Source organism: Lagenorhynchus albirostris, chromosome 13 (assembly GCF_949774975.1).
Source record: "Lagenorhynchus albirostris chromosome 13, mLagAlb1.1, whole genome shotgun sequence".
Lineage (NCBI taxonomy): Eukaryota > Metazoa > Chordata > Mammalia > Artiodactyla > Delphinidae > Lagenorhynchus > Lagenorhynchus albirostris.
This window is the reverse complement of record NC_083107.1, coordinates 4,318,723-4,556,501: the sequence shown is the minus strand read 5'-3', so window position 1 is coordinate 4,556,501 and position 237,779 is coordinate 4,318,723. Positions and strand designations below refer to the sequence as shown.

The following is a 237,779-nucleotide window of genomic DNA, read 5'->3' as shown; positions in this document are numbered from 1 at the left end:
ACATTCTTAGCTGTGCTTAGCTGTGCTTTGTAGACGAATTCCCTGTGAGAGACAGACGTCAGTCACCCCAGGGGTTATTCACTAAATGTGTCATTCATGTAATTTATTGAGATACAAACATGATTGGTCAATAATTCCCCTTGAGGGCTTCCCTGGTGGCGCAGTGGTTGAGAGTCCGCCTGCCGATGCAGGGGACACGGGTTCGTGCCCCGGTCCAGGAAGATCCCACATGCTGCGGAGCGGCTGGGCCCGTGAGCCATGGCCGCTGAGCCTGCGCGTCTGGAGCCTGTGCTCCGCAACGGGAGAGGCCACAACAGTGAGAGGCCCGCGTACCGAAAAAAAAAAAAAAATCGGACACACATAACAAACTTATGGTTACCAAAGAGGAACGTGGTGGGAGGGGATAAATTAGGAGTTTGGGATTAACATATACACACGACTATATATAAAATAGATAACCAGCAAGGACCTACAGTATAGCACAGGGAACTCTACTCAATACTCTGTAATAACCTATATGGAAAAGAATCTGAAAAAGAATAGATACATGTATATGAATAACTGAATCACTGAGCTGTACACCTGAAACTAACACAACATTGTAAATCAAATATACTCTAACGTAAAATTAAATTAAATTTCAAAAAGAGGAAAATGTTAAAAAAAAATCCTACAGCTCAAAAAAAAAAATCAGACAAACCTATTTCTATTGCTTGCCTGAATGGTCTTGGATTTCAGTGAATTCTGAAGTTGGGTAAAGAGGCATTTCCTTGTATTCATCCTATGCAGAGGCTTTCCACCTTAAAAGGGATTCCACATGTTTTCTGGTGTTTGGGATGTGGTAAATGTCCTTATTTATCCTCCCCAAACCTGATGTGATGCCATGGGAGCTCTTCTGTCTTTATTCAACCTGGTAAAAGAGAAACATAGGCTGTAGAAGGGAGTCCGCCACGACAAAGTGCAGATGAGATTCTAGGTACTTTACTGTTCTCCCTTCATGCTTTTCTCTCTCTCATAACAGCCATATACTTCTGTGCTTCTCTTCTTGGAAGAAAATACAGGGTCACAGGCGTTAGAGCTGTAACGACCACCTGAGTTCAGTGATTAGAATGACCCTTCCTACCTAGGGGGTGAGTGCTGTGACAGGTGTGTGGCAAAGCTCAGGTCTTCAGCCTGCAGGGAGGCTTGCAGAATACTCTTCACCTACTCGGGTGCCTGCCACTCAAATGATTTGGCTTTTTAAATCAATACAGTTAGTTCAGAGCTCTGGCTCTGAAGCCAGACCACTTTTAGCTGTGGGACCCTGGGCAACTTAATTATCTTCCCTAAGCTGAAATTTGCCAATTGATAAAATAAGGTAATAATGTTATCTACCTCCCAGAATGATCATGAGGATTAAATAAGATAATATCTGTAAAATGCTTAGCTCAGTGCTTGATCATTAAGGGCTATAATTATTTAGGCTAAAATATATGTGTTCATGAGAGAGGACATACATTGGTTTAATCACATGAAGAGTGATAACAGACATCTGAGACCTTTCTGAGAGGCAGTTTGATGGGCATAACAAAGGATGCTTCGGGGCACTGGGAAGAAGATGTGACAGAATTAGAGAGCATTGAAAACCATCATCACAACTCGACCCGGTCGAGTCTCCAGCCATCCGTCAACCAACAGCACAACCAGAAATAAGGTCTGGGTATGGATTCATGTTTTTCAAGCAAAGCTCATTTATGTTTGTGTCATTACCTCAAAATGACTGCATTTCCTTGCTTTGGAGTTACCCTGGTGTCCAATTCTAATCATCGTTGATTCTCAGAAGTCAGTGAGTTGAGAAGCCCTGTCTCTGCCTATTACGATAGGCACCCAGTGAGAAAGGGAAAACTCCTCTTTTTTGGGGAAACATCAATGGGCTTTCATTCTTCAACTTGGAATCTTTCCTATACGGGGATCTGTCCTCCAGAAAAGGATTCCCTTAACTTATAAATATTAACTAGAGAGATAGGTGTTTAAGAATTTTAAGCACGGGGAAAAAAATACCATCTAGTCATAACTTTCTAAAATTAGGAAAAGTTCATTTTTAATAAATAAAATCAGTGAACGTATTGATGTTGTCTAAAGTTTTTGCAAGTATATTTTATCCATGAATAATGTGGGTGGTTTCTTGTAGTTTTTAATTGTTCTTTCCTGACTAAACTCTGTCAAGTATCTTATTTCTAACTCTTCTTGAGAAAACCCAGCCATGCAGACAGAAAGCTCCCCTGTTAGAACATCAGTCACTGTTAATTGTTAATTGGGCCATAAGCCAAGGGGAATAAAAGAGATGCCTGCCTCAGTACTAGCTACTCCTCTAATTAGCAAGGGATATGTTGTTTCATCTGGCCACAGTATTTGATTTAATAAATTCTTTTTCTTTCTGAGACTCTAACCAGCTTCCAAGCCAGGGATGCTCAAGAAGTATGACAGGTGAGAGGTCACAATTTCCACCCCCCAGGCTTCTTACTCAACAAGGTAACTGCAACCATGTTGTAAAATGAACCAAGGGGGTCACTACTCTGTTTCCAGGCAGAGTAATACAGATCGCGAATCAAAATGGTTGGTCCTAAAATCAAGGTACATACTTCGTGTGCTAAGAAATCAGGCTTGACTAGAACAGTCATAATAGGCAGCATTTACAGAGTGCTTACTACATGTCGGGCACTATTCCAAATGCTTTTTATATGTAAATGCAGCATCGCCCCATCTTTGCTGTGTTGCTGTTGTTTGTTTGTTTTTTGGGCACACCCCGTGGCTGGCGGGATCTGAACCTGTGCCCCCTGCAGTGGAAGCTTGGAATCCTAACCACTGGACCCCCAGGGAATTCCCAGCATCAGCCCATCTTAAGTGAAAGGATACAGGTTTAGAGAGATGCAGTAATTTGTCCAAGGTTTCCCTGCTTCCAAGGAAGACCTTGGAAACCAGGTCCGTCTGGTTTATAGTCATTGACGTAAACTTTTTCCCTGAGAAGAATTGATAAGTGTCTCAAATCCACACATCATGATATTTCTCACTTGGGAAGGATCCAATGGGAAGAAACAGAAACTCCACCCTGCCAGAAAAGAACTTTGCTTTAAAATGGTAATAAATACAGTGGAAGATGATGTGATTTTGAAAATCTGTCTTTACAAACTTAATAGATGATCTAAAAATCAGATGACAAGCAAGATTGATCATTTGTGTCGTTAAGATTATTTTCTGAAGACAAATAAAATGTTTTTGAGTGATTTTAAACGGAGTCTCTTTTGAATATCAATTGTATGTTGTTTCCAAAGACCTTTGTTCTTGGTTCCCAAATGAGGTCCCCAACCAGACAATCTCCACAGCCCTGGGCGGCTCTGAACCACTGCACTATGCTATTCACTTACGATGGAAATATAATCCGACAACCCACTGAAAGGATGGAAGACGGCAGGGAGAATGACTTTGACTGTATAATATTTAAAGAGGAACATATTCTTGGTAACTGTACCATTTATGGAAAGCGTACTTTGTGCCCTGCTTTTCACTAAGAACAGTACATACACATTGTTAAACATTGAATTCTTAAAACAATCTTTAGAAGTAGTTATTATGATTGTTATCCCCACTTTGCAGAGAAGACACTCAGTCTCAGCTTTCACCGAGACACAGAGCTGGTCCAAGTTTTCATGGAAGACACACAAATGGCGGTATATCTATGTTGAGAGCTGTCTGCCTCCAGAGCCCCTCCCTCCATCCACTAAGCTGTAGTAACGGCCTCCTAGCTGTTGCAAAGGATACATTGAGTAACCTGAAAAGATGAATATGCCTTCTGCCACCACCATATGAATTCTTAAGATCACTTCACGAAATCAAGTAATAGTTTTGGTCTTGTTTATGGACTGGACTACTGCCACTTCCCCAAGGTTCCTTTCTGTCTTACATGATGCTGAGGTGTTAACTGAAACTGACAGTGGCTATAGCCAAATTATTGATTCGGGAGTCTGCGTCTTGGATTCAGCACAGTGAAGTGGAAACGTGAAATATCCTTTAAGCAATTTTTTATTTCAATATTTTTATTCCTATTGGCATATTATCTTTGAACTAATGGAAACACTAGAAATAGAGCTAGTTAGAAACTTTAAAAATAAGGGGTCACCTAGCACCATGGCCCTGGACCAGTTTAAAAGGAAGGAAGGCCTCACAGGGTTTCATTTATTTTGTTTCCTCACAGGAATTTTTCTGGGTAACTAAGAGCAAGTGAAACTCGGATTCTGGGTTTCGCTGGTATACTGTTTCACGGGTGAAGGCTGCCCTTGTTCTGAGTTTGTGCTTGTCCTGGACCTGGTTCAGGAAGCAGCCCTGTTATCTTACTATGCTATCTTCAAAAGGGGCTGTGTGTATGGGGAGGGGGGCGTCGCCAGAGTTATAAATGCAGAAGTTAAAAAAACCCACAACGAATCAGAAAGAGGAAAGGAGGGGAAAATTCTGTCCTCCAAAAAGGGGATATTCTTAAAACAAGAGGACAAAAGGACAGGTCCTCAGCCAGGGACCCACCCAAGGGAAAGTCACACAGAGCAGGGCAGTACAAGCCAGCAGTCTTAAGAGCATGGGGTTTAGCAAACAATGCTTGCTGTTCTCCACCCACACCCCCGGAGCTGAATTTCAAGTTCTGAATGTAGACAATACCGCTGGAATTCCTGCAGTCTCACTGCACCACACACACGGGGCTTCAGGCAGCTCTCTGTTAGAAATATCTGGAAAGATTAGGGAGTTTGGGATTGACATGTACACACTGCTATATTTAAAATGGATAACCAACAAGGACCTACCATATAGCACAGGAAACTCTGCTCAATATTATGTAACAACCTAAGGGGAAAAGAATTTTAAAAAAAGACTGATTAGGTTGGTGAATAACAACATGTCAAACTTGAAAACACTGGAAATAAAGTCTAGAAAGAATATTCATTACATTTCATTCATTACAAGAATGAAAATGAATATTTTCAAAGTAAAATACATCTATGGTGAATTGAGGTAATTCTTCCAGGTAGAGTGAGAGAAAATAAGCTCTTTGAAGAGGACCTCACAGACAGGGGTTAGGCATCTCATAATGACTTGAGGAAGGAGGATGAATTTGTTGGAGGAGAAAATGTGTCATTGGGATTACATCTCATTAGAGTCTTCCTAGTGCTTAGGGTAGACTCAGGAAAACTTCATACCCAGAAAGAGAGTTTTACATTTGATAAATTATTTTCAAGGCCAGGGATGCTGCCCACTGTCTGCTTTTAGGTTATAAACTCTTTGAATGCCAGATATAAAGAAAGCCCTGGGGAAATGTTCCTGCATTAATGTCCTAATAAGTCCTAAGATCTTTATCCATTCCTCTGTTGATGGACACTTAGGTTGCTTCCATGTCCTGACTATTGTAAATAGTGCTGCAATGAACATTGTGGTACATGACTCTTTTTGAATTATGGTTTTCTCAGGGTATATATATGCCCAGGAGTAGGATTGTAGGATGATATGGTAGTTCTAGTTTTAGTTTTTTAAGGAATCTCCATACTGTTCTCCATAGTGGCTGCACCAATTTACATTCCCACCAACAGTGTACGAAGGTCCCTTTTTCTCCACACTCTCTCCAGCATTTATTATTTTGTAGACTTTCTGATGATGGCCATTCTGATCCATGTGAGGTGGTACCTCATTGTAGTTTTGATTTGCATTTGCATTTCTCTGATAATTAATGATATTGAGCATCTTTTCATGGCCAAGACATGGAAGCAATCTAAATGTCCATCAAGAGAGGAATGGATAAAGATGTGGTATATACATACAACGGGCTATTACTCTGTCATAAAAAAGACTGAAATAATGCAATTTGCAGCAACATGGATGGACCTAGAGATTATCATATTAAGTGAAGTAAGTCAGACAGAGAAAGACAAATACCATATGATATCACTTATATGTGAAATCTAAAAAATGATACAAATGAACTTATTTACAGAATAGGAATAGACTCACAGACATTGAAAACAAACTTCTGGTTACCAAAGGAGATAAGGGGGGAGATAAATTAGGAGTTTGGGATTAACATATACACACTACTATATATAAAATAGATAACCAACAAGGACCTACTGTATAGCACAGGGAACTGTACTCAATATCTTATAATAACCTATAATGGAAAAGAACCTGAATATATATATATGTGTGTGTGTACATACATATCTGAATCACTTTGCTGTACACTTGAAACTAATACAACATTGTAAATCAGTTATACTTTAAAATTATACTTTAATTTACAAAAAGGAAAAAAAATAGTCCTAAGATCTAAGTGTCTTAGAGAAGTGGTCCAAGCTTGGCATAGCACTCCATGGTCAGTTTTTGCAGAGCTTCGGAACTCTGTCCAGGATGTCATTGAGTGTGGGCACCCGGCGGTAAACCCCTCCTCCCTGGCCTGTCTGGGGATGACCCCACAGCCTTCTTTTCCAATGGAGCAGCATGGAAGAATTCGGAATCAGAAGGTCCGGGTTGGAGAAGTACCTCCATCACTTGGAGTTTGTGAGATGTTGACCGAGGGCTTGACCCTCACGAGTTACTCCATGTAAGTAAATTGAGGGTGATGACATCTACTCTCCCTACGCTCCGAAGGGCTTGTGACTTTGGAATGAGGCCAAGAGATTAGCAAACTCTGAAGTATAGAGCCTGCATCAGTCTCGAGCTAGCAGAAAATTTCTGTGCTTAGGAAAGTACTTCAGGAATAAATATAACACAGCGGTTAACAGCTGGGGCCCAGGAGTAAAGCAAACCTGAATTTGAATCCTTTTTTGTGGCTTTGTAAAACTTTACTTAGGCAACTTGTTTTAACGTCTTCAAGCTTTTAGCAGAGCTATTGTGATCTACTCAGTGCACAGTAGACTTTGCCTATTACCACAGTGAAGGTGTTAGTATATTTTTGCAATTAGGGGTGGGCAAATTGAGTCAAACTGCTAGACCCTGTGAAAGGGTAAGGTTTTTTTTTTTTAAGGTAAAATCATGACTCTCAGAAAAAAAGGAGAATTTGTTAAAGATTATATCTAACTTGTTAATTAATGAGGGAACCAATACGGTGTATCAAAAGAAAATTCAAAACCCTCCTCATTTATAGGCAATCAGAAATGCTGAAAAGAAATGACTGATAGATGCAAAATAAGCTTTTAGCACAGAGGAAGAGAAATCAATTGTCTCTCCCCCTGACGGAATCCACTTGCCTGTCTATGGGCAAAGAATACTTGCAATGCTATTAGTTTTCTACAATGTAGCGTTGTAATTAGCTGAAAGACTAAAACAACAGCACTTATTAGCTGATTAAAGTTAATCTAGAAATAAGAGAAAGTGACCTTTCTGTACTCTAATGTTGTGAATTTAAATTCCCATTTGCTGAAAACCGATGGGAAATACTATAACCCAGAAAGTTCCTGTTTCTCTGGCAAAGGGGATAAACATCATTTAGATTACAACTATCTCTTGCTTTTAGAAAGTTTAAGCCATTTTGCTTTTATGAAAGACCTGTTTTATTAGGTCCTGTTTTAAACAGTCCTGTTTTATTAGGACCTGTTTTCGCTAACCGGAAGAAATCTGAAGAGGATTTTTGCTTTTATGAAAAAGCCATTAAGTGAAAACAGCTTTCAGCGTTGGTTTTGCAGCGATCCCATTACAAAGGCAGCGTGCACCCAGAGCCCCTCGGAAACACCAAGTTCCTTCCCCAAGAACCACATTCGGCGTCTCAGCATCAAGCCCCCATGGCTTTGAACTGTATCTGATCATCTGTGCTTTATCTCACTTTATTTTAAGCATCCATTAGCAAGAAGTGTCCTAAGGTAATTGCTTCTTTGCTTTACACCATTTCGGCTTAGGAAAATTTCGTACTGAAGGCTCTATTTTCAGATACCAGGGGAAACCGGTATTGCCTACTCTTCAAATTTGCAACTAATTCAAATTTGACTCCTTTGTCTTTTCAGCAGACTTAACACTGTGATTTCAATAGATTTGATACTTAAAGAATCGATGTAGGACTTCCCTGCTAACGCAGTGGTTAAGAATCCTCCTGCCAATGCAGGGGACACGGATTCAATCCCTGGTCGGGGAAGATCCCACATGCTGCGGAGCAGCTAAGCCCGTGCACCACAGCTACTGAGCCCTCGCCGGACAACTACTGAAGCCCGTGCGCCTAGAGCCTGTGCTCCGCAACAAGAGAAGCCACTGCAATGAAAAGCCCGTGCACTGCAAAGAAGAGTAGCCCCCACTTGACACAACTAGAGAAAGCTCGCACGCAGCAACGAAGACCCAATGCAGCCAAAAATAAATAAGTAAATAAATAAATAAATTTATAAAATAAAAAAAAAGAATCCATGTAGTGCACTGATCCAGCTGACCCTCAGATTAGCAGTGCCTTCGTTTGATTGTTGCTGACTTTGTCAGCAAACACCCTAGGATGCACTTCATTTTAGTTGTCTGTTTAAAACTCTTCCTTATCCCAGGAATTGTGTTTACGTTTGTTTTTAAGCTACTCCCAACTTTCACAAAGCTGTCCTAAAAATGCAAAGTTTTCTCTTATTCCATTATTCAGATCGTTCATTTCATTTGATGTATTGGGTGCAGCAGTGGTTTGGGGTGTAATTGACGTGGTATCAAATTACAGCTGTGTAACCTTCAAACTGTGGGAACTTAGACCAGTTACCATAACACTTTGAACCTTGTTTATTGATATATAAAATGAGAACAATACTATTACCACTAATGTGAGAAATAAATGAATTCATGTATGTAAAACCCCAGGTAAGGTATCTATCAGGCCCTAATTGAAAACAAACAAACAAACAAAAGTTACACTTATCCTCTATCCAGGAAGAATATGTGTGTGTGTTTGTGTGTTTGAGAGAGAAAGGGAGAGAGACAGAGAAGAAGAGAGAGAAACTAAGGTACTAACGATATTTTCTTTGTGTAACTGGTTTTGGGCACTCTGAGCTCTTCCTTGGACAAGATTTCTGTGCACGCCCATTTGCCCTATATGGACAATTTTCCCCACACTTCCTAAAGAGAGAGAGCTATTTAATTATTGACAGCACTGATAAAACCGAATCAGTATTTTTCAATTTGTTTTTGTTAACTTTCAAAAATAAAAAAAAAATAAAATATTTTGGTATAAGGCACCATATGACAACACTTAGATGGAACCACTGGCCTGGCGATGTTTGCCTGTGTATACTTTTCTTCTTGTGGTCACACGAGCTCCCAGCTCTGCGTCATTTACTTAGATGACTTTTTTTTCTTTATGATTGGTTATAATTTCTTGTGTGGGTGCTGGGATTAAAAGAAAAAAGTCAAATATCATAAATTGTAATGTATATAAGAGTAGCTAGAAGATTCTGATTATCCCTCATGTGCCCATCACCAGCTTCAACAAATACTAATTCATGGCCAAGCTTATTTCACTCTACCCGTACATTGACACCACATCCACATCCATCTGATGGAAATTCTCACACATCAACTTATCTGTAAATATTTCAATATTTATCGCTAAAAAATAGTAACGGTAGTACTATGAAAACAAAACTCTGTTAGCATTTTCTACAAAGATTAACTAGGATTTTATCAGAGTTAAGAAAATGTTAAAGATTAAAATAATAATTCTTATTTTTACTGTATAATAATGGATACATTAAAAATATCTGTAGCTCAATGTAAATTATTAAGCAAAACAGTAAAATAAATATAGATGAACCAACAACTCACTTGAAGAGCTAGAACAATCCTGATGTCATTGCATGTGTTCTTTCTTTATCCCAATCCCTGCCTCTCCACTCTGTCCTGTGGTGACCAATGTTCTAAATTTTACATTTATTTTTCTGTTTGTGGTTTTACCCCAGACGTTTGCCCTGCTGACACCTTGGTTTTAGCCTCATAAGACGTATTTCAGACATATCACCTCAAGTGTTATAAGAGAATAAATTTGTGTTCTCCATTGCTGCCTTGATGATGAAGGGGCCGTGGGATGAAGAAAACGTTGAGGTCCAGAAGCTGAGAGTGGCCCCTGGCTGACAGCTAGCAGGGGAACATGAACCTCTATCCTAAAATGGCAAGGAGCTGGATTCTGAAAAATAATAAAAAATGATAATAGTGGGCTTGAATGCAAATTTTTCGCCACAGTCTCTAGATGAGAATTCAACTTAGCATGTGTATATATATATATATATATATATATATATATATATATATATATATTTCCATCTGCAAACTGGACACCCAGGAAAGCCAATGGTACAGTTCCAGTCTGAGTCCAAAGGCCTAAGAACCAGGAATGCTGATGATGTAAGTCTCAGTCCAAGGGCAAAAGAAAATCAATATCTCAGCTCAAGCTGTCAGACAAAGAAAGAGAATTCAACTTTTCTCTGCCTTTCAGTTCTGTTCAAGCCATCAATGGATTGGATGATGTCCATCCACAGTGGGGAGGGCCATCTGTTTTACTCAGTCCACCAATTCAAATGAGAATGTCTTCCAGAAACAACACCACAAACACACCCAGAAATAATGTTTAGCCAGATATCTGGACATCCTATGGTCCAGTCAAGATGATACATAAAATTAACTATCATACTTCTGACCTCAAAAACTGTGAGATAATAAACTTGTGTTGTTTTAAGTTGCTATAATTGTGGTAATTTGTTACACAGAAGTTGAAAACTGATACATTCTATGTTCCAGTTCTATTTGATGGTTGAGTGCTGTTTGGCTTGGTGGTTCAGGTAAAACCCCATTTATGATGGGCAACTCAGACAGCATGGCCACCTGGTGTCCCATAAACAGGCACTCTCAAAAGAAATGCAGTTACTTGCTTAAAAGTTATTTGCATGGCTTAACTCCAAACTCTTAGGGGATTCTCCTATGATTTTTCTACTAGGACTTGCCACAGGCTCTAAAGGGCTCTGATCTTTCATAATATTTTAAGCATCATTGAATCTGTGATAGCATAAGAGTCAAGAAGAAGAGCTGCTTGTTTTATAACCTTAATTATCTGAAGAGCCTTCTGTTTCTCTGTGCCTCACTCAAATTTGGCAGTTTTGTGACTCACCAGGTAAATATATCAGAGAAGCACTTAAAAATGCAGCATATGTTACCTCCACCTCCCAGGGTAAATATTATGATGAAGCCCTGGGCCAGCCTGATTGTAGTGTTGCAGAGCTGAAAATCCAGTTAAATGCTCAACCCTATCAGGTCACTTATGCTAAGAACAGGACAAGTGTAGAAACCTGAGGCCTGAGATGGCAAACTCTGGGTAGGCAAAAATGAATCTGAGAACTTGAAGCTGCAGAGCATCTTCTGCACCCATTAATAACAGAAGCAGTCTCTGTATTCTCACTACAAAGAGCCAGCTTTCCCCTGTATAAAAATATGTCAATAACTTTACCAATGTTTATGGTAAACAGAAAAGTGAGGCAGCCACAGCCTTAGAAGGGCATGGTGAGTAGTAACTCAAAGCCATCAGGGATGTGGTATGAGCCATCCCACCAGAAAAGCCACCTAGATGAGCAGAAATGATAGATGACAGTGAGGGGAATCCAGAATGAATAAGGCAGGAGGAAGGTGAGGGTATTAATTACAGCCCCAAGACCAGCTAGAGGGTTGGGGGCCACAGTTCATCCTACTAACTTTCCTCTTTTAAGATTCCCTTGGAATCCTGAATTTGCTGTCCCCAGATAGGGGCAACTTATTTTACAAGGCAAGTGGATTCAAGTGGCGCTAAGGGTGGACTATATTGGATCCTGTAGTAAACTGCCCAGATCCCCCTTCAAAATTTTGTACTCATACTGCCAGCTTTCAGGGGTGTTGCTCATTGATGGCTGAGTCATTCCCCAGAAACCATCCTCAGGTGAAGAGAGCTGCCTTGTGAAAATTTTCTCCCCCTCCATAGGGGCTGACTGCATCCAATGACTCATCTGTATGGAGATAAAAATGCCATCCCTCCTACATAATTCAGGACATTTCTGAATTTTTCAGCATCTGAACACGCTGTGACATCAGCTGAAACTTTGTTGCAACTACATTGAATTTAACTTCTCTCTGTGCCCCAAATGGCCTCCACCTGTTTCTCCAGACACCGCTCTCCAAAAAATTTTCTGCACACAAATCTCCGTCTCAGAGATTGTTTCCTGAGGAACCTGACATAAGAAAATGGATCTGGGAAAGTAACAGTGGATTATTACAGGCTTAATCGTGTTGTGCCTTAAATTGCAGCTGTTGTTCCGGATCTGGTAGATTTACCGGAAGAAATTAACAGAAGACCTGATATTTAGTGTGCAGTTATTTAATTCAAAAATGCCTTTCTTCTCTATTCCAATAAATAGGGAACACCAGCCGCAGCTTTCTTTTACTTGGAAGGGGTAGTAGTATACTTTCACCATTTTGTTTTAGGTTATAACAACTTCAGTTCTATTCCATAAATTAGATTGTAAGGACTTTGGTTATTTTACCATCCCAGAGGACATGCTTGTCCACCACATTGATGACATTCTGATAAGGTTTGGTGACCAGGAAATAGCAAGGAGTAGTAATGTCTTGCTAAGACATATATGTGTAAGAAAATGGGTACTTCACTCAGTAAAAAAGCCAAAGGTCATCCAAGTAAGTCACAAGACAGTGATAGTTATAAAAAAGCAGGGTAGGTACACCAAAATAAATAGTCTTAATTTATTTGCTTATTTATGTAATTATTGTTTGTTTCTTCTGTCTATAGTGTAAGTTTCATGAGTCCTAGGAGTATCATGTTCATGAATGTATCTTCTAGCCCTGGCTAGGACAGAGTCTAAACCATAATAAATACTCAGGAAATAGTTATTAAATGATTTAAGAAATAAATGAATAAATACCATCTAGCTGGGCTTCTTGATATATGGCCTGCTATGATGCACACCAATGAGTTCAAGGTTTACTATTGTTTTTTCTAGAGTCTAAAATTAGTGTTTGAAATATAGCAGGTACTCAATTAATGGTAATTATTCTTTTGAAGTAGAACAAATACTATCATTTTACTTTTAGGAAAATAACTTATCTGAGACTATCCAGTTAGTGAAAACATGTGATATTGGTGATAAAAATACAGATTCTGTAGTCAGAATATTTTTAATTGAAAATATGTTTTCATCTCCTCCAGCAGGGTGACCCTGAGCAAGTTACTCTACTTTTCTGTGGCTCATTTTCCTTATCTATAAAATAGGGGTAATAATAGTTAATATCTACTTTCTAGGATTGTGGAGAGTTTTTCAAATTCCACTTAAAGATCCTAAAACAATGTCTGCCACACGGTAGGCATTCAACTGCTTTCTTTTTCTTTTTCTTTTTTTTTACAAATGACCAATTCATTTGATCATATATGGAGAAGTGGTTCCTGCAGTCATAGGGTCTCAGTCTGGAAGTCAGACTGGGGTTTCGTCTCTAGCCTTTCACCCCACACAGGAGTCTACTAACCAGTCTGCCACTGAATCATTCATTAGCTGCTTGAGGGCAATTACCAGGTTTTCTTTATCTTTATTTCTTCAAAGCCTAGTATGGTACCTAACACATTTAGCAAAATGATTTTCACCTCTACATTACACAAACTCAGATAAAGGAGTCACACGTACCAAGTTCTTACTTCAGCAGTGTTGTTTAAATATAACACTTTTGTAAGTTTTCTGAAAGAGTGTTTGGTTTGGTATGAGATAAGGAAATGAGCATGAGTTTCCCTGAAACCCTGAAATCTCATACAAAGGACAATATGGAAACCAAGAAATAAAAATGGTAAATATGACTCAGAAAGAGAGGTAAGGAATCATACTCAGAAAATGTAGCAATTCAATCCTGCACATACTGGTAACAAGGAAAACAGGTTGAGCACAGGGTGAGGAAATATTTGTCAAAGGAGGTTGGAAAAAAACGAGACTGTTGCTTTTGATATGAACGTGATATTTAGAGCACTTGTGCCTCGGTATTTTGCCAATAATCCAATCACACACAACCTTTGTAGAATACAAATGGAGAGGACATTTGGTAGAATTTTATGAAAGCTTCCTCAAATACATATACCTCATGGCTGCTAAGGCTTATTTTAAAGTAGTATGCCGAGTGGGGAATGAAACAAGAATTGCAAAGATCAAATGTGGGGGAAAATACCAAGGAAAGGAGGCGTCAAAATGTTCATTTTGGGGGAGTTGATACCAGTGGTTAATTAAGAGTGTAGCTCTGGAGCTTGAATACCTGGTTTTTTATATAAGCTTTTATATTGATTGGTTTTATGATGTTGGGCAAGTAATCTTTGTTTTTCTCATCTCAAAAATGATGATAGTGGTCATGTGAGTTGGGAAATGAATACACTTCTTGGAAAGCATTCAAGATATTCATCAATAGTAACTGCTCAATCCATGTTAATTGTTATGATTATTTTCAAACAAAATATGAACCTCTTTCAAACTTCCTTTGGCCTGTCAATAATACTGATAAACTAGCACATTGTCATTTTTTAAAGTACACTTTAATCTAAACTAGAATGCAATTGACCCCTTTTCTCCAGGAGAATTATAGAACCACTTCCAGTGAAAGTTGTGGTATACTGAGCTAGGGAAGGCGTCCTCTGTTGAACAAACTCAGAAAACCTTGGCTTTTCTTGCCTCCCTATCTTCCATCCATTACATGTAAAGACACAGTTGCTTGTCACTAAAACATTTTCACACCTACAAATCTCCAGTGCTTGCAGTTTGGGTGCAGCTACCGAAAGTCTGTAGCTTTAAATTTGTAAGTCCAGCCATACAGATTCCACATTGACCTACCTGAACTTGAATAGATAAATCAAAAATCACTATGTATGTATGTGTGGGTCTGTACCTGGACCCTATAATGGAAGAGAATCTGAAAAAGAATGCACACACACACACACACACACACACACACATACAGTAAGTCCCTTACATACTAACATGTTCCATTCCGAGAGCGCGTCCGTAAGTCCAATTTATTCGTAAGTCCAGCAAAGTTAGCCTAGGTACCCAACTAACACAATTGGCTATATAGTACTGTACTATATAGGTTTATAATACTTTTCACACAAATAATACACAAAAAAACAAACACAAAAAATAAAGAAAACATTTTTAATCTCACAGTACAGTGCCTTGAAAAAGTACAATAGTACAGTACAGCAGCTAGCATCCAGGGGCTGACATCGAGGGAACAGGCAAGAAGAGCTACTGACGGAAGAAGGGAGAGGAGGGGGGAGATGGTAGAGCTGAAGGATTGTCAGCAACAGGAGATGGAGGGCGAGCTGCCATTTCACTCACGCCCGACGCTGATGGCACAGATTCTGGTTCCTTGCTGGATTCAAGTCTATCTACCCTCTTGAAAAAACAATCCAATGATGTCTGAGTAGTAGGTCATTCACATCTTTGAAAGTTCACAATTTGAAGTTTCGTATGTGGGGGACTTACTGTTTATGTAGAACTGAATCACTTTGCTGTACACCTGAAACTAACACAACATTGTAAATCAACTATACTTCAAAAAAAATGGCATGGAAAATTTGTTCATCTCTTAGCAAAGGAGCCCTCTAGTCTGTTGTCCACATATGTTCCAGTGAATGAGCCTGAAATAGCTCTCCAGCCAGGCTCTCAACGCTGCTCTTAACTTGATCTCAATGTTAACAGAACAACTGTGAAAACTGTGATCAAATATTCAAACGAGTCATGAGAGGAGAGTCAAAATTCAAGCAGGTATTATTTGATATCAGTAAGAGAGAGGAAGTATTTGAAAAAAAAATGGAGATTCCATCAGGTCTAAAGAGCTTCAGGGTTAAATGAAAAAATATTATGTATCTTCAGATCCAATTAAAACTTTGCATTATGGTGCAACTTCTGAGGCTCTTTCCCAAATAGTTAGTCCTTACATAATTAATTGTAAGTCTGGGACTATCTGATTACTTCCTTTGAATATTGGATTCATGGACCCAGCCACCACATGTAGGGTCAGGTATAATCCATTAGCATCAGGGACAAGGATTTGTCATGTCCTGAATGAAATCTCTGGTCATTAAAAAACTCGCCAAGCTGAGAAGGCACCCCCTAAAATTGTATAAGAAAGTGACCCCCAAATTGTGTGAAATGCCATAATTTTTTCCTTAATGGATAAATACCTTTCAATGGTGGGAAAGCTTGACACTAAACATAGAAAATATTTGTGAGATCTAATCTGTGATATTGATATCTTGAATTAAGGAAACTGTGCATGTTTGCGACTATATATTTGCATGGTTTGAGATTTTGAATTGATAGAGACAACAGATTGGCCTTAAATTCCAATATAAAATGAATACTTGAGCACTTGAAACAGTCCCATGATTTTTAAATAGGCATCTTAGCAAGACTACAAATAGCAATGGAAAGTTTAAAAGGATTGAAGTTTCTCGGACTTCCCTGGTGGCTCAGTGGTTAAGAATCCGCCTGCCAATGCTAGGGGACACGGGTTCGAGCCCCGGTCCGGAAAGATCCCACATGCCACGGAGCAACTAAGCCCATGCACCACAACTACTGAGACTGCGCTCTAGAGCCCGCAAGCCACAACTACTGAGCCCACGTGCCGCATCTACTGAAGCCCGTGCACCTAGAGCCGGTGCTCTACAACAAGAGAAGACACTGCAGTGAGAAGCCCGCGCACCGCAATGAAGAGTAGCCATCGCTCGCCGCAACTAGAGAAAGCCCGCGCGCAGCAACGAAGACCCAACGCAGCCAAAAATAAATAAAATTTAAAAAAAAATCTAATGGGTTTAAAAAAAAACAAGAGGATTGAAGTTTCTCAATAATTATGTTTGATTCGTCAGATGAAGGGCAACCTTAAATGTTTAGAGAAATAACTGTTTGAATTTGAAATGTGTAACTTTAGTAAATTTATTATCAACTTTTGAAAAGCAAAGTAAACCTCCAAATAGCTTTTGCATGTACAGTACTGCCCTGCAGGGCACCAAAGCCCACATATTTAATATGAACTAATCTCTTGCAATGCTTTCTGCCTGTTTGGCTTTCCATTCGGCTGCTCTGCAGATCCTCCTAGAAAATGCCTTCAGGCTTAAGGACAGCTGTGTGGAGCTGAGGACAGAACCCGGTGACACATCCCAAGACCGCGAAGACTTACCAGGGGTCACCTAACCTGTACCCTAACCCTAACCCTAACCCCTACCCTAACCCCTACCCTAAACCCTACTCCTTACCAATAATTATTGTTGTGTGTGTGTATTTTAAAAAATATTTTTCTGGGGTTAAAAGAAATTAGCAGAACAACAAAATAAAACAGAAAGTAACCTGAGTGTCCCTCAAAAAGATAAGTCTGAAATACTTGGTACTTCTGTTCTATGGACTGTTATGTAGCCTATAAAAAGTGTGAGAGCGAAATCTGTTTTTCTGCAGTGAGAAACATGATGTTCCAGATGTAAGGAACACCTGGATAAAATGAGAAAGCTACCCATTATGCTGGTCGTTTCAAGGAGTGGGAAAGGATGGCAAGGGGTAAAATATTTTCTTTTCCTTTAATTTGTTTAAATTTCACTTGTTACAAAGAACTTGAATTATAATTGTGCTCAGCACTGCCAGGCTCTAAGCTGAAGAGAACCAGAGGAGGCTTTAGGAAACACTGGAAAGTTTTCAAGAGACTCCAGATGACCTCTGATTTTTAGTTTGGAGAACACCAACGCGTATGCCTAAGTACGTGCTGTACTCTTCCACCAGAGGGACCCAGTGTTTGGTCTCGGTATCTTCCATGATAAGGGATTAAGGTTTCGAGTGTGTTTCTGAGATTACCTTTTGTTATTCCGTGCTTGTCGGGGTTTCGTCTTTCCCTGAGGGTGAATTCCCTGCATAATGGCCCACTCCCTTCTCTACGTGGATGCTTTCGCTGGCAAAAGAACTGAGGTTGAAACTTGAGATTGGCTTTATGGGTGAGGTTCCTGTTTGTTCAAAGCCACCTCCTATCTTTCCCCTCTGAAGCCACCAAAGAAAACTCAGAAGATCCTGAAGTGACCCTTAATTAGCTCAGCTTGGGGAGAAGGCCCAGAGGAGCTCAAAGAGAATGCCTTTCTTTTTCTGTATGGCAAATATAGTCTGGCTGAAAGGCTTTCAAGGATTAATCAGTTCTCCCCAGTTTGATCTATTATCTGGGTAAAGGGAAACAATCTTTCCTCTGTTCCTTTCAGACCAGGGGCCAGACTTGGAGTTAGTGGTTCCTTTAGCTCCGGTAGCTGTGCTTCTGGTAGTCCCAGACATCACCTTCAAATGGCTGGTCCCTCCCCTTTGGGGGAAAGAAGTGGAAACCAGCAGGGCTGGCCCCCGGGAAAATAAAGGGGGCGATTTTGTCTAAAGCGGTCCAGCCCGTTGTTTCTGTGCAGGTCCTTCCCTCCTCTGGGCTTCACCCTGCCCCCTTCACTTTATCTAAATATTCCCTTCTCAGGAAGGCTCTGAATGTGCACCTTCCATTTTGGTGTGTTAGATGTCTCAGAGCCCTAGCATTTGAGCCTCGCTTGACAAAAATGAATTTCAGGCATCGAAGTGGTTGAGAACAGGTACATCCCTGGCAGTCCAGTGGTTAAGACTCCACGTTCCCAATTCAGGGGGCACAGGTCCGATCCCTGGTCAGGGAACTAAGATCCTGTGTGCCACGTGGTGTGGCTAAAAAAAAAAAAAAAAAAAATGGTTGAAAGGGGTTTTCGAGGGAAAGAGGGACTTCCTTCTCACTCTAAAAACAGCTTCTTAAAAAGAAACGTGATATGCTCAGATCTGTGTACAAATGCAAACCAAAGCAGTGATCTGAATCAGATCATTTGAACTGAACTGACTTGAAGTAACCACTTTAAACCCAATTTATTGCAATAAAAACTAGAAAGCACTTATGAGTCTCTTTAAGCTTAGTTGAAAAGAATATGAAAAGAAAAGAAAATGAAATTGTTTTGCCACACAATTTAAACTGCCTTTTTTTGTGGGGAGGTCTTTCAATAGAGCCAATTGGACAAGTTGAAAGTTTAAAGGTTATTTTCTGGACTTTGGACACAGGAAATATTTTCTTAAGAACAAGGGTAATTACATGTAAAAATAACGCTTGTCATACCAACATTTTATCTTAATGATTCTCAGACTTTATTGTGCATGAGAGTCACCTGGGGAATGTGTTCAAAGCACAGGTATCTGCACACTCTCCCTCCCATCTCCCCTGAAATGACTCATTAGCTCTGTGCTGGGACCCAGGCATCTGCATTTTGAGAAATACACACAGTGTCGTCTCTTGGGCAAATCAGAGGGTGTCATTAACCTGCAGGGCCACGGAGCCCACCCTTTTTCCTGGCCTTCGCTGTGTGTGGGAGTCCCACAGCCCTTCCTTCTCCACTTGCCTGCTCTGCCCATCGCCCTCGGTGACCAAGCTCCGTGCACCATGTATCGAATCCCTGGGCCTGGACCTTATAAGACTAAAATGGTACAGAAGTTTTCATATGAAGCAGAATAAATAGGTTAGCACCTGTTCATCTGGAAAGTCGAAAATTCCCCAGTAAGACCCCCGACTCAGAAGGGCAGAACCAGTTGGTACCATGGGGACGGCGGAGTGCTAGCCTCTTCCTTCAGAATCACTGAAAAAACATATGGGTAAAAGCAATACCACCTGGTCTTGACTCCTAAAGAAAACGTCCTATCGCAGTTTGAGAAAGATAGTTTTAGGAGGATAAATGTATTACCCGACAAATGATGGATTAAATATAGACAACTTATTATCAGCAAATAAATCACGTACACGATTTTAAGAATGTCTGGAGACATTTATGCATGTTGCAAACATGACGAAATACTTAAGGAAAATTAAGTATGTTCAGACTCTTCGCTAACATTCGAGAGAGACCTGTATCATCTTTCCCAAGAGGATTTCTTTTTTCTTTACTTAAAAAAAAAAAATCCCTGGTTTGCTGAAAACAGACATTTCTTCTTCAACGAACAGGTGGAATGAAGCCTCAGCTCTCCTGTAAAGTACATGTCAATCTTATAACAGGAAGCACGGTGTGCAGCTCTCTGGAACATCCAGCATAGATGGGAGATCAAACACATCCATGAACAGAAAATAACCAGGCATGGCACAGCTAATAGCATGCGTTGTAGCTGGGGAGAAGGACCCAGCACTGTGAGAGGTAGAATCATCTACTTAGTCTCTAGTGATAAAAATCAGGATCTAGAGGCCCACTTCTTCATAGCTTTGTGCCTCAGTATCTTCGTCTATAACATAGAAATGATGTTGACAGTAGTAATACCTACTTCATAAGGTTATTCTAACATTTGATGAATGCACATAAAATGTATGACATCCAGTATAAGAGCTTCATAAATAATAAGATCTTTATTGTCACCGTATCCTTCCTTATTTAATATCTGCTACCATTCCACACCTTCTCTTAACTTGACTAACTCTTACTAACTCTTCAAAACCCTGCTTAAATCACACCTCCCTCAGGAATCTGGCCCTGATTCCCCCATTTGATTTTGGAGTGCACTCCCATCTGCACTGATCACCCCATCCTTGGTCTCCTCCACGAGACCCCATGTTCTTCGTGGACAGAGAGCAAGACTTTCTTGACTATGTCCCCAGGGCCTAAGAGGATGTCCAACATAGAATAAGTATCAAGCAACTATTTCTTCACTCAACGAAATGGCTTTTCTTAAATAAGGAAGAGGTGGGATTTTATCCTAGATCTCAAAATCCAGGTAGAATCCTAAAGGACAGAAATGGGAGGGGGAGAAAGTCTCACGAGTGAAAGACTACTGGCTTACACGCACATTCAAAAATGTTGTAAGGGCTTCCCTGGTGGCGCAGTGGTGGAGAGTCCGCCTGCCGATGCAGGGGACACGGGTTCGTGCCCCGGTCCGGGAAGATCCCACATGCCACGGAGCGGCTGGGCCCGTGAGCCATGGCCGCTGAGCCTGCGCGTCCGGAGCCTGTGCTCCGCAACGGGAGAGGCCACAACAGTGAGAGGCCCGCGTACCGCAAAAAATAAAAAATAAAAAAATAAAAAATGTTGTAATCCCCTCTTCCTGCTGGTCCTTACCCTCTGGTTGGAAATTTACTTACAAGAGTGCAATTTTAGTTTGAGTGTTGATTTCTACATTGTTACCCTTTTGCCAAACTACAGAGGCCTGACACAGAATTTCCAATTCATAAGTTTATTATTGTCAGTAAATCTAATAATAACTCTTCGGAAGCATAGCCACCCAATACCAGTGTGTTGCACTTCTATTAATCTAACACTTCTTTTCTGTCTTATGCTTTGGAATACGTGCCCCCGGAATGCAGGGATGGTGTCTTCCTCACCACTATAACGTACACCAGGAAGTGTCTGGTCTAAGTAGCTTCTCAATAGACGTTGGCTGATTGAATGAATGAGTGAATGACTGGGTAAGAAGGTATGAATGTTTTTCTCAACAAAATGATTTATTTTCCCTTCCCCACCATGCCTTCTGCATTCGTGTATTTCTCCCTCTGCTTGATCGGCAGTCTATAGATGGGTAACCTACTTTACCCAAATATCTGCTTGCTGGTACTGTCCTTTTCAGTTTTATTTCAGATGCTCCCTCTTCATTCTAAAGCCTTACTAAGGCTTTAGATTGTCAGTGTAAATGACTGATTTAGATTGTTGATTGTAAATGATTTAGATTGACAATTTAGATTGTCAATTGTAAATGACTGGTAAGGCTTTAGATTGTCAATGTAAATGATTGTCTCTCCATCTCAAGTCCTGTAATAATGATCCCCTCTGTTATAGCAAAGAGCACAGGCCACTTGATTTTTCTCATCCTTATCCAGATCTTAAGCAACGCATCTTTGTACCTTGAGCTTGGAGTGGACTCATTCATGATCGTATATGTGAATGGCATGACCCTTTTTTATGTTGCTTCACAGGTAATTTTTAAATTATGAAACTAATGGCTTTAACATATTCAGCATATCAATAATACCTTGCATGCAGATTTATAATTACTTACATAATGTATTGTTAGATATTTATATTGATTTATTTTCCAAATATTTTTATTTGTGAATATTTAAATAAATGTATACTCTTGTTCTATTTTCTGATTTTAATTTTAAGAAAAGGTACTGTTTTTGTGGGTTTCCTCTGCATTTACATTTGGTTCTGTAATTTTTAAACATTTAGTTTTCTTTCATAGTGTTTAAACATAATATTACATATATCATGTATTATATTAATATTACTTGGTTGTTATTACTTAGGATATGAATGTTTAAAGCTCTTAAAAAAGTATTTTCAAATTATTTTTCAAATGTTTTCTACCACTTTATGTGGTCTCCAGCAATGGACAGATACACCAGTTCCATTTACATCTTTACCAGTACTACACACTATAATTGTTTAAATAATTTCATACTGTAACTTCATTGTTGCTTTCATTTGAGGTCTTCTACTATAAATGAAGTTGAACAATTTTCAATCGACTTACACTCTTTTCTTTACTTTCCCATACTTTGTCCATAATGTAGTGGAAAATATTTTAGCAATTTTTATGCATTAAGAATAATCTCCACAGATATCAATAAACTACATTTTCACACAACCTTTTTAACTAAAACCAATTCTCTTCATGCACTTTGCGTTCACATAGCTTAGAGCTCACGTTAATGAAAAGAGTAGTCATTTCACTTAAGGAAGAAGTAAAAATAAAGTTGTGTACCTTTCCCTGTTGGGATGAGAACCAGTGAATATGCTGGGTAGAAAGGTCTCTGTAATCAATTACAGAGCAGGGGCAGAGGCAGGAGGGCCAGTTTCCGTTTGAGACCAAACGAAGGGAAAGGGAACCCTCTTGTCTAGTGACGCAAAGCCAGTCAAAATCGCTCCTTTCCCTCTTTTCCCTACCCCACATTTGTTTGCTTATTTAACCAGGCGAAAGTACTTAACCACACAGAAAACACAGCTTCTACTCTACTGACATAAATCTCATTTCACGTAACCCAGAGAGCGGTTGGCAGCCTTCGAAAGGGTACTGGCTCACAACCCCACCATTTCCTCCATTTTTGTGAAGTGGGCTTTTTCTTAAATCATTTATAAAATCTCATTTTCAGTGTTGGATGACAACACAATTTGATGACCACAGCTGAAGCCATCCTTGGGCAGAAGCTGTCCACCCTGGCTGCGCACTGGACTCTCCCGGGGACTGTAAAAGATAATAATGCCCCCAACCTCACCCTCATGGTTCTGATGTAACTGGCCTGGGGATTTCTAAAGGACCCTCAACCAAGGTTGAGAACCCCTCAGCACTCTGGGGCGGGGGGGACGTGGGGCATGGATAACGGATATGGGTTGACTGTTCCCCGATGTAGGGACCTCCATTCATAAAAGATGGATAATAACATATGAGTTTATTTCTCAAAGGAAGAGATTCATGAGGATTATTTGGTCTGTTTACTTGCTTGTTTTGAAGAAATGCCTCCAAGGTATTTTGAAATATAGACAGGATTAAAATGATGCGACTTAATCAAGTCTTTTAAAAAGTAGTCCTTCCTGTTTGAGATGTTACATAAAGCTGTTAAACACAATGCCTACCAAAGGCAAAGAGGTTATTTGTGCTTTTGCCAGTGATCTGGTCCAAATTCACAGGTTTAGCCTGTTTAACTGTATCCTCTTTTCCTCCTTCTCGACATACCCATGCGATCCAGACCACATCTTTTACCCACCTCTTTATCCCTACTGCCTGGCCATAGTGCCTGATTCCATCCAATACCTGGTTGTTGACTGACTGAGTGACTGCACTTTTCTATTGTTTTGGGAGCTGAAGAGACTGTTATTAGTAGTAGTGCCACAGTGACCTCTCTTGATGAAACCAGAAAGTGCAGTGAGAGAAACTCCAGAAAGGAGTCAAACTGAGGTTGAAATGTGAGCTATTTCCAATCTCAGACGGAAATGCTATCAGAGTTGAACGAGCTTAAGGCAAAAGGGGAGACTGTCACTGTGCTCTGCAGCCCAGCCCAGCATTTTTCTTAACAGCTTGTCTGATCCTGTCTCTCCCTGGCCACGTTCCAGAGGCACGAGCTTAACTTCACTCTTTTAAATGATTTTGCTAGTTTTTCATCATTTAAAGAATTAAATATTTCATACCATGTGTTGGTTTTTGATGAGCTACCCAAGGTATTCTAGTTAAGGAAGATTAAAAACTCCATGCCACATTTTTTTAAAAGTCACGGTGCTTTAGAGTAGTTTTAAAAAACTATTCTTTTAATTTTTATTTGTTCTCGTTGTGTACTGGTGCGTGGAACCATGCATCCAATTCCACATCTCCAACTCCCCCTAACTTCCCACATATTCCTATTACTTGATGTCAACCAAGAGAAAATGGAAATGGAAGAGACAGCCTCCCATGACAGGGTCAAGGTGATAGCTTTTATAAGCCATTTAAGAAATTCAATACAAACCAAGACATGGAAACAACCTAAATGTCCATTGACAGATGAATGGATAAAGATGATGTGGTACATATATACACTGGAAAATTACTCAGCCATAAAAAGAAATGAAATAATGCCATTTGCAGCAACATAGATGGACCTAGAGATTACCATACTAACTGAAGGAAGTCAGAAAGAGAAGGACAAACATGATATCACTTATATGTGGAATCTGAAATACGACACAAATGAACTTATCTATGAAACAGAAACAGACTCACAGACATAGAGAACAGACTTGTGGTTGCCAAGGCGGGGAGGGGTGAGGCAGGAATGGATTGGGAGTTTGGGATTAACAGATACAGACTATTATATATAGAATGGATAAACCACAAGGTCCTACTGCATAGCACAGGGATCTATATTCACTATCCTGTGATAAACCATAGTGGAAAAGAATATGAAAAAGAATGTATATATATATGTATAACTGAATCACTTTGCTGTACAGCAGAAATTAGCACATTATAAATTAACTATACTTCAATAAAACAAATAAATATTATTTATTTATTTATTTTTTTTTTTGCGGTACGCAGGCCTCTCACTGTTGCGGCCTCTCCCGTTGCGGAGCACAGGCTCTGGACGCGCAGGCTCAGCGGCCCTGGCGCACGGGCCCAGCCGCTCCGATGCATGTGGGATCTTCCCGGACTGGGGCACGAACCCGTGTCCCCTGAATCGGCAGGCGGACTCTCAACCACTGCGCCACCAGGGAAGCCCTATTTATTTATTTTTAATACATTTTTATGGGCGTATATAGTTGCTTCACAATACTGTGTTAGTTTCTGTTGTACAAACAAAGTGAATCAGCCATATGCATACATATATCCCCATATCCCCTCCCTCTTGCGTCTCCCTCCCACCCTCCCTATCCCACCCCTCTAGGTGGTCACAAAGCACCGAGCTGATCTCCCTGTGTTATGCAGCTGCTTCCCACTAGCTATTTTACATTCGGCAGTGTATATATGTTGGTGCTACTCTCACTTTGCCCCAGCTTCCCCTCCCCCTGCCGCCGTGTCCTCAAGTCCATTCTCTGTGTCTATGTCTTTATTCCTGCCCCGCCACTAGGTTCATCAGCACCTTTTTTTTTTTTTACATTCCATATATATAAATATTTTAAAAGAAATTAAATGTAAGACTTTTACTTTTACTTTAAGCCAGTGAAAGAAGTAAAAACGGGAATGCAAATTATAAACACTTTGCTGGGGGAGATCAGTCAGCCAAGGGTTAACTTGGACTCTGGCTCTAAACTAAGTGCTCCAATTTTAACCTTTGCACTGACTGAATCCCTTAATTTTCTGCCCAATTAACTCGACTTTCAGATGGGACTACACACAAAGCATCCCATATGGACAGCCATCCTGTTTCCCCATCAACAAGGAGGTATAAAATGGCTTATCTGCATACTGATAACTTAGAGGTTAAAGAAAGAAACAGGAGGTAAGGTATTTATTTGGCTGGAAACGTGATATTAATACAAATGTTATTTGAACAAAATGATGATTTTAGAGGTGGTAATGAAGGAAAGAGTCTACAAAACACTGGGTGAAAAATTCAAACATTTTATTTCCTGAATGGAGAATGGAAACGCACTGGATCTTTACTCCATGGCCAACTTTGGGGCTTCAGCTGTGGGACCACCTTCAAAATGGACCAAGGTTGTCAACCTCCTCATAGCTATTCAGTAAATCTTTAGTCACAAAACCATTTTAGATGCAATTCAAAATAAAGAATTCCATGTCAAATTGTCAAACTATTTTTGTAATAAGACTGCAGGTTTAGTTTATTTTTCTTCACACACCCTGTCCCCACGACTTTTGAAGAGCGCTAAAAATGATACAAAAACTGAGAAAATAACAATAACAAAGTAGAAGCAACAGAAGAAAGGAAACTCAAGATGGGGTCAGAAAATGGAGCCAGAAAAGAAGCTAAAAGTATGCATAAACATGGTACCCACGTGCTCTCTTACACTTGTATGGGCCACAAACGTGGCTCTAAGACTTCCAGCAGCCAGGGTGAAAACAGTAGACTGATCAAGGGCTTCTGTGCAGACCTTCTAAAATAAAAACAAATAGTTTCACAGAAGACAACCAAGGCTTCCTGGCATTAAGACCAGGAGAAAAAAGAAAACACAAACAAACAAACAAACAAAAACCTTATGTTTGGTCTCTGTGAAAAAGAAGCTACACAATAGAATAAACAATGTCCTCAACAATATATTAATACAAAGTTTCATAGGACTTTTCCTTAAATTACTCCTCAGGGCCCAGTTTAACTTGAATTCCAGATAAACAATAGAGACATACTCTCACAAAACAATATTCATTGTTTAACTGTGATACAAATTTAGTTGGCACCCAGTATATTATTTGTGAAATCTGGCAACCTGGATAAAGGCCTCATATAGAAATGCAAATCCCTAGGTCTGTGCACGTTTACAGTATTGATCAAAATATAAAACAGCTTGCAGGAACTGGCAGCAGGAAGGTCAGTGCTATAGCTTAGTGATCTTGAGTATCCAGGGAAACAATATTCACACAAATTCAGAAATTAAAACACCTGATAGGAAAGCACTTTTTGGGGTAGTTGAGAATTAGAAGAGGTTTTATTTTAAAATGCACGTAAATCTACTATATAGGCAGGTCATGACTGCTAGCCTACAGTTTGTGGAATACCAGTGTTTTCGCTTGTTTATTTTTTCTGTTTCTGGTACCATATAAAATGATTGGACACCAATGTAGATTAATTTCTTAAAATAGAGCTTCCGATCAATCTAGTGGAGCATGGGAACTTACATAATGGAGCGCGAGAACCTAGTGCGATGTTCCAGATGTATTTTAAAGCATGAATTGCTAACAAAAAGGCATTTGACAAAAATGACATTGCACAAGTTTTTAAAGTATTTTTAACTTTGAATGCATTAGAACTGGCTACATGTAAAATAAAGCTCAAAAATATTTCTAAACACTATTAAACTATTTAGTACCACATTTTAACACTAAATGTAGATGCTTAGGAAGAATATGCTGTCATCAAAGCCATTTGAGCTCCTCCCCTTTTTTTTCTAGATAGATTGCCCCTATCATGGTCAGTTGTTGTTATCAAGAAGGATCAATGTAGCTCCTTGATTCATTCGATAACTTATTCTATTAATTTTAGTCTGAAAAAATTCAAGCATTGCTTGTTCTCAATGTAACTACTTAAACACATAATCAAGATGGGGGATTGAATTTTCTCTTTCTTCACATTCAACTCACTAAATATGCTTAAATATAGTTTTCAAAATCTGCCTTCTAAAACTTTGTATATGTAATAATAAAATGTACTCTCAGTACTTTAGAATTCAAAATGAATCACTGATTTGATAATCCAGAATTTTATTGAATTCACAAAACAAAATTTTGAGTATCAAATTTCTTGACGTTTATTAATCTGTTGAGACACTGGTCCATGAAGGGGTCAGTTCTTTCAGGTGGATTACTGGCAGGTTTCTTTACGAAGCTATGTGAACATCAGTTCATCAATATCGAGGGAAACAACACAATTTATCCTAGTTAAGTTTGTATTGAATCTTTGGGAGAAAATAAATTTGCTCTCTCAGATCAGTCCTGTCTTGGGACAAAAAGGGGATTAGCAGTCTGATTAGGAATCTGCAAAGCCCATGAAAATTCTTGACCCACTTTCGCTGGTTCTGATGTTCCAATCACTTAACTTCTCTGATTCCCAGTTTTGGACAGGAAACTCCAACGTGGAGTTTCCTGTCAATAAACATTATATAGGTTATAAATTTTAATTTATATACGTAATACGAAGTACTTATGGTTATTATGGATTTTGCAACAATCTAGCTTTGCTTAAAGAATTTGACTATTCTTCTTTTACCAATTACTGCAGGTATTTCCTTCAGTAAAAGATAAATGTTGGGTATTCAGCTTACAAACATATGCAATGTAAAATCCCTTTTATTTTTTAAAGTTAATTGAAAAAGTATTACAATATGTGTTTTAAAAACACTAAATAGCATTTACAATGAAAGGTTTCTTTCCTGCTCCAGACCTATTGTTCACTATCCAGAAGCAAAAGCGACTGAGAGTTTCTCGTGGATCCTTTAAGAAAATGTCCACGTATGTATATAAGCATCGATGTTGTATATGCCTTTCTTTTATCCACTCTTTTGTCTTTAACATATTTACTCTAACACATGTGTCCATAGTATACGTGATGTTTTACAACTTGCTTTTTTTAACACAAGAGGTTCTTCGGAGATCTTTCCATATCTACCAAGTTTTTAAAAGCTGTATATTGTTTCATTGTTTGGAGGTCCCATCTTTTGCCTGACAATGTTTCTCTTGATGAACACAATTTAAATTGCTTCCTCTGTCTTCTGCTGTATCAACAATGTTGCCAAGATCACCCTTGTAAGTCCATTTTGCAGGTATGTGTTAGGAGAGCTGTAGGTGAAGCCTTAGAAAGTCAACTGTGATTCAAAGAGATGACACAGTTTTAAATGTGTTAGACATTGTCAAGCATCCTCTAAATAGATTAAATCCATTTACATGCCAACTCACAGAATAAAAGACTACTTTCCAGCGCTCTTAGTAACTCACTATAGGTGTTGTGGCCTCTCCCGTTGCGGAGCACAGGCTCCGGATGCACAGGCTCAGCTGCCATGGCTCACGAGCCCAGCCGCTCCGCGGCACTCCGGATCTTCCCGGACCGGGGCACGAACCCGCGTCCCCTGCATCGGCAGGCGGACTCTCAACCACTGCGCCACCAGGGAAGCCCTCTATGGATATTTTAATCTTACGTGTCTTTTAGTCTTAATAGGTAAAAGAAATTACACCTCCATATTGAGTGGACTTGAAGTTCATCAGCTGTGGATGAAGTTGTAGTTGACGTTTGTCCATTTGGGGCCCGCTCAGCACCCCGCCCTCTTCGCCAGTCCTTTTTCACACGTCGCAGTCACTAAAGTATCACTCTCCGGAGGACTGTGACTTCCTGTACCTTTGGCTTAGGGGGTGGAGTCCAAATCTCTGGAACGTGTGGGGTCCAAATCATCCCTACTCCCCATTCATCAAAGCAGGGGGTCCCAGGTAGGGGACAGTCCCTTGGACAGTCGGACCTTCTGGTGGCCTCCGATGCCGGAGAGAATGACCCAAGGGCGAGGGCGCTGGATGAAGCCACAGTCACTCCAGTGGCCGCTGCTGTCTGTGTGCGTGTCCTGTGCATGCACATGACTTTGGTTGTTGTTCTTGCCACACAGTGCTCTGTGGACGTTATCTGGTTTGGAACATATGCTGTTACTGCTCTGAGCCCCAGATACCTTCCCAATGCATTCACTTCCTCTGTGAGAAACTGAACATATTCCTTCTTTTGTAACCAGGGACACTGCCACAATTCTATAGAGGTTCTGTATAATATTTCTCTAAATAGCAAGTCCTTTAAATAGAGTCTTTCCAGTGCATGAAAATGATTTGACGAATGATTTATACACAATTTCCTCAGAAATTCATCTATGGTATTAAGCAAAGAAAGTGTAAATAATAAAAGAAGAATGATCAGGGTGAACCCATCTAGAGGGCAGTGATATCAACTCTCATTAAGGATTGGGGCATTTTAAACAAAACTATCACACCATAGTATAAACTGGGGCAGATGTGCGTGCACACACACGCGTGCATACACACGCGTGCATACACACACACACAAGGGTTCAGGATTTAGAACATGGAACAGAGTGATGAGAACTGAAGTTTGTGGATCTCTGGGTTCAAAGATTAGTAAACATAAGGACTTGGCCCTAAATAGACGTAGTTTCATTTCATTTCATTGGCTAGCGGAGAGGATCAGAAGGTACCATCCCCAGATATGCCACTTTGGCACATGGATTATTTTGAGCTGGAGGCAAAAGAGAATCAACAGATACAGAAAGAAGCTGTCCCAGAGCTTCTGTTACCTGAATAAAAGCAGCAACTTCTGAGAATGAGGACTGCCATCAGTCCCTCTCCCGGGGAAGCTTTGTGGCCGTAAAGAAGATAGCAAGCAGGCACCGGAATGGACCTTACCAGCCAACCTCGCTCAGATGCCTTATCGCCCATTAGTTTCTCCTACATATTTACCTTCCTACAGTTTGCAGCCCCTAGAAACCTGAAAACCATTTTCTTTTGTCTTATTCCTTCCCTACACCTTTATTTCTCTTTGTTAAGATCCTGCTTGGGTCCAAGTTCTAAACACCTCTGAGTTACTCATCACTGAGTTTCTTCCACAGGTATGTGTGCTGCGCGTGTTAATAAGCTCTGTTGTTCTCTGGTTAATCTGTCTTCTGTCAGTCTAATTTTCAGGCCCCAGCTGGAGAACTAGAAGGGCAGGGGGAAAAGGCTTTTTTTCCTTCCTTACACTAACAAGCAGAGCCAAGGTTGCACCAGATAAAAATGCCCAGTAAGAAGATGCAGCGGCTCAGGGTCTGGTGTCTGGTCAGGTGCAGAGCCCTGGAGAAGCCATTCAATTCGAGGAAACTTGAAGTCCTGAGAGTTCTACCTGTGCTCTGCCAGGCAGAGAAGAGTCTGTCGACCTCAAGCCTCTCCCTGCCTCGTGCTACCTTGTACAGTTACGTCTTGTTGAGACAAAATTGTGTGCTACGTGTTGTTGTTTTTCTTCTTGAGGCAATAGGTCTTTGGAAGATCACGCCGTGGCTCCCTCAGGACCATTTGAAGCATTCGCTCATTTCACAAATACCACGTGTACTCTGTAAAAAGTACTATTTCTTTTCGTTATGAAATTTTGTGCAGGGAGAGCACCTTCCCTTATCTTATGGTTCAACTTATGGTAACTATCATCTTGAAGTGTAGTTTTGAATTTCGATGATTTCTTTCTTTCTCCCTGTGTGACTGTGTGCGTTTCTCTGTCTCTGTCTCTCTCTCTTTCCCATCTATCTGTATATTTTCCCTACCCTCTTTGGCCAGGACAAGCTTTATTGATGTAGGTATATAATTTAAATACAATAAATCATAGAATTTAAATATCGAGTCTAAAGAGTTTTGTCAATTGTATACACCCATTTAACCACCACCCACCAAAGATAGAAAACATTTCCAAAACCCCAGAAAATCCTCTCAAGCCCTTTTCTAGTCAGTTCTGTGCCCCTCCCCACCAAGAGAAAAACCACTACTTTAATTTCTGTCACATAAATTCATTTTGCCTATATTGAACTTTACATAAATTGAATCGTACTATTTATGGGTTTGTTTGGGTTTTTTTTGCTTCATATAGTGTTTTTGAAATTGATCCAAATTGTTATGTGTGTCAGGGGTTCATTTCTTTTTACTGAGAAGCATTCCACTAGGAGTATACAATTTGCTTATCCATTCATCTGTTAATGGACGTGTGGGCTGTTTCCAGATTAAGGTAATTATGAATAAGGCTGCAATAAGCATTCTTCTCTAAGTCTTTTTGTGGACAGATAGTCTTTACTTCTGTTGAGTAATACCTAGGAGTGAAAGTTTTGGGTCATGGGGTAAGTTTATCTTTATGAGAAATGGCAAAGGAGCTCTCCAGTGTGGTCAGGCATTTCTATACTCCTACCAGCAATAAATGAGTGTTCCAGTTTTTCACAGACTCCCCAACACTTGTTTTGTCAGGTTGTCCGGTTTTGGGGTAATAGCTGCACTAGTGTGTGTGAAATAGTATCTCATTGTGGTTTTGATTTGCATTTCCCTGGTGGCTAATGGCGTGAGCACCTTTTCATGTGCTGATTGGCCATTTGTATTCCTTCTTTTGTGAAATGTTCCTCCCAGCATGAGGTGGGTTTTGTTTTTTGTGTGTTTTGTTTTGTTTTTGCCATTTTAAATTGTTTGTCTTTTTATTTTTGCTTGCTATGAGTTCTTTTTCTCTTCTCTCTCTCTCTCTTTTTTTTTTTTTAAATTTTGGCCATGCCTCACAGCTTGTGGGATCTTAGTTCCCCGACCAGGGATCGAACCTGTGCCCCCTGCAGTGGAAGCGTGGAGTCCTAACCAGGAAATTCTTGATATATTCTGGATTTAACTCTTTAGCGGACATATGTATTGTAAATAATTTTTCTACAACTTCATTATTTTTTAATGAACAATGGCAAGTATATATCATAACCATTCTCTGGAATAGCTGTACCCAAACATTCAAGTGACAGACATATCAGGAAGTTACTGCTGCAAGAATTGGGTGTTAAAAAAACTACCCCAAACCTCAGTGGCTTAAATCCATAAGCCTTTATAGAGCAACAATGGGTCCAAGTCAGCTGAGGTCAGCTGAGCTAGGCTGGGGTTAGCTGAAGCATCCTGGCTGGGGGACCTCTGCTCCATGGGTCTCTTATTCTCTTCTGGAATCAGTGGGTCTGCACAGCCGTATTCTCTTGGCTGAGGCTGAGGCACAAAAGGACACAGCATCATCTTCACATCAATCTATTGACCAAAGCTCATGTTATTGTTGAAACCAAAGTCCAGAGGTAGGGAAATGTGCCCTGCCCACAGTTAGAGACCTGTGCAAAATTATGTGACAAATGACACCGATACTGGGAGGAATGGAGAATGAGAATAAATGGAATCTATCATAAACAAGTAAAAGTCATATGTTTATAATGCATTTTAAGAATTTATGGTAGAACGTAGACATTAAAAATAATTTATAGACTATTTTGTCCTCATGCATCACTTTACTGAGTGAATGATTTTCTTCCCTCACCCCAACTTATTTCCATTTAGTCTTCAGCTAGTCCTAAAACGATTTGCTTATCTATGAATTCATGAATTTATTTAAGAATTATTTGGAACATTCCCTCCATGCCAGGCGCTGTATGCCAGGTTCTAGAACCACAACAGTGAACAAGACAGGCAAGTTTTCTGAAATTCAGAAGTGGATACAGACAACTAAGTGGGAAGTTTCAATTCAGTAGGATGCTACAGGAGCCCACTGGAAGGGCGGTTTACCCAGACTCACAGTGTGAAGGAATTTTTTACAAAGAAAATGACATCTTAGCTAAAGCCTAGCCAATAAGTGTGAGTTAAAAAGGCAAAGGTAGAGGGGAATGTGTTAGCATGTGCAAAGGTGATGGAGGACAGGATGACTTACAAGTTAAATTAGTTGGATGTAGCATAGTCGTTGAGTGGAAAGATCTCCATGGCCACAGAAGGGAGAGTAGATCTCAGACGTGGAAAAACAGGAGGCCGGGAGGCTATTGCAATATGTAGGCTAGAGGTAATGGTGGAACAAGCAGGTGGATGCAACAGGGATGCAGGGATATGAAAGGATTGCAGTGATACTTGGAGTCACAGTGAGAAGTGGTGGAGTTTGATTCTATGCAGGATTAAGGGGGAGTGAGAAATCAAGTAGAATGCCAAAATCTCTTGAGCCATCAACACATGGTTTTGTGTTTAATGAAACAAAGATTAGGGTCACATTGGACGGCTGGGAAGAAATGATAATAAATTTTATTCTAAAAATATTGTTACCTGTGTTAAAAGATAAACTGAGGCATAGTAAATATTTTAAGGGTTCATTTGAGCAAAAATTGATTCGAATTAGGCAGCATCCCATCCAACAGAGAGAAAGGAGCTCTGAGGAGCTGTACAAAATGAAAGACTTGCATCCGCAGAAGGGAGCAGGAACAAGGACGTTACACTGTTGAAGGCAAAACAAAAACAAAAACGGATTGGTTATGGCAAGACTACTTTCCTTTAAGGGATAGCAAGGGTCTATCAGGCAGATGACCTCCCTCGTGCTGGTGAGGTGATTCCTGATTGACTGGTTTAAGATTCCATTTCTGGGAGAGCTGAAACTGTCATTAAGTTAAGTCTGGTTTTGGTGACTTGGGACTTAGATAAGTGACTCCATTTGAGGCTGTTTTCTTATCTTTAACAACTGTGAGATACCCTGGAGGCATTGTCCCACAGTAAATGTGAATTTGAGTTCTGTGGAGAATTTAGGGCTGGTGGTCGATTTACATATCACAAGTACTGGCAGATTTGAACACCAGGGGAGAAGGGGAAAACGTTTGTGGAAAATACAAGAATAAGAGGACGGAAGGATGAAGGATGTTGATCAACAGCTCAATAAATAAGGGGCGGGTAGATGAGGGGATCTTGCCAGTGGGGGGCTAGGAATGTGCCTCCAAAGCCACAGAAGGAAAGCTGTGGAGGAAGAGGGGACCCTGCTTGTACAGAGGGAGGGACTAACTAGCCAAATGTCAGGGAAACACCAGGATAATAACTTCTCGACAAGACCCAAGAGAATGAGATTTGAAGAACAAAATTTAGGTAGGCATTGAGGCCCCCATCAGTAGGGAAAGAGAAGAATACGGGTATGAAAGCAAATAGATGGTTAATCTGGTGTAGGTGAGAGAGTTCTTGCTTATGCTTTCTCTATCTTCTTTTTAAAGGAGGGCAGAGTGGTGAGGGGAGGAGGTGAATTACTATTCTTGAGAAAAGTAGAGCAGGTTTGAAAAGAATAAACACTACAAATTGGGTAAGAAAACCTAGCTGTTGTCCTGGCAGCATGAAGGGTCCAGGAGTGGTGGGAGATTGTGAACTGATCATGTTCCAGACCTTAATACCTGTGATGTTTTCCACTGGTGTTTGCGTGTACATACAGAGAAGCCAGACGTCTGGCTTAATCCAGGTAGGAGTTTGCCAAGTGCAGTGCCTGCCGGTAGGACAGTGCAGCACAGGATTTGAGGATGTTGGATTTGCTCAAAACTAACTTCTTATTTTTGTAAAGATTTTCTTAGAATTGATTGAAAAATTCAGAAGTTTAGTTACTTTTGATGCTTCTCAAAAATAATCAACTGTTTAGTCAATGGTAAAGAAATAAAAATGGGTTTTCCCACAATAATGCACGCTTACTTGTTCAATCTCTTGTTGATATTCTTATATTTCTTTTCAGATGACTTCAGTGGACACGATGAATTTGTTAGTTTTTCTTATTCTCTATGTCCAAATACCTCGGGACGAAGCCTATATAGTAATATGCTAATTTACCACGATACTTTCAAAATTTTTGAAAAACTTTACATGGATCAACATTTTACATGTTAATACATCTAACTAGGAAATATACCTTTAAATAGGCATCATTTCAACCACAGGCTTTCAGACCAAAGTACAACCATGCCTGATGAAGTATTTTCCCATTTCCAGGAGATGTTGGTGGAAAACATGAGGATGCCATTACATTCAGAAATTGTGGTGAAGCGTCTTGTGATTAAGTCATGGGTTGCTTAAATGGGAACAATATATACAATTACAAAAGGTAGACTGCAGGTACTAGTAGGAGAATATAGGTCTATTTACAGAGACAAATACATAATCTAATAAAAAGATTGATAGAAATAGGTTGTTGTCTTCTTGTTACAGCCTAATAGAGGAACTGGTTTTACAGCTTTGTTTGTGAATTAAACAACTTGTCTTAAGAACAGGTTTATAACTGGTTCTTGAATACTAAGAACTGGATTGCACGGTAGGCATATTTTTCAAAAGTAAACTAACTCTTACCATGAGTTGAATATACACAAAGTGGGTGAGCCAAATATCCCATGTATTTTGGTTGTGTTCATAATCTATGACTCAGGCCGCGAGCCACACCGTTTGTTAAAAAGAACTCAAACGTAAGCCAAATAATTTGTTCTTGTGAATACGGCCTAACCACTATTTTTAGGTTAATGGACATATTCTTTTCTTTTTTTTCTTGAAGTTTAATGTCCAGGTTTTCCTGGTCATTTTATAAGCCTGAATTCTAGACACCTTCTCTCTGAGACCATAGCAAATGATATTAATGAAATGAAGAAGCTGAGAGTAATCATAGATCACTCTCTGACCAGCTGAAATATAGTAAAACCCTGGAAAAGGTTAGATTTAGACTGGATTATGAAGAAAAGGAAGCATGCTTCCTTGTTTAGATGTGGAAAAGTTATGGGGGTGGACATAGATAGATACATAGTTACATAGATGGATCGATAGATAGGTAGATGATAGATAGATGGATGGATACATAGGTAGATAGATAGATAAATAGATAGATAGAGCAAGCTGGATATTAACATATTGTCATCAGAGGAAATCATTTAATTCTCTATACATGGCTTCAAACTGAAGTATGTAAGTATGTATATATAGTGCATGTGTATGTGTGAAAGGAAAGAGAGGTAGAAGGAAGAGGAAAAGGAGAAGGGGGAGGATGGGGGAGCAATGTACAGACAAACCATGAGTAAAACGTGTGAAAAGGGCTTCCCTGGTGGCGCAGTGGTTGAGAGTCCGCCTGCTGATGCACGGGACACGGGTTCGTGCCCCGGTCCGGGAAGATCCCACATGCCGCGGAGCGGCTGGGCCTGTGAGCCATGGCCACTGAGCCTGCGCGTCTGGAGCCTGTGCTCCGCAACGGGAGAGGCCACAGCAGTGAGAGGCCCATGTACCGCAAAAAAAAAAAAAAAGTGTGAAAAGCACAGGGCACAGTCCCTGCCCACCCTAAGGGATAATTTTAGTTTCCCTACCCTATTTTGTGAAAATACAAAGGGAAAGACAAAACGCATAAACATACAGAAGTGATTTAAAAAATAAATAAATTTAAGAGTGTGTGATATGCATTTAAATGCAATTCATAATATGGATCATACACAGAATGAGAGAGTCATAGAGGAATGGAGAGTGACTGCCTTTGTTGGGGTTATATTGGAGATCAGTTCTTCATCAGAAAAACTACATGGAAAAGAGAACTAATTATACTAATTTTTTTGGGGGGGGAAGTGTGTTAATTGGCATAACCATTTCTTTTCTTTTACTTCATTCATCCAGATAATTAAAATTTTTTCCACTTGTCAATAGACTGGAAGTTTGAAAAATAGTAAGGACATCATTAAGTGGGTAAGTACAGAGTGCGGGGAAAACTGGGTTGAGATTTCTTTTCTAATTTTGTTTCTTCCTCATCCACAGCTATGGAGATTCTTATCACAGCTGACCTTTGTCCCAAGCTTTACCACATGGGAACTGTTCTGCTTAGTCACCAAAGGCTCCTCTCTGCAGCTGTTTCCCTAAGAGAGGCAGGCAAAGTTGTGGGCGTCTAGAAAATAGGGCACGAAAGGCAGCAGGTGCTGGTGTCAGTAAAGGCCCTGCTTGACTTTCCTGCTGAGAATCCAGGCCACCACCGAGCCAGGGGTGTGTGTGTGTGTGTGTGTGTGTGTGTGTGTGTGTGTGTGTGTGTGTGTTGCAGTATAAAGTTTCTTGAGTTTAGCTTGATTTGGTTTCAACTCCTGAGTGAGCTGTATTTTCATGGAAAATTAACAAGAACTTTCTACAATTCTTTCTTTTCTATAGGTCAGGAGGATGGACTAGGCTATTCTGCATACTTGGGGATCAGAAAATCATTTGCGTTTCTCTTCTCCTAAATCTCATTTACTTTGATAAACTCTTAGCTAATTCTTTCTTCCTAAATCTCATTTTCCTTGATAAACATATAATATTTCAAAATGATAATCTAGTAGTGTGGAATCTCATTGTTTGTACAACTTCCATGATTATGCTCTATTCATATTCAAGTGGAAAATTTTCCAGCCAATTCCAGATATATTCCTGGAAATGTTTAAGGTTCATTAACCTTCTTGGACCATCAACTATAAGGATTATTAAACTGAATGGCAAGAGACCAAGCTACCGAGTCAGGAGGTCAGAATTTCCTACTGGGATGAGGCGCTGATCTTGGATTAAGTCAGTGCATCTTTTAGGACCTTATTCATTCTCTTTGCCTGTAAATGCAAGTGTTGGAATGGAAAAGATTGTTCGTTTGTGTGTGTGCACGTGTGTAAGTGCTCCCCCGTAAGAGGAAGACCCAGCTCTTATTTTTTTTCAGCTTCTTCTTTTTCAGTTGCTTGGAGATTAATTTATGAGAGGAGAGGCGTTGAACACGCTATTCCTTAGAACTGGTTTATGGACATTTTGCTTCCTTGTTTCTTCTACTGTTTCGTATTGTGGAGACTGTCACACCCCTCTGTAAGTGCTGATGAAAAGGATTCTGAGCCCTTTCGGCTTCAGTGATTCATTGGGTGCTAGTTTATAAGCCTGGATTATCTGGTCCCTGCCTGTGATGTAATCAACAAAGCATGAACATCTGGGAAAACAGGGTTCCAGGCCCAGTGTAACTCTTCACTGGCGGCCCCCCTGATGGCTATAGCTCATATATTCTTAACAAATAGTTGTTGGAAGTCCTTTCTGATAGCCTTTAACGTCAGGGACTACACAGGGTTCCCGGATAATTGAACCATTAACTCCTTAGATTAGTAACTAGGTCAGAGTTTTCAAGTAGTTGGACATGAATCCAAATAAACATGAATTTAATCTAGAACTCAAAGCCTGAATTTAAACCTAAATAGACCTGAAATGAAGTCTAGTAGAACTAAAGTTAATTTTTTATTTGTATAGCCAATAGGGTTTAGCCATTCTTGATGTACAGTGTACCTACAGACTCAAAGGCAAATGGTGGGTTGAGTACATGATAAAGACTGGCGCTTTGGCCAATTATACCCTCCACCTTCATTATTTTTATTTCCATCTGATTGTTTCCATAGTGCCTACATAATTTAAAAAAATAGAAATAAATTACAAGTTAATTTTGAACCATTGACAATCTAAGTCCCTTGGATCCATAAAGGCAAAGAATTGCATTTCCTAGTCACACTTGTGAAGGAGGTATATTTCTACCAGTGCAGACCGGCATCCCCTGAGTAAGTGAAATGAGACCTAGTCTGAAAATATATTCTTATGATTTTCTGGGATTCATAGAGGACCCAAGTGTTATTGACCAGTATGGATGGTCACTAGGCATTGCATCATGTGACACAGAGAATCTTGGGGCTGGCAGGGACCTCCAGGGGCCATGTAGGATAGACAGCCATATTCATTTAGTGTGTACTCTTTGCAGATCTGGGCCAGGTGCTTGTACATACATTTTCACAGTCAATCCTGACAGCAGCTCTCTACAGTAGACATTATTACTTCAATTTCATAAATGAAGAAATACAGAAATTGAGACCTGGGAAGCTGCAGAAATGTGCCCACCTAAGGATGCACGTAAGTATCGTGCACCTTCATGATAACTACCATGTCTTCCTTACCATTCATTCATCTGTACCTGTGTATCATTTTTTTCTCAACTAATTCTAGGATAAGAAAGATATTCACACTTATAAAGAACAATTCAAGATAAAAATATAATAAGTATAAGTATAAAATTTAAGTTGAATCATCAAAGGGACCGTAACAATAATATGCACTAATAAGTCTAATATTTGCTCGATTATTCCAGAAAAGGGAATATTCACAGAAGGGTCACTTTACTTCCTCAATAGAATTCTCAGAGAGCCTCACTGTATGATGTGAAATTTCATTCCTAGGGCCAGTTGTTGGGCATATTTGAGTGATTTACATTGAAGATGCCATATTGCCTCTTATAAAGGAACCCTCTTTGGATGTTTATAGCCTGTTTATTTTATTGGACATATAATTTTAAAATACAATAAGAGGGTAATATTATCATTCATATCATATTATCATCATTATTTCTAATACAGCAGACTAAATTATACTTATCAAAGCTACTGTAGTATTTTTCATAAAATTAAATCTGTATTCTAACCTAGAAGAACTTGAATATATTAAATGCATATCATAAAACATGCATTTATAAGTAGTTTTAGGGAGTAAAACTTACTTGATATTTGCTTTTACAGCCAGAAGTTTCTTTGAGCTTGAGTTACCATGTAAGATTTATACCCACCCATGAGAAAATGAGTTCCATTAATGAAAACACTTTCTGCTGTGCAATTATAAGCAGCTATTGCAAAGTCTTAAAAAATTCAGTTGAATAATCATGTGTTGAATGAATATGAATGAACAAATTTCAAAAATTATTTACATTAACCTTTTGTAGCCCTTCTCTCATAAACCAAAGTATATATTAAAATAAACAAATGCAGAAATAAATAAATTCAAACTGTAAACATTCCACTCTCTACTCCTCCTGTTTTTTTTTTTTTTTTTTTTTTTTTTTTGCGGTATGCGAGCCTCTCACTGTTGTGGCCTCTCCCGTTGCGGAGCACAGGCTCCGGACGCGCAGGCTCAACGGCCCTGGCTCAGGGGCCCAGCCGCTCCGCGGCACGTGGGATCCTCCCAGACTGGGGCACGAACCCGTGTCTCCTGCATCGGCAGACGGACTTTCAACCACTGCGCCACCAGGGAAGCTCTCACACGAGTGCTTTTTAACAGTGACCTTTGGACAGATAAATGGAAACTCGGAAAGCTTTAAGGAATTACTCATGATTCAAGGGAGTGGGAAGTGGACAGAGATGCTTAGATGAAGATCAGTGTTTTAAACTCTGCTCCTTTTTATCCAGGTTTGGGTTTGGTCATATCTCTGTCTGTTTCCACTATGGTAGACATTGATTAAATTCTAGAACACTAATCAAAATATACATTTGCAAAGATATTCCTCATCTCCAACTCCTGTTTCTAGAAACATCTTTGCCATGATCCCGAAGGGTAGCAGAATATGCCGCCCCCAAATCTGCCACCTTGGTATATTGATGATTTTGAGCTGCAGTCACTTGAAAAACATCCAGTGCAGGGGGAGGCTTTCTCTGAACTTCCCTTCGCTGCCCAAGGACAGAGCCTCTGAAAGGAACTCAACTGTCATAAATCTTCTCCCTGGACATTTCCTCAACCAGGAAAGATTGGTCACAGGAGAGGAGACTAGAAGTTGACATCAGACAAACTGTGTCACCAACTGTCATATCTCCCATCTCTTCTTCTAAGGGCCCATTCATTTTTCCTAAAAATAATTTATTCTCCTCTAAAAGGCTGCATCCCCACTTCCCTTTCCCTACAAAGATGGTGTTTCATCCTGAATCTCACCCTGGAGAGAGATCATTTCTCCCTGGATATCTCTCATGTATACATGAGATACACATGTTAATAAACTTCTGTTTGTTTTTCCCTTGCTAACCTTTAGGGGTCTCAGCTAAACACTCAGAAGGGTAGAGGGAAAATTACGTTTCCTCCCCCATAATCCCCTGAAGCGCTCTTACTGGGCTTCCAAAGGTACCAAGAGACTTTTAGTTGCAGGTGTGCAGCAACTGTAGGGACTCTACAAATATATGTTGAATTGATGAATGAGTGTGCCTTAGGTGGAACAGTGGGATACTACTTAGACGGTCCTATGGGTTGTCTTTTTGCTTTCTGGCTGCATCGCACATCAGAGTTCAGACACAACGTGGCAAAGCTTAAAGGATAGGGCATCTCTCCTCCCACAGGTGACATCAAGGTGCTTGAGGAGGGTGAGGAAGGATTTAGGTGTGTGTCCTCTTCACACAGATGTGTTGGATTCGGATTTTAGATCTGTAAAGTCTTTTATAAGGAAAGGAAGTTCCCTATTCCAAGTCTCTCATTTTGTGGAGGAAAACTGAGCCTCTGAAAAACTTCCTGGTTGAATATCTGAAAACAGAATTTCATCTTAAATAGACTAGGAGATTTTGATGTCAAAAGTACCACTCATTTATAACCTTGAATTTGCAGAAAGTAGCTTTTCAGATAGTAAAACATTTCTCTGCTGAAATGAAACAAATACCTCTGGCTAAAACGAAAGAGAGAAAAGCATTTAATTCCACGAACAGCAATAAAAACCACCAATAAAAACCAATAAAATACCACTGCATGCTCCTCGATGGGGCTGCTCTCTAAGAAGAGGACTCCAGCTTTTTGCTGAGGACTAAGTCTTAAAAAAAAAAAAAAAGGAAGCTAGTTCAGACTTTAAGACCCCAAATATAACCCCCAAAAATCAACAGTACTACAAGCGTCAACTTTTTACAGGCAAAGATTTTTGAATTGAAATATTATTATGAAACCAAGCGTTCGTGGTTGTGCAATGCAGATTTCAAAGAAGGGGGAGTTAAGGTGTGAATATTATAAAAATCTGTAAAGAATAAATAGTGTGGAATACCAGTTCTCACTATCACTAGGTACTCTCCTGACTATTATACTAGTACCCGACAATGGAGGCTTTCCCTGTCTCCTGGTCTCCCGATCAAGCTCACACACAGGGCTGGACGCTCTGGGGGCCGCTGACCCGCGGAGAGGGTGCTGGCGCCACGCAGTGGTGCAGGGGGGTCACTGCCACTTAGGAAGCCACTAACGATTTTAACTTAGTAGAGACGGGATCTTTCAGTCATGGGGCCCTTTGAAGAAATGGCTCAGCCAAGTCCTTGTCAGCAAGCGGGTGCAATTTAACTCTTTCTTATTTGCTTTAGGGGAGAAATGAAAAAAGTGTTTTTTAAACCAAGTTGTTCATCTTCCACGGATAAGAATAAATAAAAGAGCATTTTTCCAAGTGTAAGAAAAGGTTGATAACCTTTAACTGCACTAGCCTAGATTCATAAAGTTAAAGTGATACTGGAGTCTGTAGTCACTACAGCTACCATGGGCAGGAAGGTCCCAGAAACGTCGATTTGTCATTCATCTTCCTGGTTCTGAGGCACAATTATTCTTAAAAGTATTATGTGACCCAAACTTCTAGAAATTATTGTCTGAATGTGCCCTTGTCCTACCATTATTTCACTCGATGTGTAGAACTGGCCTGAGTCACTTACTGGAAATAAGGCTTTATTCTGCTATGGCTTTTGTGGATAATTCCTAAAATTTTCTCCACTATTCTATTTGAAAGCACCTGAGAAACTGACCTGCTCTTTTGGGGTAAATAGTCACAGGGTGGAGGGTGGGATGGAAGGAGTGTTACATGGACAGGCCTGGGCTTGAATTCCTTTTGGACCATTATTTGATCTGTAAACTTGGGTAAGTCTGTTTGCTTTTCTGATGGTTTTCAAACCTTTCTGCATCTATAATTCTTCACTTATAAAATGGGTACAAGAATGTCTATCTCTTTGGCTTTTATGATTAACAACAACAAGAAAAATACAAGCAAAACACCTTGCATAGAGCTTCCCATGTAGAGATGCACATTTTTTTTTAAAGCAGTTGTCATTTGCTGCTCCTTCCTTATGAGGAATGTGACTCTCACCTTTAATACAAATTTCCAGCAGAAAGTTTCCAATAGAGAAGAGGAGGCAGATTTTTGCATGGCTCCATGTTTTTTTGTTTTTAAGAGGATAGAACATCCTTACATTCTGTTCTGTTGCACTTTTGAAACAGTTATGCTTTATAAAGTATTACGTGAAGTGTCTGTGGCAGCTCCTAGAATCCTCCCATTTTTATTCTGGACTTGTCTCTGCATTACTTTCAAGGTCCGAAGATGGCTGTTCCTTATATGGTTCTGTTTAGGTGGAGGATTATTAATTATTATTATTTTTTTTCCTTGTACCTTCTGCTGACATTTCACAAATTCCCTGTGTTAGAACTTTGAAAAGAAAATCTGCTTTGAATGTTGAACTGCAGGGTGTGTAATAGCAGGACCCATGTTTGGACACATTTTAAAAAATGAGAAAAGAGAAGGATTTTATTTCCTAAATATCGAAGGGAAAATGGTTTCAGTTAATTGAGTGACAACTGGTCAGCTTTTAGGGTCCCTTCAGTTCCTGGTGATAAAGATGCTGGGACAGCAGATTGCAGGCAGGTCTAAGACGCCTTGTGCGAACCAGGAGGACGGGCTGCGCTGGCGGATGAGGCTCTTTCGGGGGCAGAAGAAGAACCACGTTTCCTCCCCTCCCCTGCCCTGCCCTCAGACCGTCCTGTAATTAGCGGAGCCGGTCAATCTGAGCTCGGCAAATCACGGGCTTTCCACGAAATAATGGTGGTTCTGCTGCTCGCGGACATGGACACCTCGAAGCCTGAAAACAGAGAGGATGTTTTTCTTTGTCGTGACGGGGGCGGGGAGGAGAAAAGTGGAAGCGACAGGGGCCCGATGAGTGACACCCGTACACGGTGGAAAAGAAAGGGCTTCGATGGGAGCGTGGGAACCGGAGTTCTGCACGGGGAGCTTCAGCGCCCCGAGAGCGTGCCCTGTGCGCGACCTGATTAAGCCCAGGAAGGGGAACGACAGGAGGCTTTTCTGAACCTTCCCTACGGGGCACGGAGCTCTGCGGGGCGCGGGCTGGGCCGGCGTCTCCTCCCGGCCCAGCGCCCCGGGTCCCCTGCGCGCGCCGCCTGGGTCGCGACGGCCCCTTCCCTGGATGGACTCCCGCCGCGGCCTCCGGGGCGGGGACAGCTCCGGCCACCGCGCGGCCCCTCCGCCCAGAGCTCGCAGGCTCCGAGGCTGGCGGGTTTCGGCGCGCGTCGTGGGGCCCCTGCGAGCGCGGCCGCCGCCCCCGCGGCTCCGGGCCCCGCGTCGCCCAAGGGCTCGGCCGGTGCGTCGCGCGCCCGCCCCGGGCCCGTCCTCCCGCCCCGCGGCCCCGGCGCCGCGCCCGCCCCGCCCCGCCCCCGCCCGCGGGCCGCGGCGGGCGGCGGACGGGACATGGGCCGGCGGCTGGCGGCGGAGGGCGGCTGAGGGCGCCGAGGCTCCGCGCCGTGGCCTCGCGTCCCGTGCGCCCCCACCAGGCGCCGCGCCCGCTCGCGGCGGGGACCCGGTCGGTGCGCTGCAGACCTCCGGCCCCGCGGCGGCGGCTCTCGCTGCCCGCTCCGTGCCGGGCCCGGCGGGCGGCCCTGCCCGCTCCGGGGCGATGCGCTGAGCGCGCCGAGGGCCGAGCTCGGGGACGACGGCAGCGGGGGGAGCCGAGCCCATGGAGCCGGCGGGTACCCGGCGGAGCCGGCGGACGCCGCCGCCGCCGCCGCCTCAGCCGCTGCTGCTGCTGCTGCTGCTGTTGCTCCTGCAGGTGGCGGGGCCGGCGGGCGCCCTGGCCGAGACCCTGCTGGACGCGCCGCGGGTCATGGGCACCAGCTCCAGCCCGCCCAGCCCCGCGAGCGTGGTGGCTCCGGGCACGACGCCGTTCGAGGAGAGCCGACTGCCCGTGTTCACCCTGGATTACCCCCACGTGCAGATCCCCTTCGAGATCACCCTGTGGATCCTGCTGGCCTCCCTGGCCAAGATCGGTGAGCGAGCTGGACCCGCGGGGTGCGGCGGGGACCAAGGCCGGGAGGGTGCCCGGATCGGCGAGTTGACCTCTGGGTCGTGGCCGCCTCCCTGTGGACCAGGGCAGGGATGACAGAGCAGCTTCAATGAAAGGGACCCTGGGAGGGGCAGTTTCATGCTTTGGCTCTTGAGTGGACCTTGGCCTGGAAATAGCCCCGGAGTTTTAACCCGTACAAATTTAGCGATTTGCGGCTTGCTCTGCCTGGAACGCCGAGTGTGAGAGCCCTCTGCTGAGGCTGAGACCTCTTTACTGAGGAAGGAGGGCAGTGGGCTGAAGTTCATGGGTCTCACCTACTGGGAGAGGGGCGGCAGCAGCACCCAGGCTAGAACGGTGGAAGCCCTGGATGCTTGGGAGAGAGACGTGCCTTGGCAGGGACGCAGACGCTGCCGTGCACCTGACTAGTGAGGTGCCTGGAAGGGGACCAGGGACACCTGAGTGCCTGCAGCACGACGGGGACGCCCTGTCTCCTCCCTTCCTCTGGGCTGAGGCTGTCACTCTCCAGGAAGCATTTTCGTGGTGACTGAGGCCAGTGAAGCCAGATGCATGTTTGAACGTAATTAACCCACGTTTCCAAACTACATTTTAGTCTCCTTTGGAAAGCAGGAGCCTCCGAACGGATCTTCTCATCTTCATTTATTTTCACCCCACATAAACTTGTGTTAGGATCGTGGAGCTTGTCCTTTATATTTTAAATACTTTTTAATTTAAAATACGGCAACTACTGTTGTTGTAATGATTTCAAAAAGTGATCAGGTCGACAGAATTTATGCATTATTGCGTCTGTTTTATACGTCTGCTCCTTGAGAGGTCCCATGCTCTAAGGTCTCCATAAAGGATGAAAAGAAACATTGCTGCACCCCCAAGCCTAGAGATTGGTGGGAGAGATGGCATACGCCACAGCACTCGTAATCCAGGGAAGTGCTGGGTGGGATAAGACATTCAGAAAAGGTGATACATAGTGTAGGGAGAAGGGAAGCACTTCCTCATGCCGAGGATGCGTTTAAACTAGGTTTTCAAGGATGAGCAGAAGATGGTCAATTGGAGATGAAATGGAACAACATTCCAGAGAGGAATAAGCAAAGGCCTAAATTGAGAGGGAAGCGCAAAGCAGGGATGGTTTATAGAAAGTGCAGGGTGCAGGAGGTAAGCCCGAAACAAACCTTCGATGTCAGATTAAGTTAACTAGCTTCTGTTCATGGTGACCAAAGGAGACATGTGCTATTTAAAGGCTTTGCAGCCGGTAATTGCCTGGTTTTGACATGGCTCTACTAGTTGAGTGTTTTAATTTCACCTGGGAAATGGAATAAGGGGGAAAGGATGTCCCTGTCTATTATGCACATTTGCATAAACTCATTGCCTGTCATAGTAAACGCAGGTGCTATCTCATGCGGTCCTCACAGCAGCCCTGCCAAGTAGGAAGGGCAGATATTAATACCCACTCGGTAGAGGTGGAAACTGAAACTCAGAGAGTTTGCCCGAGTTGCCCACGGACGCACAAAGCGCGGAGCCAAGCGCAGGCGCTGTCTACTCTTTCTCTCTCTGAGCCTCTGTCACCAAAGGGGTGCTTTCATGCCCTGTTTCCATGACTACTTCTCTGCTGCCATTTCTATTCAATTATAGCTCTTTCTTCTGTTCCTCACTCCTGATTATATTAATCTGATCAATCACACTAATAACAGCCGCTAGTAGCCACTTAAGTTCATTATCTCTAATTTTCACAACCACCCGGGACAGGTATGATGACCGCGTTTCAGATAGGAGGAAACTGAGAGCTGGGGAAGTTACCTTGCTGCCTGATGGTGAGCCAGAATTCCAGCCAGCTCTGCCCGATGTCTTATCTTCCTGTCTACCCTGGAGGCTTGTTTGGTGTCAGGGTTAAATGAGAAGAGATCTGTATACCCTTCTTAGGACAGTGCCGGGCCTGCAGTGAGCGCTGAATATTGTCACCGTCAGGAGTGGTGGAAGAGTAGCAGGGTTTACTCCACCAGTTTTCTGGCACTGCGGTTCCTTTCCCCCTGGACTGGGCTGCCTCTTGCATTTTCCTGCTTCTGTTTTAGGCTCTGCCTTTTCCAAGCGTTCCTATTCTGAGCATTGCCTTTTTACACTTGCTTTTTCCCATCACAATCTATTCGTCTTACGTGACGTCATCGTGTTAATTGTATGGTATTTTATTAGAAGGCGTTCTTGCTTGTGTGAGCTCCTAGGTGTATTCATCTGCCTGTGGGCAGTTTTCTCATCCAGATGTGTTTCTGTTCCCTGGCATTTGCTGTCCTGCCTGTCTCTTTGCCTGTACCAAAAGTGGAGCTTCTCTGACTACTGTTTCCTCTTTCCTCCCTGCACCTGAGGTGGTGCCAAGGTGGAAACAGACAGACGTTCGTATCTCCCAGCCAGAACGGTCTGAGTGGAGTGGAGACCGCCGTGGTGGGGTGAAGGCTACGGTTCTCAGAGAAATAAGTGTAGGCTTCTAGTACCAAAAGCTAGTGCTTGAGGGTCTTTTCTAGGTGCTGCCTTGATACAATCCAGCCCTGTCCTCCTGCTGCTGCGCTGTTCCTAGAGGAGCTGGGAAATGCCCAGGGATCCCCCCTCTACCTCCCCTAGGCCCTCAACTTTCTCTTTGGCTTTGGAGAAGACTGTGCTGGTACCAAGGGCACTTTTACAGCCCATTAAACTGTGGTCTGGCCATTAAATTCCATTTTAACTCTTGCACTGGAAAAACTGTTGCTTTGGCAGGACTCATATGACTTAATTGGCTCACGTTTGGGTAGGGTGATGAATTGAGCAGTGCAGGGGGATGTGAGGCTATGGGGTAACAGGAGTGTTAACACATGCAAAATGCCATGGTTTCTATTTGGGGTACTTTGATGCTGTGTACCTAATGGACCTGAGCTTACCTGCCCCAGAGAACATGGAGAAACGTTGCTAGTGATTAAGCTGAACGGGGATCACTGATTGCCCGCAACGGAGGCTCCTGATAGCATTTGTAGGAGGTTGAAATCATGCCCGAGGGTGAATTCAGAATCGTTTTCGAGATTGCTGCACAATATAAACTTAGAAATAACTACAGTCAGAAGTGAGAATATGCATTTTTGGCAGTGTATTGAATGATTCAGCTTTTCATTGTTTTACTTGATTATCAGGGGTAATCGACTTTCTAATTTGTTTGGTCAAAAAGAAATTTCTGTAGAGAAGAAAGTTTCCTAAAATGATGAGGATGGTGATGTTGTGTACGTGTGTGTGAAGTAGGTTAAATAAATAGAAGAACATAGCAAATTCAGCCCTCCTTTGAAAAGTTTTTAAAAAAAATTTTGGCAAGAAACGTCTCCCAATTTGTTTTTCACTTAGATCCTCATGCATGTGAACTCTTATTGTTCTTTCATTTTGAATGTTTATATTTCGAATGAACTGTTGGTTTTTTTTTTTTTTTTTTTTTTGCGGTACGCGGGCCTCTCACTGTTGTGGCCTCTCCCGTTGCGGAGCACAGGCTCCGGACGCGCAGGCTCAGCGGCCATGGCTCACGGGCCCAGCCGCTCCGCGGCACGTGGGATCTTCCCGGACCGGGGTACGAACCCGTGTCACCTGCATCGGCAGGCGGACTCTCAACCACTGCGCCACCACGGAAGCCCTGAACTATTGATTTTTTTAAGTTATAAATGCTCACTTTGCTTGGTAAATCCTGTGTACAGGGATGGAGTTCTACAGCTTGGAATAATAGGTAGCCAAAGAATGAAGAAGAGAAAATTTTCCTAGAGTGTTCTAAGATTGTGTCCTCTGATTTCCTTGCCCATGACGTGGGTCAGTGGGATTTGTCCTAAACTGGGTAAACTTGGGCATGCATTCTACCTCTGTTCAGGGTGCTGGGACAAAGCAGTGGGTCCCCCTGCTGTTTAAAGTAACAAAGCCCCCTTCTGTGTCCTCAGTGGTTCCCCCAGACACTCCCTCATTTATCTTGCAGTCTTGGGAAGCTGGCCTGTTTGCCTCTTCCGGGTGTCAGCTCTCACCTGCCCTTTTCACTTCCTTTACCCTTGAACTTGGGCTTAGGATGCAGCATTTTCCACTTCTCTTCGTCCTGTTGTCTTGAAATTAAATAACTTGTATTATTATTTTAAGGGAAAGACAAAGCAATTTGGTCCTCTGGGCTCCAGACTCTGCTGAATTTAAAATAGAAACCAGACTTTCTTTGGTTAATATCCACCTGGTTACTGAGATCCTGAGCTCTGGAAAAACCTCTCCTTGCCTTTGATCTGTTTCTTTTTGTCATATTTTGTTTTCCTGAAGCATATTTACTGGCTGGTTGGTCAGTGGATGAAGCTCATGGTCTTCACGTATTATTTGCACCACATCTCGCTTTGAACATACGTCTAAAGCCAGGTCCTCCTGCTGGCCTGTTTGTTCCTAATGAAGCTCAAAGAAGACTTCTAATTTCTTACTGCCTCAAAACCTCCAACTCTTCCTATTGGGCCAACCATACATTTCCTGTTTTCTGTCCAAAGGATGACTTCAGTGGGTCTCTTTCTAAAGACTGTTTCAGGTGCCTTCTAGAATTATCACTGCACTCTACCAAAGACATATTTTGGTACTTTTTAAAATAATAGCAGGTGATTTTCTACCCAAAATATTAGTTTTTGTATCAACTTTAAGAATGAGAATAATATTTATCATTGATAAGATGCTTTATTTTTTACAGAATTCTTTCATATAGCTTGAAGCCCTAAAGAGGTGTACAAAGAAACTTTTGTGTAAACTTATTTGTTCCTTGTAGGGTTTTAAAAACTCACTATAAAACCAAGTGAATTGGATGGTCTGTATATGGGTAGATTTTCACCAATGATTTAATTGCTTTAACGTTTATAGTTCTGTTTGGCTTATCTATGTCCTCTTAGTTCAGTTTTGGAATCTGTATTTTTATTTTTCTAGAAAGACTTTATTTCATTTGTGTTTTTAAATTTATGGGAAGAAATTTATTTTTTATGATTTAAAAAATCTCCACTTTGTTTGTACTTAAGTTCTACTTTATTATTCCTAATATTGTTATTTTTATCTTTCTTTACTTTGATCAAAATTCATAGAAGTTTATGAATTTTTCTGGTTGGCTTCTTTTTCAAAGAATTAGATTCTGGTTGGCTTCTAATTTATCAATTTCTGAACTTTATTATTTAGTTACTCCTACTTTATTTGGGTGTATTTTAAAATTTTTTTATTTTTTGTGGTACGTGGGCCTTTCACTGTTGTGGCCTCTCCCGTTGTGGGCACAGGCTCCGGACGCGCGGGCTCAACGGCCATGGCTCACGGGCGCAGCCGCTCCGCGGCATGTGGGATCTTCCTGGACCGGGGCACGAACCCGTGTCCCCTGCATCGGCAGGCGGACTCTCAACCACTGCGCCACCAGGGAAGCCTGTATTTTGTTATTTTTTTAAAAAATTGTCGAATTGCAAGCTTAGCTCATTAATTATTGAATTTACTTGCTTTCCAATATGTTGACCCCCACCTTACAAAGGTAATTAATCCCTGAAAAAACACTTACAGTTGAAAACATATTTAACATTGCTTTCAGTATTTTCAATGATAAATATTTTTATGAACTCATAAGCTCCACAGTTGGCATGGCTAAATGACATTAGTCTTATTAAAATGGACAAAGTTATTTCAGTAGTTTACTTTAGTTGTTATAACTTCTAATAAGCCATTTTCCCTTAATACATTTTTTCAAAATATGACTACTTGTTCTCATTAAATTCAAAGCAATGAAAAACTGACACTTGACTATGTTACAAACAAAACGTATTCATGATACTCTAAGTTATGTAAATTTATCTTTATTGCAAATTATAATAATAACAATAAACAACATGGCAAAGACTAAAGAATTCAGGGAGATGATGCAACCGTCTGTATTCTGAGGAGAACTTAACACAACATATTAGTGATAAAACTGAAAAGATGACTGCGTGATGTATCAGCCAGCAATTTAAAGTCTATAAAATCCAATTTGGTCTTTATGAAGTCAAATAAATGCTTTATGAGATGAAATGAAACTCTTCTTAAATATGAATTCTCATGACCCAAATGGGTGTAACTTAGAGGAATGGCAATATATGTATTTAAGGCTAGAAGTATATCCTTCTGATCCTATTTTAGTTGCATTGCATAGATTTGATATAAAGAGTTTTCACTGTTCAGTTTTCAGTATTTTTAAATTTTCTTGAGATTTTTTTTATTGTAGCCCGGTAATTATTTAGAATTGTAGTAGTTCATTAATAAACACATAGAGATGTGTGGTTATTTTTCATTTTATTCATATTTTAGTCCATTTTGGTTATATAGACCTGATTGATTTTTGATACTGATAGAGATATCCTCTGTGACTTAATAGGTGGCCATTTAAAAATACATGTCAAGGCTTGCTTGAAAAAGATTGTGTATTCTCTATTTATCGTCTGCAGGGTTTTATACAGGCACGTGTGTACATATACAGACACACATATATTCATACCCACAGAGGACTAGATGAAATTTCAAATTACGGTGTTCAAATTTTTAATAGCGTTACTAATTTTGGGGCTACTTTATATCTTAGGTTCTGGGGTACATCAAAATCAACCTCTAAGACTGTGATGTCAGTTGCTGTTGTAATTTTCTCATTTTTTGCTTTCTATAGCAGTATTTTGACGCTATGTTATTAGGTAAATACTAGTTCAATATTGTTATATCTTCTGAGTGAATTCTTCCTTTACTTTTTAAGTTACGTATTAACTTCTCTATTTTAAATAATTTTCTTGTGGCTCAGAGTCTATTTTTTGTTATATTCCTACTGTTGTTCAAAATAAACTTCATTCTGCAAATGTATTTTTTTCTGTATCTATGTTTTTCACATCTATATTTTCCAGACATATCTTTTCCCTTACCATAACTATCAAATCAACTGGATAATTTTCCTTTAACTGTAGCTTATTAAACCACTTGTAGCTGATTTTGTATCTTTAATTTAAATTTGCAAATATCTGTAGTTTAAGGAGACATATAATTACATATATCGTGCGTAATGATATATTTGGACTTTGCTCTCTGTTTACTGTGCTTTTCCTTGGTGTCTTCAGTTTTCTTTTCTTGCCATGTTTTGGCTCAGTCAAATTTTTCCTTCATTCTTTTATACATTATCATACATTCTGTTTCTATTCCTTTTGTGGTTACACTTCAGTTTTAATATGATTACCTGCTTTAGCAGGAGCCAGGCCAGACTGCCTTGGCTCACATCCCGGGTACGTTTTCCTACATATTCTGCAGGTGTATGATTTTTGGTGCATAACTTAAATTCTGAGATGTTTTCTGGGATGTTTACTTGGTAGTGGTCTGTTTTCCTCGTGTTGCGAAAGGTTCTTACAAATTGGTTTTGAGTGTTCTTGCTGGGACCCAGGGTTTCAGTGACTGATTTTTAGTGTTAGCTTGATTTTAGCTTGGTTCTCAGTTTGGCTTTCCTATATGATTCAAGAATTTGGTTTTCCTGAATGACTCTAGGTAAATAGATCTTATATATATCTTATAAGGTGGGGTAGACCTTGAATTTTATACCTCACAGCTGAATTTTCCCTCTGCCCAAGGCCATAAAAAGTTGACATGTTTCCTACCATTTTTCCTAACTATAGGCCACTTTCACTATTTTTTTATTTCGGACAAAGTAGCTCTTGGAACTCAGGAATTTATGCGTGAGTTCTTCCCTTACTGGTGTGAAGTCACATTTCTTGTCCTCATGTAGGTATTCAAACGCCAGACCCTAGCACACAGGGCAGGTGTTTTGTCTGGAATCCCCCTGGTTCACTGTGGCTTGAAATCCTACTGACATCTCTCGTTTTGATTTCTGTCCTTATTCCTGGCTTCCTACACATTTTCCTTTATTTTGAGTGTGGCTAGATATCAATATTATATGTTTGTAGTGAGAGGAGGCTCTGTGTCCACATTGTTGGATTACTCAGTGACATTTTACATGGTACTTTTAAAAAAAGTGCTTTCTATGTAATATTTAAAGTCCATGGATATGTCCTGCTTATGGACTATCATAATGGGTTCTCTTTAATGTAAGGTGAAAATAGTATGCACTTTCCTAGTTTTTCAGTATGAAGGATTTGATTATTCTGCCTTTGTTTTATCTGCTATATTTCCATACTTGGATAGAAGAGCAATAGCTCAGCAGTTGAAGAAGTGTTGGACCTACATTTTGGAAAAGATATCTCCAGATTAGAAGTAGGAAGACCCTGTTCAGCTCCACTTCTGCCATCAGCTTTGTGTTGTGATCCTGGCAAGTCTTCCCTTCTTGGTTCTTACATTTAATTAGTAGAAGTAGGGATCTGTATCTGTGTCATCTGTTTAATATTTCCATGGGAGTAATATGAGATACTCTGTAGGGAAGGAAAACATTTACAACTAAGATTTTACTTCTATAGCAAAAGAAACTTAGGCCAAGAGAAACACGTGTTCGTTACATTAAAGTGTTGTGTGAACAATGGTGTCTTGTCATGCTAAATGAGACACGCACAGTTATAGTTTACTCTCTTGCAGTTACATCTCTTAAATGTAATGAATCATAATTGATGTACTTCCTGCAACAATCCTGCACATTGTTCATACTGTCCAAGGGCTTTCTTCATCTTGACTTTTATAGTTTACTCCTGTTTGAAGATGTGTGTATTCCTCTCCCTCTTCAGTAGTTCCAGGGGAGGGCACAGGAATCTCTCTTAAGGCCTTCTTTGTGGTTGTGACAAAATCATATGTTTTAATTTCTTTTAATTTAATTTTTCGATTGGAGTCGAATTGATTTCCAGTGTTGCGTTAGTTCCAGGTGTACAGCAAAGTGACTCAGTTATTCACAAACATATATATGTGTGTGTGTGTATATATATATATATATATGTATATATCCTTCTTCAGATTCTTTTCCCTTATAGCTTATTATAAAATATTGAGTATAATTCTCTGTGCTATACAGTTGGTGTAGCCACTGTGGAGGTTCCTTAAAAAACTAAATATAGAGCTACCATATCATCCTGCAATCCCACTCCTGGGCATACATCCGGAGAAAACTGTAATTCAAAAATATACACGTACCCCAGTGTTCATTGCAGCACTATTTACGATAACCAAGACATGGAAGCAACCTAAATGTCCATCAACAGAGGGATGGATAAAGAATATGTGATATATATATATATATATATATATATATATATACCACTCCCCCTCCCCTCTTCTTTCATATATATACATATATATGCGTGTATACGTATATGTATGCGTATATATGTGTATATATGTGTGTACACACACACACACACACGCACACACACACACACACACAGGAATATTACTCAGCCATGAAAAAGAATGAAATAATGCCATTTGGAGCAACATGGATGGACCTAGAGATGATCATACTAAGTGAAGTAAACTGGACAAAGGCAAATACCATATGATATTGCTTATATGTGGACTCTAAAAACAAATGATACAAATGAACTTATATACGAAACATAAGCAGACTCACAGACATAGAAAACAAACTTATGGTTACCAAAGGGGAAATCGGGGGAGGGATAAATTAGGAGTTTGGGGTTAACAGATACACACTACTATATATGAAATGGATAACCAGCAAGGACAAAGTCGTATTTTAAAGGTGAATTTCACGTCATTACGCAGTGTTGGCATACAAAGGCTCACGTGTTGAAAGACAGAAAAATCAAATTCACCATTACGTTTAGCAATCTCAACTGAAAATGAAACAGAGTACACACGCCCACCCTGCATTGGAGGAACTCCTCTAAGGCAGCCTAGAGGTTTTGTTCACCATTGGATGCCCCTTATGGAGGCACAGGGCCGTGAAACACCCCGTTGCCATATTTCTGTGACTCTGCCACGGCCGTTTCTGCTGCTCCCGATTCCTGAGCTTGTTTCCTGTGATGCAAGGGCTGGGAAACCTGAGCGGTGCAATGCGCCCCAGCACAGTCTTCTACTGTGGCATGGAGGGTGGAGATGGGTGAGGCTGGGTGATCCCTCTATGGTGGCTTCTTTCGTAGAATAACAATAGCAGACAAGGGTGGAGCCTTACTCCACGCCAGGTATTTGGGTCAGGTGCGTTACACCCATTATCTTATTTAATCCTCACAGCAACTCCGGGAGGCAGGCACCATTAGGACCTCCAGTTTTAAAAATTAGGTGAGGAAACAGGTTCAGAGAGCCTAGGTGTCACAGCTGTTAAGTGGAAGGGGTGGGTCCGCGGCAGGTGTACTCGGTCACTCCGCTGTGCCTCACCCTGTCACCCCGCCTTCCGTGGAGACGAATATGACGTTCTAGACCTCCGTCCGTGGTCTCCAGAGCGCCTTGATGTGCCTTGTCTCGCTCGCCCTTAACCTGGACCCGGGGGCCTGCGCTCGAGTTTCCTGCTGAAGCCGTATTACGTCGTTTGGACCGTCTCAGGTTTTCATTGTAAAGTTGGACAAAAATAACGTCCTGCCTGCTTCGTAGGGTCATTGTGTGGAGCAACTGAAATAACATGTGAAAGCAAGCTGCAAAGTTAAGGTGAGTGTGATCTCACGGTGACTGTGCACCGCGTAGGACAGAAAACGCTACAAGAAGGCAGAGTAACCTAAGTAGTATCAGAGCTAGAACGTGCATCTAGAATGCCTGAATCTTGGTCTGGCCTCTCCACCTCCCTAACTTAGGGAAAGTAGAATTCTAACGCTTTTGAAATATATTTTTAGCATATTAAGGATTCATAGGTTAGAGGTTCAACCCGTTATAACTTGAGCTACCATGTACATTTTAATAGGGCAAAGTTCTATTTCAACAGATTTACAGGAGAAAAGATGTTAAATCTGTTTCACTGTTGCACATGCATACACACTTAAGGAACTGTGCACACACACACTCACGTGCACATAGACACATATGCACACTTTAGGACGTAAGCTCCATGAAGGAAGGGAATTTATCTGTTTGACCCACTGTCTAGAACAGTGCCTGGCACGTAGTAGGTACTCAATAAACAATCATTGTGTAAATAAATAACTAGATAATGTTTAAAGATACTTTTTGTTTCATCTCACTTAAATCAGGTGGTAGCGAAGGTTACCATCCATCCTGGTTTGTCCATGGTGTTCATGGTTTACATTTCTTGTCCTAGCACATATCTTAATACTGTGCCCTTTCCCTCTGAAATATACTAACTTGTATGGTAATTCACTCTGTCCCTTATCATGCATCTGCGTTTATTGCACATGCTTGGAGTGGTGACTTAGGCTCTGTTGCCCAAAAATCTGAGCTCACCCACTTACTAGCTGTGGATCCGGGGGTGAGATAATAAACCTCTATGACCTCAGTTATTTCATCTGTAGGATAATGACAGTCGCTTCCTGATAGGGTTGTTGGGAGGATACAGTTAATCCACCTGCCTTACAGGCCTTGGAGATTTGGTTAGCCCTTGCATGAGAACAGATGTCCTGCTTCCTCCTCCAAAGCCTCAGAGCATTATGCCCCCCAAAGTCTCTCCTGTCCAGTGGTTCTGTAGCAAGTCGTCAGATTGTCTAGGTGCTCCTGTCTCCTGCTGTTATGCAAAGGTTTCTCTCTAAATCATGCATATTTCGGTTTCTGATGTTGCACACATTTAAAAATCATCATTCTGCTTTTGTAAGCTAATTTGCAATGGAAAAGAAAATGCTTCATTTTATCCCAGGTTCCTGTCTTGAAACAGAAGACTCAGAGTCAGGTGAGCCCTTCTCTGCAGGGGCAGCCTCTCTTCCAGACCCTCATCCTGACACCCCCGAGCTGCTGAGTCTACTCAGTGTCATTGGGGTCCCCAGACATGTCCACTCACACACAGGCAGGGGAAATGCGCTTTTCAGTAGATTTCCAAGTCCCTTTGTGTACAAACGGGGCTCCTTTAGGAATCTGGATGGGAAAGAGTTTTAAAACAAATGCTACCCAAAGTCATTATTGCTCTTTTAAAACTGTCCACCGACCCTCTCTATCACCAGTATCCTAAAGCAGAATTACATGTCGGCTGACTGTACATTTTCTTTAACAAAACACTGGAATGGTGAAGAGGAGGGATGATGAGAAATCGCAGCCCCCCTTTCCTATCTGATGGAAGTTTCCCTTCTGCAGGGTTGGGAGTGATACACTGTTGGTGTCAGCTGGTTTCCTTAGGAGAATGTGCATCATTCTTTGTGCTTTCTCTGGTGAACTGTCTGGAAGGCCAGGAAGATGCCGCCTCTAGCTTGAGCTCACATTTTTAGGGGAATTAGAAAATACATATGCCAGCCTGCAACAGCTCCAGCCCCAGTCTCTCTGTGCCCTGTAGTCCCGGCCGGGTTTCTGTAGAGCTTTTATCACTATCTGACATGTGGTTGTTTGTTTATTATCCACTCTGTCCCTCCCTCCTCCTGTAGAGGTTTCCGGGATTGATACGTTGTATCTTTTGTGTTTGTCTTTCTCTGTGGAGCTTGGAACGCTGGGTGGTAAAACTACCACGTCTACATTCTCAATACTGTTTTATATTTTCAGTTGTCTGACATCTAGCATCAGTGTTACTTCTCACAGGAGTCTTTATTTTACTTTACCTCATCCTTAACCCGGCTTTTAAGTGCTAATGGTTTTGCCAAAGGTATTGGTTGATTCGATAGCTGATGTATGTATTTAACGACTTTACTCTCTGCAGTGATTTTTGTTTGTTTTGTATGTTTTTTTCTTTTCATTTGGTCTTGCTGTTTTCAACTTTGTGTTTTGAAGTCACGTGACATCAGGGGAGTTGTTACTTACTGATCCTAAATCTTTGGACAAATGTGCATCATTGGCAGGACTCCGGTCCTCCGTGTTTCCACTAAGTGCGTTAGTAAGTTTGACTATTATCTTGATGAAGCAATACTAAGTCTGATGAAGGTGGAGCCGTTAAGAATCTACATAACGATCCTTAAGATTCATACATTCTGATGTTCCTTGAAACCCTGGTGGTCTTTGCAGTGAAAGGCAAATGGTACGACACGTGGGTGTATGAAGACCACGGAGCTGGTGATCAGAAGCCAGAGAGGAAGCAAAGTGGACAAAAATGTTATGATTCTAGGACGTTTGGAAAGAGTGTCAATTTGCCAAATAGGGCGCATTCTTAGTTTAGCCCATAGGTCCCCACCATGTAAATCACTGCTGACTAGAGTTGAGTGCAAGCAACCACTTGATTGAAAAATAAAATCAGGTAGCAATTACCGGCAATTGTGGGTTCTTTTCCTATACTTTGATCTGCTTATTTTAAGCAAGTGGTCAATTTGTTTGGAAGGCAGGCTCTTCAAGGACTGGAAACCAAACAGAAAATAAAACTTTGGCACAAGGTGGTTGGGTGGATGGGGTAGGCTCCCTGGATAGCCTCGTACAACTTCACGATGACAGAGGGCAAACAGCAAAACCCAAACTGCCGTAACTCATTTACCAACGCATGGGCTGAACGACAAATCCCAGGATTTAACATCTAACCCGGGGCAATAAAAGAAAAATTGCTTTCAACTGTTGCCCTGCATGGAGAATTTTGAATCTAGGTTACAGTTTTATCACCACTCCCCAGCTCAGAGCTTCCTCCCTCCCTCCCTCCCCGCCCCCATCTGCCAGCAGGCTCTGCAAAGGGTCTGTTCTGAAACAGTCACCAGAACTTGACTACTCCCTGGATTCTGTAATTCCCCCTAAACAATGCCCATACGCTGGAAAGTTTTTACCCTCTGAACGATCTCTTCCAAACCTAATCCTTTCTTGGTCAAACCCCTTCTGTCACTAAAATGGAAAATGAAGGAAAAAAAAGGAGGGGCTGTCTAGAGCCACAAGGAGATGAAACCCAGTAAAATTAAGGATGCTGAGGGCTGCAGGATTCGCTTCATAGTCGTACAATCTAAACCTGCAGTCCGGACGGATGCAGAACAAGTTCTGCGACAGTTCTGAGCTGCAACTTACGTGAAACACAAGCTGGAGACTTTTCTAAATAAGAATACTCAGCGTGGCCGGGCCGGCGCTCAGCATTTTTCCAGCAAGGATCTTGTTTCCCACCTGGCTGTGTGAGAAACTCCCCCAGATCACTTTACTCCTCCAGATGAGATATGTGTTGGGAGGCACGTCTTTCACGCCCAGGTGTCATATATGCAGAAATACTTTGACAGCTGTCCAGGGTCATTGTTATTTCCTGAGGCAGAGCTGCTGCCTTGGTGAGCTTCGGGGCTGAGTTTTGCCAGGCTGTCTGTCTGGATGGTGTGGGATGTGTATCCCACCTCGGCTGCACTGTGCTCACGGAACATTTTGCAAAATTGATACGATACAAACCTCACGTCGTTCCTCTGTTGGCTGCTCTAGAATCTGAGTGTGCTGATAGCAAGAACTGAACATCCTGGGAACCCATCCCCCTGTCCCCTTGCTCCTGTGGCTTCAGGAAGGAGAGTATGACCCGTTACCCAAGTCATCCAAGATGGTCTGTTTGGCAGGAAGTAGCCAAGGCGGTAAAGTACATAACTGGTTTTGGTTTTTTGAAAGCCAGCTAGTGGTAAACAACTGAATAGAAAATTCAAAACCATGAATACCTCTAAGGAAGACGTGAGAAATACGATTACAGAAGAGTACAGTGTGTTTGTTTACTTATTTACTGTTTCTTCACTGGTGTCCCTCAGACTTCAAGCACAGTTTCTTATCTTGGAAAGGAAGAGATTGATTTGCTTTTTACAAGATCGTTATGCAAAATAATTATCATACGTATACTTACATTGATGCTGACTAGCCAGCCCATCTCTTGCATGTCAGTCTCTTGGAAAATCCCTGGACAAATAGTGACCTTGTGGACCACGGACATAGCCCTCTAGTGAATGGGGCCTGTCCTTGTCCTTCCACTGGGATAGATTTTAAAGTGATATCGGAGGGTTCTAGACATTCCGTGAGGCACAAGGTGGGGGGCTGTATCAATGGGTTGTTTATCTTGCCACGTGTTCACTGGGCTCACCGCCCTGGTTCAGCCTCTTTAACAGCCAGGAGAACTTTGCTCGTGACTGGCCTGCCCCGGATTGATCGGGGCAGCAGAAGCCTGGGAGGCCCCTGGGCCTGTCTGCTGGGCCCCAGGACCCCGTGGACCGAGGGATCCAGTGCCAGGAGCATCTTCCCAGCCACCCTAGTCCTACTCAGAGCCTGGTTCCTCCCAAACACCTCCATGGGTGGGACCAAAGAACTCTGTCATTTGAAGGGAGAGCTTGTTATTTTTTCGATTTGTGACTTTTCTTGAAATCCAGAGAGATATAGTCTCCCTGCTCCATATGTATGTATATGTGTGTGTGTGTGTCTGTGTGTGTGTGTGTGTGTGTGTGTGTATATATATATAAAGCAGCATCTCCAGCTGCCTCTGCCTTTTGCCCCAGCAGATGTGTCCTTTTGTGACAGGAAACTCTCCGTCAGCTTTGGATACAGTATCTTACATGAAGCACCGTGAACCTGAAGGGCTTCATGGATGACTCTGTGTGTGTGTGTGTGTGTGTGTGTGTGTCCTTGTCTGTGTGTGTTATGCACACTGCCACACAGGCACACGCACACACACAACTTTTAAGTCTGTCATGAGGCTGCCAGTTAAAAACTAAATATGAAATTTCTAGCTATGGATGTTTGCAGAGTCTACTCAGCAAAAATACTTTTCCTACTCATTAGATACAGGCTAATTCTTTGCGCCCAACTTCTTATACAGAGGAATATATAATACTGGGAATTGATCTCATCTGACTGATGGCCCAGGAATAGAAATGACGAGTCTGAGATTGAAGGATGGGTTTAGTGCAGGTGGTGATGAGACCAGGCGTGAGTCAAATCCGTGCCCAGCCCTGGCTCCAGGATTGGATCAGGATCTGACCTGCCTCCGGTGGACAGGAAACTCCCAGGCCAGTGGCAGTGTACCCTCAGATGTTATGTCCGCCTGCAGAAGTGAACGTCACCACCTCCATGCGCTGGCCGGCACGTGTCAGAGAACTCAGCCCATTGGCAGAAACCAGCCCAGCAGGGACAGGGAGGCCTCTGGCCCCTCACTCACTTGCTTAAGAGATGGGAAGCCACATGTTTAATTCAGGGAATCTCAGTTCCTGAGCTGGGATCTCATTGGCACAGCTGAGACTTGAAGTCAGGAGTCTAAAAAGACTAGTGAGGAGAAATAGAATGGAAGGTTCCCCAGTCTCCACTACAGTCTTAGTAGCACCTGAAGATTGGCTTTTGGACTTGAGGTCTAGACAGGTAGCACACGGAGTGGGCCTAGTGGTGCGTGAGCAGGTCCCATGAGATGCTTGTAGCGGGGCCAGGGTCGGGGAAGCAGGCAGGAGAGCTGGAGGACCAACCCTTGTCCTGGCTAAAGCTGGTTGCCCCCCTACACACATTGATATGGAGCGGGGGACAGAGGGCCCAATCTGCTGATTTTTTCAAGATAAACCAGACAAGAGAATTTGTATGTGCAAACTCTGTTTCCATATATTAGCTCAATATTTAAAAACACCAGATGAACACAACAAAACAGGCCTGCTGGCCATGACGGCCTGTGACCTGCCAGTTTGCTAACTCTGGTCCAGACTTTTTTTTTTTTTTTTTGCGGTACGCGGGCCTCTCACTGTTGTGGCCTCTCCCGTTGCGGAGCACAGGCTCCGGATGCACAGGCTCAGTGGCCATGGCTCATGGGCCCAGATGCTCCGTGGCATGTGGGATCCTCCCGGACCGGGGCACGAACCCGTGTCCCCTGCATCGGCAGGCGGACTCCCAACCACTGCGCCACCAGGGAAGCCCTCTGGTCCGGACATTTTCATGTTATTTGAAATTTTGCTTCTCGGATTTATACCTGGTTATACTGAAGGCAGCAGAGTCTGTTGTTTGGGACACTTACGCACTCAGGATCACTTGGAATTTGTTACATAGTCCACTTAATAATAATCAAAATAAGTGCCATTCTCAGAGTGGGATCATGTTACGAAAAGAGAAATAAGTACATACAAATGGTGACATACTCTTACCGTTGATAAAAATGCGAAGGCTGTTATGGAATATCTAAGTGAGAGGCTTTCACGTTTTACACCTTGTATAAGGATCCCAGGTGTGGAAACAGCGCTGGGATGGCTGTTAGGAGGCTGGCGGGTCCTTCTCACGTTGCCTCTGATGTTCAGTTGAATCACACAGCAGCTTCATCATCTGTGAAAGGTAAATTCTGTGGGTAAATCAAATGTCACCCTGATAGTTATTCGTACCCTAAGTGAAAGTGTCACTTACCCTTGAGAAAACTTCCTTGTTTTGTCAGTTTAAATAAGAATATCTGTTACTTACATGTGGAATCTAAAATACGACACAAACGAACATAACTGTGAAAACAGAAACAGACTCACGGACATAGAGGACAGACTTGTGGTTGCTGAGGGGGAGGGGGAGGGGGAGGGGGAGGGATGGAGTGGGAGTTTGGGGTTAGCAGATGCAAACTATTATATATGGGATGGGTAAACAAGATCCCTGTAGCACAGGGAACTATATTCAATATCCTGTGATAAACCGTAAAGGAAAAGCATATGAAAAAGAATGTGTATATGTATAACTGAATCACTTTGCTATACAGCAGTAATTAACACAACATTGTAAATCAACTATACAGCAATAAAATTAAAAAAAAAAAAGAATATCTGGTCTTAGAGTCTCAGTAGATTCTCAGGTCCCATGTAAGCACTTTCCTTTAAAATATTTTGATGAATAAAATAAGTGAATTTAACAGTTTTCAAATATAATTAAAACAATATTGTAACTCTTCTTGTGCCCTTGTTCACTGATGATTATTTTGAATAAACCCATGGAAATATTGATATGATAAACATACGTGCAGCAGTAGATTGTTATATCATGTTAATATGTTATAATTTCCTCACCCATTTCCCTTTTTCTGATGTCTTACTGTGATCATTTTTGTAAAAATTACTTTTTTTACCCTTTGAATTGCAGAAAAATTCTTTTTTGCTTCTTATTTTTGAACAGCTCAGACTTTGCACATTTTATATCACTGCTCCTAGAGTTGCCTTTCAAAGGCCGAGTTCAGAGGCTGGGGATCAGCTGACCAGTTAATATTTGGGGTGATATGCATGGCGACAGTGCCTATCAGCAGACATCAATTTTAGCAACATCATCTCTTCAAGCTTATTTGTTTAGCAGTGCTTATGCAGTTCTGTCAATATTTCATTTTACTTTGCCATAATTATTTAATAAAAATGAGTAGGAAAGTGAAAAATGAAAGTGAAGATTTTTTTCCATGGCAGTAAAATATATATAACATAAAACTGACCATTTTAAGTGTACAGTTCAGCAATATTAAGTACATTCACAGTGTTGTGCAACCATCACCACTATCAATTTCCAGAACTTTTGCATCTGCTCAAGCAGAAACTCTGCCCATTAAACAGTAAGTCCCCACGCCCCTCCTGCCAATCCCAGGTAACCTCTACTCTGCTTTCTATCTCCGTGAATTTGACTGCTTTAGGTATTTGACAGAAGTAGAATCATGCAATATTTGTTCTTTTGTGTTTGGTTAAAGTGAATATTTTACTTTTATAGTGTAGTTCTTACAACCTTATCAAAATTGAGACAAAGGTGCAAATGGCGAGCAGTGATAAAAGCATAAACCTTTAGTGTAATCAGATATAAACCAGTTGGCTATGCATTCCATTGGGAAACAAAAGAACAAACTTAGAGATTAAAGAAGACAGCTAGAAAAGTTGGAAGTAGGAAAGCGAGGGACTATGATAAAAGGTGAGGCACACAGTTTTTAGCTTTCAGGAATCGGAACCTCCACAGAGAACACATGCAGCTCATCCCTTTTCCCTGTGTGTCTCTCTGTAGATGTGGAGTAAGATCCCCGGAAAAGAGCCAGATCAAAGGCAGGGTCAAGTGCTCTAGTGCAAGAAACCGCTTCTCAAGACTGGCATGGTGTTACTGAGGGCAGAGAGCCCCGTGGGCCAACACTGTCCTCTCGAAACACTTCGTCAATGTCTTGATTGAAAAGTGTACCTGTTTCTTCATATCCTTGACCATGTCGGGTGTTACTCCTTCCCACTAGTTCGGGGGTAAATCCAGGCTGTGGACGACAAGGCCAGGACTGGTCGTTCTCACCCTCTCTCTTGGATTTTTCTGGCAGTACCTCCTATGGACCACAGTCATGTCCACTCCAGAGAGTTTTGCATGTGCTGTTCCCGCTGCCGTGGGAGACCCTTCCACCCCTCTTGTCTTGGACAATTCCTGTTCCTCTTCATTTCTCAGGCGAAACTTTGTTTCCTTAAGGAGCCCCTCCCCCATGGGGCAGACAAGATAAGGGGCCCCAGGGACTTTCCCAAAGTGACCTCATTAACATAACAAAAGACACAGGAAATACCAAGGGTTTTAGGAGCTCTGTGCCAGGAACTGAGGGTCAAAGACCAAAAACGTATTTCTTATTTTAAAATACAGTGTTTGCGGGGCTTCCGTGCTGGCGCAGTGGTTGAGAGTCCGCCTGCCGATGCAGGGGACGCGGGTTCGTGCCCCGGTCCGGGAAAGTCCCACATGCCGCGGAGCGGCTGGGCCCGTGAGCCGTGGCCGCTGAGCCTGCGCGTCCGGAGCCTGTGCTCCGCAACGGGAGAGGCCACAACAGTGAGAGGCCCGTGTACCGCAAATAAATAAATAAATAAAATACAGTATTTGCAATACTCATAAAGGATATTGGTCTTTGGCTTTCCTTTTTGTCCTGTCTTTGGTTTTGATATTAGGGTAGTACTGACTTCATAAGATGAATTGGGAAATCTTTCCTCCTCTGTTTATTGGAAGAGATCGTATAGAATTGGTGTTGTTTTGTAGAATTCACTAGTGAAACCATCTGAGCCAGGAGATTTTTTTCTTTTGATAGTTTTAAATTACAAATTCAATTTATTTTACAGGGCTGTTCAACTGATCTCCTTCATTTTGGGTGAGTTGTGGTTGTTTGTGTTTTTTAGGGAATTGGTCCATTTCATCTAAGGTGTCATATGTGTGTGTAGAGTTGTCCATAGTATTCCTTTGCCATCCTTTTGATGTCCGCCCGCTCTGTAGTGGTACCCTTTTAAATTCCCAATGTTGACAATTTTTGTCTTCTCTTATCTTGGTAGTCTTTCTGGAGGTTTGTCGATTTCATCACCCTTTGAGAAGATCCAGCTTTTTATGCCACTGATTTCTTTTTTTTCTATTTTTCTGTTTTCGATTTCACTGATATCTGCTCTTATCTTTAGTTTCCTTCTTTCGGATTCTTTTGGGTTTGTTTTGCTCTTCTTTTTCTAGGTTCCTGAAGTGGAAGATTAGATTATTGATGTGAGACTTTTCCTCTTGTCTAATGAATGCATTAGTGCTATCCATTTCTCTCTCAGTGCTATTTTAGCTGTGTCCCACCTTTTGCTATGTTGCGTTTTCATTTTCATCCGGTTCAATTTTTTGATTTCCCTTGAGACTTCCTCTTTGACCCATGGATTTTTTTGAATAGTATGATTGAGATGTAATTTACATAGCATGTATTTCACCCATTTAAAACGTACAACCTGATGGTCTTCAGTATATTCACAGACGTGCAACCATCACTACAATCAAATTTAGAATATTTTCACCACTCCCAAAAGAAATTCCGTATATTTTAGCTATGCCTGGGCCATTTCCCCATCCTGCCCCAGCCCTAGGAAGTCCCTAACCTACCTTGTCTCTGTAGATTTGCCTGTTCTGGACATGTCCTATAAATGGAATCATACAGTATGTGGTTTTTTTGTGACTCTGTCTTTCACTTAGCACATTTTCAGGTTCATCCTTGAGGTAGCATGTGACAGTATGCCATCCTTTTTATGGCCAAATCAGCTTCCATTGTACGGTTTTACCACATTTTGTTTATCCATTTGTCAGTTGATGGGCGTTTGGGTTGTTTTCGCCTTTTGGCTATTAGGAATAATGCTGCTATGGATGTCTGTGTACAGGTTTTTATGTGGCCAGGTTTTCATTTCTTCGGGATATATACCTAATAGTGAATTTCCTAGGTCAAGTGATAAGTCTTTAACTTTTTGAGGAGCTGCCAGACTGTTCTCCAAAATGGCTGCACGCTTCATATTCTCACCAGCCCATGAGGGTTCTGATTTCTCCAAATCCACAAAAACATTTGTGATTATCTGTCTTTTTGATTACAGCCATCCTAGTGGGTGTGAAGACCCATAGATTATCTAGAAGTTGAGAGATTTTCCTGTTTTCTGTATGTGAACTGATTTCCAGTTTGACTCTGTGAGATCAGAGAATGTACTCTGTATGATTTCAGTTCTTTGAACTTTGTTGAGATTTGTTTTTATGGCCGAGGAAATGTTCTATCTTGGTATATAATCTGTGGATTCTTGGAAAGAATGTGTATTCTGCTGTTGTTGGTTGGAGTCTTCTATAGAATTAGATCCTGTTCGTTGCTGATCTACTTATTTATTTTACCAATTATTGAAAGAGGAGGTGTTGAAGTTTTTAACTGTAATTATGTATTTGCCTATTTCTCCTTTCAATTCTATCAGTTTTTTTTCATATATTTTATAGTTCTGTTATTTGGTGCATACACATTTGGGCTTGCCATATTTTCGTGGTGGATTGGCCCTTTTATAATTATTTAAGGTCCCTCCCTGTCTCTGGTAATTTTCTTTGCTCTGAAGCTTACTTTATTGGATATTAATATAGCCAATCACACTTTCTTTTGATTAATATTTTAATGATGTAACTTTTTCCATTCTTTAATTTTCAACCTGCTTATATCATTGTATAGAGGTGACATGTTTTTAGACAACATATAGTTGGATCATGCTTTGTAATCCATTCTACTAACAGCTGTCTTTTAATTGATGCATTTAGACACTTTACATTTTTTTGTAACTATTGGTGTGTTTGTGGTGTTCGGGTTTAAATCTGCCACTTTTTCTTTTGTTTTCTGTTTTCTCCCTGTTTTTCATTTCTCTGTTTCCTTTGCCTGTGGGTTACTTGAACACTTTTCAGAACTCCATTTTCATTTATCAGTAGTGTTTTTGAGGGTATCTCTTTGTATAGCAGTTTTAGTGTTTCTTCCAAGTATTACATCATCAGTATGTGTATATGTATGTGTGTGTGTGTATATATATATATACCCTCATGTGCTAGTTACATACATATATATATGTAACTTATGGCAGTTTACTCATGTGGTCATTTACCAGTGTGAGTGAAATAAAGAAACCTTTCCTCCCTTTATGTTTTTTTACCTTCTCCCACTTATAATATGGTCGTCTTAAAAACATTTTCTCTATGTACATTGAGAACCACATCAAACAGCGTTGTAATTTTGGCTTCAGTGGCCAAGCTTAATTTAGAAAATTCAAGGGAAGAAAGAAAATGTATTGAATTTCTTGTATTTTTACTTTTTTTCTTAATTCCTCATGTTCCAAGATTCCATTGCTTTCCATACTGAGAATTTCCTTTAGCCATTATTTTGGGGCAGGTCTGCTGGCAACAAATTTTCTTAGTTTTCCTTCAAATGAGAATGTTTTGATTTCTTCTTCATTACTGAAGGCTGTTTTTGCTGGGTATAGAATTCTGGGTTGGCAGTTCTTTTTTTTCCTGCATGTGAACAATGTTGTGTCACTTATAGCCCCCATGATTTTCGAAGAGAAATCTGCTAAAATTCTATTTTCTCATCTGTAGATAAGGTGTCCTTTCTCTATCTGCTATCAAGATTTTTTTCTTTTTCTGTATTTTCAAAAGTTTGAGTATAGCTCGTCTGGATGTGGATTTCTTTGTGCTTATCCTTCTTGGGGCTCATTCATATTCTTCATTCTGTAGGTTTATATTTTTTGCAAAATTTTGGAAGTTTTTAGCCATTATTTCTTGAGTACTTTTCCAGCCCCACCCTCTTTCTTTTCTCTTTCTGGGACTCTGATGACATGAATGTTAGATCTTTCACTATAATTTTACAGGTCCCTCACGTTCTAAGCCTGTTTTGTCTCTGTCATTCAGATTGGTTAATTTCTACCATTCTGTCTTCTAATTTAGTAATTCTTTCCTGTTTACTAATTCATACTTCCAGTTTACTAATATTCTGCTGTTGAGCCAATACAATTGAATTTTTTAAAAAATAAATTTATTTATTTATTTTTGGCTGTGTTGGATCTTCATTGCTGTGCACAGGCTTTCTCTAGTTGCAGTGAGCAGGGGCTACTCTTCATTGTGGTGCATGGGCTTCTCATTGTGGTGGCTTCTCTTGTCACAGAGCACAGGCTCTAGGCACACGGGCTTCAGTAGTTGTGATGTGCGGGCTCAGTAGTTGTGACTTGCAGGCTCTAGAGAACCAGCTCAGTAGTTGTGGTGCATGGGCTTAGTTGCTCCATGGCACGTGGGATCTTTCCGGACCAGGGCTCGAACCCGTGTCCCCTGCATTGGCCGGTGGATTCTTAACCACCGCGCCACCAGGGAAGTCCTACAATTGAATTTTTAATTTCAGTTGTATTCTTCAGTCCTAAAACTTCCATAGGGTTTTTCTTTGTAGCTTCTGTTTCTTTACTCAGGTTTTAAATTTCTTTGCTCAGGCTTCCTATTTTTTTATTTGTTTCAAGTATGCTGGTAATTGCTCATGAAACATTTTTATCATGGCAGTGTTAAAATTTCTGTTAGATAAATCTAACATCTCTGTCATCATGATGGTGATATCTATTGTGTTTTTATCATTCAGTTTGACATCTTCTTGATTCCTGGTAGGATGAGTGGTTTTCTATTAGAACATGGACATTTGGGGTATTATGTTATGAGACCATGGGTCTTATTTATACCTTCTGTTTTAGGTGACTTCTTATGATACCACTCTGGGGGGGTGGTGGGAAGAGCTGCCATATCATTACTTACAGTGGGATAGATTTTCAAGTTCTCCACTTTGTCTCCCTTGCCCACCGAGGGTCTGCTCGTTACTGCTATATGGTGATGGCCGTCCCTGGTCCTTACTAGGTCTGCACTGACACCTTGGCTGAGATGGGGTAGGAGTGCCTCCTTGCTGCTCTCCTGGTGGCCTCCACTGACAGCCAGGGGAGTGGTGTCCTCATTACCATCCGGTGGAAGAGGATGTCCTGACTTGCCACCAGGCCACCTCTGGTCCACCTCAGTGAGGAGGATGTGGGGTACCTCATCAATGCAAATTCCAGGTCCCCCACGTAGTGTTCACAGGCACTGTGGGGGAGGGGGTGCTCATTTCTACCCGGTGGTGGAAAAAGTCCCACCGCCCTACTTTTTCCTTTCTGACACACCCTAGTAGGGAGGCTGGGGTGTTCCTTACAGTCTAGGAAGGGCGGGATCTAGAATCTCTGCTCGGTCTTTGCTCTGTGGGTTTGGCTGGAATAGAGCAGTTATTATCGAGAAGTATTACGTGTTGTGAGGCTGCCTCTTTCCTGGTCCGTTGTCTGGATGGAGTGGGCTTTGTTGGGGCTCTTGTTCTCAGCACCCATGGGCATTTCCAGGTCGCTGGCTTCTTCAGCTCCAAGTCTGGGATATTGGAGGCAAAAAGGAAGCACAGGGAACTCCCTGCTGTATTGTTCTTCAGATCGCGAGGTGCCTAGCCGTCCTCCTTCGTCTCTCCATCTTTCAGAGTCTCCTTGTGCTTGTTTTGTACATGATACCTAGGCTTTTTAAGTGTCCTAAGTGGGAGGAATAGAGAAGAATACATACTCCATCTTCCCAGAAGCAACAGTTGGATTTTTGTTTTTTTAATCTTCATTTTCTTACTTTTTTTTTTGCAGACTTTACAAAGGTGAATTCAGGCATACCTGGCTTTTATCTTAAAATTCTTTACTTTTTGGCCACTGATTATAATATATCACTTCTTTGTAAGTGAGATGATTGCAGCATAGGATTTTTCTTGTTTTCATAGATTTTTAAAATTTTAAAGTCTTTGATCTATATGGAATTTTCTACAGTTGTAGAAGCAAAAAAGAAACGTGTGTGTACGGGTGTGTGTATTTATGTGTGTGTGTGATTTCTCTTAGTTATGACCTCTGATACCTCTGATTAAATTATGCTTTCTTTCCCCATTGTTGTACCACTGTTTGACATTATTTGGACTTGCTGTTTCACCCCGTTGTCCATTATGGGCTTAATAAGAACACAGGGCAGTATTTTTGACAGTGGGGTGTTATTCAATTAATATAACATTGAGTATTGTTTTTTATTGTTTTTAATGAAAGTAGTATATGTATGGTATTAAAAAATTTTTTAAGTTATCCTAAAGAGCTTATAACAAATAACAGTTCCGCCAGTTCCTTAAGCCTAGACCTGCTTTTCAGAGGTAAGTGCTTTTAATTTCCTGACGAGTTTTTTGTTGCTGTATCAGTTTTAGCCGATATCTCTCAGTTCCCATTTTCAAAAATGAGTATATTAAGAACTTTCTCTCTTCCATCCAGTTTTGACCAGATATACCTTTATTTTTATATTTTCAAGGTTGGTAAGATTTACATTCTGGCCTGTAACCATAGTTAACGTCTTTCATCTCTAAGCTGATACTGAAAGTTGAAAACTAATAAAGAGCATTTACAACGTTTTTTTTTTAAAAAAAAAGAAGTAGCAGCTCATTGCTCATCTATGATATTCTATAGAAATCGTCTGCCATTTCTTCTAGCTAGATCTTGCTGTCAACTTGTTAAGCTCCCTTGGGTGTCTTCCAAGGAGATTCTGATTGGCATTTGCAATCTCAATTTTTCTCCCCTGAAATCTCCTCTCTCCCTGTTCTCATCTCAGTAAATAACCCCACTCTGTACCCAGATGTTTGAGCCGAAAGCCTTGGATTCACCTTTGATGCAGCTGTCTCAACGAAAGAAAACACACTCCCTGTTTTTCTCTCTTCACTCACAGAAGGCTTCTGGGCACCAAAACGTGCGTGGGTTTTCCACACCACGTAGTTCTCATCCTCTGTGGACTGTAGCTGGGTGTCCTGAAGTTCAGTTCAGTTCTGATATTATCCCCCTGGACTTGGCATCAGATCCCACTCATCCTGGGCTCAGTCTCACAACACCGCCCCCATTGCTGCTGCCATCTGTGAGTCCCAGGTGGTCACCTGTGCTTCTTACTGGCTGACTATAAACTGGGGTTCTCACGATGCCTTCCATGGGCTCAATAAGTTGCTAGCACAGCTCACAGAACTCAGGGAAACAGTTATGTTGACTGGGTTATTGTATAAGAAAGGATACGGATGAACAGCTAGATAGAGAGATACATGGAGTAAGGTCTGGAAGGGTCTTGAGTTCAGGAGCTTCTGTCCCTGTGCAGTTGGCATGTACCACCTTCCCAGTGGGTAGATTTGTTCATCAACCCAGGAGCTCTCTGAACCCCATAGTTGAGGGGCTTTTATTGAGGTTCCATCACGTGGGCCAGATCGATTAGTAAGGCCACCGCCAGTGGTGGGGGAGGGGTGGAGCTGAACATTCCAAGCTTCTACTCATAGTTGGTCTTTCTGGTAACGTATCCAGGAGCCTACCAAGATTAGAGCAAAAGATGCTCCTATCACCCAGAAAATTCCAAGGAAGTTAAGAACTCTGTGTTGAGACTTGAAGGCAAAGACCAAATAGTAGAACAAAAGAGGCTCTTAGCACCTTTATCACTTAGGGAGTTAGCAAGGTTTTAGGAGCTCTGTCCAGGAGCTGGGGATGAAGAACAAAATAGCTTTTTTTTTTTTTTAATTATATCACAGTATCATACTCACATCCCTCATCCAGGCCAGCAACACATTCTGTTGGAGCAACTCTCAAAATATATCCAGCATCCAACCTCTCCTCACTCTCCCCACCACGTTCATGAAAGCCACCATCGTCTCTTTCCCATGTTGCTGGAAGATTCTTGACTAGTCTTCCTGCTTCTCTTCTTCCGCAGCAGCCAGAATGACCCTGTAAAACCGTGAATCTGATCGTGACACTCGTCTGTTCAGAAACCTGTGGTGGCCCCCTGTTGGTCTCAGAGAATGTCCAGAGTCTTTCCCGTGGTGACAGGCTTGGCACGCTCTGGCATTTTGCTGCCTCTCTTTCATCATTTCCTACCACGTTCTCCTTACTTCCCGTGCTCCAGCTGCAGTAGTCACCTCGCTCAGGGTGCTCCCAACTCAGGGCCCTTGTTCCTCTCTGTTTTAGAAAGTTCCTCCACCATGTCCCACACCCTCACTTCATGTAGGGTTTTGTTCAGATGTCATCCATCAAAGAGGCTTTCCCTGCCCACACTGATGTCAGATTCTACCCCGTCCTGCCCTCCTGGATACTCTCACCCTTCTCTGCCTTTCTTTGTAGTGTTCATCAGCACCTGTCAACTGTGTATTTATTGTTTGATTTATATATTTTATTGCCCATCACTGAAGCCTTCCAGTGAAAAAAACTTCCTTTTATTCACCACTACATCCCTAGTGCTTTGATATGGTACCCAGCGCATAGTGGGGTCTCCATAAATGTCTATTGTATTAAAAAAAAGATGGAATGAGATGCATACTTTTTATTGCTTGCTTTTTCCCTGTCATATATAATGCTGCAATGTAGTTTTTTCTTTTGTTATATGTAACTGGTATTTTCTGTTTTTCATTGCTAGATAGTAGGATTCTGTCATTAACCCCTCCTTGTGCTGAGTGGCTCTCCTTACAGACAGGACTTTATGAGATCATGTATAGATCCCTTTGGAGTTTGGGCTGTTCTTACACTTTTCAGTCGCATGTTTGCATCAACTTTTTATTTATTTCTACCGATGGTTAATCACATACATCTGGTTTAAAACTCTAACTGGACGGCCTTGACCCTCTCATTTCCAAAGTCTGGTCTCTGGTTTCTTGGGAAGAGCTTGTCCGCTCCATGTGTGGAAGACAAGGATGGTTTGAGACACCCTCACTGGCTCCCCCTCCCCTTGCCCACAGAACAAAGGCAGGTTTTGAAGGATCAGCTCTCCAGGCCTTCTACAGTGGCTGCTGCCTGTTTGATGGCCCCTCTCCGTTGACCTGCCCTATACGCTTCATGTTCAGGCCAGCCCTGCCACCCTGTGCTCAGGATGCCCAGCCTTTCCTGCTGTCTTCCTTGTGCTTCATCCCCTCCGAATGGAAATATCCACATCCAGCTATCTCAATGCCACCTGTTCCAGTTCCTTCTTGAATTTCCTCATCTGAATTAATTTCCCTCCTCTCCTTACTTCCCTGGTACTTATTATACCTCTTCTTTTATAGCATGTATCACTTTCTATCTTGTACTATAATTACTTACAGTCTTATCTTATGTGCCAATATAAGCTCACTGAAGACATGGCCCATTTGTGATCCATCTTTGGGCCCCTCAGAGTCTTATACAGGGAAGGTACTCAACAAATACCCTCTTAAGGGTTTAACTCTGCTTGTTCCTTCTCAGGTTCTTCATGGAAAGACTAAACACGTATTGGTTTTCTCTTTTTTGTAAGTGGTCAAGTCATTTGGAAAAATTAAATACCATCTAAGTTCTGCTTTGGGATAATCCCAACAAAATTTTCATGTTTCCTTTATAATTTCATATTTTTCAATTAATCTATTATTATAAGTCCTTTGCAGATCTAATAAGTGGAGCATTTTTAAGACCTCTATCTTCACAGTTGTGCTACTTTTTGATGGAGAGAAATTAGATGTATGTTTCAATCCCAGCATGTGACTAAGTGTTGTGAGAAATCCATATTCACAGGTTAATGTTACTGACATAGAGCAGTTAATTCTGCTCTATTTACTGACTTCTATTCTTTTTATGTATTTATTTGCTTAGCTTTTTATTAGTTGCTTGTATTATTTATTTACTCAATTTGATTCTACTTATTTTTAGAGTTAAATTTTCTTACTTGGTCTTTGTTGACTAGAGTTATCATGCAGTGATAGTTTGTTTTTATGTATCTGATCAGAGTGGTATTTCTTACTATTTTCTCTCTGCCTCCGTCAATTGCATGTTGCAATTCAATTTTTTTTTTTTTTTTTTTTGCAGTACGTGGGCCTCTCACTGTTGTGGCCTCTGTATATTTGATTACTATGTGAATTGGGATACATAAAGTCAGCATTTTTAGACTTGAACACACTTGTTTATTTCTCTTAAAAACAAGTTTAATGTATTCCATAAATATTTACCTTTTGTTCCCCAACCAAATAGGCATAACTTTCTGAATATTCTTTAATTTAAATCCACAGTTTCCCAGAGTTGCTTCAAGAAGCACCAGCCGGGGAAGCTAGTTCTGGGTCTCACAGCCACAATGGCTGCCCTCACTGACCTTGTCCCCAGGGGTACTTGTCCCCTACTTAACACGGGCTTGGCAAACATTTGTGGATCTAATAAATACCATTATTTTTTTAGGCTCTCTTAAAACATGGAGCATGAGTTAGAACATGTGTGTCTGTATTCACCTCCAGTGAGGAGTTTCTCAACTGAAGGTGTTTCTCTCTTCTTACCTCTGCAGGTTTCCATTGCCCTTGCTGTCGTGCTGCTGGTTAATCAGAACTGTATTTTTTGGGAGACATTTTGTATTTTGTTGTTGGTGGTGGTGGTGGTGGAGGGGTGGTTTTCTCTGATGCAGATTTTTACATTGTTGCTCTTTTATAGATCCTACTGTCTGGAAGCTTCCTGTGTTATTGTTCACTTTGCTTTCTTTCCAGAATTTAACACATGGATTATTTTATGTGTAATGAGAAACTATAGTGAATTAATTGCATTGCACTCAGTTATACCTAGATCTTTAGTTTTTAAGTTCAGTTCATTCCAACACTTAATATGCAAAGAGAAATGAAGATAGAGCCACTCGACTATGTATTTGGTATGAGATCCTAATTCTGTTCCCTTTCCCACGAAGTGAATTTCTGTTGCAATTAAAATAAAATAAATTTTAAAGCATCCATCCTCACAGACTTTTATGTTCCAGAAATAAAAAGTGAATGACACAAGTACAATGCCCCAGACAGTCTAAATAGAAGTTAGCAGGAAATATAAGGTACAAACTGAACCAGGGTAAGTAAACCACAGCCCAGGGGCCAGAGAGGGCCCCCAGCATGGTTCTATATGGTCTGTGGGTCAAGAATGGCTTTGACATTTTTAAACGGTTAAACAAAATCAAAACAAGAATGATATTTGGTGACATATAAAATTGTACTCTAGTTTCAATGCCCATAAATAAACTTTGATCGGAATACACCCACACCGTTGCATTTAGATATTAACTCTGGCTACTTTTGTACTATAATAGCAAAGTATGGCCTGCAAGCTGAAAGCGTTTACTATCAGGCCCTTTACAGAAAAGAAGTTAACTGACCCCTGGACTAAATAGTAGATAATCATCAAAAAGTTTTCTCCCGATAACTGATGTATTTGTCAATACTATTAGGTAGGATAATGACCCTGGTCTATTCAAGTTCGTTTTCTCTTCAAGAAATACTTGGTTGTGGCCAGGGGAGCCATAAATATATGCACATGTGTAAATGCTGATTTATTTGTTTTATTCTGTGAACAGTGAAATTTAAGAAGCCTTTATTTTGTTTGGTTTTGCCTAACTGCTTTGCTAGGAGGTTTGACTCCTGTGGTTGGTGCAAGAATAGACACTTCCGCACGGAACCGTTTTTGCCAGGAGGGAGGGTTATAAAATTCAGCGTCTCTGATTATGTTCCCCAAAAAGCACTGGACTCAGATCTCTTGTGACTACGCTTCATCTCATCCCTTCTTGCCTGTGGAACAACTGGGCAGATTCAGTAACTGCTGTCCTATTTCAAGCAAGGGTCACACAGAGCGGTGCTGAATGGCCTAAGCATTCGGAAAAGAAAGGCGAACAGCCTTTTCTAAATATAAACACCTGTTTTCTTAAACAAGTGCGCTTGGCCTGTTGCCGCTCTCCTCTGATTTTGGCGACCACGGGATTTTCCCCTGCTCCCTCCCCTTCCTCCAGGCCTCCGTTAGCCCTCCATCCTGGTGGCCCTTCTGTCTGACTGCATCCTGGTTTCCCGCTCACCTGGGATCCTGGTCAGGATCAGTCACGTGGCAAGCACGGCGGCTGTGGTCCCTCCCCGTGATGCATTTAAGCAGGCAGGGTTTCTTCCTTTCTCCCACCTACCTGGTCTCCCACGCTCCGTTCTTAGGAGTAAGGATCTCCTTTCAACACAGTGAAGGACGGCACCCCCGTGTGAGAGCACAGGGTACCAAGGCTGGGTGGCAGAACAGGAAAGAAAAAGGCAGAAGAGGAAGCAGGAGCCCGCCAAAGCAGGCTTTGTCCAGTTTCCAGTTGGTCTGCAGAGATCCTGTTCCTTGCTTCTGGGCATTTCTTGAGAACCGTTTTCTCTTGCTTTTTCAAGTAGAAGAGAGACAGAAAACAAAATGTCCGGGCATACGTGACATTGCAGGCCAGTGGTTAGTTACTGTTACCACTCTTTATGGGAAAGGTGTGTGTGTCCCCATTTCACAGCTGAGCACACCTGGCCTGGGCCTGGTGGGAATGCCTCCGAGGCCACACGCAGGGAGGCGGGGAGCTGGATTCCAAGCCAGGGGGCAGCTGTTATGGCCCAGGGCACACAGGGCGCCCTCAGATTGGCCCTTTGTGCTCTGCATTCCACCAAGGAACAGATTGCACTGGACCCCAGGGGGCCGGGGAGGCTGTACCAGGACATCCTTATCTTACAGGGTAAGTTGCTATAGAAGCAGGAGTCAGTGTGCGGACGGGTTGCAAAGATGTGGTTTTCAGTGGACATATTTTTTTTTTGCGGTACGCGGGCCTCTCACTGCTGTGGCCTCTCCCGTTGCGGAGCACAGGCTCCGGGCGTGCAGGCTCAGCGGCCATGGCTCACGGGCCCAGCCGCTCCGCGGCATGAGGGATCTTCCCGGACCGGGGTACGAACCCGCGTCCCCTGCATCGGCAGGCGGACTCTCAACCACTGCGCCACCAGGGAAGCCCTGTGGACATATTTTTTTAACTTCTTTGTTTAACACAGAGAGGTCAACAGGCCAGAGGGTCAGGGGTCCGGCGTGGCTGCATCAGCTGAATGCATTTATTCCCCAATGATGATTGGAGTCTGCTGTAACATGAGTAAGAAAATAATCCAAGCTAGAGGGATGAGTTGAATACCCAATATAAAGATGTTCGCTTTATTACTTAGAAATTAATTCTTAAAGAAATTTAAAATTTCTTCAAATTATGTTACATTTTGGGGGGCCACACATATTTCATGCTGTGACTTCAGTATGGTTTGTAGGCTTCTAAGGGTTTACTTGTTAAACCTGCGGTGATTGTAAGTTTCTAAGGACTTCCTCTGTCATTTTAATACCGTCTTCCTATAATTCAGATAATTTCCATTTGCTGCTTTAATTCTAAAAGGTATGAAATGCCTTCAGGATGGCCCGCTGTTGCCTTGCCAATAAGGGCTGGCCTCACGTAAGCCCTGCCAAGTGACCTCCGTGTGTGAAGTTGCTTCCTGTGTTGCCCACATGCTGGTACCACCCGCATTTCCCTCCCGTTTCCCTGCTACGGGCCGTCCCCTAACATGGTGTCTGCATTGAAGCCACACTGGGCTCCACCATGAATTAGGAAAAGGTGTTTTCTTCCATTCCTTCACTTCTTAGAAGACTCTTCCTGCCTTCTCTATGTGATTAATGCAAGATGCTGCCTCATGCATGCCATTCTCAGCAGATTTCCTCTTCTCTGTTCCCTTAGTGATTGACTGGGGCTTTACCATATGATGCCTTATACTAGAGTAAGTCGTAAACACATCTGTTCCTGCCTTGATTAGAAACTCTATGACATTGGAGATCATGGCGTGTTTATATGCTTCACTTTTCGGTAGTTATCTGATGGACCTTTGATGTTGATTTGGTTGTCTCCGAAGGAGCAGACATCTGAAAATTAAACGTATTCAGCGTTCCAAATGAAGGAATCTGAAATTAGAAATGTTGATATCCAGCAAGTTACAAACTCTTCTCAATACCAGAGGAGACAGCGGTGATCCAAAACCTGGCCTGTGATCTGGCCACGTTGGCATGACCCCGTATCTTTTTGGACCTCAGTTTCCACTTAAATTAAAAAAGGGTGAAAATGCCTCCTTGCCTTACTCCTTCGGGTTTTTATGAGGATGAAATGGTTTGGGACATCTGAAAATGTGTTGGGAATCACAAGATTGCTTCAAATGTAAAATTGCGTTGTCTTCTTTAAGAAAACAGGCATTTAGATAAAAGCTGTGCTGTTTAGGTATCGTGTTCCTATAGTATTCCACTTCTGATTTAAATTGAAATGTGTACCTGAATGTGCTTTGTGAATAGTTTTAAGGGGATCATCTGGCTTTTGCATCGTAATATCTAAAGCCCGTGTATAGCCAATTACGTTGACCTTGGGAGATTTTGAAACAGGACCTATTGGTTCTGTCAGAGAGAACCAGTTTGCCTTTTCCACAATTCTCACGTAACCCAAATTTCGTCTTTATTTATTTTTTCTTTCACAGGCTTCCATCTGTATCACAAATTACCCACCATAGTGCCTGAGAGCTGCCTTCTCATCATGGTTGGACTTCTGCTGGGTGGGATTATTTTCGGAGTGGATGAGAAATCCCCCCCGGCCATGAAGACGGATGTGTTTTTCCTGTACCTCCTCCCCCCCATCGTGCTGGACGCGGGCTATTTCATGCCCACCCGCCCGTTCTTTGAGAACATCGGCACCATCTTCTGGTACGCCGTGGTCGGGACGCTTTGGAATTCCATTGGCATCGGGGTGTCTCTGTTTGGGATCTGCCAGATCGAAGCCTTCGGCCTGAGTGACATCACTTTGCTCCAGAATCTGCTCTTCGGCAGCCTAATCTCGGCTGTGGACCCCGTGGCCGTGCTCGCTGTCTTCGAGAATATCCACGTCAACGAGCAGCTCTACATCCTGGTCTTTGGGGAGTCCCTGCTGAACGACGCCGTGACAGTGGTGAGTGACGGTTCACACGACATCGCTCCGCCGGGCCGGGGCCGCCACCCACCGGCCGCCGAGGGGAGACCCTGTCTGCAGATGAGGCAGCTGAGCGGTCCCCAGCCCTGTGCTGGGAAGGGCCCCTCACTTGGTTCAAGGCTCTGTTCTCGCTGTCTTAAAGTTCTCAGTCAATTTATTATTTGTTATTTATCTGTGATTCTGCAAAGGGCCCCTCACTTCATTTTGCCTGGATCCTGCCAGCTACGTGGCTGGTCCCTGCTTGTACGGCTTTGCTGCTGCCAGAGAAGCGTCACAGTGACTGTGACCTGTGTATCCCTGGGGGTTTCTCACTGTGACGGCTTCAACAGTGATGGTTTTTGATCCGAATTCAAAGGACTCAAGGTCCCAGCGTTCTTTGTGGGAAGTGCTGCCCTCAGGATGTGGCGTGTATAGTACGGGTGAAAGGATCACGCCCACTGAGTGCTGTTCTCCCTCTGGGGAGGGTGTATTTTTAATTTCCAGATCGGAGGCAGATTTTTCGTCACACAACTCACTTCTTCTTGCTCAGCCAGCAGACTCTGGGTCCTCACCATTTCCCCATAAATGGGTATTTATTCAGAAAATGCAAATTATTTTTAATTCTCACTAATTGCCGCATAATTAGAGTCAGAGGCTGTCATGAGCTTAACATTAGGAGGATTGAACTGCTTCCTGAGCTCAGGGGAGAAGCCTCTCCCCGCACCCACACGGCTGTCCAGACCTTCTCCACCAGCCAAGGACACTCAGGTGACCTTGGGCTGGTTAACCAGTCGGTGGGCACTGGTGATGCTGTTTTAGGTTAGCCAGGATTCTGTAGTAGTGATGGTGATAGGAATGGTAGCGAATGCGTACCTTGTGCTCCGAGTTTCATAACAGCCTATGAAATAGGTATTCTTCCCATTCTGCAAATAAGAAAATTGAAGGAAATGTGAAGTAAAGTGTATTTAAGTAACTTAAGTAATTTATATTATCCCCTCTGTTAGTTAGTTCCTATTACTAAAATGGTATTCCTGATTCATTTAAAAGTTAACATAGATTTCAAGAAAAAAAAGAGTCAATTCACTTCAGTTTCAGTGTGTATGTGTTACTTAAGGAACGCCTGATGAGGGTCCTTCCTTCGAAGTTGGAGAGAGGATTCTTTTTGTAATTTGTCACTTTTTTTAATTTTCATTTTTGAAAAATTTATTTATTTGGCTGTGCCGTGTCTTAGTTGCGGCACACAGGATCTTCGTTGCAGCCTGCGGGCTTCTCTCTGTTGTGGCTCGCAGGCTTCAGAGCGTGCGGGCTCAGTAGTTGTGGCACGCGGGCTTAGTTGCCCCACAGCATGTGGGATCTTAATTCCCCCACCAGGGATCGAACATATGTCCCCTGCACTGGAAGGCGGATTCTTAACCACTGGACCACCAGGGCAAGTCCCCGAGAAGCTTCTTTGAATGATGTCTTTTCCAGTATGTGTAATGTCCTGTGTGTAGGTCATGGGGCATCTCATCCTCATCCAAAGATAGATTACTGTGATCAGCTTCAGAAACAAGCTTAGAATATCCTTTTAATAATTCAGTTAAACGTTACAATAATGTGACACACAAAAAACGAGTTAACATAGAAACCAACATTATTCTCTGTTAGCCTGTATTCAGACCCCTGACCTGAATAAAATATCACCTTTAAGGATGTTCGTTAACTCCATGTGGATATTATTACATAAAAATAATTTACTGATAAGGAAATGCCATTTTTTAGTATAGCTAAGAGCTATTTTGAGACTGCAGTTACCTCACTCAAGTAACAAAATCCACTTCATTTATTCCATTATTCATTAACGGTACTTAGTCATTAACTCACCAGTATTAAATTTTAACTGGGAAACTGCCATAACAATGAAGATGTTTTATAACTCGTTCTCTTTTCCGGAGGCATGAAGTTTTCCATTGTGACTAATGTTTGATATGTACATTTTTACCTTGGTTCTAGGGAGACTGTGGGAATTTCAGTGTGGGAATCTTGGGTCTATTTAGGGTATAGGAAACATTACAAAGAAATAATAGCACCCTGCTGCATTCCTCCTAGGGCAAGGTAGCAACATCAGGTCAGTTTCAGAAGGACCTGCTGTGTCTTTGCACTGCTTTCCCTTCTCTTCTGAGATTTCTCATTCAGTCGCCTCGGTGGTCCATTCTTTGAGCGTATCAAGAATCAGATCTCAGCAAACGATCTGGCTAAACTACCCTTTAAAGCGTGCCTTCCAGAGGCACATCCTGTGCTTCCTGTCCAGAGGCTCGAAGCCATCAGATGTGGTTTTACGGTCGAGATGGAGGGCTGACCCAGAGAGGGCAGTGAGCCAGGTTGAGGGCCAGCCATTCCACGGCAGGAAATGGGCCAAGGACGGAGAAAGGGCATGGCTGCTCTTCAGATGTGGAGCCCTTGTTTCCAGGCCAAAGCCTGTGAGTCAGAAGGACTCTAGTGGTTTCAAATGAAAGAGGCTTCGTTGGTAGGTTCTTTACCCTGGGCCAAAAGCCATGTGGACCCTTAAAGCCACCTCCCACAGATATCAGGGCATGCTTGGGGGGTTTGCCCACCTAACACTGAAGAATAACCCACCAGGTATTTCCTTCACCAGACTGGCTGAACAGTGGGCTGAATTGCCCAGGTGTTAGGAACAATTAGAAAATGGTATAAAAAATTATAATTTTTGTCTCCTAGTCAGGTGTTCTCAAAGAATAGAGGTAGAGATGTTTTATAGAAGATTCTTTGATTCATTCATCTAGTCTTATCTCTAGGGGGGTTTAAGGAACTCATGGGTTAGGGAAAGGTATGAAAAACATAGACCCTGCTGCATACATGGAGAAGGCTGAGTTACTAAATGCTGCAACTAGAAGGGTAGAGATTAAACAGAGAGAAGTCAGGTTAAAAACATAGGCTGGGGCTTCCCTGGTGGCGCAGTGGTTGGGAGTCCGCCTGCCGATGCAGGGGACACGGGTTCGTGCCCCGGTCCGGGAAGATCCCACATGCCGCGGAGCGGCTGGGCCTGTGAGCCATGGCCGCTGAGCCTGCGCGTCCAGAGCCTGTGCTCCGCAACGGGAGAGGCCACAACAGTGAGAAGCCTGTGTACTGCAAACAAACAAACAAACAAACAAACAAAAAACATAGGCTGGAGGATGAGCAGAATTGTAGGTCAGGCAATTAACTGGGAAGTTCAATAGTGAGCTTAGAAGATTTGAAAGGGAGAAAATCTACCATAAAAATGTCTCAAAGCAAAGGGAAATTGATAATATATAATATAAATTGAAGTCAGACTCTTTGTTCTGTGGTCTGGGGCTAGATTGGAATTAACTGGAGAAATGACAGTCAAAAAAGAAAAAGCTAAGATTTTTAAATAGGATTTTTGTGCTTTCCCTTATAGGAAATATTTTAAGAAAACCTTTCAAACTTTCCCCTGTTGGGTAAAGATTGTTCAGGTTCTCAGCTATCTGAGAAGTACTGCTGTTTCCATTGTGGTCCATGATCGAATGAGTTAGGCTTACATGGTAATTTCTAGAAGGTGTGAAGGCAACCACTGAATATTCTGACACATTTTCCAAGAACACTTAAAGAGTTTCCTCAGTCTACCCTAACTAGAGTTGGTTAAGGAGAGCTGGCTCTTAAGTCAGAAGCTAGGGATACACACTAATGGCCCAGACATTATGTGCCGTGCAGTGGAATTTAACTCAGGAAGCTGGAGAGTAAAGAGTGACCACTTGGTGCTTAATTTGGCTTTTGCAAATAGCCGAACAGATTTAAAATTACTTATGCAGAAATGATTATCCTTTGTGTTTCATATCAGGAAAAGTGACCTGAAAACTTTTTCTGGAACAGAGCTATGCTGAACAAAAACCCTGTATTGTTTGCATCCTTGCAGTACATGATTTCACTGCACTGTTGCACATTTTAAATCAAAGTTCAAAACAGATCATATCTAATTTTAATATACACAAGTATTTTTTTAAAAAAATAATAATGAATAGAAACACTTGAAAGTACTCAGCTGTCACATTAGCCTGTTATATTGATGGAATCCAGCAAACAGTCACCCCTGGCTTTTCGGTTTTCTGAAGATACAGTTGTCAAGTTGAGGTCAACTTTGCACAGACCAACTAGAGACATAATTGTAGCCACATACATAATACATATACATATACTACATATAAATTATAACTTCAAAAGCACCTTTCTATATAGATTCCCTTGTGGTAAAATTAAAGGACGTAACTGGCATGAACTAACTGTGGGGTTATGGCTGGTTGTAACTAAAAGAATTTTATCTTGTGCCCATCCCTAGGTATCAGGTTCAGTGTACAACGGGTGGGAGGTTATGGAAAGCTTTCTGGTTGTCAAGGTAACGTCTCTACCTAAGCTAGTTTCTCGTAAGGCGGCCCCAGCATCCGAGGAAGTGGAATGATGAAACTGGAGCTTCTGACAATGCACTGAAAGTGAAAAGCCTGTGACTCAGCTTTACTCTTTGCAAAACCTAAAGGGATGTTAAACACAGAATGTACGTTTGAGAGATGCCATGGCTGGGGCTGCCTGGAAAGCAGCTTGGGAAAGATGACGGTGTATTCCCGTTGTTCCTTTGGAATGAGTGCCTGCGCCTCCTTTGGAGACCTCATCAGTGTCTAGAGGGGGTAGGGAGGGGAGCTGAGACAGAAAGAGGAGAAGACGTGGGTTCTGTGCACAGGGAATTTCTAATTTCTCGGAGGAAATGAGGTTGGCATTCAAGAGGCGACACCAGCGACACAGGGTGGCGCATCCCCAAATGCCGGCTGGTTTGGGGCATCATCTGTGTTGCAGGAGGGGCAGAGGGAAGGACAGCTCGCAGGCGCCGTAGGGATCCAGGAAGGCCGGAGAGGAACAGCGACTTGAGCGGCGCCGTGGAAGACAGAGTTTCCCTCGGTTTAGGGGCTGGGTTTCTATCAAGAGAAGCCGGGGACAGGGCTGAATAATACGGTGTGCTTTGTAGAGCCATGGTGAGACCCTGTCCTAGACCGCAGGGTGTCACAAAGCATTAAAAAAATGCATCAGGTGTACTGAGCCTTCTTCCCTAAGTCAGGCAGCCAACGATTTTCAACTTGGGAGTGAGGAATGGAATAAAGGAAAGTGAGTCTTGTAGTAGCTGCAGGGGGCACTCAACTGGTGCGGGCGGGAGGCAGGCAAGTGGAAACCGGGTGTTGGAACCCAGAGCCCGAGTGGCCTGGGGAGGCTATCTGTGCAGGGCTGGAGGCTGGAAAATCTGTCCCTCTCCCTGGGCAGCAGGTGACGGGTGACCGTCACCTTTTGGCCTGGGCTCTTTAGAGGCAAGGGGTAAATATAGAACATGTCCGATCCGCTCTCAGGAAGTGATCATGGCGTGTTGATGTGGATGAAATCTGACGTGTGCAGCAGTCTCTGGATGCGAGGAAGCAGCATGACCTGAAGCCAGTTCTTTTCTGGCAAATGATGACCCTTCAAGATATTTAAGTCCTCGGGCTTGTGAGTTGCTTTTTTTCTTCTCTTAAACTCAAGTCATTTCTTGGAGGTCCAATACCAAATGCTCTCAACTGTTACACCAACAATCAAGGGAAGGGAAAAGCCCACTGCTTTCTAAGTAATAATCCACTGGGTTTTTTTGTTTTTTGTCAAAACCAACAGACATTTCTTGTCATCTACTAGGCAACATGGAAGAAGTAAATCACAGTAAGGCGAAATCCTTAATTACAAGGAGTTTATGATCCAGTAGAAAAGAGGAAAAAGTTCCCCGAAACCTGTAATGTGTAGGCTATAAAGGACTGTTAGTGAAGTAGAAAAGGGTGAAATGGCTTTTGCCAGGACACACTCTGGTTAGCAGAGTGTCTGATTCATTCTCATGGTTAAAATTGAAGAACTGACCCAGAGGTAGGAGACCTGGATCCTGGTATCGCCTCTGACGTTTTCTGTGCCCGTGGACGGATGGGTTTAATTTTGAGTTTCTCAGAATCCCAAGGAGGGTGTAGCACGGCCTGTACTCCCAAGGTGTTCATCACAGTGTCCCATTAGCCGGCTTCCCTGGAGATTCGCTCTGCAAATATCACAAGAAGCAGGGCATGTGCCTGACTGTATTTCACTTGCTGGCTTCATGAAAAGATTACTCCGGAGGAAGGCATCACTTCCCATGCCATTTGCTCAGTGGTCCTTGGAAACATGTTTGAAAGCATCCTGCCCGGCAGGTGTGAATGCCTGACATTTTTGAAGGCTTAATTAAACTATGTAAAAGACTGTGTAAATTTTTCAGAAACCAAGCAACAGTGTAGTCTCGTCACTTTAGAAGGACACATGTGCATGAAGTTACAGTAGATACACACACACACACACACACACACACACTGGTTGCTGTCTCTTGGCTTGAAGAAAACCCCATCAGGTCTTGTGTTTCACCAGAGGTGCATGTGTGGGCGGGGCAAGGACCTCAGTGACCTGGGAGGAGGATGTCTTCAGGGAGGGGACCTGTATGGATGGGTGGGTCCCTTCCATGGTGCAACCCCACAACAGGGGCCTTGAAGTGTCCCTAAATTCACAGCCAGCACTGACAAGCTTTCTCTGTGACATACTCCTTCCCAAGCATCGGCAACGCAAGCAGGGTATGTTGAAGGGCAACCAAGCCGTTTAAAATAATCCTTTAGGATCCGAAAAGTGATGTTTTAGCAGTAGGTCACGTAAATAACTTTGAAGTTTCCTCTCTCTCACGTCTAGAAATAGTTTTCTTGATGACACACTTTCATCAATGCTTTTTGTTTGCAGCTATTAAATGCACTGCTAAAATGTGAGATAAAGACGGGCTTCCCTGGTGGCACAGTGGTTGAGTCCGCCTGCCGATGCAGGGGATGCAGGTTCGTGCCCCGGTCCGGGAAGATCCCACATGCCGCGGAGCGGCTGGGCCCGTGAGCCATGGCCGCTGAGCCTGTGCGTCCGGAGCCTGTGTTCCGCAATGGGAGAGGCCACAGCAGTGAGAGGCCCGCGTACCACCAAAAAAAAAAAAAAAAAAAAAGAGATGCCCAGTCACTTCCACTGATCGTCCACGTTGGGGCACAGAAGACACGCCCTTGTTAGGAGGCAGGAAGATTTCTGGGGCCGTGAGGATGTCGGGGAAGTTGGGGGGTCCTGACGTGCCCTCTGCCTCTCCCACAGGTCTTGTACAACCTGTTCAAGTCTTTCTGTCAGATGAAGACCATCGAGACCATCGACGTGTTTGCCGGAATCGCCAACTTCTTCGTCGTGGGGATCGGCGGCGTGCTGATCGGCGTCTTCCTGGGCTTCATCGCGGCGTTTACCACTCGCTTCACACACAACATCCGCGTGATCGAACCGCTCTTCGTCTTCCTGTACAGCTACTTGTCCTACATCACAGCCGAGATGTTCCACCTGTCGGGCATCATGGCGTAAGTATTGAACTCCTTGTTAAAAGCACTTGGTGGCATTTCGTGGAATTCATGTATCCTAAGCTGCGATGTGAAAGTTGAATACGTTATGTAAAAGAGGAGATGTTCTTGAATTCTTTTAAGAAAAATTAAAAGTAGATTTTCGTTACTCTTTGTTTCAAAAAAATGAAAGTATGGATCAGCCAGATGTATCCTAAAGCGGAACTTCCCTGGCGGTCCAGTGGTTGAGACTCCGCGCTTCCACTGCAGGGGGCCCGGGTTCGATCCCTGGTCCGGGAACTAAGATCCCGCATGCGGCCAAAAAAACAAACAAACAAAAAAGTGTAGGCAAGTGATCTGGTGCTAAAATGGAAGCCTTAAAAGTGACCTCTTGGATCTCATGAAATAAGACAATAAAGTGTTGGGGTGGATGGCCAGGCACCAAGAATTCTCTGAGTCTGATGCCCATTCAGTGTTGCTCAGGTCCACTAACTCCACCCAGGCTGTATCCCCCAAACTTCGTCTGGAATTCTGGAATTGCTTATGTCAGTTCCTTTGAACAATGTTAGTAGTAGAGGACCTTCGCTCTGTATGATAGATTTGCTTTGAGATCATAGCTTTACATCATTCAAAGCAAAATTCAGTGAGTAAGGCACGCCGTCGTGTACTTTGAGTTCAGCTTCTTAAAGAAAGAGGTATGGTTATAAGGCAAGAAGTGGATAAAGCAAGAAATTATTTATTAACGACGCAGTTGTGTATCGTTCACTAACTGATTTGGAAGGATGTTCTCAAAAGGTTCTACGAGGGGCCGGTAGCGTTTGGATCCAGTTTTAGCCGTTGGAGGGTCACTTTGAAGGAGGGTACTTGTTGGGTGTGGATGTTTCTACAGCTTCCAAGAATAAGCCTGTCATATTATGGTCACACCTTGTATAGGGCCAGTGAGAAATGCTTACTAATGGAATGCCTTTCAAAGTTTTAATTTGGGGGAATTCCCTGGCAGTCCGGTGGCTAGGACTCCACACTTCCACTGTTGGGGGTCTGGGTTCGATCCCTGGTCAGGGAACTAAGATCCCTCAAGCCTGGTGGCCAAAAAAAAAAAAAAGTTTTAATTTTGACACATATTTATTTACAGCTTAATACATGTTAAGCTCTCCTGCTGGGGCCTGCTACGCTATTTAGAGTTTTGTGTTGTAAATGTAGGTCTAGTTCTTCCTGAAGTTTTCTCTTGCACCCTGATTTAGGTGACGCTTTGATTAAGGATTGCTTTGCTTTTGCCCCGCACCACCACTTTCATAGCAGAAGCAGATGAGGTTTGTCTCCCTCCACAAGGAGAGTGGAACCCACTGTAGTGAAAGCCATGTGTTAGAAGGCTGTGTGGTTTTCTGTATCCCAGGGAACCTAAATAAAGCACTGTATTAATCCAGTCTGACCCAGTAATGAAATGTGCAGTGCCTTCCTGGTGGCTATTCATATCATTTTTGTATGACCTCCAGTTTCCTCACTGTTCTTTGACTGGTGTCATTGAAAGTGTCCGATCAGCTGGTGACAAGGTCTCTGCAAAGATTACAGGGCAGGGACTTTGTGTCTAGTTTCCCAGCAGTATTGTAGCAATGGTTGGTGTAAGAACCTTGAATATATTTCAACCAAGTGCATATGTAAAAGTTCTAGAACCCTCACAGAGTTATCTAAATATGCTTGTCCAGAGTGTGGGGAGGACAGGTGAAGTGTTGGATGGGGTTGGCGTGCTGGGGCGTCTCTGCTTAGAAATGTCTGCGGGGGCCCAGAGTCCACAGAGCTCGTGATGCCTCACGTCCCCGACCTCCTGCAAAGACGGGATCAGGGCTTTCCTTGCTCTAGGAATTAGGACGTCAGGGACAAATGGGGCCACGTATTCCTGGGAAACTGCACGGGTAGTTCTCTACTGTGGTTTGTTGGCAGATGAAAAACCTCACTTTTGTCCACAACTTCAAAGTAAACATTTACCGTACAGCTTAGTGCACAGAAAAGTCCCTTATTGCATTGACACGAATACTGCCATAGCACACAGTGAGTGCACTAAAATTATGTTAACAATTACATGAAATATTCCAGGAGATGTAAACACTTTTGCATTTTACCATGTACCCCTGTTAATGCTGTGAGAGCGAACGAAGGGACAGATTTACGTCGAAGTGCGTTTGTTCTCAGAAGTCACACCCTTGTTTCCTAGGGTGGGGTGATTAGCGTGGTCTTCAAAACCTGACCGTGTGTGTTGTCTCTGTACGGGGTACATCTCAGACGTGCATGTCCGCCCTTTGGAAAGTGCACTGTGTGCACTTCCACGCTGTATTCACTATCCTTGCTGGAGGATGTCGGTGCCGGGCATCGGTGTCATGATGTAATTAACATTGCACATCCACGGACACCTCTTTTATAGAACTCGTCATTTTCCCGCATTTAACTTGTACCGAGTGGAGAAATTCCTATCGTACTTCACGCTGATGGCATCTTCTTTTACCGTTTAAAAGCAGGTGTTAAGGTTAATGGGAGTGAAGGCACGTGACTTCTGAGCATGCTCAGAAGAGTCCCTTTTTGTTTGTTTGTTTGTTTTTGCGGTACGCGTGCCTCTCGCTGCTGTGGCCTCTCCCGTTGCGGAGCACAGGCTCCGGACGCGCAGGCTCAGCGGCCATGGCTCACGGGCCCAGCCGCTCCGCGGCATGTGGGATCTTCCCGGACCGGGGCACGAACCCGTGTCCCCTGCATCGGCAGGCGGACGGAAGAGCCCCTTTTTGTTTAAGAGAAATGGGAGCCACAGGGAAAGGGAAGTCGGCAGAGGGGGTCAGACAGCTGGGGAGCTGAGAGAAGGGTTGCAGCACGTCTCTCTGAATTTGTAAGAGTGTGGAGCGTGAAACCTGGTCCTCCCAGGGTTTGTCCTCCCCTCTCTCCCACTTCTCCATCCCTCTCACCTTCTTCCTTCCTCTTCTTAATGCCTTTCCGATGCCCCTGTTCTTCAACTTTGTCCTGGGTGGACTCTTGCGCAGCCTGTCTTAGAATGAGATCATGTAATGAGCAGGTAGTTGATACAAAAGTCTGATGAAAAAGAAACATCTTTCTGTAGAGCAGAAGATGGATCTGGGTTCAAAATGTAGTGTCTTGTTTTTGTGTGTGTGTGTGAACATTTACAGCAGCTTTATTCATAATCACCGAAACCTAGAAACAACTCAGATGTCTTTCATCTGGTGAATGAATAAATTAATTATGGTACATGTGTACAATGGAATCCCACTCAGCAATAAAAAGTAATGAACTATTAACATATGCAACAACATGGATAAATCTCAGATATATATTGCTCAGTGAGAGAACTCAGATTCCAAAGGATAAATTCAGTGTGATTCCAGTTATAAGATATTTTGAGAATGGCAGAACTATAGAGACAAAACAGATAAGTGATTTCCAGAGGATGGACATGAAGAGAAGGGTTGACTAGGAGGGGGCTGAATGAGAGAATTTGTGGGAGTGATAAAACTGGTCTATATCTTGATTGTAGTGAAGGTTCTACAACTGTATGCATTTATCTCACTTCACAGAACTCTATACCAAAGAAAAGTGAATTTTACTCTATGTAAATTAAATAAAATTTATTGGAGTATAGTTGCTTTACAGTGTTGTGTTAGTTGTAGGTAGGAAGGCACTGGGCAGGATTCCAGCATTTTGATTTCTTTGGAAAGATGTTGGAAGCAGTGTATCCTGGCATCCACAAAGCCTACTGTCCCTGCTGTTGGTTTTTTGTCATGAACTTGTGATCTGATATGATCTTCACTGACAACAAGTAAATTAATAGGAGGTGGAGTTCCATCTGTCTTCTCGTTCTTTGTCTTAGAAGCTGTTTGGAGAGCTGGCTTCTGGACAGTCTTAGGTTTTCTTTCCCCTTTGTGGCCTCTCCTAATAGTTCAATTCTTAATTTAACGTTAAGGAATTATTTGTGTCCACGTGTTCCTGTGTGTTCAGGAGAGTTTTAGCTTCAAACACTAGGGGGTAGATGAAACTTCCTGTTTTCTAATTTTCTAATATCTTTCTGCTCATTTCTATACTGGGATAAGTTGTTGTAGTAGGGAAAGTGTGTACGTGTGCATGTGTGTGTGCGCGTGTGTGTGCGTCAGAGTGCGTTTCCACAGCTCTAGAGCTAAAGTTAAGGGAAAGTCTCTAGTCTCTTAAACAAGACCCCTCACGTATCACAGCTCTATAGTTGGGGTTGGAGAGGGGACTCATAGCATTGATTTTAGAAATTTGTGTCTTGGCTCACGTGTTTTGAACTTTATGTTCAGAAAACTGTGCAGGGATAAAACAAAAATGATTCCCATCATCCCCCTTACCCAAGGACACTAACAGACGCCTAAGGGATTCCTAAGTTCAGATCCACACCGACATGAACTGAGCTGGGACTCTGTTCCCCCTTGTGGGCATCAGGCACCTTTCTGGTCCTCACCTTGTCCATTGCCCTGGGATCCAGGCATGGGATGCTGAAAACCCACCGTCCTGAAGAGGGAGATGCTTGGTCCCCACAGCAGCTGGCAGCCTGCCGGGAAATACTGATTTCTCTTTGCTGTGCTCTACGAATTAAAAAAAAATGGCCACGTCCTCCTGCTAGGACAGCAGGCGCCCAATATTCTTTAGTTTTGTTTTCATGGGTTGATAATTCCTTAGTCTTTCTTCTCTAGAGGGCACTTAAAATATTTTCGATTTGCTGTGTCAATCATTCTAGCAGCATTATTGCAAAGAAAGTAGGAAATGGTAATTACCAGTTCCATCTTATGAATGAGCAAAGTGACGCCCTGGTGGGCAAAAACCATGGCTGTAGGGTGAGGCCTGGGCCCTGGGTCTCCAGGTAACAGGCCCGTCCAGGATATGTCCCAGTATCCACTCTAACAATAAAACCAAGCACCGGGCTATTGTAAATAGAACTGCAGTGAACATTTTGGTACATGACTCTTTTTGAATTATGGTTTTCTCAGGGTATATGCCCAGTAGTGGGATTGCTGGGTCATATGGTAGCTCTATTTGTAGTTTTTTAAGGAACCTCCATACTGTTCTCCATAGTGGCTGTACCAATTCACATTCCCACCAGCAGTGCAAGAGTGTTCCTTCTCTCCACACCCTCTCCAGCATTTATTGTTTGTAGATTTTTTGATGATGGCCATTCTGACTGGTGTGAGATGATATCTCATTGTAGTTTTGATTTGCATTTCTCTAATGATTAATGATGTTGAGCATCCTTTCATGTGTTTGTTGGCAGTCTGTATATCTTCTTCGGAGAAATGTCTGTAATGGAATATTACTCAGCCATAAAAAGAAACGAAATTGAGCTATTTGTAATGAGGTGGATAGACCTAGAGTCTGCCATACAGAGTGAAGTAAGTCAGAAAGAGAAAAACAAATACCGTATGCTAACACATATATATGGAATCTAAAAAACGAAAAGGTTCTGATGAGCCTAGGGGCAGGATAGGAATAAAGACACAGATGTAGAGAATGGACTTGAGGCCATGGGAAGGGGGAGGGTAAGCTGTGACAAAGTGAGAGAGTGGCATGGACATATATACACTACCAAACGTAAAATAGATAGCTAGTGGGAAGCAGCCGCATAGCACAGGGAGGCCAGCTCAGTGCTTTGTGACCACCTAGAGGGGTGGGATAGGGAGGGTGGGAGGGAGGGAGACGCAAGAGGGAAGAGATATGGGGACACATGTATATGTATAACTGATTCACTTTGTTATAGAGCAGAAACTAACACACCATTGTAAAGCAATTACACTCCAATAAAGATGTAAAATAAATAAATAAATAAATAAAGACAAGCACCTTTCAATGACATTTTAAAAATGAGACTTTCACAGGAATTTCCAGAATGCCGGGCTCAGGGATAAAGGAGCAGAGCTGCCCTCGCTGTTCGGAAGCGGTCACTGCTGAGGCTGTGAGGATCATGTCCCCTTTCTTTCCTGTCTTCCTGTGTAGGAATTGGTGATTGTCATCTGTTGAAAACTTTGAGAACAATAAGAAAGCATGCTTTTGCTGGCCATCTTGTAGCTGCTTCTTCTGGTTGCTCCTGGTTTGCCCACCAGGTGTAGCAGTTAGAAGACCATCTCTTCAAGATACAGTCGTACAAAACGAGAGCCCTACAGGCCACGATGACTAGTTCCTGTTTACCGGTCTTCTCAAAATATGGGGGGAAAGAAAAGAGCATGTGACATTTCAAGACATTCATAAAACATGATCCAAAGCATGTTTGATCATTTGTTTATTTTGAGCGTAAGACAGGTGTCTTTTATTAATTTTCCCTAGGCTTTTCTCATGTTTACTGGGTGTTTTTCTCCGTGTGAGAAGGTGACCTGGAGCTTTAACAAAGCAATCTGGATAACACAACCTGGATAAATGCTAGTCTGCACACAAGTCATCAGTCATCACCTAGTCTCTGGCCTGGCCTCCATGTAAATCGAATTAGTCTTAAAGCCTGAAAAAAACAGAGAGAGAGCAGGCCACATCATCTTATTTCTAGTTGGAGCTTTAAACTTCAAATTCACCCCTAACCTAACACCCACATCTTCCCCTGAAACAAAAAAAAAATTTCTTTTAGAAGAAATGGCTATTAAAGACTGAGTCAGTTGCATAAGAATTGGCTTAATCCTGCAGCCTGCGTGCAGAGGAGCTGTTGGCTTCACTGCAGGCCAGCTGGGGCTCTTGGAGCAGGACAGGTAGAGACGATGCTTTAGACCAGGGCTAAGTCCAGGTGCTGGGGGGTGGCTGTGCATGCCTGCACATCACGTAGAACAGCAGGGAGGTAGAGTTTGGAGGGAAGGGAGAGAGGGGACCATAAGGCAGGCTTCCATCTATGGTTCTGGGTCTCGTGCTCTGTTCACCGGCTCTTTGTACCTTATATTGTCTTGGCAAATAAAAGCTTTGTTTTTGATGATGCTGTATGCCTTCACCGATAGCTCTCACTGGTCAGAACTGACCTCTTTAAAATCTTATATGGGGACTTCCCTGGTGATCTGGTGGTTAAGACTCTGCGCTTCCACTGCAGGGGGCCCAGGTTCGATCCCTGGTCGGGGAACTAAGATCCTGCACCCCGCGTGCTGTGTGGTGCAGCAAAACAACAAAAACAAAAAGAATGAGTTTTTACAGTGACCAATTCAGTTCTATTTAAGTTAAATCAAATTGTAAAATAACAAACCTATAAAAGTGGAAGAACAGTATGTATTTCAAAACTGCCAAAATAAAATATTTAAAAAAACCCTTATATGACCACCTCAAACACTAAATGGCACAGGGGCAGTGGGTAAGGGAGGAAGATAGTAAACTGAGGCAGGAAATTAGTTAAACAATAGAAAAAAGACAAATCGTATCTCCCTTAATTTTCCGGACACATTCAGGAAAAACGTGAAAAAGAAACAAACAAAACTGTATTATATTTTTAATGGTGACTCACCTATCTTTTGTTTTCTTTTGTATAATTTTGCCTCACCTGCAGGGCAAAACTAGAAAAGTCAGGAAGGAATTTGAAATTATAGCCCTTTTTTTTCCCCTAGCTTTATTGAGATGTGATTGACACACCTCACTGTGCAAGTTTAAGGTGTAAAAACGTGATGATTAGATAATATATGTATATTGCAAAAGGATCACCGCCATAAAGTTAGCTGACACGTTCATCACCTCACGTAGCTACCCTTCTTTGTGTGTGTGTGGTGAGAACTTTCAAGTACACAATACAGTATTGTTAACTGCCTGTACTATCGAATGTACCATCACATCCAGGATTTTCCAGTCACCGTGCTGCCCCTTAGATCCCAGAACTTATTCATCTTATAATTGGAAGTTTGTAGCCTGTGACCACTGTTACCTGTTTCCCGTACAACCCCTGCAAGCCCCTGGCAACCACCAGTTGACTCTCTGTTTCTGTGACTTTGCTTTTTTTAGATACCAGATACGTGAGATCACACAGTATTTAACCAGATTAGTGTAAATGATTCGGGAACTTATTTTCATTTATTTTGATGGTTTAAACTTTTAATGAAATAGATTCCCCTGGTAAACTCCAGTATTTGCTTGGTTTTTTGAAGGAGGAACAAAACCGGTGGACGGCCACTTTTTTTGTTTTCCTGAGTGTAGTCCACTCTTGCGGTCATGTGCTACATGTGGCTTTTGAGCGCTTAAAGTGTGGCCAGTCTAACTTGAGGTGTGTTCTAAGTGTAAAATAGACATCAGATTTTTAAGATTCAGTAGGAAGAGATTGTAGAATATCTCATTAATGTTTTTTATATGGCTTGCATGTTGAAATGACAGTGTATTCGATCTGTTGCATTAAGTAAACATATTATGAAAGTTGCCTTCACCAGCATCTTTTTACATTTTTTAACCATGACTATTAGGAACTTGAAGATTACATATATGGCTTGTATCGTGCCTCTGTTAGCTTTGCTCCGTAGAGCTCACCATTCGTTTTTGCTGTTTGATTCTGCCATCACTTTGCTTTTCTGACTGTTTCTTGACTGGTCTTTGTCTTTATCTGAAAATGATTATATTACTGCTATATCTGAAAATGATTATATATAATATATTATATCCTGTGTTTCAAGTATACTGTAGAAAGTGATTTGATGATCAAGTCATCACTACATTGCTCTTGGTCTAGAGCTTACAATTTAAAGTGGCATGTTCGTCTTTCAGACTCTGAAGGCTAAGCAATAATAAGGCTAAAGTTATTTTCTAGTTATATGTAGGCCAAGATGAAAAATAGGATTATAAACAGAAATGTAAATACAGTATAATTTCCAAGAATAATTCCCTTTTCTGGTTTTTTTTTTTTTTTTTTTTTTTTGCGGTACGCGGGCCTCTCACTGTGGCCTCTCCCATTGCAGAACACAGGCTCCGGACGCGCAGGCTCAGCGGCCATGGCTCACGGGCCCAGCCGCCCAGCCGCTCCGCGGCACGTGGGATCCTCCCGGACCGGGGCACGAACCCACGTCCCCTGCATTGGCAGACGGACTCTCAACCACTGCGCCACCAGGGAAGCCCCAGCTGGAAAACTTTAATTCCATCATCAAGGTCTTGGTCCAGTCTTCCTGCCTCTCATGCCTTTGTCAACAGTCCCCACCTAGAGTCAGTGGATGCCGCGGGTCCCTTGATGCCTTGTGTTTCATCACACTTTTGACCCTGAGCTGTGATCTCTTATGTGTTCTTTCCACAAAACCATGCTTGCTTTAGGAGGCAGGAAACGAGCTATAAACAGTAGTTGAATTGAAAGCATCTAAAGTAGAAAAAAACACGAGATGTGGAAAATCCATGAAATGGGCAAGACTGCATGAATAATCAAGCATCTATACTTATTTGAATTTATTTCATTTTGATATTTTAAGAGAGGTTGTTCAGTTTTGGTGGTTGGATATTTCTTTGAAAAAGAATTTATAAAAAAATTTTCTCATATGTCAAACTCACTTTCTCTTGGTTGTCAGGTTTCCTGGAAGAGGCAATCCATTGTATAGTAAATTCGTGCCCTGGAATAATTAATTTACCTCACATGAGTGAGTACTTTATTCTGAGAACATACAGTGTACCCTGAGTCACCACAGACCTGGCTTTAATCAATACAGAGAAAGCTTTTTAATTGTTCTTCATCTTTGCTAATGGCTTGGCACTGATTAGTAGAGTATGCTTTTATGTTTGGCAAAGTCTTTATGGGGAATGTGCAACTGTTATTTGGGCTGTATTTTCCTGCAACTGAATCCATACTTTTTAAGATCACGCACAGGCATGGAGTAGGCATGAAAGAATTTTGCAACATTCTTTCTGTCAGCTCAGTTCTAATTCTTCACAGTTCAGATTACAGAACAGGTCTAACGTGGGAATCGAAATTAGAGAATTGACCACTCTTCAAAAAAATTAAAGTACTAGTATTTATAAACGGAATTAACCGAGTCATGGCTACACCATAGGTAAGGGAACACAGACAAGGTATGTGTATGTTTTATCTTCACAACCGGAAGTCTGCCTTCACTGCCCGCCATCTTTATGGGTGCCGTTCCCTTTGGTTCTACAGATGCCGACTGCCTAGTGAAGGGCTATGGATCTCCATTAAGCTAGACTCAGCCAGCATCAGGCGAACATACGCGTGGTACCGCTGCATGCAGGGAGCCATGCTACCTGTGGAAGAAGGGTAGCCCCTGCTCTCTCAGAGTGTGGGTTCTGGTGGAGAGGAAGTGAACATCATAGACGTGAACATCGATTCATTGGCTGCCGGGGTGGAGTCGTGGAGTACTATAGAAAAAAGTGTTAGTTGGAATTTTCTGTTCAGAAGATAGTCCAGTGACATATTATCTGCATAGAAAGTCTGTTTCCCCCCCGGAAGACCGTTGAGACAGTATTAGCTGGCCTGAATTTTTTGTATGCTGCATTGAGAGTGATACAGTGATGAAGAAAAGCTCAATTGCCGGTGAATGTAAAAACCGCTAATTATAGTGCTTTAGCTTCTCTGTCTCTAAATTGGTGATAATCACCCTACATTTATGTTAAACCACCATGTGAGGCAAGATAATAACAAAGCAGAGGGCCCCAGTGAATTCTATATGAACCTTACCTCCACGTGGGCCCACGGAATGGAACCTAACACCTGTCCAAACATAGACCTTTTCTGGGAGGTTATACGGGCCAGGTGCTGCAATGGATTTTGAAAACCAAACGAAAAACCACTGCGGGAAACAAATTGACTCCAAGCTCTAGGTCTTTCCCCTCCAGATCTGTCCTCCACATGTCCTTCAGAGTTCTCTTTCTAGAATGCAAATCTGTCCACGACACACCACCGTTCCGATGAGTAATCCATCCCTAGATCCATGTCATCATCGATTCAAAACACATTAATGAGATGCCAGGCACTGTCATAAGCACTGATGACACTTTCCCCCCCATGAAGCTTCCAGTTGGTTTGGGGAGATAAACATTAATTACTTGGTGGAAGATATAATCTCTCATTTTCCCCACCAGCCTATACAATCGACTCCTAAGCATAACACGTAAGAGTTATGTCACATGTCATTACCTGGCCCCTAACTTCCGTGTCCTCACCTGTTAACCTTCTCCTCCTCTCTCTCCCCCGCAGCAGAGTCAGTTCTTCAGGTCCCTGAATATACCAACCTGTTCATGGCTCTGAATGTGTCCTCTTCTTTTTCTGGATCATTTACCTCTTCTTCCTGCTCGGGGAGCTCTCACTCACCCATGAAGATTCTGCTCAAATGTCCCCTCTTTCGTGGCAGGAGCAATGACTTCCTTTCCTGTGCTCCCAAATCATCCTTCCCCTTCTCCGTTTCTAGCACTTGCCATGCTGTGTTACAATTACCTTTCCATGACTCTTTCTCCTCTTAGACCACGAACTCTTGGGCGTAGAAGTTGCCTCTTATTTGCTTCCGTCTTCCTAGATCCCAGCCCAGAACTTGACCCAGAGTAGATGCTAAGAAGATATTGGTTGATGTCCAGTTGTTATTCCTGATCATATGAACTAAATTGGAAGATTAGGACAGAGAGACCTACATGGAAAGTGGGGAGAAAGATGATTCAATGACGTGAGCTGATACAAGTAAGGTCAGACTGGGAATACTGAAGGCCAGTCGTTTTATGTTTGAAGGAGCTCTAGGGTTAAGAAATTCATCTAGAGTTTTCTAAAACGTCACGAGTTATTTTGGTTATTATTTTGGTGTGGATAGTATCACGCTGATGTTCAGAATGAGGGAGAGAGGCTGTGGGCTTCAGGTGTGAAAGTTTCATGAGTTCTCTTTGGTGGAGAAAGAAATCTTCCCTCTCTGTACGTGCTTCAGTGCTACTGGGATTTGCTATGACGTGACCTCCTACCCAAGGCACTCCTGGCCACGAGCTCCAGACCCAGTAAGGCTCCAGTCTGCACCATTCCCCAGCTCTAGAAGCGTCTCATAATTCTTTTAGAAAAATGAAGGAGAGTCAAACTTATGGTGATGGTTAATACTATCAGCTATAGGTGATGATCCAGGAAAGGGGCAGTCTGTCTTCCAGGGAGACTGTAGTATTGTGTGTACCTCCCTAATTGAAGGGAGACTAACTCATTTGTAGTTTTGTGTACATAGGATGTTACTGAAGGTGAGGTGCTTTGATGGAGGTTAGAGCATCCTACAGCAAAAAAGACCCCTCTTTGCAATGAAACACCTCCTGGCCTCTGCTTGAGAGGCTGTGTGCACTGAGCTGTACCTGACGGACCAGAACGCGACCTTTGGAACATTCGTCCCCAGCCTGTACTGTGCATCCACGTCATAGACACCCGCATTTCCTGAACAGGGCATTGCCGGGCTCTGGGGCCTCTGGTACCTGCTGAGGGTGTTTTTCCCCCGGAGGATCGCACCTGTGCTGTTCAGAGGTGGTGTTGAGTTACAGGGAGGTGTCTGGCAGACAGGAGTATCACTCTGGTGTCATGTTAAGGATACAAAGCAATGGAAAATGATCCCGTGAACAGTCATGTATAATTCATGTATTTTTTTATTCCTACATCAAAGCTATAGTTTTCAATAATTTCTGAATAGAAGTTTTTGTTTAATCTCTCATTTAATGGGCTGAAGATTACGTTTTGCCTGTATGGTTTATATCTTTCCCAGTGAACGATGTGAATGTGATCTCAGGGGGAAATAATTAGCACATACGCAAAAGCAAGTTTCTTTAGCCCTTTAACGATCACTTTTTGAATGATAAACAAAAAATCCAAATCCAAGAGGGACAGAGGGAAATAGAGGTGGTATGAGAAATGTAGGGGTTTCAACTCTATAGCTGATGCTTTATTGTTAAAAGTAAAAGTGATTGGAAAAAGCTGGGTGGTACGTACTTTGGTGTTTGTCATTCTCCATATTTGTCCTTAAGTTTAAATGCCTAATAGTCAAACCATTTTAGAACATCTTTTGCATGGGATAAGAGAATTCAAGAAAGAATGATGGCCCTCATTGGTTCTGTTACAGACTTTCAACTTGGCAACATTTAAGAAAGGTTCATTAGTGTGTGCTGCTGTGTATGTGTCTTTTCTTCATAAAACATAGTATGATTCAGATTCTTCTGGCTTTTGCCCTCATTACTTAGTATTGGGCAACTTTTACTTTTTAAAGTCTGATTAAAAAAGAATTGAGCCAAAATATGCAAGATGAAAATGTTCAGAAATGCCGTTAACGAGTGGTTTGTATTCAGGTGGTGGCTGGCAGTGATGCCACCTGCCACTCTGGTCCACAGTGTCTACTGCCCGCTGTACTGGGGGAGGGTCCAGGCTTTCATGTCAGGCCAGTGTGACAGAGCTCCCGCTAGCTTCGGTCACCAGGCCCACGGGGGACGTGCCCTTGGTCATGGCCACCACACAAGGGAGGTGAGTGCCAACAACACTGGCCGGCTGAGGGATGGCCCCCAAAAGTCTGAGTCCCCAGAACCTGGGGATATGTTACCCTGCACGGCAGAGGGGACTTCGCCAATGTGATCAAGTTAGGGTCTTGAGATGGGGAGAGAACAGTGGATTATCGGGTGGGCTGGATGAAATCACAAGGGTCCTTATGAGAGGAAGGCAGGAGGGTCAGAGTCAGAGGAGATGGGACCAGGCAGGCAGAGGTCAGCATGACAGGGCCACGAGCCACGGGATGTGAGCAGCCTCCAGAAGGTAGAAAAGGCAAGGAACTGATTCTCCCCTAGAGCCTCCTGAAGTAACACAGTCCTGTCGGCACCTTGACATTAGCCCCAGATCAAGAAGAGAATGAAATGGTTTTGGACTTATGACCTCTGGAAGTGTAAGGTGATAAACCTGTGTTATTGTTAAGCCACTAAGTATTTGCTAATACCACAGCCATAGGAAACCAGTGAAAGAGCTTGAGATTGGGAACGGATGCACACGGCCGTGGCAGGGGAGGAGGACCTCACTTTCATCAGGGATAATCGAGCCCTGGTCCGGGAGGATCCCACATGCCGCGGAGCGGCTGGGCCCGTGAGCCATGGCCGCTGAGCCTGCGTCCGGAGCTTGTGCTCCACAACGGGAGAGGCCACAACAGTGAGAGGCCCGCATACCGCAAAAAAAAGAAAAAAGAAAGAAAGAGCAAGAGTTAGGTCCCTAACAGCTCTGACTTTGAGTCAGACTGCCTGGGTTAAAATCCTGGCACCGCCATCAATTAGTTGTGTGACCTTGAGTCACTGGACCTCTGTCTGCCTTTGTTCTCTCATCCGTAAAATGGGAACCATGACAGAACTTGCCACAGAGGCCTGTAAGGAGGTTTGCTGACGTAACTCGTACAGAGCGTTTGCACCGCCCCTGGCAGAGTGGAGGCTCTGCAGACGTGGACTCATTGGATAAGCCCTCAGCTCTTCGCAGGCTTTGCTGTGTGTTTGTGCTGCTGCATTTTACTGGCCCATTTAATAAGGTTCTCTTTGTTTGGGGAGCCACAGGAATTACGCATTCCTCACTCATATCCATCTGAAAGAAACACCTGCTCATTCTGTGGGCAGGGACGTTGAGGCCAAATGCATGGTCCTTGGCTTGGGGGGGGTCTCTGTTTTGTTTTCATAGGCGGCGCAGAATAGATATACGAGTTTTCTATGGAAGGAACAGGTCGGTTCCTTGCAATGAGATATATTCGTGGTCACCTGTTCAGGTCTCAACTCAGAAGGCCCTTAGATTTTCATTCTTCTACTTCTCCTTATGCTTAGAGTAGGGAGATTTTGGTAAAACATCAGACATCTCAGGGTAAGGGAGACTAAGTGCAGTGGTTGAAGGGGGTTGGGGGAAAGCTCGTAGGGTCATTGCGGCTCTAGAGCTCTGAGAAGGTGGGAAACTTCACAGATCATGACCAGCGATTAGCTCGTGGCGCAGTTATCGCTCAGTGGAAGGCGGGCAGCTCACTCCGATTCTGTCCTGTTTTATTCTGCAGCACCCTTGGATAATGATGCCTTTTTGGTAATTTCTAGTAACTGTGTCTCCCTGGATGGAGGCTGGTATGAGCTATCACCCAGCTCATACTAAATTTCCCCCTGTGGGTGGCCCTTGAGTTGGCCAGGGGTACATTCCAGCCAAGAAGACAGCACAGAGCAGGGCCCCTTTGGGAAATGACAGACCATTGAGCATGTGCTGGGTGCTCAATGGAGAGAGGGCCGGGGGTAGGGGCACCTGGAATTGTCACTGATGGGAGAGTGTGAAGGCCTTCAGGCACCCAACCTAGGAGTCTGGGCTGCATCCTGAGCCCTTCCTTCCCCAGACTGTGCAGAGGTGTGGTATTATAATAGATGTGGTACATATAGACAATGGAATATTACCCAGCCATCAAAAAGAATGAAATAATGCCATTTGCAGCAACGTGAATGGACCTAGAGATTATCATACTGAGTGAAGTCAGACAGAAAAGGACAACGATCGTACGATATCGCTTATATGCAGAATCTGAAAAAAAATGATACAAATGAATTTATTTACAAAACAGAAACAGACTCAGAGAAGGAACTTATGGCTAGCAGCAGGGAAAGGTGGGGGAAGGGATAGTTAGGGAGTTTGGGATTGACATGTACATACTACTATATTTATTTATTTTTTTATAGATTTATTTATTTTTGGCTGCGTTGGGTCTTCGTTGCTGCTTGCGGGCTTTTCTCTAGCTGCAGCGAGTGGGCTCTACTCTTCGTTGTGGTGTGTGGGCTTCTCATTGTGGTGGCTTCTCCTGTTGTGGAGCATGGGCTCTAGGCGCACGGGCTTCAGTAGTTGTGGCACATGGGCTCAGTAGTTGCGGCTTGCGGGCTTTAGAGCGCAGGCTCAGTAGTTGTGGTGCATGGGCTTAGCCGCTCCGCGGCATGTGGGATCTTCCTGGACCAGGGCTCGAACCCGTGTCCCCTGCATTGGCAGGCGGATTCTTAACCACTGCACCACCAGGGAAGCTCACACACTACTATATTTAAAATAGATAACCAGCAAGGACCTACTGTAGAGCACAGGGAACTCTGCTCAATATTCTGTAACAACCTCAATGGGAAGAGAATTTGAAAAAGAATAGAGACATGTATATGTATAACTGAATCACTCTTCTGTACACCTGAAACTAACACAACATTGTTAATCAACTATGTTCCAATATAAAATAAAAGTTAAAAAAAGATAGATGTCAAGGGAAAGGGACATGAAGACCTCTGTGGTCCCAGAGTTTTGGAAGTGCTGGGAAAACAAGCAAAACCGTTTCTTTCCACTAGGAATTTTCAGAGCCTGTGAATACGTTTTGAATTTCCCAGAAGTGGATATCGTAGATAAGTAGAAATGAGACCTGGAACTAAGGCATCGGGGTAAAAAAGAGTGGGTGGGTCCAAGAGATCCAGGATGAGGGTTAGAAAACAATTGGTGACCAGTAAGATGGTGAGGGGGGCAGCAAGGAGATGCAGAGAGAATTCCAATGTGACCATAGTTTCAAGCTTAGGATTTTAAGCGATAGCTTAGCATTTGGGGCCCTAGAGGAATAGAGGAGATGGAACTGGCTTTATAGGAAGATAATGGGTTTTGAATTTATTATGGACTCGTTTATCTATATTTGTGATACTGGCAGTATAGCTGACGATGCCAAAGTCCACATCCCCAGGCTAGAAAGCTGTGTAGAGCCGGGCACTTGGAGCCATGGGTATCGATGAAGACCTCTAGAGACAGTAGGGTTTCCAAGGATGCAAATCACGTTCACTTACCAAACTCAGTCAATGGTGCTGTAGTCACGGGTGGAAGGGTGGAGTCACCAGTTCGCTAAGTGCTGACTCGTGTTCTGATTAGGACCCTTGCCCTGTTTAAATTGAGGCTGCCTCTCTTCTTGTAGAATCATAGCCTGCGCAATGACCATGAATAAGTACGTGGAAGAAAACGTGTCTCAGAAATCCTACACGACCATCAAGTATTTCATGAAGATGCTGAGCAGCGTCAGCGAGACCCTGATCTTCATCTTCATGGGCGTGTCCACCGTGGGGAGGAACCACGAGTGGAACTGGGCCTTCGTCTGCTTCACCCTGGCCTTCTGCCTGATCTGGAGGGCGCTGGGTAATGAGCACGTGTCCCCCGCGTGAGCGCTGGGGGTCGCGGGTGGAGAGATGGGCCCCTCCTCCTGCCCCTCCTCCTGCCCCTCCCCTTTGTGACCACTGCTGCTACTTCTTTTCTTCGTCTTGAGCTCTTGTCTTTCTTATCTCCTTCCTCCACCCCCTCGCTCTCCACGGCCTCTCCCTTCTCCTGTTTCTCCTCCTCTCCCCTCATCCTGACATACTCTTTCCTCCCCGGAGTATTTTCATGCGTTTCCTTTAAGTGGAATTAACCTCTCTTGGCGTCTCTGATTCCAAGAGCCCAGTGATGCGAGGCAGGAGGAGGAATGCGGGCAGGATGGTAGGAAAGGGACCTGTTTGGAAATACTTTACCCTGAAACAGAAGCCCAGAAAATGTGCCTTCACGTTCCTGTGTCCTGGCCTCACACAGTCTGTTTCCTTTGGTTTTGTTTTTCTTCTCAGGTGTCTTTGTCCTGACCCAGGCCATTAACTGGTTCCGGACGATTCCTCTGACCTTCAAGGACCAGTTCATCATTGCCTACGGTGGGCTCCGCGGGGCCATCTGTTTCGCACTGGTGTTTCTCCTTCCTGCTGCCGTGTTTCCCCGGAAAAAGCTGTTCATCACGGCGGCAATAGTGGTCATATTCTTCACTGTCTTCATCCTGGTGAGTGGAGCTCGGTCTCCCGGCAAAGTCTCTCGCTTTATCAGGAGGAAACAAGGTCACTCAGGTGACCATCGTGAACTCCTTTTACATGATGCCAAGGTGCCTTGAGGCTTAGGTAGTTAGGACATGAGGGAAAATGGTGTTTCCTCACGTCACTGGGGTGTGCAGGGGCCTGAAGGAGTCCAATTTGGTCACTTGGCTGACACAGAAGAATTGCTATTTAAGGAAACTCAGCTGTGTGAGCTGAGCTCCCTCCTGGAAATTTATGAGCTGCACTTGCTAATCCTCGGCATTTGTCTTCCTCTCTGACCTAGTAAGTGTGCTCATTAAATGCTGGTTGTGCGATGACCTCCCAGCAGCTCTTTGACATGGGTTCACTGCTGAGCTGTGCGTCCCTGGAAACGATGGGAGGGGTGACTACACGTTTAATATGGGGAGGTGGACAGCTGTGGTAGGAGGGTGTGGGTCTGGGTCAAGATCCTGACTTTGCAAGTTCATCAACTCCTTTAAGTTAATTATCCAGCCCTTAGGAGATTCTGTTCTGCGGACAGTCATCTAGAAATTACGTCTGGGGCTCCTCTGCGAGCCAGACAGTGCTCTCGGTGCTTAGGGTCCAAGAGTGAGCAAAACCCAGAAATATCCCCGACCCTGCAAAGCTTCCATTCCAGTGAAAGTAAACAGAGTAAGTGAGGGAGTTAGAGTCTGTTAGAGGGTGAGAGACCCGGACAGCAGGAAGCTGTAGGGCTCAGGCCTGGTGAGGGTGAATGGAATGGATTAGTCGTGGAAGGCAATGGTGAAAAACATACTTGAGTAAAGGTTTGCAGGGGGGAAAAGGATTAGCTGAGCTGAAGAACATTCCAGGCAAATGGGACTAAAGACAAAGGTCTGGAGGTGGTGTGCACGTAGCCCACGTGGCCGCTGGAGGGCAGTGTGGTTTAGGAGAGAGGAGGTGAGGGAGAGTCCGGAGCCCTAGGTCATGTGGGGCAGCGGGGGCAGTCGGGCCAGTGTCAGCACGTTGGCTCCTGTCCAGGTGAAACGGAAGCATCCAAGTTTGGGGAAGAAGCGTGACGTGTTTTACTTGGTAAAAGGAGCCCCTGGCCGCTGTGAGAAGAGGCTGTTAAGAGGAAAGGATACGAGTGGGAAAGGCAGTGTGGGACCCAGAGCAGTGATCAGGCAAGATGGTAAGAAGGGGCAGAGGCTGGTGAATGATGGAGGCTGGGGGTGAGCCCGGGACCCCGACTCCAGAGGCAAGCTCAGAACTGCGGGGAGCTCTGCTGACCGCCCCCCCGCCCCGCCGAGAGAGAAGACAGTATTACCCGGTTAAGGTTAGGGATAGTTCCAGTTAGAGGAACACATACTAGTTTGGTTCAGACATCCCAGGTTGGTTTGATTTTTCTCAACGCAGGGAGACGGCGCCCCAGGGGTGGAGAGGAGAAGCAGACTCCCTGCTTTCATCTTTTCACTGTGTGTTTGCAGGAACCTTGGAACAAGCGTCCAATTAGCTAGTCTCACACGTCTGAGGCAGCGTTGTGAAGGGAATCCTTTTTTTTTAACTTTTCATTTTATATTGGAGTAGAGTTGATGAACAATGTTGTGTTAGTTTCGGGTGTGCAGCAAAGTGATTCAGTTCTACACGTACAAATATTCTTTATTTTTTTGACCCAGTTTTTTTTAATTGTGGTAAAATACACATAACATAAAACTTACCACTGTAACAGTTTTAAAGGGTACAATTCATTGACATTAAATACGTTTACAGTGTTGAGCAACCCTCATGACTATCTAACTCCAGAACTTTTTCATAACCCCAAATGGACATCCCATACCCGTTAGGCAGTCACGCTCCTCCCTTCCCTTAGCCCAGCCCCTGGCAACCACTAATGTGCTTTTGCTCATTTGCCTGTTTTTCTTCTTCTTTTTTAATTTTTTTGACATTTTAGAAACTTTATTAAGGAACATTTTCAAACATACATTAAGCGTAAAGAGGTTAGCGTAACAAATGCCCCGCGTTAACGACACAAGTTGTTTTCCAAACTCTGCTCAAGATTATGTAAAAACCCAACTGGGAAAGAATTCGAAAAAGAAAGTGAATCTATTTTGCCTTGAGCCCTTTAATGTCTCAGGAGCAGCCTGGGGCAGAGTGCTTGAGGGGGACAAGTCAGGCCTGGGAGTCACTCTCCGGCTCTTCCCAAGCTAGCTGCCCTGCCCTAACCCCCACAGAAAGCCCTGCCCAGCCTGAGTCAATGCTCTGGACTCTTCTCCAGGCTCTCAGAAATCAAGGTGTCACATCTGAGTATCAAATACAAAAAGAGGACCATGGCAGTCTAGAGCACCTAAGAACCAGGTCGTTTGGAGATGAATCTGTCGGCCGTTATGTCTACACAAATATTCATAGTAAAACCAGCCCCGTACCCCCAACCCCACGGGTCTCTGCCTCGTAATGTGAGATAAAAAAAGACTGAATAAAAAGATGTAATTCCAGAGAGGACACGCAAAATGCAAGCTCGGGTGGTTTAGTTATTAGATTCGACAGACATAACATTGCACTTCCGCATTCAGAACAAACATCACACAGGAAAAAGAAAAATATTACAATAAATGTATACTGTTGTTCATTGAATGTACGCGTACAGGTGGTCAATATAAGGTGTCATTTTTACTCTTCGTATTTTGGCTTTTTGGAATCGTACCTCAGGCATAAGGTCTAAGTGAAGTTTTGAGTCCCCTACACACCCACTTTGGATAAGCGCTGTGTATATCAACAGTTAACACTGATTAAGAAAGTTTTTAATGTGACAGATTAACAACAGTAGTGGCAACAAACAAAACAGTTGTGTTGGCTCTGTTTGGTATTGTAAACGTAGCAAGTAAACCCTTCAGTGATGGAGATGTTTGGGGGGGTCCATATTCGGCATCTGCAAGCATGCCCCGTGGACAGTCTTCTGCTCTGATTAGGTTTAAGGATGACCCTGCGACACGCACTGTGACGCCCATAGGAAGAGGAATTGTGTGGTCCCACACCTCCTGTTCCCTTCCCTTCGCTGTGGTCTGCCCCATCCCCTCTCTGTGTGCAAAGACTGGAGACTAACGGCTATCACTTGGGTCCTTGACCTGACCCCTTTCCCTCCCATTTCCTATCCCCCACTGGTCTTTAGGAGACGATGAACACACACGTGCACAAACACACAAATACACACACGCTGCCTTCAGAAAGGTTCTTTTTTCCAGAATACATCCATTATTAGGGGACTCAGGGAAAGGAGCCTGGGAGGAGAGACTTAGTGGGTTCCAAACATAGTAGAAACAACTAATTATCATCCATGCATACAATTTTGCCTTCTGATGAATAGCGATGCGTTCCTCTCCAAATGACAACTTTTATGTTGATGGACCTATCATTAAACATTAAAATGCCTTTCCCTCTTATTTTAGTATTTCTTGTAGGAAGTATTTTAATACTTCCATCCTGATACTCTAGAGTATCTAGAGTACCACCATCTTCTAAAGAAGAATTTCCTGTGACGCGTGGCTTATTATTTGATACTAAGATTTATAATGAGAGTTTTAACGTTCCTTGAATCACGTTGATAATTAGAGAAAGTAGCCTCTTGATGAAGCCATTAACATCTTCCCGGAAAACAGTCTTGCTTGGAGAATAGTGAATGAGTAAACGATTCTGATTCCTTGGACGTGTACGTTCGTTTTCATATAAATAAGATTGGTGATGATATAGAAAATATAAGCTGTCTCTCTCGTTTTAAAATGATATTCAAGATTGAGGCAGGGTAGAATCCAGCAGTAGAAAGCAACCCCTGGCAACAGGGGAGCACAGACAACAGAAAGCACAGACATTGGAGTAGGCCGTTCTGGGCTAGTGTTCTGGCCCAGCTCTTCATAGGATCTGTGAGCCTCAGTTTGCTTTGCTCTAAGGTCTGAATCGTGGTACCTCCCTCCCAGGCAGTAGAGAGGAAATATGTATGTAAACACAATACCTGATGCAAGGTTTTAACCTGATGATTTGCTCTGTTTGCATTATAACATGAAGTAAAATGATAATAGGAGAAAGAAAAACTTAATTCCTTTCAATGTATTTCAGAGCCCAATAATTATTATTCAGTTAGTCCCTATAATTATAGGGCAGATCGTCCCAATTCTGGAAATTCATTGAGCAGTTAAGGAGAAGTCCATCAAGGAGCACGGTTGACTGGAATTCCAAGAGCGGAGTCTCTTTTTGCCTCCATCATTCGATTAGTGTTGTAATCTGCTGTTAAGTCATTGTCCGAAACTGAGGAGTCTGCCTTTCACCCTACTTGCAAGTTAGCAAGCTCCTCCTTGAATACTTTTATGGTTCTCATCCCATTTACCCCATTCTAAAATAAACACTGTGTGTACAACCAGATTTACGATCTCTGTGGTCAAGTTTGGAATGTGAAAAAGCCTTATATAGGATAGCATAGCCATGACAGTAATATTTTTTAATGAATGAAAACAGTTTCTTCAAGTCTTTCTGGAAATTGCCTGCCTGTTAAATCAGCAAAGAAATATAAAGCCGTCCCCCACCCCCTGCCCTCACTCCCGCTTTGTTTTTTGCAAAATTTAATTGCGAAGAAACAAAAACGAAAGAAATCATTTTCTTCCAAAAGAACAGACCCAAAGATGCTCCTTCTTCAGTCAGGCAGCAGTGCCTTTTACTTTCTCACTTTACTGGGAGCAGAAGGGTGAGGGTGGGCAGAAAGCAGAGATGGCGGAGGGAACAAATAAAGCTTACCTCGCTGTCATTCTTCCCGGGCTGCTGTGTAACAGTTCCCCTCTGCCAGGCCTGACTCTGGGGTGTTGTGTTTATTGCGCTGAAGCCAAATGAATGGGTGAAAATTTAACTTGTGCTTTGCAAATACGTTTTTCATTGGTTTGATGGAAAACTAAGGGGTTTCTTTATTTTTTCACCCACATGGATGGTAACAAGCTGTTTTTCTAAGCCTTGTCAGGCTGCTCCCCAGGTGACCAAAATGAGGAATTCTGCAATGTGGTAAAATAAGGTGCATTTTCAAAGGTATTCCTTTTTTTTTTTTTTTTTTTTTTTACTGTGTCCCCCAACCAGAGACCCAGGCTCTTAGAATATAACATCCAGCTTGGGGAACTTAATATGACATTCGGATGCCATGTCCCCTCCCTCCAAAATAGATGGATTGAGGAAGGAACGAACAAAGAGAGGGAGAGAAAGTAAGGCAGAACCTATCAAATAATTCCATTTGAGCACAGCATGACAACTGCAAATAATTCTAAGAGAGAATGGGGACTATTAAAAAGACACTGTTTAAACAAATACTTCTTTTTGGGGTTTAATTTAATTAATTAATTTTTTTATCAGAGTATAGTGGCTTTACAGTGTTGTGTTAGTTTCTGCTGTACGATGAAGTGAATCAGCTATGTGTATACATATACCCCTCCCTCTTGGACCTCCCTCCCCCCATCCCACCCATCTAGGTCATCACAGAGCACCGAGCTGAGCTCCCTGTGCTATGCAGCAGGTTCCCACCAGCTAGCTATTTTACACATGGTACTGTATATATGTCAATCCTAATCTCCCAATTCATCCCGCCCCTCCTTCCCCCCTGTCCCACCGTGTCTACACGTCCGTTCTCTATGTCTGTGTCTCTGTTTCTGCCCAGCAAATAGGTTCATCTGTACAGATATGTATTTTTAAATGAGACGTGTCATTGCGTCTCATCCATACTTTTATTAATTATAAACTTAATTACGTTGTAGTTTTAGAAACTTGACTTGACCTGGGCGCTGAGCCACACTTGCTTCCTGTAGTAGATCAGTTTTGTTTTATTTATTCTAGGTTATCCGTCTAGTGGAAGAAATCAGCTTAGTGACTGGGGCAGGCCCCGTGTCCAATCTTTACCTTTATGTCCTATATTTACAAATATAAGGCACTCACTTATTATTAACTGAATGAATACCTGGTAGAGAAAAGCATGTGAAACGACACTTAGTATCCTCAGAACACATTGTGTCATTTTATAAATAGCACTGACTTTGTTGGTTTTTTTTTTCCTGGAGCTATTATTAACCTAGAGGCTTCATGGAATCTGAAAGTGAAATCACCCATCCCTGTAAACCACATGTTGACACCTATTTTCATTTACATAAGTTAAAAATGACAGAATATGTGTTGATTGGAAAATGGTTATTACCTCCTATGTTATTTCAAAGTGGCAGACTGAACTACAAGTAGAACACAAGGTGCGTCACGCCAAACTTGCTCAAAATCATTCATGTTTTAGAAAGTGAAAGTGAAGCTGAAAAACGCCCAGAGCTGGACTGATGGAACAAAATTAATGACCTCCTTTACAGAATGTGTGTGTGTCACAGTTTATATCACCAGAAACATTCTTAAAGACTTAAAGACATGCAGAGAGGTGAGCGAGGAACCAGTCGTGTCAGGGAGCATCTCTCAACATATCCACCCCTCCCCGTAAGTCCAGTAATGCCTCCTGATCATGAATTCTTCATGCCGAGTGGTGGCAGCCATCGGCCAGCCAGGCAAGAGACTCGGGGATCTTCCTGGACCCCGCATTGTCACCCCCTCCTCCCTTGGCCTGTTTTAGTGCCCATATCACATAATTTTAAACATAATAGCGATAGTTTGTTTGGGGATCTGTTAGTTCCCCATCATTCTCCTTTCTCTAAATTTTTCTGGTTCCATTTACTCTTCCAGATTAATTTTGAACATTTTCTCAACTTCTAAATATTCACGTTTCTTAAAAATCCTTTGGAATATGTTATCGAAACTGTATTGCACATATATTGAGGTAAAATTACCATCATAATACTGTTAACTAATCCCACCAAGGAACTTGGTGTGGTTTTTCAAACTCAACTCTTTTTAATATCCTTTAATTACATTTTACAGTTCTCTTTGTAAAGGCTTTCTGTGCATTTCATGACAGGATTATATACTGTATTATGTACTTCTGTAGAGAGTATGAAAGTATGTGTGTGTGTGTGTGTATATATATATATATATATATATATATATATATAGTATCCATATAGTATAATATATAATATAGCCGTATAAACTAGTATTAAATATATTCTCTCCCGTTCTATCTCTCACTATACATGTGTGTTTCATTGCTATTTTGTAGGTGTTTATTCTGTTTTTTTTTTAAATTAGTATATGGGATGGATTTGTGTATGTTCTTTTTATGTTTAGTCACTTTACTAAACTTTCTTGTTATTTTTAAATGAAAAAAGATTGTTGTCGATTTTTTAGGACAAAAACTAGGTCATTCTTGAGCAACAAAACCCTTGTCACTCTATTTTCAGTATCTATGCTTTCCCCTCTGTCTCTTCCTATTTCATTGACCAGGACAAGCATTGTGGAACAGCAGGCTGGGAGTATCCTTGTGTTTTTCCTACTTCTAACGGAAATGCTTTTAATGTTTCATTATTAAGTCAGATGTTCACTAGAGATTTCTGGCAGATATTTTTTATTATATTAAGGATTTTTTTTCTCTTCCTGGCTTACTAAATAGCTTATGTTTCTCTCCATTTCCCAAGTGCCCTGTGAACATGCCCAAACCCACACTGGGTCCTTTCTCACGGCTGGTCCTATGCTCCTGTTAGGTCTCTGCTAGGTTCTGCTTCCAACAACTTGTAAGACTCTGATCCAGGGTTCCCTTTCTGCAGAGCCTTCCTTGACCCGTTCCCTGTGTATCTCTCTCATTCCTCCTGTGCCTACTTTGTAACTGGTTTTGTGCATATCCTTCTCCTCATAAGACTATGAAGTCCTTGAGCTGAGGTCCTTAACTGTCCATCCCTGTGTCCCAAATGCCCGAGCCGCCGACATGTACGCCATGAACGCTCAATTAAAACTGTTTAATAGATTAGTGAATGAATCATTGAGATGTTTTCTATGAATAATACAAGTAGGTGATTCCTCTGAACTGGATAATACTTTATTATTTTTTAGAATTACTCTCTTTTTCTATTTCTTAGAATTACATAGAATTACGTTTTCAATTCCTTGCATTCTGTCCACTGTTTTGCTTCTAGTAGCAGGTTTGGGGACATGGCCGTCTGAAAATATGCCAGCTGTTAGAGAGGAAGAAGAAAAGTAACAAAATGTTACATATGCTGTGTTAAGTCTTGGGGGCAGGGTATCTTTTGTCAGTTATCAAAGTTTAGGAGAATAGAAGTTATTCTTGAATTTGACAAGAAGTTTCCCCTCTCCTCCTTGTTTTTCTGTGCAGGGAATAACTATCCGACCGCTGGTGGAATTCCTTGACGTTAAGAGGTCCAATAAGAAACAGCAAGCTGTCAGTGAGGAAATCCATTGTCGGGTAGGTGTTAATGTAACCATAGTGTAACAATTTAAATGGTCAAAGGGAAAATTATTGGATTAAGTCAGACTGCTTGACACCATGGTGCTCATTTCCTGAAGAGGTAATTGGCAGAGGGTGAGGGGGGTGGGGTAGGGTAGAGGGTGGATGGAGAAGGGCGTGAATTGGGGGTAGAAGGAACACAGCCCTAAGGAGGCTACACTCCTTCAGGAATACAAGAGTATCACTTCCTTCAACCTGAAATGTTTCTACTGGAAAATTATTACCATATTTCATATTTTCCAAAATTATGAACAGGCTGTTTTATTTATTTTTAACTTTTTATTTTATATTGTAGTATGTGCGATTAACAACGTTGTGATAGTTTCAGGTGCACAGCAAAGCGACTCAGCCATACATATACATGATAAGAAAAATAATCTATGAATTGCCTAAGATTGATATGACAAACATCTCATCAACTTGTTCGAAGATGAATTGTTGTTTTATTGTTTATTCAAATAAACAAAAAGCAAAAACTGTCAGGGTCTTTGAAGTTTAAGCTTGATATTAAGAGAAATTTCTATAATTAGACTTTCTATAGATAAAATATTTACAACTATAAGTAGAAATAAGAATTAGAATTTCTGTAAATAGAAATTCCTAATTTTTATGAATAGAAATGGAAATGACTGACTTGAGGTAAAATTAATCAGCCTGCTTTTTCTGTTTTAGTTTTTTGATCACGTGAAGACCGGGATTGAAGATGTTTGTGGACACTGGGGTCACAACTTTTGGAGAGACAAGTAAGAAGGCCTTTTGCCATTATTTTATTACGTGGCTCTGAATCAGTCTGGAAGCAGGACATTTTTTTTTTTGAACAGGAAAATCAATTCAACAAATATTTATTAAACACTTACTCAGTGCAAGCCATGGTCTGTATATTAAAAAGAAAAATGGTATGGCCTTGAGGTGGTGCAAAAACTAAAAACATGGTTCAACCAATTCGTAAGTGCCTGGGACAGTACAGGGAGCAAGTAAGGCTCCACAGGAAGCAGGGCATATTGACTTGTGTTATTTTTCAGAGTTTCAAATCTTTCCTGTTGTGCCATAGTATGTCCTTTAAGGTAAAGTTTAGCTGTAATAGAGACCTGGAACAATAGTAGCTTTAACAAGATAGAAGCTTATTTCTCTCTTATGTAAATATCAGGTAGGCAATGTACCTTTTTTTTTTTTTTTGCGGTACGCAGGCCTCTCACTGTCGTGGCCTCTCCCGTTGCGGAGCACAGGCTCCGGATGCGCAGGCTCAGTGGCCACGACTCACAGGCCCAGCTGCTCCGCGGCATGTGGGATCTTCCCGGATCGGGGCACGAATCTGCGTCCCCTGCATCGGCAGGCAGGCTCTCTACCACTGCACCACCAGGGAAGCCCAGCAGTGTACCTTTAATAGATGAGCTACACTCCACAGATTACTCAGGGTTCCAGAACCCTTCCATCTAGTTGATTCTACCAAGAATCTCCATTTTCAAGGTAGCCTCTTAAACCAAAATGGCTGCTGCAGCATTAGCCATTGTGTACACATTCCAGGAATAAAGTCAATGAAGAGACAAAGAATATGTACTAGCTTCCTCCTAACCAAAGTTATCAGAAATTCCACACAATTCTTCCAGTTGAATCGCATGGCCTGGCCTTGTATGACCCGGACTAATTATATGGGCGGCTGAGGAATGCAGTCTGTTTGGTTAAAAACTGGAGGCTCCATTACTATTTGTTCTCCCATATATGTTGAGGGGCTTTGTCAAATGCAGAACTCCAGAGCACCTGAGGAGATACACAGACTTGCCAGAATAACAAATATTTTTAAAGCTACACTTCTCTGGAAGATTATGTGCAGTTACATAGATGTGTTTCTCTCTCTCTCTCTCTATTTACATATGTGTATATATGTATGATAATTAAGACTCAGTGCCTCTCTTCAAGGATCTCATAGTTGAAATACAAGAGGTAGACAGGCCAGGCAGAATTAGGTGCACACTTTAATATATTCTGAAATACAGACTTACGGGATCAAGTAGTAAGGATGGATTCAGACAGCAGGGTTAGGGCCAGTGGGGTGCCGGAGGAGCCAGCTCGCATGGGCTGGTGGGAGCTGACTGTATGTATCTCCTCCCTGATCTAAGTTCAATGCCATCTGCATTGGTGGCTTGAATCAGCCATGGTGAGAGTGTACCAGGTGACTGACAAATGCTACAAATCAGGGCCTCTTTTTTTCTCAGAAAGTAATTTGTTAACATTCACCGGCACATCACTGGCTGGGAAAGCCTTCTGAAGGCGTGCATTTCAGCTGGTCCCTGAAGAGAGATGGACAGGCTCCAAAGGGTACCTGGTGGATCCTTGTTTTTTCTTTTCTAACTTGCTAACAGATCTTCCCCACTGCTGAAGTTGACCAACCTACCAATTCATGTAACTGAACATAAGTGCATTTTTGAGGGTTTACTGTTTGCTCACATGTTCTGACATGATACTGGAGCACATGAAAAGTGCAAGCCATAGACTTGAGCCTTTAAAATTTTGCAATATAATAAAGGCAACAAAACAGTCACACAGGAAACAGGGGTGTGTGTGTGTGTGTGTGTGTGTGTGTGTGTGTGTGTGACATTGGTAAGTAATGAGTTGCAGAGACTATAAGTGATGGCACAACCTTTACAAGCCTGACCACATTGTTTACTAACGTAGAGAGGCCCCTTGGATCTAGCCTGACTTCATAACTGAAGGAAAAATATTTTGTATGTATGGACAGAGTACCCAGTTAGCCAGATGGGGGCACATAGTAATAAAATAAAGCAAACTAAATTCTCCATTGTAAAAGTATGAAACAAAAGGCCGTTTATCTTGGGCAGTATTCACTTTCTGGGAGGCAGGAGGTAGAGCAGAGAACCCTAGCTCTCTGCCTCATAACTTTCAATGTTACCCTGTTTTACGTCCCTGGGACCTTCCTTGTCTCTGCCAAGCCTGTGATACAGGCTTTTCTGCCTCTTGTTCTCCGTTGTTTTCACAGACAAGAGTTTATCCATCTTCCGTCTCCCTTTCAACCCAACTGCTTTTCTTTCTCTTGCATCCTGTCAGTCCTTTCCTGAAGTGGTAAGTGAGCATGGTAACCCAGAACAGTTTGTTCTTTTCCTGAGGGAAGATTGGACTAAGGATTTATCCCACTCCTTCTACCTCTACAGGGGGAAACCGAGACGTGGTGTAAGAATCAGGTCCCCAGGCCCTGGGGCAGTGGTAGGTGATGGAAGAGGTGAATGCTGTGATCATGTGGTTTGGTCTGGGACTCAGGTGAAGGACTGAATGTCAGAGAAAGTCCGGCTCCATCCTGTGTTCCCGGCAGAGACACTTTATATGTAAGTCTGTTCCAGGCAGACACCTACAGGCACCGGGCTAATTGGACTATGAATACTGGGTTGGCCAAAAAGTTTGTGTTTTTCCATATGGAAATAGCCGAACGAACCTTTTGGCCAACCCAATACTAAATGTCTGAAAGGTGATATTGTTACATGCCTAACATTTTTCTCTGCAGTGTATGTACTTTATTCAATAATTTTATAGACCCTTCCATATTCCATGCATGAAGTTTTCCAGGTAAATTTCAAATAATTTCCTGGATTGTCAATCACACTGTATGTGGCAAGTAGAGAAGAGAAGTTACTATGGAGGGATTTGGTGCTGGTACAGGCCATTTTTAAAATCAGTTCTCTGATCTCATTTCTGGTCTGTACGTAACTGTTGATGTTACTAAAAATGGCATAAAAAACAAGTGATTGGTTTAGGTGTGTTGGGTATCTTTCCCTTTCCTCTGAAATCCTTTTATTGTGGATTTTTTTTTAAAAAAAATTCATTTTATTTATTTATTTGGCTGCATTGGGTCCTGGTTTCTGTGCGAGGGCTTTCTCCGGTTGCGGCAAGCAGGGGCCACTCTTCATCACGGTGCGCAGGCCTCTCACTGTCGCGGCCTCTCCTGTTGCAGAGCACAGGCTCCAGATGCGCAGGCTCAGTAGTTGTGGCTCATGGGCCCAGTTGCTCCGCGGCATGTGGGATCTTCCCAGACCAGGGCTCGAACCCGTGTCCCCTGCATTGGCAGGCGGACTCAACCACTGCTTCATCAGGGAAGCCCTATTGTGGATTTTTAATGGTCCTGCCAGAGAATTCTTGAGTCATTTGATCCTTTGAGAATGAAATGAAAGGGTCATGCAGTAGGGAAGTTTCTCACATTTGGCAAAAGTTGTCTAATGATAATGAAATAAGTCACCTATGTGTAGCTTGGCACACATGAAAGGTATGGAAATGAAACAAAGAAAGAAAGTGCACTGGGCTTCCCTGGTGGCACACTGGTTAAGAATCTGCCTGCCAAGGCAGGGAACATGGATTCAAGCCCTGGTCCGGGAAGATCCCACATGCCGCGGAGCAACTAAGCCCATGCGCCACAACTACCGAGCCCGCGCTCTAGAGCCCGCGAGCCACAACTACTGAAGCCCGTGCGCCTAGAGCCCAGACTCTGCAACAAGAGAAGCCACCACAATGAGAAGCCCGCGCACCACAGTGAAGAGTAGACCCCGCTCGCCGCAACTAGCGAAAAGCCCGTGCACAGCAACAAAGACCCAAGGCAGCCAAGGATAAATAAATTAAATAAATAAATTAAAAAAAAAAGTGCACAATTCCTACACTACATAGATCAGGTGTCATTGTCTTTAATGTTTATTCTTCCTTTTGTGGATCTCTAGTGAAAAGCTAAAACAATAATACTAATGATAATAATAATAATACAAGTTTAAAAAGATGTTGTGTTGTTGCCAGGTGTCCTGGTTCAATGAGCTTCACATGAAATTCAAAATAAACTTAGAAAAAAGTAGACCCAGTGTTTCGTGCAGTGGCCAGTCAGTAGCAAAGCCCTTTCAGGATGAATCTGGAATTATTCTTAGCCCTCCGGTATTTGGAACAAAGGGCTAGCACCAAGGATGTGGGTTAACATTGCTTCCTTTCATAGCACAGGTGTGCCTGTAAACCTCTTCGGGCTTATGGGGATCACTCTGATACATTAATTTCTTTCTCAGCAAATACGTAACTGCATGCTGATTCACTTGAATGTTGGCATAACAGTTATGTAACAAACCAACCCAATACTCAGCTGCTCAAAGGAACAGTCGCTTGTTATTAAAGTACTTGAGTCAGGAGGCTGAGAGTCAGTTGATCTGGGCTGGGCTTGGCTGATCTGGCCTGGTCTTGCTCCTGCTTCAGCGGGTTGGCCAGTCATCAGCTGATCCCGGCTGGCCTTTTCTGGTGTAGGTGGGGCGACTTAACTCTGCTTCATGCGACATCCACCTTGGTCCTGCGGCTAAGGAGTCACTCTACGTACACATCCTTCTCATGGCGATGTGTCAGCACAAGAAGTGAGCTTCAATGAACAAGCCCATTAACAGCCTCTGGTCTCATCATTGTGTCTGCTAATAGCCCACTGACCAAAGCAGGTGACATTATTCAGCTCAGTGGCGGGAAGCTGGACAGAGCAGGGCACCTCGGCCACGGTGGAAGGACATTGCCAAGTAACTTGATATGTTACAGGGTGTGGATCCAGGGAGGAATTGGGACCAGATGATCCAGTCTGCCTACGTGCTTACGGTGCACCTGGCACTGTTCTAGGCACTGGTGAGACAGGAAAACAACCAAACAAAACAAAAAACTGCTCATATGGATCACTCTAGTGCTAGGAGACAGAAAATAAAATAAATGAGTACATTATATAGCCTGTTAGAAAGTGATGAGTGCTATGGAGAAAAATATGTCTGGGAAGTAGAATAGGGAGTTCTGGGAATGCAGTTCTAATGGGATGGATAGGAAAGGCTCTTTTGAGAAAACGACTCTCAAGGAACGACTTAAAGAAGGTCTGGGAACGAGCCCTGCAAGTGTGCGGGGAAGAGTGTTCTTAGTAGAAGGAACAGTAAGTATAGGGCCTGGGGGCGGTAGCAGAGCTGGCATATTTCCAGGACAGGAATGACCTCAGAGAGGCTGGACCTGAGTTAGAGCAGCACAGCGCTGAGAGGGGCAGGTCCAGATGGTGCAGGGCCTCCAGGTCATTGTACTTTTACTCAAGTCAGGAGTTGCGTGGTTTGACTTACATGTTAACAGGATCACTCTGGCTTGTGTCGAGAATAGACCATAGGAACACAGTGGTGGAAGCACGGAGACCGACTGGGTCCCTGTTGCAGGAACGCATTGAGAGATGATAATGCTGGGACCAGGGTGATGGCAGGAGAAATGGTGAGAAATGGTTCGATTGTTGTGTGTATTTTAATGGTGGAACCAACAGAAATTGTTGATAGAATGGATGTGGGGTATTACTTTGCTAGAGCTGCTTATGACAAAGTACCACACGGTGGTGGTTTAAGTAGAAATTTATTTTTTCATAGTTCTGTGGGCTAGACGTCCAAGAGCAAAGTGTCAGTAGATTTGGTTCCTTCTAAGGCTGTGAGGGAAGGCTCTGCTCCAGGTCTCCTTCCTTGACTTGTAGTGCTTTCTTTTTACTGCTTCTTCACATGGTCTTACCCCTGTACATGTCTGTGTTCGAATTTCCTCTTATAATACACACACCAGTCACATTAGATTCGGGCCCACTAATGGCCTCATTTTAACTTAATCGAAATACAGTCACATTCTGAGGTCCTGGGAACTAGGACTGTAACATATGAATTTTTAAGGGGACACAGTTCAGGCCATAACATGGAATAGGGGAGAAGCAGGAGAATCAAAGGTGACATCAGGGTTTTTTACCTGGTGGAGTTGTCACTAGCTGAGATGGGGAGGACTTGGGAGAAGATCCTTCTGAGCACGCCAGGTTTGAGACGCCTATGAGATGTCCAAGTGGAGATGCTGAGCAGGGAGCTGGACACTCATTTCTGGGGTTTGGGAGAGGGGCTGGAGTTGCAGACACAAATTTGGGAATTTTGGGTATAGAGATGCTATTAAAATCCACGAGGGGGCTTCCCTGATGGCACAGTGGTTGACAGTCCGCCTGCCGATGCAGGGGATGCGGGTTCGTGCCCCAGTCCGGGAAGATCCCACATGCCGCGGAGCGGCTGGGCCCGTGAGCCATGGCCGCTGAGCCTGTGCGTCCGGAGCCTGTGCTCCACAATGGGAGAGGCCATGACAGTGAGAGGCCCACGTACCACAAAAAAAAAAAAAAAAAAAAAAAAAAAAAATCTACGAAGCTGGACAAGACAGGAGAGTGAGTGGAGGTGGAGAAGGGGACCAGGACTGCACCCACTCCGACATAAGAGGAGAGAAAGAAGGAACAGAACCAACGCAAGAGGCTGAGAAAGCAGTAGGAGGGAACCCAGGGGAGTGTGGTGTCCTGGAAGATACTGTTTTAAGCAGGACAGGTCAGGAAGGACTAGCAGTTGACCACTGGGTTTATTTCGTGGGGGTCACTGATGACCTCAGTATGAGTAGCTTCAATGGACAGTTAGAGGCAAAAGCCTGATCTGTGAATGTTCAAGAGAGAATCAGAGGAGAGCAATTGGAGAAAGGGAGTATTAACAACATTTTTGAATAATTTTGCTGAAGGGGGAAGCAGAGACATAGGAAATGTAGAAATATCTGCATTTTAATCTATAATTAGTGAATATTAGATACATGTATGTTGTGGCTATATACAGAAATATACTAATATGTGCTCTACATATCCATATATATTCAGGTATGCACATATAATGATCAGACTAACTAAACACTGCTATTAAATTTCTTCCCTGGGAGTAGTGGAAATGATTTTATTGGTAAAACCAGGTTTTTCTTCTTAATCCGTGGCATGTTAATTAATCAAAGCTTTGCTTTTGTTTATTTCTAGGTTTAAGAAGTTTGATGACAAGTACCTGCGAAGGCTTTTGATTCGGGAGAACCAACCCAAGTCAAGCATTGTGTCTTTATATAAAAAGCTTGAAATAAAACATGCCATTGAGATGGCAGAGACGGGAATGATAAGTACTGTCCCTTCTTTTGCATCTCTGAAGTAAGTCCTGTTTTGCAAATGAAAGTTAGTATTACTAAGTATGTCTTTATAGTTTTGTGAAACCAGTAATAACAGCAAATTTGACTTATCTCCTAACATGATTCCTTAAGACCTCACAGCAGCACAAGATCCTGGTTAAAACGTGAAAGCCTGGAAGTGTGTCCATTATGTTATGTTCTGTCATGTCACATCACACCATGTTGTGTTATTGCAGAGTGGACCAGTCAGAAAGTACTTTGTCATGTTTAGGATGATTATGCCTTTATGATATTTGCTTTGGGCAATTCAGTGTGTTCTGAAAGTAAAGCCTCTTTAGCAAGCATTTTGAAATGGAATATTTTAAGGTGTGTTATAATTTGCAATTATAAATATGCATGTAATTACAAAGCTATTTCCTCATGGATTATTTGCAGAGTCATAGTTTAAGTCTTGGAAAGATCATCAGTGATCATCTCGTGCAGTGGTTCTCAACCCAGGCTGTACATTAGAAAAACTGTAGGAGCATTTAAACAATACGTATGCCTGCCCCCACCCCCGCCCAGACCAATAAAATCAGGATCTCTGGGGTTGAGGCCCAGGTATAGGTTTATTTATAAGTATATAATACGTGTATGGAAGTTTCTAATATGCATCCAGGATTGAGATGCATTGACCTAGTCTGTCTCCCTAATTTTAAAAATGAGGAAATGAAGACCCAGAATGTAGAGACTTAAACGTCTTACAGCAGACTCTTACAGCAAATCCATAGCAGGACAGTAAATACTGTTAGCAGATTAGCAAACGAGTTTATCATGTAAGCATCATTCCTTCTCTACACAAAAATGACAGATTACGGGTTCCACTGATTGCTTCTTTCACCGATGAGCCTGAATGAAGCTCCTTTAAGCTAAATGTCACCTAAATCAAAATGCTATCTATGGGACGGTTGAAATGAGAGAGGAAGCTCCAAATCACACCCGACCTTATAAACTGTGATTTTTACTAGGACTATAGTCCCCTATAAAAACTGTGGTAGTTTACACAACCCAGAATAAAAAGAAGGTAGTGGTCAGGATGGCTCAGACATAAAGGCGTTATTCTGAATTGGAAATGGTGGTGCTTGAGCAGAATGACTGCTTCATAGTCCCAGCTCTGCACGTTACTCACTGTGTGATCTTAAGCTGGTCCATCTGTTTCCCTGATGCTGAGTTTCTTCAAGTAGAAAATGGGGCTAGACTTGATCCTACGGTTTACTCTAGCTTTACAATTTACGATCTTTCTTATGCACTGTTCCTTTTGTGCTTGCAGCGAGCAATAATTCAACTATCCAGCTTCTCAAAAGGGAGCCATTGCCTTTGTGGTCATAGAAGAAGGAAATCTCACTTTTACCTCTGTTCACAGTTCATTTTGAAGCCAGTGGTAGAAGCCAGTAAAGGCAAACGTTTACGGTTAGGGAAAGTAGGTAACAAAATTAATGGATAGCTACATAGCTGGGTAAATGATTGCCATATTGACCATTCCACCTCTCCTGAAATGTTTTCTTTAGAGGAAGATAGAAGCAAAAAAGGGAGGCAATAGGGAGTCATATTTCTGGCAATAATGAACTGAGGACCAGACCAACTACCTTCTGAGAAAACTAGAGGTAAAAGGACAAAATATGTTTTGTCCAAAGTATATTTTAAATATCTGCTTGAAAGCTGGAGAGTACCCTTACAGTGAGGAATTTCTTGGCCGAGAGTCAAAAAAGAGGATAGAACTGGTATTTGTTGCCATTTTCTCTCTGGAATACAGAGAAGGTATCTGAGACTCTAAAAAGCTAAAACAGAGGTTTTGACAGACTAATTGGTCTTAGAGAATAAAATGGGAATTCAGAACCTACGAAGAAGGAGCATTTGTATGTACTCAGCTCTAGGTTTTCCTTCAAAATCCTACACCTTAACCCTCAAAGGAAAGAAGTCCAGCCTAGAATTATCTCAATTCATGATTGTTTAAGTCATCAGAGACTGAGATTGCCTCTATCTCAGCTGCTCAAGAGAAGTACATTTAAATCTTCTCTGGAGGAAATAATATTGTAAAGAGCGTTAAACTACCTCCATGATTTTTTTAATATATAATGTCTAGCACTCAATCCAAAATAACCAAGCATATGAGTAGACAAGGAAATGTGACTGAAAATATTGAGGAAAAGATCAACAAAACATAGAGTAATAATAGGCACAAAGGGGATTCAGATAATTGATTTATCAGACAGTGACTTTAAAATAGAAACAATAACATGTTTAAGGAAAGAAAATGGCATTGACACTTTTGGCATCCTCATGGAGACTATATAAACAAAAAATATCTAAGTGGAATATTTGAGCTAAAAATAAAGTAACTAAATTTAGGATCTCATTTGGTAGGTAAAAAACAGATTAGACACAGCTGAAGAGAGAAGTGATTAATTGGAAGATAGGACAGAAGGAAATAACCAGAATGAAGAAAAGATGAAAAAGAAATATATGGGATAATTTCATATATATATAGTGAAAGTTCCAGAAGGAGATGAGAGAGAAATTGGTAGAAGCAATATTTTAAGAGATAATGACTGAGAACTTCCCCAAATAGATAAAGGGTATGAACTGTGACAACCCCAAGCAGATTAGATAGGGAGAGAACCAAATGAGATACCTGCTAGTAAAACCATTAAAAGTAAAAAATACAAAGAGAACATCTTAAACATACTCAGAGGGAAAAAGAGACTTATTTTCTTCAAAAGAGAAAAAAAACCTGGCAACCGATTTTTCAGCAAAACCAGTGGACACCATTGGTAGCTTCAAAAATTCTGAAAAAATGTAACTGAACCTAGAGCTTCATATCCTGCTAAAATATCCTTCAGAAAAAGTAGAGTTAAAACTGAGGAACTTCTTGCGCTTAGGAACACTAGACAGCACTTCAGAGCTATACTTGGGGACCATTTAGAACAGCAAGATCACCAATAAAAAGCACCAAAATGTGAAAAACATGGCACTAAATAGGCTGTGAAAAGGACATTTTTTTTTACAGCATGAGAGCTGAGACAAGGGGGCAGATGAGTTTGACCTCATCTGGGAACGTGCATGCCCAGCGACTCAAGTTTTTCTCCACTTTGCACATGTCTGTGAATGACTAGGACAGTGCGATGAGTACTGATAATGTGTTTATAAATTTTAGCGAGTAGTTGAGCTTGCAGATACGGAATCCCTGAATAATGAGGATCAATTGTATGTACATACATATTATAAATGGTGTCTTTGTAAATGTTTCTAATGAGGTATTTAAAAGAATAGACCATAATAGCAAAATGCAGCTAAAGTTTTTGTTGGAAAAAAATCCTATATTAATTTATGGAGTATTAGAAATAATAAAGTGATAGCATTGCAAGCTACTCTGGTCTTTCCTCCTTAAATAATTGCATGAATAGACCCTGAAAAAACTTGTGCATGATTAAACTTGTATGAGTGATTTTGACACTGAAATCAATGTTTTAGATTTTTGAATTATTTAAAAATATTGAATAATTCCTAAGTGTTATTCTTTAAGATTCTTCTTCTTTTTAAAAAAAATTAATTAATTAATATTTTATTTTTGGCTGCGTTGGGTCTTCGTTGCTGCGCGTGGGCTTTCTCTAGTTGCAGCGAGCAGGGGCTACTCTTCGTTGTGGTGTACGGGCTTCTCATTGCGGTGGCTTCTCTTGTTGCACAGCACGGGCTCTAGGCGCGTGGGCTCAGTAGTTATGGCTTGTGAGCTCTAGAACTCAGGCTCAGTAGTTGTGGCCAATGGGCTTAGCTTCTCTGCGGCACGTGGGATCTTCCTGGACCAGGGCTCGAACCTGTGTCCCCTGCATTGGCAGGCAGATTCTTAACCACTGTGCCACCAGGGAAGTCCCAAGATTCTTCTTCTTAAATGATGATATTATGTCTCTAAGAAAGAAAATTGATGAATTTGATACATGTTGAATAGTAAAATATTTTTTTCTAAACTTTCACAGTGACTGTCGTGAAGAAAAAATAAGGAAGCTCACACCTGGTGAAATGGATGAAATTCGAGAAATATTATCAAGAAATCTCTATCAGATCCGTCAGCGAGTAAGAATAATTTACTTAGCAAAATATGTATTTGCCTTTGGCTAAAAATATGCCTTCAGATTAGATGCTGTCCAGTTACAGTGGCTGTTGTCCCACCGTCATGCACCCTCAGCAGGTCCCACACCAGACACTTCTTCCCTCAGACCCACCCCAGGGTCTGTCCTTTTAGGGTACTGCCCTCCTCCCAGACATCTTGGTCAAGGCTCTAGGCTGGAGACCCAGGGAGCTGGGAGTTCTGCTACCAAAGGATTGGAGATTAAAAAAAAAAAAAAAACAAAGTGTGTTATCTGACGGTGAGGAAAGCAATTGATTGCTCTTTAAAAATTTTTTTAATGAAATAGCTTTATTGCTTAGAAGAAGCCTTTTAAAAATGTATTTAACCTTCTTTGTTGTTCATAAAGTGCGATCGTTTCTTCCTTTCCTGTATCTTCTGAGTCACTTCCTTCAAACCATTTCCATTTTTAACACCTCGTTCTCATAGTTTGCTAATAATACAGTTAACAGTGCATACAGTTTGCCGAGCTCCATTTCTCTGCATCGCGTGTATTACCTCTTTTAATCCTCTAACAAGTGGTGTTATTATTGTCTCCATTTTACAGATAAAGAAACTGAGGCACAGTGAGGTGAAGTGGCCCAGGGACACAGCAGTTGTCAGGGGTCCCAGTCACTCACATCAGGGTCATTTCCGTGGCTTCTTAGCTGGCCTCCCCACAGACCAGCCCGTTCCATCCGACATTACGGCTGCTCCATTCTTTTCCTCAAGCCCCTTTTAACGCAGCATCTTCCTATTTAAAATGAGACAAAGCCGTCGTGGCTTTCAGGCTAAACTAACTATTCTTTCAGCCTTTGGGATCTATTTTTAAGTTCCCCTTTCTACCTCTCCCTCAGCCACCCAGACACCCACGGAGGACAGGTCTGAATTCATTCCTTGGACTGTGTTGTTCTCCCCTGTGTCTCCACTTGGAATGTCCCACTTCTTCCTGTCAGTCCATCCATATTCTCCAATTTTTAAGGTTTCCCCAACGCCCTCTATGTTGTTCCCAGACCCGTCTTTGAATGGGATAATAGCACTTAGAGCTCCTACATGCCACGCAGTTCTAGTACCTCCTTTCGTGATTTAGTTATTATTTTGTTAGCTTTCAATGCCCAACTAAGATAGCCAGTTCCTCAAGGCAGGAATTGAGTGCTGTTCTGCATTACTTCTGTTTATCTCTGCTAGGTCTGATATAGTTCTGGGGATAAGGGTATTCCCAAGAAGTACACATTATTTCTATCAGAAAATGAATTTAATTACTAAATACAATTTATTTTAGGAAGTGGATTTCTCTAGAGCTTGTAAAACTAAAAATATTATGCCCTGGACAGCCCTCGTTTATAAATTGTATGGCTTCAAATACCAGGACATGATCATTACTGAGGGAGCCAGCAGCTTTTCTCAACTTGAAAAGAAGAAATGTTCTTGACTTAATAGAGGGTCATGGCGCCACCAAGTGGCCCAAAGTGGTTGGTTTCTGTACTAGCAATTACTATTCAATAGGGAAGGTATGAGTTGACTTGTGTTTTTCCCCAGCCACTACTGATGGGTAAATATAGACAGGGTACTTCAAGGTAGTCGAAGGTGCTTGATGAATTCGATCGTTTTCTCATTTATAAAGATCACACTTTTCAATGAAAAAAAAGTATTCACCGACTCTTTATTAGAACATGAATTCTTTTTTCTTAAGTAGAGGATTTTATTTGGTTGAATCAAATACATAGTTATTGAACACATGTGTGGATATATGTATTGACTATATCTATGAATAGAACAAAGCACTGTATTCCCTGCAGAAGATACAAACGAATAAAGTACAGCTCCTGCTCTGACACATTTAGACAAGACCACCACCATCACCATCTTCATCATAGCCAATAACAGTAGGTAATATCAATTGAGCACTTCTCTGTGCCCAGCAGAGTTCTAAGGGTTTCTGTGACACCGATATATCATATATCTCTACAAATAACTTGAAATTACTACCACTGTTACCCTTAAATTGAGATTTGGTAGAACATGAATTCGTTCAAAATTTGAAAGAATGTTAACTTCTATACTTCTTGTTTTTCCCCTCTGCACATTCATTGTTAAGTACCTATCAGAGGTACGAAGCCAAAGAAATGGAGTAAAGTTTTGGAATTTCCGGGCAGTGATCATCGTTCTTGTAATACGTTGCTTGTGTTTTCATTTCAGACTTTGTCCTACAACCGACACAATCTGACTGCCGACACGAGTGAGAGGCAAGCCAAGGAGATCCTGATCCGTCGAAGGCACAGCCTTCGGGAGAGCGTTCGGAAGGACAGCAGCTTGAATCGGGAGCACAGGGTAAGGGGGCTTCGTGGCCCTGGGACGCAGAAGGCTTCCAACAGCAAAGCCAGGATGGCCCTGGGGGGCTGATTCACAGGAATCCTGGGATGGAGCTCATCATCACGTCTTTCCAGACGTTGCTCGGACACCTATCACCTTCCAGACACTGTCTAGGCACCTGGAATGCGCTGGTGAACAAAATGACAGAGCTCTTTTCCCTTGTGGAATTCACATTCTAGTGGGGGAGAAGGCCACCGGGAATGGACAGAATAAGAAAAGTATCTGTTATGATAGACGCAGTAAGTGCTGTGGACAAAATAAACCTAAAAGGGCTGAGGAAGGAGATTGGGAGGATGGAGAAGGGTCATACAGGGTACAGTTTTTTCTTTTTTTTTAACATCTTTATTGGGGTATAATTGCTTTACAATGGTGTGTTAGTTTCTGCTCTATAACAAAGTGAATCAGTTATACATATATATTTGTTCCCATATCTCTTCCCTCTTGCGTCTCCCTCCCTCCCACCCTCCCTATCCCACCTCTCCAGGTGGTCACAAAGCACTGAGCTGATATCCCTGTCAGGGTACAGTTTTAAACTGAATGGAAGGGCCAGGCTTCATTTGGAGAGTCTTGTTTGACCTTTCCAGGGAGAGGGTGCAGCCTGAAGGGGGGCTGCCGTGCGTGCATGTGTGGAAACTTCTAGGAGGCCGTGTGTGTGTGTGTGTGTGTGTGTGTGTGTGTGTGTGTGTGTGTGTGTGTGTGTGTGTGTGTGTGTGTGCGCGCGCGCGCGCACGTCAGGGGAGTTTCAGATGCTGCGTGCTCAGCATTCGACTTGGTCCAGGGCATTGCCATAGATAAGGAAGCCACTTTAAAAGGATATTCTGATTGATTGATCGGACATAGCAGGCAGTGCGTCTCATTCTCAATAATGTTCTATACTGAGCTGTCAGAGACCAAAACGGTTATGTGTGAACAATAGTATTTTTTTTACATGTGAAATGTGGCAGCATCGATTAAAAGTTAAAGAAACTAGAGACTGTGGCTTTGGATGCCACAAGTGCCAGCAAGTTGGCTATAGTAATACTTTCTGTTCTGTCATTTTCAAGATTTGTGAAAGTAAATACAACTTAAACATGCTACATTTTTCGTGTATCTTCCTCCCTATCCATGTAGGTTCTAAGTCTTTTTTAGTAATGCTTTTATAAGTGGGTGTTTCTGTAGCTTTTCTTTAAGAAAAGCCGGTGGTTTTCCTACCTTGTTCCTAAGGGTCCCACTTCATTTCTGTTTTCCTTAGTAGTACTGATTTCCATGATATTTTAGGAGAGGTTTTACCTATTTTAAATAAAATGACTATGACTTGGAAATTTATTCTCCATCCCTACAGCTCCTCACCCAGTAGTTTCGGAATCCAGAGCTAACATTTTAATTTTTAACACCAAGGTTAGGTTTGACATAGAATTCTAAGCCTGTAACATGCAATAAATGACATGTGTGTCATCTCAACAAGGTTTTCTATTTTTTTTTACAGGTTTCCACCTCAACCTCCCGATATTTATCCTTACCAAAAAATACAAAGCTTCCAGAAAAGCTACAAAAGAAAAAGAATATTTCTAATGCAGGTATTGAATACAGCTGGAGCAAAAAGACTTTAAACTTATTTATTAGTGTTTATAAAATAGAACATTTTCCCTTCTTTTTTAAGGACAATGAGTTCAGTCGTTTGCAAATCTATAATAATAATTTGGTGACCTTTTATTAGTGTTGCATCCTTTTGGAATGGCGTTCTGTGCACGTTATACGTAATTCAATCAGTTATTTGATTCTATTCGATGTAGCAAAAGCAGATGTCACTGTGTGTGGCTGATGAACAGGTAAATAGAAAGCTGTCAGTCTTCAAAGGTTTAAATTTAATTCTGTTACTCTTACAACATTTCTAACTTTAAATGTTCATAATAATTTTAATATATTTTCATAAAGGCAACTATATAATTGACTTCTGGCTGTAATTATTAAAGCTTTGACCTGACGGCTAACATCTCTTCATTCGATGGTAATCTTTATGTAGATTGCAAGCCATATTGGTGTTTTGACCATTTTATGAAAATATAAAGGAAATAAAGCTGTGCATGAGATTGTACATCCTAGATCAAGACAAGAGTCTTCATAATAGCAGCTAATTACTGATCTGTTTACCGTGAGCCAGACACTGAACTGAGCCCCCTGGGGCCGTTCTGACGGGGCAGGTGAGCGCACAGCTGCTGCCAGGTGGTCTCAGTTTGACATCCAGCTCCACCACTTACTAATATCTTCTGAACCTCAGTTACTTCATATGTAAAGTGGGTGGTTATGAGGATTCAGTAGGTTAATGCATTTAAAAGTGCTTAGGACAGTGGCTGGCACATGGGAAGCTCTTCAGAATGAGCAAGAGTATACACTTGTGGACACGCGTGCTCATGGGACTTATGCACGCGCCCAGGACTCAGCTGGAGCCGGGGTGGGCCCTCTGGCCTCCCTGCCCGACCCCCAGAGCCCCAGGGAGGGCACAGCAGGTGCCAGACCCACAAATGTATTGGCCAGTCGCCTGTAACACCTTCTCCCTAAAAGGCCCGCCCACGCTGTCCTTCTTTTGCTCTCTGGCAGGTGGCAACAGCAGTGACTCAGACCCAGACGTCGGGACCACCGTCCTCAATCTGCAGCCCCGAGCCAGGCGCTTCTTGCCAGAACAGTTCTCAAAGAAGGCCCCCCAGGCCTATAAAATGGAATGGAAGAACGAGGCAGATGCTGATTCCAGGCAAGGGCAGCCCTGCAGCTCCCCAGCTGCCCACAGCAAAGAGGGGGGCCCCCAGGCCCCAGGTGTGCTCTGCCAGCCCCTCCTCTCCAAAGGCCACTTTGGCTCCATGCGGGGTGACCATATGAACGAAGGCATCCGACCCAAGGCGCCACCTAGGCTGGTCCGAAGGGCATCAGAACCTGGAAACCGGAAAGGTCGATTCGGGATTGAGAAGCCTTAATGGAAATGGCCAAAGCAGACCTGGGGGGACCGGCCCTGCCCAGCTGTGGCTGCTTACCCAGCAACCTGACACAGCAAGGGAATCCACTTCCAACCCTCTATGCATCTAAATACTGTCCTTGGGTGGTAGAGCCATGCCTCTGATCCATGGGGCGAATGCTTATCCCAAGAAGCAGAAAATCAAAGAAACAAAAGCCCCATAACATGTCTCATAGGACCTGTTGCTAGCAGTTGTATTCTGTGCAAGCCTGAAGAAAAAAAAGCCACGTGTGCCTTTATTGAACTTGAAGGACAGAACTTGAAATTTTTAACACACCCTTGTTGGTGAAAGTTTTAATATATACATATATGCCTCAGATTTTATTTATGAAAAAATATGTATATCTGTAATTAGTTTTTCAGTGAACGGCACTGAAAATACTCAGAACACCTTTCCGTGGCATCCAGGGCAGCTCCTAGAGGATGGGGGGCATCAGCTCAGGGTGGAGGTGTCTCCTGATCCTGAGCTGCCGCCAGTTGGTTAAGGAAGAGCACGGCACGGAGCAGAGACCCCTGAGGATGGCAACAGCCAGAGCATCTAGGCAGAACCTCGTGGCCTGGCTCCCAGACTGTAGCGCCTATGAAATGACGAGAGTCAGCTGGTTTTCAATTTGTTCCTCGTTCTACCGTGTTTTGGGTGACATCTAGATTCCATCTCCCCGTCGTGTTTAAATGGTACAAAGAGAAGGGCTGTGTGGGTGACGCCAGCTTATGCTGTAAGCCAGACTCAGAGCCAGCTTGTGACGAAGTCTGGCCTCACGTGGTGGGTGTGGAGATGACAGGGCAGCGCCTGCACAGCTGGCTGCCGGGTTTTCTCTTGTGCAATACTGGGAGGAGGATGCAGGAGACCCCCTGTCACGCCCACCTGCAGCCACCTGCTTTAGACCTTCTCTGTAGCACATTCTAGAACTTTGAATCCAGGACAGAGGCTCCAAGCAGACAAAGATAAAAGTAGGGATAAACAATATTCCAATGTTTAACCAATTGGTGAGAATTCAGGTTTTGAATTTTATGCAGGAAGCACTTTGGAGAATGTGGGAGTTCTCTTTTTTTTGCACTAGTCTGTAATTTCTTACCTCTCCCCCCTCAAGAAAGTAGTAGCTCAAATTCTTCGTCTAAAAACGAATTCTACTCATCTGAGTACTTTTTAAAAGTACAGCAGAAAGACAAGAAGTGGAACATAATCATTAAAGATTAATATTGGAATCTCTCAGACGATAGATTTTATTGGTCTGTCACTCTTCCCAGAAAAACCCCCTCTTTAAAACTTGACTAGAACAAGACTCAAAATTTCTGGGTTTAGATATGAGATGAAGCCACTCATGTAGTCCCTTGGATTCACATTGGAGATACAGCAAAGGAGACAAGTGACCACCTACAATTGCTGGAAAAAGATGAATAAATTAAACAAAAAGATCCGGTACTTAGAAATCCTCAGCCGTAAATCTTATCCCTTCCTTCTTCCTCCACCAATGTGAAGTAAATCTTCTACCTTTTTTTCTCATGTTCTGAAATCTTGGAATACTGCTAGATTGTTGGGCATGAGACAGAGGGAAGGGTAAACACACAAGGTACAAGTTCAAAAAGTGCACGATTTCTTTCCCAAACTCTCCCAGGTTGATCAGTGGAAAGCAGTGTAGACGTAATTTGAAAACTGCAAGTTTAGGACCCTGTGCCAAAATTCTTAATTTTAAATGGAAATATTTATATATAAAAAAATATATATGTATTTCATCTGCTGGAAGTAAATTAAAACTGACTTTTAATTTAGAATTTTCATTATAGGACTATGATTCACCAAGAGATGTGATGTATATTTTTGAGAGTTTGAAGACTAAGTTACAGTTTATGAAATCTGAAAAGGAAGCTGAGATGTAAAATGATCTTAAAAATGAATTTCCTGATTTTTCTTGGTGTCCTAGATTAATAAATATTAGAAGGAGTCTAACGTTCTGGAACGGAAGGAGAAAAACATGGAAATGTTTGTTATGATACTTCTTGTTAAGCACGTAGACCAAATTCAGCTTTCACCAATTAAAAGTCAGGTAAAACACTTGGATGACATTGTGTAAATTTCTAAAAAGGAACACTTATGTCATTTTATCTTTATTATCAGTTTAAATTTTTCCTTATCTGTGGAATGATAAAATCGATGAAAAAGAAATTTGACTTTAGTATTTTCTCTGTACCTTCTTTTTATGAAATTATTAATTTCTAGACACTACAGGAGGAGAGGGTATGGAGTTGAAACCCTTTAACTAAATGTCACAACAATCTAAATTTCTGCAGTACAGAAACCTCCCTGCCCTTGTAAATGATTCCCTTGTTTCAAACAACACTTGATCCGGCCAGAGTTCCACTGTGATTGTGGAATTTTGATGGGTCTTTCATATTTGTTGTCAAAAAAATTGATTTGAACTATTTACAAAGTCAGGGCTTATTTCTTTATATGTGATGCTAAGGCCGGTTATTGGGAGCAGTTCTGTCAGTTAGCAGACGATTAGAAATTGGCCCCAAAGTCTGACACTTTTTAGAAACATGTGTTTGCTGTATATGCCCCCAGATATTCAGGGTGAAACTCCCTTCGGCTTTTGCTAAGTTTTGGAGGCGGGGTGTACCGTTTTACCTGGCGGCGGGGGGCGGGCATGTTTGTTTATACAAGAAGCGAGAAGCAGTTACTTATTACATGTCTCAGCACATTTTGCATCTGTTGCATTGCCCAAATCATGCTTATGTTAAAACTGGCATTTCACAAACAAGTATGAGAACTAATATTTTATTAGTTCCAAGGGCATACTTTACTCTTTCAAGAGTGATTGAAGGGTTTCTTTGTGCAGTTGATGTAGCTGTGACATTATCTGTTGAGGCCTGAACACTGAATATTGATTCCCTCCGTCAGCTTGAATAAGCCAGGCTCATGAATCAGAACTGTCTGGTGATCTGGGATTTTCTGGTTCGTTTTTTTTCCTCCACTCTTAGAGCAAAATGGGTAGTTTGCTGGGGTTTTTCTGTTTTTTTTTTTTTTTATGTGAACCAATTTTTTTTCAGTCTTTATTGAATTTCTTACAATATTGCTTCTGTTTTATATTTTGGTTTTTTGGTGGCAAGGCATGTGGGATCTTAGCTCCCTGACCAGAAATTGAACCCGCACCCCCTGCGTTGGAAGGCAAAGTCTTAACCACAGGACCGCCAGGGAAGTCCCAGCTTGCTGGTATTTTATATCCCACATTTTAACCAGGTCCTTTCTTCAACCTACCTGCAAGACAAGTGAGAGCCCCAGCTGGTAACTGCTGCCTGGCAGGGACCATAGCTCTCGTCCACGATAAATGACAAGAAACGACAGCTCCCTCTGGAATTTTCCCCAATGTCATTCACTCCCCACGTGGCTGACACCCTCAGACGGTCGGTCAGCAGATGGTGGCCAAATACACACGTGGTTAGTTAGCTGTCGAGTGTTTTCAGTGTTCTGCTGACACGTCATTTTCCAATCCCTTTTATATTTCTAGTTTTCTACAACTCTTTTTCAAATAAAATTCTACTTGACTACCTCTAAGAATAGTCAGTAAACTGTGGGTAGTTCTCATACCGGTCTGGTCAGGGAATGGGTTTTTCTGTGTGCAGAGTTAACCTAGCTACTGTAAATGGACGGTCACGTTTCAACCCGCATGGCCTATTGATTCTTCTGGAGGGCTCAGGACCTCTCAGTCTGTCACAGAGGTTTTATGGGGACCCGTCGTCCTCGTATTGTAGGGTGGAGAAAATCCCTCCGTGAGGGGCCCAGCCGACTTTAATGCTGGACGTACTGGTGGTGACTTTTCTGATTTTCACTTCTGTAACGAAATACTTTGAATTAAATATTCAAATGTTTTTCCCCTTTTTTATTTCATTGGGTCCTGCTGAGTCATAAGTACTAGTGGTAACTGAATTTCTAATTTAAACGAGGCTTTTTTTCTACTTAAATTTCTAATTTAAACGAGGCCTCCAGTTACAGTATCTGCCAAACAAATTGTATGTGTGTACGCTGACAAAGGAGTGCTTCTCCTGGTTTCTGTGAAATGTCGTACAGAAGTTTAAAATATTAAGTTACACGGAAATGTTTAATTAGTCACTATGGAGAAAATCATACATCACATGAAACTAGGAAAGCCCCAGAAATTCCAACTTTTATATTTATACATCAAAACCATTCTCATTTGTACTAAATGGGGTCATGAGAGCTGGAATTTGTGAAAGAAGAATTTTTAAGAGTATTAAAGTAGTTTCAGGGCCTTCCCTGCTGGTGCAGTGGTTGAGAATCTGCCTGCCAATGCAGGGGACACGGGTTCGAGCCCTGGTCTGGGAAGATCCCACATGCGGCGGAGAAACTAAGCCCGTGCGCCACAACTACTGAGCCTGCGCTCTAGAGCCCGTGAGCCACGACTACTGAGCCTATGTGCCACAACTATGGATGCCCACGCACCTACAGCCCGTGCTCCACAACAAGAGAAGCCACTGCAATGAGAAACCCGCGCACTGCAACGAAGAGTAGCCCCCGCTCTCCGCAACTAGAGAGAGCCCGTGCGCAGCAACGAACACCCAACACAGCCAAAAATAAATAAATAAATTCATTAACAAAAACAAATAATAAAATATATTTTACACATGAGCCACTCTTCGGGAACATAGTGTTGTATGTACATGGTGTTCACTCACTGTGAGACCAGCTATTTAGACCAAGGTCACAGCTGATCAATCCCTGGGACAGAACTGACCATTCTGTTTGTACTGCACGAATGACTGGACGCCGAGGCCTCAGGACCAGCATGGTGCAGTGGAGGGCACACAGGAGCAGGAAAGAAGGGGCGCATCAGTGAAAGGTTCTGAACTGCAAACTACTGCGTGTTGAGAAGTGGCAGTGGCGAGATCAGCTCTGGATCTTTCTACCCCCTGCGGTCGGTGTACAACCCACCACTCCCAGTGGCTCCTCCGTCTATACGCTTAAGTTTTATAATTGATAAGCCATGTAGTTCAAAAAGGCCCAACTTCAAATAGAATCCTAAGATCTGAATGGATTTGATGACTGTCAATTAATTGAAACAAACAAAACTGGTAATAACTTCTGTTTACATTCTTTTCTCCTAGTACAAATTTGACAGGGAATCATGGGAAAAACATGTTACAATTTAAAAAGCGGGCTCTCATTCTGACTCAGCGAGTCCTTTCAGATCCAGCCACGCAATCTCTTCAGGCCTATGTCTTCTCAGAGGTCAACTGAGGGAGAGAGATGACCGAGGGATCCTTCCTGAAATAAGGGCACTGCCAGTCCTCACCATCTGCACACTTCCTTTTTGGTAAACCTCAACCCCCTATTTTACTACAGCCATGATGGGTGGCCTCAGAGGCGTAGGGTTATACTTTCAACATGTGTTGCCAGGTGGAAGAGGACTTACCACCAGTGTGCTGGAAAAGAACTGCAAAACGCCGCAGGAGGAGCCTGTAAAAAACATAAGTGATATCTATAAAATCAGCTAGACCCATCACAAAAATGGATGAAATTAACAGAAAAACATTAGGGAAAAAAAGACCATTTTTAAAAAGTAAATTACCCCATAATAATTTTTCAGATGGAAGAGTAAATTAATATAATTTTTAGTAAAAGGCCTTCAGAATAAAATGGAGGGAAAGCAGGAGAGAGACTAGAGGCAAAGGTCACCCTTAGGGACCTTAAGAGAGTCCTTCTCACCCTGCATGAGGTGAGAAGTCATGACTTCTCCATGACTATAACATTAGGCTACAGGTTCCCACAGGCAGGAGTCCATGCCTAACCAGCTCCCCGGAGAGGCTCAGTAAGTACCTGTGACGTCACAGGCGGTGTGGGGCATGGGGGTGATGCTATACCTGGAAACCTCTCTGAACATACGTAGTCTAGGAAAAGATGAACTACATTTGCTCCAGGGTTGTACTTTGAAATAGTCTGAAAATTCATTTTATCCCCCTTTCAGTTCACCGTTGGATATTACTTAGCTAAAAGACTGATGTGTTTTCAGGTACTCAGTTCAGGGGGGTTGAAAATCAGTGCCCTGAAAATGTGCAGGATTGCTCACCTACTAGTCCAGCAACTGCTGGACTCGCTCCAAAAGACTTGACATGAAGGCTCAGTAAAGGGACGACCGTGCTAACACCAAACAACTCCTAAGCAACAAAACGCTCATTAACGCAAATTGGAAACTGAGGCCTGGGTGTCTTTAAAGTGGTGATCCTAATTATAAACTGATTTAAAAAACCCCACAGTATCTAAAATTTGGAGCAAACAAGAACTCAAAATTGTATTCTACAGTAAGCTATACTCATCAAATTCAAGGAATCAAGAAATCCAAATACAATGTGTAACAAGAGCTGCCACCTGTAAATGCCTGGATCGCCCTGAGAATCCTTTTTAACTTTAGCTTCTTCGTCACTGATCCTTAATATTCAAGGAGCACGTACTACATGCATTCCTCAGATTTAAAAAATGGGGAGTAATGAAATGAGCCAAGAGGGAGGGGTAATGCGTATTTCTGAGCAAAGCAGCACCTGTTAAATAATGTGAAATTCCTCCCGGAGTCAAGGAAGGAGACCCATGTGCCGTCTATAGCCTGACGAGGTAAGACCTGAAGGGAAAGTCTCAGTACAGCAGAAAGGAGAAGGCTGGTGTACTAGGGGGTGGCCTGCCATTCTTCACTAAGGCACAGAAGGTGCATGGGCCCTGGGGTCAGAGGTTTTCAATTCCAGCTCCATCACTTACTAAGCATGTGCCCTTGGAAAGTTATTTCATGTTACCAGCGTCGGTGCTGCCATCTGTAAAAAATGGGGATAACAGTACCTGCGTGGTAGAAACGGGATGAACATTAAGAGACATGATGGCTGAGGGAGGTCTGACACAGCAGAAGTGGAAACGTGTTCTCTTTCCTTCAATTCTGGGGTAAGTACTGATCGTTTGGGCTAATACTCTTTGAGTTAGTAGAAAGACATTTTTTCCTTTAAGTTTTGTTTTCCTTCCTCTGTCACTTGGTTACCTGCTACAACTGGTTCAGGAGAGGAAAAACACATCTTGCACACACACAGAGAGTTTTCTTTATATTCAACCCAAATTCCTTTTCCTGTAATCCTGGTTAAATAGAAATATCTTTTTTCTTCCACAATTAATCCTTTGCTTCCTTCTCTTGGTGGCTGTACATTAACCTAACATAGAAACACGAACTTCCAAATACGCTTCTTAGGGACCCTTTTCCATGGTTAAAGCTTTAGATGGCCATATACTTAATATCCAGTGACCTTAAATAGCTGACACATTTATAATACCAGAACCATGGCTCATTATTTCAATTTTAAGATTACTTAAAATTTCCTCTGTTTCTGAGCCAGTTTCTTCTGGGCTTTACTATCAGCTTTGCCCCATCAGCCTGCTGATGATTTATAAGACTCAAAATACATCAGCTAGCTATTGAATTTTCTGGCTTTTTCAGAAAAGGAAACTCAATTGTCCAACAAGATTCTTTTTCCCAAAAAAATTCCCAGTACCACTTGTCATTTATTTCAAACGATTATTCTAAATAAGAAGGGGAGGGGAAGCTGTAAGTAGTCAGGCTGAAATCTATAGGAGGTAAATATGAAAACGGCAACTCATAACAGACTTACTTTAACACTTAGCCTGAAAAATATTATCTTTCTCTAGCCGGCTGCTAGCTCTTTCCTCTCAGGAAGTTCTGTTTTAAAATTGACTTCTCCATGACTATAAAAGGCAGCTTCTCCCTTCTTCTGAAGCCATAGCTTCTTCAAAACCACCCTCTTTTGAGTGCACTTCAAATCTGGCAACTGGTCATGTGCTTATAACCATTTATAAGGAAATCAGGTGAGAGGGGACCACTTAAACCCTTCTCGGGGAACATCTACCTCTCTCAGTGATATCTGATGAACACATTCTAAAGTTTTAGGACCCTTTTCAGGGTAGGAACCCAAATATTTCTTGATTAGTGGATTATCTTTTTTTTAAAAAAAGAATTATCACCTGACTAAAGCTGATTAAATGGAATCTAAATCTCTCCGGGTATCTGGAGGAACGAAAGGACCGCAATCATAGATCTTAGCATCATCTTAGGATGCTAATCAAAAAGTACCTAGAGGGTCATCTTAGTCTTCCTTCCTGAACAAATTAAAACCTGGAAACACAGATAAGAGCTAAAAACAAAACATTTTGGCAAATGCTTTCATCTTATTCCTTTCCTCTTCCAATTGGAAACCATCTTCCTAAAAGTCTTAGGGGTCTTTACATCCCTAGGTATATTAAAAATAACAACTAAATTATGTATAATATTCCTTAGATGTTAGCTAACAAAGAGCCTTTAGGTTCTTCAAGGATACCCAAAGTGGCATATATTTTAATTGTTTACAACGTTTTCCATTAAAAAATTCCCTATTCTCTTTTAACTCTGGGAAATCTTACATTTTCTCCTTAAGATATTAGAGACCTAATGCTTCTTTCTCATTATTAAAATTATTAAAACTTTCCATCAGGCTTGCTAGATTAGACTGTGCCATGTGCACAGCATGTAGCCAACATACAAGAAGCTTGGAATATTTAAATCTGTATCGGAAGGTCATAGTGAATGATCTGCAAATTTATTTTAAAAATCTCAAACTATTTTGCCTTCTCGTCATGTTGGTCTCCAAAACTCTCTGAACCCTGGTCTGGACTTTCCAGGTGAGGGTCCTTTTCATCTGGCAGAGCCAGATTCCAGTACCATCTGAGTTAGGGTGGTCCCCATCCCCTACCAGAGCATGGATGACACAGAACTCCCTTTCCAAATTTGAAGAACCACCCACAGTGGACGGTTCTGAATTCTGGGTGACTGGATTGGAAGGCTGAAGAGGCACCACATTCTGAGACTGAACTAAGATTAAAGAAATGGGATCAGAAGGAGAGCCAGGCTCTGAACCCAAGCACTGAGCCTGGGGTGGGGTCTGCCACGGTAACTGGAGACAGAGATCCTGGTGCAGACGCTGCCCTCCCTGGGTGTCTCATGGTTCTGTGTCTAAGGGATTTGATGAACATGCTTTCATCGTTGTCTTAACAACTACTAGCTCAACATTAAACTTTACAGACTGTTGAACACCTTGCACTGAGGATGGGGAAGGAGGCCGTCTCCCCACTCCTCTCCGAGCTAAGCACAGCTCAGCATCCTAACTCGAGTCAGGCATCAGACTGGGGAGTCGTGATCTTCACCTGCATCTGGGCAGAAAACAGTAATTCCTCTTTGCCAGGACCCAGTGCCCTTGGGGACCATCTTCAAGGCCTCAGAAGGCAGCCTCCTCCCATTGACACTTAAAACTGACCAGCTCCTTTTGCCTTCAAGATGAAGTCCCAGGCCCAGCAAAGAGGAAATCCTCCTGGGTCCTTGTCCCAAGGCTGCCCGAACCCGGATTAGCTCACAACCAGGGCAACTGAACCAGGCCTAGACTTGGGGAAAGAGGGGTGAAGAGGCAGATGTAGGGTTCCCGCATATAATGGCACAGGAATTACCAACACAAGCTCAGTTAGTAATACTGCAGGGTCTTCCCGGTTGGGAATGTGTATTACAGTGCCTGGAGCTCCATAACCCCTACCCCGTAACAGGTTTTCATAAATTCCATGAATAAATGGAGGGCCAGCTGGCTGGATGGCTTACCCTACCATACACTCAGTTTTCTAATCTTCCCATTCTACATGGGAAATTAATAATTGTCCTTATTAAACCAGGACGCGCACACAAGTCGTAACAAAACCGAACCTGCCTTGTGCACTATATAAAGTTTGTCGAAAGGCAGATGTGTATAATTCACTGTGATTTGCATTTTTAAGCATTCCAGTCTACCAGGAACCCTAAGGAAAATGTACCTAATTCTGCCCAAGCGGGGTGACCAACAGAACTTCCCCACCTGGCCTGGTAAGAAGGACCTGTGTGTTCCTACCGCTCCCGTAGCTACTGCACGGCTGGGCTTCCCCAAGCTTGCCCCGAGCGCCCCTGCTGTCCACGCTGCAGGTGATGCACCTGCCACAGGATCTAACACCCAGGGCCACCCTCGAGCGCGACTCGGTCACCGAGTCACACCTGAAGCTGGTGCTGGAGCGTCTTAAACGGCGGGGCTGCGATTGGGGGGCGCGAACTGGACCCAGTGCAGGCGCGATGGGCAGGCCTCATTTGTGGTCAGGTGCAGAGGTAAGGGGGTTACGCGGCAAGAGTGGGACTGAGAGGTAGGGAGGCATCACCAGGCAGACCGCTGCAAGGAAAAGCACCCTTGATCGGGTTCCAGGTCGCGGACGCAGCCGGCACTTCGCGCCCAGCCCCGCACGCACTCACCAGGAATCCCACCAGGTAGAGACAAAGCAGGAAGCGGCGGGCTCCGACGGTACCGGGGCGGGGAGCCCCCGCCTGGGTCCCTGTCCTGGGCTTCTCCCGCGGCCACGGTGTCGCCGAGGCCAGGCCCCGGTCCGGAGCCATGCCGCCTCAGCCCCAGAGTTCCGTAGGCTCACACGCGCTGGGGGCTGAGCTCACCTGACAGGCCCGCGGCGCTGGCCCCGCCCCTAGGCGGAAGCGAGCGGCTGCGCCTGCGCAGAGCTGAACGCCGCGGGCGGGCCTTCTTGGGCTGGGCTTCTTAAGCAGACGCGGCGGGGGGAGTCTGCACGGGTTCCCGCTGGTTCGCGTCCCGCCCGGGGAGTGGACGTGTGTGCACGACGCGCTGGTTTTATGACGGTGATAATGAAGCTCTGCGTATCCTGGGGATAAAGAGCCCGCCGCCCATGCTATTGGAGGGCTGGAGGTAATTGAGATAATGAGCTTCACCTGAGGAGTGGTAGGGGTGGGCCTAGGTGGTAGCGCCGGCTTTGGTGGGAAGATGCGCAGACCGAGGGCCCTAGTTGGCTGTGACTGACCTGGAGAAAGTTCCTTTGGCCCCTCCCGGTTTCGGTTTGCCCCCTTGAAACACAGGAGGACATAGTGTGGACCAGCCTCCTGGAGTTGTGAGGATTCTGCAAAAGCCGCGAGCGCTTTCTCTGGGGCCCGCGACGGGAACTCACATCTGGAACATTCGCTGTCCTTTAGGCAAGTTGGAGCCGCTGTCCTTTAGGCAAGTTGAGGTTTTCCATCGCAAGAGGGCAGGGCTTCCACCAGGGGCGTAACAAAGGTGCTACTGAGAGGAGAGGAGGCCGTCATATGGACGTTTGGGCCTCCAGGTGCTACCAACCCGTTAGGAAGCAAAAGGGGTACCTCTCCTGGCTGGAGTGATGGAGCCTGGTTAGCAAGGAGAAATTGGGTGATGTACAGTGGAGGGAGGAAGGACTTTATGTGGAAAATTCCAGAAACATAGAAACAAAAGAAGGTAGAACTCTGGAAAATCAGTTCCTGAACTCGCGAAGGAAGAGTTTCATCCTTACATGGAGTAAAGACCCCTGACCAGCTTATGTTTAGGCTGAGGGCAAGTGAAGGAAGAAGTAAGTAGGAAAAAAAAAAGAAAAATCAAAGAAAAAAAATCTCAGTTTTGGAATCAGTGTCTCTTGTTATTCCTATAATAGCTGTTTCCAGGAATAAGTTGATTAAGGGACACTTAGTTTCAAGCTTCATTTATAGATATGAAATTTTATATGTTAATTGTCATGCTGTTGTCAATTTGAATTAGGTCATTAACATTACTACTGTTTCTGAAATCTCTAGAAAAGTTTTCTCCTTTAGATAAAGAACCTTGGCCAAAAAAAAAAAAAAAAAAAGAAATAGGTAGCAAAAGAAGGAAGCCATAGATATCAGCTAGGACCTTGGGCCCGGGCCCAGTACAGAAGTGAGGACTTGTAGAAGCTTTGCATATTTTCTCTCTGTTATACATGTGGTTGTTCGCGTATGCTAATCTTCTTCTGTCTTCTTCCAAGTGTAATTTTACATACAAGCAGTTGGAGCCTAACTTTACAATTTAGTCTTTAGGTAACAGAAAATGTAGTAAGACTGACTGAATTTGAGGAGTAATTGAGTAATGTATAGAGCCAGAATGGGTGCAACGACCGTTGAGACTTTTTTTCTTGTGTTAGGTGGAAAAATAGAGTTGTTTTATGAAAATTGAAATGTGAACAGAAGGATGCTTTTGGAAGCTGAGTACCGAAGAATGGACCGTGCCCGTTTTCAGTTTATTGCTCTTAGCTCCAGATACACGCCTTATTGCCCTGCTGTGTGACCCTGGAGCTGGACCCTGTAAACATGTCTCCTTTGCTAGGTGGCATGATGTTAAACTCTGGCAATAGACCGTGCTGAGGGACACTGCATGGGGAAGGAGCTTCTCTTCCAGACTAGTGTGCTGTGTGTGGTAGCCATGAGAATGTGAGACACTTAGTGTTCCTTAGCCCCCAGCAAGGTTCAGTGGCACCCATACAGGCGGCAAGTCAGTGGGCATCCCAGCTGCTTTCCAGGGGAACCTCCCAGGTGCCCCAGCAAGTAACTTCCTGGCCATTTCCATAGGCACCCCTCTGGTGGCTTCCCAGTGAGTTTCATCAGTTTCCCAGCTGAATGCAGTAGGCAAGCACAAGATATAAAAGACATCTGTATTTGACAGAAAGATATAAAATTGTCCCTATTCATAAACCACATGGTCATCTATGTAGAAAACACTAAGGAATCTACGAAAAAATGTACTAGAACTAGATCCCAATGGAGTTAAACTAGATAACAGAAAAATAGCTGAAACACTCAGAAATATCTGGAGATTAACAACACAGTTCTAAATAACGCATAGTCAAAGATACACTCTTAAGATAAATTTAAAAAAATATTTTCAACCAAATGAAAGTGAAAATACAACTTATCAAACTTGGCAGATGCAACAAATGTGGCACTTGGAAATTTATAGCGTTGAATGTATATGTTAGAAAAAAGATCTAAAATCAATAATCCAGGATTCCACTGTAGGAAACTAGAAGGAGAGCAATTTTACTTTCTTTGTTTAGAACCAACTTTCTGATCTATATCACATTCCTTCTTCCTGAAGAACTTCTTTTAACATTTCTTATCTTATGTGCTGGCAATGAATTCCCCCTGTTTTTATTGTATGACTAGGCTTGTTTTTTCCTTTACTTTTAAAGGGTATAGAATTCTAGAGTGAGATGTGGGTTTTTTCTTCATTCAGTCCTTAAAAGATTTCACTCTATTGTTTTCATCCTTGTATATTATCTGATGATACGTCTGCTGTGTTCTTCTGTAGGTAATTTGCTTTTTCCCTCTGGCTGCCTCTAAGATTTTATCTTTTTCTTTGATATTCAGCAGTTTGAATATGATAGGCCTACTTGTGTGCTTTTTCTATTTTGGTATTAATCCTGCTTTATACTGTCTGAGTTTCTTTGATCTGTTATTTGCTGTGTTTCTCATTTAGGAACATTTACAGCCATATTTCTTCAGATATTTCTCTGCCCCATTTTCTGCCTTGTACTTCCGGGACTCCAGTGATGCAGTAGCATGACCTAATGCTATTACCCATTAGACCTTGAATGATGTGTTCTGTTTAGTTTTTTCTTTCACTCTTTTTTTCTTTTCATATTTCAGCTGGGATAATTTCTATTGATCTGTCTTCAAGTTCACTGATTCTTCCCTTGTCTGTGTTTAGTCTGCTGATGAAATTGTCAAAGACAATCACCATCTCTGTTATTGTGTTTTGATATCTAGAATTTGCATTTGATTTTTTCTTACAGTTTACATCTCTGCTGAAGATGCCTATCTGGTCTTAAATATTGTCTACCTTTCCCAGCATAATCTTTAACATATTTATCATAATTATTTTAATTTCATTGTGTGATAATTTCAACATCTGTGTCATATCTGGGTTTGGTTATGACAATTGCTTTGTCTCTTCAGACTGTGTTTTTTCTTTCTTTTTTTTTTAAACAACATTACGGAGATATAATTCACATACTACACAATCAACCTATTTAACGTGTAATTCAATAACTTAAAATATTTACAGAATTGTGCAACCATCACAAAAATCAAATTTCAAATATCTTAATCACTCCAAAAAGAAAACCTGCACATCTTAAGCATAACCCTCCAAACCCCCAGCCCTCCAAAGCTTAGGTAACCACTAATGTACTTTCTGACTCTATATTTGCTTATTCTGGATATTTCAGAATGCATGGAAGTATATAATATGTGTTCCTTTGTGACTTTTTTTCTCTTAGTGTAATGACTTCATAGTTCATCCATATGGTAGCATGGATGCTAAATAACATTCATTGTATGGTTATACCACATATTATTTATTCCTTCGTTAGATGGACGTTTGGGTTGTTTCCAATTTTTGGATATTATGAATAATGCTGCTATGAACATTTGTGTACAAGTGTTTGTGGAGATATGTGTTTTCATTTCTCTCACAGTGGAGCTTCTAGGTCATTCGGTAACTTTACGTTTAAACATGGAGGAACTGTCAAACTGTTTTCTACCGGCAATATATGAGTGTTCTAATTTCTCGACATCCTCGTCAACACTTGTTATCTAATGATTGTGGATTTACATTTCCCTGATGGGCGATAATATTGAGCATCTTTTCATGTGCTTATGGGTCATTTGCATATCTTCTTTGAAGAAATGTCTGTTCACTTTGCCCATTTCTAAACTGGTTGTTTGTCTTTTTATTATTGAGTTGTAAGAGTTCTTTATATATTCTAGATATGAGTCCTTTATTAGATATATATACTTTGCAAATATTTCTTCCAGTCTGAGGGTTATTTTTGCACCTACTTGATAGTGTCCATTAATGAACAAAAGTTTATTTTGATAATGTCCAGTTTATCTAATTTTTGTATTGCTTGTGCTTTTGCTGTGACATATAAGAAATCATTGCCTAATTAATGGTCATGAATATTTATACCCGTGTTTTCTACTAAGAGTTATATGGTTTTAGCTCTTACATTTAGGCCTGTAGTCTATTGTGAATTACTATTTTTTGTAAATTTTGCGAGATAAGGAGGGAGTGGGCCATGGCTAAAATGTCAAGGACTCTTGCTGTTCTTGTCAAAATTTAAGTAGATTTTTTTGAATAAATATTTCTTCATTTGCTCTTTGCTTTTAGGACAACTTTCTTAGACTTTAAATGGTGAGATGTTTTAAATAGATTTCACGAGTTATACTAGTTTCACTGGGGAATGGATCCGTGGAACTGCCCTGACTGTCATTCTGGAAGTAGAACTCAGACTGGTTTTTCTTGCTTTTCACGTTCCTATAATATTTTGTTGAAAGCTTGGCATGTTGTATAGGACAGTAATAGTGAAATTATACTATTACATATATATACACACACTTTACCTCCTGCCAGTCCTTCAGTGTGAGGGTGTGTGTTAATCTGGTCGAGAGTGGTCTGAGACTGTAGTTTGTTGTTGCCGTGGTTGCCCTGCAGACACCATACTCTTGACCTTTCTCTAGTGCAGTGTTTCTCAACTACGGTGATTTTGCCTCCTGGGGACATTTGGTGCTGCCTGCGACATCTTTGAATTTGGGGTGTGCTACTGGCGTCTAGTGAATAGAGACTAGAGATACTGATGAATAGCCTACAACTCATAGGGCAGCACCCCACCCTCCACAATAGAATTATCCAGTACCTAATGCCTGCAGTGCCAAATTTCTGTTATAGTTCTAGGTGTATTCCACTGTTTTTTGTACTTGACCCATGTTGGCATGTTGGTGGCCGACAGGGGAGGGGAGCATTCTCCGATAACTGTGTCTCAGCCAGGCTCTGTCTTAGACGGGCCCTGTGAACCTGAGTCTTGGGGGTGCAGCCTTCACAAATGCTCCCATCCCTCTTTCAGCTGTAGTGCTGGGCCTGGCATCACATATGCCAGCTCCTCTCTTAGGGACAGAGGTTTTTTTTTTGGTTGTTTTCTTTTTAGTAGACTTTATTATTTAGAACAGTTTTAGGTTCACAGAAAAATTGAGCATGAAATAGAGAGTTCCCATATATCCTCTGTATCCACACACACAAACCCAGCCTCCCTGATTATCAGCGTCCTGCACCACAGTGGTATGTTTCTTAGAGTCAGTGAACCTACACTGACTGGTAGTTATATGCCCCAGAGTCCATCGTTTGCTTAAGGGTTCACTCGCGGTGTTACATATTCTGTGGGTTTGGACAAATGTATCAGGATCTGTATCCACCATTATGGATTCATACAGAGTAGTTTCTGTACAATTCTGTATGCTCTGTGCATAGTCCTGCTTCTCTCTCAGGGGGAGAAAGTTCCTCCTTCCTCCCTTCTTTCCTTCCTTTCTTTCTCTCTCTATCCCTTTCTTTCTTGTTTTATTAACCTCTTGTCTCACTTAGCTACAGAGGGTTTCCACCAGTGCCCTAATGTGACAATTTTGTTGCTCTTCCCCATGCAGATTAAGGCTTTTGTTCCATAGGGGAGAGAGGTCAGTGGTTTGGCAGTGCCTGCTTTTCTGCTCTCCCAGCCAATACCGAGATGGGAAAGGATCTCAAGGATTGTTGAGAAAAAGTAAGCTGATCAAATCCTCCTTTATTGGGACCTGCAGGGTCTTCATGCTGACCACACTTGGCCTGTATTGATTCATTAGACCTTTTTTTTTTTAAATAGATCTTTATTGGAGTACAACTGCTTCACAATACCGTGTTAGTTTCTGTTGTACAACAAAGTGAATCAGCTATATGCATACACATATCCCCTCCCTCTTGAGCCTCCCTCCCACCCTCCCTATCCCACCCCTCTAGGTGGTCACAAAGCACAGAGCCGATCTCCCTGTGCTATGCAGCTGCTTCCCACCAGCCAACTATTGTACATACGGCAGTGTATATATGTCGATGCTACTGTCACTTTGCCCCAGCTTCACCTTCCCACCCCATGTCCTCAAGTCCATTCTCTGTGTCTGCCTCTATATTCCTGCCCTGCAACTAGGTTCATCAGTACCTTTTTTTTTTTTTAGATTCCATTTATATGCGTTAGCATATGGTATTTGTTTTTCTCTTTCTGACTTACTTCACTCTGTATGACAGACTCTAGGTCCATCCACCTCACTACAAATAACTCAATTTCGTTTCTTTTTATGGCTGAGTAATATTCCAAAATGGGACTTACTTACTCTTAAAAGCCTTTGCAGAGCAAAGGAAACCATAAACAAGACAAAAAGACAACCCTCAGAATGGGAGAAAATATTTGCAAATGAAACAACAGACAAAGGATTAATCTCCAAAATATACAAACAGCTCATGGAGCTCAATATCAAAAAAACAAGCAATCCAGTTAAAAAATGGGTGGAAGACCTAAATAGACATTTCACCAAGGAAGACAGACAGATGGCCAAGAGGCACATGAGAAGATGCTCAACATCACTAATTATTAGAGAAATGCAAATCATTAGAACTTTTTAGCTGAATATTCTTAGGAACTTACATGCTTGCCATTCTGCATTTCCCCAAAGCTTGGGTCCCTTTTCTTCCCACAGAAGAAAGACAAGTTTTCCTCAGAAACACAAGTTGTTTGATTGTTTACCTGAGACCTTGATTCTCCCATGGGTTCAAGAAAAGTCATGCATTTGAAGTTAGTCTCACCTTTTACTTGCGGAGAAGGTGGCAGAATGCTCTTCCCAGTTCTCTATAAACTCCAGGATGGAAATGGAAGCCTTATTGCTTTTTCCACATTGTAGTATTTCTTTGACAACTGATGCTGAACTGAGATCTGCCTAGAGCATCTAACTCTTGACTTTATCTCCGTGTTCTGGGGTGACACGTTAAGGCCTCACCCTTACAACCTCATTTAACCGGAATTACCTCCTCATGGGTCCTGATTCATATGTAGTCACAGTGGTGGTCAGGGATTCAACAGATGAATTTGGGGACGAGTAACAAATCAGTCCGCAATAACGCACTCTGCCATAGAGAGATTCAGAGTTGCCTTGATTTTCTCGATGATGAAACGGGGGAAACCACAGCACTTATCACAGTGGGTTATTGTGGAGGGTAAATGGCCTAATAAGCCCAAAGCTCTTAGACTAATGCTCAGGACAAAGTGAGTGCTGGGTGTTATTATTTTGTCGCTGTTGTCTTTTTTATTATTTAGCTTTTGTGCTATTTGAGTATGCTGATAAGTCCTCCCTTAACCCCTTACCACACGTGTAATTAAATTAAATAGAACTTAAGGGACTTGGCTGAGCGGGACATGAAGGGAAGTCTGTAGCACCTGCAGCGATCAGACCCTCTGCCTGCATTCTGACTGTAATTTCACACCAATGCAACACCAGCTACTTTCCCCCGACGAGACCCTCAGGGGGCACTAAGGTCACCCGGGTGTGTCTCTCCCTGCCTCCCACACTCTCTCATGAATTGGATTGTCTTTCCTTTGGGGTCGACCTGTGCTGGCTCACAGACCTGGGGCTCATTTGAGCTTTTCACAAATCCCTTCTTGGAAAAGTCTTAGGAATGGAAATGTAAAAGTCCATCTTCATCTTTACAAATAAAGAAAGACCCAGTGGCAAAGGTATTTAAGGGGAAGGCAACATCCCCAGAGCCAAGGATAAATAAAAGTGTCTTTCTCTAGATTAAGACTCAAGTCATGTGTGCAAGATTCATGCAAAGCACTTTGACAACCAGGAGACCAGAGAGGGGAACCTTTTCATTCACAGGCTTCTGGTATATGGAATATACGTGTACCCTCAGAAAGAAATACAACGAGACAAAGGGATGAGTAAATTAAATCAAAATTATAATCGTTAAATGTGTATTTGTTTATATAATACATTCCTATGGTTACATAATTTTCATTTCTATTTTCATGTATCAGAAAATTTCCCCTTTGTCCTCAGTTTTGTTTCTGAAATGTTTTTTTGTGTGTTGATTGCAATTGAAGGCAGGTTTTTAAAAAAATAAGTTCCAAGTTTTTTGTGCCTTTCAAGAGTTAATGCACTTAAGTGCACTAAGAGTTCTTTATGGGAATTGAACTTGGAGCTAGGCGTCGGACACTTTTACAAAGTGAAAGATATTTTTGTAATAGAACTCCCTTTGTTTGAGTTACTTGTGTAAGTAGCTCTTAATTTGGTGGAGTGTAAATTGCCCACATTAATGAAGTGAATGAGCCTGTGGATCCTGATACAGTTGTGTTCAGCATAAGCTATTTATCAGGGCCTTGGTGCTTTGATGGCATCATCTTAGTTAAGGCTGTTCAGCATCATATCCTGTGAAAATAGGAAATCCTTGCACTACAGTATTTGTGTGATATAAAAATCCCAATAGCAAATCCTTGCTCTGCAATATTTGCATTATATAAAAATCCCAGTGGACCATAGTGTACCATGGAATGCAATTTTTTACTGTGGCCAGCAGATGGCAATGTTCAACCCAATTTAATTCAACTCAGTAAGAGTGCTACCTGGTCAGCTAAGTTTTTACTGAGCACGTACATAAAGCATTGTGCTACGTGTTAGGGATGTAGCAGTAAACAAAAACAACCTCTTATCACCCCCATAGAGTTTATATGTTGTTCCTGTACTCTGTGTAAGATGAGAAGGCTTGTGAAAATAATCTCTTAAAATTCCAGATTGTGGTCCTATTGTCATATTGTTGGATGGGGGAGGTAGCAGGGAGGGTGACACACAAGAACCCAGAACCGTAACACAGAACAGATTTACAAAGGTCATTAGAGTCACAGAGACATATAGTAATGGTTCATGGGCAGGAAAAATCTGTTTCAATCGTGATCAAAGGGAAAACAATTAATTTTAGGGTCATCATTTAGTCTATTGTCTTGTGTCTAGGACTGTGGGGCCACAATCCCTTATATGTAACCTTGAGGGCCTTATATGTAACCTTATACGTAACCTTGAGGGCCAGGTGTATTTAGAACTCAGAATTTTGAGGATTTTGAAAAAGTAGCAACATGCATATACCGTACATTACTTAACACCCCCCGTGGAACCTGGCGAGCCCTGTAATCAAACACATTCATGCTTGTGAAGTCAAGTATGTAAGAATTCACACGATAGCTTATGTGCACCCTCATGCCAATCAGGTTTGCTTTGCCAAAGCTTTTGGTTTTCAGAAATTTTGGATGTTGGAATGGCAGATAAGTATTGTGGTTCTGCAATATATTATTCCAAGACAAAAAAGAATCTACCCGAAAATCTCCAAAAAACCACTCCAGTTTTCTGAAAGTTTGATTTGTATATTTGTTTACACATTTTTTCAGTACTTTTGGATGGTGAGCCATTCTTGCATTTGTTTTAAACTAAAGTGAACCAGAATTAATTTTTTGGGGGAATGTTTAGATAGTTTCATTAGATATTTTGAGATAATTAAGACTATTACAATATCAGGATTAGAAATTATTTTGCTCCTTGTCACTCACAAATTAAGCATGGCTTGGGATTTCTGCTAAGTTTTAGTGTATTTATTGATTAAAAAACACAGTTAACTAAATAAAAAGACATTTAATCAATATAGGCAAAGCCTTCCATTGTCTATGGTCATCTAGCCTTTGGTTGTCAAGTTTTATTTAATCTGTTAAAAAAAAATTTACCACACCGCCTTGGAATGCTATTGATCTTTGTATCCTCAAGATTTTAAAAGGTTGACTATAAATTTTTTAGATTGAAAAATTAAAAACATTTTTGCCATAATTTCTCTCAATGACAAGAGACTCTAAAGGGGATGCTATTTCCAGGAAGTCGGGAGGATTGCCAAGTGAAATTATGACAGTAGAAATAATCAGAATGATGGGAAAAAAGGCAGGGATGAACAGAGAATTCAAGGATCTTTCAGAATGGAAAAACGCAACTGATACATGGTGACTTCTCATACCTGATTTCACAAAGTGTCTATGTTTGTTTGCTTCACTGTTTAGTCTTTATGTTGTTCTCAGAAGTATTTGAAGCTGCTTACATAAACACATACAAAATAATAGGTTAAAAATATGTGTGTGAGAGAGAGAAAGTCAGGGGCACACAGAAAGGAAACTAAGGAAGTCAGGGTAGGGGAGGGAAGCAGGAAGCTGGGACATCACCTTTTGCACATTTGCCCCCGAGCTTTCCAGGTACCAAAATGAAGAAAAGTACTCTCAGTGCCATGAGAATTAAGCTCGTTGAGGATAGAGAGCACATTTTATTCACTGTCACGGTTCTAGGACACAGCACCCTGTCTTAGAACAGGCAAGTGATATGCATTTGTCAAATGAATCAAGTATAGTGTCTCTAAGATGAAAAATAACAGTAGTGCTCTGTGGAAACACAACATTTTTTTAGCATCCAGAAATTTCCTCCAGGTCTTCATAATGGGACACTGTAGATGTTGGGACCAGTGTCCCCAGTAACATCTTGAAGGATAATGGGGCAGATTGTCCATGGGACATTTGTTCGTTCATTACTAATTTATTCATTGAACAAAATTTCTTGACCCAGTTTTTTTCAAGACACAGGAATTGACAACTGTCTAGAAGGGCAGGAGTGTAGTTAAATATATGGGAAAGTGGTATAGGGTATATAATACAGTCTCCTTGGAGAGTGCTGATGGTAACTCAACACTTAGAAGAACATATTGCACACCGCAGCATAATGGTGAATGTTTGTGGAATGGATTAATGAAGAGTTCATCAGCCAGGAGGAAGAGAAGGGACTTCTCATCTGAGGGGAGCAGAATGGGCAGAGATTTGGGGAACTGCTGGTGACCTAGGAGGGAGGATGGTGTGTATGGGTGAGAGGAGGGCTGGGAGCCCTTGGTGAGAAGTTAGCCTGTGGGAATAAACCTGAGTCAGATCTGGGATGCTAGCATAGGGAGTTTTAGTTTCTTTTCTTCTTAAAAATATATTTTTTCATCAAGAATGATCCCCAGCTAAAGGCAGGATAGAAGAGAAGCCTAATGTGTGACGCACCAGCTCCTCTGATGCAGGTCCTCTTACTTGATACCCCCAATCATCTTCCGAAGCGTTGTTCCCATTTTCCGTATTAAAAAAACTCAGAGAAACCTGTCCTAAATACCTCCCTGTTCATTCATTAAGACAACACTCAGTGAATGCTAACCACGTGCCAGCCCCACCTCCCGCCTAGGCAACCCTGGGCAGGGGCGTATGTCACTGCGCTTCGGTCTCCTGGCTTGTACACTGGGAGTCGTGAGAATGAACAGGTTAACAGACATAATGTCTCAGAAGAGTGCCATCCTTAGGGACGGTGGGAGGGAGGGAGACGCAAGAGGGAGGGGATATAGGGGTATATGTATATGTATAGCTGATTCACTTTGTTACAAAGCAGAAACCAACACCATTGTAAAGCAATTATACTCCAATAAAAAAAAAAAAACCCTCAGAGACTCAGAGTTGAACCGTTTGCCCAATATCAGTCATCTGTGAAAGGAAAGTCCGCCTCTTCTTAATTCAATGAAATACTCGTTCTGAAATACCAGTAACAAGGGAGAACGTGGGAATGAGAGCTGGTCCCTGCAGTTCCTGTTCTTGTCCCAGGTTCACCGGATCCTGGAGGGTCATTTCCTCGTCCTCAGTCAGCCACGTTGCCTTCTCATGGAGCCTCAGGGATCCAGAGGACAGACTGAAAGTTATAAACAAATTATTGTGAATTGCCTTTGGCAGTGGGACCCCATGCAGAGCTCTCTTTGCTTACCTCTGGCCTTCTAATGCAACCAGGAACATCTTTAACTCCTACCAAGAAGACCTTTAGATGCTGAAATTCCCACCCAAGACATGGATTATTTCATATTCTACCTACTGAAGACTTACTTGTACTCAAGGCATCTAATATGCTTGGGATGGTGTCTGCACACAGTAGATGCTCATGAGTATTAGTTATTATCATTCACCTCCATTTACATTTCTGACCATCAAGGTCTCCCACAGGATTGAACCTGAGACACCATGCTTATGCTTGTGCTCTTGCAGATTCACTGTGACAGTCATATCAGCGTAAAACAGATTCAGTATTCACTAAAGGAGTGGGCACGTACAGTAGCCATGGAGTTGTTCTATTATAGGATTACTGTGAGTTGAGGTTGGTGCTGAGGTATGTCTGTCTCCCCTCATCACCTGGTCTAGAAAAGAGGCTGAAAGGGAAAAGATCCAACGTCTGAATTTGTAAAGAGATCATGGACACAGCAGCTGTTTAACAATCACCCTGGAGTATAGACAGTTTTTTAAGCTGCCGAGAGAACTTGGGGAAGAGATACTGAATGATTGCTGGGAGCATTTTAGGAATCATGGTAAATTAGGAGTTTCCGATGGTAGACAAATGGTCCAGTTTTCTGAAGAAGAAAGATACTTTTTGACCCCTGGATAGTTCTATTTTATTTCTAAATAAGAGTCTACTATGGATTCTTTTTTTTTTTTTTACATCTTTATTGGAGTATAATTGCTTTACAATGGTGTGTTAGTTTCTGCTTTATAACAAAGTGAATCAGTTATACATATACATGTGTTCCCATATCTCTTCCCTCTTGCGTCTCCCTCCCTCCCACCCTCCCTATCCCACCCCTCTAGGTGGTCACAAAGCACCGGGCTGATCTCCCTGTGCTATGCGGCTGCTTGCCACTAGCTAGCTATTTTATGTTTGGTAGTGTATGTATGTCCATGCCACTCTCTCACTTTGTCCCAGCTTACCCTTCCCCCTCCCCATATGCTCAAGTCCATTCTCTAGTAGGTCTGTGTCTTTATTCCCATCCTACCCCTAGGTCCTTCATGACTTTTTTTTTCTTAGATTCCATATATATGTGTTAGCATACGGTATTTGTCTTTCTCTTTCTGACTTACTTCACTCTGTATGACAGACTCTAGGTCCATCCACCTCACTACAAATAACTCAATTTTGTTTCTTTTTATGGCTGAGTAATATTCCATTGTATATATGTGTCACATCTTCTTTATCCATTCATCCGATGATGGACACTTAGGTTGCTTCCATCTCCTGGCTATTGTAAATAGAGCTGCAATGAACATTTTGGTACGTGACTCTTTTTGAATTCTGGTTTTCTCAGGGTATATGCCCAGTAGTGGGATTGCTGGGTCATATGGTAGCTCTATTTGTAGTTTTTTAAGTAACCTCCATACTGTTCTCCATAGTGGCTGTACCAATTCACATTCCCACCAGCAGTGCAAGAGTGTTCCCTTTTCTCCACACCCTCTCCAGCATTTATTGTTTCTAGATTTTTTGATGATGGCCATTCTGACCAGTGTGAGATGATATCTCATTGTAGTTTTTTTGTTTTTTTTGTTTTTGCTTTTTTTTGCGGAACGCGGGCCTCTCACTGTTGTGGCCTCTCCCGTTGTGGAACACAGGCTTCGGACGCACAGGCTCAGCAGCTGTGGCTCACAGGCCCAGCCGCTCCGCGGCATGTGGGATCTTCCCAGACCAGGGCATGAACCTGTGTCCCCTGCATTGGCAGGCGGACTCTCAACCACTGCACCACCAGGGAAGCCCCTCATTGTAGTTTTGATTTGCATTTCTCTAATGATTAATGATGTTGAGCATTCTTTCATGTGTTTGTTGGCAATCTGTATATCTTCTTTGGAGAAATGTCTATTTAGGTCTTCTGCCCATTTTTGGATTGGGTTGTTTGTTTTTTTGTTATCGAGCTGCATGAGCTGCTTATAAATTTTGGAGATTAATCCTTTGTCAGTTGCTTCATTTACAAATATTTTCTCCCATTCTGAGGGTTGTCTTTTGGTCTTGTTTATGGTTTCTTTTGCTGTGCAAAAGCTTTGAAGTTTCATTAGGTCCCATTTGTTTATTTTTGTTTTTATTTCCATTTCTCTAGGAGGTGGGTCAAAAAGGATCTTGCTGTGATTTATGTCGTAGAGTGTTCTGCCTATGTTTTCCTCTAAGAGTTTGATAGTTTCTAGCTTTACATTTAGGTCTTTAATCCATTTTGAGCTTATTTTTGTGTATGGTGTTAGGGAGTGTTCTAATCTCATACTTTTACATGTACCTGTCCAGTTTTCCCAGCACCACTTATTGAAGAGGCTGTCCTTTCTCCACTGTACATTCCTGCCTCCTTTATCAAAGATAAGGTGACCATATGTATGTGGGTTTATCTCTGGGCTTTCTATCCTGTTCCATTGATCTATCTTTCTGTTTTTGTGCCAGTACCATACTGTCTTAGTTACTGTAGCTTTGTAGTATAGTCTGAAGTCAGGGATCCTGATTCCTCCACCTCCGTTTTTCATTCTCAAGATTGCTTTGGCTATTTGGGGTCTTTTGTGTTTCCATACAAATTGTGAAATTTTTTGTTCTAGTTCTGTGAAAAATGCCAGTGGTAGTTTGGTAGGGAGGTTATCTACAGAGGAAGCACAGACCCTGCTAAAATCCACTTCTCCAAGTTTCACAAACAGCAGGCCAGATCAGAGCCATTTCTTCTTGATGGATTACCAGTTGGCTAGCTCAGGAAGCTACGTATTTGTATCACAGCCAAGAGTCCTAATACAAATGGATTTTTCTTTTTATCTTAGTGCCCCTTGTGTGTCAAGCACTGTGAGAAGCACTGAGGATAACTGAGCTAAAGGAGTTCAGTTTGATGATGTCGGAAGTAGTCTACGGTATCTTTCTCAAATGGATGCCCACGAACGAATGGTTGGAAACAATTAGATTGGTTACATTAGTAGCTGCTTTGATAAATATACCTTTTGATAATGATGCTTATACCTTTGTGGATACACCAAAACATGGTGAAGAAATATTAGTTGATAGACCTCATCCAGAAAGACGATTTTTTGTTTGTGACCGAAACCAAAATTGAGATGAACTGTAGCAATAATAGATCCTGCACTCTTTCTACTTATTTTAAAAATCCAGTTGTTTGTGTGTGTGTTTGTGAATGTGTGTGTGTAAAAGATTTAGTATTAATGCATAGATTTTTACATGTCATTACAATATAAATAAATTAAATAAAACCTTCCTAAAAGGATTCCTCTTCCTCTGCAAACAACAGTATTGTCACCTACAGTAAAGCCGCAAAACCACAACCACAGTCGTCTTGGGGGTGTGTGTGGCTGAGCAGGAGGCTGTGACTGGGGCGGCCAGAAGCTTATTACAACCTTAGGTACCTCATTCTGAAGAATCTTTTTTTCTCACTAGCTCATGAACTCCTCAAGGTCAGGCCCTGCGTATCTGATAAAATGCCTGGACCCTCGCAAGTTCTCAGTAAGCACTTCTTGAAGATGCATTCCCCCCCCAACAAAAACCCCCTTAATTTGATCTTATATTGTATTAATTATAGAACAGCATCTTTGTTAGTTTCCTATTGCTGCTGTAACAGTGTAACAAATTAACACAAAGTCCGTGGCTTAAAAACAACTCAGATTTACTATCCTGCAGTTCCAGAGGTCAGAAATCCCCAAAGTCAAGGTGTTGGTAGGGCAACATTCCTTCCTGGAGGCTCTTGGAGAGAATCTGTTTTATTCCCTCTTCCATCCTCTAGACGCTGCCCACAATCCTTGGCGTGTGGTCTCTTTCCCACATTTTTAAACCAGCGACTCTCCAACCCTTTTTCTGGGGTCACATTTCTTTCTCTGAGTACTGTCAGGAAAGAGTCTCTGCTTTTCTTTTAAGGATTTATGTGATTAGATTGGGTCAACCTGTATAATCCAGAATATTGCTGTGTAAGGTAACACATTCACAGATTACGTGATTATATTTAGGATTAGGGTATGGACATCTTTGGGAACCCATTATTCTGCTCATCACAGCATCCAAATAAGAAAGGTGGTGATATTAACTTCGTTAGATTCTACCCGGAATATTTCGCTATGCCTCACCTCAATCAGGTACTTGCAGATTGTAGCAAAGAATCAGAACAGCAAGGAGATTGGGAGTTGTTCCAATCTAAGGGATGTTTAAAGGAATGGGATGTTTAGCTTAGAAAAATGAAGACCTATATTAAGGGGTGGAGTGGGGTTTGAGGGAGGCATGAAATGATTGCTTCTTCAAAATATCAGAAAGCTCTGTCATACGACAGAGTTTAAACGTGCTGTACAGCCTTGGGGGACAGAATACGATTAAGACTGGAACCTTTAGGGAAGGAGTTTGGGGCAGAAATTAAGGCAGAGCTATGGACATTATTGATGTCCTTAAATGAAACGGCTGAAAATGGCATGGCTTGTTGATCTGCAGAATCTTATAAAGGAGATTTGAGCACTAGATGAGGGATCAGCACAGATGTGCTCTCAAATTCCATTTAACCCTCACAGTCACTGATTCTATGACTTAGTGAAGTAAGTCAGAAAGAGAAAAACAAATATCGTATATTAACACATATATGTGGAATCTAGAAGTATGGTACAGATGAACGGGTTTGCAAGGCAGAAACAGAGACACAGATGTAGAGAACAAACGTATGGACACCAAGAGGGGAAAGTGTGTGGGGTGGTGGTGGTGGGATGAACTGGGAGAGATTGGGATGGACATACATACACTAATATGTATAAAATAGATAACTAATAAGAACCTGCTGTATAAAAAATGAAATAAAATTAAAAAAAAAGATTCTATGACTTAGAATTCCATTCCTGACTCTTGGGCACTTCTGATTGCATATAGCTGGAGCTGGTCAAGGCCCTACATCCTTACTAAGGAGTTGTCTTTTTGCCCGTGCTAATTTCATTATCTAAGGATCTATCCCATGTCAAACAGAAGTGGTGAAGGAAGTCGGTAGAGTTCAGATGCCTCTTGAGAAGATGCAGTGACCCGTGTTACAACTGGGATTATAAAAAACAATAGCTATAGAGACTGAAAGTTTTAAAATATTACACAAATACTTAAAAAAATGCTCTCGGGCATATTTAGACATAGAACAAAAACAAAGAAGTGAGCTATAGAGGATAGACATGAAGAAAGTATAGATTCATTGCTATTTGGTGACTTGTATGGGTATCAGGTAAGATCCATATTTTGAGGAGGTTGAATATTTAAAATGAAGGAAACAAAAAGTAGACCATATTCTTTCATCCTAATCCAGAAAGTAATATATTTTTGAGACTTTTTTTTCATTAGTCCACTTTTGAGATGATTATTTGGAATAACTTGTACAAGATCTGGGAGCTGCTATATAAAGTGCTGTTTTTATGTCATAGTGTATGCTACATAAAAGTATTTTTTTCTACTTTAAGTAGTTTATGTTACCATATTCTTGATCTTTTAAATACACTTATGAATGTATAGGTTAAAACCTGAATTGTACTTGCTGTTACGTTAGATCTGTCAACCCACTAATTATTTTATATCCCACAAATACCCCAAAAGGATTAAGATATTAATTACAACCTCAGTTATATCCAAGAGAGGTCTTTGTGGGTCTTTATAGCTGCGGTTTATATATCTTCAAAGAGAGTCTTCAGTGTCTTTGGGTTTGTAATGGTCATTCTGGATTAAGAGGAGCTTGTTCAGACACTTAAGACTTTGGGCCAGTGCCGTCAATGACCTCATACCATTCCGTCTTCTTTCCACTTCTGTGGATTACCCAGCAGCAGTAACGATGATTCTGGCCAGCTCCTGATACTGCCCTCCACAGTCAGGGGAAGGTCAGTTATTTTTTGATCCCCATGGGAGAGAGACAGCTCCTCAATCAGTATCCTAAAATAGTCAGCCATTCTCAGCTGCTGGGCTGGAGTCCCTCCAGGGGAGAGCAAAGGCAATACAAATCCACCGGCTGGGTGTGAGTGCGAAGCCACTGAAACAGAAGCTAAGAGACACTTCTCAAGAAGATTCTGCCTATTCAGAAATCTTTATTCTTTTTGGTTGAGGAGCTAGGTGTTAGCTGTTTTTTATTTTCTTCTTTTATTTAAAGGGAAGCCAGTGAATTGAAAATGAGGCTAAACATTGCCATCTTCTTTGGGGCTCTCTTTGGTGCTTTGGGGGTTTTACTCTTTTTGGTGGCTTTTGGATCAGATTATTGGCTTCTTGCGACTGAAGTGGGAAAGTGTTCAGGTGAACAGAATGTGCGTTTCTTCTTCAAAATATTGTTGTACTCGATAGTAACGAGCATAGCTTTATGTATCCTCTTGAAATCCGAAAATGGTAGTGGAATGTGTATTTCTTCATAGAAGAGATATGTAGAAAGCTACTGATCATCATTACTTGGGAAAAAATACATTGCTTAAAAAATTTCCTGGAGGTAACTGTTTAGATTATGTTCCTTGTGTTGATGGCAAGTTACTTCATTTGCGTTCTGTACAGATAGAAAACGTCACTTTCCACCATGAAGGATTCTTCTGGAGATGTTGGTTTAATGGGATTGTGGAAGAGAATGATTCCAATATCTGGCAGTTCTGGTACAGTAAGTGGAATTCAGCTTTATTTTCCCCCTTGGCTTTAAAATAAAAATGAACAGTTTCTCATTTGGTTCATGTCACTTATAAAATAGGATTGGATTCTTAGTTGTAGAATCTCAATAGGATATCTTCCAAATGTTCATAAAATGATTCCTTTTTATTAAGTAGAAATGGCTATAGGAATAATTATTTTATTTTCTAACATGAAATTGGAGTCTGAATACTTACGGCAGAATTGAATAATCCGCTGTTTCCTCGCTCATGTTTAAAATACACCAGCCCTAACAAACAAAACAGATATTATCTATAGTATTTTTTTCGAGTGTCTATTATTGCTGTGTTGCAAATAAATGCTTTTATTTCTTTTGGCTATTTTGGGGGGCTTGAAATCCCAAGTTTAAAAATCCAGAATTAAAGATGTATTATTTTATATTAATAGCTTCAAAGTTTAAAAAAAATCTTCTTTATAACAAAACAGTGATCAGCAGTGGCAGATGAAAGCTTGCTCTGTTTGGGCTTAAACCATGTTTGTGGGCAATATTAAGAAATGCTTTGCTTTTGATGTTTCCATTCTCTCATAGAAACTTTAAAGTTCTTTTTTGAAGTAGAATAGCTCCTTAAAAATATGATGCATTCTTTCAACTGCTTTTTCTATATTGTGTTAATCTTTGGAAAATCAATTCACTGAAAATAGCTAGCCTTTATCTTATTGCATCCAGCAATGAAAGAACTGTTTATTACCCTCAGACTTATTGTGGGTTGAAATTATCAGTCTTCTTATCAAAATACTCCTGTGATAAATCAAAGTATGGTATTTAAACAATAGTCAAGATCATGGAATATGACATACAAATATGAGATCACAGAAGACGAGTCAACAGTAAATGGCATATGTAAAAGGAACAAAGTAATGGTGAAATGGCATTTTGAGAGAAATATTTCATAGAGTTTCTGACTGTCATTTGGGGGAGGAGAATAAGCCTGTGATCTGCCAGTGAAGATTATTTAGACTTTGGTAAAGTGGAGTAGGTCAGACTTTGCAAGAGGAAGAGTTTGCCGAGACTTAGAGAAGGGAAGAGTATTTTACTCCTTAGAGGGTATATGATGAAATCTTCAAGATTTCAAACAACATTAAAGTTCTTTCTTGTGGTTTCTTCAAATGCTAAAAATGTACTTCAATTATTAACTTGTATGGTCTATCATTTACATCTTTTCCCTGAAAATAGAATATAGAAGAAATTTTCTATTAATTAGAACCAATAAAGGTTAAATCGAAATTTACTAGATTTTTAAATGACTATTTTTGGAATACCTACTATGTGCTAGGCATTATGTTAGGAATTGGAGAATATAGTTGTGAAAACGAATGAAATCTGGTGCTTTCAATTTTGGGGTGATATTAAGGGCGTTCTCTCCCTTGAATTGGGTCATGCGCTAGATGTTTTAAATGAATCCACTTTCCAGGTCCCCTGTGCTTTATTTACCACATGAGGTTTTTAAGGAAGTTTCCTCCCTTACTCAATAAGTCTCTGAATTTGTCGATCTAACCTATAGTTTTATTTTGCTTGTGTACCCCCAGATCCTGTATTTCTCTTCTGTTAGGAACAAACCTTCACTCAGCTTCTCAGTAACAAATGCCTTTGTTTTGTTCTCCTTCCTAGCCAATCAGCCACCATTGAAGAACTGCATGCATGCTTACCTGTCGCCATATCCCTTCATGAGAGGAGAGCACAACTCGACCTCCTATGACTCTGCAGTTAGTAAGTACCTCTTTCCTCAAGGCCCCTGAGAGGGGCCTTTCTTTCTGAAAGATGCCCACCACAGCATTTCTGTGGGCGATTAAAAAATAATTTAACATTTTTAATTTCAACATGTTTTTTGATATCAGTCTGTTATATATAAAATAATAAGATGCCATTTTTAAAACACCATTTATAATCTTAATAAAATACAACTTTGGTCTAATATTAAAGCCATTGTAATTTGCTTTCTACTTATAAAGATAATTTTTTTTAAAGTGTGTTTTCTGATATGAAAAGTAGTGGTGTACATCAAGAAGAACTGCTCCTTAAGATGTAAAACTGGTCTTACAATGGAAAATATTGTAATATACACCCTGATTTTAAAACATTTTTTTGCAGTTGTTACACATAAGAATATGATTATGCTACTGTATTTCTACAAAATGACTGAACTTTGCTGTGTGTGGTATCCCATAGAAGAAGTAGAGTCTGATGTCATTAACTGGGAGTCATGATTACCTGAATTCTTTCATGTTTTCATACTATTTTTTCTATAGAAAATATATAAACTAAGTTTCTATAGAAAGTACACAATATATATTTGTGTACACAAATCTAATTTTAGAAAGTACATAAGCTCAATATGTCAACTTTATTCTCAGCTGGTTTCATGAAGTTTTTAATATTGTTTATCCAAACCGTAAAACTAGGGTTGGCACAGAATTTACCAATGTCATAAACAAAGCCAAAAAATATGTTTTTCAAAGAAGATACTTAATATATTTAACATTCTGAATAAATGTGTATTAGTCAGGATTCTCCAGACAGTCAGTAGGGGATTATATATGGGTGTGTGTGTGTGTGTGTGTGTGTGTGTGTGTGTGTGTGTGTGTGTGTGTGTGTACAGAGAGAGAGATTGAGGTTGATTGATTGATTGATGGAGAAATTTTAAGAATTGGCTCATGCTATTGTGGAGGCTGGCAAGTCTGAAATCTGGGGCAAGCCCGCAGCTGGAGATTCAGATAAGACTTGATGTTGTGGTCTTGAGTCTGAACACTGGAAAATCGGGTAGAATATCTGTGGTGCAGTCTTGGGGAGAGTTCCTTCTTCTTCAGGAAACCTGTCTTTGTTCTTAAGTGCTTCAACTGATTGGATGAGGCCGACCTCCTCATTCTGGAGGATAATCTACTTTACTTATAGTCTGCTGATAGTAAATGCTCATCACATCTAAAAAAATACCTTTATAGAAGCATCTAGACTACTGTTTGATCAAGCAACTGGGCACCATAGTCTAACTAAGTTGACACATAAAATTAACCATCACGGAACTTAATGAATTTTTACATCATTCATCCATTTTTTCATCTTTATATAAAATTTGTGTTTCCACACATTATAATTTTGTTCTGAGTTTGTCAAAGGATGTAGCATCTGCTTATATCACAGCATTAACATGACGTTTTATGGAGTGGGTGTGGGTCCGGATAGGAAAAGGGGTGAGGACGCAGCTGTGCTTGTCCACCAGGCTTGCGTGTGCTCAGAGGGTCTGTGGCTGTCGGCCTTGAAGCATGTGCAGCAGAGATGCTTTTCCCATTGAAAACCTCATGAGGCACCTCATTCACACTAGCCAGACCCTCTTACATCGTGGATGACACGGACCCTCTCACTGACGAGAGAACAGATGGCACGGGAAGAGCAGGATAAACCATTTTTTTTAAAAAAATTATTTATTTATTTATGGTTGCATTGGGTCTTCATTGCTGCGCGGGGCTTTCTCTAGTTGCGGCGAGCGGGGGCTGCTCTTTGTTGCAGTGCGCGGGCTTCTCATTGCGGTGGCTTCTCTTGTTGCAGAGCACAGGCTCTAGGTGCGTGGGCTTCAGTAGTTGTGGCACGTGGGCCCAGTAGTTGTGGCTCGCGGGCTCTAGAGCACAGGCTCAGTAGTTGTGGTGCACGGGCTTAGTTGCTCCACAGCATGTGGGGTCTTCCTAGACCAGGGCTCAAACCTGTGTCCCCTGCATTGGCAGGCAGATTCTTAACCACTGCGCCACCAGGGAAGTCCCAAACCATTCTATCATATACTACAAAAAATTACAAAAAAGTTACATTACAAAAAATTATGAAAATGGTACCCCTTCCTTGTCATTCTTTCTGGAACATTAGGTATTTGCATAAATATTAGTATTCCTGTTGTTGATACTCATATGTTGAGGTCCTGTGATAAGATAGATATTGTAAGTACCATATATTTAAAAATGAATCTACATATTTGAAAAGTTTGCACCTCAAGGAGATAGTGGAGAACTTGAAAAACAAGGTAACATTATCTGTGCATAATAATTACGATGGAGAAGGATAGTAAATGCATGTCAGAAAAATTACACTGCAATTACATTTGGATTATTATGTGGCATTACATATAATTACTGTGTCATTTTTTGAATCTACTGACAAAACCGTATTCCATTTTGTTTAAATTGTCAGACTCCTCTTTGGCACACATATTATAACTCCTTACTCGCTTTAAGCAACTTTATCAAACACTCTAAGTAAAAATGACTGAGGTGGGAAGAGGTATGTCCTACAGCAGAAATACTATATGCAAGTTTCATTTATCTTCATAATACTGTACAATGATATGTGACATTATATTTGGGTGATTATTTTATTGTTTCCTTTATCCAAGAGAAGGACATAGATTTCATCAAAAAGATTCCACCTGATCGAAAGTGTGTGCTTCCTGGTTAATGAGGCCACATAGACTTCACTAGACTCCAGAACCACTCTTTGGCTGCATAGCTTCTTAATTATCAGGCATTATACATTTGCCAACTTAGCTTAGGAAAATTCAGATTATTGTTTGCGAAATCTGATGTATCGTGGCCTGGCAAATTATCGGTAAAATGTCTTTGTATTCTCCTGATTTTTTACAGTTACAGTTAGCCAGTATTTGAAATCAGTGAAAATGATACAGTGGTGGATGGTTTTTCTGGAAAGTCTATTTTAGAATTATTGGATATTACTGATGAAATTATTCTTTTTCATGATAAGGAGGCTGAGACTCAGAGAAACCATGTGATTCTGTCTTCACACAGCTGATCACTGGCAGAACTAATGTAAGGTCCAAGTCTCTGGGTGTTTATTGATAATCTTATAAACTACAGTGAATGAAAAGGCTGATTTTAGTTCTTAGTATGAAATCTTTTTAAGTGTAAGTCTTTTAGTTGGATCTCAGTAAAAGAACAAAGTAAACTTATGTTGGCTTTTTCTGCCTTGCTGTCTGATCCTGACTTGTGTATACAGTCTGGTCTAATTCATTGTTTCCTTTATTTTTGTCTTAATCTCAAATGCATACAATCATGGATCAAATCTAGTCATTTGGATGGTTGACCAAGCTTAGAGGGGGTGATCTAATTCTCACAATTATTTTCTGAGCTAGGACTGCGTGCTTCAAAGTCCATTAAACAATTTCATTACTTTTTGATATGTCAGAATTTAGATTTTCTGGTTTGTTTCATGCTTAAATTCAGTCATAGTTCATTAATTTGGTAACATTTGGTGATGATGTACTGAATGTGGATTAATTTCCAGAGTAACTCAATCCTTGAGTGAATCAGTCATTTCTTTTCGGTGTCCCCATAGCCTTTGATCACACCCATTGGAGTGCTCCTTGTACTTAACTGTAGTTGTTTGTTTACTGGGCTTCTTAATTATTTATTGCAACTCCCCAAAGGCACAGAATGTAACCTACTCAAATTTATCTCAGCAGAGCTTAGTGTAGCGCCTGGTCCCCCTGTCCCCACTAATACTTGGACTAGACCAGGTTCTCCTTTATAAAAACCATGCGTTAATTTGATAATTTGTAGCACAGATTTTAATCATTTACTTGCATAATTATTTTGTTCATGTATTCCTTCCTGATTTCAACTCTAAGCTCCACTGCTGTGACGTCTTTTATGTTTGACTCACCATTGTATCCACTGTAGACTGAATATTTTTGTAGAATTAATATTTCTTGAGAGTCTCCACTAACTGTGCTGTACTCTGGTGCTGGTACTGATGCCCTGAGTAACTAATGATGTGTGTAGGAATTTTTTAAACCTTACTAAATGGACTGTGGTTACTCTTAAAAATTTTTTTTTCATACTTTTTGTAATTTTTAGGTCTTCAACGTTGTTTCACGTGTCAGCTGTCCTTTACTTTTATTGTCAATATTTATTTATTTACTTTTCCTTTCTGGTCTGTTCATCCTTCACTCATAAAAGTTATAGGGTGATGTGAGTGATGTAAGACTAGAAGCAGGAAAGCAGCTAGGCAAGATATTAGTCAGCAGCACATCAAGCTGGAAGTAGCAGAAAACAAACAGCAACTAAAACATAAGGGCTATTTTTCTCCCACAATAAGAAGTTCAGAAGCAGCTGCTATAATGATGCTGTCAGGGACCCAGGCCCTTTCAACCTTTTCTTCCACCATCCTTGGCAGGTGGATAGCCCCTGTCATGTTCTTCCATGTTCAGAAGAGCAAACATGTCCCTAGAATTCTCCAGTAGATTTCTACCAATGCTTTCTTCATTGGAACCATGTCACATGGCTTTGTTGGGCTGGGATGTGGAGTTGTTTGCTTTCTAGCCTCTGTGGCAGAGGAGGAGAAGGGAGAAGGGCTGGGAGTGTTGATGGATCAACCTAGAGGAGCCTCCTCAGGGGACCAGCATCGTAATCCTGCCTGGAAGTTATCAGGGCAGGACAAGGGTGAGGCAGCAAAGGTGAAAAGGGAGTGATGGATAGCAGTGATATTTAAAGAGTTAAATGTAAAACTTGGTAGCCAAACAAAAGAAAGCTGGAGGAATCTAGAACGATGAAGGAATTGCCTTTTGAACAAGATGTAATTCAGTTTAAACAACATACAATCAAGGTAATATGGTCACTTTCCTCCAGACAATAAATATTATTTTAGTGTATTTCTTTCCAGTCTTTTTTACGTGCATATTGTACATTGTTTCAATCATTATAAATGCAAATGTATGTCACTTTTCTATTTTTACGTCAGCACATATGTCTCCATATTTGTGCCTAATAGTTTCTCAGATTGTAAATGCTAGTTGCTACCTCCACATTAAATATAATTTTATGTGTGTTATATTTGTCATAATTTGTTTTGGTTCTTCGGATTATGTTTTCATAAATGTGAATGGTGGTGAATCAAAAGATAGGAATAAAATTGCATTATCTTATTGTGCCAAGGTACCAAATTGCTTGCCAACCAGCACTGAACTGTGAATTATTTCAAGAAAATTTGGTAGGGAGGATAGAAATGTGAGAATCAGGAGGAGGTGGCATGTTTTGAAGTGGAGGATGGGGATTTAGTTTGGATTTAGACACAGTAAATTTGGGTTGATGGTGGAATACCAGTTTGAAATAGTTCAACAAGTAGCTTGATGTGCAGAACTGACGATTAATTTAAAAGACATTAATTAGCACAACTGATAATGATCAGGAATTGCAGACATGGTTTTTGATATCAGATATAATCTTCAAGAAAAAATGTCATAGAAAAGAAGATGGTAAAATACCAGTTATATGTAGGAGAAGGAAAGAAGCGAGGACAGTCCAGAAAGGAGAAGCAGAAAGAGGTATTGAGAAGCAAGCCAGTGGGCAGGCTGGTGTGTCGTCAGAGGGGCCTACACAGGTGAGTCTTGGGAAAGGCGTGGTGGTCCTCAGTGCAGGTGTAGAGTGAATGAGAATGAGAAGGGGGCAAAGAGGAATTGGATAGCATGCTGATAATGAAAAAGTTCTGGTGGCCCCTGGTAGCTCCCTCCCCACCAAGGACCCATAAAGAGGCCAATAAAGTCAGCTCCTTTGAAATATAAACCCACAGGCCCTGCTGGTTTGGCCTGAGACTTCCAGACCTTCTGCTCTGTGTCCCGCTTCTGTGCACGGCCCATCCCCTGGGGTGGAGCCCGAGGGCCCTGCTCTCTCTTCGTGGCAACGCCTTTCCCCTCCATTTTCCTGTGCATTCTGTCACCTGATCCTCCTGAGAGCCAAGCCCTACCGCAGGCTTTCCTCCTCTTCTCCCAGGAGACGTCAGAAGGCGGTGATCCCCGTAAAGGCGGGCAGGGCAGCATGATGATAGGAATGTGAAACCTCACGCTGGGTGTCCACGGGGGGCGAGAAGTGAGGAAGCGGAGACCTTTGCAATTAGCCAACACTGGGACTTGGAATAGCAACCAGAAGAGCACAGCCTTGCAGCAAGCACCAGGTGCTCACAAAACCATCCCGCGCTTCACTCTACAAGGCGAAATAAACCATAAAAATGAGTGCCCTTATACACCACAGCGTTAAGCAGCAGATAAATGAATTGAGATTTGAGTCAAGAGTTAATGCAAATTCTTAAATAATTGCGGAGACACATCAGCATGTCATAGGAATCTAATCACACCGGGATCCCTGCGTCCCAACTCTATTTACAAATCAATTATGCTAGTGTAGCTGGATCTTATGTTGCAATTTTTTTTGAGTTCGTATATGGTGATTCTGGACATTGTTGTAAATTCACCAAATAGTTTTAAATACTTCTGCTCTGCCTTAGTTGTGTAGGAAAAAAAGCATACTCTGCAAAGTTTAATGGAAAATACAATTCGTCTTTTTTTTTTTTGGTCACAAATGTCAAGTACCTAGATATTTGGAAATGCCTTAACATTCACTTAATTTCCTACTGTTCATTCAGACATTTGGGATCATGCAGCCATGATCACAGACACAGAGTGATATTTCAGGGGGGCTGTACTTCCTGGTTTCCTGCTGACTTTTCATCTGTGGCCCCAGTGTGGGCTCTCTTGTGTTCAGGTTAAAGTGCTGCCCACAGGGCAGCTCGCTCAGGCTTCCCAGGCTGCAGCTCCTGAGGGTACAGTTGGCTTTTCAGTTCCAGGGCCCAGCATCAAAGCTGTAATTAAAAATCACTTTTTCAGAGAGCGCTATTTTGCGTTCTCTACAGTTTAGTCACAGGCATCTAAGGATTGGTTGGCAGTTTATGTAAATCCCTCCAATAATGGGGACAATTGCTTTCTATAAACAAGACTGGTTATTTACAACGGTGTGGGTCTGCTTCCCTTCACAGAGGACAGGCTGCAGCCTTGACAGAAGCTTCTGGTAACATCTGTGGAGCCGTCAGCCACACTCAGAAGTAGAAATCCCCTCTAATGATAGGGCACCTCCTGGTGCTTCTCAGCCTCAGCATGTTGACATCTGGGGCCAGATGATTGCTGTGGGAGGGATGGTCCTGTGTGTTGTAGGGTGTTCAGCAGGAGCCTTGGCCTCCACCCACTAGATGCCGGTGGCATCCCTCAGTGTGACCACCAAAAATGTCTCCAAATATCCTGGGGCATCTGGATGGGCACAGAATCACCTCTGATGGGAACCACTGGGACGTTCTAGACATTTATCCCCAACACTTCTAACCCAGGGCCCAAGCTCCTCTTCAGAATTATATTATCCACACACTGTGCCCAACTCCAATTCTGGACCCCAAAGCACATAAATAATGGTTAGTTTCCTTCTGCCTTCTTTTATATTGAATGTTTAAACCAAAAGGGAGCAAGGAGACCATCTTGGCCTCGATTATCTTTAAACAGCATTGCTTCTGCTTCAGACCTTTTTTTAGAAGACAGTATCACCTAGATTTGATGAAAAAAATAGTGTCTGTTGTATGTTGGGCACTGTTCTGGGTGCTCCAGAGTCAGCCCTAAATTCTGACCCTCATGGGGCTTTCACTGTAGTGGGCAGCAGAAGATAAACAAGACAGTCATGTGCTTGGAGAGGAATAAAAGGAGAAGGAGTGTGTGTGGAGGGAACCTCAGTATTGAATAGGGTGACGGGGAGGCCTTATAGAGAAGGTGACGTTTGTTTTGAGTTGACAGCCCTGAGTTGAATGGGGCTCTGCCACCCAGCTAAGCTGTCCAGTTTCCTGATCCCTCTTTTGGGGACTGGATAGATGCTGTTCAGAGTGCTTAGCACAGGGACTGGCTCTTGGTAAGGGTTCTATGGGCGTTACAAGCTGGCCTTTCAGTCAGCGGGTCTGCGTGCACTATCTCGAAACATGACTTCCTGTCTCTAATCTCCCCTCAGATTTACTGCAAAAGGAAGATAAGCTTAGTATCAACCTCATGCGGTTGTTAAAATGAAAGGAGAATACTACAAATGCTTAGCATAGTGGTTGCCATCTAGTTGGTATTCAATAAATGTCAGTTATTCTTAGGATGCTGTACCAATTTAGAACACCAAAAATAAGTCATCCTCAAGGCACATCAATTCATCCTAGCTTCTCCCTAGTGAAATGCTTCCTGCTCTCTGAGTGTGTGTGTGTGTGTGTGTGTGTGTGTGTGTGTGTGTGTGTGTGGTGTATGCCCACATCAAGCATTTGGCACAGTTTCTGGCAAAGAGTAGGGGCTTTATAAATAATGCTCACTATTATTATCATGATCCCATCATCCTAGTACATGATACTTAATATTACCATCTGTACTGGCAAAGATTTTCTACTGTTTATGTGATAATATTGATTAAAATTTACTCAATAAATACTGTGTGCTATTCCCTGTTCTAGGTTCTGGGGAACAGCAGTGAACAAAACACTTGGAAATCCCTGCCCTTGTGGAGCTGCCATTCTAGTGAGGGGAGGCAGACAAAACAACATAAAATAAGCCAATTATATAGTACATTGGAAAATGACAAGTGCCCAGAGAAACATAAAACATGGAAAGAGGCTGGAAACTAAGGGGCCTGGGGTAGCAGAGGCAGGGGAGATACGAGCTCTATTATGTGAGGTGTCTGTTAAGTAAGGTCTTTGGACCATTTTTTAACAATTGAGTTGTTTGTTTTCTTATTGTTGAGTTTTAATAGTTCCTTGTATCCTTTGAATCAGTGTTTTATGAGATGTGTCTTTTGCAGATATTTTCTTCCAGGCTGTAGCTTGTCTTTTCATTCTCTTGACATTGTCTCTTGCAGAGCAGAAGTTTTTAATTTTAATGAAGTCCAGCTTATCAATTATTTCTTTCATGGATTGTTCCTCTGGGGTTGTATCTAAAACGTCATCATCATACCCAAGGTTTTCCCTACATTATTTTTTATAGTTTTACAGTTTACTTTTAAGGCTATGATCCATTTTTTTTAATTTTTGTGAAGAGTGTAAGGTTGTATCTAGTTTCATTTTCCTTGCACGCAGGTGTCCACTTGTTTCAGCAGAATTTTCTTTGCTCCATTTTATTGTCTTTGCTCCTTTGTCAGATATCAGTTGATTATATTTTTGTGGGCCTATTTCTGGGCTCTCTATTCTGTGCCATTGATCTATATATGTCTGCTCTTTTGCCAATACCACACTATCTTGATTACTCTAGCTTTATGGTAAGTCTTTAAGCCAGGTAGTATCAGTCCTCCAACTTTGATTTTCTTCAGTATTGTATTAGCTATTCTGGGTCATTTGCTTCTCCGTATAAACTTTAGAATCAGTTTGTTTATATCTACAAAACTACTTGCTGGAATTTTTTTTGGAATTGCATTGAATGTATAGATCAAGTTAAGAAGAACTGACAGCTTGACAATATTAAGTCTTGCTACTCTAGACATGGAACATCTCTCCATTTATTTAATTCTTTGATTTTGTTTATCAGATTTGTAGTTTTCCTCATATAAATCTTGTACATATTTTGTTAGATTTATACCTAAATATTTCTTTCAGGGGGCTCTAATGTAAATGGCGTTTGTTTTTAATTTCAAGTTCCACTTGTTTATTTCTGGTATAGAGGAAATCGATTGCCTTTTCTATATTACCCTTGTGTCCTGCAACCTTGTTATAATAACTCATTAGTTCCATGAGTCTTTAATGGATTCTTTCAGAGTTTCTTCCTAGATGATCATGTCATCTACAGACAAAAACAGCTTTATTTCTTCCTTCTCAATATATATAACTTTCATTTCTTTTTCTTATCTAATTGCGTAATTAAGATTTCCGGTGTGGTTGAAAGGGAGTGGTGAGAGGCAACATCCTTGTGTTATTTCTGATGTTAGTGGGAAAGACTTCAAGTTTCTCACCATTAAGAATGGTATTAGCTGTAGGGTTTTTGTAAATATGCATTACCAACTTGAGGAATTTCCCTTTTATTCTTAGTTTACTGAGAGTTTTTATCCTGAATGGGTGTTGGATTTTGTCAAATGTTTGTTCTACATCTACTGATATATGATCATGTGATTTTTATTTTTTAGCCTGTTGGTATGATGGTTTACATAAACTGATTTTTGTATGTTGAAGCAGCCATGCATACCTGGGATAAATTCTACTTGATCATGGTGTATAATTCTTTTTATACATTGTTGGATTCAATTAGCTAATATTTTGTTGATGATTTCTGCATCTATGTTCATGAGTGATATTGATTGTAGTTTTCTTTCCTTGTAATGTCTGGTTTTGATATTAGGATAACACTGACCTCATAGGATGAGTTAGGAAATATGACCTCTGCTTCTTTTCCTCTGGGATATTGTAGAGAATTGGTATAATTTCTTCCTTAAATGTTTGATAGAAATTAACAGTAAACCCATGTGGGCCTACTGCTTTCTGTTTAGGAAGTTTATTAATTACTGATTCAGTTTCTGTAATGTATATATGTTTATTCAGATTGTCTGTTTCTTCTTGTTTGAGTTTTGGCAGATTGTGTCTTTCAAGGGATTAGTCCATTTCAACTACATTGTCAGATTTTGGGGCATAGAGCTGTTCATAGTATTCCTTTATTACCTCTTTAATGTCTACAGGGCCTACAGGGCCTGTGATGTCATCTCTTTCATTTCTGATGTTAGCAGTTTGTGTCCTTTCTGTTTTTTCCTTAGAGAGCCTGGCTAGAGACATTGATTTTATTGATCTTTTCAAAGAACTATCTTCTGGTTTTGTTGGTTTTCTCTATTGATTTTCTACAGATTCTTGATTTCTGCTCTAATTCATATTATTTCTTTGCTTCTGCTTATTTTGGATTTAATTTACTCTGCTTTTTCTAGTTTCTTAAGGTAGAAACTTAGATTATAGATTTTAGATCTTTCTTCTCTTCTAATATAGGAATTCAGTGCTATAAATTTCCCCCTAAGCACTGCTTTCCCTGCATCCCACACATTTTGATAAATTGTGTTTTCATTTTCATTTAGTTGAAACTATTTTTTAAATTTCTTTTGAGAGTTCTTCTTTGATCGATGTGTTATTTAGAAGTGTGTTGTATAATCACTGCGTATTTGGGGATTTTTCTGTTATCTTTCTGTTATTTATTTCTAATTTAATTCTGTTGTGGTCTGAGAGCAGACTTTGTTTGATTTCTATTCTTTTAAGTTTGTTACGTTATTTTTTATGGCCCAGAATGTTGTCTATCTTAGTGAATATTTCATGTGAGTTTGAAAAAAAAATGTGTATTCTGCTTTTGTTGGGTGAAGTACTCTATAGATATTTATTACAGTTGTCCCTGGGTATCTGCTGGAGATTGTTTCCAGGATCCACCAGGTATACCAAAATCCATAGATGCTCAAGTCCCACAGTTGGTACTCTGCACCTGCAGGATACACGTCTGTGGATTCAACCATCTGTGGATTGCAAACTTAATACATGATCTGAGGTTAGTCGAATCCATGGATGTGGCCTGGTGGCTACAAAGGGGCAACCATATATTTTTTGAGAAAATTCCACATGTTAGTGGACCCATGCAGTTCAAACCTGTGTCGTCCAGGGTCGCAACTGTATATCCAGTTGATGGTGTTGTTGAGTCTAGCTATGTCCTTACTGATTTTCTGCCTGATGGATCTGTCCATTCTGATAGAGAGGTGTTGAAGTCTCCCACTGTAATAGTGGATTCATCCTTTTCTCCTTTCAGTTCTATCAGTTTTTGCCTCATGTAGTTTGATACTCTGTTGTTAGGTACATGTACATTAAGGCAAATGGACTTTTAATTAGTGTATTGTACCATTTATACTTAATGTTATTATTGATATGTTGGGCCTCAACCCTGCCATTTTAATTTTTGTTTTCTATTTGTTCTGCCTGTTTTTCATTTCTGTTTTCTTTATCCTGTCTTTCTATGGGTTACTTGAATTTTTAAAAATTCCATTCCAGGCCATTCCATTTGATTTATCTAAAGTGTTTTAGAGTATATCTCCTCTCTCTACACTGTTTAGATCATCCACTCAGTTTTTATTTTGGGCTACTATATTTTTCATTTCTAAAATTTCCTTTTGTTTCTTCTTTATATCTTTTATTTATTTGCCAGTAACTTTTGTTTTCTCTTCAATTTGGGTCAAGCATGTACGTATTTACTCTTTGAGACGTTTTTATCATGATTCACTCAAAATCATTCTTAGATAATTCTAACATCTGTATTCTGTATTGGCATCTATTGAGTGATCTTTTTCATTGAAGTTGAGATTTTTATGGTTCTTGGATGACTCATCATCTTTTAAAATTAAAACCAGGAATTAGGATGTATTATGTTATGAGACTCAAGATCTTCTGTTTTGGTTGGCTTTTTTTGATACTGCTCCTGCAGGAGAAGGGGTGGGCATTGCCTCAATAAAATCAGGTGGGGTGGAATTCCAGGCTCCCCATTTAGTCTGTGTTGACATAAGGGGAACTCTTCTTGGTACTGCTGGGCAGTAGTGAAAGTTCTGGCTTCCCACTATGTTTCCACTGATACCGTCCTGACCAGGAGGGGCAGGATTGAATCATTACAACTTTAACCATGGTTGCCATTGACATGGTAGGTATGCAAAGGTAACCTAATTACTACTGGGTGGTGATGAAAGTCCTGAATCTCCACTAAGCCTCCTCTGATACCACCCCAGGGGGAAAGGGTGTCTAATTTCCACCTTGTAGGGGTGAAAGTCCAGGTTCCCCACATGGTCTCCACTGTCACTGTGAATGGTGGCCTTATTACCCTGCAGAGATCAAAGTCCTGGCTCCATATTCAGCTTTCTCTGATACATCCATGTGTGTGTGTGGAGTTGGGAGAGGGCACCTTACCACAGTCTATCAAGAGTCAAAGACTGGGTTCCCCTCTTGGTCTTTGCTGATCACAGTGGGGTTGGGGCCAACATTTTATTCTGCAGCGTTTGGTGTCAGGTGGTTATTTTCTAAAAGTTTCCTGCTTTGATAGGTAGCCCCTTACCTGGTTCTTTGGACAGACAGCTTTTGTTGGGAATTTTTTTGACTGTGATTGTTGGCATTTCTGTGTTGCTTGCTTTTCCATCCCCACTGACACCACAGGATGGGAGCTGGCCATTACCACCTGTGGTGGTAAAAGTCTCACCTCCCTTCCTTCTCTGGCATTTCCCTAGCAGGGGGGTTGGGCCTGCTGTTGTCTGTGTCCATTGCCATTTCCTAGTTATTGGCTCCCCTAGCTCTAGGTATAGGATGAGTGAGCAAAAACAAAACCCAGGGAACTCACCATCACATCATTCCTTGGGTTCCAAGTTTCCTAGTTGGTCTTCTTCTCTCCCTTCTTTCTGAATCTTCTTCTGTTTGTTTCATAGATAATCAGCAGGGATTTTAGTTGTGATTAAAAGAAACAATAGGGAAAAAGTATGTTTGCTTCATCTTCCTGGAAGCAGAAGCTCAGTTTATCTAGTTACATTCTGAAGGAACAGCTGACCAGATTTGCTGATGGTTCATTGTGAGGTGTAGGGAAAGAGCAGAGTTAATGATGACACTTTTTGTCCTTAGCAACTGGAGGGATGAAGTTGTTATTTTTAGAGATGGGGAAAGCTGAGGTAGAGTTGATTGTTAAGAGGAAGCTTTGGAGTTTTCAGACATGTTAAGTTGAGGACACCTAGTAGAGATGTTATGTAGGCTTTTGGATCGCAGAGTCTAGAGGTAAAGGTTGCTTTCTGAGCAGAAACTGTGCACGTGGCAGTCATTGCATGGAGGTACATTTAAACCATGGGGCAAGATAAGAGCATTTGGAGAGTGAGTGTAGAGAGAAAGGAGGTCAGTCCAGGCACAGAGCCCTAGGCTGCTCTGTTGTTCAGAGGTCAGGAAGAAGAGGAGAGACCCACAAAGGAGACTGAGGATGGGCAGCTAGGGAAGAGGGAAGCAAACCAGGAGAGTATGGTGTTCTGGAAACCAGAAAGAGAAAGCTTTTCTCAGAGAAGGGAGTGATAAGCTTGGCCAAATGCTGCTAAGAAGTAGAGTAGGGCGTGGACTGGGATTTGACCCTTGAATTTAGCAAGCTGTCCACAGCAATTTGACCTAGTGTTTTGCAACCTGGATTTCTTTCTTCTTGGGCTCACTACCACTATTTCCCCTTTGACAGATCACATTTTGTGTAATCTCATTTTTCTCTCTTTTACTTTTAAATGATAATATATGAATTATATTTTAAACATAAGTACTGCTTGAGAAATTTCAGTGCTGGCATGAGGGATGAGATCCAGTGAGTTTATGAATAATTGGAGCCATTAATTGCACAAAGGCACCATCCTAATTTCTTCAGAGCTGTTCATTTATATCCTTATTTCTTGTTTCTGCGTGTTGAAACCCACTAATCTATTGACAAATATATAAAAAAAGAAAAAATGTTATTTATTTTATAAAAATAATTAATATCACAAGAAAATGACTTATTTTATTCTTATGATAAGCTCCTATTGTGTGCAATCATTGGGCTAGCCCACCTACTTTTTATTTTACAAAGATTGCCTCCTTGGATCTTGGTGACAGTGCTGTGAGGTAGAGTTCATTGCTGCCATTTCAAGGCCAAGGACACTTAGAGCATTTGGGTTTCTCAACTCAAAGTACATGCTCTGCAGTGAGCTGCCTCCGTTTCCATAATCAGCTTCTTGATAACATTGTAAAGGAGATTATGTTTCATCTTTCTAACAAGGAATATATAGTTTAAAACAAAATCTATAATTAATTAGGGGAGAATTGGTGAGTTCTATTATATTACTTCTTAGTTTTCGTATGGTGACTCGATATGAGTCTTTCTTTTACTATTTATTATTCTTTACAAGCAAATTTGGGGCTATAGAAATAAAATAAAAGTGATTTTTATATATAGTTTTTAAAAATATGATTGATTTTTATAAAGCACTTTTTCTAGGACTCAGATTCATTGCTTCAAGTCTGCAAGTGGCCGTGGCAATTATTCACATCCACAGAGTGTTGATTTAATATCGTTAAGGGAAGGGACACGTTGTATGGAAAGCGAAGCGTTAACTTGTTTCCAGAGCCACAGCTGTTGTTACACAATATGAAGGGCATTTGCTCCAACAGCTTGCTATGTTGATTAGCTAGAGAGTGAAGTCTTCCCAAGATGTATCTTATCACTGCAAATAAATAAATACAACCAAATCCCCCACTAGCCTGTGTGTGTAGAGTAGCTATGGGAATGCTACGTTTGATCTTTTCAATGATTTTCTGCTTAAACATGCAGTTTCAGAAGGCTGGTCTTTTCGAGTGGAGACTTGGAAGTTCAGTCTATGCAGTTCACTATCAAAGGGAAATATTGACTATTCACTTGTTGGGACTGTAACCAGAAGAGTTGGAAGTGACTTCTGAGACTGATAGCCTACCTTTTTATCAAGAACAAGCAGAAAACCAGGGAGGCTGGACAAGTGACCCACTTCTGAAGAACACACAGCAAATAGTGGACAAGTCAGTGAAGACTGAAGGCTGCTGATAGGCATTTCTACCCCATTCCTTCAGATTGAGCCCTGGAAGAGGCCAAGTCAGTGAGAGATGCCCAAGAGGGGTTTAGGTCCTTGGTAAATGCTGACTTTGAACAGCAAAGATCGTGTTTCCTGCTCATTGGAGAAAATGTGGCTCTGTTTGTGAATAAGCAAAGTGTGAATGTTTGTTCTGGAGTAAATGAGGCGTGCTTGCCCTGCCAGGATGGCAGCTATGTCTCAGCTATCTTGTCTGTCCCCAGGGGATGGTCATTTCACACCGGCTGTGCTAGTACTCCTTGCATGTGTGGTTCACATCCCAAAGTACGCAGGTCCAGATTCTAAGCTGGCTGAGTATTTTTCCAAGGCATTTGCTGGCTGGGACAGGCCACTGCTTATTGCCTGCACAACCCTCTCACCCCAGCAGCCAATGGTTACTCCCAGCTCTATACCTTTATTTTGTTGCTAGAAACTTTTTAACTTCCTTTCTTTTGTTATTACAATTCCTTGATAAGGTCTCTTGCCCATTTCATTTTACTCACAAGAGAGGCTAGTTTCCATGAAGTACCGCTAGATGTTTTGGTACCTTTATCTCTAAGTATTTTACCCCTAAGAAAAAAATATCAAGAAAATATAAATGCCTGTAATAAAGAAAAGGGAGTAGGTGTTTTACTGCCTTTTTTTCCCCCTCTTTCACACTGAAAACACCTCCCCGCGCCTCACAAAACCAGACTGCAAACCTTTTGCCTGTGGTTTGATTATTAATAGATTGAAGCTCCATGTGGACAAAACACCTATTTTAATTTAAGTTGTTCAGTGATTTTTCATATCGTTTGGAGGGAAAGTTTCATGTAACGTGGGCCAAAATGCTCCCCTGCTAAATGACCATATTCTACAAGGACCGTCATGATGTGCCTCGTACCCTCTCTCGCCACTTCCCCAGCACCAAAGCTTTCCTTCTCTGTGCCTTCACACTAGGCTGCTTGCACACACCCGCCTTCTTTCTTGTTCATACTTTCTGCCCTCTGCCTTCATTTCCTGCATTACTGCTCTCCTGTTTAAGAATCACCTCCTCCAAAGACTGGGATTGACACATACACCCTCCTATATATAAAATAGATAACTAATAAGGACCTACTGTATGGCACAGGGAACTCTACTCAGTACTCTGTAATGGCCTATATAGGAAAAGACTCTAAAAAAGATTGGATATATGTGTATGTATAACTGATTCACTTTGCTGTACACCTGAAACTAACACAACATTATAAATCAACTGTACTCCAATAAAAATTAAAAAAAAAAGAGAATCAGCTCCTCCAAGAAGCCTTCTGCAAATATGCCAAGACTGGGTCAACTACCCTTCCTCTATTCCCGTGTGATACACCTTAGAGTTCTCCCCTTGCCCTTGGTGTAGCTGACAGTCATTTGATGGTGTGTTTCTCTCCCGTTAGACTGCTTGATAGCACATACTGGACTTTTTTCCATGGCGTATCACCAGTATGTACTTATCTAGCACAGCACCTGATACAAGATAGATTTTTCAATCAATGTTTGAGCATGGGTAAATGAAAGAGTGGGATTCAATTCAGTTGTTTATCACTTCTTTTGTTGGTGTTTTATGATCAAAAGAGAGGGGAAATATCAAATCATCTTAGTGCTGTGCAATTCTCAAACTAACTTTTCTGATAAAGAAATATAGAAACTACTTTCGAGCCACATCCCTTAGAGGAAGATTCCTGGATGTATAGTTGCAATGAAAGACCATAAATTCCTCAGAGAAGTGTGATTTCTAAGGTGTGAGAGATTTGTGGAGGCAAATCATCTGAAAGATATGAAAATGAAGGCTCAGGAGTCCTAGAAAACTTACAATCAAGTAAGCAAGGCTTTGCTATAATTATTTTCAATTGTCTGCCAAAAGCTTTGGGTAAACAGGTTCATAGTCAATGTTTAAAAAAAGTATATGAATAAAGGGACCCTAAAAATGTTCCTTTCATGGCTCAGTATAAAAGACAGCAAGTCTTCTCAGGAATAGATCTGATTTTTTAAGAGGGAATCAGTTAATGAGGAAATTTGCCTCTCTTCTGGCATTTTTAGAGTTGGGCAGGAACATTTACAGAAGTTCCCAATGTTCTTGATTCTTGATTTCTATGTACTGGGTATTCAGCAGCCTGGAAAGGATGGTTACATAGTCCTCGGTACTCTTACTTAGTATCCAGGTGTTAACATCTCATCACTTGATTCCTCAACTCTTCTCTTTCGAGTGCCTGTTTCTCCCTAGTAGGGATTTAAGTGATCCCTAGCCATTGTGATTATAGGCCAAGACCATCAATTCATTTCCATTTTGAATGAGTTAGCTTCATTCTGTCCCATGGCCATTAAATATCTCACTAACCTTAACTGTATACATTGAGATTTCAGTGGAGACTGAGTGATAAGTTATTGATTATTCACTTATTCATATTTTATTGAGCATCTATTACATGCCAGCCATAAAGATTCCCCTGGGGTTAGAAAGATGGACAAGACTGAGTTTTTGCCCTGCAGGAATGCACAGGCAAGAAGTGGAGGTGGAAATGTAAAGACAGAAGCACAACGCAGAGTGCTGTCTGGTGACGGACATGTGTCAAGACCCTGATGAAGTGCAGAGGCAAGGCACTGCTCAGGGCTGACTCACAGTAACTCTTCCAGTCCTCTTAAGGGCACTATAGGATGGGTATCTTTTTTTTTTTTTTTTCGGTATGTGGGCCTCTCACTGTTGTGGCCTCTCCCGTTGCGGAGCACAGGCTCCGGACCCTCAGGCTCAGCGGCCATGGCTCACGGGCCCAGCCACTCCGCGGCATGTGGGATCTTCCCGGACCGGGGCACAAACCCGTGTCCCCTGCATTGGCAGACAGACTCTCAACCACTGTGCCACCAGGGAAGCCCTAGGATGGGTATCTTTATTATCACATCTTAGGGAAGGAGAGTGAGGCATGGAGAGCTAAGTAACTTACCCAAGGTCACACAACTGGTAAGAGATATTCCAGCTCTTGAGTCTGATTGTACTCTCTCCTGCCTTTTGGTGGAGATGAGGACATAACTCCACTATGTCCTTTTGGGGCGGGTCGGGGAGGATGTTTGATTGGATCTCAAAGGACAAGTTGGAAAGCTGTGTATTCTAGCTGACAGAGGCAGTATTATGAAAGCCTACAGGTGTGATAACAGCATTTCCCCACCGGAAACTTCAGTATAATTTCAGCATTTCTGGAGGATAAGGTACGAGGAGCCAGAGTGGGAGGATTTGAGCCTAGAAGCCTTAGATGGATCAGTGACAATTTATTGGAAATAAACACCACAGACATTGAGGCTAATGGTGTCTGAGACTGAGCTCAGATAGCCCTGAGTTCAAATCTTGACCTTGTCATTTACTGGCTGTTTCATTTTGGGGACTTTACTTAACCTCTCTGAGCCTCATCTGTAAATCACAAAATAGGGATTTTTGTGATGACAGAGGAGAGAATACCTGCAAAGGCTGAGCAGCACCTTCTCAATAAAATTCGCAGCTCCAGAGAGACTCAGCAGTCCAGTGGTTCTCATCCTGGCTGTACATCCCACTCTTCTAGGGGGCTTTTAAAAATATGGTCGCTGTGCTCACCCTCAGAGATTCTCACTCAGTTGGTGTGGTTTGGAATCCTAGCTTGGGTATGATGTTAAAACCCTCCGGGGTGGCTCTGGAAGCTGAGCGGGGAGGGGAGCCATCAGTCCAGGCCCCTCAGGCAGCAGGGGTCAGAGGAAGACCCTGGAGCTGGGGCTTTACTCTGGATGCTCACCTGGCCCCCTGTGCGAGGATCTGAGTGGCTTTGTGCACAGTGCCCCCACAGGGAAGGAAGAAACATTTTCCTTTACCCCCTTAGGTTCAGTAACTGGGCCCTGCAAATTAGATGATAAAAATGGACATTGACATAGGAGAGGTTTATGATCATGTGTGCATACGGAGGCCTTCATAGAAACGTGAAGACCCAAAGAAGCAGATAGGCCTGGGAACTTACATACCTTTTAGCCAAGAACGATGAACGTGGAGATGCGACAAGACAAGGGAAGAAGAGGTTTGGGCTCGGGTGGTAAACTGTGGGAAAGTGACCAGGAAAAGTGTAGGAGAGAAAGCAATGGAACATATGGCTTGTATTTGTAGCTTTGTTTAAAGACCCATGTTGGTGTTGACTTGCTGTCTTTATCGTGGCCATAAAACTCCCCTGGAAGTCCTCATTTCTCAGAAGTTTCTCCTCCGAGTTAGATAAGGAAAACTCCTAAGAGGTTTCCTTCTGCATTCATTGATTCTCATTTGCTCCCAGCTCAAAATAATCCTTATACCAAACTGGCATATGTGAGGGTGGCCTGTTCTGGTCCCCTTCACCTCACTGCCGAGCGCCTGGGTTCCCTCCCTACTGCGACCTTGAGGGTGCTGCCACCACTCGTACCTGCATTCCTGCAGCGCCCCTCTGCCCAGCTCCCCGGCAAGCCTCCCTTCCGGCCGCTCCCTCCCCGAGACTCTCAGGAAGAGAAACTTGAGAATGATTTCTGGGCCTTTCCCAAGGTCACAGCCAGTGTGGGTGGTGAGGGCCCCACCCCTCCTTCCTGAGGCGCTTTCTCCCTCTCAGCTCTTCCTTCACTGCCAAGTTTACAAGAGGGAAGTCAATACTCTGTCAGGTCTTTCAGTGTTCTTTTTGTCCTGAAAAATCAGTGGCCCGAGCAGAGCATGTGGCTTGGCTTGGCACGTCCCGGCCTGTGGAGCTCCGACACGGCCGCTCTGTACAGCCTGTCCTTCTGCTCTGGTGCGGGCATTGCTGTATTTTTAGACCCGCCCGACATCGCCAAGACAAGTAGTACGTGGAGATGCAGGACAGGCCTGCTGGCCTGTGTAGCAGAAGCGTCTTGCCTGAAGCTACGGCGACATATGCTGGGGGCTCTCGTTTGCTGCCGAGGATGGTGGAGGGGGTGATGTGTTTTGTTTTGGCTTCATTTAGACCGTTTTACAGCACTTCACGCCGTGTGTGCTTGAGGATGTGTCGGAATACAGGATTAGCTCTCTGAACTAGCTTTGTGAGGTGTCTGAGGCAAGATAGCAAGTTTTGAAAAATGAATAACACTTAAGTTTATCTTTAAACTGCAAATACAATATTTACATTTTTATATACCCAACAAAATAATTTATCAAAACACTACGAATTTGGAATTGTGATCATTTGGATTGACTTTCCCCCTATGCTCTGTATGAAAGAGGGTTTGTCGTGTAAGTTGAAATGTTACAAAATCAAGACGAGATTTCTTAGTATCTCAACAGAACAAACTGTTTTGATATATAAATGAAATCCATGAAGACAGCCTTTATCTTGCTGGTTTCTTACTACCTGTAACAACAGAATCACTGAAGCTCGGTTCACCTCTCCCCCCAACTGCCCGGCATTAGTCCCCACTCGGGGACTGTGATAACTACATAACTTGTTTTCCCTGTTCTGTCTTTTTCCTGCCAGTTCATTCTCTATCCAGTTACAGGAATGATACTCTCATACACATGTGGCCACCAGCTCGGATCACTGACTTCAGGGGCTTCCTAGGACCAGTGTGATAAAGCGTCAGCCCTCGAGTGGCATGTGGTTCCTCATTGTCGTTCCCCTCATCCACCTGGGTGGCAGCTTAGGGAAGCTGCTTTCCCTTCCCCCGTCACCTTCCTCCTGCCTTCTGCCTACCGAAATCCTAGGCAAACGTCAAGACCCAGTTCAACTATACCCAGTACGGTAGGCCTTCTCTTACTACCATCCAGCCCTGAAACAGTGGCCTCTCTGTGCAGGAGTCATCTGGCTTCGTGATATTCTGGGCACCCCTCGGCGAGGGCACTTAGCACACAGTGCTAACTGCTTTTCCCTCACTGGCCTGAACTCGTGAGGGCAAGGGTTCTGTCTTGCTCTAGCGGCTTTTGGTGCCTGGCACCTGAAGAGCTGTCCAAATACGTTTGCCAAATTAAGTGGCTTCTGGTTACAGCAGCGTGCCCGTTTACCAGGCAAACTTGGCAGGGCCCTGCTCAGAGGTCCCTTGTGAGACATCAGTTTGGAATATTGGATGGATGTGAATGACTTGGAATGGGACTTATTCTAAAATAAATCCACAGTTAAAACTTCAGGTTGCTTTTGCCCATCGTCTAAACTAATGAGGTTTCTGTACGTTTTTATTACATTTTTAGTGGAAAAGAAGTACTGTAGGGTTTTATTTTTTTAACCCCTTACATGGAATTTGGAACAGGTGCCACTTCTGCCATTGACTTCCTGTCTGTGGTAATCTGCACAAGCATACACACACACACACGCACAGTTACATATACATGCGCACATGCACACACATGCACACATATTGATGTGTATAATTAAAAGTCCACTTTATTTCATGGTCTTCACTGTTCTGTCGTTTGGGGTGATTTGTATGTTTCCTACCTGAAGGATTCTTAACAGATGTCTCCCTACACTTCCTAGGTGTGTCACTTGGAATTAGGCCTTTTGGGTACTTTCTGGGACATGAGATCGTTTAGTATTTGTTTGAATCTGAAATTTGAATTTGCAGTACAGTTAAGACTCTTTATGTTATGCAATTTTTTATGAATGAACTGAGACATCATGAATATAGTTTTGCATTCATATACACTCTTAGTTAACAAACTAGACAGTCTCTAATGATTTGATGTCTCTTTTCTCTCATAAAAACAACAGGATAATACTGTAAAGGTAAAAGTTTAATTGATTTAGGAAAATAAACTGAGTACTTCAGGAGAACCATTTCTATAACGTCTGTTGTTAGACTAATTATTCATCATCTTCCTCATTACGACACCCGACCAAGGATCACTTTGTTAGGTCAGTTCACCAATTTATCTAGAATTGACAGAACTTCATTTCTTTGAAAACAGTAGTTAATTTTGGCCTTTCACAGATTCAGATGAAGCTTTCTTTAATTAATCCAAATTGGGATGATATAGATTACATGTAAATCTGTTTACACTGTAAATCTTGCTTCATGTTCTAAGGAATTAATAGAAATTCAATATTGTTTAAGTTGAACTTTAAATTGTATTAAATGGTCGAATTGGATTTTTAGAGATGTTTTCACCTGGTACAGTCCAAAGCTTTCAAAGACAAAGCTTTGCAGTTTTTATGGGCTCATATTAAGAACAAGGAAACAAATTAAGTATTCTCAGAGATACATTCAAGATCTAGGAGTCTTAAACAGTATAAACCACTAACCAAACAAGAACATCCTTTAAACCAAACAAGAACATCCTTTAAAATTTTTAAAGTGTCTATATACTAGAACTGAAAGCTTGTCCCCATCCTAAATCCATGAGATAAATAGATATCTTTTAAGTGTCAAGCACATTGTTGACAAGAGTATTTTATTACAAGGCATGTAAAAATAATAGTAATAGCAAATACATTTGATTCCTTACTGCATGCAGCTACTTTTCATATATGTTCTCAATCCTTCCTATAAACTTATTTGAAGGATATTGTACTTTATGTTAGAAAACTGTGGTCTCTCAGAGTCACCCATTTAGTAATATCTCAAAACATTCATTTTATTTTGAAAATTCTCTGATTGCCTCAGTTTTACTTCAGACAGTGAAAGAACTACCCAGTTCCAGGAGCTGATTCTTCGTTACAACTGAACATTTCAATTCTGGAATCAAAGTGTGCCACATATGCAAACTAGGTAATATAATTAGCTAAGAAACAGGAAATTCCAAGAAATTTTGAAATAGGCTTAAAGTTGCGCACTTTGGAATGTTGAAGCACAGGCAGAAGATAAAGCCTGTGGTGACTGCAGGAAGGAATTCTACTTGGAAGCTATGTCTGTACGGTCACAACTCTCCAGGCAGCCAGGTGCCCCCTCCTTTAAGTACAGATCTGTTGCTCCTGCCTTTCACCAGGGACTCAGAATCAAAAGTCAGGCTGCTCTGCTAGGGCAGACCAAGGGCAGGAAGCAGCAGGTCTCAGGAACAGCAGTTCTGGGGAGCACTTATCCCCCATTTCCATCTGGCTCTCTTTCTCTCTCACCCTCACCCGGTGTTTTCTCTTTCTGGCAGTCCCCCCGCTTCTCTCTGTGGAGAGGCTCCTCTGCTTTTTCTGCCCTCTCTATGGCCTGAGTCATAATTCCTGCCCTCTTGCTTGGCTATGGCCGTGGCTCACCACAGCTCTTCTGGATCAGCTACCAGTGCTTCCTTGTAGCTTCAACTCTGTTGTGAATCCTCTCCCTTTTGCAGTGTTCCCGTTCTCAAGGGGTCACACTGATTAGCTCAGCTCATCTCTGCATGGGTCAGAGGCCACCATGTTTTGGTCTTTGTGTCAGGTATCTGACCCCGTTTGTTTGTATTTGGGGTAATTAAGAGTAGAGCCGTGTGGTATGAAACGTGGCCAGTGCCTTCTTAGTGGACAGGGAAACTTCCCATGGAAGATAGTGTGAAAGCTCTGTGGAACTGTGTGTATTGGCAAACACAACCTGTACTGTAATCTAAAGGGATTTCCTAATGTCAATGATACATAAAAAACACTGTGCAAGGCTCTCTGGGGGAAGTAATCCACTTTCCTATTACTGACCATAATACCCTCTGCTGTGTCATGTTAATGAAATTTTAACATGCAATAAAAGCAGCCACAAAATAAGTGGCATTCATTGGTCTCTTGTGAAATGCCACACACTTCAAATACACTGTTAGTAATTCTTCCAAGAACTCTAAAGGATGGACACAAATATTCTTATTTTACAGAAGTGAAGGTTCAGAAAGCATTCCTATTTTACAGGTTCATAAGTTTAGTAAGTGGTCCAAGGTTCCATTGCAGGTAAGAGTGCATACTCAGGTCACTCTGATTCTGAAACCTACATTTCTTTACTGTATTAGGCCATATATATATATATATATATATATATATATATATATATTACTTTCAACAGTCAAATATATTTTAAAGAAATTAAGATGAGAAAAATAATCTACTATATTTACACAGATATCCACCTTTTCTGTTTCTCTTCCTTCACTTCTGAAATTTCAAAGAAACCCTGGTGTCATTTCCTTTCAGCCTAAAGAAATTTCTTTAGGATTTCTTTGTAGAGCAGGTCTACTGATGACAAAGTCTATATTTTCCTCCTTGAGAAATGGCTTTCTTTTCCCTTCATCCCTCAAAGATGTTTTCACTGGAGGCAGAATTTTAGGTTGACAGGTCTTTTTCTGGGGCACTTTTAAGATACTGTTTAACTGTCTTCTGGCCTCAGTCTTTTTTTTTTCTGTTTGTTTCTTTGCCGTGACTTTTACTGTTGTGTACTTACTCAGGGTCCCCAACCTGAAAGTGGAAGCTGTCAGACCTCCTCTGCCCTCTACTCACACCGGGCTGCTCTGTCCCCAGCATGCCCTCAGTCCTCGAGCAGCCCCTCTGATCGAAGGTATACCCTGTGATCATGAAAGGGGACCACCCAAGTCAGCATCTTTGCCAGCAACCCTTTTCCTCTACTTTGCGGTGATTGTGACAACGTGCCCACAGCTCACAATGTCCACTCTGACTTGGGCAGTGGCCTCAGTCACTTCTGATGAGAGACTTGCCATCCGAGGAATTACTGTTCCCGTCCATCTAATGGGTCATCTCCATCCCCATACCCCCAGCTGCTTTCAAGACTTTGCCTGTGGTTTTCAGTAATTTTCTTATTACGTGTCTAGGCTGAGTTCTTTGAGTGTGCCCTCTTTGGAGGTTGCTGAGTTTCTTGTATCTGTAAATTTGTCTTTCACGCAGTTTAAGAAGTTTGAAGGCATTATTTCTATAAATGTTCTCTCTGCACCAATATCTTTTCCCTCTGCTTTAGGGACTCCAGTGACACAAATGTGAGATCTTCTGGTATTGTCCCACAAGTACCTGAGATTCTAGTCATTTTTCTTTTCAGTCTCTTTTCCTTCTGTGGTTCGGACTAGATAATTCTTACTGTTCTCTCTTCAAGTTTGTTGCTCTTTCCTCTCTCCTCCCTGTTCTGCTAGTGAGCCCATCTAAGGGAGCTTTTATTTCACATATTGTATTTTTCAACTCTAAAAGTTCAGCCTAGTTCTCTTTTTTATAGATACTACTTCTATTTTGAGAATTTCTGTCTTTCTATTCATTTCAGGAGTGTTCACCTTAGTTCATAGAAGCTGGTTCTAAAAGCTACTTCAAAGTCTGCCTGCTAACTCACATATCTGGATCGTGTTTGTGTTGGCATCTACTGATCGCTTGGTCCTTTGAGAATTGGTCAGATTTTCATGGTTGTTGGTATATCAAGAAATTTTGGATTGTATCCTGGACATTTTGAATATTTTGTTGTCAGTCTCCGCATATTGTTAAAATCCTCTGGAGAATACTGATTTGTTGTTTGAATAGGCAACTGGCTGGCATGGTTCTGTCCTGTGATAGTAGCTGCATTGTCAATTCGGTTCTCTATGCTATTTGGGTCTGCCTGGGGCATTACCACTCCGGGCTTGCTCTGGTACTTGGGTGGTTTTTATACTGTAATTCAGTTCTCAGAGCCTTTGCTATACATCTCTGGGTGTTTTCTGCATGTGTGCAACGTGGGGAGTGAGCCCAATACTTGTACAGATTCAAACACAGAACTGGAGATTCTCTTGTCCAGCCCTCTCTCATCTGTGGGATTTTCTGCCGTGTACACCCTCTGGCTTCCACGGCCCCTTTTTCCCAGTTTCTCTGGGTAGAAAGATGGGGTTCCTTCAGAGTTTTGGTCTCCTGTGCTGTGGCAGAGTTCCCTGCAGCGGCACCAGTGCAGACCAGCAAGAGAAAAGGTGATTCCCCCACTCTTTGCGCAATTGGGTTTCTTTTTCTGATTCTTCTATCCTGAGAGTTGGATCATCTTTGGGATGTTAAACGTCCACTCCCCCATGGGGGTGGCAGTGCAGATCTATGTTTGAAGCTGGCTGTGAAGCAGGGCGAGAAGAATAAAAACATGAGGTCTCCCCATACTCTGGCTTGCAGAGCCCCTCTCCTGCTTCTCTAGCCAGCATGACGGCCTTCGCTAGGGATATTGTGCTCTTTGAACCTTTTTACACAGTTCCCAATTTGGCTTGCCTTGAGGCCAAATCCTGGATGAAAAAAATAGAAAAAACCCAGAAAACCCCGTGCAGCTGAGTTGATCTTTCATTAAGGTTTTACTTCCCTCCTTAATCCACTTGCTGTTGTTTACTTTCCAAACTCCTGTTGTTTGCCATTTTGTCTAGTCTTAGTTGTGATTGGAGGGTGATCATAGGGTGATTGGAGAGGTGATAGAAGGGCTCCTTTTCCCCGGACCGCCTCTTACGAATGTTTATACCCCAGCACTTGCCACAGAACGACCGCGTGATAGTGCACTAAATGAAGTGAACGAAAGTGTAACATGTGAGGCTCACCAGTTATCTAGCGAACTCTGGTGGGACAGGGATGGCCGACATTTGGCTCAAAGCCTTTCACTCTCACTTCCCGCACTGAGAGCTGATCAGTACTTTACTGCCCTGTGCCTTGAGGAGCCTGAGTACAGCCGCAGAATACTTCCTCACCAGCAAGCCTGGCAGCACTGCCAGATGGATGGCATTGGCCCGTGAGGTGGAAGCCTGCCTTTTGTTTCTGTCTTCAAAACCGAGTTATTCACGCGGAAATGTAAGCCTTCTTTTCTCATTTAACTGCGGTGGTTCCTCTCCTCGATTTTCCATCCTCCCATTCTCTTTTCTCTTAAAGATTCCAGTTGATTGATATATTTTTTCCTCTGCCAGGTGACTTGTTGAGAAAAATCGTTCTTTGCTTTCTTATAAAGTTTCTGTATTTTCGTAAAAAACTGTAATTTCATGAATGTGTTTCAGTGAGCTTTCCCTCATTTACACACGTAGGAATTTATTTTTGTGTTTGAGCCTTTGGGAAATGATGAATTTGTTTAAGAGATCGGTAATTATCCCACTCAAAAATGCACATTAGAATTCTTCTTTATTTGATCACTGTATGTCACCAAATCCACAGTTTATTTATCACCAGCTGCGTCCATTAATTCAGACTTACTGGTCCTTGACTAAGAGACCGCTATAGCTTCTCATTTAAATCTTTCTAGGAACAAATATTAATAGAAAGTAGTAAGCCTTAAATATATCTGATCTGAAATCTCAGTCTGTACAAACCCTTTTTTTTTTTTTCCTCTTTGCTTGTCGTTTTTATTACCTTAGGACTATTTTCCAGTAGAGTCACAATCTAAATAGAAGTGTACTTTTTTGTTAGGAGATTGGGGGGACCATTACCAGCTTCTAAGGGATCACTGTGGTATAAGCACTATCTTGGCAGGAATGAAGAGGCAGCATTTGTGAACATGAATGCCTTTTTATGTCCTTGTCCTTTGGTGTGAACACCTATGTGTGACCTATCTGGGAACTTTCTCAAGAGGAGTCTTTATAGAACGTTAGGTGTTCCCACTTCTAACATGGATAATCTGGTTAGAAAAATGAGCTCCCAGAGTATATATTAAGCACATATGTGGTGTAAATACCAAGCGCTTGTTGATAGAAGTTCGGCATCATTGAGTCCAAAGTCGTCTGGTGAGGCTTCCTTTTAAAGAGAACTCAGGACCACAGCCTGGGATTCCGTCCAGCAGTGCTGGGGCTGAAATTAGAAAACTGAAGAGAGAAACTTACTGTGTGACAGTCTGCTGCGTTCACAATCTAAGTGTGCCTTTCTCTTGTCCTTTTCTCCTGGGGTCTGCAGTTTACCGTGGCTTCTGGGCGGTCCTGATGCTTCTTGGGGTAGTTTCTGTGGTGACTGCGAGCTTTTTGATCATCTGCGCAGCCCCCTTCGCCAGCCATCTTCTCTATAAAGCCGGGGGAGGCTCCTACATCGCCGCAGGTACGTCCATCGTGAAGGGTATGATTTCCAGCTGTGGTTTTCCCCCATATCTTCATATTTTCCACTTCTAGTTTCAGGGGTGAGGCTTCTAGTAGTAATAATATGTTAATATTCATGTACAATATTTCCTGAGTGCTACCTATATGTCACACACTTTTCCAGGGACTTCCCGTTTTCCATTTGCTCATTGTATCCACATTATATGAATGAAGACAGTAGACAGGAAAGCTCTGCTGCAAGAGCCCTTTAATCTCTCTTATCCTGTTAATTTTCTACCTGTAAAAGGGGGTTATAACACGTCTCTCTGTAACATCTGGGCGTAGGTGAAGCTTTTTGTGTGCTCTTAAGAAGATAGCCCCATTATGATATTACAAACCCTCATGATTTGTTTATTGTAGGTACAAAGCATCTTTTTCTATATCGTCATCCTTCCATTTTAATTGTGGTTCATGTGCATTATCTAAACACCTTCTCTTCTTTGTAAAACCTGTATCTTTTTTAGTCAGCTTTCTAACTAGTCTAATTCCTGCTAAAAGGATCATAGTACAAATAGAAAAATAATTGAATAGGTGAGTCTTGTGAATTTTAAGACTTTTAAATTTAATTAGGAAATAAAAGCCAGAGCACTAACCTGAAAACATAAGCACAAGGATTTTTGTAACATAAACGTTCTGGGAATTTAGACAAACTACACTACGACTAAGACCAAACTGTACCTGAGTTGGGTCTATTGCAGCATCCCATAAAAGGGACCAGTTGTCTCACCTGGGATTGTAGTGACCGTGAAGGAAAGGGACAGAGTGGGGAGCTCTACTGTCTTTCTAATCACTGCAAAGATGGCTCATGCTGTTGCCCAAAATCATGTAATCAATAATCAATTAACAAATAGTTCCTTTAAACACTATTTTTGCATAATATTGCGCTTAATTTTTTTGCAGAGGGAATAAAAAGAATAATCACATAAATGCTCTGCTCAGAGAGCTTAAAAACACAAAACAGGGCTTCCCTGGTGGCGCAGTGGTTGAGAGTCCGCCTGCCGATGCAGGGGACACGGGTTCGTGCCCCGGTGTGGGAAGATCCCACATGCCGCAGAGCGGCTGGGCCCGTGAGCCATGGCCGCTGAGCCTGCGCGTCCGGAGGCTGTTGCTCCGCAACGGGAGAGGCCACAGCAGTGAGAGGCCTGCGTACAGCAAAAAAAAAAACAAAAAAAAAACAAAAAATACAAAAAAAACCCCCACAAAACAATAACACTGTGGGGACCAGGGCCCTCTATTTAACTTATTCTGTCTTTATTTTTGTCTTTTATTTAAAACTCTTTTCTTCACTGAGTTTTCAAGGACGCAGATTTAGCCATTTGAGCTCATAATTAAAGAAATAACTTTAACAATTGAGATATAATTCACATACTACAAAATTTACCATTTTAAAGTATATAATGCAGTGTTTTTTGATATATTCCCAGAGTTGGGCAAGGATTACCACTGTCTGATCCCAGAATATTTTTATCACGCCACAAAGAAACCTCATGCTCTGCTCCTGCGTGCCTCCCAGTCCTGAGAACCACAGACCTGCTTTCTGTCTCTGTGGGTTTCCTGTTCTGGACATTTCATGTATATGGAGTCACACAACACATGGCCTTTTGTGTCTGGCTTCTTTCACTTAGATCTCGTAATTGATAATCTCTCTTCTTTACTTCATAATTCCATAAGACCAAACCCCTTATATGCCTTAAAACTGAGCATCTTCTTCACCAAATATTTCTTCTCCCCCAAATCACATTCTACTCTCGGTTTATCCAAAGGTCTAGTTAAGGTGTATATTTTTGAATGGTCTTCCCAGAAACAATAGCACTCTACTAAAATGTGTAAATATTAGTTTCTTCTTCTTCTTTGCTTTTTAATCTTTTAAAATCTTTGTCAATAAAGGGAATATGTATTAGCAGTAATTTAGTGCTAACATTATGTGCAACATAATTGTTTTAAACTCAGAAATGCTCTGATCCTGAGTTTGGCCTTATTAGAGAATTGTGTGTTTCTGTATGTGTGTGTAGTGCTTTTGAAAAAAATTGTTGGTCATTTTTTCCATTTTATACTTTTTTTGAGAAAGTAGCAGATCTAAATAATTATTTTGGCTGAGGACTCTGAAGGGAGATAAAGCGTCTGATTTGCACCCATGTGCCTCTGACCACTGGATTCCCTTTTTCCAGTGAATCTTTGGCTGCAGTGGGTGTGGGTCTGAAGTCCTCTTGGCTCAGGTCTTTATGCAGAAACGCCTTGGGAGGGGTCCACCGTGTTCTGGGAGCCCATCCTGAAAGCCACTCAACCAGACGATTACGAGGATACTTCTTTTAAAATCTGACTTTTAATTTCCTTCATGGCACTATTCTTTATTGTTTTTGTAGGACTGTTTATTTCCCAAGAACAGAGAGATATCCTGTTGGATGAGATTAAAAAATTACTGTTTATTTTTTATCAGTTTGGGCAGTAAAAGTGGTGTTCTCAGGAATAACTAAAATTTACTGTCAGGTAGCAATTTCTACCACGAGACACATCTTTTAAAGCAGTTATGGGGCAAATAAATCATCCTCAGATCTGAGTGTTATTGACAGAAGAATTTTCAAAACCTTCCAATTGTCTATTATTAACATCCCCAGATTTGTTAATAGGCAGCTAATCCTTTCAGATGTGGAGATGGAAACTTACATACTATTCTGTATGGACACTAGGAAAATATGTGCTAAACACTAGGTTTTTGGGGCAGGCAGCCAAGATTTTTCTGTACTACGTTTAACATGGAACTGTGCGTGTAGTCTTTCACTGAGTTAAACTGGATTGAATTTGTCATGCTTTCTTTGGTTAGATGTTATGTTTTCAAAGCGAAGACCTCTCTTTCCATGGAACTAGTATTCCAAAATCTCCCCCTTTTAGGGCTTGCCTTGTCATTCCCTGCCTCGCGGTCTTCCTTTGCCAGCACTCTGTGCTCAGCCGGGCAGCTGGGAACAGGTGCAGCCTGGGCCCACAGTTTCTGTGACTACTTTATCAGTGCCACAAACAAGACTGGATACTCTCTCTTTATTTGGACAGATGGCCTTAACAGAGGGCAGAACCAAATTCCAAGTGGCCATTGCTGGGTGTGTGCACACAGAAAGACTCTTTGGCATCAGCAAGAAGACTATTTTGGGGCATTCCACACATGGCCGTGGCATGCTGATGTCACAGCTGTCCGTGTGAGCAAGGGGTGGGGTCCGTGTTTTTCGTCTTGTTCTGTCAGTGGCTCAAAGGTCTGGAGGCCATATGTTGCCACTCCCTGCACTTGGGCAGATGCCTCCTCAGCTCGGGCCATGTGTCCCCCACGGGAGGTCGGTTCTGGACCAAGCACACGGTAATTGTCAGGACGTTATGACACCCGCGTGTGTTTCAGTGAGTCTCATCCCAATGCCTAAACAGTTGCTGAATTTTCTTTCAACGTGGACTCCAGGAGTACTCAGATGCAAAGGGCCGACTCGTGTTTTCTCCTAACCCTGTGATATTGGATGTGTTAGGAAAGATGCAAGGAGGTGTGACATTACAAAACATTTGAATTATGTGGAGAAGATTACTGTACAGCTGCATATTCCTAATGCCTGGGCAAAGCGACATCCATACAGGAATTGCTACATGGGAGTAAGATCCCTGAGTACACAAGTGAGAATGAGGATGGGGTCTGGATGTTCTGGGACACTGATATGGGGTGAAAAGACATAAAAAAGCTAGACATTAGTATTTTACCAGCATATCAGGGTAGAAAGATTCTTCTTCCATAATTGAAATCCCCTTTACCTGAATGACAACCTGGGGTTACATTTTTCTGCTGGATGGAGAGCTAGGCAGAGTCTCACCTGAGTAGAGGGGCCTGGGAAGCTTCTGGATCTTGGCTAAATTCCTTGTTAGAGTCTCACGCTGGTGAGACTACACAGACGTCTTATAAGTCGGAGGAACATGGAAGCCCACGCTCCAGGCCCAGGGTGTGTTAGCCGAAGGAAAGGACACCTTTGCTGTGTACTTAGTCCTTTGGAAGGTTGATGGAGGTAAAGTTGTGGCCTGACTCCTGCCCCATTCTGTGACCACAGGGTATGTTTCTTGCCCAGACAGCTGTTTCACCAGCTGTCTGCCCAACCAAGCTGCCGTTGGTCACCAGGAATGTGAGCGGTGTGAACCGGGGTGAGTTGTATAAACCCTCTGCCAGGTGGGACAAACAGCCTGAGCACATCCTTATGGGGCTCCAACCTGCTCCCCTCTGGTCTGGAGGACAGTGCTTTCTAAGAGTGTAGGGATATGAACCCCCTTAAAAACACACTATAGGGAAGTAAGTGGATACGAAGGGGATATAACATTCTTACATGTAGAGGGCAAAACTGACTCAGGAGTAAACTGGATTTGCGGTTTGTTTTTTTGTTTCTTTAAAAAAGATCCGTGGAGTTTGTATAGCTCATGGTAAACATGACTCATTTCTACCTGAGATAAGATAGATGCGATGGATGCATAATACAAGAGACTTTTTTGCCTTCATCCTAGAAAAAATAGCTCACAAAAGCCAAGGGACTTGTTTCAGACGCTCATTTTCCTTCGGCTGCGACTGAACACGTGGCTCACAGGAGGCACTGGGGGTCGTGTCTTGCTCCTCACGTCTCCCTCCAGACAAAGCAGAACACGGCGGCAGTCAGGGCAGGACAAGAGTATGTGGAGGAAACAGCCCCAAAGCAGGAAGGGATTAGGGGAGAGCTGCTGACAGCCTAGAGGCAGGCATTCTAAACTTACGGGAAGCACACTCATCTCCCCGCTTACACCTGTTGTCCCCATGTCTGTATGCTGAACAATCAGCCTGTAAACAGCTGCTGATCCCCGAGAGGCAAAGGGGGCCTCCTGTGTGAGGGGAACGGGCCAGGAGGGCCAGTGAGTGCTTGCCAGCTTTGCTAAAGCTTCCGTCTTTCTTAGCACGCAAGAAGTAGGCTCTCAGGGGAAAATCAAAAGCATCACTTCCCAGTGCGGAACTGAGTATTTCACCACAGTCCAGGACTTCGGCATTTTATTCAGAGCTCTGGTTTGTTGGAGGTGGGTGGGGGAAAGAAATAGTGATTAATAAAAACTGTGTATTACTGATATCAGCCAGATGTACTTTTGTCATAGAATTAGTGTCTCTGATTTTCATGAACTGCAGAAGGGCTGCTCGGATTTCCCTTTTGCTCAGGCCAAAGGTTTGGGTATACAGATCTGCTTTCCAAGTAGGAACAGAAGACCCAGTCACTCTTATGTTTCTAAAACTACCTGCTTTGTACACTTGCTTTCTGCCTTCAGTTGTCATATTTGGGACTTTATTTGGATAGTATCAGTATCCAACAAAAATTATTGTGTTGGATACTGATACTATTATCATGTGGAATTTTAATGTCCTTGATCTGACATTTTTTATAGATGTCAAGTGCTAGAACAAGTCAACCTTGGTTAATATTAAATAGGAAAGCACTTAGAAGAGCTTTTATTTACAAAAATACTTTAAAGCCTTATTTTCTTTCTCAGATAGTTCTTTGAGCATTTATTTCTCTCCATGTTGCTTATTGGTTGAAATATGTGTAACAGGCTGTTAGAATCAGACTTGTCCAGACTTGGTTTTGAATAGGAACCAATATGGTAAACACAGGTACACCTTGGAGATACTGTGCGTTTGCTTCCAGACCCACTATGCTGTAATTGATTAGTGTGCAATAGCGTTATGTCTAAAAAATGTACGGACCCTAATTAAAAAAGACTTCATTGTTAAACAGTGCTAACCATCATCTGAGTCTTCAGCAAGTTGTAATCTTTTTGTAATAGTAACATCAAAGATTACTGATTCCAGATCACCCTAACAAATACAATAATGAAAAAGGTTGAAATAGTGTGAGGATTACCAAAGTGTGACACAGAGACATGAAATGAACAAATGCTGTTGGGAAATGGCACCAACAGACTTGCTTGAAAGCAGCGTTGCCACAAACCTTCAATTTATTAAAAAGTGCAGCATCTGAGAAGTGCAATAAAGCAAAATGCGATAAAACACGGTCTGCCTGTATGTGGCACTAAAGTGAGGACACAAGTTCCCAGAGGAAGAATTCAAAAGGGACACGTCACACCCAGTCCAATGAGTTTCCAGTGTCTCAACCAGATGAAGGCTGTGGGAAGGAGGGGGAGTGCGAGGGGAGAGAGGAGAGCCAGAGCTGGCTCGTTCCTGTGAGTCCCCACCCTAACCTGAGCTTGTTACACCGTCCTTGCTGGAGACAGTCTGGTTCCTGGTTGACTCCTACCCAGATGAGTCGAGGTGTGAGAGGCTCGCTCAGTAATAGCTTTGGTGGAACTTTTCTGAAGACTTGACTAAATGCTCCCCACCCCCTTTAAAAATGTATCTGAGCTGTTTTTCTTTTCTTTTTTAAAAAAATTTATTTATTTATTTTCGGCGGCGTTGGGTCTTTGTTGCTGCGCACGGGCTTTCTCTAGTTGCGGCGAGCGGGGGCTACTCTTCATTGCAGTGCATGGGCTTCACATTGCAGTGGCTTCTCTTGTTGCGGAGCACGGGCTCTAGGCACTCGGGCTTCAGTAGTTGTGGCACGTGGGCTCAGTAGTTGTGGCTCGTGGGCTCTAGAGCACAGGCTCAGTAGTTGTGGTGCACGGGCTTCGTTGCTCCACGGCACATGGGATCTTCCCGGACCAGGGCTTGAACCCGTGTCCCCTGCATTGGCAGGCAGATTCTTAACCACTGCGCCACCAGGGAAGCCCTGAGCTGTTTTTCTGAGAGCTAGAGCAACAGGCCTGGCAAATGAATGCTTTCACTCACATGACATATTACTGTGGGGTATAATTAATCTCCACCCTGAAAGGGAGTCTTCAGACGTGTTAGGTGACCAGACTTTCTGGCCTATAAACAGGATCTCTGGTTTGGAATTAATTTGCTGTGGTGGAAGGGCAGAATGAGCTTCCATCTGCTTCATCCTCCTTTTCCAAAGTACGTGTGTCATTAACATCTACTATTTACCCAGTACTGTTAAGGCATTTCGTTTGTTTGCAAATATTCTGTTTCATTCCTCACCCTTCCCCCAAACTGTCACTTGGCTCTTTGTTTTCTTTACTAGATTATGTTATGCATTTTCTGAGGCCTTTTTTTTTCTCTATACTTTCTCGTGTAGAAGAGAAGCACACGGAGTACAGATTCATCTGAATGATCAGATCAACATAGGCTGGGTTTGTCCTAGGAAGAATTTTTGCTTCCTGTAACGCAGGGGCTGTCGAGGAGGGGCGGGAGGTTTGCTTGACTGGGCAGTGGAAAAAGAAAACGTCCTTAATATGAATAAGCCCCAGTTTGGGTTCACCTGATGTTCTTTCCAGAATGTGCCCTAGTGGGGCTGTGAGGTGGCGTGTGCCACCTGGTGGAGAATTCCAGCGAGACACTGGCAGACACATGTGAAGCGACCTTTCCTTCAGAACGGGAAGGCCCCGTGGCAAGTTTATTCTCTTGCCTCTTGGCCAGCCCTGAAATAGCCTAGTCACATGAGAAGCTCTGATGCTTTAGAAGATTTCAGAGAACAACATTTCTAGCCGTAGCAAGAGCTCATGCCAAAGCGTAACAGTAAAAGTAGCCAGTGCTCGTTATGCGCTAGCCCTGTTCCACGCATCTTGCTGAGTACTTCACCTCCGTTAATTCCTCGTGACTGCTCTCTGCGGTGGGCACTTGAATTATCTCTGTTTTACCAATGAAGAAACGGAGACACAGAGAAGTAAAAAACTTGCTCAGTGGTACTCAACTGGTAAAGTTTAAAGTTTTCTGGACAGTAAACCTAGAAGCAGGGCAGACAGATTCCACATCTGTGGTCTTCAATCACTAAATACTTCCTGAAACTCAGTTACCATCAGTAGACACTTCCTTGGCATTAAATGAAACTGCTTTTCAAATTAAGCCCCTAACTATTTGTAGGGATGGATATAACCTCATGATCATTCTCTGTCAATAATTGTTTCTCAAGAGAGTGCAGAGTATTGAATATATAGGATGTTTAATGCATATAATTATTATACCAATCTAAGAAAGTAATAAATACTTGAAAAATCTGATAGATGATAGATATTACGTAGGTTTGGTTGACTAAATAAAACATGAGGCCAGAAAATGAAAGGGAAGAGGCAACTCATGTATTTGGGAAGTAGTATGAGGAGGTGAGGGCAGCAATGAATATTTGGAAATCAGATAGATGTAATGAAAATGTATAGTCGTGAAGTTATAACTGTTTAAGTTATTCAGGCCATCTCAGAAAATTGGGGAAAAATCAGTGGAAAGTGAGTCAGAAAATGAAGAGTGGAGATAAGCAAAGAATGTTGACGGTTGACCATTGTGCATTGGTAGTTTTACAATTTCTGAAATATGATATGTAAAAGGGAGCATAATTGAATTATAAGAGAAGGCAATGTGTATTAAAGAAGAACAAGCTGTTACATAAATACAATTTAAATTATTTTTAAGAACTTCTAGTTTATTTTATCAGAAAAGCTAATTTTTTAATGAATGAAATATGTACTATATGCAAGACTGCTTTGGAAGTATATTACAATATAATAACAAGTATTACTCTTTAGAAAATGTAGAATTGGTAAATTTTCCTTTCCCCATTATATAATGATTAGAAAAAAAACAGGTATACATTTAGACTTTGGATGGACCTGTGAGAGTAGATTCAGCCCGCACTAATGCTCATGTTTCCTCCTCTGGAATGACACATAGGGCTTCTTAGAAGTTGAGAAACGCCTCAAACACTGCAATTTTTAAGATTCCTAACATATTAAAAGTTAACACATGTCAAGATTCATTTTCATATATTGTGGAATTTTTAAAATGTTTACATTTGATAAGTCAACGCTCCGTGCTTTTAAAATACATACATAAAGGTAGTGGCCCTACACATGACAATTTTCAGATATTATCCAAAGTCTTGTATGAGAATTGGGCTCAAATCAGATAATCCTAATGGACCCCAACGTCATCCATATCGTGAGTGAGCACATGATTCCATCCCCAAAGGTCAAATCCCTTGCCAGTTCTCAAGGGAGATATCTAAATTTTATCCACTGACTTAGAGCTCAGAGATTCTCTTTAAATATCTGAGGAGCAACTCTCTTTCCAAAGGAGTCCCAGAAAAAACCAGTTCATGGGTGGTAGTCTGGTTCCTAGGTTGGGGACCACTTCACAGGGGTTCATTTTATAATGAAACTTCATAACATTCATTTTTATGTCGTATTTTATATGTTTCAAATAATACATCATGAAAGTTTTAAAAAATTAGGGAATTGAAAACAACCGGTTACAGAAAATCCCTGTGCTTTAAGCACTTGGAGAGCTTAGCCTCTTCGTGAGCACCAGTGCATGACTGTCGAAAGTTTTGTGGGAAAAATTGATGTTTGAGGAGGAGAATGTCAGAAAAACAACTGTGCCCTCGGTAGGGCTTCGTGGGCCTGCTCGGGGTGTGGGGGAAGTCTGGGCAGCTGCGCTCTAGGTCACCGCTGGAACATCGGTAAGCCCGGCGCCATTTTCTCTTTTGGGAAGAAGATCATGTTTTGTAAAAAGGTGTTTTTTTTGCCAATTTTTTTTCAAAACCATTTGCCTAAGGAAATGCTATTCATCCTTGCAAAACTCAATGTTATTTTCATAGGAGCTTAATTCATAATAGCCAAAACCTAGAAAGAGTCCAAATGTTCGCCAATAGACGAGTGGATACCACGGGATGAATTGGTAGGTTCATACGGTGGAATCCCGCTCAGCCATAAGGAGTAAACTGCTAACACAAGCAACAACATGGATGGATTCTCAGTCATTATGTTGGGAAAAAACAGCCAGAGACAAAAGATGGCACGCTGCTATGATGTCATTTCTATCAAGTTCTAAGGGCAACACTACGCTATAGTGATAGATGCTTTCGGTGGGTGGGTGGTGCATGAAGACCCTCTCTGGAGGGACAGTGATGCATACGTTCTATTTTTAACGGGTTGTGGCTACACTGATGTTTAGATTTACCAAAACTCATCAAACTATACACTTAAAATCCATACATTTTGCTCTATTTAACTTATACCTCAATTAAAAGGCTGAGAAATAATGAGAAACAGTAAACAATAAATACATGGAATGCTTTTTACCCATTAGAAAAACCTTCAGACCATTGGAGCTTAACATTATACCTTCAGACATTAGTACGGGCTAATGTAAGAAATGTTTGTATGAAGACTGTTGGTGTCTCTTCCTCAAAAACTCCTTGTGGGGATGTTGTCAGTTATGTCCTTCAGTGTTCCTATGCAGATCTGCAGACTGCATTTTTTATATATTTCTTCATGAATTGCTATGATTCCTTTTAGAAAATGATAGTAAATACATAGCTTATCAAGTGTCCTTTTTGTTCTTTCTTCTGAGCACGTCAGATCTAGGCTTACCATTCCATGAATGCTGCTGTCCTTAGCATTCTTACCCACACTCCAGATTTTTTTTCTTTACTTCTATACTTAGGATGAACTCTTGCCCTGCCTTCCAGGCAGCTCCACCTGGAGAAGTAACCTAGTCTCCTGCTGCCTCCTTGGAATAGTTTCCATATTGTAGGATATTTTGGAATGTCTTCAACCTAATGTGTCACACCTGCTATCAGGGTTTCAGTTTGAGTTATGCCACAGGCTAAACTTTTGATCTCGGTAGACAATTAACTACTGCAGACCTCATTTCCATCCTCTGAAAATAGACACGATGAGTAAGCTGGTGTTATCATCCCTAAAATGTTATGAAGCTTACTTTCTAGTTCTATATAGATGCCCTTGCTGAAAATTGCCCTGTCTCCCCAGTGTGTATGTCCTCTGAACAGAGAAAAGATGAGTTATCCTGATTCTAATTTAGTATTCACTATAACTTCCTTCATGAAGCATTTTTTTTTTGACTGTGGAATTCCGCAGCCTTTCCTATGGCCACTGAAAGCCAAAATGAGTTTCCACTGAATATGTGTGGAGGCAAAGAGGCCAGTGAATCATCTGGAATTTATGATTCTTCCCCAAGTAACCAATAACTGTCCATAATTCAATCTGTTTAAGTACATTTCAAAGGCAATTCAGTTACATCTAAGCAGCTAAAGATCAAGTTTATTGTTTTTCAGTAACTCCAAAAAGCTTTTTTTTTTTTTTTTTAAATATAGGTATATGTACTTCTAGGCAAGAATATAGGGGTTTGGCATTTGCCTGTCTTTTGAAGAAGAAAGTTTTCATTTCTGTGGCTAGCTTTTCCCTAGGAATGCATTTTAAAATCCAGTTTTTATAATACAGTATAAAAGATCTTTCTAGGGAAATCCCTAGATTTCCCTGGCTGTCCAGTAGTTAAGACTCCACGCTTCCAGTGCAGGCGGCGTGGGCTCCATCCCTGGTCTGGGCACTAAGGATCCCGCAGGCCCTGTGGCAGCGGCCAATAAATAAATAAATAAATGATCTTTCTAGTACGCCTTCTTTTCTGTTCTTATATCTAAATAAATAAATAAATGATCTTTCTAGTACGCCTTCTTTTCTGTTCTTATATCTAAATAAATAAATAAATGATCTTTCTAGTACGCCTTCTTTTCTGTTCTTCTATCTAAATAAATAAATAAATGATCTTTCTAGTACGCCTTCTTTTCTGTTCTTATATCTAAATAAATAAATAAATGATCTTTCTAGTACGCCTTCTTTTCTGTTCTTATATCTAAATAAATAAATAAATGATCTTTCTAGTACGCCTTCTTTTCTGTTCTTCTATCTAAATAAATAAATAAATGATCTTTCTAGTACGCCTTCTTTTCTGTTCTTCTATCTAAATAAATAAATAAATGATCTTTCTAGTACGCCTTCTTTTCTGTTCTTATATCTAAATAAATAAATAAATGATCTTTCTAGTACGCCTTCTTTTCTGTTCTTCTATCTAAATAAATAAATAAATGATCTTTGTAGTATGCCTTCTTTTCTGTTCTTATATCTAAATAAATAAATAAATGATCTTTCTAGTACGCCTTCTTTTCTGTTCTTATATCTAAATAAATAAATAAATGATCTTTCTAGTACGCCTTCTTTTCTGTTCTTCTATCTAAATAAATAAATAAATGATCTTTCTAGTACGCCTTCTTTTCTGTTCTTCTATCTAAATAAATAAATAAATGATCTTTCTAGTATGCCTTCTTTTCTGTTCTTCTATCTAAATAAATAAATGATCTTTCTAGTATGCCTTCTTTTCTGTTCTTCTATCTAAATAAATAAATAAATGATCTTTCTAGTATGCCTTCTTTTCTATTCTTCTATCTAAATAAATAAATAAATGATCTTTCTAGTATGCCTTCTTTTCTGTTCTTCTATCTAAATAAATAAATAAATGATCTTTCTAGTATGCCTTCTTTTCTGTTCTTCTATCTAAATAAATAAATAAATGATCTTTCTAGTATGCCTTCTTTTCTGTTCTTCTATCTAAATAAATAAATAAATGATCTTTCTAGTATGCCTTCTTTTCTGTTCTTCTATCTAAATAAATAAATAAATGATCTTTCTAGTATGCTTTCTTTTCTGTTCTTGTATCTGGAATATTGAAGACGTGCAGTTTTATTTCTCAGTCTGTGACTTGGCGTTGGGGAAATCCTTTTGGTTTTATTTCCATGTTTTTTATCATTAGCAATTGCGTCCCTAATTTGTGACTGAATTTTATGTGATCTTTGTTTCAAAAAATGTTTTCCAAATTGAATGTATGACATTGGTGAGAGAAACTGTGCAAAAATCATAAGCTTGAATGGCTCTTCCCCACACTGCCAATAAAAGAGACTCAACATGTTCTTGATGTGACAATTATTCGTCCATTGTTTCATTGTGATCACAACTCTCCGTGGGCTTTGGGACCATATTTTGATTATGCCTCCATTGAGCAATTTTATGAATTTTTGTTGGACTTCAAAAGATATAAATTTATAAAATTCAATAGGAAATAAATTATGCTTTTAAAATGTGTGACCTAATTTAAATATAACTTCATTTAAAACAAATTACTACCTGAATATTAGCAATATTTTCTATTCCTGCTAAAATCACCATGGCAAGTGGGTTTGAAATGTAACTCACTTGTCACTCAAGACAGTTACTGCTTATGTTTTTATGAATGAAGGTCTTAAGATATCAAGGGAAAAACATGAAGATTTTTCCATAGTATTGGTATTGCCCCAGAGGAGACTCTTCACTTGGTAGGTGGACCAAATCAATAATACTACTTTTCATTAATAGTCACGATATTCCACAGAAAGGAGATGTGTCTTTCTGGGTGTGTGAAAGAAACACACGCATACTCTCCTCCCACCGCAACATATACACTCTCCAACACACGCAGCCACAGACTTCCCCCACACGTTTTTTTTTTTTTGAGTAATTCATTTTGTTTCTTGTTTTGAAATATTTTCAGACTTACACAGAAATTGTAAGTTCCTTCACCCAGAGACTCCATTCAAATTTTGCTAATTTTCCCAATAATGTCTTTAATAGCGAAAGAATCCAGTCCTGGAACATGCTTTGCATTTAGATGTGTCATGTGAGTATCCATCAAACCAGAATAAATCCTTCCTTGACCTTCATGAGCTTGGCTCTTTTGAAGAGTACAGGCCTGTGATTTTCTAGAATGTTCCTGAATTGATTTGTCAGATGCTTCCTCATGATTGGATTTAGGCTCTTCATTTTTTCGCTGCAGTATCATAGCAGTGATGCTGTGTTCTCATTGAATCTCGTGAGGTGGTGAGTGACATCAGTTTGTCATGTCCTTGGTGATATTAACTTTGATCACTTGAGTAAGGTGGGATTTGCCAGGTTTCTTTAGTGTGAAGTTACTATTTTTTCTTTATGACTAATATGTATTTTGTGGGAAAAGACTTTGAGCCTGTGTAAATATTTATTTCTCATCTAAATTTCATCCACTAGTTTTAGTATCTGTTTTTGCTTCTTGCCTGAATTAATTATGACTTAAATGATTGCCAAATGGTGGTTTCTAATTCAGCTATTCCTTCTACATTTATAAGTTAGCATTCTGAATGAAAGGCATTCCCTTCTCCCCACTTATTTATTCACTCGCTTATTTATATCTGTGTGGGCTCATGTATTCCTGTTTCATTTGATGAGATGTAATGGGCCTCTATCACTATTTGTTTGATAATCAAATGTTCTCAGAATTGGCTAGCAGAAGCCCCATGATCTGGCTTCTGAAATGCCCACATTATTCTCTGAGCACATCTGTACTTTTTTGGTATAACATGATGTTCCAGATTCGTGTGGTACTTTCTGTCCCAGCCTGGACTCAACTATTTCTTAGAGATGTCCTAATTCCTGGTATTTAGAAGCCAAGATCTGGACACTTGGTGTCCTCCATGCTACTGGGGATTTGTTGCTCCCAGACCCTCTCAGGAAGCAGAGCCAGAAAATACATCTAGGTACATACACGCACAGAGGTATATTTTAAAACAAACATATACTTTTACTTCTATATTCATTCATCTATCTAAAGCCATAAATTCACACTGATATATTCAATTCTAAAAAAAACACCATAAAGTTCATTCTAGCTTTCCCCCTTTTCAAATTTGTAACTCCCTTTTCAGGCAGTGAAGAAGTTGACTCCAATTAACCTCAATATATGTATTTATTTGAATAGTCTAGCTATAAGTACCAGTCTCCTGACTCTTAGCCCCTTACTTCATGCAGGCCCCCATCATCCACTTTTGCTGCCGTAGTAGCTGAACCATTGGCCTTTGGTATAGTTTCTCCATGTTTGTTAGTTCATTTTCCTTCTGTTTATCTGTCAGTCTTTACCTACACACACACACACACACACACACACACACACACACACACACACACACACACACACACACACACACACAAATACACATGTATACATATAAAACGCTGGCAATTTAACGGGTAGGGAAAGTAGGGAAGTACTGTTTTACTCCATGGGTATAATCATAGGCTGATCTGATAGGAATTAAATGGACTATATCTCCAACTAGTGAACAAGTTAAAAAGTTGTAGTGATAGAAACAACTATTATTCATTGCTTTCAGGCTGTAATTGCTCTTCAAGTAACAGCAATAATTAAATATAAGTTAATTCTTCCTTATTAAGAATCATCTACATGATGTCCTGCAATACTTTCAAAAAATACTCTAAATTCAGTAATGGGTTTTACAATTTTTGAAGAAAAGGTGTATAAATCTACTGGTTTTTCATAAAGTAAATTTTTAAAAATGAAAATACCTGAAAGCACAAGAGATTCACATGATGTAAGGAAGATTAAAAAGAACAGGGGGCTTCCCTGGTGGCGCAGTGGTTGAGAATCTGTCTGCCAATGCAGGGGACACGGGTTCGAGCCCTGATCTGGGAAGATCCCACATGCCATGGAGCAACTAGGCCCGTGAGCCACAACTACTGAGCCTGCGCGTCTGGAGCCTGTGCTCCGCAACGAGAGGGGCCGTGATAGTAAGAGGCCTGCGCACCACAATGAAGAGCGGTCCCCCGCTTGCCACAACTAGAGAAAGCCCTCTCACAGAAACGAAGACCCAACACAGCCAAAAATAAAAATAAATAAATTAATTTAAAAAAACATATCAACAAATAATAAAAAAGGTTCGCAATGTGTTGGTATAAGGCAAATGGTATGCAAATAACCAAGCCAAACCTTTACATTAGCAGAGCATACTGTCTGTATATTTTCTGAAAAAATGTTTTGAAATGCTCAGAGTTGCTAGACAACACATGGCCTCACCATATTGTTGTCAAAATCTGAGGCACGGCTCGGCTCTGTGAGGAGTTTGCTCGCGGGCTATGGCTTTACTATGTTTCTGTGATGCAGTTGTCGTTCAGTGGTGAAATTGCTCTATTCTGTGCTCCGGTATTTGCATTTACATTACAGACAACACAGTGAAGGATGGTTCTTATTAGTGAAGCATCTACAATTGATTCTTCACAGCTTTGTAGTTTGTATCATGATTAGGAGAAAGTTTCAGCTCTGATGCTGACATACTTCAACATACGTATGGGCCCTTCTTCCGTGTTTACTTGTCAAGATTCTTTATGAAATTGATGACGCAAGAGGGAGAGGACATCCTAAATGCTGTAGGAGCACAATTAACCCCAGAAGAGTGATTGATGGCTAGGTTTGTAAAAGCAACTCCCTCCTGCCCACGTTCTCCAGCCTCTGCTTCTGATCACAGGGTGGTGTTTGCCTTCTAGACAGAATATCAATTAGGATATGGAGATTTTATACCTGATGGTTCAGTTAGTTAATTCAGAGAGTACAGTAGATCCTTGACAAGTTTGGATTGAACTTTTGGACAAATTGCAAGTGTCCTTAAGTATATGTTGCTTTGGGGCAAATTCGTATGCGGGGACCTCACTCACTAGTGGATCAGCTTAGCAGGCTCTTTTGAATCTGCAGCTCAGTGCAGTGGTATCGCCTCCTTCTGTTGCTACAATAACAGTCACATGGAAAAGCATATGCTTAGTAGTATTCTCAAATTTTAGCATTCATAAAGCTCTTCTGTCATATTGCTTGTTAAGGTCAAGGGTCCAACACCGTGGTACTTCTCTACCCTTATAATTCCAACAATATTTTTGAATAGGTAGATTGCAGTTACATTGAAATGGTTGATAAATTATCTTGCCTTCTAGTTAGTGGTTAAGCATTTTCCATCCCTCCCTCCCTCCTTCCCTCCTTTCTTTCTTCCTTCCTTTCTTTTGTTTAATAAGCCTCTTGATCTCAAACCTGAGGTTTTATATTCCACAGAATGTTTCTTAAAGAGTCATGTATATTCTTTTACATTAGTTCAGTGCTTCCATCTCTGTTCTGGTCTGGTACTTACCTTGGCTTCTGTTTTCATTGCCATATGTAACTGCAACACCAGTTAGCTGTGTTATAATAATATAACAAAAGTCAGAAAGACCTGAACTGAAAATCAGCTATGAAAACTACCAGCTGAGTTTGCATATACTTAAAACTGTGGGTTAATAGTACCTGTTTCACAAGTTTATTGTACATATTGAAAGAAATAATGTATAACAGTGCTTGTCACAAACGAGGCATACAGTAAAAATGGATAAATGTTAGAAAATAAATTCCGCTAGGCAGGGATCTTTGACTCTTAGAGTTCACAAGCACCTAATACAGTACCTGGCACACAGTAAGCACTCAGTAAATACATGTCATCTGTTGCCATTTTTCTTCTGCAACTATAGCCCTCACCACAGTGCTCTGAAAACTAAAGATCAATGATGTGCCTATAAAGCATACAATAAAAGGTCTGACACAAAGTAGGTGAGTTAGTTAGAATTATATTTTTATAGTTATATCATCAGGCGTATGATTGGTCTGATATAGCATTCTTGGGCAGACATCTTCAGAAAGGCTAAAGGTCTTTTGTTTTGTCCTTCTCAGGCATCCTGTTTTCCTTGGTGGTGATGCTGTATGTCATCTGGGTCCAGGCAGTGGCTGACATGGAAAGCTACAAAAACATGAAAATGAAAGACTGCTTGGATTTCACCCCTTCTGTGCTGTACGGCTGGTCATTTTTTCTGGCCCCAGCGGGGATATTTTTTTCTTTGCTAGCTGGATTACTATTTCTAGTAGTTGCACGGCATATTCAGTTACATCACTAATCAAACTGTTGCCACCAGTATTTTCTTGAGAGATTTTAAAACAGAGCATTTTTTTTTAAAATTTTGTCTCCGTGATCCTAGCATAGAATGAGTTGATGTAACTTTTTAGCTGCTATGTGAATTATCCATTTTACTTGGGATCTTCTCTAATAAGAGGGTCCTAGAATCTCTCCAGACTCCATCTTGCTTCCATCTTATCTAAGTGCTCTCAAGAATCTAGTTTTTTAGGGAACAGGTAACATGGGCCTTCCCTTCACTGCACTTGTTAGAGTTTGCGGGTAACAAAGGCCTGGCAGTAGCAGAAAACAGTCACCAGGGGCAAATCATGATTTGAGTTAAGCGTCCTCCTTGGCATTCACTTCTGCTGCTCTTAAAAAAATCCTTTGGAATCCCATATCTGATAAGAGGTTAATATCCAGAATATATTAAGAACTCCTACAGCTTAACAACAGTAACAGCAACAACAACAAAGCAAATACCAGATTTAAAAAGGGGCAAAGGACCCGAGCGGATGTTTCTCCAAAGATGATGTGCAAATGGCCAAAAAAAAAGTCCTTTGGAGATTAATTAAGAACAACAAACAAATGTTGTCAGAGAATTTACTCCATTTCTTCTCCACACACATAAATATCCACATACACATGTACTGACACCTGCGAGCAGATTATTCATTATTTAAAAATAGACAGCAGTTGTTCTTGTAGCAGGGGCTGCGTGAACTCACCAGTTACAACGGGTCACAACAAAAACAACATGTACTTATTCCACTTCCTTACGAAAAGCAAGTTTGGTTATGTAACGTATTCACTTAATTGTGCATGCTTACATAAATCTTAAACTATATTTAAAAGAAGCAAATCTGTACACCAAATCACATACAATGAAGATTGGATTCTTATGAACTTAAAGTGGGTTAATTGTATATGTAATATGGTTGAAAACATGTAAAAACCAAGCGCCTTCACTTTGTACATAATTCTATTCGATATTTTTAGATTTCATTTAAAAATTATATTGCTAATATGTTCAGCATGTGAAAATTTATTGATGAAATGTGCTTTTAATATGCACTCAGCTATAAACTTTCGAAATACTTCCAGATGAGGATGATAACAGCCTTGCTTTATTAAAGACCGTGAAATGTGAACTTTTCCCAAGATCTTACGGGTTATGGTTCTGATCATTTGATTCCCTTAACGGTCGTCTCTCCCTGTCTTCAGCTTTACAGCAGGTATGTTAACATATACAGATCTGCTATTTCCTTTAACCTCTTGGAAGATAACGTTTTGGGGATGGTTGTGGGAATTATTCTTTATTATTCACTAGAGTAGACATTTTGCATATCAAAGATTTTTGTTTGGCACTAACTTTGATTGAAATCAAATCCATCTGAGAAGCCTAGGTCGTATTTGCATTTTGGAAGCCTCCTGACAGAGGAGTTCCCTGTTAGTGAAGGAACAGAGGCCCTGCGTGGTGTGCGGCCTGTGTTTCAGGCACAGCATTTTACTCCGCAGCTGTTTGAATACCGAGGGCCTGACTCGGAGGCACATTATAGGGTGACCACCTAGAAGCCGCTGTAGGATAGAGGCGTGTGGCTTTCACTCCGGGCTCCCATGATGGGGAGATTGCCTGAATCTTCTCTGCACATCTTGTACTTTCCATTAAACCTTGTTTCAGTGAGAGGGCGCTCTGGGGGAAGAGCGAAGATCTGAGGTATCTGCAGATCACCAGGGCATTTTAGGGGTTAGTGACAGGGCTTGCGTGTTAAAAAAAAAAAAAAAAAAAAAGACTTCAGGGCCTTAACTGGTCTCTCAAGGCGTTTCAGTTTTATCATAAACGTTTTCCTGGTCCTTTCCTTTGTCTTTTTCTGTTTCATTTTTATATTGCTTCATTTATTTCTTTGCTTTTGGCTTGATTATTACAAAAATAATTATGGGTTCTGTTATTCACATTGACTGTGATATTAAGTTGTGGCATGCTATTAAGTTTTCCAGACGATGCTAGATGTATTTGCTTAGTTCATGTCATCTGTAAATACAATTCCTTTTTGTAGAACTTTGGAATGGAGCCTTTTTCTATGTATTATACATCATTTAAATTTCACATGCAAGCTGCTTTTAGTAAAGGTTTGAATATTTGTAATTTTCAGATGGTTACTCTTACTTTCTAATACTTACGCGACTACCGTTTATTTATCTTAAGGCAATTGACTGAATATCTGATGTACATGACACTTTCACACAGATCAACACTTTGGAAGTGTTTCATAGGTGTAATGCATCGGTCACACGAGTTCAAACACATTTCCTGACCTATTTCACCAGCAATCCACGGAAGAAAGGAAGGTGAATTGTATTTGCTGTGTCAATGAGTAAAATATACTTAAAAATAGCAGATATATTCTCGTCACAGCCTTCTATCTCATTTGGGGTAATATGTTTCCTTTTATTTCTCTATTTGGTGTATTGATTTATTTTCAAAAGCTTTCAAATGAAGTGTTAAAAATCTTTTTAAGAGGATTGATCTTGCATCATAAAGTTTCAGTTCAACAAATAAGATATCTTTTTGGTGACACTTCTAGAAAGAGTGAGGAGAGAGGGCAGTGAGTTATGTGCTTGGACTTTGGTGAAGGCTGTGATCTCTCCACACTGTGTTTGCCCAGGGAGTTTAGTTCAGTCGTGTGGCAGGGAGCACAGGAAACTGGCTAGAAAAACCCTCCAGAGACAATGAATGAAGATGTTCAATTTGGGGTTGAGTGTAGGACTTTAAATCATACTATTAGGTGTGCTCTTACTGGTCATTGGCTGCTTTTATGACTAATCTATGAAATGTATTTACTGAATTTGAAGATTAAATCCACTTATAAGAGTATATTTATATGATGGAAGAGGTGTCAGTGTTTGGTAATTATTAACTATCATCAACTTTGTGTGTGTGTGTATGTGTGTGTTACATGTATAAGTTTGGATAGAGTTAAAGTGAATAGTGGAAATCAGTACATTTGAGTAGCACATTTTTAAAAAATTCAGTTTCTCAGGGACACTAACATAGTTGTTTCCCTGGTGGGCTCTACCAGGAACGGCATCTCATACGAAAGAGATGAAATAGAAACTAAATTGGTATGGATTGTCTGAAGGAGTTAAATATATGGAGACATTTTTTCGGTGATGATCAAGTATAGGCAGAGAAATTCCAGCAAAATCCTAGGAATAAGGTGTGTTAGATACGTTAAAAACCAAGGAGGGTGGGGAATAGTTAGCATCATACATATTATAATAGCGTAAACTAAACAAAGGAACATTTAATCTGATTAGCAGGGAAAGAGGAAAGAAAGAAAGAAAAAGTTAGAGCTTAGAGCTTCTGAACTAGCCACAGCTTAGGCAAGTGGTAGGAGCTCTACCCTCAGGACCCTTACGGTCAGCCTGGGCTGGCTGTGGACGTGGGAGTATTAGAGAGAACAAGTCGGAAGTGACAGAGGAGTACAAGAGGCCCCCTCTGGCTTTCGAAGGGTCATTTTTCCCCCTCACTTGCAAAATTGAAGGGGCAATTGGATGGTTGAACTTTGTAAAATGATCCACCTCTGGTTGTAAAGAATCATATGGTATAGCTAGTAATTCTGTTGCACATGTATATGTATATATATATGTGTGAGATGTGTGTATGTGTGTGTGTATGTGTGTGTGTGTGTGTGTATATGGAGAGAGGGAGTGTGTGTAGAGAGAGAGAGTGCGTTTTCCCTCAGTACCTCCGTAGCCATGGGGGACTGGTTCCAGGACCCCTGCAGATACCAAAATACACGGATGCTCCGTCCCTTATATAAAATGGCATTGTATTTGCATATAACCTATGTATATCCTCCTCTATACTTTAAATCATCTCTAGATTACTTTTAATATCTAATACAATGTAGATGCTATATAAATAGATCCCAGCATGGCAAATTCACGTTTTGTTTTTTGGAACTTCCTGACATTTTTTTCTAGCATTTTAAATCCACAGTTGAATTTGTGGGTGTGGAACTGGTGGATATAGAGGGGAGGGCTGATTATACATCAGGTATCTATAAGTAGCTACAAGGTATCTATAAGTAAGTAAATTAGAATGATTTTTAATTCTTGAAGTGATGATTTTTCTGGTTCACACAAGTGACAGCGATAGTCTAACCTGGCTGTGTGAGGTAAGTATGGTTGGAGCCATTGGCATCCTGCACTGGTCCTGAGCATTGTGCAGGTGATTTAGGGGGGAGAAGACTCACTGCAATAAAATAAAAACTTTTAATATTCCATTCTTCTGGGAATCCAGGAGTTAATGGTTCTCCCTTTATATGGCAACTCTTTTTTTATCTTTTCTTAGCACTTCTTTATCCACTAATTCTAACAAGAGACTCTGCCACTGTTAAAAGATTCACCAGTGCGTGCAGACAGCACTGGTGTTGCAGACTCTCTAAACAAGTAGACATTTAAACAATGCAGCTTAGAGAAGAGTACAGTACGGCTTAAAGAGTAATGCTTGTTGCCTCATATTTTGCTGTGGGATATGCAAGACACTGTAAGAAATACTGGCATATTGTCTTCACCCCCCAAAAATACAAGAGACATTTTTTTCTCAAGATTTTTATGGGTATGTGTAAATATCTGGAGGGTTGTCAAACAGAAAGTTGGATTAATCTCTGTGTGTGTGTGTTTATATGTATATACATATGTGGTATGTATGCATATGTATTTGGATACAGATTTGGAGAAAACTGTATATTTGTCAGTAGGTATACGTCTGAATACACGTGTACCTATATACATAATATATGTGTATTTATAAAAATATTTTTACATCTATAATGTATACATGTATATATATATAAGAAATGCCTACATTTACATCATTGTTTGTGGATTTCCACATAGCTATCTGTCTCAGGCATTCCCAGGCTCTTAAGGTTTGCTGAACAGGAGGACACATGTCATCTTCATGCTATTGCATGCCTGTCCCCATGGAGGGTGAGGGGTATCGGGGAGACTCAGTGAGTGGCGTCATGGCCTCTCTCTCTTGGATCCAGGGCATATGTGGCATTGCATGTGCAGTGGACTATTCACTCTTACCCTGTGAAGGCCCAAGGGCAGTGACCCTGTCTTGAACATCTTCTAGCAACTGATACCTAGCAATTGATAGCTGTTGGTGAATAGTTAACAGTTATAAACTTTGCTGGATAAAAGGATTCCTTTATAAAGCAGCATGCCTTGCTGATACATTCATTCAGTCCCCCTGCAGAACATTAAGCCTAGTGGAGCCCCCCATGGATTCTTTATTTGGTTCACCTTAGGGAGAAGCTGATGGTGTGGTGGGGAAGGTGATAAATCTGCATCTGGAGACCTGCACTCCGATTCTGGATTTTAAACTTTTGGTTTGGGAAGTTATTCCACCTCATTTTGGTGAGTTCTTCATCTAAAATACTTACTAATTTATTCAACAGATACACACTAATTGTGTATACACCCATAATTGTGTACACACTGTACGTGACAAATGGTGCTAGATGTTGGGTATCACTAAACAAAGCAGACATTTAATTGTCACTCTTCACACTGGGATTCAAGGAAGAAATGTAGACAACAAACAAGTGAACAAAAAATAACTATGAATTTATAAATTGTGATAAATCCTCTAAAGAAAAATACACAAGACGTAATGACAGATAAAACCATGACTGTTGGATAGTCCGGGAATTTCTCTCTAAGAAGAGAATTCTGAGTATTCTGTTACATAAAAGATACGAAGCATCCATCTGGGTGAAAAGCAGCAGTGAAAGGATTTCAGGGAGGGGAACTAGGGGGAGCAAAGGCCTGAAAGTGGAAAAGAGCTTGGCATGTTCTAGGAACAGCAAGGTGGGCTGTGTGGCTGGCATGGAAGGGAGGGTTTGTGATATAGCTGGAGAAGTAGGAAAGGCCCCATGCTTCAGAACCCTTGAGCCATTAGAGTATAGTCTGAAGGGTAAAACTGAAAAAACTTGCTGGTGGGTTGGCTATGGGTTGAGATAGGGGCAAATTAAGAATTGCTTTCAGATTTCTAGCTTCAGTGAGTGAGTAGATGGAAGAGACTGGAACAGGGAAGACAGGAAGGCAAAGGCTTGGGGGAGAAAGGAATCCCTCGCTCGTTGTGATGCTGTAATAGTTGATAAGCCTGTGAAGGGTGCAAGTTGAGACGGTGGTGGATAATTGGATGTGGCCATCAGGAGCTCAGAGGAACAATCTGTGCTGGAGACTTACATTTGAGAGTCACCAGGTTGAAAGCCATGGGAAAGGTGAGACCACCAGGGAGGATGGCTAAAGAGAGTGACTCTCTGTGCCCTGGGAACCCAACATCTAGAGACTGAGCCAAAGACTGAGCCTGAAGAGAGGCCAGAAATAGACATGGAAGGATTGGTGGGAAATGTGATACTGAGGAAGCCCAGAGGGGTGACTGTTTTGAGAAGGGACTGCTGAAAAGATGACTAAGACGAGGAAAGAAAGGTGACCTTAGGCTGTGGAAGCGTGGAGGTTGTTTGTGACAGGGCCAGCGGAAGTCGTGGCATGGTGGTCAGAACAGAAGCCAGATTTGATTGGTAAGAGTAGTTAATGAGAGGTGAGGAAGTAGAGAAAGCTTGTTGTGCAACTTCTAAGAGAAGGTGGTCTTTGAAGGAGAGCAGTCACGGATCTGGGTGGAAGAGGGTATGAGGACCAGAGAAAGCATTCTGAAGACCTGGGAGAATGAGAGCAAGTCTGTGTGTTTTGAAAATTATCCTGTCCAAAGGGAAAGTTGATGATGTGGGAAGGCGTGGTGGCCGGAGTGGAGTCAAGGAGCTGCCAGTGTGTGTGGAGGGGCAGTGCTACCTGCCGCCCCTCAGAGGGGGTCCATATCTAAAAACACCCAGAATGTGGAGAGCACTCATTCCATTAAATTTGAGAAAAACAAACAAACAAAGATCCGGCTGTGCATTTACCACGTCCTTGTTCCAGCATTAGGTGTTGGGGTTACAGAGAGTTTGGCAAGTCCCTTGTCTAGGTCAGATGTAATACTCTTCATTGCTGGTCAGCCAGGCGTGTACAGAGGACCCCAGGGAGTCAACAGCAACGACAGCAGATTCAGTGTCTCAGTATGGATCCGTCAGGATCTTACTGCCTATCTAGACGATTCCATCTTGCTAGTGAAGCTGTAAAGCTCAATACTCCCTGACGTCTCCAGACAAGTGTTTGAGAAGGAGATTTCTTGCTTCCATCTGATGGCATTAGTTTTATTCCTTTCTTGAAGAATCTGGTGACTGTCAGAAAGCCATTCACTGGTGTGGTGGGAATACTCAGCTTCCTCTTTAAGGACAGTCAGAAGACACACCAGATAGTGCACTAGAGCCCTGGATCTGTATTTTTGATCTGGAAAAATACCCTAAGATAAAAGGAAAAGTACAGTATATGGAAGAGGGGTGATCAAATAAAACTATCAGAAAGAGGCTCAGTTTGGATTTTAAGACATTCTTATATTTCTTAATTCATCAGTAGTAAAATTAGAGGAGTTTATTTTTAAAACAGAATATGTAGAAGAGTTGTGTTCTTGTCTTTTTTTTTTACTACTCTCTCTCTCTGCTTGGCCTGACTGACTACGAGCACAATCAGTGGACCAACTCAAGGCTGCTGGGGTACATCTTATGCTCATAGATACTGTAGTTTTTGATTGATCAATAGCGTTATCAATACAGTTTATGATTTCTAATACTTTTGCCTGTCCACATGATAGCACGATGTTTCTCATTAATGTGGTTGTTTCATGACGTTGTTGTTTCAATCATAAAGTGTGAACCCCAAAGCCTACAATTTCACCAACTACCCAGCTTTCAGAAAAATAGTTTCTAAGTTCTGTTACTTCCTATTCACAGACACAATAGGACAGAAAAAAGATATTAAAAATACTGTTTAATTCTCCAAACTGTTTTTCTTTACAAAAGCAGTACATATTCATTAAACAATTCAGAAAGTACAAATGAGCAGAAAGAGAGAAATTTCACCCATAATTCGCCCACTAGAGTCAAGCAATATATAAATGGTTCTAATAGGTAACTAAAAGGGTCATACAGAAAAATGTTTTGTAAACTTAGATTTTTACTTAATATGACAGCTTTAACATTTTTGTGTCATTAAATATTTCAAAGATTGTCTACACTCTTTCACTATGAGCCAAGCCAGCACATCTCAGACACAGGCCAGCCTGGTCTGCGTTGGAGTCTCTGACTCTGGAGAGTGTACTGTTTTTGAGTCACTTTGTTGTTCTCCACGTGGACATATTTTAAAATGGAGGAATGATAGGGAAAGTCCACCCTAGGTTATTGTGAGTTAAATAATTGTGGACAGTTGCAAATCGTATCACAAGAATAATAGATTTCCACTCTAGATTTCCACTGAGTGAAAGTCCAGACAAGATTAACAATGGGCTGACTCTGATTCTTGAGCACCTCCTGTGTACCAGTAGCCTTTCATACGTTGTTTGGTGGTGTCATTCCCGTAGGGAGTTGAGGGCCCTGAAACTGGGAGGGTATGGAAATTGCCCAAGGCCACGCAGCTAGGAAGGATTGGAGATGGTTTTCTAGCTGTTTGAATCTCCATGCTCTTTCTGTGATACCACTTGGCTTCTCCCTAATAGTGGAGGGAAAATATTTTGAACATATTTCAGTAAAAACAGAACGATTTCTGTGAATGATTAGGGCTACAGCTTGGATTAGTTGCATGAATGAAAAACCACAAATTGAGCTACTTTTAGATCCTCCACTGACTACTCCCTCTATTGCAGTCTTTGGGCTTCAGGCATTAAATGGGATGGTGCAGATGTCAAGGTCCCTATGGCACACTCAGTGACATCAGTCACCTAAGATCTGCTATGAGTCTGAAGCCACTTGAATGGCTTATGCCCCTTGAGTGCAAAACAGAAAGCCCACTATTTAGAAAGCAGATACCGCCTTGCAGGAGTGTCTTCCTTGCCATATTATTGGAGGCCATTGCTCGCAGTGTTGGAGAGCACCTCCAGCTATGTGTAGGGAAAGGCAGTGGACTTAGGTCCCTTAGGCGGGTCACTGAGCCTCTTTACTTTTCTCCAAACAATATCATTGGTCAAAGCCCCCAGGACAGTGTCCAGTGTGTGGTTGGCTCGGAACAGATTTCCCACTGAGCACCAATTAGCAGGGGTGAAGGCCTTCCAGTTAAGAGAGAAGGCCCTGGAGAGAGGGAGAGAGTGAGCAGCAGGCTTGGAATGTGAGTTCAACTATTAGCAGTGTGATTTTGAACAACTATATAACTTCCCTCTGCCTCAATCTCCTTGTCCACAAAGTAAGGACAGCAAAAATGGTCGTGCAAAGTGTTTAGAACAGTGCCTGCCACAGAGTAATCGCTTAATACATGCTCTCTATCATTGCTATTCATTTTTATTTTATTCTAGTTTTGAATTACCATGTTTCTATAATTTCTGATCCAAGACTTCTTACCTTACTTTTCAAAGATTGTGGATATAATTTTTCCAGGACCATTTCTGTTTTCCTCATTCCTGCGCTTATTTTAGGAACATCTTACATCCCACTGACTCTGTGTGTATAAGATTGCCCAGGAGTGTGATGAGAGCTAGAAGAACTTGTGGGGAGGGGGACAACAGTAATATTAGGTCCCTTTTATAGAAAATAGACTGCCAAAGAAAAGTTATCTCAGAAGTTCCTGGGACGGGTTTCCATATGTGGTTGGCTAACCAAAAAAAAAAAAAAAAAATCCAAATTGAATTAGTGCCTTTTAAATGGGGAATACATTTAAGTATATATAAAAAGGAAGGCACAGAAAGGCAATGAAGAACGGCCCTCCGCACACCAGCCCTCCTTGCGCCCTCGTTACACGGGTCCACTTTGAACCAGATCGCTCTCCAGCCTGCTGCCAGCCACCACGTGGCTGCTTGGCAGTTAGTTAAAGCCCAGCTCATATTACTGCACTGCAGGGCTGGGCACCCGTGTCCCAACTGGTACACAACTGATCTACACAGAAATCAACTTCAGGTCTTCTCTGAAATTAAGTGTGAAGGCGTGATTCCTGTGATCCTCTTTTTCCTTTCTTTTGCTTTATTTCTTTTTGGAACCGTGCCTCTCTTGCACCACAGAGGAACTTCAGTTAGGTTGTCAGTCTGATAGACTGCGTTATCAGATACGTTAGCTTTCCTCCCTCTTCCGCTGGCTTAAGAGCTTCGAAACACAAAGAATAAAAAGTGCTAAATGGGATGAAATGACCTGTCCAGGGTAGACTCAGCATCTGTGAACGACTCAGAAACCCCCCAGCTTCAAGGCCCTCCAGTCTGAGTTGCTTTTTCCTTGGCTTTCCTCTCTTCTTCTCTTTTCGAACTGAAGTACTTTGTACATCACTGATCTTGGAAGATTGTTTCTTGAAACGAAACTGTTTTTCCCCAGCCTAAGAAGCCTCAGACCAGATTTGGAAGTGCGGTTGAGTGTTGAGCCTTAGAAGAGGAGATTTAAGCCTCACCTTCATTATGATACAGTATTTATATTTCACAGAATGTTCAAGAAAGACAGACAAGCAACTTCCAAACAGATTTGGCCAATACATACAATGGATAGCAGTGACCTGTGGTTTTAGGATTAGAGAAATAAAAATGTTTTAGAATGTGACTTGGTTAGAAGATACAGCTCTGTGCAGCTGTTAACCAGAGAGGAGGAATCCAGTTCCTGTCCTGTGAATGATCAGAGGGTATTAAACATGTCTCAGGTCACACGTAATAGAAAGTTATCCCTGGTGGAACAAATTAATAGAATTGCTAGTATTTATGGGAAAGTGGGAGTGAAGACACAGCTTCTACTCATGGCTGATGTAGGTTGTGATCTCAGGAAAGACATTGCTTATTTTTTCTATCTGTGAAATTGAAAGAGTCATTCTTTGAAAGAGCTTGGAAAACAAGGTCGCCAGCTCATGTCCCAGGTTGTCACATGTTATCTTTGCAAAAGAGCCATCAGGAAAACTGGTTATGATTTCTTTTTTTAATTAATTAATTTATTTTGGCTGTGTTGGGTCTTCGTTTCTGTGCGAGGGCTTTCTCTAGTTTTGGCAAGCGGGGGCCACTCTTCATCGCGGTGCCCGGGCCTCTCACTATCGCGGCCTCTCATAGCGGAGCACAGGCTCCAGACGCGCAGGCTCAGTAGTTGTGGCTCACGGGCCCAGTTGCTCCACGGCATGTGGGATCTTCCCAGACCAGGGTGCGAACCCGTGTCCGCTGCATCGGCAGGTGGACTCTCAACCACTGCGCCACCAGGGAAGCCCCTGGTTATGATTTTGACATCCCTCCTGGTTCTGGTGCAATTACCATCCGGCATAGTAGTTAACTCCCCAGCGATGGCCCAGCTAAGGGGTGTTGCTGATATAACCCCTCTGTGATGGAGTCTCCACAGTAGGTACTGAGTAAACACCGCCTGGATGAATGAAGGACTGAGTGAGTGAAGGGAAGTGGTCAGGGTGAGGCGAGCCCAGAGCAAGGTCACTTTTATTGATGACTTAGAAGAAACAGAAGCAGCATATACATGTTTATATTAAACACATATTCTGTGGCTTATTTATGTTCATTTAGAAAAATGAAAGTCATTCTTTAAAGAGTTGGAACAGAGCAGAAGTTAGCAAATCTTCTGGATTCTGTCTTTCTCTTTTAATGTGTACTCATTAGCAGGAGGAGTTTAAGTGCAGCTAAGTTAGGGGTGGCTTGCTCAGCAACCAGGTCCTGCTTGCTCTTCACGTACACCAAGCATGACTGCATTAAGAATATCCTATGTCCTTGGAGCACTTTGTTGAAACATACTTCATAAGAAAAGGTAGTAATAATGTCACAGAACTGGCTCCTGTTATACTTTCTAGGGACCAGGCCCCTAGTTTATGCCACAAAACCAGAACAGGTAGTTGTGTCAAGATGTGGCTCCTGGCCCCAGGACAGCCAGACCATAGTCTATCCAACTGCTTGTGACTTAGGACCGTAGCCCGGGACAAAAGTTGGGCAGTTGGGTTCTTCTCCTTCTCCCCTTCCTCTTTCTCTCTTCTCCCCCAGCTGCTGCTCTCCCAGAAACTTATACTGGGGACATATGCAGAGGTGTAAGTGAAGCCGGATCTAGCCTTTGTACCCCAACACCAAATTAATTCTCGGAGACAGAGTTTCGGGTGAAGTAGAAAAGAATGGCTTTATTGCTTTGCCAGGCAAAGGGGGCCACAGCGGGCTAATGCCCTCAGAACTCTGTGTCCCAACCTGGAGGGGTCGTGAGGTGTTTCATAGTAATGGTTCCATGATAGCGTGTTGGCTCATGGACACTCTTCTGATTGGCTGGTGGTGAGGTCATCGGGAGTCAGCATCATCAACCTTCTGGTTCCAACCAGTCTGGGGTCTCCGTGCTTGTGGGCAGCAGACAGTTAACTTCTCCTGCCTGGAGTGGGTTTCAGTACCTGCAAAACAGCTCAAAGATATTGTTCTGTGCATCCTTCGAGGGGGAACCAGGACCCTGCCCCAAGGCTGCACTGTTGTGTCCTGACTGCTCCTCCCTTGTCTCTGCATCCTCTCCCTTCCCTGATTAGTAACTGTTTGAACCTGCTTGTTGGAACGCAGGGTAGGTCCTGGAGGCTGAATGAAGCCTATTTCCTGTAATCAAGAAATGGATGGGGGACACAGAAAGGCTTTCGTGCCCAGGAGCCAGCCCTACAGGCCTCTGCTCGGTATCATAAGGAAGTAGTAGAGACAGAAGCCAGCAGTCGTCATGGGAACAGTCAGAAGGCTTAGGGGGATGGAGACATTAGAAAGCACATGAAGCTTTTTGCCAGCGGGTCAGGAAGTCACCCACATGAGAGTGTAGAGGGGCCCCATGAATACCAGATGGCTGTCGTGAGGTCCGGAAGCTTTTGCTGCTGTGGCTGTTGGTGCCCCCTGGCCTCCAACTCAAGGATCCAGTCAGCCTAGGCCTTTTTGTGTCCTGTTCTTGGCTTTTTGTGAGACTTTCTCTTCTTGTACCATCTGTTTTGTTCGAATATTCCCCTCCCCCATTTACACTAGCTGAGGGAGTCCACATTCTTGGCAACCCAAAGAGCCAAACCAAAACTGGAAAGGAAAATATAGGGGCAGTCGCCCCACGATAGGTCAGTTCGTGTTACCTGTAAGAGTAACAGGGCGAGAGGAGCAGGCAGTGTGTTCGTGTTGCTTAACGTACCGTGGAGGGAATCAAGAAGTCTGTATCAGTGGAGGATTGATTATTCACCCAGTTCTATCTCAGGGTTTATGTCTTCTGCAGAGTATTTGGTTTCTAATCTGCCCCCATTCATTGTTATAGTCATATAAATGTCTTATTACTCTTGCTAATTTCAACATCTGAAACTTTACCTATTATTTTTAATACCATCATCCTCAGATTTCATGAGCAATCGATTTTTGACAACCATTCCATACAAATGACCCTTCTTATCCTGTAGACTCAGGATTCAGGATTCAGAAGGGCTGGATTGCTGGCATAAAGCCCTGGTGCTCTATGAATGAATAGGTCTTGAAGCACTTAGGTTTAAAGCATTCTGTGTATAGAGGTGGGCAAGTTCATGATACCAGCTCTGATAAGGAGGCTTTTGTGAGCTACCCTGGGAAGTAGGCTATTGTTTACAACACTGGAGCTTTGGGAGAATGCATTCTAAGTTTCAACCAACTGGCCGACCGTTTATAAACAGGGGCCCATCTGCATACATTTTCCATGCAGTCATGTTAAAAGAAGAGTGATGAAGAATTTCAAACACAGAACTCTGGTTCTTGGGATACGCTTCATATGTGAGTTTCCACCGTGACTTATGACAGACGTGATGTACCCAGCTAACATGGTACTTGTAAAGAAAGGCCAGGCGTGGTTTTTGCTATAATGCTCCTTTTTTCCCATAGTATACAGACCTACATTTTCTTCCATATTATATGTTTAAAGGTGAAATATATGTGCCAAGTAGAGAAAACTCAAGAAAAATGGAAAATATTGACATAATTCATGTTTCTGTGCCCATTTCTGCGTGCCCAGCATGCAAGAGTGGTTGTGATGGACACAGTGGTCACATTTTTCACTGGACTTCATCCACCTTCATCCTTTATTCTGCCAGGTTTCCACTTTGTACATCATCGAAACATAGCCCAAGGATGTATTTCGGAATTAACCCTTAGGTTTCAATGATTCTCTTCAATCTTCCTCCAAGTTCTATCCAATGAAAATACTTCCTGTTTTTGTTATCATAGTTGCTGTTGCCCTTTTCTGCTGGATTTATATGTCCATGTGTACATTTCACGATTGTGATTGGAAAAGGCCACACCCAACTTGATAAGGTACAGACACTTAAGTATCACTCTTTGAAGGTCCTTAGAGGGTTTTGTTGTAGCATTCATTCCTGGGGAATGTTGACACTGGCGCTAGGAGTTTTGAGCCAATGGCAGCCTCACATACAACTGTGTTCAAGTCCAGCACTTAAACATAAGCCAGAAGAAGTTGGAACTATGGCAAACCGCATTTATAATATCGTTTGAGGGACAGCTGGGGTCAGGGCTAAATTTTAATTTATCAGATGCAGAGACGCAACTCTTGCATAACAATAAGCACAGGCTATCTCACTGAATGGAAAATAACCACATTTTCACCTTGGAAAATATATTCTAAATAGGACAGTAATTGTTTTTAGGAAGCTATTCATGACTTCCTTTTTTTCCCCTCTACTTTCAAGAATCATCCAGGAATAAGGTAAACTTTTTATCATAATTTATACAATGTGGTAATTTTTTGAATAGTTTAGAATTTTTATAGCCTGATGACAGACCTGCCAAATTCCACACAGCCATTGTGCACTGGCAGGGAGATGGGCTGGGATGACCTGCTGGGTCCTCCACATCTCTGACGTCTGAGAGTCTTTGAAATACATCCCAGAGCTTAATTATGACAGCGGTCTTTATTATTCTGAGCCCTTAACAGCATACTTCACGGGAATAATGTAAGGAGAGAAGAGCTGGTGCCTTAGCAGTGGTCGACACAAGAATTGGAACAGGCGATTTCAGGGAGGAACTTCCCTTTTGCAGGCGGGTGGGAGGTCGGAGGAGGAGTGGTGGGTTAGGGAATAAGAGGGTTGCTGGCAGGAACTTATCAAACTAATTCTCAATCATTTGTCCACAGTCTGGCATAAACTAATTATGGATATACTTTTTGTAGAAATAACAACCATGTTCATTTTGACCCTTTGCATCGATCTAAGCAGGGTAGATGTCATTCCCATCCTGCACCACATGCAATCCCGGTCCCAGTATCTCCTCGGAATTGTTGTGCATGGGGACTGGAACATCAAGCACCAAGCTATTTTCAAAACTTTTTATTTTTAAATAAATGTAAACTTACAGAGCAGTTGCAACTATAGACAGAGAAACCACAGGACAACTCTCAAGAAATTCGCTCTGGTACAATACCTCTAACTAAAACTGCACACTCTTTTCCGTCTCACCAGCCTTTCCTCCAATGTCCTTCACTGTTCCAGGATCCAATGCAGGTCCCACACTGCATTTAGTTGCAGGGTCTCCATAGCCTCCTCCCATCTGTGACCTTTCCTTGGTCTTTCCTTGTTGTTCACGACCTTGACACTTTTGAAGGGTACCGGTCAATTACCTTGTCAGGTGTCTCTCATTTTGGGATTGTGCGATGTTTTGACAAGTTGGAGCTATGGCTTTTGGGAGAGAATATCACAGAGATGATGTAGCCTTCTTGGTGCGTCATATCCTGAGATGCAGGGCATCGATGTCCCACTACTGGTGATGTCACCTTAATCAAGGTGGGGTCTGCTAAGTCAGCAACATAGAACGTATTCCATTTCTGTGAATGGGGCCTGGGTTAGCAAAAGAACTTAGCTAAACTCGTGTTAACTATTAGTTTAGAAGACATACAGTTTAAACTGCATGATGGGCCTTGAGTAAGTATCCAGTGCTTTGAATCGTTGGTTGGGCTCGTGTGATTCATTTCAGTGCTCTGTGATTTGTGGCCAGCATGGTGGATATAGGTCTGAACACATCTCTGGTAATGCTGTGGTTGTGTGTAGCCATCAGTGAGTCAAGCCCTGACCTCCCTTTGCCTTGGTCTTAACTCTGAGGCTGAAGGATAGTCCCTTGATGAGCACTGCACACAACAGCCCCCCTAAAGGAAGGAGCACTGATCCAGTGACCACCTTAGGAGTTGTCTTTTTTATCTGCCTGTGCCACATTTATCTTTTTTTCCCCTTAACCCTGCGAGATAGGAAAATCAGAAAGAGTGTCATCTTCATTCCATAAATTGAAAACAAAACCAAACCCACCCAAAACTGATGAACCGATGCGGAGAAAAGTTCAAGGACTTGCCAGGGTTCTATGGCCGTGGCAGTGCAGCATCAGTGATGGGACCCAGGTTCTCTGATGCTTAGTCCACTGACCTGCCCGGACACTCAGTGCACTCCAGCAGGAGAGGCTGGGCTGCTGCAGGTCCAGAGCCGTCCAGCACATACGCAGGTGGCTCCAACTCTGAATTTATTACCAAGTTATTATGAAAGCCAAGGAACGTTAGTTAATCACTCTTGTTTCTCCACTTCGTGATTGTTATTTCAGGAATAAAATATTCCTGGGGTTTACTTCTAATTTAATGCCAAGATGCAAATTGTACCTCACCTGTTTCACCTGAGGTGTTATTTATGCCCAAATTACACCTCCTAGATGAGGACCCATTGTGCATGTTGCCTCCTTTGGAAATTAAATATAATAATAGTAATCAGCTGCATACAAAGCAATTGTAGGGGGTGGGAAAGGCTCAAAATTTGTAACAGCTCAGGAAAAACCATCATCAGGGAAAAGCGCTATGGAAATGCTCAATGCAGACGTAAGAATTATGACATCTCTGCCAATTTACCACCAGGGGCCAGGGTAACACAAATGCATGGTAAACGTGAACTTCGTTCAACAAATATATATTGGCTACATGTAACGTCAGAGTCTAAAGCTAGAGGGGGTTTTATATAACAATAACCGCAGCTAAAATTTTTGAATAGACAATTTTTTAAGAACAGCTTTAGGTTTATAGCCATATTAAGCAGCAGGTACAGAAATTTCCCATATGTCCTCTGCCCGCACCCTGATCCCAGCAGCCTCCCGCGTTATGAGCATCCTTCACTAGAGTAGTACATCTGCTAGAACTGATGAACCTACACTGACGTGTCATTATCACCGGTGGGTTACGTTAGAATTCACTCTTGGTGTGCGTTCTGTGGGTTTGAACAAATGTATAAGGACATGCAGCCACCATTGTAGTATCATCCAGAGTACTTTCACCACCCTAAACATCCTCTGCTCTGTCTGTTCATCCCTCACTCCCCTCAACTCCTGGCCATCACGGGTCTTCTTACTGTCACCACACTTTTACCTTTTCCAGAATGTCATATCGTTGGAATTATACAGTATGCAGCCTTTTCACATTGGCTTCTTTCACTTACTAATACCCATTTATATTTCTTCTATGTCTTTTCATGGCTTGATAGCTTATTTCCTTTTAGCACTAAATAATATTCCATTGTGTGAGTGTACCACAGTTTTTCTTTTTTGAAAAGTCTATTCACCTACTGAAGGACATCTTAGCTACTTGCAAATTTCGGCAATTATGAATAAAGCTGTTATAAACATTCGTGTGCAGGTTTTGTGTGGACATAAGTTTTCAGCTCCTTTGGGTAAACACCAAGGAGTGTGATTGCTGAATCGTATGTTAAGAGAACATCCAGCTTCGTAGAAATAGCCAAAGTGTCTTCCACTTTGTGTACCCCCCCAGCAATAAATGAGTGTTCCTGTTGCTCTGATCCTCTCTAGCATTTGGTGCTGTCAGTACTCTGCATTGCGGCCATTCTAATATGTGTGCAGTGGTATCTCATTTTGCTAGAAGCTCTTGAGGGCTTACTATGTACCGGACACTGGACCAAGCACGATAAATGAGGATCTCATTTAATGCTTGCAAAAATCCTAAGAAGTGAGCGCTATGATTTCATCTTTCCCCCTTACAGAGAAGTAAGGGGAAGCTCAGAGAGGCTACATAACTTACCCATGGTCCCATAAACAGCGAGCACAAAGCCACGTGGGCCGAGGAGCTCCTGTGGAATGTGCAGCCGATCTTGGACAGTGCAGTTCCTCCACACGCCCCTTTTACAAGGACCTTGACTCCAGATCTCTGAAGGGCTCCCTGGAAGTCACAGCTGATTAGGGGCAGGAAGAGAACCGGTCTTTGTCTGCCCTGCCCAACTTCTCAGCCATCAGTCATGTGGAGACTGGCCTCCGATATAATGTGTGCAGTTCAGGATACTGATGAATCTTGATATATGACAGCTATTCCAAGGTTCTCAAACCCAGTGCTTATTTTGAATGTATTTAATTTAATGCTCAGATGAGAGACGGAAGACCTCTCTTGACTGCAACATAAACTTAGCATCGCCTTGCTATCTGCTTGAAATATGCTTTCTGCCCCGCACACGAACACCAGGCGCAGATGAGCCTCTGTGTTATTACGGGACCTCCCTCCAATGCTAACTGTTTTCTTAGGTAGTTTCCATTCCCAGCTCTATGGTACCCGTGGTGTTTCTAATTTTTTCATACGTGATAGAGAATTCTTAGAACATTAGTTCCAAGCCAGTTCAATTTTGTAAACAAACGTTAGACATAAGAAGGTGACGTTTGTGGATTTTTTTCAGTTGAGGTGGCTGTAATTCCAAAAATGTCAAGAATTATAGAGTTGCTCATTCAAATAAGGAAAATCATTTGTTTCTAACTTGAATTAGAGAATACTAGAAAAGCACCAACTGTAAAGCACTGACTAACTTCTACAGATTTCCTGTAGAATTCTTTGCTGTTGTTAATAGGATGGAGATTCTGTTCCTGGAAAGAGGAGAACGTGTAAAACTGATGGCAGAGTCAGGGTGAAAGAGGCCAGTGCAGGCCGTTATGATCTTTACGTGCGGAGGTGCTGTGAGCAGGCTCTGTGGGACCCTGGAGCCCTGTGATGCCATCTTGATGGGACCACTGAACCCCCCATGCAGCACGGTTCACAGAACAGGGGTGGAGCTGGAGCGGGCGGGGGACGGGCTGGTGCAGGGGCTGAGGGGGGTCGGGGAGGGGTGTGAGCCTCACTCCACCAGGCGGTAGAGGTGGGGCTGACGGGCCCTTAGCACCTCCTGTGGACTTGCTTTAGCTGCGTTCTCCTGTTTTCTGTTCATGGGCTACAAATGCCTTCACAGTGACCCTAGTAAGAAATACTCTAACACAACATTGTAAAGCAACTATATTCCAGTAAAAATTAATTTAAAAAAAGAAATATTGATTCATATTTTTAGATGACCATTTACAAATTCACAAAGCCTTATTCCCTTTACCTCGATGAACTAAATTGTCCACTTCCACCCCCATAAATGGTGTTGTATTTCTATTTCCCTACTTTGGGTTAGGTTTCGTGAGTCTTAAATTTCACAACAGAAAACCACGAAGCTCAGTCCTCACTTTCGACAGAAAGCTCAAGTTTGAACCGAGGACCTAACTTTGTTGGTTCAGAAACGTACTGTTTTTTCTCTTAGTTCCACCACCGGGTACAGTGGACCGCAAACACCCTGGACATGGTCCTCCTCTCAAGGGCTCCTGTGTTCACGGGGTGTAAAGCACATAACTATGTGGTAAGTGTGTATAACGTGTTAGGATGTGCAGGGGACGGAGGGCTTCATTTACCTGCAGGTGGTTGGGGAAGGTTTTCCAGAGGAAACTACCACGTACTGTCCCTATCTCTCCCCAGCGCCCCCTGGTGATTCACAAGTCACCCTTGTCGTTTCCCACATGGAGGCCCCTTCTCACTTGTCAGTAGTAACATCCTGAGGCATCAAAATCCTCAGCACACTTTGGACACTGGTGCAAAGGACAAGGAGGTCACCGATGGCATTTGCAGTGGGAATGAGATCCGGGGCGCATTTTAGAAATGGGGCTCCGTGGAGAATGGATGCTGGGGCCTGGGGTGAAATGACCGTGAGCGCTTGAACCCATGAGGGTGTCACAGCTGCTCAGGCAGAGAGCCCTGGGAACTCAGCCAAGCCCCTGGCACAGGAGGGGCAGCGAGGGGATGGATTCAGATACATCTTGGATGTGAGAAGTGAAGAGGAGGAGTCAGGGATGGCTTGTCTCTTACAAGGTGCGTGAACCAAGTCCTGGGTTCCATCCGAGGGAACCGCAGGTCTTCTTGTTGGGACTACTCTAGAGCACTGAGTAACCCGCAGCGATCGTGCTTGTGTTTAATATTTCTGATGGGCTCAGCTTCCCGGTTGATTTCCACCTGTTTATTTTGCTCTCTTCTTCATTTGACCACAAGCACTTTGGTCACCAGGAGTTTTCTTTTTGCCTTTGTACTTATGTTTGTTTTACATGGCGTAAACAATGGGTGCTAAATACAAGCGACATGCCATTTTCTGATTGGTTAGGATCCCGAAAAGGACATCAAAGCTGTCCTCTTAAGAGGCTCTGTGGATTTAGTCTGTTGATTTAAATGCTTTAGAAGGAGGGAGAGCAATTTCCAAAAGCCGAAGGACCCATCTGAGTTAGCACTGATTTCAAATTTATTTGCTTTTAGCGGCTTCACGTCATACCCAGCACCCTATCCTAGATAGTCGAAATGTGCCTTTTCCGTTTTTTTTTTGAGACTAGAACAGCACAAGTGTAGGTGTTAGATATGACTGACATGGCAGATGGTGTGACTTTGGGGGTCAATATTGAAACACCTTGAAACTCAAATGCACTGCAGCTGTAGCTCGTGGCCAAACTGTTCAGAGAAAAGTGTTTGCTTACACACTGCCAGTGTGGTGTCATTCTCAGCATGTGGCTTGTGAAGTCAGGAGGCCAGCAATTCTACAGCAGAGAAGGGCACGGGGACGGAGAATCCCAGACTGATGGGTAAGAATGAGTTGCACAGATTACAATGGACAAAAAGAAAGTTTCTCAGGGATGCCGCAAACTGGGGAAAGGAGTGTAGAATTCTTTTGGGGAAAAAAAGTAACAAGGAATGGAAGTCACATCAATTCCTAGTGAGAAGCAGCTCTGAGTGTGTCATTAGAAGAAAGAAGAAACTGAACCCACCTCCTCACAAATCGTAAAATAGAGGTTGTAACTTGCAAAATCGCCACTAGAGGGCTTGCTTCATCTATAAAGAAAATTTTCCCTCGGAAACCCGGGGAATTTTCCAAAAGGCTCTTGAGCACATCTCAAAGGGTGGCGGGGATTAGGGTGGCGGGGGGAGGGGAAGAAAAGGGCAGCCTGAGCTAAGAGGCTTCTATCCTTGGGTAACAACTGGGGGAGGTGTGTGTCTCAGCATGAAGCCACTGCGGCTTACGAGGCTGGTTTTTCCTGATTGTTGTGGCCTCAGTATACACAGCACATATTCCAGGGACAAATTCAAGACTACTTCCTCCAACCTAAGTCTTCTATGGGGGGACACAGATCTGGCGAACGCTCCACTGTGCTCCACAGGGCCTGTCCACCTAAGACGGGGCAGGAACCACAGTGGATGCAGGCGTCTTCCTGGGTCGGGAAACTGCTCTTTTGGGCACAGAGAATAGGGGGCCACAGAGTGCGTGTCTGGCCAACTCAACATCATAGAGAGGCTAAAATAGAGACCTGAGGGATAAAAGCAAAAATGGAGAGAGATGATTAAAAAAAGAGCATTTGACAGACAATGTAAAATTCCAGCTTCTTCCACAGAAAGCAAAATATTCCCAGAAAGGAGCAAATTCCCAGCGATAGGGGGAGTCGGAACTCAAATAAGAGCTGCAACGGTAGGCATTCTTTGTTGGTAATCCCTCCATTCTTATAACATTTTCCAGACCTGCCATTGCATGAACTACGTAACTGACAAATCTTCAACTCACATTATATTTAAGTGGTTTCCCCCATCACTTCTCACAGTTAAAAATACATCACATAAATTACTATCCTGCCTAGTGAAATATGCAATGACTCTGTTGTCTGCCGTTTATTTCTAAAACATTTTGGCACTCTCCGCGGAAGTCTTCTTCTCAGTTACGGCAGGGGACTTTTTTTCAGTTTTACTTTGTTATTAAGTACAGCATGACAGAGACCCACGGATGGTATCATGGCTGGGGTGTGATGGAGGGGACTGATGGCTACATGCAGAGGCGGGAGAGGAAACTGGGCCAGTCACACAGCGACAACGAGATGTAGGCTTGTCCCCTTCACTTGCCAGTCCCTGGGGATCTTGCTGCTTTGGGACCTGGCTGGAACTCACCCAGCTCAGAGGGCCCCAGAATCTGGGTAGGAATCATCCTGAAGAGCTCCGCACTCACCCGATGAGAAGCGGCAGCTGCTGTAGGAAGGCAGGGGAGAACCTGCCGCCCCCCACCGTCCCTGCCCAGGATCCCCCAGTGAGGACGGGGCTGAGCAGTGCTTTCTTCCCAGCAGGTGTCACTGTGGAATTATTAAAATAGGGAGAAGAAAAGGAGCTGCGTGTTAGCTAGCTGAGCCGCAAATCAAAGGCCTTGAACCAAAATTTACCCAGGCTACGTAGCAATGACACGGAGGAATCAGAAACACTCCCTCCGCTGACTCCGAGGCTGAGAATCTGCAGTGACTGTTGTCTTTGATCTCTTTAATTCACCTGGCTTTTCAAGTTTTAAGAAACACAATCATCCATACGGACATTAACGAGGTAGATACCTACATTTCACAGTGTCAGTAACCATATAAGTGTTTCTCCCATTTGCTGGCTGTCTGGAGAGGTGTTTTGTTTGTTTCTTAATGAGGAGGGGTAAGGTGTTATAGAAAGAACTCAGGAATCTAAAGCTCTCGGTTCAGATTCTTGCTTCTCCACCCCATGTGTGTGTTACTTTGGACAATTTACATAATTTAGAGCTTTCAAGCTCAGTTCTATCACAGGGTAATTGCGAAGGTTAAATAAAATAATATTCATGAAAGCACCTCTTATGGTTAGTTAAATCTGAATCCAGATGCATCACTGAAATACTCTTTAGATTTCATTATTATCTTAATATTTTAATTTCATTTTGAATAGATTCTGTTCATACATTATTACCCATGTACAAATTATAACCTCTAGGAAGATAACCTGCTTTTCTCATCTGGGTTCCAATGCCTACTGACCGTCTCTGCTCAGACGTCCTGCTTGGACACGAATGCAAAATCATTATCTGTATGGTCCAGTGTCCTTTCTGCTCTCTTTATTCCATTTGCTGGTGCTGTCCCCTTTCCCTGGCCTTGAACTGTTGGGATCACCTCAACTTGTCCTTAATCACGGTCCTCCATTTCCAAACAGGTCCCTGAACCGGCAATATCGTTTTCAAAGGCTGCACCATTTCCTTTGTCTGCTGCTTTTTGGCATTGCTTGTTGGCAGGATTACTAGTCTGGTTTCCTATCTCAGTGGCTCCTGAGTAGCTGGGGAGGTCTCCCCAGACAACAGTTCCAACCCCCCCGGATCCATGTCTTCAGAGTTGTAGAGTGTAGGGGCCCAGGAGGACATGGCTTTGACATACAGTCTGGATTTTGTTGGGGACCATGGTCACATACACCTCTGACTTCAAGTCAGTTCTACCTTTAAATCCAAAAGGCACTCACTCATAGAATGCTCTTCTTAAAGACATATTTTAATTTTGTTCTTTCCCTACTATGCACCTTCGGGTTTCCCATTTCATAGAGAATGGGCTTAACGTCATAGTCAGGGGACATCACTATGTAGCAAAGTGCCTGGCACCTGGTGTGAGTTTACTTACAATAGACACCTCTCCGTGGTCGCCTGGATCACAACCAGTTCCCCTTCTCCGGGGACGGTCTTGATACATAGGAGGGCTACGGGCACTGCCCCTTGGCCACAGCTGTTGATGCAGAGGGAAGGCTTCTGATCCAATGGGTGTGGAAAGATGCTATTGCCAAGGAAAGGAGATCTGTAACGCAGAGACACTGGGATCTGAAGTCATGGACACTGGGTCCCGTGAATGGCAATCCCTCCCCTTAAGAACCCTGGCTGGCACGGCTCCCGGACTCAGCCGGGTTCTGCCCACTAGGTTGGCCCCTCAGGATATCCTAACATTCCCTCAATTACCGTGACATCCCCCAATAACTAGTCTTGTTTTTTTTTTCCTAAGTCACCCAGAGTCAATCTCTCTTGTTAGGAAATGACAGATATAATCTGATACATTATTGGAGATTTAATCTGTTCATGATATAGTGCCAATCATGTTATTTCTCACAATTCCCTGAGAAAGTTCTTCTCTAAAACCCAACAGTTCTCCTATAAATGTCACTTTTCTATGTGGAATTTCCTCTCCTCCCTGTTACTCGTCTCTCAAAGCCTTTCTGTCCCAGCTCCTTCCTGAAACTTCTTTAGTGGTCAATGGTCTCTCATTCCTCTGAGCTCTTACACCACTGCTGGTACAAACCATTCGCTGAACATGTATCACATCTGGGTGTAGATTGCCATTTATCTTTTCACTTGTAAATAATGCATCTTCCCAATTAGTTGCAAGCCACTTGGAAGCAGAGAACAAATCTTGAATTTGTTTTAAAATGTTTTTCTCTTTAATGCTTACATGCTACTTTTATTCCTAATGCTTATTGTTTAAATGTTTCTCCTGTACCATATCATGTCTTATAAATATTTATTGAATTAATGGAGGAAATGTATACCTGTTTAAACTTATAATGAAAGAGAGCTGGGGATAATAGTATTTGTTTTTCCAAAAATGCTTCCAATTATCCATTCCCTCATCAGTTCACATGCAGCAGGGAAATGCAACAGTCCCTTTGTAGCACGTCTGCTCCGTAATTGCTCCTGTCAGGGTGATTAATGGATAGGGCTTTGTGACCAGGAACCTCTATGGTGACCCAGTGGTCAGCAGAGGCCACTTGTCTCTGATATTTCTATCCCTGCATGAGGTTTTTTTAAAAAACGAAGTTATGGCTTTGGAAAATAACTAAGGTTGCATTATGGTACATTTGCATACATATTCCCAGAGCCTGTCCGTAGCTAATTGCATCCAGGCAGGAGGCTTGATTTGCTTCCCAGGCCCTTGAGCCAGTCCCTCCAGGCTGAAGGCAGGCCACTGCCTGGGGCCAAAGGTCTTTTCTTCCTTGGGGCTGCCCTCTGCATGGGCCCGCCTGGCCTGCTGACATCTCAGGCTGAGGCTCTGCTCTGGTCCTGCAGGGCAAGGCTGGACAGGGCTGGCGATGGGAGGCTGCAGAGGCTGATGGGAATCGGGGTCCCCCACTCCACCGGCATTGACTTAAGTCCAGTCACCCAAGGTTAAAGGGCTCTCCACCCTGACATGTACACCCTTCGTATTGCTGCTGTGAGTGACCTTGTTCCTCTTCTTCCGAGACCCTAAAGTTGCTCTAGGCTACAACTGCCCCCTGGTGACTTGATGGAAAGTAACAGCTCTTCCCCAAGGAGGAAAATAGCAGTGGCTGGAGCTAAGGGTGGAAGACTGAGTTCTGGGAGCAGAGAAGGTGTGGCTTTGGAGGGTGACACTCGGAGACTGTGCTCCCTGGGAAAGCCTGAGGGCTGTCAGCCGATGCTCTTCCTGTTCCACCTGCCAGTCAGGGTTCCAGGTCCCTGGGAGCTGCTGGTGTACTGGTCCTAGCAAAGCAGTATTAGTGTACCAGGTGCATAACTCAGTGATGCTGTGCGGGGTTATACATATTCAGTGGATGTTCCCACTTAATCCTCACAACAACCACACAAGGCAGGGACTCTTATTAATCCCATTTTGCAGTGGCAGAAACTAAGGCACAGAGAAGTTAAGTAACTTGTCCAAAGTTGCACAGCTCCTATTCTTATAATAAGTATTCTTATAAGAATAACAAGAATTCTTATAAGAATAATGAATACTCCTGTAGGTACTCTTCCTAGTTAACTCTTTCCTAGTAATCATAGAAACCTTGCAGTTATATTTCAGGATTCAATTTAGCAATATTAGGTAAAAGCCTTCTACTTGATCATTTAACAGTTATTTATTGAGCACCTATTAACCTGTAGCCTCGTTCTACAGGTTGAAAGAAATACCAAAAAAACCCAAAAAATGATAAACACTGACAACGATACAGTTTAGGAGAAAAGAACTTTTTCTCCCCACGCCTGCCTTGTTATGTGTGGCTCTGGCTGTAGGCATAGCTGCATACAGGTGTCCACGTGGATGCAGGCACCGTTAGCGGAGCCAGGCTGGGCAGCAGGGCAGTGGTCAGGAGGGCAGCGCCCAGCTTGTCCATGAGAGGCTCTATTGCTCACTAGCTACATGACCTTGAACATTCATTTAACTTCCCCATATCTCAATTGTCTCATCTGTAAAGTGGGAATAATCATAACTCCTAATTCTGCGGGAGGGCGGTGAGAATTAGAATTTGTACGTGATGAGGGCTTAGAATAGTGCTGGACACGTTGTGAGCATCAACTGCAGCTACCGTTTTCCTTGTCTTTCTGCATCTCTGTGCGTATCTAATTTAGAAGAACCACTTCCTCTTGGAAGCCCCTCTAACCCCTGCCCCCGCCTCCCCAGCACCTTCCCACAGGATGGGTTGGCTGTCCCTTGGGCAGATTTCTGTAAAATCCTGTGTGTTCTGCATGGACTGCACATTCCTGTCATACATGTTTAGTCTGGACCTACCATGTGCCAAGCACACAGGAGGAGCAGTGAGCAGACAGGCAATCCTTCTCTGCTGGAGCTTAGCCTGGCGGGAGTGGTGTTTTGTTGTGAAACCACCAATAAATATCGAAAGCCCAGGAATCATAAGGAGATGGTCAGGGGACTTCACCTTCTCAGAAGCAGAGGTTAACTGGAGGTGAAGAAACGCTTCTGGGTTGACGTTGCAGGCGAAACCCGAAGGAGATGCAGGAGTTGGCACGGGTCGGGGGGGCAGGGCAGGGAGAGGATGTCTAGGCAGAGGGAACAGGAGGTGCGGGGCCTAGAATCATGAGCACCCGCCGGGCAGCAGGCAGAAGCTCAGGACCCCAGGAGTGCGTGCACGTGGGCCGGGCCCCTCGGGGAGCTGGGTGGGTGCTCTGCCCCGTTGTTTTCCCCTGAGCTCTCTGATGGTGTCGACTTGCCTGGATCCTCACGTCAATGGTGTGATGTACGCCCAGTTTAAAACTGGGGAAACCGAGAGATGAAATAACTTGCTGCGCTCAGCACCATGGTGAAGGGCAGAGCTGGGACCTGAGCCCAGGCTGCGGAGCAGAGCCCTGCCCTCTGGGTGATGCTAGATCAGCTTCACGCACACACAGGAGACCAGTTACCAAGGGAGTGCTCAAGCCTCTCCGGTAAGTTTATGATCAGAGACGGAGACTTTTGTGGAAGCTGTGAAGCAAAACAAATCCTCTCTCTGAATTGATGGAAATGGCAATTTGGGGAAGGTTGAAATATATCCAATGACTTTTTGGCATCTTTTAATCACCTGAAGTGATCTTCTTGATTCAGAAACATAAAATGCATTATTAACAAGGAGGGTTACTATTGCCCTGGTCGCATTGGTATGTTTTCTTATATCCCACCCCGCTATCCCCAAGCAAAAAAACAAAAATGAAAACCACCAAAACTAAATGTTTTTGGTGAGAAATATTTTTATAGCTATTTTTAAGTGAAATTTTAAAAAATTCAGTGTAGGGCTTCCCTGGTGGCGCAGTGGTTGAGAGTCCGCCTGCCGATGCAGGGGACACGGGTTCGTGCCCCGGTCCAGGAGGATCCCACATGCCGCGGAGCGGCTGGGCCCGTGAGCCATGGCCGCTGAGCCTGCGCGTCTGGAGCCTGTGCTCCGCAACGGGAGAGGCCACGACAGTGAGAGGCCCGCGTACCACACAAAAAAAATTCAGTGTAAAAACTATCTTTGTTATCTTTACCTGTTTGGAAAACTTTCCTCCTCCTTCATAACTCTAACCTTTTGTAAACCAATGGTTGATCTACGTTGTAGTTCTTGTTCTTATGAAATTCAAACCAGAAGAATCCAAGCTGACTGGCGCCCAGTTTCATGAGTGTGCTCTGAGTTGTTGTACTTCCTGGAGGATTCAGTGGGGCCTTATTGTGAGTGTTCAACAACAAGAAAGTTGACTACGAAAGGGAATTTGAATACAAAATGTTAATTTGACTTTGAGTTCGGATACTGTTAATATTATTATTAAAGTAAGTTAGGTTTTTTCCCCCAAGTCCTGGAGGACTATATTAAGATGTGTTCAAGGAGTGAGTTTTTTAAAAGAGAAATGGACATCTCATATGCTTGTTTTCTAACCTTCCACGTCATAGAACTGAATGAACAGGGAAACATATACCTTACAGAGTTTAACGTGTCTTACTGAGAAAAGCCTTTAACTGGAGAAGACAAAATGGACTCCTAAGATTTTTAGACCTTTACAGAGGAATTGTGGCTGCTTTGCTTAATCAAAGTTGTTTCAAAAGCCAACTTTCCTTTGTAGGATCTGATGTACAGTGTTGACAACAGCACATGTGTCATGGAAGAGTAAAACTGAGGTGGCAACTATCTGTACCTGTGTGTGTGAAGAGAATTAGCCACAGGACAGATTAAAAAGATATATGTACATAGATATACACACATATTTAACTCAGAATTATCAATAATTTCCCCTGTAAATTAGCAGGTTTTTGAAACAAATTGTTATTGAAGGTATTTTCAAACATGCAAGTATAAAGAACAGTATAATAACCCCATGTGTTCATTCCCTGGATTCCACAGGTATCAACAGTCTCCCAGCCTCCTCTCATCTACCCCCAGCCCTGCTCTTTTTTTGATCTATTTTAAAACAAATCCTCCATACTATATTATTTCACCAGTGGATACTATATTAGTTAAAGTACCCTTCTTTTACAAATAAACCTCAATAGTATTATCAGCAAAAGTAGTCATGATTCTGTAATATCACCTGACACCCAGCCTATATCCAGTTGTCCCCAGGTGGCTCAAAAATGGCTTGTTACAGTTGATTTGCTTGACTCAGGATCCGAATGAGATGTACATACCCAGTGCATTTCATTGGTGTATCTAAGTGCCCTTTAAGGTAGCTTCCCTCCCCTCCCTGCCTCTAGCTCCCTTTCCTTCTTCTTTTCTTCCTGCCATTAATGTGTTGAAGAAAAAGTGGGTTATTTGTCCTGAAGACTCAGGGTTCTGCATTTGGCTGATTGAATCCTCCATTTGGCTGTGAACTGATGATAGCTCTGAGACTTGGTTAGATTCTGATCATTAGCAGGAAAAGCTCCGCGGTTTTTGTTTTATTTAAATGTCTCTCCCAGGAACGACCACCTGGTGGCAGTGTTAGGCACAACATCTCCTTCTTGGGTGCGCCTCCACATTGGAAGCGACCTTGCCCCGCCTCTGCCTTGATTCTCTGCCTTTTCCGGGTGCCTGCCAGCCACAGTAGAGCACGCACAAGCAAAATGAATGGCTTCAGGCTGAATGGCAGCGCATCTTGTCCAAAGCCCCTCTCCTTGGGGTCCGCTCAGTGCCTGTGCCTATAATGAGGGTGGCTGACAAGATCTGCCCGGCTTGGTTTGCCTGCCTTGTCATAAAAATCACTGGCTCTCCTCCAGATTTTAGTTCGTTTGAAAGTGTAAGAAAGTTTTTTGGTTGGAGACTGAAGGTTTTTAATTTGAGTTAAAATAAGCAATGAGGCATCAAGGGTGTTTAGCTAATTTGATAGAAAATAGAGGCAGCCCACGGTGTTTATTCGTCATGATCCCCTTACCCA

The 237,779-nt window shown here is 42.0% G+C and overlaps 3 protein-coding genes across 6 annotated transcripts; 2 read left to right on the top strand and 1 right to left on the bottom strand.

The window, feature by feature from the left end:
* The first annotated feature begins 45,171 nt into the window (after nucleotides 1-45,171).
* Nucleotides 45,172-131,828, top strand: SLC9A2 (solute carrier family 9 member A2). Its single transcript, XM_060168702.1, has 12 exons — nucleotides 45,172-45,596; nucleotides 79,143-79,606; nucleotides 86,798-87,048; nucleotides 103,872-104,089; nucleotides 104,548-104,750; nucleotides 113,015-113,104; nucleotides 113,819-113,889; nucleotides 120,981-121,142; nucleotides 125,131-125,227; nucleotides 127,458-127,589; nucleotides 129,097-129,187; nucleotides 130,209-131,828. Exons 1-12 carry the CDS (start codon nucleotides 45,287-45,289, stop codon nucleotides 130,577-130,579), a joined length of 2,460 nt encoding a protein of 819 aa, XP_060024685.1. The 5' UTR covers nucleotides 45,172-45,286; the 3' UTR covers nucleotides 130,580-131,828.
* MFSD9 (major facilitator superfamily domain containing 9) lies at nucleotides 112,742-141,163 on the bottom strand. Of its 3 annotated transcripts, none has more exons than XM_060168703.1 (4): nucleotides 140,973-141,163; nucleotides 136,701-136,788; nucleotides 136,047-136,090; nucleotides 112,742-112,856 (listed from the first exon to the last, which is right to left on the bottom strand). In XM_060168703.1, the coding sequence occupies exons 1-4, from the start codon at nucleotides 141,111-141,113 to the stop codon at nucleotides 112,773-112,775; spliced, it is 357 nt and encodes a 118-aa protein (XP_060024686.1). In that variant the 5' UTR covers nucleotides 141,114-141,163; the 3' UTR covers nucleotides 112,742-112,772. The 3 variants fall into 3 exon arrangements, with proteins under 3 accessions (XP_060024686.1, XP_060024688.1, XP_060024687.1); XM_060168705.1 differs by lacking the exon at nucleotides 112,742-112,856 and adding an exon at nucleotides 125,820-126,012; XM_060168704.1 differs by lacking the exon at nucleotides 112,742-112,856 and adding an exon at nucleotides 128,334-130,538.
* Nucleotides 141,164-141,332: 169 nt separating this feature from the next.
* Nucleotides 141,333-210,841, top strand: TMEM182 (transmembrane protein 182). Of its 2 annotated transcripts, none has more exons than XM_060169298.1 (5): nucleotides 141,333-141,432; nucleotides 159,804-159,903; nucleotides 161,560-161,658; nucleotides 190,091-190,228; nucleotides 207,734-210,841. In XM_060169298.1, exons 3-5 carry the CDS (start codon nucleotides 161,586-161,588, stop codon nucleotides 207,952-207,954), a joined length of 432 nt encoding a protein of 143 aa, XP_060025281.1. In that variant the 5' UTR covers nucleotides 141,333-141,432; nucleotides 159,804-159,903; nucleotides 161,560-161,585; the 3' UTR covers nucleotides 207,955-210,841. The 2 variants fall into 2 exon arrangements, with proteins under 2 accessions (XP_060025281.1, XP_060025280.1); XM_060169297.1 differs by lacking the exon at nucleotides 141,333-141,432 and adding an exon at nucleotides 159,198-159,565.
* Nucleotides 210,842-237,779: the final 26,938 nt, after the last annotated feature.

What these genes read in the sequence shown, in the direction of transcription:
- SLC9A2 (XM_060168702.1), top strand. Translation starts at nt 45,287, where the DNA reads ATGGAGCCGGCGGGTACCCGGCGGAGCCGGCGGACGCCGCCGCCGCCG. An exon ending in CCTTCTTTTGCATCTCTGAA is followed by an intron (nt 121,143 to 125,130) that starts GTAAGTCCTGTT and finishes AAACTTTCACAG; the next exon opens with TGACTGTCGTGAAGAAAAAA. An exon ending in AAAGAATATTTCTAATGCAG is followed by an intron (nt 129,188 to 130,208) that starts GTATTGAATACA and finishes GCTCTCTGGCAG; the next exon opens with GTGGCAACAGCAGTGACTCA.
- MFSD9 (XM_060168703.1), bottom strand. Translation starts at nt 141,113, where the DNA reads ATGGCTCCGGACCGGGGCCTGGCCTCGGCGACACCGTGGCCGCGGGAG. An exon ending in TCTACCTGGTGGGATTCCTG is followed by an intron (nt 136,789 to 140,972) that starts GTGAGTGCGTGC and finishes TTTGTTGCTTAG; the next exon opens with GAGTTGTTTGGTGTTAGCAC. An exon ending in AGCAGTTGCTGGACTAGTAG is followed by an intron (nt 136,091 to 136,700) that starts GTGAGCAATCCT and finishes TGTTTTTTACAG; the next exon opens with GCTCCTCCTGCGGCGTTTTG.
- TMEM182 (XM_060169297.1), top strand. Translation starts at nt 159,434, where the DNA reads ATGAGGCTAAACATTGCCATCTTCTTTGGGGCTCTCTTTGGTGCTTTG. An exon ending in TATCTGGCAGTTCTGGTACA is followed by an intron (nt 159,904 to 161,559) that starts GTAAGTGGAATT and finishes TCTCCTTCCTAG; the next exon opens with CCAATCAGCCACCATTGAAG. An exon ending in CTCCTATGACTCTGCAGTTA is followed by an intron (nt 161,659 to 190,090) that starts GTAAGTACCTCT and finishes TGGGGTCTGCAG; the next exon opens with TTTACCGTGGCTTCTGGGCG.